Raw genomic sequence first — 244725 nt, 5'->3', positions numbered from 1 at the left:
GTTCCACAGGGTGTTCGACCAGGAAGCTGAGCCGGCCACCTGCCCACGGCTCCTCCCCCTGGCCAGCCCTGACCCAGATAGGCCGCCACCACCCCGATCAGGGCGGCTGGCTGGACCCCACTCATGCACAAATTCATGCACCAGGCCTCTAGTATATATAGATGTAGGCAAACTACACTGTGCCCCTGATGTTGTCATGGGTTCAATACTACATTATGGCAAAGCCTCCGTGATGGAGTGAGGCATAAAGTACTCCCAGATCATGGTTGGGGGTGTCTTTTTTTCCTTTCAGATCTTGACATAGCTCACTCCCTCACTTCTCACTTTATGTTTTTGCTCAAATGTGACTTTTCTGGCCTCATTCAGTGCAGCCCCCTCCTACACTCTGCTGTCACCTCACGTTTGTGCTTTCATTTTCTGTTACCTGATGTAATATACACTGAGTGCTTACCCCTCCCTTACTCTCCTCTAGGTAAAAGGCCCATGAGCCTTGGCTGGTGTGACTCAGGGGTTGGAGCGTCCTCCCCTGTGAAAGGTCGCTGGTTCAATTCCTGGTTAGAGGACATGCCCAGGTTTTGGGTTCTCTTCCCAGTCAGGACACTTGCAGGAAGCCACCTATCAATGTTTCACTTTCACAGTGATGTCTCTCTCTCTCTCTCTCCCTCTCTCTCTCTAAAGATCAATAAAGTTGTTTTTTAAAAAGCTCCGACAAGTGTTGTTTTATGGGATGTCTTTTAAATGCTCTGAACCTGGCACCTTGAGCAGTGCCTGAAACAAAGTAGAGGCTGAGTAATACTTGATGAATGAATGAAGGCATTTGTCACACTGACAGGATCCCTTGAAGCCCTTGGCTACATCCGGGAACCCTAGCAGAGACTCCTATCCCTGGGTACCTCTGTGACTGGACAATTAAAGATGTTTGTTTGTCAAGCTCCTCTCCTCCCCTTCATTCACAGTCCCTGGTGGGGAAGGGAGGGAAGAGCTGACCTCTTAACTCTGGGCTGCTTTATGTTGCTTACTCTCCCATTCACCTTTCCTTGCCCCCCCTCCCCCGCCCCCCCCAGCCTTCTCCCTTTGTCTTCTCCCCTCCCCTGACAGCCTCCCTGTTGGAAGTCCCAGGGTCTTGGTGGCAACAGCCCTGGAGGTGCTTTCCTCCTCCTCTCCCTGCACAGGGGTGTCCTGCAGAAAGGCAACCCCTCTTTGTGGGGCTGAGGCTGCCCTTATCCTGAGATTCCTCTTGGGACCTCACCTCCTGTAGGTGAGCCTGAGTGTGTGTCACTTTCTGTTTCCACTCCAGCTGCTCACTTGGCTCAAAGCCCCGCCCTGCCCGGGCTTCCCCAGCCTCGGGCCTCCCCTAGTGGCAGGTGTGTTTTCATTTTTCCTACATCAGCTGGGATTGCCCGCCTGTGCAGGCTAAAAGCTGCACCATGGAGCTCGGTGAGGTATTGCATCGCTGCCTAGCTGGAAGTTCGGGGACACAGACCGAGCAGCAGGCTGAGACCCAGAAAACAAGACTGAGGCCGGAGACACCAAACAAGACTGAGGCCAGAGACACCAAAGAAGGCTGAGTGAGACCCACGTGACAACCTCTGAGAGGACACTCGCATCCTCACTTGGAATAGAGACCAGAAACCAGAGCCCAGAGACCAGAGACCAGGATGAAGCTGGGTGAGCCTCCACATCATTGTCCATGACCCTCACTCGCCACAGGCCCCACCCACAGCCTCTGACACTCTGTCCCCTCATCTGCCCATCCTTCCCTAACACAGGCTTGGCTGTGTGTTGTGCGCTGGTGCTGATGCTGATGACCACGGTGCTGACCAGCACAGGAGCAGTTCCCGTCACCACGCCCCTAGCGACCCTCCTGGGTGCAAGGGGCTGCGACATGGCCCAGTTCAAGTCTCTGTCCCCACAAGAGATGAAGGCCTTCAGGAGGGCCAAGGCCGCCTTGGTGAGTCTTCCTCCCTCTCCCCTGCCTCCCCTCCCCACCCCCATGCTGTGGGCTACCCTCCACCCTTCCCTCTGTGGGTCACAGGCCCATTTGGCTCAAGGTGGACCTGTACCCTTCCTTCCCTGGGCTAACCTCCACCCTTCACACATGGTCTACCTCCTGCTCTTGGTTTGGGGGCTGACTCTTGTTCTTCTGCACTGGAGATGCCTCTCCCATCCTTTAGGACGTTAGCCCCCTGCTCCTGTTGCTAGCCATCCTCCAACCCCACTGCAGGGGTCAACCTCCAGCTCTCCAGGTGTGGGCTGACCTCTGCCCTTGCTCTCCAGGAAGAGTCCCTCCTGCTGAGGAACTGGAGCTGCAGCTCCCGCCCACTCCCCAGGACCTGGGACCTGAGGCAGCTGCAGGTGAGTTGGGAGACTCAGGCCCAGCCCTGCCCTCACCTGGCCCCGCTCCTCTGGCTTCTTAGGTGGCTCCTTCACCTTTTCCTTCTCACTTTTCTCTGTGTCTTTGCCCTCCCCAGCAGTCCCCCTGACCTCTTCTCCTCCCCTGCTCACATTGACCTTCCCTCTCTCCTGTCTCCTGCCCTCACCTGTTCGTTCCTCAGCCCTCCTCACCTGTTCTCTCTCACCTGTGTGTCTCCCCTGCTCAGGTGTGGGAGCGCCCTGTGGCCTTGGAGGCTGAGCTGGCCCTGACACTGAAGGTCCTGGGGCCCGTGGCTAACTCGACCCTGGGGGACATCCTGGACCAGCCCCTTCACACGCTGCGCCACATCCACTCCAAGCTTCAGGCCTGTGTGAGTGCTCTGGGCTCCCAGGCCACGTCTGTGGGCTCTGACCACCTGTATGTCCCCGTGTGTCTGACACCCTGTTCACTCACCACCCTCCTTTGCCCACAGGTCCCAGCTCAGTCCACAGCAGGCCCCAGGCCCCGGGGCCGCCTCCGCCAATGGCTGCTCCGCCTCCAGGAGGCTGAGAAGAAGGTGAGTGACTGGGACAGGACCAGTTTCTGGGGACAACTTGGGGCCCAGATGATGAACAGCCACTGACCTGTCCTTTCCTCTCTCCAGGAATCCCGTGACTGCCTTGAAGCCTCTGTCGCATCCAACCTCTTCCACCTCCTCGTCCGTGACCTGAGATGTGTCGCTGATGGAGACCTGTGTGTGTGACCCTCAGACCCGCCTGCTCCTGTCCCTGCATCCCTCACGTTTCTTAATTTATTGCCACCCAACCACTATTTATGTATTTATGTGTGTGAATTGTCAAACTCAGACCTGTAAAATATTTATTTTTCTACTTTTTGTAAGAATTGTTCAAATAAATGATAAGAAAACGATGTTTCCTGTGCTGTGAGACTGTGTGTATGACTGTGCGGATTAGTTTTCTCTCGCCGCCATAACAAGGTTTCCCAAACTTAGCATCTTCAGACCACACAAGTTTAGTATCTCACAGCTCCATAGATGAGAGCTCTGGGTGGCCAGCCTCTTTCTCCGCCAGGGGTCTCACAGGCTGAAGTCCAAGTGTGGCTGCTGGGATTCTGCTAGGGAGGCCTTGGGAGGAAGGTCCACCTCCAAGCTCAGTCAAGCTGTTGGCAGAATTCTCTTCCCTGCAGTGGTAGCACTGAGGTTCCCGTTCCCGCGGGCAGAAAGCGTCTGTCTGTCTACATCTCCTGCCAGCCTGTCGCTGGTGCTCGCACAGGGACCTACATCTCAGAGCCTGCAGCCACGGGTCACATCCTTCTCGCGCCTGGAATCCCTCTGACTGCTCCTTCCGCCACATTTCTCTTCTGCCTCCAGCTGGAGCAAGTTCTCTCCTTTTAAGGACTCGGTGTTTAGACGGGGCTCATGGGGATAATCCAGGACAACCTCTCTCTTTTCACATCTATAAAGCTCAGTTACCTCTGCGAGGGCCTTTTGCCAGGTCACATAAGAGATTCACGGTTCCAGGGTTCGGGCTGGGCGCTGGGGCCACTATTCTCCCACCACAGAACGTGAGGGATTGTGTGCGTGTGTGGTTTCCTTGTGGGTATGTGAGTGGATCACTCAGATGCATTCTGTTACATGTAAATCACATGAAATAAAAGTGCCTTATAACAACACTTATCATTGCACGTGATGAGAAGTGTAGACAGCAGGGTCCATTTAGAGCCAAGTTGTTTAACCTGCTCCACAGGCCACATGGAGCTCAGCACTGAAATGTCGCTAGTGCAGGTTGAGCTGTGCTCTACGTATAAAATAGACCCTGGAATTGGAATAGATTTTATTTTTAAAAAAATGTTTAGATGGTGCCTGCCAATTTCTCCACTGTAAAACTACTATTTTTCTCTTTATAATAAACTAGAGGCCCAATGCACAAAAATTTGTGCACTGGCGGGGGGCGGGGTGTCCCTCAGCCCCACTTGTGCCCTCTCACAGTCTGGGACCCCTCTGGAGATAACGACCTGCTGGCTTAGGCCCACTCCCGGGTGGCAGAAGGCAGGCCCAATCACTAGCTGCCTGCCCCGCAGCTCCTGTCGGGCTCAGAGCAGGGCCAATTGGGGAGTTGGGGCGCCGCCCCGTCATGCACAGAGCAGGGCGGATCAGGAGGTTTCGATGCCACCCTCAGTCACACTCAGGGTAGGGCCGATTGGGGGGTTAGGCACTGCCCCCTGTCACACTCAAGGCAGGGTCGATGGGGAGGTTGCGGCGTCACCGCCTGTCACACACAGAGCAGGGTGGATCTGGGGGTTGTGGTGCCATTCCTGTCACATACAGAGCCGGCCGATCAGGGGGTTGGGGCACTGCCTCCTGTCACCCACAGAGCAGGGCCCATCAGGTGGGTTGGGGCTCTGTACCCTGTCAGGGCCGATCAGGGGGTTGGGGAGCTCCCCCTGTCAGGCACAGAGCAGGGCCAATCAGGGGGTTGCGATGCCACCCTTAGTCATGCTCAGGGTAGGGCCAATTGGGGGGTTGGGGCGCAGCCCCCTGTCACACTCAAGGCAGGGTCGATATGGAGGTTGGGGCGCCGCCCCCTGTCACCCACAGAGCAGGGCCGATCAGGGGGTTGGGACACTCCCCCCTGTCACACTCAGGGCAGGGCCGATGGGGAGGTTGCGGCTCCACCCTGTCACACACAGAGCAGGGCCGATCAGGGGGTTGGGAAGCTCCCCCCTATCAGGCACAGAGCAGGGCCGATCAGGGGGTTGGGGCGCCTTCCCCTTTCATGAACAGAGCAGGGAGGATAGAGACGTTGTGGCACCGCCCCCTGTCGCACACAGAGCCGCAGGGCGATCGGGGGTTTGGGCGCTGCCACCTGTCACGCTGCTCCAGGGGCCAGGAGGCCTCGTGGCTCCGCTGATCCCAGTGCTAGGAGGCCTTGTGGCTCCGCTGATCCCGGTGCTGGGAGGCATATTACCCATTTACTATATAGGATAGAGGCCTGGTGCACGGGTGGGGGCCCGCTGGTTTGCCCTGAAGGGTGTCCTGGATCAGGGTGGGGGTCCCGCTTGGGTGCTTGGCCAGCCTGGATGAGGGGATGATGGCTGTTTGCAGCTGGTTACACCCCCTTCAGGGTGGGGGTCCCCACTGGGGTGCCTGGCCAGTCTCGGTGAGGGGCTGAGGGCCGTTTTCAGGCTGGAGGGTGACTGAAGCTCCCAACCGCTCCTTTTTTCCTTTTTTTTTTATTCTGGGATTTATTTACCTTCTATGGCTGTCACTGGAGCTGAGAGACGGCTTTAGCTGTGAGATCTCAGCTGCTGAAAGCAGGTTTCTGGGCTTTGGTTACCTTCTGTATTTGAAACTTTGTTGCGATTCCAGCTCTGAGATCCCGGCTGACTGAAAGCAGGTTTCTGGGGGTTTTGTTTAGCTTCTATATTTGTAACAATGTTTCTTAGAGAGCAGCTCACAGCCCAGCAGCGGCAGGCGGGGAACCTTGGCTTCCTCCGTCATTGGAGCAAGCAAGCCTCCTGTTCACGTCAGTTGCCTGGCTGCCGGCCGCCATCTTGGCTGGCAGTTAATTTGCCAACGGGAAGGGTAGCGAAGTTATGGTTAATTACCATGTTTCTCTTTTATTAGATAGGATATGTGGAGGACTTTGAGACTATGCAAATACCTGTTACTTCTCAAACTGCAACCCATTCATTTTAGCGTCCATTGATGGTGTCAAAGGGTCTCGGACAGAGGAGGACATACAGGTGCTCAGAGCCCACAGCCTGAATGTTAATATTATGTCAGTTATCAAATAACTTCATCCTTCTTCTTGCATTATTCATTGGCATTCTACTCTTAGGAAGGGCTTTGCTCCCCTCCGTCATGCATGTATTTGCTAATTGATTTATAACAGCATGGACTACTGAATTCTTATTTCATTCAGTGCATTGTAATTCTTTGCTATAACTTCAGCTGATGCTGGAACTGTCCTCAATTAGGCCAATGGGAACCCTTTCAAGATGGCTCCTAAGCCCTTTCCATGTGTCCCCTCATCCTCTGAGCACCTCCTTGCTTTCTGCAATAAGATGTTCCAGACTCACCTGGTACTATCCCTGCCTCAGCTCTGTAACCAGCCTTTTCTTCAAGGAGCTCTGGTTCCTCTTCGTGGAGACAGTATTAAAAAATCGTGATCTGGGTGCTAGGAGTGCTGATTGCTACAGGAATATTGTTGCTTCTACCCCCTCTCAATGGACAAAGCTAGGAAATAGATGGATGTACAGAATTTTTATCCACTGTAAAAAAGTAAAATCTCACTAATAATATGTTTCATGTTGATTACATGTTGAAACAATAATATTTTGAATATATTGGGTCAAATAAAATATATGTAAAAGTAATTTCACACATTTCTCTTTACTTATGAAATGTGGCTGGTAGAAATTGTTAAATGACACATGTGGCTCACATAATATTTAGATTTGAACAGTGGTGCCTTAGAGATCAGGCTATCATAGTGAGTCCAGGCTCTTTTTTAAAATATATATATATGTATATTTTATTGATTTTTTACACAGAGGAAGGGAGAGGGATAGAGAGTTAGAAACATCGATCAGCTGCCTCCTGCACACTCTCTACTGGGAATGTGTCCGCAACCAAGGTACATGCCCTTGACCGGAATCAAACCTGGGACCCTTGAGTCCACAGGCTGACACTCTATCCACTGAACCAAACCGGTTAGGGAAGTCCAGGCTCTTTAACTCTGGCTGTTGCTCCATCCTCAGTGTATTCTCCCCTCATGACCGAAATATGGACTCCACAGCTCCAGCCACCACACAATCATATGACCGCCCACAAAGCTGGAGTGGCAGAGACTCCAGCCAGCTGTCTCTATGCTTATTCTCCTCTTCTTCCTTTACTTGGAGAACCCCTGACTTGAAGTGGATTCCAGAGTGTTTCACTAAAACAACATTCTTCAACCATCCCTGCACCTGTGGCACTAAGCTGTGGCCCATACACACGAGTGAAAGTGATCTGAGCCCATTTTAAAATTGTTCCTTTAAAGGACATGCCATGCCCTCCTCGTCACCTCTCTCCTTTCTTGCTGAATGACAGAAGTGCTAGCAGCCAGCTCACTTTGCCTTCAGTATCTGGGACATGTGCAGTGGCTACAGAGTCCTGTGTTAAGAGCTTTCTTTTTTTCTTTTTTTTCTTTTTTATTAAATCTTTATTGTTCAGATTACATTTGTTCCTCTTTCCCCCCCCCCCCATAACTCCCCTCCTCTCAGTTCCCACCCCACCCTTCGCCCTCACTCCCCACCCACTGTCCTCATCCATAGGTGCACGATTTTTGTCCAGTCTCTTCCCACATCTCCCACTCCCCTTTCCCCCCCAAGAATAGTCAGTCCATTCCCTTTCTATGTCCCTGATTCATTATAATCACCAGTTCATTCTGTTCCTCAGATTATTTATTCACTTGATTCTTAGATTCACTTGTTGATAGGTGCATGTTTGTTGTTCACAATTTGTATCTTTACCTTTTTCTTCTTCCTCTTCTTAAAGGATACCTTTCAGCATTTCTTATAATACTGAACTCCTTTAGCTTTTCCTTATCTGTGAAGCTCTTTATCTGACCTTCAGTTCTGAATGATAGCTTTGCTGGATAAAGTAATCTTGGTTGTAGGTTCTTGGCATTCATCACTTTGAATATTTCTTGCCACTCCCTTCTGGCCTGCATAGTTTCTGTTGAGAAATCAGCTGACAATCGTATGGGTACTCCCTTGTAGGTAACTGATTTTCTTTCTCTTGCTGCTTTTAGGATTCTCTCTTTGTCTTTTGCTCTTGGCATTTTAATTATGATGTGTCTTGGTGTGGTCCTCTTTGGATTCCTTTTGTTTGGGGTTCTCTGTGCTTCTTGGACCTGTAAGTCCATTTCTTTCACCAAGTGGGGGAAGTTTTCTGCCATTATTTCTTCAAATAGGTTTCAATATCTTGCTCTCTCTCATCTTCTGGCACCCCTATAATTCTGATGTTTGTACACTTGAAGCTGTCCCAGAGGCTCCTTACACTATCTTCGTATTTTCGGATTCTTTTTTCATTTTGCTTTTCCGGTTGGGTGTTTTTTGCTTCTTCACATTTCAAATCTTTGTGACTTGATTCTTGCGCTCCTCTGGCCTGCTCTTGGGTGTCTGTATAATATTCTTTATTTCAGTCAGTGTATGCTTAATTTCTAGTTGGTTCTTTATCGCAGCATCGAGGGTCTCATTAGATTTCTTGTAGATCTCAATAAGTTTATCGGCAACTTCTAGACAGTTCTTGAGAGACCTTAAAAGTATGGTTCTGAACTCAGTATCCTCCCTTGATAGTTTTGTCCTGTTTCTTTGTCTCTGCATTTTTTACGCTTTCTTGGTGCACCCCCTAGTGGTCTTTGTGCGCAGTCTTGTTGTAATTAAGCCTTGATTGTTGTAGTTCATACTAGAGGGATTTGACCTCCAGGCCAACTGGCTGTGAGAATCAGCTGTGTCTGCAGTGGGAAAACTTCTGTCCTCTGGAGCGGTGCTAATCTAGCCTTTGCCTGAGGCTATCCGGCAAATGGCTCTGTGCAGGGCTTGGGCGGGGCGGATCGCAGGGGATCAGCAGGGCGGGCGGAGGGAGCAGTTATGGCTGCTCTCAGTCCCGTTCCCAGAGGCTCTGCTTCTCAGAACCCCAGCAACCGCTGCAAACCTCGGAGAGAAAGCTGCCCTCACGTTCCAACTGATGCCAGACAATCCCGCTTCTCCCGTTTGAGTCTGAGTCCCTAGAGACTCACCCGGATCTGGAGCTCAGAGTCTGAGACTCCCTCCTGATTGAAAACGACAACCGCGCCCTCAGCCACCAGCCTGCTTTGCGCGTGCACCTCGGTCCCTTTGTATTTTCCACACTGCGCCTCCTCTGAGCCTCGGTTTGCTGTTCTCTTTCCTTCTAGTTGAAGAGTCTCTCCTCAGCCAGCCTTCCTGTGGTTCTGGGTGATGTCCGTTCTGTCTTTTAGTTGTATTTTTGAAGTGGTTGTTTGCAGCAGCAATCTCTGGTGTTTACCTATGCCGCCATCTTGGTCTCTCCCGAGAGCTTTCTTTTTTCTTTCAGGAGATTGAATTTGATCTTCTTTCTCTGGGGCTCCCTCCATGATGGGCTCTCTCCTCTCAATTTCCGACTGCTCTCACAGCCCCAACTCTGGTGTCTGATAACCTGAGTCAATGACTGGTTTTCTGCTTGAGTTCATGCTGCCCCTTGCCACATGGACAGAGGCCTGTGCCCAGAGGTGTGCCAGGCCAGCACAGCGAAGGGTACAGTGAGCCTGAGGAGGGACAGTGAAGGATTTAGAAAAGACAAAGAGAATAAGCTGGCTCTAGGTGCATCTCCTGTGCCTGGCTGAGGCCACACAGAGAGAGACCCAGATGGCAAGCTGAGCCTTTATTTTATAGCCAGAGGTAAACAAGGTAGTGGTCACCATAGTTACAATGTTCTTGTGAGTTTCACTTGTTTTGGCAGCACTCTCTGCACCTGCCACAGCCCATTAGCTATTTAGGAAGGATCTAGGGAGTGTCATAAGGTCAAGCCTAATTATGCCAAGAGGGCTGTGCCCTCTAAGTTGGAACTTGTTTGTGGCTTTGCCAACAGGTCAGTCCAAGGCTTAACCTTGTAGCCGCTCCCTACACAGAGGAAAAGCCATATAAACTTAGTCTCACACCTTGGTCTGTTCTTTGAAAGATTCTGCCTGCTTCTGGTTGCTCTCCAGTGCCTTCAAATAGTTGTGTTTTCAAAACCTATTGCCCAGAGTTTGTCATTGTTATCCATGGGAGGTGAGCCAGCGCCCTCGCACCGTCCCTGCCTCACCTTCCTCTGTGTCCTGCTCACCCTCAGGTGAGTGATTGTCACTAGGGGTCTCTCCCCGGGTCACAGTTCAATGTCAGTGGGGCTGGGTGTCAGTGGTGGCTCACTCACATAGCTGCCTGTCTCCTGGGAGTATAGCCGGGCTGTTGCCTCTCCATGTGACTCAGACTTTTCACAGCACCACAGTCCTTGAGTAGATGAACTTCTTACATGGGGCTGGCTGCCCTCAGAGCAGTGTTTAAGGGTCCAGAAGTGAAATCTGAAGGCTGGTTAATGGCTATGCCCGGAACTGACACTGTGTTCTATTGGTCCAAGCCGTCTTGGCCATGCCCAGATTCAAGGGGATGGTGAAAATAAGACTTCCTCTTGATGGTGGAGTGGCAGTCACATTGCAGCAGAGCATGTGGGAGGGAGGTATTGCTGTGACCATCACTGAGAAATACAATTTGGGCCCAAAAGACACTCCGGATCCCTCCTTAATACTCAGTACTCTAAGTGTGGCTGATATTGCGAGAGGGAATGCGTCTGCCGAGGTCCATGGTTGCCTGGTTCCCAGAGAAATTCCAGATCCTGACACTTGAGGAGCTTTGCTGAATGTCAGTGATGGAGGCCATGCCTTCAATGGGTGTCATTCGCCAATGCCCTGAATCCTCTGCCACAGGATGATTCCTCTCCACCCAAGACATGCAGGAGCAAGGTCCTGCTCACCAACATGTTCGCCTAAGCGCCCCACAGCCACCCACCCACACCCGGAACTGCTCTTCCTGAAGTGGCTGTTCCACAGCAACCTGCTGCGCTCGCCCAACCCCGAAGGTGCGGGTGCCGCCAGCCTAGCTTCCTCCCCAACGCTGCCTACCCAGGCCGTCTGCTCTTCTTCCATCAGTTCCCTTGTCTCGCTATCCCTGTTTCTGTGCCTTTGTCTGTTATTTGTACCTCTGTCTGTCTGCTTGAGGCTCTGTCCTGCCTTGTATCCCTGCCTCTGTCTCCTTCTGTGCCATGTGTCTCTAGCTCTCCCTGTGTCTCTTGTCACCCCGGCTCACTCCCTTCCTCCTGCTCCCCGTCCCCCCCCGACCCCCACCCCCGCTCCTCCCGCTCCTCCCTCTACCTATATCCTAAGTGCCTTTTTCTTGGTGCCTCCCTGTCCCTCTGTCTCTGCCTCACCAGAATGCACCTGGTCCCTCTCCCCCAGGACATTCTCAGGGCTGTCCCTGGGCCCTGGCTCACTCACCCCTGCCAGACTGGTCTGGCCTGGTGGGTGGCACAGCTTCCTGCCCTTCCAGAGGGGCCCTGGGGGTAGGGTGCGGGGAGAGGGTGGACAGGGGCAGCTCCAGCAGGCCTGAGGCTCTGTGTATCACCTGCCCATTTCAGGCATCAACATTTATGAGCCAGCGCCCCCTACTGGCCCCACTCGGCAGCCCCTGGAGACGCTGGGTGAGTGCTTGGGGGCTGGTCCCCAGGGGAGGGCGCCAGACACTCTGTGCTTTCTCACCCTTTGCTCCTCCACCTGGCAGGCAACTTCCGTGGGTGGTACATTAGGACTGAGCAGCTCCAGCACAACTGCAGGTGAGTGGGCAGGCCCTGGGCCTGCGATGGATTCCCTCCTCCAGCCTTCCTTGCTGGGGGACCTGGAGAAAATGACTTTGCCTCTCTGGGCCTCAGTTTCTTGCTCTGTAAACAGAGTTAGTCACCTGCCCAGAAAATGCTCCTAACACACAGCACAGGCTATGGCCAGGTCTGGCTTACACATGGTAGGTGTTCACAAGTAGCAGCTATTATTGTTCCTCTGCTGAGCCTCTTCCCCTGGGAGGAGGCGAGTCCCCAGTTCCCGTCACCCTCTGGTAGTGGGTGAGATGGTGTAACTCAGAGGCTCAGAGTCACGCTGGCCCGGAGCTTCTTTGCTGCTTGACATTGGGCAACTCACTTCCCTTCTTGAGCCTCGGTTTCCCCACTGCAGCACAGGGTTCAGAATGCATCGCCTGCCGAGAGGGTGATGGGAACTGAGACTATAAGGTGCCCAGTGAGGGCCCAGCGCCCATACCGGGGTCCCCTGGATATGAGGGTGCTGTGATCAGGTTTCCTGCTCCCTGGGGTCAGGCTGGCCTGGGAGATGCCCAAGAATGCCAGCAGGTCCCAGAGCCCGCTTCCCCTGTGCCTTCTCCCACAGCTGGACGGTGAAGCATCAGTGTGTGGATCTGCTGGCCGAGGGCCTGTGGGAGGAGCTTCTTGATGACGAGCAGCCAGACATTACTGTCATGGACTGGTACGTGCCTCCCTCCACCCAGGGTGCACATAGGGGATCCCCAAGGCACAACCCCACCCTGCCCTCCCCTTTGGTCTGAGCTTCCCACCAGGACTCTCCTGTCCCTGCAGGACCCAGCCTTTCCCACCGCCAGGTTTGAGGACAGCCGGCTGGATGTGTGTGTCTATGAGTTGCATGTCTGGCTGCTGGCAGCTGACCGACACAGCATCATTGCTCAGCACCATGTGGCCCCCCGGACCTCTGGGAGGGGCCCTCCTGGCCGCTGGGTCCAGGTGAGACTCTCTGTCCCAGCTGCCAACCCAGACCCGTCCCAAGACCTCACAGAGGGAGGAGGGGGGAGAGCAGGGCTCATGGGTCCCTAATAAGGACTTCTTTCTGACCCACTGCTGCCACAGGTGTCCCACGTATTCCGCCAGTATGGCCCTGGTGTGCGATTTGTCCACTTCCTGCACAAGACAAAGAACCGCATGGAGGCTGGTGGGCTGCGGCGAACAAGGGTGACTGACTCCTCTGTGTCTGTGCAGTTCAGGGAGTGACTGGCTGTTTTGGCTCCTTGTCTCAACCTGAGTGTCTGACTTCATCGCCCTCCCCACCCCCAACATATAAATCTTTGCATTTCCCCTGCATTCTCGGGGCTCCAGGAGGGCAGGGACCATGTCTTCCCGAGGCAGTGCTCAAAGACAGTAGGTGCTCAATAAATCTTGTGGACTCAACCAGTAAACACCTGTGCCCAAGGATTCTGAGTATTTTGCCATCTTTGCTCCTTAGAACTTCGCTGAGTTCCCAGCCCACTCGCACACCCTCTGCTCTGTGATCCTCCAGCACCTCACACCTGCTCCACCTCCCACACCTCCCTTAACCTCTGATCTCTTCACATACCCCCACCTTATGGTCTCTTACTATCTCCACTTACCTCCTTCCCCCACATTTCTTAGCTCTCAGAATCCCCCCGAATTCTCCTCCTCCATCCAACCCCAAGCTGTCCTCCCCCCTGAGCTGTCCCCATACCTTTCCTTCCCAGGACCCACAATTCTCTTCTTTAGCTTCTCCTAAGAGCCTCCAGACCCAGGTATCCATCAAGGGCCCCATCCCTGGGGGTGGGGGTGAGAATAGGTTGCAAAGTCACATTTGCAGCAATATGCAAATTTGCACTAAAGTGCCTTCCATGTGTAGGGGAGGGGAGGGTTGAAGGATTGAACAACCCATAAGTCCTAAGCTCTGGCCAGATCTCACAACAGACCCTGGCCTGGCCTGGGCTGGTCCTTGACGGCCTCCTGCTGTCTCATGCATGAATCCTGAGTCTGGAGGTCCCTGGCAGGCCAGAGCAGCGGGGGTCACTCAGGGAAGGGCTGTGCACCGAAAGGTCTGGGAAGCATGTCAATGTCTAATTATCAGCAGCGGTGCCATTGCATGCCACACATGCTTCCTGTGTGCGTGTGTCTGTGCACACCTAAATTCACGTCAGAGTCTATGGGTGCGCACCCAGTCACAGCACTGCCCCAGGTAGGGCTGATCCTGGCATGACCACCCTGCTGTCTCCCCATCCCACCCCCATCCTGTGTGGACTTGGGTCCCAAGCACAAGCAGATGGCAGACAGGGGCAACTTCATAAGGACTGTATTGCGGGGAAGGCAGGGTGGGAGGGGGCAGGCAGAAAGCTCTCTTGTTTGGGACGTGGGGCCCTCAGCAGGCCCCAGGGACAAGGCTGGGTGAGGGGCTCCCCATTCTGTGGGGGCTGGAGATGAGGGGCCTCTGAGGCATCAGTAGCACCTGCAACAAAATAAAAACTGATCACCACGAAGTGCCAGGGGCTCAGAGATTCTTGGCTTGGGGAGCTCTAGAGCCTGAGATAAGGTGTGGGCTGGGCTCCCACTGCAGGAGCGGGGGCTCCTGGAGCTCTTAGGGGGTGTCGGGGGTGGTGGTTTGGAGGCTACTGTGGCTAGACTTAGGGTCCCAAGTCCGTGAGTTTGCATATGTGAGTGCAGGGTGAGCTCAGGGCTCCAAATGCTCCAGAACCTTCCCAAGGACCCTGGGACTGGGTCCTGGTGTTGAGGCTGTCCTAGAGGGTGTGGGTGGTTAGGGAGCATAAGGCCCAGGCAGGGTGTCCCCAGATATGAGTCTGGGGTCTTGAGGTCTGGGTCAGATGTAGAGTCTGGGAGGCCCAAGGCAGCTCTGAGATCTGACGATCTGGGGAGAGGGAAGAACTGGCTTTGGTTCTGGGGCTCCAGGGTGAGGGGGTGGATGGCTCCACATCCCAAGCTCAGCTGGGCAGCTCAGGGGTTAGTGGCCCTCCCTGGACAGTGTAGCTGTGGGTAGGCAGGTGGGGATCAGGAAGGTTGGGGGGTGCTCCTTAAATGGAGGGGGTTGCGTCACTTCTGAGTGGGAGAATCCCAGAACTGATCTGAGAGATCCAAGGGGCATGGGCTTGGGGGAGGGATGCGGGTGAGAAGGGGCCTCCAGGATGGGTCTGGGGATTCCCCATTTGGGTCAGGGACTCAGGGGTCTGGGCAAACTGAAGCTGGGGGTGGTGGTGGGGCTGGGTTCTGTGCTGTGGAAGTGATATGCGCACTGGCACGGGGATAGGAGGGCACCTGCAGTAGATGGAGGAGATGGCGTTGGACCAGTGGCCAAAGATGCCCCTGCGGTACTCTTCAAGGCGCGGGTAGACACCAGCGGTGAACTTGTGAGACTTGCCGTCCTTGCCTCTGCGGGACCACACGGTGAGCTCACAGCGCGGGGCCACCACCAGTGAGGAGATGACGTTCCTCCAGTCATAGGGCAGGAAGGGCAGGTCGGTGCCCGGCTCTATGGACAGCTCCGCGCCTCCGCAGCAGTTCTCATAGTATGGGTCGCTCTTGTCATAGGCCTTGGCACACGTCCGTGTCCCATCGGGCTTCTTGAGTTCAGCGGCTGCCGGGCAGGCGCCTCGGACACCGGGGATGGTCACCAGGGCCAGGGCCAGCAGCAGTGGGCACAGCGGGGCCATGGCAAAACTGCAGGGCTGCGCCCCTGCGGGCTTTTATGCTTCTGACCCGTGGGAAGGGACAAGCTGCGAGATTAGGACTCTGGGAGGGAGGGGGAGGGGGAGCCCTTCCTAGTCCAGGTCGCAAACCCACAAGGACAAATACAGGATGGACATATTTGTATGAAACAGCAGCTTACGTCAATACACAGGACGTGAGGGTCGGTCACTGCAGCACAGAGGGGGACAGGGTTAATAGGTTGGGCAGGAAGAGTTCTTACAAACTGACCAGGAATGAACCACCCCACCTCACCCACCTCCTTCAACAGGAGAGGCTGAGGGAGGGGGAAGAGGAGGGGGGCTGGGCCTCCAGGCGGGGCAGGTCTCAAGACCTTGGGAAAGTAGAAGCTGGAGATGGGGGGGGGCGGGGGGTTGCAGGAGGAGGGACAGGGAAGAGCTCCTTCACTCAGGAGTGGGAGATCTTCCTGACCAAGTTCAGAAGCCAGAATCTGTGAAATATGAGATCGGCCTATTGTGTAGCATTTAAAGCCATTACAGCCCGGCCAGTGTGGCTCAGTGGTTGAGCGTGGGCCTGTGAACCAGGAGGTCACAGTGAAACGGAATTTTTGGACTGGAACTTGAGTGTTCCCCTGGGCAGGATGGTGTCTGTTAGGTTTGATCGAGCAATTGAATTGATACCCTTCCTCCAGGAACTGGCTTTTCAGGTCATTTCACTATGGCCATTCCCTTTGACCACATTCCATTATCTCCCCTCTGGGTATGCATAAAGAAGTCTCTGCCCAGAATAAAGCCTGCCAAAAGTCCTTTCAAAGCCGCTGACTCCCGTCACTGGGTGCTGGAGCCATCCAGATTCAGCCACCTGGTGTGTGGATTGGGGAATAAATTCGTAATCCCTCACCTTTCTGGCCTGTGTGTTCCTCCTTGGGCTGAGGAGGAAACTGGTCTTGCAAGGCGTGTCAGACCATAAAAACTGTGAACAATGCACTGCCCTGGGGGTGGGTCGTTATCACTGGCCCCAGGACAGATCATCGGATATGGCCTGGGGACCCCCAACAGCTGGGGGCCTTTCTGTAAGCCCATGAAAGGGGGCGGAACCATATCTGCAAGACAAAGACCCCAGAAGGTTATAAAAAGTGAAGCCTTCTGCGTGTTTCTTCACTTTGATTTGGAAATTATTCCCAGAGTCCACTAGTGTTAATAAACGGAGTCCCTCCCTTTCTCTAGGAAGGGTGCTAGTATTCCTTTGGTCTTCTGTAACATATGTTCCCTAAACCAGGAAGCTAACAGCATTTGGCTCTTGCCTCCGGTGAGTGGACAGGGTTTGGGGCCCCAGGGCACGGGACAGGCCTCTGGAAGGCGTGCATTGCTGATTTTAGCAGAATTGAACTGGGGGGAATTCCAGGCGCTCCCGGACCTCAGACCAGGACCAGGCCGGCATCTGGAGAAAGTGGGTGGACACCTCTGGACCTGTAGACAGAATCTGTAAGGTAGGGGCCCCACTCAGTCAGGCCCACTCCAAGTGAGTGGAAGGGGGAGCTTGATCACCTCCCTGGAAGTCATAGGACTTCGTCAGGTAAATCAGGAATCAGGACTCCGGAGGTGAGTGAATTCAGATTCAATTAAGGAATTATGGGTTCGCTCTTCTGTTTGTTAGTGTGTGGGACTAGCCAATTTGCTACAGAGAAGAGGGGCTGGATGCAGCCTTAACTCCTACAGTAGGTACTCACCAAGACGTCGGTTGAGAATTCTGGTCTGGGGCGTGGGTGCTGGGAGTGCCCTCATGCTCATCTGGGGAGTTGGGCATTATCTGCTCAGCTCCAGTCTGGGCTAGTCTGAGAGAGTGTGAGTACGAATGTTTGTCTGTCTTCACATAATTATCTGCTGATTAACTGGCCTGTGTGAAAGTGAAAGCTACTCTGATTTTCTGTTCGTTCATCTGGTTAAAACATTTGATTTGCTGAAGGCTGAACCCGTGATGGTCTGCAAAAGTCTCAAGCAGCGCTGTTGAGTTAGTTTTCTCAGAGACGTTTGCTCTTTATCACGGGAGGAATCAGTCCACTTAGTAAAAATTTCTGTCTATGTTTGTGTACTAGGGGCTTTGGTTTGCTCTGTGATTTTGCTGTGTTAGGTTGAAATTTTGGAATTCTGGGGTAGATTTAAAGGTATTTGTGGCTTTTCTTGTCTGACTGGGACTTTCAGGGGCGGGACTCACAGCTCCGCAGGGCAGAGAGATTTCATGGGCCCTGCCCCCTGCCTGTGCTGAATTAAGGATCTTTTCTTTCAGGAGACCCTCCAGGCTTTTAGTAAAATTTCCCTGCACCCTTGTCATCCTCTGCTTTCTTTTCCAGGCCGACTAAGAGTCATTTTCCTCCACAGGTTGGACCCCCTGAGGGCACTCCCAGCACCCACACCTCAGACCAGAATTCTCAACTGACGTCTTGGTGAGTACTACAGTGATGGCCTGTAGTTTTCTCTGAAGCTCCCGCTGTTTCTATTTCTCCCCTCTGTAGGAATTGTCTTCCTCTAACTCACAATAGGAAATAATACAGGCCAGTGTCATTTGGCTTGCTGGTTAAAAGAAGACAGTGGGCCCTGGAATCTGTAAAAGTGGCCGGGAATGAAGCTGGTCAAATGTACTGAAAGGGTTCGGTACCTGTTGCTGCTGGCAGAGGAGGGGCTGATATCCCCTTCCAGTGCACTCCCTTGGGAGAGGCCTGATTACTGCTCTGCCACAGGGGACGGGTACGAAGGCAGGGGCCTGGTACCCAACCCACTGCCACAGGAGTGCTTTGCAATATGCAGGGCTGTTTCTAACTGCAACTCTGGCTGTTTTGGACTAGCAGCTTATGGCAGGACCCTGTAACTAGTAAACAGGGTTAACAAAAGGACAAAGGAAAGGCGCTCTCCCTGGACCCGGGAGGGAGCCTTCAGGACTTTGAGATTCTCCAAGAGAGAAGTCTGACTGAGGGACTGGCCAAGACCCCATTCGGTTGGGAGGACCAGAGGCTGAACTTGTAGACTGCAGTTTGCTAGGCAGAGGTCCAAGCCCAGTTGTATAGGGGTTAAGCTACCTGTGTACAGCGAAGCAACTTTCTCCCGTGCCAGAATACATTTTGGGGAATTGGACAGACTGTGGTTGTGGCTGGAAAGAGGAACCAGCCGCCACGCACAGCCCTGACAGTGGCCCGCAGAAAACTGTATAACAGGCTTAGGAGATGCCTGCGTCTTCATGGACATGGCTCCAGAGAGACAAGGATGTTGTGACCCTTACTATTCTAATTGCTACAGTTTGTCTCTGCCAGGTCACAAGCCCACCTCCACAGAGGCAAGAGTGAACCGGACACAGACGAAGCGGCCTGGAAGGCTGCCCTGGAAACCAATGGGGCCTTTACAGATTCTGGTGGGTAAAGGCTGAAATCCATAACTAATTTTTACTCAAGTTCTTACAGGCTTTACAGTCTATCCAGAAAGCAATCCAGAAGCATGTTTGAGACGTTCTGCCTTCCAACCTGGTGACTCTGTTTGGGTAAAGACCACCCAAGGTCTGACTCCTACCTGGAGGGGACTACATACCGTCATCCTGACCACCCCCACCACTTTCAAGGTAGCAGAACTGAACACCTGGTACCAGAAACACCCCCTGCGGATTCGTTGCTCGACGAGGCTAAAAGAAGCTTGTGGAACAAGGAGGATGGGGGGGGAATAAGGAGGAAACTGGTCTTGCAAGGTGTGTCAGGCCATAAAAACTGTGAACAATGCACTGCCCTGGGATGGGGCGGCAGGGAGGGGGTGGGGAGGTGGGGGGGGTGGCTGGGTGTCGTTATCACTGGCCCCAGGACAGATCATCGGATATGGCCTGGGGACCCCCAACAGCTGGGGGCCTTCCTGTAAGCCCATGAAAGGGGGCGGAACCATATCTGCAAGACAAAGACCCCAGAAGGTTATAAAAAGTGATGATCCCATCATACTTCTGGAACCATCCCATGGCCTCCTCTTTGTTGACTCGTACTTAGCCCCAGCGTAGCCTGTCCTTGTTTCTTGCCTGCGATGCTGAAACCTGGCCTACCCAGCACCTTATAAGCCAAAGGAAAAAGTAGGGAGCAAGACAGGAAGGGCAGGGAGCCTGGGATCTCAGGATGGGACAGGGCCCCGGGCCCTGGGAGCCTGGCCCAGGCCCTTCAGAGGCTCTTTGACTTTCCTGGTCTCCTGCCAGAGAAGAACAGGGTCAAGGGTGGGTGAGCCACAGACAATAGTTCAAGTCTGTGGTTCTGTGGGTGAGTGCAAGGCTGGGCCTCAGTTTCCTCATCTGTAAAATGGTAATAATTCTTCCTACCCTATAGGGCTGTTGTGAGGACTTTAAGGGATAATGGGAAGTTCGAGAGTAAAAGGAACCGCCTGGCACCAAATCCCAGCTCCTCCACGAGTTCTGCACATGCTTCCACCTCGGGCCTCATGGAGACAATGGTGGTACCCACCTCAGAGCGCTGGTGCAAGGAGTAAGTGGACCAATCCACACAACAGCACTTACAGTGGGGCCCACTAAGTGCCATTGGAACATGTGGCATCATCATTCTCATGAAAGCCTGGCGCACAATAAGGTCTCAATAAATGTAAACCAGCACAACACAACACCTATAGCGATTTGCTATTATCCAGTCACTCAGCTAAGACTCCCTCCCTACTGGTCCCCTCAGATGCTGTCTGCCACCTCGGCCAGGGTAATACAGTGATTAAAAGCCAAAAGCTGGACCACAGAAGTGGGTTCAAGTTTGACTCTGTCACCTTGCTGAGTGGCATTGCTTGCTGTGTGACCTTGGGCAAGTGAACTCACCTCTCTGAGCTTCCGTTTCCTCCTACCTTCCATGGGGTAATAGAATATGATAATAGAAATAGAATATGATCCTGTAAAATCACTTTCTGTTATAAAGTAATTTATAGCTAATATAATAAAATATTCATAAACATGAATAATCCACATAATTGTTATTTATAAATGTAACATAAAAAGTACTTAATATGTAATATTGAATAAGATAACAGCATAAATCCTTTATAATAAAAGCCTAATATGCTAAGTGTTATATGAATAGCATATTGGCCATTCAACCAATCAAAGCATAATATGCTAATGATATGCTAAGGCTGCTCAACCACTTGCTATGATGTGCACTAACCACCAGGGGTCAAATAGTCAACTGGTCAACAGTCACTATGATGTATCCTAACCACCTAGATGCTCCACCAGTAGGTTAGCTTGCTGCTGGGTTCTGGCCAATTGGGACTGAGCGACAGGGGTGGGACACACCCTGGAGCTCTCCCATGGTCCTTCCCCTGCTGGTCAACTTCCCACATCCCTCCATGGCCCCAATCATGCACTGATGGGATCCCTTGGTCTGTCCTGCGCCCTCTTGCAATCCAAGCTGAGGGACCCTACCCTAGTGCATGAATTTTGTGCACCGGGCCTCTAGTATAAATATATAAAGCATGAAATATACTGCCCAGCACATGGTAGTTGCTTAATAAATAGGAGCTATTGCCCTAGCGAGTTTTGCTCAGTGGATAGAGCATCAGCCTGTGAACTGAAGAGTCACAGGTTTGATTCCGTTCAGGGCATATGCCTGAGTTTCAGGCTTGATCCCTAGTAGCGGGTGTGCAGGAGGCAGCTGATCAATGATTCTCTCTCATCATTGATGTTTCTATCTCTCTCTCCCTCTCTCTTCTTCTCTGAAATCAATACAAATATTTTTAAAAAATAAATAAATAAGAGCTATTATGAGTATTCTTATTATGATTTTGAGACCCTGGACCTTGGCCTGGCCCTGCCCCAGACCAGATCTGGATCCTTCTCCCTCTTTTCCTTCCAGGACCTTGTGAAATCTAATCTCCAGCTGCTAACTTCCCAGGTCCTTGACCTCAAGACACAGAAGCCCCACCCTCGCAGCTCTGCAGGGGCCCAGACTCAGGGATGGAGACATGGTAAGTGCAGCTCGCTTAGACCTTGGATGCAGTTACCTGGAGTCCACCTGCCCAGGAGGGCCATGGGCTTCAGACAGATGGTGACGTGGGTCAGCAAGGAGACCTGGAGAGGGAGGCAAACCAGGGACAGGAACACAGGACCCACTGGGCCACAGCAGATCGCAGCATCCCCAATCCAGGCACACACACAAGCATCCCCAATCCAGGCACACACACACATGGGCAGGGGGAGGGACACTCCTTCACACAGTCAGCGACTGATGGCCACCAAATCTCATTGGTGACTATGCATTGAGTGTAGGCACATGCTCGATACACAGTCCCAGAGAAACATAGTCCCAGACCATGTCCCCCCACAGAAGCACACAGCCACCATCACCCACAAGCCCCAGCTCCCAACCACTCCCACCCTACACCCCATGAAATCTCAAACTCGAGAACACACTGACATGTCCATGTGAGGACACACACAGCGTGTTCACCCCAAAGCAATTTCCTCGCTGTTCATTAACACAAATGGGACAAATTGTAGAAAAATAAATAACTCCAGTTTACACATTTTTTTCTTCAAATGGAAGAATGCCTGCCCTTGACAAACCCATGAGCCCTGGAGAAAGTCAGACGGTAAATCAATACATTTGAACACAATATAAACAGAGTTATAACAGAGGTATTGCAAAGGACTCTGGGAATGCAGTGGGAAGAATACCCTGGTTTGGGTTTTGATTTTATCCCCTGATATATTTTGATTCATATAATAAGAAAAAAAATCCTTGATTTGACCAGACCATAAAAAAGGAGATGGGTGTATATGTGAAATTGCCACTAGATGAAAAAAGAAAGAACTCATCTCAATCAGGGTAGTACCTGAGCATAAACATGATAGGTGGCATTAATCTAAATGAAAATGCTGTCTGTTGCATAAATATAGGAAAATATTCAGTCAGTGCTTAAGTTCATGCTGGCTCATCAGAACTCAGTACTCACACTTCTGCAAGGATGTCACTGCATGGGGTTATTTCAATGGGATTAACATGATCCTCCAAGGCAGCCATAACTGTGTGGCTTGGAAACAGTGGTCCTCCAAGTGTGGTCCCTGAACCAGCAGAATCAGCATCCCCTGGGAACTCCTTAGAAATGCAGGTGCTGGGCCCCACCCAGTCCTACTGAGTCAGAAGTTCTAGGGATGAAAGTCCAACAACCTGAGTTTTCACCTGCCCTCCTAGTGACTCTGCTACACGCTTGAGTCTGAGAACTTCTGGGTTCACGCTTTGGTCTTCTAAAGTTTCATATGTCACTGGTTATTACATCTAGAATTTTCTGCGTTGATACCTCATTTTGCTCAGCTCCTATAAAGGTTATTTCATATAAATTTCCTGATTAAAAAATTTTATAAGCAAAAGAGAAAAAGGACATTTCTAAGGTCCCAGGTCGGGAATTCTTATTAGACAGTGCCTGGAATCCAAATCCCCAAATCAGCTCCAACTTCTCCAACATAGAGGATAGGTCAGTCATGATCTCACTTCAGGACAGGACCGAGACAGCTTTCTCAGATACACCTACCTGCCCCAGATGAGGAGCCTTGTTTCCAAGTTTTCCTGGGTCCCACCGCGCCCCCTTCTGGTCCACGCCACAGCGACTCAACCTTCACTGCCGCAGATCACTTGGTGGTCGGGGGTGCCGACCTGTTAATGCACGGTCCCGATTCAGCGTGCCTGGGGTATTCAGGTTCAGCATTTCCTGCAAGCTCAGAGATACCAGGCTGCTGGGAGCCCTTGAGTAAGCGGCTTTCCACACACTGGCACCCCAGCCCAAACAGCACAGCTCCAAATCGGGAACCTGCCTAAGGAGGGCATGGAGGGAATTCACAGGTGAGCAAGGGAGTGGTTGAGACTGAAAAAGAAACGCATCTGAAACTTCAGCAGGAAGCCTTTGGAGGAAGCGTAGTCTGAAACTCTTAGGGGCTGGAGCAGGTTTGGCTCAAGTGTCCCTGCGGGTGGGAAGTGGAAACCCTAAGCCCGGCGAGGGGACGGGGTTTCACGGGTAGCAGGACAGGCTAGAGGAGGCTGGGAGTGTTCGCGAGGTGGTGCTGTAGCACAGCTATTCGGCGAGCTGACTGGGAGTCCTAGATCCCAGGTTCAAATCCCGGCTCTGGTGCTTGTGTTACTCAATTTCTATGAGCTTCAGCTCACTCCTGAATGGAGATAAACACAAGACCTAGTTACATCCCCAGTTTCTGAGGCTCATAAGGGACGCTTGCTTCCCATTTTATTGCTTGTATTGGTCATTGATACGTTCTCTTTTCAGCTTTAAGATATAATTGCAACATTTTATTAGTCTTTTCCAATTACCAGTAATGTATTTAGCTTTGTAGGTCCTCTCTACTATATATTTGGTTTTTAATTTTGTCTTGTTTCAATAATAATCATAAATAGCTTCAGTGCCTATTGTGCATTTGGTTTTTATTCGTTCTTCCACTCGACTTTTGTTGAGTTTATTGTGCTCTTGTCCTAACATTTGAGATGGTGTTTAGCTTGCTAATTTCCAGCCGTTTTTCTTTTCCCACATTTGTCTTCAAGGCTTTCTGCTTCCTTTGTAGGAGTGTTGTGTGGCCTCCATAAGAAAATAAGTGTAGCATGCTGACACTGTGTCAGGCACATGGAAAGTGCTCAGTATGCTGACTGTTAATGCTGGTGTTGGTTTTGATTATTATTATTAATCAGAGTCCTTAAAAACAGAAAGATTTGAGGGAAGAAACTTGGATCAATTATGCATTGGTTTCCTATTGCTGCTATAACAAACAATTACAAACTTGGATTTATTATCTGACAGGTCTGGAGGTCAGATATCCTAAATGGGTCTCATTGGGCCAGACCTAAGGTGTCAGCAAGGCCGAATTCCTTCTGAAGGCTGCAAGGAAAAATCCACTTCCTGACATTTCCTAGTTTCTAAAGGCTTTTTTTTTTTTTTTTTGCATTCCATGGCTGGTTGGCCCTTCCTTCTTCAAAGCCAGCAATGTAGCATCTTCAAATCTCTCTCTGCCTCTGACCTTCCCTTCGCCCCATCTTCCACTTTAAAGGGTCTTTGTGATTATATTGAAATCATCCAGCTAGCCCAGGATAGTTTCCTTTGTTAAGGTTAGATAATTAGCAAGTTTTAAAATTCCATCTGCAACCTTCACTCCCCTGGCCTTGTAAAATAACATATTCATGGGGACTGGGGGTTAGGACACAGACACTCTGCCTACCACAAATTAGTATTGAAGTTTACCATATAAATGAGAAATATTTGTCTCTCTTATATGAAGCTTCCCAAGCTGTCTGTGATGGGGGAGGTCTCAGCATAGGAACAATTACCTCTGCTGGCACTTTTGTCTGGGAGAAACCACCCCCAAGTTTTTGCCCTGGTGCCAGACAATCCAGTTCCTCCTGGTATGTCCAGGCATATCAGGCAGAGAAAGGCAAATACTGTATGATTTCACTCATATGTGGAATTTAAAAAACAGAGACAGGAGAGAACCAGATAGCAGAGTAGGTAAATGCCGGTACTCGCTGCCTCTTGAGCTGCTGGCCCAAGGCTGGAGCTCAGAGGGAGCAAGTCTGAGTAAGTCCATGTGCCAGCCCTTTAAGAGGAACTGCCTGGGACTCCTGCAGCCCCTGTGTCACCTAGCCACAATCCTGGCTGGTTTTTACAGCCCAAAGTCATGAGGACTTCTCTTCCTAGCACTGGAACCCTGTGCTGAGGGGTCTGGTGTGGGGCTGGGACCCCTTACTCCTCATGGGCAGCCTCCATAGAGATGATCTCCCTCCCAATTAAAAAAAATCCACATGTGGGTGTCAGACTAGCCCATTCTGCATCTCTATGTCATCCCCCACCATCACCACCACCAGTCTCAATGTGCTTTCTTCCTTATTTCTCAGGTTGTAAGACTTCCATTTAGCCCAATTTTAAGTGGTTTTGAATGATGGTTGTTCTGTATTTTAATTGTAATTTTGATGTGGTTGTGAGAGGCAGCAAGTACTGGCATTTACCTATGCTGCCATCTTGGTTCTCTCCTGTCTTTGTTTTTTTAAAATTCCACATATAAGTGAAATCATACAGTATTTGCCTTTCTCTTCCTGACTTATGTCATTTAGCATAAGTCCCCCAACTTTCACTTGTATTGTCATAAATAGCAAGATTTTATCCTTTTTTTATGGATGAATGGTACTCCATTGAATATATGTACCACATCTTCTTTATCCATTCATCCACTGATAAACAATGTGGATTGTTTCCATATCTTGGCTATCTATTTATATAAAAACCCTGGGTGGTGTTCATCACAACCAGAACCGCGACCAAGCAGAAGGAAGTCAGTCCTGCAGGGATTGTCTTGGCAACGGCTGTGCCCTCCCCCAAGCTGTTTCCTGGAGCTGTATCCTGTAAGGGCAGAGTTGGAGGCAGGAACCCGCCCTGGGAGCGTGGAGGCATATCTTTCTAAAGTATGCCGCGCCAGCACAGCCAAGGGTGAACCTGAGTGGGGGTGGCTGAAAGGCTTAGAAAAGACAGACAAGAGAATGAAAGCCAGGTCTTGGTGGGATGCTGCTTCTCTGAGAGACAGCGACCATGCCCACAGCCATGCCTTTATTTTATAGCAGATGCTACGAGGCAAAGTAAGGGCATGACCAAGATGTTTACAACATTCTCCCGGGTTTCAATCCTACTCAACTACATGCACCTGAACTCTATCAAGTCCACATCACTCAGGCACATGGGGCCACGTGTTCCGACCATAGGTTCAAGCTTACAACTGCAGCTGTTGGCTATAATTGTGCTGGGAGGGCAGGGACTTGCACGTGGAAATGGGAGGACTGTGCCCTCTCATCAGTCCAAGGCTTGAACCTGTCCAAAACACTGTAGCGGCTCCCCACAATAAAGTTTTAAGTCTGTTTCGTTGTTACTAATGTTGTGGCCCCACCCCATAACAAATAAACAATTTCCAGAGGATGAGGCCAAGGAATCAGGATTTTAAAAAGATTCCCAAGTGATTCTAATGTGCAGCCAAGGTTGAGAACAACTGCTATAGATAATATTAAAAATACATCTAAATGTGCAATTCTTTGTCCAAAAAATGAGCGTGTTCAAAAATTAAATGAAGAAAATTTGGATATATTCGATGGAGATTTTCACACATATTTGAGTGATGATTCCATTGATTCCACAGATGATGCTGAAAAGGAAAATTTTCCCATCGAATTTCTTAATAGTATTACTCCTTTGGGAATGCCGTGTCATAAATTAAAATTGAAAGTGGGTGCAATCATCACACTATTGAGAAATCTCAATAGTAAATGGGGTCTTTGTAATGGTACCAGATTTATTATCAAAAGATTACGACCTAACGTTATCAAAGCTGAAGTATTAACAGGATCTGCAGAGGGAGAGGCTGTTCTGATTCCAAGAATTAATTTGTCCCCATCTGACACTGGCCTCCCATTTAAATGGATTCAATGACAGTTTCCCGTGATGCCAGCATTTGTGATGACTATTAATAAATCACAAGGACAAACTCTAGACAAAGTAGGCATATTCCTACCTTAACCCGTTTTTGCACATGGTCAGTTATATGTTGCTTTTTCTCGAGTTTGAAGAGCATGTGATGTTACAGTTAAAGTTCTAAGTACTTCATCACAAGGGAAATTAGTCAAGCACTCTGAAAGTGTTTTTACTCTTAATGTAGTGAACAGGGAGATATTAGAATAAGTTTAATCACTTTATCAGTCATTGTTTGCATCACTGTTGTTTTTATATCATGTTTTTGTCATTTTTATATCATGCCTTTGTTGTTATATCCTTTTGTTACTGTTTATTTGTTAATAAATTTATATATGATTTTCATATACATTTTACTAATTTCCTTTCATCTCCCACACTTCTATTATAGAGAAAGGGCAAATAGCAATATTAAAATATCTCTGCTAATTAATTCCCTTTTTTAAAAAATATATTTTATTGATTTTTTACAGAGAGGACAGGAAAGGGATAGAGAGTTAGAAACATCGATGAGAGAGAAACATCGATCAGCTGCCTCCTACACAGTCCCCACTGGGTATGTGCCCACCACCAAGGTACATGCCCTTGACCAGAATCGAACCTGGGACCCTTGAGTCCACAGGCCGATGCTCTATCCACTGAGCCAAACCAGTTAGGGCAATTAATTCCCTTTTAATGTGCACGAATTTCGTGCACCAGGCTGCTAGTGGTAAATAATGCTGCAATAAACATGCAGGTACAGATATCTTTTTGAGTTACTGTTTTCCTTTTCTTTGGGTAAATACCCAGAAGTGAAATTGCTGAATTCATATCACCTTGGTTCCTTGGAAGACTTCAGCCAACACCCAATTTCTCAGGGAAATCTCCCACCCCAGTTCCATCTGCTAGGGAACATGAGAGGTTTTAGAGCAAAGTCACTATATTCATTTCCTGTGACTGCTGGAACAAATTACCACACAGTGGCTTACAATAACACAAATGTATTCTTATTGTCTGGAGGTCAGAAACCCAAAAGAGTCATCAAGGACTACAATCCAGGTGTCAGCAGGACTGATTCCTTATGGAGGAATTGGGAATATTCGGTGTCCTTGCCTTTTTCAGCTTCTGGTGGCCTCCTGTATTCCTGGGCTTGTGGCCCCTTCCTCTGTCTTCAAAGAGCATCCCTCCAGCCTCTGCTTCCGTCATCACATCTCCATCTCCTCTGAATTCAAATGTCCTTCTGCCTCCCTCTTATGTAGGGTTCACTCAGATAATACAGGATAGTGTCCCCATCTTAAAATCCTTAACTCAATCACATCTGCAACGTCCCTTTTGACATGTAAGGTAACATTCACAGGTTCCAGGACTAAGACCTGGATGTCTTTGAAGGCCATTATCAGCTTACCACTGCCAAATTTCTCTCTACTGCATCCAGGTGTGGAAAGGCTGGATTTCCTTTTCCCCTGGATAGCTGGGGCCTATCTGGTTCTCTGTCAGTCCTCAACCTGTCATTCCTCTCACCCAAGATTTGTGAAAATACTTCAGGACCTGTTTTTCCTTGAGTAATAAGAAACTTGATTTTTTTTTGCCAGGCATGTGGCTACTTTGTGGCATTATGTGCCCACCTGTAGCTAAGTTCTGACAGCACAATAGAAACAGCAGTATCATGTGGCACTTCTGGGAAGGGCTCTTAAAGGGTAAGGTGTTCCATTTTTACACCCCTCCCTCCCATTCTTCACCTGTTGTCTGAGATGCAGATGTGAGGGCTCAAGCAAGCATCCTGGACTGTGAAGAAGGCACAGATTGATGAAGGATCAACAATACAGAAGGAGCTTGGGCCTCGGACTGGCAGGAGCCATATCCGAGTTTCCATCAGCTTGGCTTACACTGTTCACTCCACCTTGGTGATACCCTGGGATCTCACCCCACCCAATTTTCAGTTTCACCCAAGCTGTTTGCAGCAGCTTTTCCATATGAATGGCCTTTCCTGGCTCAGGCTTCAGACTTTCCTAAAATCTCTCAAACAAGCAGCATCTGGCATCAGTATTCCCCATTCCTCTCAATAAGAGGCTCCAGACCTGGCACTAGCAGCAGCCTGCTTTGTTTCACAGCTTTACCTCTCCTGAGCACTCCCAAGCCCAACACAAGTAGCAGCCATTTTCAGATCACTCTGTAGCTCCTGATGGGTGGCCTCAGGCAGGGTATAGGCAGTGGCTGACTTTGTACCTCCAGAGTGGCCAATGCACCCATTGGACAGCTTTAGACCATGCAAGATTACAACTCTACACATCCATGAGTCACACACTCAAAGGGCAGACTCAGTGAACACCAAAGCCCCACTGAAGTAAGTCCTGCTCCATAGGGGTGTCTCCTGCACAGCAGCTCTTTCACTGTAGTCGCAGGTGGTTCTCACAGCCAATTGACCTGGGGGTCAATTCCTCCCAGTGACACTAACAGCAATAAAGGCTCAATTACAACAGGATAGGACAGTACACACAGCCCACACCCACACATGCGGCACACCTAGAGTGCCCAGCTCAGGTGACTGGGAAGGCTGAGCTATTGGGCCGTATAGGACACCTACTGAATAAGGCCACTCTACTAATTCCAGGAGACATAGCAGCGCTACTTAATACATAGAATCAAACACAGGGAAGCAGCCAAAATGCAGAAACAAAGAAAGACATGTCACAAATGAAAGAACAGAAGAAATCTCCAGAAAAATAACTAAATGAAATAGAGCAAGAAAACTACTAGATAAAGAGTTCAAAGCAGTGGTTATAAGGATGCTTAAGGATCTTGATGAGAGCTTCAAGAGACTTAATGAGAATTTCAAGAATCTTAGTGAGAATTTCAAGGAAATTAGTGAGAACATCAAAGACATGAAAAAGGACCAGTCAGAAATGAAGGATACACTAACTAAAATGAGAAATAATTTATAGGAATTCAACAATACAGAATGCTGAGAATCAAATCAGTGATTTGGAATATGAGGAAGCAAAAAAACACCCAACCAGGAGAGCAAAAAGAAAAAAAGATCCAAAAATATAAAGATAGTGTAAGGAGCCTCTGGAACAACTTCAAGTGTACCAATATTCACATTATGGGGGTGCCAGAAGGAAAAGAGAGAGACAAGCTATTGAAAACTTATTTGAAGAAATAATGACAAAAAGCTTCCCCTACCTGGTGAAAGAAATAGACTTACAAGTCCAGGAAGCACAGAAAACCCCAAACAAGAGGAACACAAAGAGATCCACACCAAGACACATCATAATTAAAATGCCAATGGCTAAAGACAAAGAGAGAATCTGAAAAGTAGCAAGAGAAAAGCAGTTAGTTACCTACAAGGGAGTACCCATATGACTGTCAGCTGATTTCTCAACAGAAACTATGCAGGCCAGAAAGGAGTGGCAAGAAATATTCAAAGTGATGAATAGCAAGGACCTACAACCAAGATTACTCTACCCAGCAAAGCTATCATTTAGAATTGAAGGTCAGATAAAGAGCTTCATAGACAAGAAAAAGCTAAAGGAGTTCATCCCCACTAAACCAGTATTACATGAAATGTTGAAGGGTATAGAAGAAGAAGAAGAAGAAGAAGAAGAAGAAGAAGAAGAAGAAGGAGGAGGAGGAGGAGGAGGAGGAGGAGGAGGAGGGGGAGGAGGAGGAGGAGGAGGGATAAAAAATATGAACAATAAATTGGCAATAAATACATAGCCATTAACAATTGAATCTAAAAATCAAAATAAATGAACAAGGAAACTAATGAACAAAACAAACTGGTCAATAACATAGAAACAGAGGCATGGAAATATGGAACAGACTGATAAATCTCAGAGGGAAGGAGTGTGTGTGTGTGTGTGTGTGTGTGTGTGTGTGTGTGTGGTGAGAAGAGATTAACCAAAGAGCATATGCATATATGTATTACCTATGGACACAAACAATAGAGTGGTGAAGGCCTGGGGCAGGGTGAGAACTGAGTGGAGTGGGTTAATTGGGGGAGGAGAAGGGGGACATCTGTAATACTCTCAACAATAAATATTTTTTTAAAAATAAGGAAGAGGATGATAAAAAGAAAAACAAAGACAAAGGAACAACAACAAAAATCAAGCTCATAGATACAGAGAACAGATTGGTGGCTACCAGAGGCAGGGGCATAGGGGGTAGGTAAAATGAGTAAAGGGGGTCAAAAGGTACAAACTTCCAGTTATAAAATAAATAAGTCATGGGAATGTAATGTACAGCATGGTGACTATAGTTAATAATACTGTATTGCATATTTGAAAATTGATGAGAGTAGATTCTAAAAGTCTTCATCACAAGAAAAAAATTGTAACTGTGTATGGTGATGGATATGAACTACACTTACTTGGTAATCATTTTGTAATATATCCAAATATTAAATCATTATTTTATACTCCTGAACTAATATAATGTTACTAGAGGACCAGTGCACAAAATTTGTGCACGGGTAGGGTCCCTAGGCCTGGCCAGCAATCAGGGTCCATCTGTGGGGTGACTGGTGGGATTACTGGGTGACCCTGCTGGCACCCGACTTGGCCGGCCTGGTGCCGCCTGCTTGCCAGCCCCACCCCCTGCTGCCATTGCTGGTTGCCTCCCTCTGTGGGGCGACCGGCAAGGCAATGGGGGAGGGGGGCCCTGCTAGCACCCGCCTTGGCTGACCTGGAGCCTGAGGGCTGGGGGCAGCTCCTGCATTGAGCATCTGCCCCCTGGTGGTCAGCGTGTGTCACAGCGACTGGTTGTTCCACCATTTGGTTGATTTGCATATTAGGGTTTTATTATATAGGATATGTTGATTATATATTAACAAATGGGGAACTGGGGGAGGGAACTTCCAGGAGGCAAGGGATGGATTAGATTGACTGGTATCAATTCACTCAAATGTAGTAGTAGTAAGAGTAACCATAGACTGTTTTGTAGGGGCCATATTCACAGGTTCCAGGGATTAGGAGCATCTTTGGGGAGCCATTGTTTGGTTTACCACATGTCTGCTACAAATGTAGGCAACAAACCTCAATTGTGTTAGCAGAACTTAGGACTTTGTCATGGGAAGAAATCACAGACATTTTCATATTGGGTTATTTTCTAGCAGGCGTCATAAAACATCATTTATACTCATCTCCACTTGTAAGCTACCGTAGCCGTTAAAGCTGCCATGAGTTACTTTTTATTTAACACATTAATGTAGAAGCACATAACTTACTACACCACATTTGAAAATACTTTGATGACTGCCTTGCAGTGAACATTGGATCCCTTTGCCCTGTGTATTTTCTTTTCTTCTGAGAAGCTTTGCCAAGCTGGCATGAGGTCCAGAGCATGAAAATGCTTAAGAACACCTGCCCCAGGGGATTGTGGAGCAAAACACTGGGTCCCTGGCTGACTGAGTAGGGTCATCCTGCCAACTGAGCCACTCCCCTTAGGGCTATGAGGAGGTAGAGAATTACACGTGTGGTTTTAACTCGCTGATCGTGAGGGTCTCTTTGTTACAGCAGCGCAGCCTTGGTGGGAACTCTACTCAGCACAGATTGATTAGTTTGAGTGGTTTTCCCTTTCAGGGGCAGATCCAGGATTAGTGGGGTTTGAAGCTTGCACAATTTAGGGACTAATTTTAAGCAATGGAATTAAAAGATATTTTGTTTCCAAAAATATATGACAATGTGAAAACACTGAGAAGGCCTCCTCTCAGACCTCACAAAGGCAAGACCCTGAAGCTTGAGCTGTTTAGTAGACACGTGATGCACCACCCTGACCCCCTGTGCATGCCCCAGCTGCTAGGAATGCGGCTGCTGATGGCTCTGGGCTCCACCCCTCATGGAGGAAGTGCTGTCAGCCCCAGGGAACATTAGTTCTGCTCCCACCATTGACCAAGGGAAATGCCTCAAAATTAGTCCTGCTCCCAGGGCACTTCCCTTGGCCAGTGGTTAGCTAACATACAGATACCAAAGCACAGGCCCCTCTGAAGGGCCATCCCAGCTGCGGAACTCACCAGAGATGGGCTAACATCTCTGTTGCAACCACATTGCCCCCACAATCCTGCCTTCCTCATGTTCTTTTTTAAAAATCTTTATTGTTCAGATTATTACAGATGTTCCTCTTCCCCGCCCCCCCCCCCCCGCCACAGCTCCTCTCTACCTGGTTCCCACCCCACCCCAGGCCCTTGCCCCTCCCCCCCGCACTGTCCTCGTCCATAGGTGTAAGATCTTTGTCCAGTCTCTTCCCGCACCCCCCACACTCCCTTCCCCCACCCTGAGAATTGTCAGTCCACTCCCTTTCCCTGCCCCTGATTCTATTACATTCACCAGTTTATTCTGTTCATCAGATTTTTTTATTTGTTTGATTTTTAGATGCACTTGTTGATAGATATGTATTTGTTATCACTTTGTTGTTCATAATTTTTTATCTTTACCTTTTTCTTCTTCTTCCTCTTCTTAAAGAATACCCTTCAGCATTTCATATAATACTGTTTGGTGGTAATGAACTCCTTTAGCTTTTTCTTGTCTGAAGCTCTTTATCTGACCTTCAATTCTAAATGATAGCTTTGCTGGGTAGAGTAATCTTGGTTGTAGGTTCTTGCTATTCATCACTTTGAATATTTCTTGCCACTTCCTTTTGGCCTGCATAGTTTCTGTTGAGAAATCAGCTGACAATCATATGAGTACTCCCTGGTAGATTACTAACTGTTTTTCTCTTGCTGCTTTTAAAATTCTCTCTTTGTCTCTTGCCCTTGGCATTTTAATTATGATGTGTCTTGGTGTGGTCCTCTTTGGATTCCTCTTGTTTGGGGTTTTCTGCGCTTCCTGGATTTGTAAGTCTATTTCTTTCACCAGGTAAGGGAAGTTTTCTGTCATTATTTCTTCAAATAGGTTTTCAATATCTTGTTCTCTCTTTTCTTCTGGCTCCCCATAATTTGGATGTTGGTACACTTGAAGTTGCCCAGAGGCTCCTTACACTATCTTCATATTTTTGGATTCTTTTTTCTTTTTCCTCTTCTGGTTGGGTGATTTTTGCTTCCTCATATTTCAAATCTTTGACTTGATTCTTGGGATCCTCTAGTCTTCTCTTGAATCTCTGTATATTATTCTTTATTTCAGTCAATGTATGCTTAATTTCTGACTGGTCCTTTTCCTTTTTTTTTTTTTTTGGCATTCTCACTAAGATCCTTGAAGGTTTCACTAAATTCCTCAGAGGTTTCTAGAAGATTCTTTTTTCTTAATATATTTTATTGATTTTTTACAGAGAGGAAGGGAGAGGGATAGAGAGTTAGAAACATCAATGAGAGAGAACCATCGATCAGCTGCCTCCTGCACACCCCCTACTGGGGATGTGCCTGCAACCAAGGTACATGCCCTTGACCGGAATCAAACTTGGGACCTTTGAGTCCGCAGGCTGACGCTCTATCCACTGAGCCAAACCGGTTAGGGCTCTAGAAGATTCTTGAGTAACCTTATAACTGTGGTTTTGAACTCTATATCCAGTATTTTGCTTTCTTCCATTTCTTTCATTTGTGACATGTTTCTTTGTCTCTGCATTTTGGCTGCTTCCCTGTGTTTGTTTCTATGTATTGGGTAGCTGCTAAGTCTCCTTGAGTTGATATAGTGGCCTTGTGTGGTAGGTGTCCTAATGGGCCCAGTGGCTCAGCCTCCCCATTTACCTGAGGTGGACACCCCTTTGTGGGCTGTGTGCACAGTCTTGTTGTAGTTAAGTCTTGATTGCTGTTGGTATCACTGGGAGGAATTGGCCTCCAGGCCAATTGAATGTGAGGACCAGCTGTGACTACAATGGAAGAGCTGCTGTGAAGGAGATACCATTATGGGACAGGACTTGCTTCAGTGGGGCTTGGTGCTCACTGAATCTGCCCCTTGAGTGTGTCATTTATTGGTGTGAAGAGTTGTAATCTGGTCTGGTCTCACACTGACCACTGGGTGCACTGGCTCTTGGATCTCCAAGGAGGTGCAAAGTCAGCCACAGCCTGGGGCCACCCAGCAGGAGCTACAGAGACATCTGCAGATTCCTTCTCTTTGTATCAGGTTTGGAAGTGCCCAGCTGTGAAGCAAGGCAGGATGCTGCTGCCAGCTTTGGGCCTTCTTTTGATAGCTTTGGGGCTCCCTGACTCAGTTGCTGCCTGTTTGACAGGTTTTAGGCTGAGAAAGGATAGGCCATTCCTATGCAAAAGCTGCTGCACACAGCTTGGGTGGGGTTGTAAATTGGGTGGGGTGGGGTCTCAGGAACTCTCCAGGGCGGAGCAAACAACAGTGTCTACCAGTCAGCCCTGCACCAGAGAGGTCCCAGCACAAGAACTATGACCGTTGTGAGCCCCTCCGTCTGCAAGAAAGCTGCCCTCACATTCCTGCCCTGATGCCAGACAGTCCAGTTTCTCCCCATATGTGTCTGGGTCCCCTAGAGTCTCACTCGGAACTGGAGTTCAGAGCAAGCAGAAGCTTGTATCTCCCTCCCAATTAAAAAAGCAGTGCACCTGGGTGCCAGCCTGTTCCATGCCTCTGCACCTCCTACCAGTCTCAATGCTCTTTCTTCTTTACCTCTCTGGTTGTAGTACTTCCACTCAGCCAGCTTTCCTGCGGTTCTGGATGATAGTTGTTCCGTCTTTTAGTTGTAATTTTGATGTCGTTGTGAGAGGCAGCAAGTACAGGTGTTTACCTATGCCACCATTTTGGTTCTCCCCCTCATGTTCTTACAGATGCATCTCCTGAGACCCCTCCCCAGTAAGCTTTCTGCTTTCTATTCTGTTTCAGAGTGTTTCTGGCAAATCTACTCTAAGTAGTCCCAGAGAGCTGACTCAGCAATGAGCTTTGGGAATGAGATCTTTTCCTGGTTGGCTGGCAATGGGGGCCCCATTCCTGGTGGCAGGTGAAGCACTGCCATACTTACTGGTACAATAGCTAAAATCTGTGCCTGCAGTGAATGTGATGAGATACTGGCAAAATGGGAGGCCTGGACCAGTGCAATACCCATGGCACTGAAGCAACACAAAGGAAATAAAAACAAGGACTATGGAATTACATGGCTGTTGCTGAGACCACCGGTTCATTGAAGAGAGATAACAGGCTCAGGTGATTAATCACCAATTCAAAACAGAACGTGAGGGTCAGAGTCCACCTTGGTGGCAGATAAAGCAGAAGAACAGACTTAGGAGCTCTTCTTTAGAGTGTGGGGTTTGCCCTAGCTGGTTTAGCTCAGTGGATAGAGTGTTGGCCTATGGACTGAAGGGTCACAGGTTCAATTTTGGTTAAGGGAAAATGTCTGGGTTTCGGGCTCAACCCCCAGTAGGGGCCGTGCAAGAGGCAGCCAATCAATGATTCTCTCTCATCATTGATGTTTCTATCTCTTTCTTCCTCTTCCTTTCTTTCTGAAATAAATAAAAATATTTTTTAAAATAAAAATAAATAAATAAATAAAATTGCTTTAAAAAAAAGAGTGTGGGGTTTTAGGGAAAGTTGAATACCCAGTCCCGCAAATCCCCTGTTCCAATGTGGGACCAGAGACTTACAATGGGGATATCTGAGCAGATGCAGAGAAGCTTGAAGATCATGCAAAGACATCAAATGAGACAAGTGTTTAAAAGGCATCTGGGTTAGTTTCTTGTGGCTGCTTTAGCAAATTACTACTAACTTCATGGCTTAAACAACAGAAATCAGCACGGCCACACTTTTTCTGGAGGATTTGTTTCTTGTCTCTTCCAGCCTGTGATGGATGCCAGCATCCATGGCTTGTGGCCGCATCACTGTATCTCCAAATTTCTCCCTGCTCGTCTTCACATCACATTGTCCTCTATGTGAATAATCCAGAGGGGCAGATGCCCTAATGAGCAATCACGGACCTTTGCCTGTTTCCATACCTGAGTAGGTATTTAGATCCCAAACTTCAGGGGGAGGTCAGCTGCCTATAAAGAATGACCCTGAAATGCTATAGCAAGTGTGTTCAGTAGTGGTTTCCCCAGTTCCTCCCCAGAGGGACCTATGACCCATGACATGCTATAACTGGCTTTTACCAATACATGAGAGATGATTAAATTGTCAGGAATTTTGCAAATTGATTGTTAAACAAAGCCATTAAAAATTAAATTAAAATATGATTTCACTCATATGTGGACTCTAATGAACAAAATAAACTGATGAACAAAATAGATCTAGAGACATAGAATTCATCTCTGTCTGATGAATTTCAGGGGGAAGGCAGGTGTGGGGGGTGGGATGGGAAGAGAGAGATTAACTGGGGAACTTATATGCACATATGGATAGCCCATGGACACAGACAATAGTGTGGTGAAGGCTTGGGAGGGACGGGTGCAGGGTAGAGGAAGTAAATGGGAAAACAACAACACCAACCAAAAACAAAGGGGACATATGTAATTGCCCTGGCCAGTGTGCTCAGTGGCTAGAGTGCTGGCACCCCACACTGAAGGGTCATGGGTTCCATTCTGGGTCAATGGCATGTACTGGAGTTGCAGGTTCAATGCCATGCCTACAACCCATTGGTGTGTCTTTCTCATAATTGATGTTTTTCTCCTCTCCCCCTTCCTCTCTTCCTCCCTCTCTCATTCCTTCCCTCCCTCCTTCCTGTCCACTCTCTCTAAAAATCAATGGAAGAAAAAATCCTTCAGTGAGAATTAATAACAACAACAAAAAGAGTATTGATTATTATGTGGTGGAAAATGGCTGAGTTTATTGTGGTTATATTGTATTTACCAGTGATGATCACAGCAATACCTCCCTCCCTGCAAGGTGACACTGCCACTCCACCATCTAGAGCAGTGGTTCTCAACCTTCCTAATGCCACGACCCTTTAATACAGTTCCTCATATTGTGGTGACCCCCAACCATAAAATTATTTTCGTTGCTACTTCATAACTGTAATTTTGCTACTGTTATGAATCGTAATGTAAATATCTGATATGCAGGATGTATTTTCATTGTTACAAATTGAACATAACTAAAGCATAGTGATTAATCACAAAAATGGTATGTAATTATATAAGTGTTTTCCGATGGTCTTAGGCGACCCCTGTGAAAGGGTCGTTCAACCCCAAAGGGGTAGCGACCCACAGGTTGGTGACCCCCAGGTTGAGAACCGCTGATCTAGAGGAAGTCTTATTTTCACCATCCCCTTGAATCTGGGCATGGCCAAGACGGCTTGGACCAATAGAACACAGTGTCAGTTCCGGGCATAGCCATTAACCAGCCTTCAGATTTCACTTCTGGACCCTTAAACACTGCTCTGAGGGCAGCCAGCCCATGTAAGAAGTTCATCTACTCAAGGACTGTGGTGCTGTGAAAAGTCTAAGTCACATGGAGAAGCAACAGCCCGGCTATGCTCCCAGGAGACAGGCAGCTATGTGAGTGAGCCACCACTGACACCCAGCCCCACTGACATTGAACTGTGACCCGGGGAGAGACCCCTAGTGACAATCACTCACCTGAGGGTGAGCAGGACACAGGAAGGTGAGGCAGGGACGGTGCGAGGGTGCTGGCTAGCCTCCCCATGGATAACAATGACAAACTCTGGGCAAACGGGTTTGGAAACACAACTATTTGAAGGCACTGGAGAGCGACCAGAAGCAGGCAGAAACAAGAGGGAATTTCATCTTTCAAAGAACAAACCATGGTGTGAGACTAAGTTTATGGCTTTTCCTCTGGGCACAGGCCTCTGTCCATGTGGCAAGGGGCAAGGTGAACTCAAGCAGAAAACCAGTCATTGACTCAGGTTATCAGACACCAGAGTTGGGGCTGTGAGAGCAGTCGGGAACTGAGAGGAGAGAGCCCATCATGGAGGGCGCCCCAGAGAAAGAGGATCAAATTCAATCTCCTGAAAGAAAAAAGAAAGTTCTCAACACAGGACTCTGTAGCCACTGCACATGTCCCAGATACTGAAGGCAAAGTGAGCTGGCTGCTAGCACTTCTGTCATTCAGCAAGAAAGGAGAGAGGTGACGAGGAGGGCATGGCATGTTCTTTAAAGGAACAACTTTAAAATGGGCTCAGATCACTTTCACTCGTGTGTATGGGCCACAGCTTAGTGCCATAGGTGCAGGGATGGTTGAAGAATGTTGTTTTAGTGGAACACTCTGGAATCCACTTCAAGTCAGGGGTTCTCCAAGTAAAGGAAGAAGAGGAGAAGAAGCATAGAGAGAGCTGGCTGGAGTCTCTGCCACTCCAGCTTTGTGGGCGGTCATATGATTGTGTGGTGACTGGAGCTGTGGCGTCCACATTTCGGTCATGAGGGGAGACAGTACTAATACACTGAGGATGGAGCACCAGCCAGCGTTAAAGAGCCTGGACCCACTATGACAGCCTGTCCTCTAAGGCAGCACTGTTCACATCTAAATATTATGTGAGCCACGTGTGTCATTTAACATTTTCTAGCAGCCACATTTCATAAGTAAAGAGAAATGTGTGAAATTACTTTTACATATATTTTATTTGACCCAATATATTCAAAATATTATTGTTTCAACATGTAATCAACATGAAACATATTATTAGTGAGATTTTACTTTTTTACAGTGGATAAAAATTCTGTACATCCATCTATTTCCTAGCTTTGTCCATTGAGAGGGGGTAGAAGCAACAATATTCCTGTAGCAATCAGCCCACCTAGCACCCAGATCACGATTTTTTAATACTGTCTCCACGAAGAGGAACCAGAGCTCCTTGAAGAAAAGGCTGGTTACAGAGCTGAGGCAGGGATAGTACAAGGTGAGCCTGGAACATCTTATTCCAGAAAGCAAGGAGGTGCTCAAAGGATGAGGGGACACATGGAAAGGGCTTAGGAGCCATCTTGAAAGGGTTCCCATTGGCCTAATTGAGGACAGTTCAGGCATCAACTGAAGTTATAGCAAAGAATTATAATGCACTGAATGAAATAAGAATTCAGTAGTCGAGAGAAACCAAGATGGCGGCATAGGTTAACGCCGGAGTTTGCTGCCTCAAACAACCACTTCAAAAATACAACTACCAGAAACACCAATCAGAAAGGATATATGCACCCAGATGTTCATAGCAGCACAATTCACCATAGCTAAGATCTGGAAACAGCCTAAGTGCCCATCAGTAGATGAATGGATTAGAAAACTGTGGTACATCTACACGATGGAATACTATGCTGCTGTTAAAAAGAAGGAACTCCTACCATTTGCAACATCATGGATGGAACTGGAGAGCATTATGCTAAGTGAAACAAGCCAGTCAATGAAGGAAAAATACCACATGATCTCACTCATTCATGGATAATAAAGACCATTACAAACTTTTGAACAATAATAGATACAGAGGCAGAGCTGCCTCAAACTGATTGTCAAACTGCAGTGGGAAGGCCAGAGAGAGTTGGGGGGCAGGAGGGAGGGGAGTAAGAGATCAACCAAAGGACTTGTATGCATGCATATAAGCATAACTAATGGACATAAGACACTGGGGGGTAAGGGAGGGTAGGGGTTTGTCAAGGGGGGGGGGGAAGGATACTCATGTAATACCCTTTGTAATACTTTAAGCGAAAAATAAAAAAAAAAAAAAAAAATACAACTAAAAGACGGAATGGACATCATCCAGAACCACAGGAAGGCTGGCTGAGTGGAAGTTCTACAACTAGAAGGAAAGAGAAAAGCATACCGAGACTCAGAGGAGGCGCAGTGCTGAAGTAAAATTCTGAGGTGAGGAGTGCATGCAGAGCAGGCTGGCGGTTGAGGGCGTGGTTGTCTATTTCAATCGGGAGGGAGCCTCAGACTCTGAGCTCCAGATCCCGGCGAGTCTCTAGGGACCCAGACTCAAATGGGAGAAGCAGGACTGTCTGGCTTCGGTCAGAATTCAAAGGCAGCTTTCTCTCCAAGGTTTGCAGCGGTTGCTGGGACTCTGAGAGGCAGAGCCCCTGGGGACGGGACTGAGAGCAGCCATAACTGCTTGCTCCGCCCGCCCTGTAGATCCCCTGGGACCCGCCCCACCCAAGCCCTGCACAGAGGCATTTGCCAGATAGCCTCAGGCAAAGGCTAGATTAGCACCTCCCTAGAGGACAGTAGTTCTCCCACTGCAGACACAGCTAATTCACACAACCAGTTGGCCTGGAGGTAAAATCTCCCCTAGTATTACCTACAACAATCAAGGCTTAACTACAACAAGACTGTGCACAAAGACCACTAGGGGGTGCACCAAGAAAGCATAAAAAATGCGGAGACAGCCGAAACCGGTTTGGCTCAGTGGATAGAGCGTCGGCCTGCGGACTGAAAGGTCCCAGGTTCGATTCCGGTCAAGGGCATGTACCTGGGTTGCGGGCACATCTCCAGTGGGAGATGTGCAGGAGGCAGCTGGTCGATGTTTCTCTCTCATCGATGTTTCTAACTCTCTATCTCTCTCCCTTCCTCTCTGTAAAAAATCAATAAAATATATTTAAAAAAAAAATGCGGAGACAAAGAAACAGGAGGCAGATGTCAGAATTGGAGGATATGGAGCTCAAAACCACACTTTTAAGGTCTTTCAATAATTTTCTAGAAACTGCCGATAAACTTAATGAGATCTACAAGAAATCTAATGAGACCCTTGATGTTGTGATAAAGAACCAGCTAGAAATTAAGCATACACTGACTGAAATAAAGAATATTATACAGACACCCAACAGCAAACCAGAGGAGCGCAAGAATCAAGTCAAAAATTTGAAATTCGAAGAAGCAAAAAACACCCAACCGGAAAAGCAAAATGAAAAAAGAATCCAGAAACATAAAGATAGTGTAAGGAGCCTCTGGGACAGCTTCAAGCGTACAAACATCAGAATTATAGGGGTGCCAGAAGATGAGAGACAGCAAGATATTGAAAACCTATTTGAAGAAATAATGACAGAAAACTTCCCCTACATGGTGAAAGAAATAGACTTACAGGTCCAGGAAGCGCAGAGAACCCCAAACAAAAGGAATCCAAAGAGGACCACACCAAGACACATCATCATTAAAATGCCAAGAGCAAAAGACAAAGAGAGAATCTTAAAAGCAGCAAGAGAAAGAAACTCAGTTACCTATAAGGGAGTACCCATACGACTGTCAGCTGATTTCTCAACTGAAACTTTGCAGGCCAGAAGGGAGTGGCAAGAAATATTCAAAGTGATGAATGCCAAGAACCTACAACCAAGATTACTTTATCCAGCAAAGCTATCATTCAGAATTGAAGGTCAGATAAAGAGCTTCACAGATAAGGAAAAGCTAAAGGAGTTCATCACCACCAAACCAGTATTATACGAAATGCTGAAAGGTATCCTTTAAGAAGAGGAAGAAGAAGAAAAAGGTAAAGATACAAATTATGAACAACAAATATGCATCTATCAACAAGTGAATCTAAGAATCAAGTGAATAAATAATCTGATGAACAGAATGAACTGTTGTTTATAATAGCACTTGGAGTGCGGGAAACGAGTTAAGTCGGCTCGCGTGAATTGCGCGTACTCCGCGGGAGCCGTCTTTAACTCGGTTCATATAGATTTGCGGTGGAGTGCGGGAAACGTGTAAACTCGGGCCGATTGTAACTGCGTATTACCAAATATTTGTTTGTAATCCACCCTTTTGGTGGATGGAACAAAACCAAAAGACAGAGCCATCTTATATTTTGGCGGGAAATTCACCCGCACTCCAAGTGATAGAATCAGGGTCATAGAAAGGGAATGGACTGACTATTCTTGGGAGGGAAAGGGGTGTGGGAGATGCGGGAAGAGACTGGACAAAAATCGTGCACCTATGGATGAGGACAGTGGGTGGGGAGTGAGGGCTGAGGGTGGGGTGGGAACTGGGAGGAGGGGAGTTATGGGGGGGAAAAAGAGGAACAAATGTAATAATCTGAACAATAAAGATTTAATTTTTAAAAAAAGGGGTTTAAAAAAAAAGAATTCAGTAGTTCATGCTGTTATAAATCAATTAACAAATACATGCATGACGGAGGGGAGCAAAGCTCTTCCTAAGAGTAGAATGTCAATGAATAATGCAAAAGGAAGGATGAAGTTATTTGATAGCTGACATAATATTAACATTCAGGCTGTGGGCTCTGAGCACCCGTATGTCCTCCTCTGTCCGAGACCCTTTGACACCATCAATGGACGCTAAAATGAATGGGTTGCAGTTTGAGAAGTAACAGGTATTAGCATCGTCTCAAAGTCCTCCACATATTTATTATAAAGAGAAAAATAGTAGTTTTACAGTGGAGAAACTTGGCAGGCACTATCTAAACATTTTTTTAAAATAAAATCTATTCCAATTCCAGGGTCTATTTTATACGTAGAGCACAGCTCAACCTGCACTAGCGACATTTCAGTGCTGAGCTCCATGTGGCCTGTGGAGCAGGTTAAACAACTTGGCTCTAAATGGACCCTGCTGTCTACACTTCTCATCACGTGCAATGATAAGTGTTGTTATAAGGCACTTTTATTTCATGTGATTTACATGTAACAGAATGCATCTGAGTGATCCACTCACATACCCACAAGGAAACCACACACGCACACAATCCCTCACGTTCTGTGGTGGGAGAATAGTGGCCCCAGCGCCCAGCCCGAACCCTGGAACCGTGAATCTCTTATGTGACCTGGCAAAAGGCCCTCGCAGAGGTAACTGAGCTTTATAGATGTGAAAAGAGAGAGGTTGTCCTGGATTATCCCCGTGAGCCCCGTCTAAACACCGAGTCCTTAAAAGGAGAGAACTTTCTCCAGCTGGAGGCAGAAGAGAAATGTGGCGGAAGGAGCAGTCAGAGGGATTCCAGGCACGAGAAGGATGTGACCCGTGGCTGCAGGCTCTGAGATGTAGGTCCCTGTGCGAGCACCAGCGACAGGCTGGCAGGAGATGTGGACAGACAGACGCTTTCTGCCCGCGGGAACGGGAACCTCAGTGCTACCACTGCAGGGAAGAGAATTCTGCCAACAGCTTGACTGAGCTTGGAGGTGGACCTTCCTCCCAAGGCCTCCCTAGCAGAATCCCAGCAGCCACACTTGGACTTCAGCCTGTGAGACCCCTGGCAGAGAAAGAGGCTGGCCACCCAGAGCTCTCATCTATGGAGCTGTGAGATACTAAACTTGTGTGGTCTGAAGATGCTAAGTTTGGGAAACCTTGTTATGGCGGCGAGAGAAAACTAATCCGCACAGTCTCACAGCACAGGAAGCATCGTTTTCTTATCATTTATGAACAATTATTACAAAAAGTAGAAAAATAAATATTTTACAGATCTGAGTTTGACAATTCACACACATAAATACATAAATAGTGGTTGGGTGGCAATAAATTAAGAAACGTGAGGGATGCAGGGACAGGAGCAGGCGGGTCTGAGGGTCACACACACAGGTCTCCATCAGCGACACATCTCAGGTCACGGACAAGGAGGTGGAAAAGATTAGATGTGACAGAGGCTTCAAGGCAGCCACGGGATTCCTGGGGAGAGGAAAGGACAGGTCAGTGGCTGTTCATCATCGGGGCCCCAAGTTGTCCCCGGAAACTGGTCCTGCCCCAGTCACTCACCTTCTTCTCAGCCTCCTGGAGGCGGTGCAGCCATTGGCGGAGGCGGCCCCGGGGCCTGGGGCCTGCTGTGGACTGAGCTGGGACCTGTGGGCAAAGGAGGGTGGTGAGTGAACAGGGTGTCAGACACAGGGGGACATACAGGTGGTCAGAGCCCACAGACGTGGCCTGGGAGCCCAGAGCACTCACACAGGCCTGAAGCTTGGAGTGGATGTGGCGCAGCGTGTGAAGGGGCTGGTCCAGGATGTCCCCCAGGGTCGAGTTAGCCACGGGCCCCAGGACCTTCAGTGTCAGGGCCAGCTCAGCCTCCAAGGCCACAGGGCGTTCCCACACCTGAGCAGGGGAGACACACAGGTGAGAGAGAACAGGTGAGGAGGGCTGAGGAAGGAACAGGTGAGGACAGGAGACAGGAGAGAGGGAAGGTCAATGTGAGCAGGGGAGGAGAAGAGGTCAGGGGGACTGCTGGGGAGGGCAAAGGCACAGAGAAAAGTGAGAAGGAGAAGGTGAAGGGGCCACCTAAGAAGCCAGAGGAGCGGGGCCAGGTGAGGGCAGGGCTGGGCCTGAGTCTCCCAACTCACCTGCAGCTGCCTCAGGTCCCAGGTCCTGGGGAGTGGGCGGGAGCTGCAGCTCCGGTTCCTCAGCAGAAGGGACTCTTCCTGGAGAGCAAGGGCAGAGGTCAGCCCACAGCTGGAGAGCTGGAGGTTGACCCCTGCAGTGGGGTTGGAGGATGGCTAGCAACAGGAGCAGGGGGCTAACGTCCTAAAGGATGGGAGAGGCATCTCCAGTGCAGAAGAACAAGAGTCAGCCCCCAAACCAAGAGCAGGAGGTAGGCCATGTGTGAAGGGTGGAGGTTAGCCCAGGGAAGGAAGGGTACAGGTCCACCTTGAGCCAAATGGGCCTGTGACCCACAGAGGGAAGGGTGGAGGGTAGCCCACAGCATGGGGGTGGGGAGGGGAGGCAGGGGAGAGGGAGGAAGACTCACCAAGGCGGCCTTGGCCCTCCTGAAGGCCTTCATCTCTTGTGGGGACAGAGACTTGAACTGGGCCATGTCGCAGCCCCTTGCACTCAGGAGGGTCGCGAGGGGCGTGGTGACGGGAACTGCTCCTGTGCTGGTCAGCACCGTGGTCATCAGCATCAGCACCAGCGCACAACACACAGCCAAGCCTGTGTTAGGGAAGGATGGGCAGATGAGGGGACAGAGTGTCAGGGGCTGTGGGTGGGGGCTGTGGCGAGTGAGGGTCATGGACAATGATGTGGAGGCTCACCCAGCTTCATCCTGGTCTCTGGTCTCTGTTCTCTATTCCAGGTGGGGATGCAAGTGTCCTCTCAGAGGCTGTCACGTGGGTCTCACTCAGCCTTGTTTGGTGTCTCTGGCCTCAGTCTTGTTTTCTGGGTCTCAGCCTGCTGCTCGGTCTGTGTCCCCGAACTTCCAGCTAGGCAGCGATGCAATACCTCACCGAGCTCCATGGTGCAGCTTTTAGCCTGCACAGGCGGGCAATCCCAGCTGATGTAGGAAAAATGAAAACACACCTGCCACTAGGGGAGGCCCGAGGCTGGGGAAGCCCGTGCAGGGCGGGGCCTTGAGCCAGGTGAGCAGCTGGAGCCGAAACAGAAAGTGACACACACTCAGGCTCACCTACAGGAGGTGAGGTCCCAAGAGGAATCTCAGGATAAGGGCAGCCTCAGCCCCACAAAGAGGGGTTGCCTTTCTGCAGGACACCCCCGTGCAGGGAGAGGAGGAGGAAAGCACCTCCAGGGCTGTTGCCACCAAGACCCTGGGACTTCCAACAGGGAGGCTGTCAGGGGAGGGGAGAAGACAAAGGGAGAAGGCTGGGGGGGGGCGGGGAGGAGGGGGGGGGTGGCGGTGGGGGGGGGGGGGGTCGAGGAAGCGTGTATGAGAGAGTCAGCAACATAAAGCAGCCCAGATTTAAGAGAAGAGATCAGCTCTTCCCTCCCTTCCCCACCAGGGACTGTGAAAGAAGGGGAGGAAAGGAGCTTGACAAACAAACATCTTTAATTGTCCAGACACAGAGGGACCCAGGGATCGGAGTCTCTGCTAGGGAATCCGGGTGTAGCCAAGGGCTTCAAGGGATCCTGTCAGTGTGACAAATGCCTTCATTCATTCATCAAGTATTACCCAGCCCCTACTTTGTTTCAGGCACTGCTCAAGGTGCAGGAACAGAGCATTGAAACGAACTCCCATAAAACAAAACCTGTTGGAGCTTTTTAAAAAAAACAACAACTTTACTGTATTGATCTTTAGAGAGGGAGAGGGGGAGAGAGAGAGAGAGACCAATGTGTGAGTGAAACATGTATATGAGAGTGAACCATTGATCGGTGGCTATGTGCATGTTTGTATTGATACCTTTTCTCATGTTATCCTTGCTTCTGCACGTATCCCCACTGGGAACAGAACCCAAAACCTGGGCATATGCTCTGACCAGGAATTGAACCAGCGACCTTTCACAGGGGAGGACACTCCAGCCCTGAGTCACACCAGCCAGGCCTCATGGGCCTTTTTACTAGAGGAGAGTAGGGGAGGGGTAAGCACTCAGTGTATATTACATCAGGTAACAGAAAATGAAAGCACAAACGTGAGGTGACAGCAGAGTGTAGGAGGGGGCTGCACTGAACGAGGCCAGAAAAAATCACATTTGAGCAAAAACATAAAGTGAGACGTGAGGGAGTGAGCTATGTGAAGATCTGAAAGGAAAAAAAGACACCCCCTACTCCTGATCTGGGAGTACTTTATTCTTCACCCCATCACCAAGTCTTCGCCACAATGTAGTATTGAACCCATGATAACATCTGGGGCACAGTGCAGTTTGCCTACATCTATATATACTTGAGGCCTGGTGCATGAATTTGTGCATGAGTGGGGTCCAGCCATCTGGCCCCAATCTGGGTGGTGGGGGCTAAATTGGGTCAGGGCTGGCCAGGGGGAGGGGCTGAAGGCAGTTGGCCAGCCCTGCCCCCTGGTCGAACTCCCAGTGGAACTCTCAGTCTAGGGGAGGATTTGCATATTAGGCTTTCATTATCTATCTATATATATAAAGAGCCAGGGGCCATAGCAACAGAACAGATGACCAAACAGGCTGAGTGGGGCGACCAGGCCAGCAGTGGGGTTAGTGAGGGATGACCAAACGACTGAGCAGCAGGCTGTGTGGGGCAACCAGGCAAGCGGGGGGGGGGGGGGGGGGGGGGCGCGAACATGCCGGCAGGTGGGGGATGGTGGGGGCAACCAGGCCAGCAGGGAGGGCAGTAAGGGGCAACCATGCTGGCAAAAGGGAGGCTGTTGAGGTGACCAGGCTGGCGGGAGGGGCAGTTGGGGGTGACTAAGTTGGTGTGGGGGGACAGTTGAGGGTGACCAGGCCGACAGGCAGAGGTAGTTAAGGGTGATCAGGCTGGCAGGGGGGGCAGTTAGGGGCGATCAGGCTGGCAGGCAGGTGAGCAGTTAGGAGCCAGCAGTCCCAGATTGTGAGAGGAATATCCAACTGCTGGCCGTTGGACATCCTCCAAGGGGTCCTGGATTGGGGAAGGTTCAGGCTAGGCTGAGGGGACCCACCACTATGCACGAATTTCATGCACCAGGCCTCTAGTCTAGGATAAAAGCCTAAACAAACTTGATGACCAAAGGACCAGAATGATCAAAACGACCAGTCGACCAGTTGCTATGATGCATACTAACCACCAGGGGACAGATGCTCAATGCAGGAACTGTCCCCTGGTGGTCAGTACACTCCCACAGCCAACCTCCCAGGACTGACCAACCTCACCTGGTCCCTCCCCGCAGCTGGCCAACCTCCCGTGGTCCCTCCCCCTGTTCCTCCCCCTGGCCAGCAGGCCCCTATCTCAGGACTGAGCGAGACGTCCCTGATCAGCTGTGATTGATGGCCAGGCCTAGGGATCCCACTGTGCATGAATTCATGCACCCGGCCTCTAGTTTTAAACATAAGAAACATTGATAGAGTGAATGAGAAGCTTAGCGTTGTGACATATTTTAAAAATAGTCTCCGGCCCGGCCTGTGTAGCTCAGTGGTTGATGTCCACCTATTAACCAGGAGGTCAGGGTTGGATCCCTGGTCAGGGCACATACCCAGATTATGTGCTCAGTCCCCAGTAGGGGGTGTGCAGGAGGCAGCTGGTCAATGATTCTTTCTCACCACAGATGCTTCTATCTCTCTCCCTTCCTCTCTTTCAAATCAATTAAAAAATATTTTATTTTTATATACTAGTATATGTGTATTGATTTCAGAGAGAGAAATAGAGCTAGAAACATCAATGAGAGAGAATCATTGATTGGCTTCCTCCTGCACTCTCCCCTACTGGGGATCAAGCCCCCAATCCAGACATGCGCCCTTTACCAGAATTGAACCCAGGACCCCCCAGTCTGCAGGCCAATGCTCAATCCAGTGAGCCAAGCAGGCTAGGGATTATATATATATTTTAAAGAGCATGGACCATGGAGCTGAAGGGTCTGGGATTCAAACCTGGCTCTACCCTCACCTGCTGTGTGACCTTGACGAGGAGCCCTGCAGTTGGCAGCAAAGCTCTCCAGCCCACAGCCTTGGACAAATAAAGAAGTGCAATCACTTGTGTATTGAGGTGTGTGTGGTTATTTAATAGAGACCATCGTATGGCCTCCACTGGAAGCTGAATAAATGCTACTTAAATGTACACGACTCGTCCGCAAAGGAAGGATGATAATGCCACGGTGTAGATGAGGAAACTGAGGCCACAGAGAAGTAATTTGCCCAGTCACACCATGATTAAGAGGCAGGGTCACAGTTGCACTCAAGTCACCTGATTGCCCTGGCTAAGCATTTTTAACTGAAAAGTGCCGCTCAGAGTGATCACAGGGGAACGACCAGTGTAAATGTAAGAATATTTAATAATGAAAGACAGAGTAGCCCATTACTCAGGGATTCCACAAATACAAAAGACACACGGGTGACAGAATCCAAAATTCTGCAGTAACCTAAGGACTTCGGGCTCTGTCACTGCCTCATCCCTAAGGGACCAGGCCTCTCCAGTGGAGAGATGCAGGAGTCACAGATTCATAGAATCTCGTAGGAGACACTGAAGGCTCCAACCAGGGCGTGGGAACTGTCATGGAGGCTCGGTTCTGGGCTGCTGGTACCCAGAGAAGTAGATCCTCGCCCATGGGACGTGGGGTCAGCGTCCCCCGTGGACCCAGGACTCAAGTCTCTTCCTGCCACACAAGTCCCCTGGCGGGTCTTCGGGCGATGCATTCCACAGACATGTCCCTGCTCCCAGGGGCCGCGTTGTCCTCTCAGGAAATGTACCCGCACTTCACTGTGCGCTCAGCGCAGGCCATCGAGGTGAGGCCAGCGGCGGCGGCGGCGGCAGAGTCTCCTGAGCCCGGGCGCCCACTGGCTGGAGACCTGCCTGGACCAGAGGGCAGCACAGAGCCCCGACCTAAGCCGCCCGCCTGCGGAGCCGCGGGTCCCGCCTCGCAGTCGGGTCAGAGACAAGGCCCTGAGAGCGCCGCCAGCTTCAGGTCCCACGTGAGCAGGCGCAGGAGGTTGAAGATGATGGTGGCTTCATGGCACCGAGGCGAGTCCTGGAACCCGGGAAGGAAGCGAAGCGGGGCTGAGGCAGCGATTTCCTCATCGAGGGACCCTCGGCTCCTGGCCGCTCCACCACACGCGACCCCCACCCCCACCCCCTGCACCCCTACCCTCCATCCAGCCCTGCCGGCTACCCGCCCCGCGCCCGCGCCACTCACAGCTCTCCGCCTCTGGGGACGCCTCCTGGGTGCCCGCGGGGACTTCCTTGAGGAACCTGGCCGCACCAGCTCGAGCTGGAGGGGGCACAGGAGGTAAAGCAAGGAGGCGACGGGACCCAGTCTCCCACCAACTCAGCCCACGAGCCTCCCAGCGCAGCCCTGCGGACACCAGCGGGACGCGAATTGTGTCTGGACGGGCTAGGGCTCCCCGAGACAGATGGGACCCGGGCGACCTAGCAGAGGGGCCGGAGAGCGCAGAGCAGGCCGGTGCGGGGTGCAGGGGCCGGGCGCGGGGGCACTCACGCAGGCCACCACGTCCCTCCTCGCGGACGCCAGCAGCTCCAGGGTGGGGGCGACGCCGGGAAACAGCTCCGGGCTGGGCAGGCTGCTCAGCACGGCCTGGGCGTCCGAGAGGCCCCGGGCCACCAGGCGGAGCCGTGCGCACGACTGCGGAGAACTGGCGGAGTTAGAGACACCGCGACCGCCGCCCTGTTCCCGCCCCCCGCAAACCCCCACCCCACGCCGACCCGCAGGCCTCACCCCGGGCAGCGGGGAAACCCTCCGTGGGCGGAAGGAGCAGTTCCGGGGCCTCCAGCTCAGCATCTCTTCCTCCTGGGCGGGACAATGGTGGGGCTGAGGCTGCGCCCCTCGCCTGTGCCCTGAAGTGCGGGGAAGTCGGGGATTCCTGCCCGTGACCCGACTGTACGGTGCAGGATGGTCGTGCGTACTGTGCACGGAGCCTCAGAGCTCCCCGAGGACGAGGACGGGAAAGGGGAATGAAATGCACCCCTTGCGGAGCGCTGCACCCCGACGTGAGCCGGGTCCGCCTGGGGGCGCCGTTTTGTCAGTGGCAGGAAGGTGCTTTCTGTGCTTAGGATGCAGCTAGTCAGAATTCAGACCTGAGATCTGAGATGCGCCTGCGTGACGCTAGGATGCCAGGGCCCTCGGGATAGGGACCAGGATCCCGACCCTGGCGGGACCAGCGTCCCCTGGGACTGGGGGTCCGGGCATCACTCACGTAGTGGTCCCTCAGCGCCTTGACCGCCTCCAGCGCCCTGGGGTCCAACCAGCGGTAGTGAGAGAGGGAGCAGCGCCTGGGTTCGGTCACACCGGGGTCCGCCACCACGTTCACTGTCACCAAGACCCACAGCCCCACGGACACCGTGGCTGCACCACTGGGCCTCATCTCTGCTCCTGCACAAAGCCAGGGACGTCGGGCAGTCCGAGAGAAGGCCCCGGGTCCAGCCCCTGCCTCCTGTTAGACTGGCAGGGGGCTGGCTGTGACCCCTCCTGCCCGCAGCCTCTCTCCCCTCACTGCTCACCTGCAATGTGCCCTCCGTGCTGGAGCTGGGCTTGCCTTCCTCTGTCCCCTGCCAGCTGTCCAGAGTGTTGTCTGCACCTCCATGGCCGCTTTTATGCTCCTGACTGAGGAATGGTGAGCCGCTGGGCTTCCCCGTTCAGGTTAAGTTTTCGGAACATCAGCGCTGGACGCTGGCCCACTGGGATGCTGGCTTAGGCCTGAGGACTTTGCCTGCCTGTCCCTGGGTGCCAGCAATGGCTCTGCCCTCCCCAGACTTATGCAACTCTTGTTTCTTTTTTCCTGGACATTTGTTTGTCTTCTCAGCCTGTATTGGTTTTTCTTTTGCACTCTAGGAATTAACCAAAAATACACGGTTTCCTTATCTTCCAAGGCACCTGGCAGAGGTGCCGGTAGAAGGATCTGCCTGGAGTTGGTACTGGGGGTTTCCAGCTTCTCTCTTTCATTACGTCTCTGCCTGTCTCTTTCTGTTTTCTTTCTTTATCAGCATGCTTATCCCCCTTGTGTTCTTGCTGGTATTTCCTCATCTAGGTTTTTGACAAACTCTCTCTGGTTTCCATAGTCTGTTATTAAATTACTAGAGGCCTGCTGCATGAAAATTCATGCACTGGAGGAGGGTCCCTCAGCCCGACCTGCCCCCTCTCACAGTGCGGGAGCCCTCAAGGGTGGGAGGCGACCTGGCAATCAGGGGAAGGTGATGCCCCATCACACCTCTGCTGCTGCCACTTTCAGCAGTGCAAGCCTCAGCTGGCCCTGGTTACCTGAGCCTCGGGCGGCCCTGGGCAGCTGGAAAGCTGCCATCTGAGACTTGCCTGCACCTCAGGCCGGCCCTGGGTGGATGAGGGGCTGAGGGGACTTGGGGTCTCCGGAGGCAGACACATGAAGTGATTGGGCCTGCCAGGTGGACTTTGGAGGCACCCGGCACCTGCCGCCCCGGCGGGGCTGAGGGGACTGGGCACCGCCATCTTGTGGCTGTAGGCACTGCCATCTTTGAGGGCGGGACAGTCCATTAGCATATTCCCTTCTTGTTGGCTGTGGGTGCTGCCATCTTTTGCAACAGTGTGAGGGTCAATTAGCATATTCCCTCTTTATTAGATAGGCTATTTCTTACTTTACCAGTTAATTTCTTACCATAGGGACACATCATTAGGTGATTCCATCATGTGCGAGCATCGTAGAGTGTCCCTACACACACTTAGATGGTGCAGCCTAGGCTGTATGGTAGCCTATTGCTCCTTGGCTACAAACCTGTATAGCATATTACTGTATCAAATATTGTAGCAATTAAAACACAATGGTTTTTTATGTTTTCTAAACCTAGGAAAGGTACAGTAAGAATATGGTATAAAAAGATAAAAATTGGTTCACCTGTATAGGGGACTTACCATGAATGGAACTTGAAGGTCTTGATGTGTTGGCAAAATGGAGAAGTATGTTTGGAGAATAACAGACCTTTCAAGACTTTGCTTACTATTTGATTGTGCTCCCAGACATCCTCCTTTTATTGGTGATTCAGCCCAATATCAAGTAGTGTTTCTCCCTCCAAATGTCACCTCTTTGGTCCAGGCAACAGATCAAGGACTTATAGCAGCTCTTAAGGCCTATTACCTGAGGAGCTTTGCCCAGGCTATTGCTGCAACTGAGGCAGACACTGATACACCTGTGACTGTATCAAGAATTTTGCTTGGACTTGGGGTGATATCACCAAGGAGTGTATGACTGGCATCTGGAAGAAGACACTCAAGAGGTTGCCCTGGGTGAGTCAGTGAGTGAATGGTGAGCGAATGTAAGGCCTAGGACAGTGGTCGGCAAACTGTGGCTCGCAAGCCACATGCGGCTCTTTGGCCCCTTGAGTGTGACTCTTCCACAAAATACCGACTTCTGTGCATGGGCCACGAAGTTTCAATCGCACTGTACATGCGCGCCCGCACGTGGTATTTTGTGGAAGAGCCACACTCAAGGGGCCAAAGAGCCGCATGTGGCTCGCGAGCCGCAGTTTGCCGACCACTGGCCTAGGACATTGCTGTCCACTACTGTAGACTTCACAAACACTGCACACTCAGGCTACACTAAATTCATTTTTCTTCAATAATAAATTAACCTTAGTTTACTGTAACTTTTAGTTTATAAACTTTTAAAAAGAACTTTAACTGTTCTAGTCTTTTTAACAACACTTAGCTTAAAACACACATTGTACAGCTGTACAAAAATATGTTCTTTTTCATATCCTTATTCTGTAAGTTTTTTCTGTTTATTTGTTTTCTTTACTTTTTAAATGTTCTTGTTAAAAACTAAGACAGAAATGCACACATTACCCTAAGTCTACATTAGGGGTGGGGAACCTTTTTCCTGCCAACAGCCATTTGTATATTTATAACATCATTCTCGGGCCATTCAAAATTATCAACTTAAAAGTTACCTGCTATATTTGGTCTAATATTTAATGAACTAATTCCTAATGCCTTGGCAGGGCCAGACCAAGTGATTTCGTGGGCCTTCTACCGCCTTCGAACGTGATGCTCTCCACCCCTCGTCTACAGTCAGGCTCATCAATGTCACTTTCTACCACCTCCACACCTCATCCCACTGAAGGTCTTCTGGGTCAATAATACACATGGGGCTGATAGCAATGACTTCTTCTGGAATAACCTCCTGAAGGACCTTCCTGAGGCTCTTCTTGAGGAGGTGTCAGTCATTTCAAAAATATGTCCATGATGCCTTGCTTGGTTTGTTTCTTTTTTTCATCATAGATTTGCTTGTAAGTAGATAATATATCATGAACATTCCTCTCTATGAAAACATTTCAGAGTTCAGGTCCATGTTTTTAAACCTGCTAAGGGGCTTGTGAGCTCTGCAAAAGCTTGTTAAAACCTTCACTGTGAATTTTGGGGGTTCATCTTCATTTTCTTCTCCTGCAGTTCCCTTTTCTCTTCTTCAGCCATGAGTTCCTGTTTCAGTTCCAACAACTCCTCATTAATCAGTTCCTAGGAACCACCTCAATATCACTCTCAATGTCAACCTCCCCCAACCCAGGTTAAGGTTGTTTGCCATCTTAATTGCAACCTGTGTATTTTTGCAACCTCATCATCCTTGGCAAATCCTTTGAAGTCATGGACTAACCTCTTGAGTGTCTTCTTCCAGATGCCAGTCATACACTCCTTGGTGATATCACCCCAAGTCCAAGCAAAGTTCTTGATATAGTTACAGGTGTTGTATCAGTGTCTGCCTCAGTTGCAGCAATAGCCTGGGCAAAGCTCCTCAGGTAGTAGGCCTTAAGAGCTGCTATAAGTCCTTGATCTGTTGCCTGGACCAAAGAGGTGACATTTGGAGGGAGAAACACTACTTGATATTGGGCTGAAATCACCAATAAAAGGAGGATGTCTGGGAGCACAATCAAATAGTAAGCAAAGTCTTGAAAGGTCTGTTATTCTCCAAACATACTTCTCCATTTTTCCAGCACTGCAATTCAGGAGGGCATCTTGAAAGAGGAGCTGGGTCATTCATGACTTTTGTACTGCTGTGGTCTGTGTGTTTGCCCCATTGATAGGTTGATGTCTTAACAGGCAAAGATGATGGTATTGGTAGGAGGGATTATTAGGAGGTGATAACTCTGGAGGTGGAACCCTCAAGAATGGGATTAGTTCTCTTTTAAAAGGGAAACCATGGAGCTCCCTAGCACCTTCTACCATGTGAGGAGAACTTGGCCTCCTCTAAGAGTGCCCTCCCCTGACCATGCTGGAGCCCTGATCTTAGACTTCCTGGCCTACAGAACTGAGAAATAAGCTTCTGCTGTTTACAAGCCACCCAGCCTGTGATGTTTTGTTATAGCAGCCCAACTGGTAAAAGACAAATACTGTCCTTATAGAAAGATTTCCTGTGACCTGCTGTTAGAGACGCCTATTCTATTACAAAAACTGCTTCAACAAACAGACTATGGAATCTCAGAGGGATGGTGGGGATGGGTGGGCAGAGGTGGGAAGAGATCAACCAAAGAACTTGTATGCATATATGAATAACCCATGGACACAGACGTTAGGGTAGTGAAGTTTGGGGGCAAGGGAGGAGGGCAGGCTAGAAGGTGTCAAAGGAGCTGGGGGCAGGGGCAGGATATGTAATACTTTCAACAATAAAGATATTTTTTAAAGAATTTAACAACAACAAAAGCTCTGGAGAACTTTCTTATTATGAGTACAACTCAAACACGCTCTAGGAACTGGATCACTCCTGTGTTACTGGTAGGAATGTGAAAAGGGTACAGCCAATTTGAAAACCAGCTTGGCCGTTTCTTATAAAACTAAACAGGCAACTGCTAGTCAACCCAACAGTTGCAGTCCTGAACATTTATTGCAGAGAAATAAAAATTTATGATTGCATAATAATCTAAATGCAGTGTTTATAGTGGCATTACTAGTAATTGTCCAAAATCTAGAAATGTCCTTCAGAAAGGGAATGGTTAAACAAATCTGGTGCTTCTATACCATGAAACAGGAATGAACAATTGATATACACAACAACCTAAATGAATATCCAGGGATATTCACTCAATAGTGTATGAATGATCCAGTTTCTCTGCATCCTCACCAACATTGGAAGATGTCACTATTCTTTATTTTAGCCATATTGCTAGGTGTGTAATGATAACTCACTGTGGATTTAATTTGCATTCCTCTAATGGCTAATGGTATTGAGCACCTTTTCACATGCTATTTCCCATCTGTGCAACCTCTTTGGTAAAATGTGTCTTCATGTCTTTTGTCCATCTTCTAATTGGATTGTTTAATTTTTTTTTTTTTGCACTTGAAACCTATATACCTTTATTAACCAATGCCACCCCAATAAGTTCTTTTTTTGTTTGTTTGTTTGTTTGTTTTGTTTTTTTCCCCATTATTTTATTTTATTTTATTATTTTTTTAATTAAATCTTTATTGTTCAGATTACATTTGTTCCTCTTTCCCCCGCCCCCATAACTCCCCTCCTCCCAGTTCCCACCCCACCCTCCGCCCTCACTCCCCACCCACTGTCCTCATCCATAGGTGCACAATTTTTGTCCAGTCTCTTCCCGCATCTCCCATTCCCCTTTCCCCCTCAAGAATAGTCAGTCCATTCCCTTTCTATGTCCCTGATTCATTATAATCACCAGTTCATTCTGTACATCAGATTACTTATTCACTTGATTCTTAGATTCACTTGTTGATAGATGCATGTTTGTTGTTCACAATTTGTATCTTTACCTTTTTCTTCTTCCTCTTCTTAAAGGATACCTTTCAGCATTTCGTATAATACTGGTTTAGTGGTGATGAACTCCTTTAGCTTTTCCTTATCTGTGAAGCTCTTTATCTGACCTTCAATTCTGAATGATAGCTTTGCTGGATAAAGTACTCTAGGTTGTAGGTTCTTGGTATTCAGCACTTTGAATATTTCTTGCCACTCCCTTCTGGCCTGCAAAGTTTCTGTTGAGAAATCAGCTGACAGTCGTATGGGTACTCCCTTGTAGGTAATTGAGTCTCTTTCTCTTGCTGCTTAAGATTCTCTCTTTGTCTTTTGCTCTTGGCATTTTAATGATGATGTGTCTTGGTGTGGTCCTCTTTGGATTCTTTTTGTTTGGGGTTCTCTGCGCTTCTTGGACCTGTAAGTCCATTTCTTTCACCAGGTGGGGGAAGTTTTCTGCCATTATTTCTTCAAATAGGTTTTCAATATCTTGCTGTCTCTCATCTTCTGGCACCCCAATAATTCTGATATTAGTGCGCTTGAAGCTGTCCCAGAGGCTCCTTACACTATCTTCGTATTTTCGGATTCTTTTTTCATTTTGCTTTTCCGGTTGGGTGTTTTTAGTTTCTTCGCATTTCAAATCTTTGGCTTGATTCTTGCGCTCCTCTGGTCTGCTATTGGGTATAATATTCTTTATTTCAGTCAGTGTATGCTTGATTTCTAGTTGTTTCTTTACCGTAGCATCGAGGGTCTCATTAGTTTTCGTGAGGCTCTCATCAAGTTTATTGGCAGCTTGTAACACATTATTGCAAGCCCTCAAAATTGCGTTTTTTAGCTCTATATCCTCCATTTCTGTCATGTTTCTTTGTCTCCGCATCTTTTATGCTTTCTTGGTGCACCCCCTTGTGGTCTTTGTGCACAGTCTTGTTCTAGTTAAGCCTTGATTGTTGTAGTTAATACTAGAGGGATTTGACCACCAGGCCGACTGGCTGTGAGAATCAGCTGTGGGAAAACTTCTGTCCTCTGGGGAGGTGCTAATCTAGCCTTTGCCTGAGTCAATCCGGTAAATGGCTCTGCGCAGGGCTTGGGCGGGGCGGGATCAACAGGGCCGGTGGAGGGAGCAGTTATGGCTGCTCTCAGTCCTGTTCCCAGAGGCTCTGCTTCTCAGAACCCTGGCAACTGCTGCAAACCTCGGAGAGAAAGCTGCCCTCACGTTCCAACTGATGCCGGACAATCCTGCTTCTCCCGTCTGAGTCTGAGTCCCTAGAGACTCTCCCGGATCTGGAGCCCAGAGTCTGAGACTCACTCCCGACCGAAAACAACAACGGTGTCCTCAGCCACCAGCCCACCCCGTGCGCGCGCACCTCCGCACCTTTAAATTTTCCACACTGCGCCTCTTCTGAGCCTCAGCACGCTGCTGTCTTTCTTCTAGTTGAAGAGTCTCTCCTCAGCCAGCCTTCTTGTGGTTCTGGGTGATGTCCCTTCCATCTTTTAGTTGTATTTTTGAAGTGGTTGTTTGCGGCAGCAGTCTCCGGTGTTTACCTATGCCGCCATCTTGCTGCCTCTCCCCGATTGTTTAATTTTTTACTGCTGAGTTTTTAATTTATTCTAGATACCAGTTGTTTGTCAGGTAGGTGGTTTGCAAATATTTTCTCACAGTCTGTAGCCCATCTTTCCATCCTTTTACACAGAGCCAAAGTTTTGGTTCGAGTTCAGTTTAATGGATTGAACCCTTGGCATCAAGTCTGAAAACCCTTTTCCTAACACTAGATCCTAAAAATGTTCTCACGATTTTAATAAAAGTATTATAGCTTTATATTTTACATTTAAGTTCATGATTCATTTGGAGGTCATTTTTAGTTTAGGTTTGGGGTTTGAGTCCAGGTTCATTTTTTGGACTATGGCTGGCCAACTGCTCTAGCACCATTTGTTGTAAAGGCTACTCTTCTCCATTGAGTTGCTTTTGCATGTGTGAGTCTTTCTAAACGCATGTAGTGTCACACCAAGTGTATTGTTCAGCAACTTACCTTTTTCACTCTGTAAAATGCCTTAAAGGTTTTCCCATGGTCATCCTATATAACTGTTATAGGTCTAGTTTAACTTGGGGTTCATGAACCACCTCTGCAATTGATTTCAGGGAAGAGTGGACTTGCATGAGGAAAAGATGATTTTTATCTTCACTAACCTCTACCTGAAACTTCACCTTTTTTTCCTTTATGAATGTAACCAGTAATAGCAATATACCACAATCTATATATATATAAGGCTAATATGCTAAGTGTCCGACTGTCCAACCGGTCACTATGATGCACACTGACCACCTAATAATCTAAATGCAGTGTTTATAGTGGCATAAACTTATAGTGGCATAAACAGTGTTTATAGTGGCAGACACTTAACGCAGGAGCTTCCATGATGCACACTGGCCATTGATAGAGAAACGGCACCATGAGCTTGGCACCTACAAAGCAACACTTGGCTTCTCCCAAGTGGGACACAGGCCCCACCACCACCCCGGAGAGACACCCCACCAAATCACAGCCAACAGTGCCAAGACCCCATGGTGCAAAATGCAGCCCACAGCCCAGCCCAGCCCGGAACGGTGGCTGTGTGTGCCAGGTAATGACAGGTAATGACATCACTGTAGCAATGCCTGGCTTCCTCTCCCTAACAACTAGCCTCCTTGGAGTTTCTTCAGCCCAGGAACACTACTCGCTCTATAGCCAGGTGGAAACATTTTACACTTTAACCAAATGTCTATGAAGCATTTTCCTGTGCCTCATCTCATTTGATCTTCACAGAAGTCCTGGAGTAGGTAGATAGGAGGCTCGATAGAATCCTACTTTCTTTTCATTAGCCAGAAAATGGAGATTTAGAAAGTATAGAAACTTGAACTGACTGAAAAGAAATAAGAAATGGTGGACCTTGAAAATGACTTCAAGTTTTCTCACTGTGCAGAATATAGTCAAACACTGCTGCAGTTAAATATTTCACCTTTTGTTTCCTCTGCATGATTTACAATAATAATCTGCTTCGTATTGATTATTTACTGCTGTGTTGCTAACAATTATCCAAAAGAGAAGTTGAGGTGCTTCACTGGGTTGGAAAAAGGTTAGCTAAATCAAAAAGCAGGTCTAGCCGAAACCGGTTTGGCTCAGTGGATGGAGCGTCGGCCTGCGGACTGGGGGGTCCCAGGTTCGATTCCGGTCAGGGGCATGTGCCTTGGTTGCGGGCACATCCCCAGTAGGGGGTGTGCAGGAGGCAGCTGGTCGATGTTTCTCTCTCATTGATGTTTCTAACTCTCTGTCCCTCTCCCTTCCTCTCTGTGAAAAGTCAATAAAGTATATTAAAAAAAAAAAAGCAGGTCTAATTAAGCAATTATCTCTTTCATAGTCCTGTGTATTTAATATTATGCATTTAAGAAGATGTCTGAACCAATAAGTGATTATAGCAAAGTTGCAGGATACAATGTTAATGTACAAAAGTCAATTGCTTGCTTGTATAACAGCAATGAACAAATTGAATTTGAAATAACAAGCACCATTTACATTTGCCCTTTCAAGGTGAAATACCTAGATACAAATCTTACAAAATATGAACAAACTCTAGATGTGAACAACTACAAAACTCTGTGAAAGTAATCAAAGATCTAAAAATAGAGATATTCCATCCAGGTACATGGATAGGAAGACTCAATATTGTCAAGATGTCATTTCTTCCCAATTTAATCTATAGATTCAATGCAATCCAATCAAAAGCCTAGCAAGTTATTTTGTGGATATTGACAAACTGAAAGTTTACACAGAAATTCAAATAACTAACACAACATTAAAGGATAAGACCAAAGATGGAGGGCTGATATTACCTGACGTCAAAACTTACTGTAAAGCTATAGTAATCAAGACAGTATTAGAGAAAGGAGAGACAAAGCAATGGAACAGAATGGAAAATCCGGGAGTAGACCCACACAAATATAATCGACTGATCTTTGAGAAAAGCAAAAGCAGTTCAAGGGAGAAAGGATAGTTTTCTCAACAAATGGTATTGAAACAACAGGACATTCACCTGCACAGAACATGAATCTGGATACAGACCTTATACATTTCATGAAAATTAACTCAAAATGTATCATGGGCCTAAATGTAAAGTGCAAAACTATAAAACTAGAATATAGCAGAGGGAAAAATGAGGGCACCTTGGGCTTGCTTGGTGATGACTTTAGATACATCAAATGCATAATCCATGAAAGAAAGAAAATTATGAATAGGACTTCATTCAAATGTAAATCTTCAATTCTATGAAGGACACTGTTAAAAGAATAAAAATATTGCTCCCTCCCCTCTCCCCTTCCTTCAGGCCTAGGGGTGACAGACCTCCTTCCAGAAGGCCCCAAGGCCTTCCCCTTCAACTATCCAGTCCCTTTGTAAATACTCCTCGTATTAAACCCACCTCAAATTATCCTAAATGGATTGGGCCATGGTTTTTCTGCTGGGGATCCTAACTGATACAGCATAATAAAGATCTGGTGAATGCAAATGAGACATGAAAAGCAGGCAACCACACACCACAGCCTGGTTCCATTTTGGCAGAAATTGCTCATAAAAGGGGGGAAAGAGGAGTAATAGCTACTAATTGTTCAAAAGAATGACCTCCAAGGAGGTTTACTGAGGACTTCCTTTAATTCTCCAAGTTGTATCTTTTTGTATGAACGGAATCTTTGCAATGAATGAGTTGCTTTGGCACAAATAAATACATGTAAAACTTCTACACATTGGAAAAATTATTCCAGATGTGGGATGAAGGGAGAGAATTGCATGAAGTTATAGGTGGGTTTTTTCTCCTTTATGCACTTCTGTATTTTTCAGGCTTTAGTCATAAGCCTGCATTGTTAATTTTGTCAGAAAAAAGAAATAGTAGATTTGATTTTTAAACTAAAACAGGAGATTGATACAGACAGACAAACGGAGAGAGACAGAGAGACCCTGGCCTGGTTATTTGTTGAAAGAGGAATGAGAGATGGAGCAGGCAGAGACAGACACAGAGTGGGAAGAAGACACAAGACAAAACAGGAGTCACATGCTGAGGGAAGACGGAGAGATGGAATGAGATGAAGACACATATAGAGGAAGTTTGAATCAGGTATTTAGGAGAAAATACGGCAAAGAGAACAAGGTTTGAAGCTGGGCTGTATGTGGGTGCAAATTCTCCCTCTGACACCCACAGTGACTGGCAAAGTTCCTTCACATCACGGTGTCTCAGTTCTCTCATCCATAAAACAGAAGTGCTCATACGACATCATTTGGAGGGTCCCTTTTTGATAATTAAATGAGATATCTGTATCAATTACTTAGAACAGCACCCACTACACAGTAAGCACTAATAAGGACTCATTATTATATTAAACAGAGAAAAGGACAAGGAGGTTGATGAAAAGAGAGTCTACAGAGAGGGTGAGAGGAGAACTGGTCACAGAGAGTGGGGCCAGAGCCATTGCTGGCACCCAGGGACAGGCAGGCAAAGTCCTCAGGCCTAAGCCAGCATCCCAGTGGGCCAGCGTCCAGCGCTGATGTTCCGAAAACTTAACCTGAACGGGGAAGCCCAGCGGCTCACCATTCCTCAGTCAGGAGCATAAAAGCGGCCATGGAGGTGCAGACAACACTCTGGACAGCTGGCAGGGGACAGAGGAAGGCAAGCCCAGCTCCAGCACAGAGGGCACATTGCAGGTGAGCAGTGAGGGGAGAGAGCCTGGGGGCAGGAGGGGTCACAGCCAGCCCCGTGACATCCATCCCCCTGCCAGTCTAACAGGAGGCAGGGGCTGGACCCGGGGCCTTCTCTCGGACTGCCCGACGTCCCTGGCTTTGTGCAGGAGCAGAGATGAGGCCCAGTGGTGCAGCCACGGTGTCCGTGGGGCTGTGGGTCTTGGTGACAGTGAACGTGGTGGCGGACCCCGGTGTGACCGAACCCAGGCGCTGCTCCCTCTCTCACTACCGCTGGTTGGACCCCAGGGCGCTGGAGGCGGTCAAGGCGCTGAGGGACCACTACGTGAGTGATGCCCGGACCCCCAGTCCCAGGGGACGCTGGTCCCGCCAGGGTCGGGATCCTGGTCCCTATCCCGAGGGCCCTGGCATCCTAGCGTCACGCAGGCGCATCTCAGATCTCAGGTCTGAATTCTGACCAGCTGCATCCTAAGCACAGAAAGCACCTTCCTGCCACTGACAAAACGGCGCCCCCAGGCGGACCCGGCTCACGTCGGGGTGCAGCGCTCCGCAAGGGGTGCATTTCATTCCCCTTTCCCGTCCTCGTCCTCGGGGAGCTCTGAGGCTCCGTGCACAGTACGCACGACCATCCTGCACCGTACAGTCGGGTCACGGGCAGGAATCCCCGACTTCCCCGCACTTCAGGGCACAGGCGAGGGGCGCAGCCTCAGCCCCACCATTGTCCCGCCCAGGAGGAAGAGATGCTGAGCTGGAGGCCGCGGAACTGCTCCTTCCGCCCACGGAGGGTTTCCCCGCTGCCCGGGGTGAGGCCCGCGGGTCCGGCGTGGGGTGGGGTTTGCGGGGGGCGGGAACAGGGCGGCGGTCGCGGTGTCTCTAACTCCGCCAGTTCTCCGCAGTCGTGCGCACGGCTCCGCCTGGTGGCCCGGGGCCTCTCGGACGCCCAGGCCGTGCTGAGCAGCCTGCCCAGCCCGGAGCTGTTTCCCGGCGTCGCCCCCACCCTGGAGCTGCTGGCGTCCGCGAGGAGGGACGTGGTGGCCTGCGTGAGTGCCCCCGCGCCCGGCCCCTGCACCCCGCACCGGCCTGCTCTGCGCTCTCCGGCCCCTCTGCTAGGTCGCCCGGGTCCCATCTGTCTCGCGGAGCCCTAGCCCGTCCAGGCACAATTCGCGTCCCGCTGGTTTCCGCAGGGCTGCGCTGGGAGGCTCGTGGGCTGAGTTGGTGGGAGACTGGGTCCCTTCGCCTCCTTGCTTTACCTCCTGTGCCCCCTCCAGCTCGAGCTGGTGCGGCCAGGTTCCTCAAGGAAGTCCCCGCGGGCACCCAGGAGGCGTCCCCAGAGGCGGAGAGCTGTGAGTGGCGCGGGCGCGGGGCGGGTAGCCGGCAGGGCTGGATGGAGGGTAGGGGTGCAGGGGGTGGGGGTGGGGGGGTCGCGTGTGGTGGAGCGGCCAGGAGCCGAGGGTCCCTCGATGAGGAAATCGCTGCCTCAGCCCCGCTTCGCTTCCTTCCCGGGTGGCAGGACTCGCCTCGGTGCCATGAAGCCACCATCATCTTCAACCTCCTGCGCCTGCTCACGTGGGACCTGAAGCTGGCGGCGCTCTCAGGGCCTTGTCTCTGACCCGACTGCGAGGCGGGACCCGCGGCTCCGCAGGCGGGCGGCTTATCCGGGCTCTGTGCTGCCCTCTGGTCCAGGCAGGTCTCCAGCCAGTGGGCGCCCGGGCTCAGGAGACTCTGCCGCCGCCGCCGCCGCCGCCGCTGGCCTCACCTCGATGACCTGCGCTGAGCGCACCGTGAAGCGCGGGTACATTTCCTGAGAGGACAACGCGTCCCCTGGGAGCAGGGACATGCCTGTGGAATGCATCGCCCGAAGCCCCGCCAGGGGACTTGTGTGGCAGGAAGAGACTTGAGTCCTGGGTCCACGGGGGGCGCTGACCCCACGTACCCCGGGGAGGCTCTACTTCTCTGGGTACCAGCAGCCCAGAACCGAGCCTCCATGACAGTTCCCACGCCCTGGTTGGAGCCTTCAGTGTCTCCTACGAGATTCTATGAATCTGTGACTCCTGCATCTCTCCACTGGAGAGGCCTGGTCCCTTAGGGATGAGGCAGTGACAGAGCCCGAAGTCCTTAGGTTACTGCAGAATTTTGGATTCTGTCACCCGTGTGTCTTTTGTATTTGTGGAATCCCTGAGTAATGGGCTACTCTGTCTTTCATTATTAAATATTCTTACATTTACACTGGTCGTTCCCCTGTGATCACTCTGAGCGGCACTTTTCAGTTAAAAATGCTTAGCCAGGGCAATCAGGTGACTTGAGTGCAACTGTGACCCTGCCTCTTAATCATGGTGTGACTGGGCAAATTACTTCTCTGTGGCCTCAGTTTCCTCATCTACACCGTGGCATTATCATCCTTCCTTTGCGGATGAGTCGTGTACATTTAAGTAGCATTTACTCAGCTTCCAGTGGAGGCCATACGATGGTCTCTATTAAATAACCACACACACCTCAATACACAAGTGATTGCACTTCTTTATTTGTCCAAGGCTGTGGGCTGGAGAGCTTTGCTGCCAACTGCAGGGCTCCTCGTCAAGGTCACACAGCAGGTGAGGGTAGAGCCAGGTTTGAATCTCAGACCCTTCAGCTCCATGGTCCATGCTCTTTAAAATATATATATAATCCCTAGCCTGCTTGGCTCACTGGATTGAGCATTGGCCTGCAGACTGGGGGTCCTGGGTTCAATTCTGGTAAAGGGCACATGCCCGGATTGGGGGCTTGATCCCCAGTAGGGGAGAGTGCAGGAGGCAGCCAATCAATGATTCTCTCTCATTGATATTTCTATCTCTATCTCCCTCTCTGAAATCAATACAAATAAAAATAAAATATTTTTAATTTATTTGAGAGAGAGGAAGGGAGAGGGAGAGAGATAGAAGCATCAGTGGTGAGAGAGAATCATTGACCAGCTGCCTCCTGCACACCCCCTACTGGGGACTGAGCACACAATCTGGGTATGTGCCCTGATCAGGGATCCAACCCTGACCTCTTGGTTAATAGGTGGACATCAACCATTGAGCTACACAGGCCGGGCCGGAGACTATTTTGAAAATATGTCACAACATTAAGCTTCTCACTCACTCTATCAGTGCTACTTATATTTAAAAATAGAGGCCTGTTGCATGAATTTGTGCATGTTGAGATTCCTAGGCCTGGCCAGTGATCAGGGCTGAATAGGGCCATCTCACCCAGTCCCAATAGGGGCCTGCCAGCCAGAGGGAGGAACAGGGGGAGGGAACAAGGGAGGTTGGTCAGCCGTGGGAGGGTGGCTGTGGGAGTGTACTAACCACTAGGGGGCAGACACTCAACACAGGAGCTGCGCCCTGGTGGTTAGTGCTCATCATAGTGACTGGTTGACCGGTCCTTCAGATCATTCAGGTTGTTCGGTTGTAATGGTTGCTTAGGGTTTTATCCTATACTAGAGGCCTGGTGCATGAAATTCGTGTACGGTGGGGTCCCATCAGCTCAGCCTGCACCCTCTCTAATCTGGGACCCCTGGAGGAATGTCCAACTGCCGGTTTAGGCCCAATGATGGATCAGGCCTAAACCGGCAGTCGGACATCCCTCTCACAATCCAGGACCACTGGCTCCTAACTGCTCACCTGCCTGCCTGCCTGAATGTCTCCCACTGCCCCCCTCTGCCAGCCTGGTCACCCCTCATTGTCCCCCCTGTTGGCCTGGTTGCCCCACGCAACTTGCTTGTTCAGTCATTTGGTCATCCCTCACCACCCCCCTGCCGGCCTGATCACCCCACGTAGCCTGCTGCTCAGTCGTTTGGTCATCCCTCACTAATACCTCTGCCGGCCTTGTCGCCCCACTCAGCCTGTTCCATCATCCATTTGCTTTTTTCGGATGTGACGGCCTCTGACTCTTTATATATATAGATAATAAAAGCTTAATATGCAAATCCTCCTCTCCACCCAGAGTTCCACAAGGAGTTCGACTGGGGCAGGGCTGGCCACCTGCCCACGGCTCCTCCCCCTGGCCAGCCCTGACCCCATTTGGCCCCCACCACCCCGATCAGGGCGGCTGGCTGGACCCCACTCATGCACAAATTTGTGCACCAGGCCTCTAGTATATATAGATGTAGGCAAACTACACTGTGCCCCTGATGTTGTCATGGGTTCAATACTACATTGTGGCAAAGCCTCCGTGATGGAGTGAGGCATAAAGTACTCCCAGATCATGGTTGGGGGTGTCTTTTTTTCCTTTCAGATCTTCACATCATTCACTCCCTCACTTCTCACTTGATGTTTTTGCTCAAATGTGACTTTTCTGGCCTCGTTCAGTGCAGCCCCCTCCTACACTCTGCTGTCACCTCACGTTTGTGCTTTCATTTTCTGTTACCTGATGTAATATACACTGAGTGCTTACCCCTCCCCTACTCTCCTCTAGGTAAAAGGCCCATGAGCCTTGGCTGGTGTGACTCAGGGGTTGGAGCGTCCTCCCCTGTGAAAGGTCGCTGGTTCAATTCCTGGTTAGAGGATATGCCCAGGTTTTGGGTTCTGTTCCCAGTGGGGATACGTGCAAAGGCTACCGATCAATGGTTCACTCTCATATACATGTTTCACTCTCACATTGGTCTCTCTCTCTCTCTCTCCCCCTCTCCCTCTCTAAAGATCAATACAGTAAAGTTGTTGTTTTTTTTAAAAAGCTCCAACAGGTTTTGTTTTATGGGAGTTCGTTTCAAGGCTCTGTTCCTGGCACCTTGAGCAGTGCCTGAAACAAAGTAGGGGCTGGGTAATACTTGATGAATGAATGAAGGCATTTGTCACACTGAGCAGGATCCCTTGAAGCCCTTGGCTACACCCGGGATTTCCTAGCAGAGACTCCGATCCCTGGGCCCCTCTGTGTCTGGACAATTAAAGATGTTTGTTTGTCAAGCTGCTCTCCTCCCCTTCATTCACAGTCCCTGGTGGGGAAGGGAGGGAAGAGCTGACCTCTTAACTCTGGGCTGCTTTATGTTGCTGACTCTCCCATACACCCTCCCCCGTCCCATCCACCCCCCCCCCCCCGCAACCCCCCCCTCCCCGGCCCCAGCCTTCTCCCTTTGTCTTCTCCCCTCCCTTGACAGCCTCCTTCTCAGAAGTGGCAACAGCCCTGGAGGTGCTTTCCTCCTCCTCTCCCTGCACGGGGGTGTCCTGCAGAAAGGCAACCCCTCTTTGTGGGGCTGAGGCTGCCCTTATCCTGAGATTCCTCTTGGGACCTCACCTCCTGTAGGTGAGCCTGAGTGTGTGTCACTTTCTGTTTCGGCTCCAGCTGCTCACCTGGCTCAAGGCCCCGCCCTGCACGGGCTTCCCCAGCCTCGGGCCTCCCCTAGTGGCAGGTGTGTTTTCATTTTTCCTACATCAGCTGGGATTGCCCGCCTGTGCAGGCTAAAAGCTGCACCATGGAGCCCGGTGAGGTATTGCATCGCTGCCTAGTTGGAAGTTCGGGGACACAGACCTAGCAGCAGGCTGAGACCCAGAAAACAAGACTGAGGCCAGAGACACCAAACAAGGCTGAGGCCAGAGACACCAAACAAGGCTGAGTGAGACCCACGTGACAGCCTCTGAGAGGATACTTGCACCCCCACTTGGAATAGAGACCAGAGGCCAGAGACCAGAGACCAGGATGAAGCTGGGTGAGCCTCCACATCATTGTCCATGACCCTCACTCCCCACACTCCCCACCCACAGCCCCTGACACTCTGTCCCCTCATGTGCCCATCCTTCCCTAACACAGGCTTGGCTGTGCGTTGTGCGCTGGTGCTGATGCTTATGACCACGGTGCTGACCAGCACAGGAGCAGTTCCCGTCACCACGCCCCTCGCGACCCTCCTGAGTGCAAGGGGCTGCGACATGGCCCAGTTCAAGTCTCTGTCCCCACAAGAGATGAAGGCCTTCAGGAGGGCCAAGGCCGCCTTGGTGAGTCTTCCTCCCTCTCCCCTGCCTCCCCTCCCCACCCCTATGCTGTGGGCTACCCTCCATCCTTCCCTCTGTGGGTCACAGGCCCATTTGGCTCAAGGTGGACCTGTACCCTTCCTTCCCTGGGCTAACCTCCATCCTTTGCACATGGCCTACCTCCTGCTCTTGGTTTGGGGGCTGACTCTTGTTCTTCTGCACTGGAGATGCCTCTCCCATCCTTTAGGACGTTAGCCCCCTGCTCCTGTTGCTAGCCATCCTCCAACCCCACTGCAGGGGTCAACCTCCAGCTCTCCAGGTGTGGGCTGACCTCTGCCCTTGCTCTCCAGGAAGAGTCCCTTCTGCTGAGGAACCGGAGCTGCAGCTCCCGCCCACTCCCCAGGACCTGGGACCTGAGGCAGCTGCAGGTGAGTTGGGAGACTCAGGCCCAGCCCTGCCCTCACCTGGCCCCGCTCCTCTGGCTTCTTAGGTGACCCCTTCACCTTCTCCTTCTCACTTTTCTCTGTGTCTTTGCCCTCCCCAGCAGTCCCCCTGACCTCTTCTCCTCCCCTGCTCACATTGACCTTCCCTCTCTCCTGTCTCCTGTCCTCACCTGTTCCTTCCTCAGCCCTCCTCACCTGTTCTCTCTCACCTGTGTGTCTCCCCTGCTCAGGTGTGGGAACGCCCTGTGGCCTTGGAGGCTGAGCTGGCCCTGACACTGAAGGTCCTGGGGACTGTGGCTAACTCGACCCTGGGGGACATCCTGGACCAGCCCCTTCACACGCTGCGCCACATCCACTCCAAGCTTCAGGCCTGTGTGAGTGCTCTGGGCTCCCAGGCCACGTCTATGGGCTCTGACCACCTGTATGTCCCCGTGTGTCTGACACCCTGTTCACTCACCACCCTCCTTTGCCCACAGGTCCCAGCTCAGTCCACAGCAGGCCCCAGGCCCCGGGGCCGCCTCCGCCAATGGCTGCTCCGCCTCCAGGAGGCTGAGAAGAAGGTGAGTGACTGGGACAGGACCAGTTTCTGGGGACAACTTGGGGCCCAGATGATGAACAGCCACTGACCTGTCCTTTCCTCTCCCCAGGAATCCCGTGGCTGCCTTGAAACCTCCGTCACACTCAACCTCTTTCACCTCCTCGTCCGTGACCTGAGATGTGTCGCTGATGGAGACCTGTGTGTGTGACCCTCAGGCCCACCTGCCTCCTGTCCCAGCATCTCGGGTTTTATTTATGCATCCCTCACGTTTCTTAATTTATTGCCACCCAACCACTATTTATGTATTTATGTGTGTGAATTGTCAAACTCAGACCTGTAAAATATTTATTTTTCTACTTTTTGTAAGAATTGTTCATAAATGATAAGAAAATGATGTTTCCTGTGCTGTGGGGCTGTGTGTATGATTGTGTGGATTAGTTTTTTCTCGCCGCCATAACAAGGTTTCCCAAACTTAGCATCTTCAGACCACACAAGTTAAGTATCTCACAGCTCCATAGATGAGAGCTCCTGGTGGCCAGCCTCTTTCTCCGCCAGGGGTCTCACAGGCTGAAGTCCAAGTGTGGCTGCTGGGATTCTGCTAGGGAGGCCTTGGGAGGAAGGTCCACCGCCAAGCTCAGTCAAGCTGTTGGCAGAATTCTCTTCCCTGCAGTGGTAGCACTGAGGTTCCCGTTCCCGCGGGCAGAAAGCGTCTGTCTGTCCACATCTCCTGCCAGCCTCTCACTGGTCCTCGCACAGGGACCTACATCTCAGAGCCTGCAGCCACGGGTCACATCCTTCTCGTGCCTGGAATCCCTCTGACTGCTCCTTCCGCCACATTTCTCTTCTGCCTCCAGCTGGAGAAAGTTCTCTCCTTTTAAGGACTCGGTGTTTAGACGGGGCTCACGGGGATAATCCAGGACAACCTCTCTCTTTTCACATCTATAAAGCTCAGTTACCTCTGCGAGGGCCTTTTGCCAGGTCACATAAGAGATTCACGGTTCCAGGGTTCGGGCTGGGCGCTGGGGCCACTATTCTCCCACCACAGAATGTGAGGGATTGTGTGGTTTCCTTGTGGGTATGTGAGTGGATCACTCAGATGCATTCTGTTACATGTAAATCACATGAAATAAAAGTGCCTTATAACAGCACTTATCATTGCACGTGATGAGAAGTGTAGACAGCAGGGTCCATTTAGAGCCAAGTTGTTTAACCTGCTCCACAGGCCACATGGAGCTCAGCACTGAAATGTCGCTAGTGCAGGTTGAGCTGTGCTCTACGTATAAAATAGACCCTAGAATTGGAATAGATTTTATTTTTTAAAAAATGTTTAGATAGTGCCTGCCAAGTTTCTCCACTGTAAAACTACTATTTTTCTCTTTATAATAAATATGTGGAGGACTTTGAGACGATGCTAATACCTGTTACTTCTCAAACTGCAACCCATTCATTTTAGCGTCCATTGATGGTGTCAAAGGGTCTCGGACAGAGGAGGACATACGGGTGCTCAGAGCCCACAGCCTGAATGTTAATATTATGTCAGTTATCAAATAACTTCATCCTCTTCTTGCAGTATTCATTGGCATTCTACTCTTAGGGAGAGCTTTGCTCCCCTCCGTCATGCATGTATTTGCTAATTGATTTATAACAGCATGAACTACTGAATTCTTTTTTTTAACCGCCTTTTTTGAAAATTAAATATTTATTGTTCAGATTATTACATTTGTTCCTCTTTTTCCCCCCCATAACTCCCCTCCTCCCAGTTCCCACCCCCCCTCAGCCCTCACTCCCCACCCACTGTCCTCATCCATAGGTGCACGATTTTTGTCCAGTCTCTTCCCGCATTTCCCACACCCCTTCCCCCGCCCCCCCCCAGGCATAGTCACCCCCCAGGCATAGTCAGTCCATTCCCTTTCTATGTCCCTGATTCTATTATAATCACCAGTTCATTCTGTACATCAGATTATTTATTCACTTGATTCTTAGATTCACTTGTTGATAGATGCATATTTGTTGTTCATAATTTGTATCTTTACCTTTTTCTTCTTCTTCCTCTTCTTAAAGGATACCGTTCAGCATTTCATATAATACTGGTTTGGTGGTGATGAACTCGTTTAGCTTTTCCTTATCTGTGAAGCTCTTTATCTGACCTTTAATTCTGAATGATCGCTTTGCTGGATAAAATAATCTTGGTTGTAGGTTCTTGGCATTCATCACTTTGAATATTTCTTGCCACTCCCTTCTGGCCTGCAAAGTTTCTGTTGAGAAATCAGTGCATTGTAATTCTTTGCTATAACTTCAGCTGATGCTGGAACTGTCCTCAATTAGGCCAATGGGAACCCTTTCAAGATGGCGCCTAAGCCCTTTCCATGTGTCCCCTCATCCTCTGAGCACCTCCTTGCTTTCTGCAATAAGATGTTCCAGGCTCACCTGGTACTATCCCTGCCTCAGCTCTGTAACCAGCCTTTTCTTCAAGGAGCTCTGGTTCCTCTTCGTGGAGACAGTATTAAAAAATCGTGATCTGGGTGCTAGGAGGGCTGATTGCTACAGGAATATTGTTGCTTCTACCCCCTCTCAATGGACAAAGCTAGGAAATAGATGGATGTACAGAATTTTTATCCACTGTAAAAAAGTAAAATCTCACTAATAATATGTTTCATGTTGATTACATGTTGAAACAATAATATTTTGAATATATTGGGGCAAATAAAATATATGTAAAAGTAATTTCACACATTTCTCTTTACTTATGAAATGTGGCTGCTAGAAAATGTTAAATGACACACATGGCTCACATAATATTTAGATGTGAACAGTGCTGCCTTAGAGGACAGGCTGTCATAGTGGGTCCAGGCTCTTTAACGCTGGCTGGTGCTCCAGCCTCAGTGTATTAGTACTGTCTCCCCTCATGATCGAAATGTGGACACCACAGCTCCAGCCATCACACAATCATATGACCGCCCACAAAGCTGGAGTGGCAGAGACTCCAGCCAGCTCTCTCTCTCCTTATTCTCCTCTTCTTCCTTTACTTGGAGAACCCCTGACTTGAAGTGGATTCCAGAGTGTTCCACTAAAACAACATTCTTCAACCATCCCTGCACCTGTGGCACTAAGCCGTGGCCCATACACACGAGTGAAAGTGATCTGGGCCCCTTTTGAGTTGTTCCTTTAAAGGACATGCCATGCCCTCCTCGTCACCTCTCTCCTTTCTTGCTGAATGACAGAAGTGCTAGCAGCCAGCTCACTTTGCCTTCAGTATCTGGGACTACAGAGTCCTGTGTTGAGAGCTTTTTTTTTTCTTTCAGGACATTGAATTTGATCCTCTTTCTCTGGGGCTCCCTCCATGATGGACTCTCTCCTCTCAATTTCCAACTGCTCTTGCAGCCCCCAAACTCTGATATCCAGGGTCAACTGTGGAGTTAGGAGTTCTAAGAAAGGTTTTGTGTTTATTCGTGTGGCAGGCTGAAAATACTCTCCAAAAGATAGCCATGCCCTCATCCATGGAACATGTAAATGTGACCTTATTTGCAAAAAAGGTCTTTTTAATGTGATTACATTAAGGATTTTGGTATGAGTTTATCCTGGATTATCAGGGTGGGGTCCTAAATACTATTTCCAGTGTCCTCATTATAACAGAGAGATAGAGGGACATCATATAGAAAGAAGAGGAGGAGCAAAGCCTGGAGTGATGTGCCATAAGCCAAGGAGTTCCAACAGCCACCAGAATATGGAGGCGACAAGGAACAGGTTCCCCCCAAAGCCTCCAGAGGGAGCATGGCCCTGCTGACACCTTGATTTTAACCCACTGATGCTGATCGCAGACTCTGGTCTCCAGACTGAGAAAATAAATTTCTGTTGTTTTATGCCACAGTTTGTGGTAATTTGTTACATTAACCATGACAAATTTACACAGTTCATTACAGAGACCAGGACCTATTGTAGCTCATTTTTGCAGAAAGGGATTTATTATACAGTGTTGTGTGACTTATAGAAGTGTCAGAAAGGTTGAACAAATAGACTCTGTGTTGACCATTTAGGTACCACTTCAGAGCCAGACCATAAACCTGGGATTTTCAATGGCCCACCTCTTTTTTAGTGATAAGGACTAAGTGGAACTTTAAGAAAATATACTCAGGCCCAGCCGGTGTAGCTCAGTGGTTGAGGGTCAACCTATGAACCAGGAGGTCAAGATTTGCTTTCCAGTCAGGGCACATGCCTGAGTTGACAGCTACATCCCCAGTAGGGGGCATGCAGGAGGCAGCTGATCAATGATTCTTTCCCATCATTGATGTTTCTATCTCTCTCTCCCCTTCTCCCTTCCTCTGTGAAATCAATAAAAATCAATTTAAAGAAAATATACTCAGTCAAGAGGGTCCGTGGGAGGAGCTAGGGCTTATGGAAGTTCTCACTCTATGCAATTACAAGAACCCTACATGGGAGAACCCTACATGAAGAACTCTGTGTTTATAATAAAGCTCTGTGGTTCTGACTTCCACCCCACTTAATTTCCTCTTCCCTTCAATAAATAACCCTCCATCTTAGCCAGTGTGTGCACTGGCTTCATTTGTCTGTGTGCACTGAGTTGCGTCCCTTTTTCTCTTCCTGAATAAATCCTTTTTGGTGACAAAACACTTAGTCAATATTATTTTTCAGTCGATTCTATGATCAGGATCTTGACTGCTTACTTAGGAATTGGCTTCCACTGCCATGATCAGGAAGGCAGCACAACCAGGAATTTGTCACAATGATGGGATGACAGCCATTAGGAAACTGCTCTAATCAGAAAGATCACAAGGGGAAAGTAGACACTTCCACAGTGGTGGAGCCAGAAGCATGGCCTCCACCCCATGTCACCAGTCAAATGTGTGAGTGCATCGGATTGGAAGAACCAAAATGTAAGGCAGATCCTAACTGCCGGGGAGTCTGAGAAATATAGTTTTCAGCTTTTCGGCCCCTGCGTGCAGGAAGGCAGACAAGAGGGAAGTTGAAATGGATGTTCAGCACCAACCCACCACAGGAGACACCGTCACTCACCCACTTAAATGGCTAAAATTGGTAAGATAGAAGGAGCATTTGAGATCTTGCTCCCCGGCATATGTGGCCAGTTTGGCTCAAATAAACTCATTAAAATCCTCTATAGGTTCGGATGTTTCTTACATGAACATTTATCTGGTGCAGTCAGCAGGGTTTTGAAGAAGCCCACCCTGTGGACCCGGACCTGGAGTTAGAGATAAGCAAGGGCCCATGGTGCCCCACTGGCTCCCTGCTTCGCGTTGGGTGAACTTGGGGGAGTCTCTCTCGGAACTGTGGGCCTCCTGGCTGTAAGTAGAAGACCATGGCTTTACTTGAGCTGTTCTTAGAAAATCCTCGAGGTGGATAAGGGTTGCGATGAAAAAAGAAATAAAAGATTGAAAATAACAAGTGCTCGAGTTTAAAAGCAACTGGACTGGTAATTCTGTGAGGGCAGGACCTGGGCTCTCTTGGTTACACGGGGTCCCACTGCCGTGCAGTTCAGGGCCTGGCATAGAGTAGGTACTCAGTAGATGTTTATAAATAAATAAATGAAATACTTTCAGAGGACGTTTCTTGATGACTATTGTGTCTTCATATGATGTCTGGAGCTTTAGCAGCCATCTTGGGACCACAAGGGTCTGAGAATAAGCAGATCTGAGAGGTGGAAGGGATTGAAGCTCTCCTTACTTCCTCCATCTTCTAAAATGCACTATCCTCCCTCCAGAGCACCTAAATTTAAGACTCCTTAATTGTGACAAATCCTTTTTTGTATCCTCACCCAAAGATATTTTTCCATTGATTTTTAGAGAGATGGAAGAGAGAGGGAAAGACAGAGTGAAATATCAATATGAGAGAAACACATCGATTGGTTGCCTCCTATACGCGCCGGAACAGGACCCAGGCTGGGGAGGAGCCTGCAACCGAGGAACATTCCCTTGACCCGAATTGAACTCGGGACTCTTCAGTCCACAGGCCGACACTTTATCCACTGAGTCAAACCGAGTAGGGCCAAAATGTATTTTTTTAATGCTTGAGCCAGATGAGACAGAATTTTCAGTTACCTGCAGATGAAGACATGCTTTGCCTTTGTCTGGTGACTTGACACAGACATGCTTTCTGTGTGAAAATAGAAGGGCCTCATATCAAAATAGCGTACTTCTTTTATGTAAATATTTATCAGTTTGTGTCTGTCTCTGTGCACATCACTGGAGATACAGTGATGGTAAGACAGATCTCTCCTGTCCTCACAAAGCTTCCCATATTTCTCTCCATTCTTTTAGAACTAATGTTATCACCTACTCCTCTGAGAGACCTTCAATGGCCCCACCAGTAAGTCATGTCCACCTTTCCTCCTATCACTTTGTGCCTAACATCTTACAGAGTGTATGGACTCTGAGCTCTCAGAGAACTGAAACAGTGGGTCACATTGGATTCCATTATAAAAGACCCAGGCCTGAGCTCTGTAGAATGTCAGGAATATACAATTAATAGATGAAGGAATTAATCAGCAACTATTGTGAGGCCATCACCCCTGAAGTGGGACATTATCTCAGGGGATCCCTTAGGAGAGGGGATCCAAGTGCCCTGGGACCCCAGTTATCAAGAAATGAGTTCTGAGTCCTGGCTGGGGTGGCTCAGTAGTCAAGCATTGGCCCATGCATTAAAAGGTTCCTTTGGCCCTAACCGGTTTGGCTCAGTGGATAGAGCGTCAGCCTGCGAACTCAAGGGTCCCGGGTTCGATTCTGGTCAAGGGCATGTACCTTGGTTGCGGGCACATCCCCAGTAGGGAGTGTGCAGGAGGCAGCTGATCGATGTTTCTAACTCTCTATCCCTCTTCCTTCCTCTCTGTAAAAAATCAATAAAACATATTTTTTTTAAAAAGAGGTTCATTTGATTCCAGGTCAGGTCACATGCCTGGGTTTTGGACTGCATCCCCAGTAGGGGGAGTGCAGGAGGCAGTTGATAGATGTTTCATGGATGTTTCTATCTCTCTCTCCCTCTCCCATCCTCTCTCTCTAAAAAAAATCAGTAAAAACATATTTTTTTAAAAAAAGAAAGACATGTCCTCTGTGCCCTGGCTGGGTAGTTCAATTGGTTAGAACATCATCCCCATATCCCAAGGCTGAGGGCTCAATAACTGGTCAGATGGTTCGATACCTGGTCAATATGAAAATCAACTAATGAATGCATAAATAAGTGGAACAACAAATTGTTGTTTCCCTCTTTCTCCCCCTCCCTTCCTCTCTCTCTAGAATCAATAAATATATTTTAAATGATTTTTAAAGGCCTCTGAAAGTATTTGGTCTGTTTATTCAATAAACATTTACTGGGTACCTTCTCTGTGCCAGGCCCTGAACGGGGTGGCAGTGGGGCACAGTATAAGCAAGAGAGCCCAGCTCTTGCCTTCACAGAGTTCCCAGTCCAGTTATCCTCAAACTCCAGTACTTGCCATTTTCAATCTTTCTAATTCTAGACATTCAGGTGGGTGAATAATGGTTTCTCATAATTTTAATTTGCATTTCCCTAATGATTAATGATGATGAGCATGGTTTCATATTGCTATTTGCAATCTATATATCTTCCTTGGTGAAGTTTCTGTTCAAAAGTTTTGCTCATTGTTATTGGTGTGGTTTTTTTTTTTAATTAAATCTTTATTGTTCTGATTACATTTGTTCCTCTTTTTTTCCCATAACTCCCCTTCTCCCAGTTCCCGCCCCACCCTCCGCCCTCACTCCCCACCCACTGTCCTCATCCATAGGTGCACAATTTTTGTCCATTCTCTTCCCACATTTCCCATTCCCCTTGCTCCCCCCCCAAGAATAGTCAGTCCATTCCCCTTCTATGTCCCTGATTCATTGTAATCACCAGTTCATTCTGTATATCAGATTATTTATTCACTTGATTCTTAGATTCACTTGTTGATAGATGCATGTTTGTTGTTCACAATTTGTATCTTTACCTTTTTCTTCTTCCTCTTCTTAAAGGAAACCTTTCAGCATTTCGTATAATACTGGTTTAGTGGTGATGAAGTCCTTTAGCTTTTCCTTATCTGTGAAGCTCTTTATCTGACCTTCAATTCTGAATGATAGCTTTGCTGGATAAAGTAATCTTGGTTGTAGGTTCTTGGTATTCAGTACTTTGAATATTTCTTGCCACTCCCTTCTGGCCTGCAAAGTTTCTGTTGAGAAATCAGCTGACAGTCGTATGGGTATTCCCTTGTAGGTAATTGAGTCTCTTTCTCTTGCTGCTTTTAAGATTCTCTCTTTGTCTTTTGCTCTTGGCATTTTAATTATGATGTGTCTTGGTGTGGTCCTCTTTGGATTCCTTTTGTTTGGGGTTCTCTTCGCTTCTTGGACCTGTAAGTCCATTTCTTTCACCAGGTGGGGGAAGTTTTCTGCCATTATTTCTTCAAATAGGTTTTCAATATCTTGCTGTCTCTCATCTTCTGGCACCCCTATTATTCTGATATTAGTGCGCTTGAAGCTGTCCCAGAGGCTCCTTACACTATCTTCACACTTTCGGATTCTTTTTTCATTTTGCTTTTCCAGTTGGGTGTTTTTTGTCGAATCTTTGGTTTGATTCTTGTGCTCCTCTGGTCTGCTATTTGGTATAATATTCTTTATTTCAGTCCGTGTATGCTTACTTTCTAATTTCTTTATCGTAGCATCGAGGGTCTCATTAGTTTTAGTGAGGCTCTGCTCAAGTTTATAGCAAGCCCTCAAAATTGCGATTCTTAGCTCCATATCCTCCATTTCTGTCATGTTTTTTTGTCTCCGCATCTTTTATGCTTTCTTGGTGCACCCCCTTGTGGTCTTTGTGCGCAGTCTTGTTCTAGCCAAGCCTTAATTGCTGCAGTTAACACTAGAGGGATTTGACCACCAGGCCGACTGGCTGTAGGAATCAGCTGTGTGGAAAACGTCTGTCTTCTGGGGAGGCGCTAATCCAGCCTTTGCCTGAGGCGATCGGCAAATGGCTGTGCGCAGGGTTTGGGCGGGGCGGGCTCAACAGGGCGGGCGGAGGGAGCAGTTATGGCCGCTCTCAGTCCCGTTCCCAGAGGCTCTGCTTCTCAGAACCCCGGCAGCCGCTGCAAACCTTGGAGAGAAAGCTGCCCTCAGGTTCCAACTGATGCCGGATAATCCCGCTTCTCCCATTTGAGTCTGGGTCCCTAGAGACTCGCCCGGATCTGGAGCCCAGAGTCTGAGACTCACTCCCGACCAAAAACGACAACCGCGCCCTCAGCCACCAGCCCGCTTTCGCGCGCACCTCGGTACCTTTGTATTTTCCACACTGCGCCTCCTCTGAGCCTCGGTTTGCTGTTCTCTTTCCTTCTAGTTGTAGAGTCTCTCTTCAGCCAGCCTTCCTGTGATTCTGGGTGATGTCCATTCCGTCTTTTAGTTGTATTTTTGAAATGGTTGTTTGCGGCAGCGGTCTCCGGTGTTTACCTACGCCGCCATCTTGGTCTCTTTTCTAGTAACATCTGGTGTGGTTTTTTGTCTTATTATTGAGTTGCAAGTTTTAAAATATACCTTTTTATTCTGGGTAAAAAGGCTTTATCTGATCATTGTTTTGCAAATATTTTCTTCCCATCTATGGCTTGGCTTTTCGTGTCTTAACCTTGTCTATTTCTATACATAGTTGATTTGACATATAATTGACATATAATAAACTGCACATATTTAAGTTTACAGTTTGATCATTTTTGACACATGAATATATCTGTGAAAATATCACCACAAGCAGAATAATAAATATATTTAACAGCCACTAAAGCTCCCCAGGCTACTTTGCAACTTTTCTCTCCTTCCCTTCCTTACTTAGTAACTTACTCCTAAAATAGGCCAGAAAGGGGCTATATCATGCACAACTGCATTTATAGGGACACAAGTGAGATCAGACTGTCAGGACCTATGCCAGGCGGCCCACACTGGCCCCAGAAGTTGCTCAGTCTGGGCCAATCCTTCCTCAACCAGTTGACAGAAAGATAAATGGAGATCACCAGGCAAGGTAAATGCCCACCGTTGGGGAGTTTCCCCTCTTATTTTATTAGTTTTCTGTTGCTGCCTTAATAAGTCACCACAAATTAAGTAATTTAAAACAACACAAATGTATTCGCTTAGTTTCTGTACAGGAGCAATTTGAATGGGGTCAAGTAGGTCCTCTGCTTAGGATCTCATAAGGCCCAAATCAGAGGCTGTCAGGGGCTGCCTTCCCTACTGTAAGCTCTGGGAAAGAATCCATTTCTAAACTCATCCAGGTTGTTGGCCGAATTCTCCTTCCTCAATGGGTGTCAGACAGGGATGGTGTCGGTGTGTTTTGTTTTTCCATTTTAAAATTATAGTTGACATACAATATTATATTAGTTTCAGGTGTACAGCATAGTGATCAGACATTTATATACCTTACAAAATGATCACCAACCTAATGTTTATTTTTTACCTATCAGACACTATTCATAATTATTGCAATAACTAACTATATTGCCTATGCCATACTTTATATCCACATGACTATCTTTATTTTTAACCATTTTTTAAAATTTATTTTATTGTTGAGAGTATTACACATGTCCCCCATTTCCCTCCTTTGCCTCCCTCCACCAATCTCCCACCCCATCCCAGGTCTTCCCCTGTCTATTGTCTGTGTCCATGGGCTATAACTAATTTCTACTCCTAAATTCCTTCACCTTTTTCACCTATCCCCAAAACCCCTTCCATCTGACAATAGTAAAAATGCTCTCTCTATCTATGGGTCTGTTTTTGTTCTGCTTGTTTATTTTGATTTTTTTTTCAGGATTACTTCAAATAAGCTTTCTTTTTTCTTTTTGTATTTTCTTTTTTTTAATATCTTTGTTGATAGTATTACAGATGCTCCCCATTTGCCCTCCTCCACCCAGATCCTGCCCCACACCAGGCCTTTACCACCTATTGTCTGCATGCATGGGTAATGCATATATGCATATAAATTCTTTGGTTAATCTCTTCCCACTCCCCTTTCCTTTTCCCTCTGAGGTTCATCAATCTGTTCCATGTTTTCATGCCTCAGGTTCTATTTTACTGATCAGTTTATTTTATTAATTAGATTCCTTGTTCATTTATTTTTATTTTCAGACTCAATTATTGATAGATGTGTATTTATTGACTTTTTATTGTTCATATTTGTTATCTTTTCTTCTTCTTGAAGAAGACCTTCAACATTTCATGTAATTCTGGTTTGGTGGTGATGAACTCCATTAGCTTTTTCTTATCTGGGAAGCTCTTTATCTGACCTTCAATTCTAAATGATAGCTTTTCTTAGTAGAGTAATCTTGGTTATAGGTCCTTGCTTTTCATTACTTGGAATATTTCTTGCCACTCCCTTCTGGCCTACAAAGTTTCTGTTGAGAAATGAGCTGACAGTCCTATGGGTGCTCCCTTATAGATAGCTACCTGTTTTTCTCTTGCTGCTTTTAAGATTCTTTCTTTGTCTTTAACCTTTGGCATTTTAATTATGATGTGTCTTACTGTGGGCCTCTTTGGATTCACCATGTTTGGGACTCTCTGTGCTTCCTAGACTTATATGTCTATTTCTTTCATCAGGTAAGGGAAGTTTTCTGTCATTATTTCTTCAAATAGTTTTTTTTTTTAATTTCTTGCTCCCTCTCTTCTTCTGGAACCCCCCATGATGCAAATGTTAGTATGCTTAAAGTCCCAGAGGCTCCTTACACTATCTCCATATTTTTTATTATTTTTTATTTTTACTCTTCTGATTGGGTATATTTTGCTTCCTTATATTCCAAACTCTTGATTTGATTCTCAGCATCCTCTGCTCTACTGTTGATTCCCTGTAAATTTTTTATTTCAGTAAGTCTATCCTTCATTTCTGACTGGTCCTTCTTTATGTTGTTGATATTATCATACATTCCTTGAAGTTCTCCATAAGTCCCTTGAGCATCCTTATAACCATTAATTTGAAATCTGTATCTGGTAGTTTTCTTGTTTCCATTTCATTTAGTTCTTTTTCTGGAGATTTCTTCTGTTCTTTCATTTATGATATATTTCTTTGTCTCCACATTTTGGCTGTTTCCCTGTGTTTGTTTCTATGTATTAGATAGAGCTTCTATGACTCATGGACTTGATTGAGTGGCCTTGTGTAGTAGGTTTTCCATAGGGCCCAGTGGCTCATCCTCCCCAGTCACCTGATCTGGGCACTCCAGGTGTGCCCCTATGTGAGCTGTGTGCACTGTCCTATTGTGGCTGAGCCCTGATTGCTGTTGGCATCACTGGAAGGGATTGACTTGAAGGTCAATTGGATTAGCTATGACTACAATGGAAGAGCTGCTTTGCAGGAGCCAACCTTATGGAGCAAGACGTGCTTCAGTGGGGCTTTGGTGCTCACTATGTCCGCCCCTTAAATGTGTCAATTGTGGAGGTGGTAGGGTTGTAATCTGGTGTGGTTGAAACTGACCACTGGGAACACTGGCTCTGGAGCCTCCTGGGAGGTGCAAAGTCAGCCACTGCCTATACCTTCCCAGGGCCACCCAGCATTAGCTACAAAGCAATCTGCACACGGCTGCTACTTGTGTTGGACTTAGAGGTGCCCAGGAGACACCAACCTATGAACCAAAGTTAGCTGTGGCTAGTGCTGGGTCTGGGGCCACTTATTGAGAAGCATGGGACATGCTGATGCCAACAATGCTTGTTTGAGAGATTTTAGGAAAATCCAAAGCATGAAGCAAGAGAGGCCAGTTGTATGGAAAAGCCACTGGGGATGACTTGGATGAGCCTGCAAGTAGGAAGGGGTGGGGTCTCAGGGAATGAGCAGAACAGGGTGAAAACTGTGAACCAGGTTAATGAAGATTCAAATATTGTGCCCACCTCCTGGCTCTGTGGTGGGGAAGGCTCAACAAAGAAACACTGGCCTCTGCCAGCACTTCTGTCTGGGAGAAAGCTACCCCTCCAGCTCTTGCCCTGATTCCAGATAAGTTAGTTCCTCCATGAATGTCCCAGGTTCCTTTCAAGCTGCTGCTCCAGTGCTGGAGCTCAGAGGGAGTGAGTTCGAATCAGTTTGTGCACCACCAGGCCTTCAAGAGAAACTGTCTGGGACTCCAGCAGCCCCTGTGTCTCTCAGCTGCAATTCCTGCTGGTTTTTACAGCTAGAAGTTGTGGGGACTTCTTTTCCTGATCCTGGAACCCTGGGTTGGGATGGTATGGGGCTGGGGCTGGGGCCTCTCCCTCCTCAGGGACACCTCTATAGCCAAGATATCCCTCCCCATTTTAAAACGTCAAATGTGGGTATGGGTCCAGCCGGTTCCATGAAGCCATCCTGCATTTCTGTCCCTCCTACTGGCCTCAATGTGCTTCTTCTTTAATTCCCTAGTTATAGGACTTGCGTTCAGCTAATTTTCAGATGTTTCTGAATAATGGTTGTTTTGTATTTTAGTTGTAATTTTTTTCAAATATATTTTTTATTGATTTCAGAGAAGAAGGAAGAGAGAGAGAGAGATAGAAACATCAATAATAACAGAGAATCATTGATCTGCTGCCTCCTGCATGTCACCTATTGGGAATCAAACCTGCTACCCAGGCATGTGCCCTGATCAGGAATCAGACTGTGACCTCCTGATTCATAGGTTGATGCTCAACCACTGAGCCACACTGACTGGGCTTGTCTTATTTTCTTGTAATTTTGATGTGGTTGTGGGAGGCAGCAAATCCTGAGTTTACCTATGCTGCCATCTTGACAGGAACTACCACCCACCCCTCGTGACTATTTTTATAATTGGCAGTTTGTACTTCTTAATCCCCTTCCCCTAGCCACCACTCCCTCCCATCTGGCAACCATCAGTTTGTTCTCTGTATCTGAGTTTGCTTTCTGTTTTGTTTTGTTTGTTCATTTATTTTGGTTTTTAGATTCCACATATAAGTAAAATCATAATGTATTTTTCTTTCACTTTCTGACTTATTTCACTTAACATAATACCCTCTGGGTCTATTCATGTTGTCACAAATGGCCAGATTTCACTCTTTTTTATAACTGAGTAATATTCCATTGTATATAGGTACCACATCTTTTTTATACATTCAACTGTTGATGGACTACCATATGACCCAGCAATCCCACTTCTGGGAATCTATCTGAAGAAAATGAAAACACTAATTTGAAAAGATATATGCACTATGTTCATTGCAGCATTATTTACAACTAGAGGCCTGGTGCATGGATTTGTGTACCAATGGGGTCCCTCAGCCTGGCCTGCACCTTCCTGCAATCCGGGACACCTCAGGGCATGTCGGACTTCCAGTTTTGGCCTGTGGCCTGCAGTGATTGAGCAGAAACCGGCAGTCCGACATGCCCCAAGGGATATAGTAGTATTTGAAGAGGCAGGTGGCCAGGAAGGAGTCCGCGCCACTCCACTCATCTCAGCCCCGCTGCACCTGCCACTGCTACCGCCACTTGGTGTGGCTCAGTAGTTGAGCATCTTCCCCCTGGTGGTCAGTGTGCATCATAGGGACCAGTCAACCGGTCGTTCAGTCATTCAGTTGTTTGGTTGTTTGGTCATTTAGGCTTTTATATATGTAAATAGCCAAGATATGCATGAAATGGGTCTTTACTCCAAGAGGCTGCCCGCATTCCTTCCCATGATTTCCATGTGGCTCCTCCCAGCAGCCCTGGGTGAAATCCCTCTCATACTTTGGTGTTTTTTTTAATGTTTTTATTGATTTCAGAGAGGGAGAGAGAGAGAGAGAGAGAGAGAGAGAGAGAGAGAGAGAGAGAAACACCAATGACGAGAGAGAATCGTCCATCAACTGCCTCTTGCACCACCACCCCCACAACCCAGGCATGTGCCCTGACCAGGAATCAAACCATGACTTCCTGGTTCATAGGTTAATACTCAACCACTGAGCCACGCCAGCCAGGCTCTCTAACACTTTGAATCTCTCTAAACTCTCCCTCTGTCAGAGCTTTCTGACTGCAACCATAGAAAGATCTCTGCTTGTAAGGGCTGGTGTGATTAGATTATGCCACTTAACTCAGGACAATCTCCCATTTTATTGTCTGAAACCTTAATTAATCTATAAAGTATTTTTTGCATGTGACATACTTCTGTCACTTACTTCTGTCTTCTCATCCACCCAACAAGTATCTCAGACCTTGCTTCATCTTCCAGCCAACCTGGTTTTGCTCAAACTTACCTCAGCCTCTCCAGGAATTAGGATACCAAAATTTGGGCAGGCACATTCTGCCTACCACACTTACTGATGAGTTAAGAGTTTTTAATATATTCTAGATTCAAGCCCCTTATCAGATATGTGTTTTGCAAATATTTTTCCTAGTCTGTGGTTTGTCTTATTTTGTTTTTACATATATACATACATTTTTATTTATTTCAGAGAGGAAGGGAGAGGGAGAGAAAGAAACATCAATGATGACAGAGAATCATTGATTGGCTGCCTCCTGCATGTCCCTTACTGGGGATCAAGCCCACAACCCAGACATGTGCCCTGACCAGGAATCAAATTGTGACCTCCTGGTTCATAGGTTGATGCTCAACCACTAAGCAACACTGGCCAGGCTTCTCTTATTTTCTTAACAGAGACTGTCAAGAGAAGTTTTTAATTTTGATGAAGTTCACTTTATCAATATTTTTTTCTATAGTTTGTATTTTCTGTGTTCTGTCAAAGCATTTCTGTCCTGTCCAGTGTGGCTCAGTAGTTGAGTGTTGACCTATGCACCAAGAGGTTGCTGGTTCCATTCCTAGTTGGGGCACATGCTCAGATTTCAGGCTTGATCCCCAGTAGGTGGCATGCAAGAGGCAGCCAATCAATGTTTCAATCTCTCTTTCCCTTCTCCCTCTCCCTTCCTCTCTTTCTAAAAATCAATAAAAACATATTTTTTAAAAAGCATTTCTGCTTAATCCTAGATCACAAGGGTTTTCTCCTAGAGCCTACTTTTAAAATTTACATTTAAGCCTATGCTTCAATTTGGGTTAATTTTTGTGTATGGTGTGAAGTATGATATGAGAGGTTTTGTTTGTTTGTTTGTTTGTTTGTTTGTACATGGATGCTCAATTATTTCCACTCCTTTTGTTTTCCATTGAATTACCTTGACACCTTTTGCTAAAATCAGTTGGCCATATATGAGTGAATCTGTTTCTGGACTCTAGTCTATTCCATTGATCTATATATTTATCTATGACCAATGCTACATCATTGTCTTGATATCTTTAGCTTTATCATAAATCTAGAAATCAGATGGTGTAGATCTTCTAATTTTTTCTTTTTCAAAATTATTTTCTGCAGTAGCCGGTTTGGCTCAGTAGATAGAACGTCGGCCTGTGGACTGGGGGGTCCCAGGTTCGATTCCGGTCAAGGGCATGTGCCTTGGTTTCGGGCACGTCTCCAGTAGGGGGTGTGCAGGAGGCACCTGATCGATGTTTCTCTCTCATCGATGTTTCTGACTCTCTGTCCCTCTCCCTTCCTCTCTGTGAAAAATCAATAAAATATATATTTTTAAAAAATTATTTTCTTTGTTTTCCATATAAGTTTATGTATTTGTCGGTTTCTTCTTTTTAAAGAGCATCCTATGCTTTTGATTGGGACTTTATTGAATCTACAGATTAATTTAGTAGGAATTGATATCATAACAATTTTGAGCTTTCCCAATCCATAAACATATATATTTGTTTTTAGATCTTTTTATTTCTCTTATTAATATTTCTTAGGTTTTAGCATATACATTTTGCACACATTTTGTTAGATTTATTTCCAAGTATTTTATATTTCTGATGGTATTATAAGTAGGACTTGAATATTTTCAGTGTTTAATTGGTAGCATATAGAAATATAGTTGATTTTTTAATAATGAGCTTGTTCCTGTGACATTCTTAAACTTATTAAATATAGTAGCTTTTCTTGATCCTTCAAGATTTTCTATGTAGACATCATGTTGTCTGTGAATAAGACAATTTTTATTTCTCCTTCCAATATGTGTGCCTCTCTTTCTCTTTCCTGCCTCACTGCACTAACTAGACTTTTCACTGCAGTGTTGAGTAGTTCTGGTGAAAACGGACATCTTTCTTTTATCCCCAATCTTATGGGAAAATATTCAGTCTTTCACTATTAAGTACGATACTGACTGATCCATATCCTTTTCCCTTCCTTGAATGTGGAAATGATGCCTGGAGTTATGACCGCCATTTTGTCACTAATAAGAGAAAATCTGTTTTGACATTGATTCACTAAACGAAAGCAGCAGCCATCTCCTCCAGATTTGCTATTATGTGAGGGGGGAAATCCCAATTTTATGATATTCTATTTCTTGCAGCCAAAGGTATTTCTTCTTCTGTTTTGTTTTGTTTTGTTTATCCTCACCTGATGATCTTTTTTCCATTGATTTTGAGAGAGAGTGGAAAGGAAGGAGGAGGGAAGAGAGAGAGAAAGAGAGAAACATTGATCGGTTGCCTCCCATATGCACCCCGACCCACCCCAACCAGATCCAGAGATCTAACCTGCAACCTAGGTACATGCCTCTTGGCCAGGAATCAAACCCAAGACCCTTTGGTGGATGGGACAATGCTCTAACCACTGAGCACACCAGCCAGTGCTCAAAGATATTTCTAAGTGATATAGTCAGTGATTGCCTAGGATAGTTAAAGACCATTAACTCAGTCAGATAATTTGGGATTGATCAGATGTCCAGCATCAAATTATTACTTAAAAATTTCAGTGCTTCTGACACCATTAGGCTGTTAATATAATGTGGTGGAGGGAGGGAATCAAAATTTTAAACAATATATTCTAGCTACATGTGTATTGTTTTCTCTAAGGAAACTCTAGGGTTGACTGACCCCTCTGCCCACTATCCATTCCATGAAGGCAATCATAAATATATAGGTAGACATAGAGATGATAGGTAGATAGATGATAGATAGATAGATAGATAGATAGATAGATAAAAATGCTAAGGCATTGTCTCACCTGATGATTATGAAAGCTTACAAATCCAAAATCTTCAGGATGGACTGGAAAGTTGGATACACTGATTTTTTACAGAGAGGAAGGGAAAGGGATAGAGAGGTAGAAACATTGATGAGAGAGAAACATCGATAAGCTGCCTCCTGCCCACCTGCTACTGGGGATGTGCCAGCAGCCAAGATACATGCCCTTGACCAGAATCAAACCTGGGACCCTTCAGTCCGCAGGCTGACGCTCTATCCACTGAGCCAAACCAATTAGGGCTATAAAATCCCTTTTTGTTGAGAATAACTAGAGTGGTTTATTTCTCTTACAAATGAACACTGATAAATATCTGGGTTCAGGTCCCAGATCTGCCAATTACTAGATATGTGACTGATAAGCTCTCTGTACCTCACTTTCCTTGGAAATAAGGATAAAAATAGCACATGCTGCCCAGCTGGTATGTCTCAGCGGTTGACAACCGGGAGTTTGCGGTTTGATTCCCAATCAGGGCACATGCCTGGGTTGTGGGCTCAATTCCCAGTGGGGGGTGTGCAGAAGGCAGCCGATCAATGATTCTCTCTCATCATTTATGTTTCTGTCTCTCTCTTCCTCTCTCTTCCTCTTTGAAATCAATAAAAATATATTTTAAAAATTGCATATTCCTCACAAGGTTATTAAAATATGCAGTTATTTAACATATAAATTACTTAGAATAATTCTTGGCACATCATCAGCGCTCAATGTTAATTCCCATCATTAGCATCACCTATCTGTGGTCCTGGAGCTTCATCCCCCCACTTGAGCTTAATGATTTCTCCAAACACTAGAATATAAGGGCTGTTGGCCAGTCTTTCCATGGAATTCTGAACCAGGAGAGGTAAAAGACAATAGGAATAAGGAAGGGAACAGAGAAAGACAAAATCTAGCTACAAAAAGATTTCAAGAAAAAGAGCAGAGAAACGTATTTTTACATTGTTGTAAAAGAACCGGAGTACTGAAAATTTGTCTGTCTTGATGGGAAATCTAGGCTGTTTATACTAGGCCCATAATTGATATTCAAATCTTCCAGACCCTAGCTGGTTTGGCTCAGTGGACAGTGTCGGCCTGGAGGCTGAAGGATCCTGGGTTCGATTCCAGTTACGGGCATGTACCTCGGTTGTAGGCTCCTCCCTGGCCCGGGCCCTGGTCGGGACTCTTGCAGGAGGCAACCAATGGATGTGTTTCACTCACATGGATATTTCTCTCTGTCTTTCCCTCTCTCTTCCACTCTCTCTAAAAATCAATTGGGGGGTGGGGGGAGGGCGGGCGCCGCTGCTGTCTCGGGCCTCACGGCTGCCGGCGACCTCCTTAGGGGCGAGGAGGGTCGGTGCCTGGGGCCCGCGCAGGGTCTGGAGCGCCCGGGAGGGTGAGGACCGCCAGCGCGGGAAATGGCGCCGCCGCCAGGCCTCTGGGCTCATTGGGTGGGCGGGTTTATGTGTCCGAGCAGATGATGAGATGTTCTCCGATATCTACAAGATCCGGGAGATCGCGGACGGGCTGTGCCTGGAGATAGAGGGGAAGATGGTCGGTAGGACAGAGGATAACATTGATGACTCGCTTATTAGTGGAACTGCCTCCGCTGAAGGCCCTGAGGGCAAAGGTACCGAAAGCACAGTAATCACTGGTGTTGACCTTGTCATGAACCACCACTTGCAGGAAACCAGCTTCACAAAAGAAGCCTACAAGAAGTACATCAAAGATTACATGAAATCAGTCAAAGGGAAGCATGAAGAACAGAGACCAGAAAGAGTAAAGCCTTTTATGACAGGGGCTGCAGAACAAATCAAGCACATCCTTGCCAATTTCAAAAACTACCAGTTCTTTATTGGTGAAAACACGAATCCAGATGGCATGGTGCTCTGCAGGACTGCCGTGAGGATGGTGTGGCCCCATATATGATTTTCTTTAAGGATGGTTTAGAAATGGAAAAATGTCAACAAATTGGGCAGTTTGGCTCCATCACCTGTCATCATAACTGGCTGCTGCTTTTCATCCACACACCAAGACTAGGACAAATGGGACTGATGGTATCTTGAGCTCTTCATTTATTTTGACCTTGATTCATTTGGAGCAGAGGCATTGTTTTTAAGAAAAAAACATGTCATGTAGGTTGTCTAAAAATAAAATGCATTTAAATTCATTTGAGAGAATGCTTCTTAGTTTAATACATTTTAAAATCTATCCTGTGTAGCGTTCCTGGAGAAGCTAGATCCTGGTTGTAGACCACTACTGTAAAGCATATAGAGTGTCTTCAGATAACTTCTACAATGGAAACTACTACTGAGACTGGAGGGGAAAAAACAAGAATCAAAAGTCTTAGTTCTGAGTTGAAGTAAAGGGAAAGACCATGCTCACAGCAGAATCAACATTTGAAGTGGATTCCTTAGACATTTCATCATCTACAAACAGAAGTATTTAACTGGAAGAGATTACCAAAAGAATAAAGAAACTAATACAACCGGAAGCAAAGGATTGTCTGAGCTTATTTATCATGTCAAGTTAGAACCAAGCTCAATAGAAATCTAGGTCTCCTGGAATTGTGTTGCAAGCTTTTGTTAGATTTCATGAAATGGGATGGGCAAATTTTGTGTGACTAAGGTGGCTATGTTTGTAAATGGGAAAAGTCAGTAGTTTATAGGATATGAGGTCTACTTTGGTGCTCAGCTTTATCAGGACATTGCCATGATCACTTGTTTATAGATTGGCTCTGGGCACTGCAAGAGCAAAGATGAGTGACAGACATATGTGGCCCAAAACAAATGTGAGCACCAAAATGTGTGCAAAAATAAATAAATAAATAAAAAATTTTTAAAAATCAATGGGAAACTATCCTCGGGTGAGGATTTAAAAAAAAATATTACAGGTATTTTGTAATCACCAATGAAATCATTGATTCAGATAAGGATCATCACTGGATGCTAAAACTTTTAGCTGAAAACTTGTTGAGAAACAGGATAGTCACATAGTCTCCAGTATCATCCCACAGGTGACTGAGAGGGAATGAAGGAAACCTTTACAACGGAGAAATCTGGCAGACTCCACCTTAGCCCAGTCCAAAAAGGACACAAACTCACATCATGCTCTCATGAACATGGTGCACTGAGGACACAATATCATCTAAATATTCTTGTAAAAAATGTTTAACTGAATTTAAATCATGAAAAAAGAACCAGATTAATCCAAGCATATTCTACAAAATATATTCTACAGAACAACTAGTTGGACTCTTTTAAAATGTCAATGTCATAAAAGAATAAAACAAAACAAAAACTGTGGAACTGCTCCAGATCAAAGGACAGAAGGAGATAAGACATTGACATCTAAATGCACTGCACAGTCCTTGATTGCATTGGATCCTGGTTTGGAAAAAATATATATTTTTAAAGAACAAAGTTATCTATAATAATAAAAGTGTAATATGCTAATTAGACTGGATGTCCTTCCCGACGAAGCCTGGGCTTCGAAGAACGAAGCGGCCTTCGGGGCAGGAGGGGGCCAAGGCAGAGGCAGCCACCACGGAGGCAGCGGGACCAAGCCCCTTGCATGAATTTCATGCATCAGGCCTCTAGTTATTGATATAATTAGAAAAATTTGAATGTGGAGTACATGTTAGGTAATATAATGTTGATAACATTACTATAATGTTAAAATTTTGGAGTATTGTGATTCTCTCTAGGAGATTCATAGGAATTATTTAGGTCTGAGGTAGTGTGGTGCCTGCAACTTACTTTCAAGTGGGAGAGAGAGATAAAAGAAGGCAAAATGTTAACACTGGTGAATCTAGGTGAAGGGGATATGAGGGCTCGTATTAACTTTTCTGTAAGAGTGAACATTTTTGAAATAAAAATAATTGGGAGTAAATCAATAAGTATTTCTTTTCAAACCTTCTACCATGTTCCAAAACTTACATTATTTTCTGTTCCTTGGAGTATTAACCAGGAGTACATTTAATAACTCGTTCAACACTGGTTGAGTGTCTATTGTGTGCTAAGCACTGGGTAAGTAAACAGTGGTGAACAAAACACAAAAAACTTTGTTCTCAGAGGTTCCAGTCAAGATGGTGGCATAGGTGAATGAGGGACACGCCACCTCCTACAACCACACCAAAATTATAACTAAAATACAGAACAACCATCATTCAGAGCCATCTGAAATCTAGCTGAATAGAAATCCTACAACTAGGGAATTAAAGAAGCACATCGAGACTGTGGGGCAGATAGGAGGGGCAGAGACACGGGGCAGAATCCAGGAACTAAGTGGTCCCACACCCAAATGTGGCAGTTTAAAATAGAGAGGGATATCATGGTTGTGGAGGTTTCCCTAAGGAGGGAGGGGTCCCAACCTCACATTAGGATTCCAGTACTGAAAAGAGAAATCCCTGCAACTTCTGGCTGTAAAAATCAGCAAGGATTGTGGCTGAGAGACACAGAGGCTGCTGGAGTCCCAGGCAGTTCCTCTTAAAGGGCCAGGGGTGCACAGACTGATTCATACTCACTCCCTCTGAGCTCCAGCACTGGGGCAGCAGCTTGAAAGGAACCTGGGACATTCATGGAGGAACTAACTTATCTGGAATCAGGGCAAGAGCTGGAGTGGTAGCTTTCTCCCAGACAGAAGTGCTGGCAGAGGCTAATGTTTCTTTGCTGAGCCCTCCCCACTACAGAGCCAGCAGGCAGGCACAATATCTCCATTAACCTGGCTCACAGTTTTCACCCCACTCTGCTGATTCCCTGAGAACCCACCCCTCCCTACTTGCTGGTTCATCCAAGTCATTCCCAGTGGCTTTTCCATACAACTGGCCTCTCTTGCCTCATGCTTTGGATTTTCCTAAAATATCTCAAACAAGCATCGTTGGCATCAGCATGTCCCATACCTCTCAATAAGTGGCCCCAGACACAGCACTAGCCACAGCTAACTTTGGTTCATAGCTTGGTGTTTCCTGGGCACCTCTAAGCCCAACATGAGTAGCAGCCATGTGCAGATTTCTTTGTAGCTAATGCTGGGTGGCCCTGGGAAGGTATAGGCAGTGGCTGACTTTGCACCTCCCAGAAGGCTCCAGAGCCAGTGTTCCCAATGGTCAGTTTCAACCACACCAGATTACAACCCTACCACCTCCACAACTGACACATTCAAGGGGCGGACATAGTGAGCACCAAAGCCCCACTGAAGCAAGTCTTGCTCCATAGGGTTGGCTCCTGCACAGCATCTCTCACTGTAGTCACAGCTGGTCCTCACAGCCAATTGGCCTTGGGCAGGGGTCAATCCCTTCCAGTGATGCCAAGAACAATGAAGGGTCAACTACAACAAGACAGTGCACACAGCTCACACAGGGGTGCACCTGGAGCACCCAGCTCAGGTGACTGGAGAGGCTGAGCCACTGGGCCTATATTACACCTACTACACAAGGCCACTCTATTAAGTTTGGGACACATAGCAGATCTACTTAATACATAGAAACAAGCACAGGAAAACAGCCAAAATGCAGAGACAAAGAAGCATGTCACAGTCCAGTCAGCATGGCTCAGTGGTTGAGCATTGACCTGTGAACCAGAGGTTGTGGTCAAATCCAGGTTGAGACTCTGTCCCCAGTGTGGAGCATGCAGAAGACAGCCAATAGATGATTCTCTCTCATCATTGATGTTCTTGTCTCTCTCTCTCCCTCTCCATTCCTCTCTGAAATCAATAAAAATATTTTTAAAAAGAAACATCTCACAAATGAAAGAACAGGAGGAATCTCCAGAAACTAAACTAAATGAAATGGAAGCAAGCAAATTACCAGATACAGAATTCAAAACACTGGTTATAAGGATGCTCAAAAAACTTAAGAGAACTTCAAGGAACATAGTAAGAACATCAACAACATGAAAAGGGACCAGTCAGAAATGAAGGATAGACTAACTGAAATAAAGAATAATTTACAGAGAATAAACAATACCTCAATCAGAAGAGCAAAAAGAAAAAAGAATCCAAAATTATGGAGATAGTGTAAGGAGCCTCTGGGACAACTTCAAGCATACCAACATTTGCATCATGGGGGTTTCAGAAAGAGAAGAGAGGAAGCAAGAAATTAAAAACCTATTTGAAGAAATAATGACAGAAAACTTCCCTTACCTGGTGAAAGAAATAGAATTACAAGTCCAGGAAGCACAAAGAGTCCTAAGGAAGATGAATCCAAAGAGGTCTACACCAAGACACATCATAATTAAAATGCCAAAGGTTAAAGACAAAGAAAGAATCTTAAAAGCAGCAAGAGAAAAACAGGTAGCTACCTACATGGGAGCACCCATAGGACTGTCAGCTCATTTCTCAACAGAAACTTTGCAGACCAGACGGTAGTTACAAGAAATATTCAAAGTGATGAAAAGCAAAGACCTATAACCAAGATTACTCTACCCAGCAAAGCTCTCATTTAGAATTGAAAATCACATGAAGAGCTTCCCAGTTAAGAAAAAGCTAAAGGAGTTCATCACCACCAAACCAGATTTACATGAAATGTTGAAGGGTCTTCTTCAAGAAGAAGAAAAAGAAAAAAAAAGATCAAGAAATAGAAATAATGGCTATAAATACATATCTATCAATAACTGAATCTAAAAATCAAAATAAGCAAACAAGCAGAACAGAAACAGACTCAAATACAGAGAACATTTTGGCAGTTGCCAGATGGGAGAGGGTTTGGGGGATGGGTGAAAAAAGTGAAGGGATTTAGAAGCATAAATTAGTCATAGCCCATAGACATCAACAATAGACAGGTGAAGGCCTGGGATGGAGTGGGAGATGGGTGGAGGGAGGTTATGGGGCAGGTGGTGGTGGGGGGGAATACTCTTCTGGGAGAGAAATAAACCTATTTCTAGTAGCTGGTCTCTGTTCTAACAGTTAACTATCATTCACAACTGACAGGAGAGCAGTCAGGAACACCAACAAATTAGCCAGAGGTGATGGGGGAAAGTGATAATGATGGCCATTGTTTATTGAATGTAATCTACAAGCCTAGCATTAATTTAATCATTTTTGCATGCATTAACTCATTTGATCCTCACAACAACACTATGAACTAGATTAATATCAACACATTTTATTTTTTAAACATATTATTATTGGGGGTTTTTTGTGTTTTTTTAGAGAGAGGAAGGGAAAGGGAGAGAGAGATAGAAACATCAATGAGAGAGAACATCCATTGACTGCTTCCTGCACACCCCTCACTGGGGATCAAACCTGTAACCCAAGCATGTGCTGGAACCAGGAATCAAACCAGTGACCTTAGTGCATGGTTGATGCTCAGTCACTGAGCCATACAGACTGGGCTCAACCCATTGGACAGGTGAAGACACTGAGATACATAGCAGTTGAATCATTTGGCCAAAGTCACACAGCTAACAAATGGTGAAGCCAGGCTATGACCTGGGCCATCTGGCACCTGAGCCCATTCTCATACAGCTAACTACACTGCCTCAAAAACAAGGGGGAGACCCAGGGCAGTGTGATGGGCTTACCTGGGTGGCCCTGATGATCTGCTCCTCCAGTAGTCCCATTGGATTCTCTTCCCACATTGACTAGTACTTGGTCATGTGACTGGCTTTGGTCAATGGGGTATTAATGCAGAAACTTAATTAATGCTTGTGTAGTGGGGCCTGGGCTCTTGAAAATGCTCTCACCACCATAAAAGGAAGCCCAGTCAGACTACTGAATGATGAAAGACCACCAGGAAAGACATTCACCTATATAAGCATTCCAGCTTCCCCAAGCACCCAGCCAATCCACCAGCTGACTACAGATCCTGAGTGAACATAAGAGAGACCAGGAGAAGAACCACTCAGTCAACATTCAGAACCTTGAGAAATAAATCACCATTGTTTTTTATCAATCAACATTTTGGGGTCATTTGTCATGAATCAGTAAATAACTGAAACAGGAAGACAGATACAGGAAGTGACCAGAGGAAACATAAAGAGAAGAGACAGCCTGGCCAGGATAGCTCAGCAGTTGAGTGCTGACCTATAAACTAGGAGGTCACAATTTGATTCCTGGTCATGGCACATGCTCGGGTTGCAGGCTCGATCTGCAATGTGGGGCCTGCAGGGGGCAGCCGATCAATGATTCTCTCTCATCATTGATGTTTCTATCTCTCTCTCCCTCTCCCTTCCTCTCTGAAATCAATAAAAATATATATTTTTTAAAATAGAAGAGATATGCCTAAACCGGTTTTGCTCAGTGGATAGAGCGTCGGCCTGCGGACTGAAGGGTCCCAGGTTTGATTCCGGTCAAGGGCATGTACATGGGTTGCGGGCACATCCCCAGTGGGAGATGTGCAGGAGGCAGCTGATCGATGTTTCTCTCTCATCGATGTTTCTAACTCTCTATCTCTCTCCCTTCCTCTCTGTAAAAAATCAATAAATTATATTTTTAAAAAATAGAAGAGATAGATATCAAGCTATATTACAAAGCCACAGTTCTCAGAACTGCCTGGTACTGGCACACAAACATACATATAGACCAATGGAACAGAACAGAGAACCCGGAAATAGAGCCAAGCCGTTATGCTCAATTAATATTTGACAAAAGAGGCAAGAGTAAACAATAGAGTCAAGACAGTCTCTTCAATAAATGGTGCTGGGAAAATTGGTCAGATACATGCAAAAAAAATGAAACTAGATCACCAAAACATACACAAAAATAAACTCAAAATGGATAAAGGACTTAAATGTAAGACAAGAAACCATAAAAATCTTAGAAGACTCCATATGCAGCAAAATATCAAACATTTGTCATAGCAATATCTTTTTTTTAAGTAATTTTATTTTATTTTTTTAAATTGTTTTATTGCTTAAAGTATTACAAAGAGTATTACATATCTCTCCTTTTTTTCCCGCCCTTAACAATCCCCCGGCCTCCCCTGCCCCTCAGTGTCTTATGTCCATTGGTTATGCTTATATGCATGCATACAAGTCCTTTGGTTGATCTCTTTCCCAGCTCCCCTCCCGCCCCTCAACCCTCCCCGGCTTTCCCACTGTAGTTTGACAGTCTGTTCGAAGCAGCTCTGCCTCTGTATCTATTTTTGTTCATAAGTTTATAATGGTCTTTATTATCCATGAGTGAGTGAGATCATGTGGTGTTTTTCCTTCATTGACTGGCTTATTTCACTTAGCGTAATGCTCTCCAGTTCCATCCATGCCGTTGCAAATGGTAAGAGTTCCTTCTTTTTTACAGCAGCTTAGTATTCCATCGTGTTAGATGTACCACAGTTTTCTAATCCATTCATCTACTGATGGGCACTTAGGCTGTTTCCAGATCTTAGCTATGGTGAATTGTGCTGCTATGAACATAGGGGTGCATATATCCTTTCTAATTGGTGTTTCTGGTTTCTTGGGATATATTCCTAGAAGTGAGATCACAGGGTCAAATGGGGTTCCATTTTTAGTTTTTTGAGGAAACTCCATACTGTCTTCCATAGTGGCTGCACCAGTCTGCATTCCCACCAGCAGTGCACAAGTGTTCCTTTTTCTTCACATCCTCTCCAGCACTTGTTGTTTGTGGATTTGTTGATGATAGCCATTCTGACAGGTGTGAGATGGTACCTCATTGTTGTTTTGATTTGCATCTCTCGGATGATTAGTGACTTTGAGCAAGTTTTCATATGTCTCTTGGCTTTCTGAATGTCCTCTTTTGAAAGGTGTCTATTTAGGTCCTTTGCCCATTTTTTGATTGGATTATTTATCTTCCTTTTGTTAAGTTGTATGAGTTCCCTATAAATTTTGGAGATTAGGCCCTTATCAGATATAACATTGGCAAATATGTTTTCCCACGCAGTGGGCTTTCTTGTTGTTTTGTTGATGGTTTCTTTTGCTGTGCAGAAGCTTTTTATTTTGATGTAGTCCCATTTGTTTATTTTCTCTTTAGTTTCCAATGCCCTAGGAGCTGTATCGGTGAAGAAATTGCTTCGGCATATGTCTGAGATTTTGTTGCCTTTGGATTCTTCTAGTATTTTTATGGTTTCCCATCATACATTTAAGTCCTTTATCCATTTTTAGTTTATTTTTGTGTATTGTGTAAGTTGGTGGTCTAGTTTCATTTTCTTGCATGTATCCGTCCAATTTTCCCAACACCATTTATTGAAGAGACTATCTTGACTCCATTGTATGTTCTTGCCTCCTTTGTCAAATATTTTTTTTTATTTTTTTTTTTAAATATATTTTATTGATTTTTTACAGAGAGGAAGGGAGAGAGAGATAGAGAGTTAGAAACATCGATGAGAGAGAAACATCGATCAGCTGCCTCCTGCACATCTCCCACTGGGGATGTGCCCGCAACCCAGGTACATGCCCTTGACCGGAATCGAACCTGGGACCTTTCAGTCCGCAGGCCGACGCTCTATCCACTGAGCCAAACCGGTTTCGGCGCCTTTGTCAAATATTAATTGAGCATATTGGTTCGGGCCAATTTCTGGGCTCTCTATTCTATTCCATTGATCTATATGTCTGTTCTTGTGCCAATACCAGGCAGTTTTGAGAACAGTGGCTTTGTAATACAGCTTGATATCTGGTATTGAGATCCCACCTACTTTGTTTTCTCAGGATCGCTGCAGCTATTTGGGGTCTTTTTTTATTCCAGATGAATTTTTGGAGAGTTCCTTCTAGGCCTGTGAAATATGCCGTTGGTATTTTAATGGGAAGTGCGTTGAATTTATAGATTGCTTTGGGTAGTATGGACATTTTAATGATGTTGATTCTACAAATCCAAGAACATGGTATGTTCTTCCATCTGTTTATGTCTTCCTCTATCTCTTTTTTCAAAGTCCTGTAGTTTTCTGAGTAGAGGTCTTTTACCTCCTTAATTAAGTTTATTCTTAGGTAGCTTAATTTTTTTGGTGCGATGGTAAATGGGATTGTTTTTTTAGTCTCTCTTTCTGTAAGTTCACTATTGGTGTATAGAAATGCCATAGATTTCTTGGCGTTAATTTTGTATCCTGCTACATTGCCAAATTCATTTATTAAGTCTAATAGTTTTTTGATGGAGTCTTTAGGGTTTTTTATGTATAATATCATGTCATCTGCAAATAAGGACAGTTTTACTTCTTCTTTTTCAATTTGGATGCCTTTTATTTCTTCTTCTTGTCTAATTGCAATGGCTAATACTTCCAGTACTATATCGAACAGGAGTGGTGAGAGTGGGCATCCCTGTCTTGTTCCTGTTCTTAGGGGAAATGGTGTTAGTTTTTGTCCATTGAGTATGATGTTGGCTGTGGGCTTGTCATATATGGCTTTTATTATGTTGAGGTATGATCCTTCTATTCCCACCTTGCTGAGAGTTTTTATCAAAAATGGGTGCATAGCAATATCTTTACCGATACAGCTCCTAGAGCAATGGAGACTAAGGAGAAAATAAACAAATGGGACTACATCAAAATAAAAAGCTTCTGCTGTAACCGGTTTGGCTCAGTGGATAGAGCGTCAGCCTGTGGACTGAAAGGTCCCCGGTTCGATTCCAGTCAAGGGCATGTACCTTGTTTTCGGGCACATCTCTAGTAGGGAGTGTGCAGGAGGCAGCTGATCGATGTTTCTAACTCTCTATCTCTCTCCCTTCCTCTCTGTAAAAAATCAATAAAATATATTTTTTAAAAAAAAGCTTCTGCACAGCAAAAGAAACCATCAACAAAACAACAAGAAAGCCCACTGCATGAGAGAACATATTTACCAATGCTATCTCAGATAAGGGTTTAATCTCCAAAGTTTACAGAGAATTCATACAACTTAATAAAAGGAAGATAAACAATCCAATCAAAAAAATGAGCAAAGGACCTAAATAGACACTTCTCAAAAGAGGCCATACAGAAGGCCAAGAGACATATGAAAACATGCTCAAAGTCACTAATCATCTGAGAGAGCCAAATCAAAACAATAGTGAGGTACCATCTCACACCTGTCAGAATGGCTATCATCAACAAATCAACAAACGGCAAGTGCTGGCGAAGATGTAGAGAAAAAGGAACCCTAGTGCACTGATAGTGGGAATGCAGACTGGTGCAGCCACTGTGGAAAACAGTATGGAGTCAAGACAGTCTCTTCAATAAATGGTGCTGGGAAAATTGGTCAGATACATGCAAAAAATGGATATATGGAGTTTCCTCAAAAAGTTAAAAATTGAACTCCCATTTGACCCATTAATCCCACTTGTAGGACTATATCCCAAGAAACCCAAAACACCAATCAGAAAGGATATATGCACCCCTATGTTCATAGCAGCACAATTTACAATAGCTAAGATTTGGAAACAGCCTAAGTGCCCATCAGCAGATGAGTAGATTAAAAAAACTGTGGTACATCTACACAATGGAATACTACGCTGCTATAAAAAGAGAAGTAATTCTTACCATTTGCAACAGCATGGATGGAACTAGAGAGCATTATGCTAAGTGAAATAAGCCAGTCAGAGAAAGATAAATAGCACCTGATCTCATATGTGGGTATATAATAATCAACATAAATTGATGAACAAAAATCAATCCAGAGAAACCAAGATGGCGGCATAGGTAAACACTTGAAATTGCTGCCTTGCACAACCACTTGAAAACTACAACTAAAAGACAAAACGGACATCATCCAGAACCTCAGGAAGGCTGACTGAGTGGAAATTCTACAACTAGAAGGAAAGAGAAAAGCACACTGAGACTCAGAGGAGGCGCGGAAGTAAAGTGCAGAGGTATGGAGGCAGAGGCGTGTGTGCAGAAAGGGCTGGCTATGGAGGACGCCGGTGTCTTTTTCAATTGGGAGGGAGTCACATGCTCCAGACTGCTCTGAACTCCAGTTCTGGGCAAGTCTCTGGGGACCCAGACTCATACGGGGAGAAACTGGACTGTCTGGCATCAGTTGGAACTCGAGGGCAGCTTTCTCAGAGGTGCTTGCAGGGATTACCAAGGGACACTGAGACCCGGGGGCCTCTTAGGGCAGGACTGAGGACCAGCCATAGCTGTTTGCTCTGCCCTGTTGATTCCCTGAGACCCTGCCCCACCCAAGCTGCGAGCAGAGGCTTTTGCATATGAATGAGCTGGCCCTTTGAGATCTAAAATTACCTAACTAACTGCAGCTGGGTCAGAGACCCAGAACATCCAAAAGAAGGCCCAAGGCCTCACAGCAGCTTGCATTGCTTCACAGCTGGGCCTCATCTGGGCACCTCCAAATCCCAAACAAAGAAGAAGAATCTGCAGATCTCTCTGTAGCTCCTGCTGGGTAGCCTCAGGCAGAGGCTAAATTGCACCTCCTTAGAGATCCAAGTGCCAGTGTACCCAGTGGTCAGAGTGGGACCATCCAGATTACAACTCCTCAGATCCATAAGGGACACACTCAGAGGACAGACTCAGTGAGCACCAAAGCCCCACTGAAGCAAGTCTTGCCCCGGAGGGGTGTCTCCAGCACAGAAGTTCTCCCACTGCAGACACAGCTGATTCTCACAGCCAATTGGCCTGGAGGTCAATTCTTCCCAGTGATACCTACAACAATCAAGGCTTAACTACAACAAGACTGTGCACAAAGCCCACAAGGGGGTGCACCAAGAGTATCCACCTCAGGTAATAATAGCCAATGAATGGAAACAACTTCAAAGTCCACCAACTAATGAATGGACAAGCAGAATCTGTTATAGCCATACAATAGAATATTATCAGCCATAAAAGGGAATGAAGTACTGGCACATGCTACAACATGGATGAACCTTAAAACATTAAACTAAGTGAAAGAAGCCAGACATAAAAGACCACATACATATAATTCAGTTTGCATTAAATGTCTAGAATAGCAAATCCATGGAGATAGAAAGTAAAGTAATGGTTGCCTTGGGCTGGGTTCAGGGAAGGGGTGTGGAGAAATGAGGGGTGATTGCTAAAGTATATAGTATTTCTTTTGCGGGTAATGAAATATTCTAAAGTTGATTGTGGTGGTAGATTCACAACTCTATGACTATATTAAAATCCATTGAATTATACATTTTAAATGAGTTATATGGTATGTGAATTATATCTCAATAAAGCTATTACCAAAAAATATATAATACAATGTCAGGTAGGAATAAGATGTATCAAATACATGAGGCAGACTTGAGTATGTGGCCTGGCTTTCCCACTTACAAATTGTTTGACCTTGAGTAGGTTATTTCACTTTGCTGATCCTCAGCTTTCTCATCTATAAAATTGGGATAAAAATAATACCTACTTCATGGAGTGATTGTGAGAATTAAATGAAGCAAATAACAGTAGCTCAGAGATAATAGTGCTCAATAAATGTTGGTTTTTGTTGTTTAAAAAAAAAATGTGAGCCACAAGAGGAAATGGCCACAAAAATGGAGAGCAGTCAGCTGGTGGCCTCTGCAATAGAAGCCTCTGATTCTTTGAGGGAGATTGTGAAGGAGCTTCCTGGAATCTGGTCCTGACCATCAGAGGTTCTAAGCAGCCAATATAGCGCCCCCCCACCCCAAGAGGCCCTTTTGGTATGTTTGGGTATTATTCCAGGTTATTAGCTTTATAATCTAACTCTCTAATAATCTATGAGCTTCCCAATGTCTCTAACTGGATGTCTTTAGTGCTCAAACTAGTCATTGTGGATTCTGTTCCTGACAATTAAGAGTCCTGATGGATACAGGCAGGAAGGGGTTTGTTCAAGAGACAGCAATGAGGCCATGTGGTAGCAAAGGAGGAATGAAGAGGGGAAATGAAGTTAGAAGGCCTGGAGGAGCCAGACCTTAAAGGGCTGTGTAAGCCATGGCAGGGAGTTTGAATTTTATTGAGTGAACCGGGAGCCATGAGAGGAATTTAAATAGAAGGGGGTACATAATCTTTCACTGTACTAGTATGTGGAAAACATGCTAAACAGGGGGCGACCAGGGTGGAGGCTGCTATGATCATCCAGGTAGGAGGTGACCATAGACAGGACAAGGATGAGAGTGTGGAGAGAATGAGAAGTGGGTGAATTTGGAAACACTTTGAAAGTATAACCAGCAGGTTTTGCTGATGAATTGTCTGTGTGTGTTGTGTGTGGGGTGTGTGTGTGTGTGAGAGAGAGAGAGAGAGAGAGAGAGAGAGAGAGAGATCGAGGAAAGAGAATGATGTTGGTCAAGGATGACTTGATGGTTACAATGAAGCCTCAAATGCATCATCAGGAAAAGGAGAACACTACTAACTGAATGGGGTCATCATAAGGCATCTATATAATCATGGGTACAAAGCACTGACTGGTACACATTTATGTACCACTGACATTATTTCTTATAGGGTGTTTGAGACAACTCATTCAAACCCATCCTTTTTGTTCTGGCACCTCCAAAACTCTACATGTCTCTGTGTCTCCTAAGATTCCAAGAAAGGCCTCTACTATGCCCCAATTTCTTTAAAATCATCTGCCCTTCACAAGATAAACAGAGGTGACTAAGAGGAACTTCCTCCCCTCCCACCACTCTATGGGTTCTAAGGATTTACCAGTACACAGGTCTCTTTCCAGAAATCCAGGCTCCCTGCTCTAGCCGCCTTTCTGTTTCTCTTTCAAATTCAGTCTCCCATCTGTCATCTCCTAGCCACCACCCACCTGGATTTCCCAAGTCCTGCCAAACCCTGTGGCAAATTCCAAACTCACGTGGTGTATTTGCTTTACTTACATAAACTGAAATTGTCCCTCTGGCCAACTCAGTGGTTCATGGCCTTCCTTGTTCTAATCACCAGGGGAACTCTAAAGATAACAAAGTCTGGGCTGCTATCCCAGAGACGTGATTGGTCTCATTGCATTCTATCAGTGGTTCTCAAACTTTAAGGTGTATCTGAATCAGCTTGAGCTCTTGCTAAAACATAAGTTGCTGGACCCCACACCCAGAATTTCTGACTCGATAACTCAGAGAATTTATATTTCTAACAAGTTCCCAGGTGAAGCTGATGCTGCTAGTCCAGGGCCCACACTTTGAGAACTGCTGCTCTGTGCCAAGAGACAGTAACATGTAATGAATCAAACTCTTGCTCCTCAGTATGATCCACAGACCCTTGGCATCACCTTGGGAAAGTGTTAGAAATGTAGAACCTGAGATCCTACCTCCAACCTACTGAATCAGAAATCTGCATTTTAACCAATCCCAGGCCATTTGTACACTTGTTAAAGTTTAAGGAGCATGGGGTTCAATCCCAGTTCTGCTGATTATTAACTGTGAGGTTTGGAAGCAGGTTCGTGAGATCTCAGTTTCCTCATCTGTAGAGTGAGGGTAATATATAAGGTGGTAGTAAGGATTAAATGAGAGGAGAATCGAAGATGGCGGCATAGGTAAACACCGGAGACTGCTGCCGCAAACAAACACTTCAAAAATACAACTAAAAGACGGAACGGACATCAACCAGAACCACAGGAAGGCTGGCTGAGGAGAGACTCTTCAACTAGAAGCAAAGACAACAGCATTAGGAGGCTCAGAGGAGGCGCAGTGTGGAAAATTTAAAGGTACGGGGGTGCGCGCGCAAAGCGGGCTGGTGGCTGAGGGCGCAGTTGTAGTTTTCAATCAGGAGGGAGTTGGAGACTCTGAGCTCCAGATCCAGGTGAGTCTCTAGGGACCCAGACTCAAACGGGAGAAGCGGGACTGTCTGGCTACGGTCCCTCCAAGGTTTGCAGCGGTTGCTGGGACAGAGAGGCAGAGCCCCTGGGGATGGACTGAGAGCAGCCATAACTGCTCCACCCCTCCCCGCCCCCCCCCCCCCCCCCGCCACCCGCCCTGTTGAGCCCGCCCTGCCCAAGCCCTGTGCAGAGCCATTTGCCGGATTGCCTCAGGCAAAGGCTAGATTAGCACCTCCCCAGAGGACAGAAGTTTTCCACACAGCTGATTCTCACAGCCAGTCGGCCTGGTGGTCAAATCCCTCTAGCATTAACTACAACAATTAAGGCTTAACTAGAACAAGACTGCGCACAAAGACCACAAGGGGGTGCACCAAGAAAGCATAAAAGATGCGGAGACAAAAAAACATGACAGACATGGAAGATATGGAGCTAAAAAACGCAATTTTGAGGGCTTGCAATAAACTTGAGCCAGAGCCTCACGAAAACTAATGAGACCCTCGATGCTACGATAAAGAAACTAGAAATTAAGCATACACGGACTGAAATAAAGAATGTTATACCCAATAGCAGACCAGAGGAGTGCAAGAATCAAGCCAAAGAATTGAAATGCGAAGAAGCAAAAAACACCCAACCGGAAAAGCAAAATGAAAAAAGAATCCGAAAATACGAAGATAGTGTAAGGAGCCTCTGGGACAGCTTCAAGTGCACTAATATCAGAATTATAGGAGTGCCAGAAGATGAGAGACAGCAAGATATTGAAAACCTATTTGAAGAAATAATGGCAGAAAACTTCCCCCACCTGGTGAAAGAAATGGACTTACAGGTCCAAGCAGCGCAGAGAACCCCAAACAAAAGGAATCCAAAGAGGACCACACCAAGACACATCATAATTAAAATGCCAAGAGCAAAAGACAAAGAGAGAATCTTAAAAGCAGCAAGAGAAAAACAGTTAGTAATCTACAAGGGAGTACTCATATGATTGTCAGCTGATTTCTCAACAGAAACTTTGCAGGCCAGAAGGGAGTGGCAAGAAATATTCAAAGTACTGAATACCAAGAACCTACAACCAAGATTACTTTATCCAGCAAAGCTATCATTCAGAATTGAAGGTCAGATAAAGAGCTTCACAGATAAGGAAAAGCTAAAGGAGTTCATCACCACTAAACCAGTATTATATGAAATGCTCAAAGGTGTCCTTTAAGAAGAGGAAGAAGAAAAAGGTAAAGATACAAATTGTGAACAACAAACATGCATCTATCAACAAGTGAACCTAAGAATCAAGTGAATAAATAATCTGATGTACAGAATGAACTGGTGATTATAATGAATCAGGGACATAGAAAGGGAATAGACTGACTATTCTTGCGGGGGGAAAGGGGAATGGGAGATGCGGGAAGAGAATGGACAAAAATCGTGCACCTATGGATGAGGACAGTGGGTGGGGAGTGAGGGCGGAGGGTGGGGCGGGAACTGGAAGGAGGGGAGTTATGGGGGGGGGGGAAGAGGAACAAATGTAATAATCTGAACAATAAAGATTTAATTTTAAAAAAGGATTAAATGAGTTCACATAAATATAGCTATGCCTGGTATAGGATAAGCACTGTTGACATAAGAAAATCCAAACCTGTAGAGAATTTTTATGAGTTTATTTGGGCTAAACTGAGGACATATGCCAGGGAGCAAGATCTCAAATGCTCCAGAGAACAACAGTTTTTCTGTTTCTTTTATGTATTTGAAATTAAGGAAGGGATGTGAGGAAGATTACATGAGGGTGGGAAAAAGCAAGTTGAGGATTGGATTACAAGTTAGTTAACAAGATTATGTGCTCTCTTAAGGGTGGTTATACTTCCCAGAGGCCTAAAAAAGAGGCATTTCCATGCATATGAGCATAACCAATGGACACAGACAGTAGGGGTGTGGGGGCATGTGCTGGGGGGTGGAGCAGCCAGGGAGAGGTCAATGGGGGAGGGGGGAGGAGATTTATGTAATACTTTAAACAATAAAGAATTTAAATTAAATAATAATAATAATAAACTGCTACCACATATTAAAAAAATAAAATTTAAATTTAAAAAAAGAGACATTTCAAAGGTGGGTTAACCTAGATGCATAGAAACAATGGACAGGGCTTGCACTTGGTTGTCCCAGGAACACAATAGAGACTCATTAATATTTGATGAGAGAATTCTTAGAAACTCGGTGTGTCATGGCTCCGCCCCTCCACAGGCTCTAAAACCTGGGGTCTGCTACAGCAAGTGAGGAGTTGGGAGCTTAAAAAGTGGATACATGTGAGGGGCTACGGTGAGCAGATGGTGGGGATCAGCTAAAAGGAAACGAGTGATTAGTGAGAAGGAGACCAACAAGGTGAGGTTGAAGAGAGACATGTAAGCAGACATACTTGTGTGGCCCAGGTGGCACACACAGAAAGGGTGAGAGGATGAGAATCCAATAGGACTCTTAATTCCCCAGCCTCACCTGGCCCTTTCATCTGGTTCTCCTCCTCAGTCTCTCTAACCCGTCTCTCATCACCTCTCTCCCTCCCCTAACTTCCCCTGGACTCCCTCACTCACCTGTCCCAACACAAACCCCTCACTTAACTTTCTGAACTGTTCTTATCCAGTAGTCCTCCCCTTACCTGCCTTTCCCACCTATCTCCTCCCAAGTCACTCCTCACAGATCTTCCCCTTCACCTTTAACCCTCCTCCTCTGTCTTTCTCATTTGTCCCCCTTCACTTATTCTTCTCTTAACCCCTCTTGCATATCTTTTTTGCCAGCACGGCTTTCTATTCCTGCCCAGAACCCGTCAATGGCCCTTAGGGTTTCTGGGCACCCTGAGGTGAGAGTTGTGACTGTGGACATCAGGCTAAAAAGGGACATGGGTATCAGGACATCTCAGACGTGCAGAGGAGGGACAGGCCAGAGGTGGAGAGTAGTGTGCAGAGAATGCTTGGAGGAGATGGGTGGAGGTCCTGGGGTTGGGATCTGGGTATGGGATGCGAGGTTCTGCAGGGCAAGTTGGTGGAGCTGATCCACCTCCTCTACCTCCAGCTGAATCTCAGTGCCCCATTCTGCCCATCTCCCACCCGCTTCCCTTTAGAATTCACCCTTGTGTTAGCCCTAGTGCCCCCCACCCTACAGAGAGACTGGCCAGAGATTTCAGGGTATGGTGGTGCCATTGGGCAATAGAAGGTCCAAGATACCAGTCAAGGTCTGCTGACACAGCCCCCACACTCTCATATAGAAACCTATGCCCTGTATTTCTTCCCCATCACCAGCAGAATCACCCAGGACAAATTCAGCCTTTTCTAGGAGCACTGCAAAACAAGAAAAGCGAATTGCATAAAAATGGATTCTGTATGACTGATGTCACTCTCATACAACTGAAACAGGTCAAATAAAATGTGCCCCAAAATTGCTCCATCAAGTCAAGCCCTGCCAGAACTATAGGTACTTATAAAACAATGATCCAGAGAGATTAAAAATGGTGGTGGAGTAGGTGGATGCTACACAGACACATTCCCAGGAACAAACTGGAATTACAACTAAAATACAAAGAAACCATCCTGAATAATCAACTGAAGACTAGCTGGAGAGAACCCTGATAATCTAGGATGGAAAGTGGAGACCACATAGAGACTGGTAGGAAGGGCAGAGGCATGAAAGGGCTGGTCGGGCTCCCACAGACAGCAGCTGAAGTTCAAGAGAGATATCTCAGCAGTAGGAGGGGTTGCCACTGCGAACTCTGGAGTATAAACCAAAAGATGGGCCACCCAGCAGAGAGCACCAGAACTGAGAAAGGTGCCCACATAACATCTGGCTGTGAAAAGCAGCAGGGTTGGTATCTGCCAGGGAGAGACAGCTGGAAATGCAGGCATCCTCTTAAAGGACCAATGCACAAAATTTTGGGTGCGGCCACTCACCTTGGGCTCTGGCAAAGGAAGAGCAAAGTGGACTGGAGCTTTGTGAGGAGAGTCCAGGATTGGGGGCTCTGGGGTTAGAAATCGGAGGGAAGATACCCCGGTTTCCTGTACTGAATCATGCTGTGGAGGACATCTTTCTCAGGCGGATCTTTGCTATCCAGGCAGTTTTTACCCCGGGGGGAGGGGGGGCAGGGAAAACAGTTACTCCACCCTATAGGAAAATCCCTTACCCCATCCTCTGGAGTTTCTGAGGCCCATTAAGAGACTGAGAATTGTAAAGAGTGCCTGAGAAGACACATGGGCATTTCTTTAATTATTGTCAGCTGAATCCAGTGGTGTTGGCAAAGCCACATCCTGGAAACACGCTTTGCCAAAAGGCAGGAGTGTTGTCAGCTTGACCTTTAGCCCAGGTGACAGGGGGTGGGTTTTGTTATTTAAATCCAGCCAAGCACCAGGAATGAATATGACTCAGGCCCACCCAAGAATGCACATAATCCTTTGTTTTAACTTTTAGTAAAACTTCCTGTTTTTTGCTGTATAAAATAAACACACTGTATTGGCTCTGGATCCCTGTCCCTGTCTCTCTATCAAAGGACAGTGGTCCCACCCGGCCCCAGCTTTTTCCTTCCATCTCTGTATCTGTCTCTTTCTTTCATTTTCTCAATCCCCAGCAGCCCCTACTCAGGAACTGGACCATGCTCCAGCCCCACTGGATGCGGAGAAGAGAGAAATATTCACAGAGAATAACAATTAGTCTCCAAGCAGAAGTGATTGCCCCACCCTGTTGAAAAACCTCTCCCCCACCTGTGGATGATTGTCTTAGGCTACTCAAGACTGAATCCAATCAGTCGGCAGACAGAAGTGGGTCTCTGGAGGCTATGAGTCTCTGCCTTATCTAATTAGTCAGAAACAGCGTTAGACACAATCCTGTGCTAGAGATTGGGAGGCATAGCAGATCTACCTAATACATAGTCAAAAACTCAAACAGGCAGCAAAAATGGGGAGACAAAGAAACAACCCCAAAATAAGTACAAGAGAATTCTCCAGAAGAAGAGCTAAATGGAATGGAGATAAGAAATTTATCAGACATAGCCCTAACCGGTTTGGCTCAGTGGATAGAGCGTCGGCCTGCAGACTGAAGGGTCCCAGATTCGATTCTGGTCAAGGGCATGTACCTTGGTTGCAGGCACATCCCCAGTGGGGTGTGTGCAGGAGTCAGCTGATCGATGTTTCTCTCTCATTGATGTTTCTGATTCTCTATCTCTCTCCCTTCCTCTCTGTAAAAAATCAATAAAATATATAAAAAAAGAAATTTATCAGACATGGAGTTCAGAAAAATGATGACAAAGATGCTCAACAGAACAAGAAAAGATATAGTAACTATGAAGAATGTCACAGCACTCATAAAGAACACCATGGAAGGAATACACAGCAGATTAGAGGAAGCCGAAGATCAGATCAGTGAATTAGAAGACACAATAGAAAAAATCACACAGAGAACCAAAAAGAAAAAAAAATTTAAAACAGGAGAACAATTTAGGGAGCTGTGGGACAACATGAAATGTAACAATATTCACATAATAGGTGCTCCAAAACGTGAAGGATGTGAGCAAGGGGAAGAGAACATGTTTGAAGAAATAATGGCAGAAAACTTACCTAACCTGGGAAGGAAAAAGTCACACAAGTCCAGGAGGCACAGAGAGTCCCAAGCAAGAAGAACCCAAACAGGCCCACGCCAGATACATCATAATTAAAATGCCAAAATTTAAAGACAAAGAGAGAATCTTAAAAGCAGCAAGAAAAAAGCAATTTGTTACCTACAAAGGAGCTCCCATAAGGCTGTCAGCTGATTTCTCATCAGAAACTCTACAGGCCAGAAGGGAATGGCATGAAGTACTCAAGATAATGAAAAGCAAGGATCTGAAACCAAGATTACTAGAATCAGCAAGGCTATTATTCAAAATAAATGGTGAAATGAAGAGCTTCTCAGAAAAAAAGGACTAATGGAATTCATCACCACCAAACCAGCACTATAAAAAATACTAAAAGGACTGCTGTAATGAGAAGAAATATATAGAGAAAAACATAGGCATACAGAATTAAAATGGCAATAAATAACCCAGTTGGCATGGCTCATTGGTTGAGCATTGACCTATGAACCAGGAAGTCATGGTTCAATTCCAGGTCAGGGCACATGCTCAGGTGATGGGCTCAGTCCCCAATAGGGGCTGTGCAGGAGGCAGCCAGTCAATGATTCTCTCTCATCATTGATGTTTCACTTTCTCTCTCCCTCTTCCTTCCACTCTGAAATAAATTATATAGATATAGATATAGATATAGATATAGATATAGATATAAATATAGCTATAGATATAGATATATAAATTTAAAAAACAAGACCCAATTATGTGCTGTCCACAAGAGCCTTTCCTCAGAACAAAAGACTCACACAGGATGAGAGTGAAGAGATGGAAAAAAATTTTCCATGAAAATGGAAACAAACAAAAAAACTGGGGTAGCAATACTCATATCTGGCAAAATAGACTTCAAAATGAAGGCCATCAGAAGAGACAACAAAGGTCACTACATAATACTAAAGGGATCGATCCAACAAGAGGATATAATCCTGGTAAACATATATGCACCCAATATAGGAGCATGTAAATATATTTTCAAAAAATCCTAGAGGATTTTAAGGAAGAGATCAACAACAATACAATCAATACAGTAGGGGACTTTTTTTTTTTTAATATATTTTATTGATTTTTCACAGAGAGGAAGGGAGAGAGATAGACAGTCAAAAACATCGATGGGAGAGAAACATCGATCAGCTGCCTCCTGCACACCCCCCACTGGGGATGTGCCCGCAAGCCAGGTACATGCCCTTGACCGGAATCGAACCTGGGACCCTTCAGTCCGCAGGCCGACGCTCTATCCATTGAGCCAAACCGGTTTCGGCTACAGTAGGGGACTTTAACACCCCACTAACTTCATGGATAGATCTTCCAGACAAAAAATTAACAAGGAAACAATCCTATATAATAAAAGCGAAGTATGCAAATTGTCCCCTTGACCAGAGTTCTTCTGGGAATTTGACCAGGGGGCAGGCAGGCTGGGGAAAGGAAGGGAGGCCCTGGCGCTGGAAGGTGGCCAGGGAAGGGAGGGAGGCCCTGGCCAGTGGCGGCAGCCAGCAGCTGCTAGGGACCTTACCAGTGCACAAATTTTGTGCACTGGGCCTCTAGTGACTCTATATGACACATTATATCAGATGTATTTAATTGATATTCCAGATTCATCAAGAAACATAGAGAGAGGACTCAAATAAATAAAATCAGAAATGAAAGCAGAGAAGTAACAACTGACACCACAGAAATACAAAAGATTGTAAGAAAATATTATGAACAACTATATGCCAACAAGATGGACAATGTGTATGAAATGGACAAATTCCTAGAAAAATACAATCTCCCAAAACTTAATCAGGAAGAATCAGAAAACCTGAATAGGCCAATAACAACTGAGGAAATCAAAGCATTAATAAAAAATACTTTCACCCTAGTTTGTTTGTCTCAGTGGATAGAGCATCGGCCATCGGCCTCCAGACTGAAGGGTCCCAGGTTCAATTCTGGTCAAGGGCACTTGCCGAGGTTGTGGGCTTGATCCCCAGTAGGGGGCATGCAGGAGGCAACCAATCAATGATTCTCACTCAACATTGGTATTTCTCTCTCTCTCTCTCTCTCCCTCTCTCTCTCTCTCTCTCTCCTTCTCCCTTCCTCTCTGAAATAAATAAAAATGTCGTTTTCTTAAAAAAAAAAAAAAAACAGCCTGGTACTGGCACAAGAACAGGCATGTAGATCAATGGACCAGAACAGAGAACCCAGAAATTGACCCAAGCCATTACACTCAATTTACATTTGACAAAGGAGGCAAGAACATACAATGGAGTCAAGACAGTCTCTTCAATAAATAGTATTGGGAAAATTGGACAGATACATGCAAAACAATGAAACTAGACCACCAACTTATGCCATACACAAGAATAAACTAAAAATGGATAAAAGATTTAATGTAAGTCGTGAAACCATATAAATTCTAGAAGAAATCACAAGCAGCAAAATCTCAGACATCTCTCATAGCAATATGTTTACGGATACATCTCCTAGGGCCAAGGAAACAAAATACAAAATAAACAAATGGGACTACATCAAAATGAAAAGCTTCTGCACAGCAAAAGAAACCATCAACAAAATAGGGAGCTCACTGTATGGAAGAACATATTTGGCAACGGAACATCTGATAACGGGTTAATATCCAAAAATATATAAGGAACTCATACAACTTAACAAAAGGAAGACAAGCAGTCCAATTTCAAACTGGGCAAAGGACCTAAATACTAGTAGACACTTCTCCAAAGTGGACATACAGATGGCCAAGAGACATGAAAACATGCTCAAAATCACTGATCATCAGAGAGATGAAAATTGAAATGACAATGAGGTATCACCTCACACCTGTCAGAATGGCTACCATCAACAAATCAACAAATGACAAGTGCTGGCAAGACATGGAGAAAAGAGAACCCTAGTACACTGCTGGTGGGAACGCAGACTGGTGTAGCCACTATGGAAAACAGTATGGAGTTTCCTCAAAAAATTAAATATGGAACTGCCATTTGACCCGGTGATCCCACTTCTAGGAATATATCCTGAGAAACCTGAAGCACCAATCAGAGAGAATGTATGCACCCCTATGTTCATAGCAGCACAATTTACAATAGCTAAGGTCTGGAAACAGCCCAAATGCTCATCAGTAGATGAGTGGATAAAAAAGCTGTGGTACATTTATACCAAGGAAAACTATGCAGCGTAAAAAAAAAGAAGGATCTCTTACCCTTTAAGACAGCATGAAAGGAACTGGAGAGTGTTATGCTAAGTGAAATAAGCCAGTCAGAGAAAGAAAAGTATCACATAATGTCACTCATATGTGGAATCTAATGAACAAAACAAACTGATGAATGAAATGGATCCAGAAACATAGAAGCATAGAACAGACTGCAGAACTTCAGAGGGAAGTGGGGAAGGGTGGGTGGGTGGGAAGTGATCAACCAAAGAACTTGTTTGAATATATGCATAGCCCATGGACACAGATAATAGGGTGGTGAAGGCCTGGGGGCAGGGGGGCAGGAGTAGGCTAGAAAGGGTCAATGAGGGAAAAAGGGGCCATATGTAATACTTTCAACAATAAAGATTTTTAAATAAAAAACAATGGTCCAGAATCTACTCTGATTTCTTTTAAGTTTGTTTTTCAGATCTAAAGCCAAGCCATCAATCACAGGGACCAACTCAATACCTAGTTGAGAAATTTTCTTCCTGAATCCTGTAATAAGTGCTGCACAATCCCAGAATGCATCACTTCACTGACATACCCATACATCAGTGTTCAAAAAAAAGGAAAAGCCTACTAACCTACTCTTTGATTAATTAATCCCAGCAACTTCCGTGTTCCACTAAGCCCCACATTTGGGGCTCAGAACCTGGGAACCTATCTCAGTCTTCTCACCGTCAACAGAGCAATAAATCTGCCTTTGCTTTTATCAGTGTCCCTGCTCTAAATTCTTTTATATCAGAAGATAAGAACCCAAACTCACTGGTAACCCAACCGACAATAATACATGCACAAGCTGGCCAGTGTAGCTCATTGGTTGAGCTTCGACCCAGGAACCAAGAGGTTGCTGGTTCAATTCCCCATCAGGACACATGCCTGAGTTGCTGGCTCGATCCCCAGTATGGAGCATGTAGGAGACAGCCAATCAATGATTCTCTCTCATTATTAATGTTTCTATCTCTCTCTCCCTCTCCCTTCCTCTCTAAAATCAATAAAAATATATTTTTTTAAAAAGAATATGTGCATGAATCTGTGTTTGATATAAATGTATAGAGAAAGCTGTGGATTAATCATGGTTATCTAAGGGGGTTGGAGTGGGGAAAGGGGTGGTGGTGAAGAAGGTAAGAAAGAAAGGGGAAAATACTATAGACCTATAAGAAGTTGCAGAAGTATTTCAGAGAGGCACCCTGTATCCATCCTTACACTTATTACTACTGATGCAGGAAGAGACTTTCCCATAACTATAGCACATTCTCAAAAGAAGGAAATTGACATTGGCATAATGCAATGAACGAGACTGTAGACTTTTTACTGGGACTTCACCAGCTTTCCAATGCACTAATTTTTTCATTTTTTTAAGGCTAACTTAGCCATTTTTTATATGTTGTTATTGATTTCAGAGAGAGGAAGGGAGAGGGAGAGAGAGATAGAAACATCAAAGATGAGAGAGAAATATTGACCAGCTGCCTCCTGCATGCCCCCTACTGGGGATCGAGCCTGAAACCTGAGTATGTGCCCTGACCTGGAATGGAATTCCTGACCTCTTGGTTCATAGGTCAATGCTCAATGACTTAGCCACCCCAGCTAGGCTCATTTCTTTATATATGTCTTTGTGTATAATTCGGTGACATTTTATTACATCTAGAAATACCACAATCAAGATACAGAATTGGATTCCTATAGCCAGTCGGCCTGGTGGTCAAACCCCTCTAGTGTTAACTACAACAATTAAGGCTTGGCTAGAACAAGACTGTGCACAGAGACCACAAGGGGGTGCACCAAGAAAGCATAAAAGATGCGGAGACAAAAAAACATGACAGAAATGGAGGATATGGAGCTAAGAATCGCAATTTTGAGGGCTTGCCATAAATTTGTGCAGAGCCTCATGAAAACTAATGAGACCCTCGATGCTACGATAAAGAAATTAGAAAGTAAGCATACACGGACTGAAATAAAGAATATTATACCCAATAGCAGACCAGAGGAGCACAAGAATCAAACCAAAGATTCGACAAAAAACACCCAATTGGAAAAGCAAAATGAAAAAAGAATCCGAAAGTGTGAAGATAGTGTAAGGAGCCTCTGGGACAGCTTTAAGTGGTCTAATATCAGAATTATTGGAGTGCCAGAAGATGAGAGACAGCAAGATATTGAAAAACTATTTCAAGAAATAATGGCAGAAAACTTCCCCCATCTGGAGAAAGAAATGGACTTACAGGTCCAAGAAGCGCAGAGAACCCCAAACAAAAGGAATCCAAAGAGGACCACACCAAGACACATCATCATTAAAATGCCAAGAGCAAAAGACAAAGAGAAAATCTTAAAAGCAGCAAGAGAAAGAGGCTCAATTACCTACAAGGGAATACCCATACGACTGTCAGCTGATTTCTCAACAGAAACTTTGCAGGCCAGAAGGGAATGGCAAGAAATATTCAAAGTGCTGAATACCAAGAACCTACAACCAAGATTACTTTATCCAGCAAAGCTATCATTCAGAATTGAAGGTCAGATAAAGAGCTTCACAGATAAGGAAAAGCTAAAGGAGTTCATCACCGCCAAACCAGTATTATATGAAATGCTGAAAGGTATCCTTTAAGAAGAGGAAGAAGAAGAAAAAGGTAAAGATACAAATTATGAACAACAAACATGCATCTATCAACAAATGAATCTAAGAATCAAGTGAATAAATAACCTGATGTACAGAATGAACTGGTGATTATAATAGAATCAGGGACATAGAAAGGGAATAGACTGACTATTCTTGGGGGGAAAAGGGGTGTGGGAGATGCGGGAAGTGACTGGACAAAAATCATGCACCTATGGATGAACACAGTGGGTGGGGAGTGAGGGTGGAGGGTGGGGTGGGAGCTGGAGGGAGGGGAGTTATGGGGGGAAAAAAGAGGAACAAATGTAATAATCTGAACAATAAAGATTTAATTAAAAAAAAAAAAAGATACAGAATTGTTTCCTTACCACAGAGAAACACCCAAGTGCCATTCCTTTTACAATCACACCCTCTCTTCTGTTACCCTGGACGACTACTAATGTGTTTTCTATCTCTATTATTTTGTCATTTCAAGAATGTTATTTTTTTTAATAATTTTTATTTCAAAGAGGAAGGGAGAGGGAGGGAGAGAGAGAAAAAACATCAGTGATGAGAGGAAATCATTAATCAGCAGCTTCCTGCACACCTCCTACTAGGGATTGAGTCAGAAATCTGGGCATGTGCTCATACCAGGAATTGAACCAGTGACCTCCCGGTTCACAGATTCACAATTCAACCACTGAGCCACACCCACCAGGTCAAGAATGTTATTTAAGTGAAATTATACAACATGTTACCGGTTGAAATTAGCTTTTTTCATTCAGCACAATAACCTTAAAATTCATCCAAGTTGTGTGGATCCCTAGCTCCTTCCTTTTTATTGCTGAGTACTATTTAATGGGCTATTAAAGCTGCTATGAATATTTGTATCATATTTTTGTGTGAACACACATTTTTATTTCTCTAGGATAAATGCCCAGGAGTGTGTAAGTCTACATGGTTAGAGAAAGGAGAGGGGAGAGAAAGAGAGAGAGAGAGAGAGAGAGAGAGAGAGAGAGAAGAAACATCAATGTGAGAGACAAACATCCATCAGTTGGTTGCCTTCCATACCTGTCTCAACCAGGGATCAAACTGCAATCCAGGCATGTGCCCTGACCAGGAATCAAACCGGCAACCTTTTGGTGCACAGGACAACACTTGACCAACTGAGCCACTCTAGCTGGGCTCAACTGTTTACTTATTTTATTTTATTTTGAATGTTTTAAATTAAATGTATTGGGGTGACACTGGTTAACATGAACATAATGGCTTCAAGTGTGGGTTTCTATGTTACAAGATCTGTATGTCGCACTGTGTGCCCACCACATTGTTTATTGATAGTATAAATAAATATAATTGATTTTGTGTGTTTACATTATATCTTGTGACCTTGCTAAACTCACTTATAAGTTCTAGGAGTCTTTGTAGTTTCCTGGTGGCTTTATACATAAACATCCATTCCATCTACAAATAAGCTATATTTTTGCCCTTTCAATTTTCATGCCACTTGTTTGTTTATTCTTTTGTGCTGTCTAGGACATCCAGTACTATGTGAAGGAAGAGTTATGAGACTTCACACACATTAGAATGGCTACTATTAAACACACACACACACACACACACACACACACACACAGCCTAAGAGATAGCAAGAATATTAGAGAAATTAGAATCTTTGTGCACTGTTGGTGGGAATGTAAAATGGTGCAGTCACTGTGGAAAACAGCATAGCAGTTCCTCAAAAACTTAAAAATACTATGTGATTCAACAATTCCACTTCTGGGTGCATAACCAAAAGAATTGACAGCAGGTATTTGTATGCCCATGTTCAGAATAGCATTATTTGCAATAGCCAAAAGATGGAAACAACCCAAGTGTACATTAACTAATCAATGGATAAGCAAAATGTGATATATATATATATATATATATATATATATATATATATATATAGTGTCCCCCCAAAAATGTATGCACACACCTTGGATAATTATAAAGGCAGTGCTTATTAAAGTACATTTCATTTTCAAAATTGAGCTGTTGATGTGTGTATACTTTTGGGACACCCTGTACATACAATGGAATATTATTCAGCCTTAGGAAAGAAGGAAATTCTGACACATTCTACATCATGGGTGAAACTTAAGGACATTAGACTAACCTAAATAAGCAAAATGACAAAATTGTATGATTCCACTTATATGAGCTACCCAGAGTAGTCAAATTCATAGAGACAAAACGTAAAGTGGTGATTGCCAGGGGCTGGGGGGAGAGGAGGAATAGGAAGTTATTGTTTATTAAGTACAGAGTTTCAGTTTTGCAAGATGAAAAGAGTTTTGTGGATAATTGGTGGTGATGGTAGCACAACACTGTGAATCTATTTAACGTCACTAAATTGTACACTTAAAAATGATTAATATGGTAAATTTTATGTTATGTGTATTTTACCACAGTAAAAATAACAAGTTTGCCTTAATTGGTGGCTCAGTTGGTTAGAGTATCACCCCATACACCAAAAGGTTGTGGGTTCGATTCCCAGTCAGAGCACATACCTAGGTTGGGGGTTTGATACCCAGTCGGGGCACATACAGAAGGCAACTGATCAATGTTTCTCTCTCACATTGATGTTTCCCTATCTATCTATCTATCTATCTATCTATCTATCTCCTCTTCCCCTTCTCTCTAAAAAAAATCAATAAACATATATCCTCAGGTGAGTATTAAAAAAATAATAACAAGAATGATGAAAGTGGTCATCCGTGCCTTCTTCCTGATTTTAGGGTGAAAAGCATTTAGTATTTCACCATTATGAGGTTAGTTGAAAATTTTTCATAGATTCTCATTATCAAGTTGAGGAAGTTTTCTTCTATTTCTAGTTTGCTGAGAATTTTTAATTAGAGAAATGGATATGAGATTTCACCTGGCCGGTGTGGCTAAGTGGTTGAGCATTGACCTATGAACCACGAGGTCACAGTCTGATTCCCTATCAGGGCACATGACCAGGTAGCAGGCTCGATCCTCAGTAGGGGACGTGCAGGAGGCAGCCGATCAGTGATTCTTATCATTGATGTTTCTATCACTCTCTCCCTCTCGCTTCCTCTCTGAAATCAATAAAAATAAAAACAATTTTAAAAAGAAATGGATGTGAGATTTTGTGAAAGGCCTTTTCTGCATTGATCAATGTGATCACATGCTTTTTCTCCTTTAGCCTATTAATATGGTGAATTCCACTGATGGATTTCCAAATATTGAACCAGCATTTCATTCATGAAGTGTAACTTGGTCATGGATTATGATTTTTTTTAAATATATAAAAAATATATTTCTTTGCTTTGGACTACCATACTTTCAATAAGGTTTTTTTTCCACTTAATTATGGTAAAATATATATAACATAAAGTTTGCCATTTTAACCATTTTTAAGTGTACAATTCAATGGCATTAAGGGCATTCACAATATTGTACAACCATTACCACTATCTGTTTCCAAAACTTTTCAACATCCCAAATAAAAACTATGTACACATTAAGCAATAACTCTCCCTTCTCTCATCCTCCCAGCTCTAGGTAACTGCTATTCTACTTCCCGTCTGTATGAACTTGCCTATTCTATATATTTCTTATAAGTGGAACCATACAATGTTTTTCCTTTTGTGTCTGGCTTATTTCATGCAGAATAATGTTTTCAAGGTTCATCCATGTTGTAGCATGTATTAGAATTTCTTTCCTTTTTATGGTTAAACTAGTGGCCCTGTGCACGGATTTGTGCACATTGAAAGGAAATTAATTAGAAGAAATATTTTAATATCGCTATTTGCTCTTTCTCTGTAATAGAAGTGTCAACCAAATACATGATCAACAATGACAGATTGAAACACACGCATGCGATTGGCACCAGCGAGAGCTTTATATGTATCGCGTGCTAGTCAATTTAGTCTTTCTATTTAATAAAAGCCTAATATGCTAAGTGTCCAGTCGTCCGGTCGGCCATTCAACAAATCAAAGCGTAATATGCTAATGATATGCTAAGGCCGCTCAACCACTTGCTATGCACTGACCACCAGGGGACAGACACTCCAACCAGTAGGTTAGCTTGCTGCTGGGGTCCAGTCAATTGGGACTGAGCAAAACAGGCAAGACATGCCCTGGAGCCCTCCCGTGGTCCCTCCCTGGCTGGCCAACCCCCCACGTCCCTCCCCAGCCCCAATTGTGCATCAGTGGGGTCCCTCGGCCTGGCCTGCACCCTCTCGCAATCCGGGCTGAGGGACTCCCCAAGTATGAATTTTGTGCACTGGGCCTCTAGTTGTTTAGATATACATATTTATATATAGAACTAGAGGCCCAGTGCCTGAATTCATGCACCCGTGGGGTCCCTCAGCCTGGCCTGCACCCTCTTGCAATCCAGGACCCCTCGGGGAATGTCAGAGAGTTGGTTTCACCCTGATCCCCGCAGGGTTCTGAGCACCAGGCCTCTAGTATACATATAAGATCTTTGGTTAATCTCTTCCCACCCTCTTCTCTCCCCTCCCCTCTTCCCTCTGAGATTCATCAGTCTGTTCCATGTTTCCATGCCTGTGGTTTCCACTCCTGCATTGAGCATCTGCCCCCTGGTGGTCAGTGCACATCATAGCTACCAACCGGTCGCTTAGGCTTTTATATATATAAACTTGCTTAATTAGACCTGCTTTTTGATTTAGCTAAACTTTTTCCAGCCAAGTGAAGCACCCCAACTTCTCTTCCAGGTAATTGTCAGCAACACAGCAGTAAATATCAACACGATGCAGATTATTATTGTAGATCATGCAGGGAGAACAAAGAGTAAAATATTTAACTACAGCAGTGTTTGACTATATTCTGTGCAGTGAGAAAACCTGAAGTCATTTTCAAGGCCCACCATTTCTTACTTCTTCTCACTCGAGTCAAGTTTCTAAGCTTTCAGGGCGGGGGGGGGGGGGGGGGGGGGGGGGGGAAGGACACTTATGTAATACCCTTTGTAATACTTTTAGCGAAAAATAAAAATTTAAAAAAAAAAAGTTTCTAAGCTTTCTAAATCTCTGTTTTCCAGCTAATGAAAAGAAAATAGGATTCTATCAAGTCTCCTATCTACCTACTCCAGGACTTCTGTGAGGATCAAATGAGATGAGGCACGGGAAAACGCTTCACAGACATTTGGTTAAAGTGTAAAATATTTCCACCTGGCTATAAAGCAAGTCATGTTCCTGGGCTGAAGAAACTCCAAGGAGGCTAGTCACTAGGGAGAGGAAGCCGAGCATTGCTATGTGACATCATTATCTGTCATTACCCAGTGCCCACAGCCACCATTTCCGGGCTGGGCTGGGCTGTGGGCTGCATTTTGCACCATGGGGTCTTGGCAGCATCAGCTGCAATTTGGTGGGGTATTGCTCCGGGGTGGTGGCGGGGCTTGTGTCCCATTTGGGGGAAGCCGAGTGTTGCTTTGTGGGCGCTAGGTCCTCGGTGCTGTTTCTCTGTAAATGGCCAGTGTGTGTCAAGGCAGCTCCTGCATTGAGCGCCTGCCCCCTGGTGGTCAGTGAGTGTCATAGCAAGTGGTCGGAGGGACACTTAGCATATTAGCCTTTTCTATATATAGATAATGGACACTTGGCTTGTTCCCACCTTTGGCTATTATGAATAATGCTGCTATGAACATAGGCATACAAGTATCTTTTGACTCTCTGTTTTCAATTCTTGTGGGGTGGGTATATACTGACAATTTTATGTATTTGTATTTCTGGACATAATTTGCTAATTCGGGAGGTGGGTTTTTTTTTCCTCTATAGGCATAAGGAATTTTAATCTACAGTTTCCTTTTCTTTTTTCTTTTCTTTATTTTCTTGTCTTTTATCTGACAGGGTGGCCCCAGTTCATGTGTAGTTGCTTTTATAGAGGAGGAAGGGCTGGGTTGGGGACTGTTGGTCACCACCCCTTAAATAAAGCAGCAGATGGGGGAAAAAACACAAATATATATATATATATATATATCAATTTTATTAATATTTTCAAAGAACCAGCTTTTCATTTTAGTAATTTTCTTTATTGTTTTTTGGGGGTTTGTTTTTTCTTTTTCTAGTTTTTTGAGGTAGATGCTTAGATTGTTTATTTAAGACCTTTTTCTTTCTCAATATAAGGATCTAATGCTATAAATTTCTCTTTAAGAACTGCTTTAAAAATTTTTATATAGTCCATTTTGTTCTGTTTTTATCCTCACCTGAGGACATTTTTCCATAGATTTTTAGAGAGAGTGGAAGAAAAAGGGAAAACAGAGAGAAATATCGATGTGTTGATTGGTTGCCTCCTGCATGTGCCCTGACCAGGGCCCGGGTGAGGGAGAAGTATGGGGAGGAGCCTGCAACCAAAGTATGTGCCCTTGATGGAAATCAACCCCCGGGCCCTTCAGGCTGATGCTCTATCCACTGAGCCAAACCAGCTAGGGCTACATGGTCTATTTTTATTTTCTGTCCAGTTCAGTGTATTTTTTGTTTGCCTTGAGATTTCTTCTTTGACCATGGATTGTTTAGGAGTGCACTGTTTAATTTCTAAGTGTTTAGAGATTTTTTCTGTTGTCTCTCCGTATTGGTTCTATAACCCAGGATGATGTGGTCTGTCTTGTTGACTGTCCATGTGTACTTGAAGAGAATATATATTCTACAGGAGTTGGTGGAATATTCTGCATGTTTGGTTCTCACATCGATATGTCTGTATTTCTCCCTTCCTCTCTCTCTCTTAAAAAAATTAATAAAATTATATATATATATAATTTAAGTTTTTAAGTTTATTTTTATTTATTTATCTGATTAATCCCCACTGATTTCTTTAGAGAGAATGGAAGGGAGGGAGGGAGATAGAGAGAGAGAAACATAGATGTAAGAGAGACAATTTGACTGGATGCTTCCCACATACACCCTGACTGGGGCTAGGAGTGGAACCTGCAACACAGGTACACGCCCTTGACCAGGAATTGAACGCACGTCCCTGTCAAGACAATAAAAATATTTTTTTAAAAACTTGAAAGGAGGATTGTTTATTATATTTACCTACAGATTTATTCATCCCATCAGCCTTTCTTTATTTCTAATGTTCTGAGTTTTCTTTGGCTTTTATTTTCTTTCTGTTTGAAGAACTTGAGCAAGTCTTATAATACAGTTCTGCTGGTAACAAATTCTCCTAGTTTTCTTTATTTTAAAATGTGTATTTCTCGCCGAACCGGTTTGGCTCAGTGGATAGAGCGTCGGCCTGCGGACTGAAGGGTCCCGGGTTCGATTCCGGTCGGGGGCATGTGCCTTGGTTGCGGGCACATCCCCACTGGGGGGCGTGCAGGAGGCAGCTGATCGATGTTTCTCTCTCATTGATGTTTCTAGCTCTCTATCCCTCTCCCTTCTTCTCTGTGAAAAATCAATAAAACATATTTAAAAAAAATAATAAAAAAATAAATAAAATAAAATGTGTATTTCTTTCTGTCTTTCTTTTTAACATTTTATTGATTTCAGAGAGAAGAAGGGAGAGGGAGAGATAGAAACATTGATTTCAGAGAGAGAGAAACATCCATCAGCTGCCTCCTGCGCACTCCCTACTGGGGATTGAGCCCACAACCCGGAATGTGCTCTCACCTGGAATTGAACAGGTGACCTCCTGGTGCATGGGTCAAAGCTCAACCACTGAGCCACACTGGCTGGCCTAAAATGTCTATTTCACCTTCTTTCCTGAAGAATATTTTCACTGGATAAGGACGTCTGGGTTGACTGTTCTTTTCCTTCAGCACTTGAAAAATGTGCCACTTTCTCCTGTCAAATTATTGTCCCCCTATAAAATGTAATGTCATTTATGTCTGGTTTCCTTCAAGATTCTTTCTTTGTCTTTAGTTTTCAGAAGTGTGGATAAAAAAGGGGTCACATACTACACCTGACAAGTTCAGAGGAGACCAACATGACAGACCTAACAAACTCGGAGACCAAAAGTAACCACTTATGATGGTCTGAACATAAAAACTCCTAACTAAAAGCAGGTCACAGCAGGTAGTCACATCCTAGGCTTGTAGAGTCCTTGACAAAGGTCAATCTTTACTTTAAATGAGCCTGTTTATTGTCTTTTTGCATCTAAGATATCATACCTTTGAAAGGTCATACCTTGGAAAGTATTCTCCTTTCCAAGACCTCTCAGGGCACACCCACTGCACTCCTCATTGTTATCTTGTTCCTCAAATACCATCTCTTATGTGCTGTAAATGTTGATTTTTTTTTTTAATCCTCACCCGAGGATATTTTTTTATTGATTTATAGAGAGAGTGGAAGAGAGAGGGAAAGAGAGAAATATAACACATTGGACCAGGGTGGAGCCTACAACCCAAGGAATCGAACCCGGGGCCCTTCAGTCTATAGGCCAATGCTCTAGCCACTGAGCCAAACTGGTTAGCACTTTCACAGTTTTTAGAAGCAAAGAAAATCTTCCAGAGAAACTCCCCATTGGATGTACATGCTCGCCTCATTGGCTAAATTTAGTCATATGCCCAGGTCTAACCCAATCACTGGCAAGGAAGATATAATTACAAGGATGGTGTTAAACTCAGCAAAACCCACCTCTGAGGCTAGGGAAAATGTGTTCCAGGGAGAGTGAACACCTAAACAAACTTAGAGCTCTTCCGGAAGGGAAAAGGTGGGAGGCAGAACTAGGGAGCAGCCTAAGATGGCACATGGAGGTTCCAAGGTTGTGAATCTCTTGCAGGACTGATATCCAGTGGCCGCCCAATAGGAGCACTGTTTCAGTTGTTAAAATATTGAAACACTTTCATACCAGTTGGAAAATAGCTATTTCCCCAAGACTCCCCTAAGCAGATCCATCCCACCCATGCCATCCCAGCCTTCCCCCTGCAAATTCAGAAATCAAAGAGTTAGTATCTGATATGGGGGTGGAAGGGGTGTTCCATGATCTGCTCCAAAGTGTGGCTAGTGTGCACTCCGATTCTAACAACAATGTAGTTGTTAAATAGCTTGCTGGCATCTCCAGCTTGTACACAATGTGTTGTGGTTTTTGGAAAGTGACCACCAATTCTTTGACATTTCTCCCTTCAAGAGGTAGAGTCAATGTGCTCCTCTCATTGAACCTGTATTTGTCACTTCTTCATCTGTCCCACCTAGCTCTCTCGGAACACACATCTCAAACTGTTCCTCTTGGAACCCAACTGTCATGCTGCAAGGAACCCAACCACACGGAGAGGCCACACGAACATCCTCTGGTTGACAATCACAGCTGAACTCAGCTTTGCAGTCATCCCAGCTCAGTAACCAGACACGTGAGTAAAGAAGTGTGCAGAGGTTTCCAGCTCCCAACTGGGGCAGAGACGAGCCATTCCTACTCTGCCATGATCAAGTTCCTGACCCACAGAAGCTTGGAGTATAATAAAATAATTTTTGTTTTATGCCACTAAGTTTGTGTGTTTTTTCTAATAAGGCAATACACCACAGTCCCTTATGAGGCATGTCACAAGAAATGTATTACCAAGAGTAACCCACTGAAATTTCTAAATGGTTGAGTTTTGTTTACATTATAGGGGTTTCAGAATCATTCCCATAACTCTATAACTCTCAGACCTTTGCATTCTCATGTTTTCTCAATTAGGAGATAAAGACAGGAGTACAGCCATGCACTAGAAATTACATATAATCCCACAGCCACTCCACTGCATTATATGGTTTGTAAGTGGCAGAACCCAGTTTGGATGGGGGCAGCAAGGTGTCCAACCCAGGGCATAAATTTATTTCCCCTTCCTCAACACCTGCTTCCTCAGACTCCCTTGCAGTTTGGAATGGTCATGGGACTAAAGGGTTCCTCTTTTTTTCCTTTTTTTTTAAATCCTCACCCGAGATTATTTTTTCCATTGATTTTTTTTCTTTTCTTTTCTTTTTTTTTTTAGAGAGAGTGGAAGGGAGGGAAGAAGGGAGGAGAGAGAAAGAGAGAGAGGGAGGAACATTGACATGAGAGAAACACAATGTTTGTTGCCTCCCCCACACGCCCTGACCAGGGCCGGGGATCAAACCTGCAATCCAGGTAAACACTCTTGACCTGGAATCGAACCTGTGACCCTCTGGTCCGTGGGCCAACACTCTAACCACTGAGAAAACAGCCAGGGCAAAGGCTTCTTAAATTAGTTACTTTATATAATGAATTTAAAACAATTTTTGATACATGTGTTTATTACTGTTACTCTTATTATTTTAGAATTTTTTTCTTCCTTGACATACAAAAAAAACTTCCATTTGTTCCCTTCCTTCCTACTTAGTTCATTGGTATGAGGATGTAAGACCTGGATCTCTGATGGCCATTTTCTGACCATGAGACAACAAGCCTAGAATATGAATCTATCCTTCTCAGGAAGATAAAACAGAAGGGTAGGAAATGGGTCCTTGTTGATATCAATAAGCCATTGCACCAAACCCCAAACCCCCTTACTCCAGAATTCTTATTCAGTAAGAAAACCAAATGTCTTTAGTCGTGTACTTGAGTTTTCTGTTGGCAGCCAAGTGAATCCTCACAAATCCATCTCTGCATGGCCAGCACAGACCCCAGAGAAGGTGGTCAATTAATATTTGATAATAAAAAGTTGAATCCTGTAGGACATGTCTGAGTTCAGGCATATGGCCCTCTTCAGTGTGAATGCTGTAATAAAAATAAGGCTACAAATCCACTTGGAGAAGCAAAGGCCTAAAAAGAAACTCTGAACTGGATATATTTAGGTTTTACCTGCTCAGCATCCATTTCTCCTGCTAAAGCTCACTTTCCCAACCCTTCCTTTGCTTGGACACAAGACTCAGGTTTGCTCAATCAGATTACCCCATCTACAGATCACAGTGACAGGCCTTCTCTGATCTTCCCTAATGAAGGCCTTTGTATAAGCTGTTTCCTCTGCTTGAAATATGCACTACTATTCTCCCGCCACCACCATGTCTTTACCTGGCTAATATCCACTCATCCCTATGTCTGTTAATATCACTTCCTCTTCCAAATACCCTTCGGAATGGTCCACTGGGATTTATATTACTTTTATAGGCCCAAACGCTTTCCCATCTGGTAAGAACTTGGGATCGACCATATGAAGTTGCCAAGATTCTGCCATTTCTGACCTACAAAACTGACAATTTCATATGATTCAACCTAAAAAACAATTTCTTTAGCTACTCCCCTCTCCCAGACCACCCAACCTGGACACCTGAATACTGAGGACTAAACCAACCCCTACCTGGCCAATCAAAGCATTCCATTCCCTTGGATGCCACAACCAGTGCAAGGTTGGCATGTGACCCCAATCAGTCCAATCTGAGCCCTTCCCTGGGATGTTGTTTCACTTATACTGGAGATTTTGCCATTTTCCCACTGGGCTATGGTACTGGAAGGATTGGGTTTGTGTCTGCAGATAAATGGCCGCTTTCCCAGCACATGCAGTTGAAAGGAATGAATATGAGCTGAGACAAACAGAGAAATGAGTAGGAAAGTGTCTTAATGGAGTTGAGTCTGGGGTCCAGTCCCTAAAGCCAAGTTCCTTGTGGGTCTACCCTATATTGTTTCCTTCCCAGTTATATGAGCCAATAAACTCTGCTTCTTAGGTCTATTCTGTTAAGCTATGTTCCTGAGACTTGCTACCAAAAGACTTTGATTAATATATGTCCCTGGCCTGCAGGTGGGGTAAGGCAGCTCCTCTGGGCTCCCACAGTTTCCTTTTCTTCTCCCGTCACAGTCCTATTGTCATCTGTCTGGCCAGGAGGGCAGGTATTCTATCGATCTTGGTCACTGCTGGGTCTACAGTGCCCAGCACAGGGCCAGGCACAGAGCAGATGCTCATACCCTCCCCTTGGAAAATCCAATGCCCTCTCTCATTGCTGTACCTGTTCCTTGGTTTTAAAGCTCTCAGTTTTGAAGAGCATATCATTGGCATTAATTCTCTATTAAACAAAGGGCTTAGGGTTACAGGAGAAAGAAGGTGGTTGATGTCCTCCAAAGGGCTAAACCAGGGACCATGTGGACCCCAAATATGTTGATGGATGGATGCCATGTTCTGAGATGATAGTTTCTGATTTTGTTTTGAAGGCAGGCACACCCCACAGCTGGGGTCAGAAATCAGACCATATACCACCCCTGCTCAGAACCTTTTTTTGGCTTCCCACAGCTCTGAGAATAAAATCCTGACTCTTGACCACAGACCACAAGCTTCTGCAGAATCTGCTCCCTGCTTGCCTCTCCCACCTGCTCTCCTCCCACTCCAGTCCAGGCACAATGCCTCCAACACACCAAGCACAATCCTTTCTCAGGGCCTTTGCACATGCTATTTCCATAGCCAGGAATGCTCTTCCCATAATGGATCTCTTCAGAATGGATTTCTTCAGCTCCAATATCACCTTTCTTGATACTCCCCCCGCCATCTAAAGTACACCTCCCAGTCATTCTCTGTCCCAACACCCTGTTTTCATTCATTTCAAGACATTTATTTACCACCAGACACGCATTACATATTTACTTGCTTGTTTACTGCCTCCCTCCAAGGGACAGGGGTTTCTTTATTTTATATATATAGTGTTTTTATTGATTTCAGGGAGAGGGAGAGAGGGATAGAACATCAATGAGAGAGGACCATTGATCAGTTACCCCCTGCATGCCCCCTACTGGAGATCGAGCTCACAACCCGGGCATGTGCCCCAACCAGGAATTGAACCTTAACCTCCTGGTTCCTAGGTCGACACTCAACCACTGAGCCACACTGACTAGACCACAGGGGTTTCTTATTTTGTCTATTTTGTTCACTGCTGTATCTCCTTTGCAGAGCCACGTACATAGTACATGCTCAATAAAGTTTTACCTGGTGACTCAGACAATATAGTCAGATGATTAGGTGTGCAGGATTTGAAGGCAGTAAACTTTCTATTCACAACTCTGCTGTTTACTGGCTGTATGATCTTGGGCAAGCTCCTTAACCTCTAAACTCTTTCTTCTTCTAGAAACATAGATGCACACACTACACATCAGCTGCAGAGTATGTGATCATGCTTACTATGAACGTAACTTCCTTTTGTGAGTGTTATGTGCCTGGTGCTGGGTTGCATGCTCTTCTCTCAATCTTTATTGAGAGGACCCACATATTACAGATGTCCCTTCCCCTCCCTCGCCCCTTGCCCATGCACCAGGGAGGGTTTGTGAGCACAGTGCCTAGTATGTGGGAAGCCCAGTACCCAGGAGTCATGATGACCAATATAGATAAGTGTGGCTGGGTCACTGGGTGAGGGAGCCTCCTGGCCTGTGATTCTCTGGCGCCTTTGTCCTTGATGCCTCCCACCCTGTCTGCCCAGATCTTCCCCCTTCCTCCTGCTGTTTCTATTTCTGTCTTTCTCTCCTCCTCCCCAAGCCTCAGGGGGCCCCTGGCTAGCATGAAGTCTCTTCCTTCTCCAGGATCAGGAAGTATTCACTGCAGCGCCCCCCAACCAACTTTCCTTCCCCAGACACAATCCTCAGCCTTAACTGAAACTCCCCTCCCCATACCATCTTCTGTGCTCCAAGCAGACCCCTTCTCCACTTCCAATCCCTCATATTCCAGGCAGTAACCAATGAGCTCTTTCCCTCCTTCCTCCCTCACCAGGCTGGCTTGGTATGCCTGTGCTCAGCTAAGGTCACTGGGGTCAGTCCCCAGCCTCTAGATGCAACATGGTGTAGTGGTAAGGAACAGATAAGACACTGAGATCAAACTGCCAGTTCCATTATTTTCTCACTGGGGATCTTTGGGCAAGTGACTTCAACTCTCCCTGGTTCAGATTCCTGTCTATAAAATGGAACCAAAGATACCTACCTTGGACAGTTGCCCAACCTCAGAAAGAGGAGCTGTGCTTAGCACAATGCCTGTATGTGGAATGAGCATTCACTAACTGCTCAGCAGAATTCTGTGGTTAAGAGGACAGATTCAGAAGTCAGGCTGCCTGCCTTTTCAAATCCCAATTCTGCCACCTTCTGGTTATGTGATTTTGAGATGTTTCTGGGCATCAATTTCCTCATCTGCAAAATGGGATACCTGTAATATGTTCTAGGGTTGTTGTGAGGATTAAATTACTTAAGTGCTTGGCACACAGTAAGCACTCACTAAATGTTATCATTTTATTATTATTTCCCACCTTTAAATCTCTCAGAGGATAGGAAATTGTCTGCAAGTCTCCCTGGTCCCAGTTAGCCATCTTTCCTTCAGTCTCACTTAACCCTTATGCTGTAATCTAGGACACACACACACACACACACACACACACACACACGACACAGGGACACACACAGAGGTCAGTAGAGCGCCCTCGGACACAGAAAAAAGTTTAATTCTGCTGCGGCGGGGGTCCTGGCTCCGGTGGGGAGGAGGACTTTGTTTTGGACTTTATTCATGTGGGGATTTACTTGAGGAAAGAGGAAGGAATAGGGAGAGTCTGGTCCTTCCAGTGGGACCTGCCCGGGAGAATGTGTAGTGGGGGGAGGTAATCCCGGAGAGACAGAGACTGGACAAAACCTGGGAGGGAAGGAGAAGAGACGAAGGGACAGAGAAAACAGAGACAAATAGAAAAGGGCAGAGACATAAGACAGAGAAGACAGAGAGCAGGATAGACACAAAAGAGGGGGACAGAGAAAAGGGGACCCCAAGCCAGACCCTACGGGATCAGAGAGGTGAATGGGCTCGGGGTGGGGCTTTGGAGGCCGCCGCGGGACAGAATAGGATCTAGTCCAGCCAGATACAAGAAATGGGCCCCTCGTCCCTGCCCCTGGTCCCGGGCAGGGGGAGGGGGCTCGTGTCTCAGTGCTGCAGTGTGGGGGGGCCCTGCCCCTCCCCGCGCTTCGCTGTGTAAGGCACCAGCTCCAGCGAGGTCCGCGAGCGCGCTGAGGGAGGGACAAGAGGGGGCGAGGAGTTCTCACGGGAGGAGCCCAGCGGCCCGCTCCCCATCTCCCCAGGACACGGTGCATAGCCTCGAGCCTTAGCCGCAGGCCGCAGCGCCCCCTCGGGGAGAAGGGCCCACCTCCCCTCCAGTCAGAGGTCTTGGCGCTGTGCTTTTTCCCTCCAGTCCTGCCCCAGGGTCCGGGCAGCTCGGAGTGTGTCCTGTCCGTGGCGCCAGGAGTCCCGGCGCCCGCCGCAGCCGCTCACACGGTACTCTCCAGCATCCACTCGGTGCTGGTGAAGGCCAGGCGCGCCCGGACGGAGCCCAGCCCCAGCTCCCCGTCCTCCCCGGCCACGCCCCCTCCAGCCACGTCCAGGTGCGGGGTGGACCGGTGGCGCTTTGTCCGCCGGGCGCGGCGCGGGTAACTGTGGCTCTGGAAGAGCACCCCATAGTCCCCGTCAAACGAGTAACGCTGCTGTGGCCGAGGCCGTGCGGGTGCCCCCCCAGGAACCAGAGCTAGAGTGGAGGGCGCTGAAGCTGGCGGCCTCAAGGCCCCAGAACGGCTCCTCCGAGGGCCCACAGCGGCTCGAGACTCCTCCCCAGAGGCTTCCTCCGATGGCAGGAGACACAGCGAGGTGGCCGAGCCACCCAGGGAGCGTCCAAAGACTGCCTCTGGGTCTGCGGAAGCTGCCGTCTCTACCACCGTGGTCTTTGCTTCCACTGCCAGGGCTGCCGGGGACGCCTCCTCGCGCAATGCCACGTAGCATTCTTGCGCTGGCGGTGGGGCCTGCGGCGCGCCTGCACCGTTGGTTTGCGAGCACACGTGGCTGACCCGCGGGGGTGACCTAGAGGCGCCCTTGACACGACGGCCATCTCCGTCGCCGTAGACTTTGTAGCGGATCATGAGCAGAACGATGAAGACGAGGACCGAGGCAACGATGACGCCCCCGATGGCAATGATCATGGTGCCGCCCAAGAAGTGGGCCCTCAGCGGGCGGCAGGGCGCCGGATCCCCAGCCGTGGTAAACTGCACGCAGCCCACCACTCGCGTGGCTGGCAGCGCTGTGGCACCATCGTCGTAGACCGCCAGCACGCACAGATCATAGGCGCGGCCCGCCGCCAGATCATTCACCAGGAAAGTCTGGCTGGTGGAGGGGATCATCCTGTGGGAAGGGGCAGGATCAGCACGGAATTAGCTCTGCTCTGAACCAAGCCATTTCACTTGTATGTCCCACCCATGGTGACCAGTGGGAACCAAGCCGTGCGTTCCTACCAGTATCTCACCCTTTACCAGGACAACAGCAGCCATTCAAGCAACAAATTTCTAACTTCTCAGGATCCCTGCTACAGGCCACGCTTTTCATCTGCATGCCCTGCCCTCAGACCAACCCCGTCTGTCTTATTGCCTAGTTAGAACACTATCTGTCAATCATATTCCCTCATCTACATATCTCAGTTCTTGAATGAAAGGAGTGCTATAGCTTTTATGCTCTACCCTAAAGGGAAACGCCCCGTAGCAGTGTCTCACCATATTAGGGTAGCAACAACTGCCATTCAAGGTCTCTTATGTACATATTTTCATCCTTTGAGGGGCCCCATTACTACAAGCCCCACCCCCTACCAGCATGCCCCACCCTCACAAGTGGTCAACTCCCACCCCCTGTCTTTATGACTTCAGAAAGGAAGGGAGAGAGGAGGAGGGGCGGGAGAGAAAGAAAAGCATTGATTTTTGTTGTTTCACTTATTTCTGAATTCCTTCCTTGATTATTGTATGTGCCCTGACTGGGGATTGAACCTGCAACCTTGACTATCCAACCAACTGAGCCTCTAGTTTTTCTTAAAATTATATATATATATATATATATATATATATATATATATATATATATATATATATGATTTCAGAGAGGGAGAGAGATAAAAAACATCAATGATGAGAGAGAATCTTTGATTGGCTACCTCCTGCATATCCCCCACTGGGGATCAAGCCTGCAACCTGGGCATGTGCCCTTGACCAGAATTAAACCTGGAACCTTTCAGTCTGCAGGCCAACACTCTATCCTCTGAGCCAAACCAGCCAGGGCCCTCTAGCTCCTCTTATATCCCTGCCCTTTCAGGGAAATCATGTGTGTACAGGCCACTCCCTTTATCTGCATGTCCCATCTTTGGGCAAATTCATCTCCTAGCTGCATATATCTTCTGAGACAATTTCCAAGCCCCTCGACTACATATTCCTGCACCACACCCAATAGCCACTGGGGATGATTCTCCTACTGTGCCTAGGGCTGTGTCCACTCTTTGCATGTCCTGAAACCTCTCTGTGTGCGCCCTACCCTATACTGCCACAAGTCACCAACTCACACCCCAGAGAAGTAATTGGGTCAAATGTAGCCAAGCAAACATGCCCCCTTCTTGCTCTAGGCCCCTGCCTTCAAACGAGAAGCAGTGCAGAGTAGTGGTTAAACTGACAATTCTGGGAGCCAGACTGCCTGGGTTTGAGTCTCTCTTCTGCCACTTGCTAGCTGTGATCTTATACAAGTTTCTTTCTTTCTTTTTTTTTTAAATCCTCACCCGAGGATATTTTTCCCATTGATTTTTAGAGAGTTAGAAGAGAGAGGGAAAGATAGAGAGAAACATCGATGTGAGAGAAACACATAGATTGGTTGCCTCCTGCTCGCACCCTGACCAGGGCTGGGGCCCAAGTGGAGCCTGCAACTGAGGCACGTGCCCTTGACTGCAATTGAAACCCGGGACCCTTCGGTCCACAGGCTGATGCTCTATCCACTGAGCCAAACTGGCTAGGGCCTTACAAAAGTTTCTTTCTTTCTTTTTTTATTTCAGAGAGGAAGGGAGAGGGAGAGATAGAAACATCAACGATGAGAGAGAATCATTGGTTGGCTACCTCCTGCACGCCCCTTACTGAGGACTGAGCCTGCAACCCAGGCAGGTGCCCTTGACTGGAACTGAACCTGGGACCTTTCAGTCTGCAGGCAAGTGCTCTATCCACTGAGCCAAACCAGCTAGGGCTTCATACAAGTTTCTTAACCACTCTGAGCCTCACTTCTCCCAACTGGGGATATTAAGAATTAGTACATCATAGAGATGATGTGAGTATGAATTAGTTAACATACCCAAAGCCTGGCACTTAATAATTTCATCATTGTTAGCTTCCATTCCACTCTATGTTGGCCAGTACCCTTGCTGTGGCTCACACTCTACTCCCAGTTGCACCCTCCCTCAGCTGTAAGACCATTCCCACTAGGCCTTGCTCCTTCTGTTGGGCACACCCTTTCCACAGTCGGCCAAGTCCAGCTTTGGCTAACCTGGGACTTCCACATCCACATAGATTCACATGCTCACCACTCAACCTCACAAGCTCTCCTCTCCTACAAAGGTCTTAGTGGGTCACCAGAGACAAGGACCACATCTTCATCTGCATGGGACCATGAAACAGGAACTCCACCTCCTCTAAGAGGTCATGCCCCCATCTTACCTCTCAGATGCTTCACCTTCCCTCCAGTCAGGCCACCTTCTGGTTCTGAAGCTTACAGCAGTTGTCCCACTTCCTGAAGGTTCCCCACCACCAAAAGCCACCCTCCAACCAAAAGGCTTCAAGTGAGGGCCCTATTCCCTCTAAAAGACCCACCCACTTCTCCAACTCTCCCCTGCCCGCCATTTCACAGACCACTCCTCCCCCTCCACCTCATACCTCCCAACTTTGAGCCCCAGGCTGTAAGTCTTCCTTTTCTTTCAATCTCCCCTCTCAGAGAGACTAGGATTCCTCTTGCTCCTTTCCCTAAAAAAAAACAGTTGCTAGGGGCTCCCCCCTTTTCAAGGACAGAGGCTGGCTCCTTAAGAAAGCTTGAGCCCACATGTCTCTGATAGGCTGAAAGACCCAAGCAAGCAGCAGAGCAGGCTTCTGATTGGATGTTGCCTCCACCCATGGCAGAAGTGAGGAAATTAACCCCTACAGCACCATAGTGCAGGCATCTGCAGTGGGAGAGGGAGGACTGGAACTGTAGCCCTCAGGGGAAGGGAAGAGCCCCCAGATCTGCTGCCTAGCTAGGGACAGAAGGGAATGAACATCTGAATACATGCTGGGTCTGGGGCCTGAAAACCTCCCTGCACCCCACCAAGTAGTGGCCACAGGTTAGAGAGAGAAAGAAAGAGAGAAGTAGAGAGTCACAAACCAAAAGTTATTTATGGAAATGTATTATCCAGCTCCACTAATCCCTGCTTGGCAAACAGTGGGTACTCAATAAATGTGTGTTCAACATAAAAAGGTTAGGAGTTAGAAGGGTAAGAGCTAGAATCCTGGTTCAGCCGCTTTCTGTATAACCTTGAGCAAGTGACTTCCCTCCACGGGCCTCAGTTTCCCTATCTATAAAATGGGAAGGGTATCATCACTGCTTCACATCAGAGTTGGAAAGATCAAATGAAGCAGCATCTTTGGTAGTACCTTATAAAGGTTTTTGTTCTGTTCATTTGTTTGCCCTCATGTTTGTAAAACTGGGCCAGTGTCTGATCTATCTCGGCGGCCCCAGGGCCCAGCATGAAATGTGACATGCAATAGGCATCTATTCAGTGTTTGATAACCAGATTCTAAAAGAAAAGAAAATGAGGATGACAGAGACAAAATTTTCAAAGGCACTTACTCATTCAGCCAACAATGGGAAAGCACCTACTGTGTACCAAGACTGTGGCCAAGAGAACCCTGGGAAAGGTGAAGATGGAGGCCAAGAGGCAGGCTTTTTGGTGTAGGTCTGAGCACACCAAAAAATGGGGCTCCCAAAAATAGCTTTAAAACCTCTGGCATTACCAAGTGAAGTCAAACACAGGATTAAGCATACAGCAGATGCTCTACAGTGCACATGAAGGAGACAGAGCCAGGAAGGAGAGCCATTCACAAAGCCCACAACCACTTATCAAGTGCCCACTGTGTGCTATGGCTGTGACTCATACTTAAAAAGCTACCAAGATGAAGGACACTGCAAAGCCAAGGCAATAATTCAGCAAATACTAGCTGCCTCCTTCCTCTGGACCATAAGGTCCCTGAGGGTGGGAACTGGTCTTTTGGTCTCCCAGTGTTCCCAGCGCTCTCAGGGCCTAGCACAGAGCAGGGCCTCAGTGCCCAACAAGGGCGGGAGGGAGAGAAGAGACAGATAGAAGCAGATGTGAAATTAAGAAAATAAGAGAGATGACAGGAGAAAGTAACTCTTTAATTTCTGTCCATACCAGGGCAACGGCTTCTAACCCAGTGGATAATGAAAATAACTTATATTTATATATTTTGGTTTTCTGTTCTATAATGTCCCCAATGTGTTGATACAGAACCCCTGGCATATAATTTATAAATATAAATGTAACTGTTGCCCTAACTGGTTTGGCTCAGTGAATAGAGCGTCGGCCTGCGGACTCAAGGGTCCCGGGTTCGATTCCAGTCAAGGGCATGTACCTTGGTTGCGGGCACATCCCCAGTGGGGAGTGTGCAGGAGGCAGCTGATCGATGTTTCTCTCTCATCAATGTTTCTAACTCTCTATCCCTCTCCCTTCCTCTCTGTAAAAAATCAATAAAATATATTTTTAAAAAAATGTAACTGTTAAATGTGTGTGTGTATGTATGTGTGGGTGTTTCATGCTCCAAAATGTTTAACTGACAAGGTACATAATCAAACACCTTTGCTGAGCAGGAATATGGACCATAAGCTCCATGGGAGTGGGGATATGCGGGGTACATTCAGTGTTATAACTCCAGTGCCCAGCCTGACTCATGTGAATGCTCAACAAAGATTTGCAAAATGCATGAAAAACAGAGACAGTGAGACAGAAAGTGAGACAGAAGAAGACAGAGCAACTCTGCATGGCCATCTAGAACTCCAGCTGAGCAAGAAGGCCAAGGGAGTGGACAGAAGGGAGAGGGGCGCCTTGAGGTGGGAGGAGGCTCTGGGACTGAAGTACCCACCTGTAGACCAGGGAGTCATCAGCGGAGCTGTTGTACTGGACTTGGTACATGCGGATGCCAGGCACCGGCCTCTGCGCTGGCCAGCGGATGAGCACAGAGTTGGAGGTGAGCTCCGCCGCCACCAGCCGGCGCTCAGCAGCAGATTCATTGGCACCGGGTCGGCTAGGCGTGGCAATGTCAGAGGAGCCAGGCTCAGTGAGAGGCGGCGGGGCAGCCGGCGGGGGCGCCATCAGAGGGAGCGGCACCACGCACACCTCCACGGGTGCCGTGGCTTCTCCAGCGGCATTGGAGGCGATGCAAGTGAAGGTACCACTGTCCCGCAAGGTGGTGATAGTTACATCCAGCGTCCCATCCCCCCGGACCCGGGTCCGGCTAGAGTTCCCCAGCAACCGCCCATCAGGTGCCACCCAATGCACCACCGGCTCAGGGTCACCCACAGCACGGCACCGCAGGCTGACTGCCTGGCCCTCCACCACGAGGGCCCGGCCCCCCGCCTGCCGTGTGATCAGCGGGGGTTCGCACAGGAACTCCTCCTCAGGGATGGACCAAAAGTAACGGTCAGTGAGGTGCTCAGGGGTGGCACACGTTTCCAAGTCATCCTCCCTGGTCAGCCGCCGCAGCCAGAGCAGCTCGCAGTTGCAATGCAGGGGGTTGCCACCAAAGCTAACCGTGAGTGGCGTGGGCGGCTTGGGCCCCGGGCCTTGGGACCTCAGGAAGAGCCCATCAGGGGGCAGTTTATGGAGGCGGTTGGAGGTCATGTCCAGGCGAACCAGTTTGTGAAGCTGCACGAAGGTACCTTCAGCGATGTGGTCGATGAGATTGTGGTCCAGCGTGAGGGTGTTCAGGTTCACCATCTGGCCTACGGCCTCCCAGGGCAGGGCCTCGAGGTTGTTGTAGGACAGATCCAGGTCCTCCACCGTGGACAAGAAGGCATCGAAGGCCGCCGACTCCACCCGGCGGATCTGGTTGTTGCCGAGGATCAGGTGACGGAGGTTGCCCAAGCCGCGGAGCTGGTCGCCACGCACCTCGGCCAGGCGGTTGCTGTCAAGGTGCAGAGCCCGGAGGGCACGGAGGTCAGCAAAGGCGCCAGCTGCCACTTGGCCGATGGTATTACGGGAGAGGGTGAGGTGCACCAGGCTGGTCATGTTGGCGAAGTCTCGGCGGCGGATGGCCGCAATGAAGTTGTCTGTGAGCCTCAGTTCCACCACACGCCGGTCAATGGCTGGCGGCACAAAGAGCAAGCCAGTCTTGGCGCACAGCATGGTCAGCGTGGGCGCTACATTCTGGCAGATGCAGCGGCCAGGACAGGGCTGGCCACGAGATGCCCCTGCCCAGAGGAGCAGCAGAAAAGACAGGGTTGCAGGTGGTGGCAAGAGCAGCATAGAGAAGGGGCCGGGAGCCATGGTGCAGTGGGAAGCTGGGAGGAGTGGACAATAAGACCTGAAGGAGAAGGAGACACGTTACCCAGGCATAGAGCTTGCTTGCCAGCCTGGCTGCCCTGGGATGTTCTGCTAAGAGTCTGACCCAGATCCTTCCCTTCCTGACAACCAGGTTCTGTAGGACAGTAACAGCACTGATCCTCACTTGGCATGCATTTGTTAATAGATAATATATTAATGCTGCTTGATAAATTACCACTGTCCGACCCCCGAATGCCCTATCCCCACCTCTGCCCCTCCCCTAGGGGTTCCCAGACCTCTCATAATCTCCTAACCAGAGGGGTGACACCTGCCCTGACTGGGCCTTTTAGCACCCACTGAACATTTTGAAAAATCACTGCTAACTAGGGTTTAAATTCATAGATTTCAAAGCCATATTCCCTGGGTTCAAATTCCAGCTGACACTTACTAGCTGTGTGACCTCGGGCAAGTGTCTGAACCTCTCTGAATTTCGGTTTCTTCATCTGTAAAAAGGAGATAAAAAAACAAAACAAAACAAAACAAAAAAACAGGCCTTACCTCTGTGAGGGTTAAATGGATTAATGAGAATGGTGTACTACTTATGAACAATGCCTGGCACATAAAATGTGTTCAATACATGTTAAGTGTTATTATCATCATTGAGTGTCCATTATGTGCCAGGTATAGAAGTATGCACTATTATTAAAAGAAAGTGCTTTGGCCCTAGCCGGTTTAGCTCAGTGGATAGAGCGCCGGCCTGCAGACTGAAGGGTCCCAGGTTCAATTCCGGTCAAGGGCACATGCCCGGGTCAAAGGCTCAATCCCCAGTAGGGGGCATGCAAGAGGCAGCTGATCAATGATTCTCTCTCATCATTGATATTTCTATCTCTCTCTCCCTCTCCCTTTTTTCTGAAATCAATAGCCATATATATATATATATACACACACATATACATATATATGCTTTGAAATCAGACAGATTCAGGTTCAAGTCTTGGTTCTACCCACTTGCTAGCTCTGTGACCCCAAACCAATGATTTCCCCTAACTAGGCCATACTTGCCTGTTTTGTAAAGTGGGATGATAACTGTACCATCTTCAATGGGTTGTTGCAAGGGTTCAGTAAACTCATTCATGGGGGTCCCTGAGCACAGGCCCGGCACACAGTAAGTATTCATTAAGTGTTATGGATAATACCCCGCCCCCCCCAACCATCCTTTATCAAAGGTAAAGGGAGTCTGAAGGTGGAAGAGGCTGAGAAAACTACATCAGTCTCCCTGCTCTGCCTTGGCAAGTCCTTCTCGAACCTTGGTTTCATCCTGGGCTCTTCTGAGCTCCCAAGCAGGGGGCAGACTTCTGTGCTCACATCTGTGGACACATACAAGACCCCATATATGCCTACACAGCCACACAGACATTCACTCACACACTCATGCTATTTCTCTGCTCCAGGCAAAACCTTCCAGCAGGGATTCCCCTGTGGCAGCTGCAGCCCACGACATGTCAGCTCCCATCACAACATGGGGTTGGTGGGGGTGAAGAGGAAAGGATGCAAAGGGGGCATCCCTGAAACTGTTTTCACTCCATCCTGTACCCCAGTCCCTACTGGCCTACCTCCCAGGAATCTGCAGTTTGGGGCTGTGACCTGATGTGGCCCTGATCCTTCAGCCCATGGGGAGAGGGACTATAGATGTGGACAGGAGGGACTAAGAGACTCGGAGAGAGGTGAAGAGACAGTGAGAGACAAGAGGGAGGAAGAGATAGATTGGGGGGGAGGGAGAGAGAGAGATTTGAAAGAAAGGTGAAGAGACAGGGATTGAGAGACAAAAAAACTGAGTAGAGGAAACAAAAAATAGAGACTAAGACAGAAAGAGAAAGGAAGTGAGAGAGGGAGAGAAAAGAAGAGAGAATCGGATTGTATAGAGAGACAAAGAGTGAGACAGAGACTGAAGGAGACAGTAACTGGGCTAAAGAGAGAAAAAGAGGCCCAGTCAGGGAGTCCCACCATTTCCAAGGCCCCCAACTACCTTGTCTTGCACTCCCTCTGGGACACTGTATTGGACAGAAAACCCTGGCCTGGAAAGTGCAACTCCTGAGTTAGGAGGCCCCGCTCTACACCTGTCTGGCTGTGGGTCTCTAGGGCTCAGAACCCCAATCTGAGCCCTAGAGAGAAGTACAGAGCTTCACCTCCCACCGCTGGGGTGAGACTCAAGTTGAAGGAACTACAATAGCAATGAAAATAGCTAACATTTATTGAGAGGCAGTGCAGCACTGCAGGACAGAAACTGGACCCAGCTGCCCAGGTTCATACCCCAGTTCCCTGCTGTGTGACTCTAGTCAAGTGACTTACCTTCTTTGTGCCTTAGTGTGCTCCTCTGTAAAATGGGGATAATAAGAGTACCTACCTCATCAGGTTATTGTAAGGATTATATGAGATAATCCAGTGTAACATGATTAGAATACCTCCTGACAGAGTAAACACTACATAAATGTCTACTGCTATTGTTGTTGTGATTTCCCTCTGGCTCTTTCAGCCACCAGCAGGCTGGACTACCAGGAGATCTTCCCACATACACACACAAAATGGTCAACCACATTCATGTCATTCTCCAAATGCAGGGGTCAGTTCATGTCATGAACTCTCTTGTACCCTTTACTGCTATCATGAGGAAACCCCTCCATCTGCTATCCATGCCCTGGTTCTATGAGCCCTTACCCAAACATGATGCTCCTGACCTTGTCACCACCCCATCCCTAGCCTGGGTGGCACCTGGCCCCTCAGGACACTGCCAGACACTGCACTGAAATCCTTATGAGGCAGGGCTCCAGGCTTCCAGAGGGGCTCAGAACAAGACCAACCACTCCACATCTCCCCAGCAGGAGGGACCCCACTCACCTCTCTTCAGGGAGTCAGGGCCTGGGCCAGTACCTACAAAGAAACAAAATGACCCTGTTAGCATCCTTCTGGTTCCTCACTGGAGACCTGCCTCAGAGACCATCTCAGCCAAGGAAGTCCCGGTGTGATCACACTCTCAGCCCTCCTGCTGCAGGCTCTGCATAAATGCAGATGGACCCAGAGAGTAATCTCTAGAAATCAAGGAGTCTTGGCCTCAGAATTGTTTACTCTCCAAAATTCAGGAGTCCAGGACTTTAGCCTTTGTCTTCTGGGGTCTCAAGAAGCCAGTGACACCAGCTCCCGTCTTCCTAGACCTAGAATCTGGAACCCCACCCTTCTCCTCCCTCAGACTCAGGAGCCCAGGTTTCAGCCCCTTCCATTCTAAAGACCCAAAAATTGGGCCCATTCTCCTTCTCCTTCAAATCCAGGATTCCAGCTTCCTCCTTCCAGAGTTCACATGCCAGTCCCCCAACTTCAAGGATCTAAGTAGTACCAGGAGCTGGGGAGGAATCAGAGGTTCCCATGCTCACCATCAAATCATTGTCACACCAACATGTGCAGACACACCAAACTCACATGGGCCCACAACTCAAGTCTCTACACTTGTATTTCCATAGACACACCAGCATGATCTCTGTGCCCACACCCTCCACTGGCTCTTGGCCTGGGATGTGGACACATTTGTGTCCATGAGCCCCAGGCTGGACCCCAGCATACCACAGATCACGCCACATGAACCCCAATCTCACTGGGTCCAGAAGCAGGGTCAGCCTTTGTGCCAGGGACACAGGCATGTGTGTGCATACAATCCTGCACATAATGTTTGAACACACACAACCTCACTCTTGAGAGACCAACACTGATACATAAATGAACTCACAATATAGACAGACACATACCCTCAAGATTGTCACACCCACATACAACCACACATGTACAACATTGACTCCTTCTTTCACATTCACATACACAAATGCACACACCGATGTGCACACAGATGCGCGCATGCACACACGAATCTATCTTTGCAGACAACCAGGTACATGCACCTATAACAGATATACTCTTGCACCAACACACGGGCATACACATATAACAGATATTCACTTGCACGATCAAGGATACACAGACACACTCTTAAATGCCCAAACATGCTCAGACAACTTCACATATCCCCATGATGCAGTCACAAAGCTGATATATTCCTACACCAAAAGACGCACAAATGTACACACTAACTGATATACACCTCACACACATACACAGAACCACAAGTATGCAGACACTTACAAGGCTGATACACACTCAAACAAGCACAAGGTACAAAAAGATCTACCTTGTGCACAGACACTGAGATGTTAACTCATAACAGAAATGCTCACACACAGCCCTGTAAGGGATTTACACTTACAAATGCACACAAAATATTGAACCACAGTGACATAATCAACAGATAGGCACAGATTCACACTCACACACATACATGGACACACATCTCTCCCAGTCCTGAGGCACTCTTGCCCACCTACTTTGCAGGCCAAAGAAATCCTAACATCCCTCCTTCCCACCATACCTGCCCCCACCACCACAGCAAAAGCCAGGGCCAGAGGTCAGAGTTCAGCAGGTTGAATCTCAGGGGGTTGGGGAGCTGAGTCCTAAAGCACTAGTCCAAGGCAATCCTCCCACCAGCAGCCCAAAGGTCCCCTAGCCTGGCCATCTGGATGCAGGCAACTCTGGCCCCATCTGGGGAGATGTGGCGGGTATGGGGATTGGGGTGGGGTGGGTGGGGAAGGGCCAGGTCTGCATGCCTCCCCTTGGGCCCATCTGTCCATCCCTCGGCCTCTCATCCCTCCATCTGTCCACCTACCAATCGCCCATCCCCCCCCACCACCACCAGCCACCGGGAAGGGGAAGATATGGCCGTCTCCCCCAAGGACCGCTGAGGACCCCCCATTCCCCGCCTCCCACACCAGTTGACCTGGACCGAGGGAGAGGCAAACTCCCCTCCCCCAAACCACACAGAGGCCTGGACCCACAAGGCGCTGAGTCCCAGCCCTGGCCCGGAACCTGACGTGGACGCACAGATACACACCCTCGGAGACATACAACCCGCAGACCACACACATACACACACACACACAATATGAACACCAGAACGGGCACACCCGCCTTCACAGACCCTCGGATGGGCATCCAACCCGGACACAAACACCCAAGGCAGCTAGCTCAGCGCACACACTGGCTGGGGGGACTCACACCTGGACACACAGCCCACGCACACACACCTGCACACAGCCCCTCCGATGGGCGCGCGGCAGCCCCGAAGACAGAGCGGAGGGGCAGCCACTCGGAGACACACACGCACGGCAGGTCCCAGCACCCCGGCTCGACACCCAGCACACGCCCGATGGCCACACAAGCAGGCGCCGCACACGCCGGCGCCGGGCACACACAGGGCCGCGCGAGCGCACGCCGGGCCGCCGCAGCGCCGCGGACACACACTCACACGCTCGCGCTCACACCCGCGTTCACACCCGCACCCCCGCCCGCCACCTCCCGGGCCGCTGCGGGCCGCGCTCACCCAGCCCGGGGGGGGCCCGGGCCCAGCCCCGCCGCCGCCGCCTCGCTCCGCGCCATGGTGGGGGGAGGGCCGGGGGAGGGGGCGCGGTGCTGCGGGGCCGCCTCCCGCCCGCCTCCCGCCCTCCCTCCCTGGACGCGGAAGAGCTCCGCCCTCCGCGCCGCCCGCCACCCAAGCCCCGCCGCCACCAGCGCCGCAAGGGGGGGAGGGGGCGCCGACCGGAGGGGGCGGGCGGGACGGCGGTACACCCGGACCCCCTCCCCAGCCCGGGGCCGCCGCAGACCCCTCTCCACTGCAGAGCCGCTGGCCCGCCCCCAACCTCTTCCCAGCCCCACCTCCAGCCCCGCCGGCTTCCCAAGAGACCCCCAGACCACGCCCCGACTGGCTTGGGATCCCGGATTTCTAAACAGAGACCTGGGATCAGTTCCCAACACCCAGGGGGACCTAGGACCATGCCTTACCTCCTTTGAGGACCCAGAACATGTTCTACAGCCACCCGGGACCACAAACCACGTCCTACTCTCCTTGGTGACCTCGACTCTCCTCACACCCCATCGAAGACCCCAGGCCATATGTTCCAGAATCCCAGGGATCCAAACTACCCCTATTAGGGACACCAAATCATACCCCCACATTCAGGTGGATCCACGCCCCATCCCTCAGAGACTCCAGGCCATATGTCAAAATCCAGGGAAACCCCAGATCATGCCTTACTCTCGTTGGGGACCCAGCCCATGTTCTACAGCCACCCACGACCACAAACCATATCCCATTCCTTGGGGACCCCCAGCCAGGTCCTCCACTCTAGGACCTCAAACCATTCCCTAACCCCCAATAGGGATTCCCAACTATGTCTGAGTTCTAGAGGGCTCAAATATGTCTCTTGTCCCCATGGGAGACCTAAGCTTCCCCATTTCCCCCATTAGACCCAGACCATCCTCCCCCGCAAGGCACTCCTTGGTTTCCAGAACCCCTGTTTGCCCCAGATTCTTTCCCATCCTCTCCACCAGTCCTATCCTCATGAGGACCCTGCCTCCTCCCTGCTCCTATTCTCTCTCTTGGATCCAGCAGAGCCTTCCCCTTCTCTGTGATTTCAGTGTAGTCCAGGATTTCTTGCTCCTTCCTTGTTCAGACCCCTTCGTCTAACTCCTACCCAATGACCATCGGCCCCTCTCCGAAACCCCACTGAGTATCTCAGGCCACTCTTCACCTCTTTCTGAGATATTCACTTGCCCCCAAACCCAGCAAGGCCTCACCTCAAAGTCTGTCTTATTGCCGCCCCCCAGATCCCTGGAGGCCCGAGCACTTTTCATTTGGGATCCCACTGTATCAAGGTCCTACCCCAAACCCCCTTCCCTAAATTCTTCCTTTCCAGGTCATCACAGGAAGCCTGCCCTGCTCCTCAGATCAAGGGGACCTCTGCAGAGCCTATCTCTGGTGGACCTTGAGCCCACTCACAACCAATCCCCACACACACCAAGCTCCAGATCCCACCCCCCGCCCTGGCTCCTGGTGCTACCTGCCAGGGCATGGAGGTCCAGGGCTGGGAAAATAGGAGTGGGAGACTTATCACAACAGCAAAAGTGGGCACATGGCCAGTACTGCTCACGCCAGGAATGGTTCTAATGCTCCATTCACTCTCACAGCGGCCAGATGAGGAGGTTTCATCACTACCTCCATTTTACAGAAGAGGAAAATTGAGCCTTAGAGAGGTTTAGTCATTTGCCTAAGATCTCACACACACAGTAAGTGGCAGAACATGGTGGAAGTGAAGGGGAAAGAGGGTGAGAGCAGACCTGGGATGGAAAAGGAGAGGGTGAGAAGAAAGATAATAAGAGAGACAGATACACAGAGTTGAGAAACAAAGGCAGGGCAACCTCACTCACAGGCATAACTGGCTCTGTGAGCGCTTATCCTCATATCCGACCATTCTTGTCTTCGGCCGCAGTGATGACTTTTCGGTCTTTGGAGGTATTCCCCTTCCATGGCTGATTCTGTCTTTTCATACAAGTCTTAAATCAAATGTAATCTCTTCAGAGAGGCTCTCCTTTCCCACCTGCAATTTACATCCCCACCTCCACCACCACCAATGGTCCTGATATCTGAAAATTACTTTGAAATATATAAAAAAGAAGTTGATGGATGGATAGATGAATGGATATGTGACAAAGCAAGTGCAGTAAAATGTTAATGGTGGAATCCAGGTGGTGGGCATATGGGTATTCACTGTGAAATTATTTTGACTTTGCTGCATGTTTGAAATGTTTCAAAATAATGTTAGGAGGGGGACAAAAGCAGGAGGACTCTTCTAGAGACTGAAGAGGCAACAAAAAATAGCCCCAACAGGTCACACCACTTCTATCACATCACCTCATTAGATTTCCCTCAGAACACTTATTACTCTTGGTAATGATCTTGTCTGTTTGTTTGTTTACCTATTTACTGTTTACTTATTTGTTTATTGCTTACTGTCTAGTCATTGAAATGTAAGACTTCTGAGGGAAGTGGCATGGGTGCCAATTTTTTCCAGTGTTTAAACTACCATTGACCCCAGTGGGTGCTCAGTAAACAGGGGTTCTTGAATGCCTCTTGGGAGAGGATCTGGGAACTGGGCCCACTACAGACTCACCGTAGAGACCACACTCAGGAATAAACGTGTTCTCCCAGCCCAGTGATGGCGAACCTTTTGAGCTTGGCATGTCAGCATTTTGAAAAACTCTAACTTAACTCTGGTGCCGTGTCACATATAGAAATTTTTTGATATTTGCAACCATAGTAAAACAAAGACTTATATTTTTGATATTTATATATTCAAATGCCATTTAACAAAGAAAAATCAACCAAAAAAATGAGTTCACGTGTCACCTCTGACACACGTGTCATAGGTTCGCCATCACTGTCCTAGCCTGAGGTCATTAGAAGGGAAGGGGTATAAGCCAGTGGCTAGGGTGTACCCTTAAGGTCAGGGGGTATGAGTTGGCCTGAAAAAGAGGGTGAGGGGTAGAAGCAGTGTGATTATTTCCCTAGGGCCCTAATTCCTGCTCTAGGCCAATCTACCCCCACTCCCCAAGCCCATCTCTAAGGCTCCACTCCAAAGCAAAAATCCCAGCCTTATCTAAGCAAAGCACCTGAATTCCAGGTCCCACACCCAAAGTCTAAGCCCCAAACCTTAAACACCACCCTAAAGTATATAGTATATATTAAGACTTTTTTCTTTTTTTAATATTTTTTTTATTGATTTCAGAGAAAGGAAGGGAGAGGAAGAGAAACATCAATGATGAAAATCATTGATTAGCTGCCTCCTGTACACCCCCTACTGGGGATGAAGTCCGCAACCCAGGCATGTGCCCTGACTGGGAATTGAACCCTGACCTCCTGGTACTAGTGGGGCCAGACTTCTTTAACTGTGTCCCTGCAACAAGTCTAAGCCCCACTCCACAGCCAAAGCCCTACTCCTCCATCTTAGGCTCCACCCTATAAGCAGCTAGTTGTTAGCCTGGACACTGGTCCCTCAGACCTAATCTAGGTCCTCCATTCTCAGCTCTACCTAAAATCCAGTCTCCACCTCTCCAATCTAAGCCCTGCTTATATTCTATGTTAGCTCGGAGAAGTGCCTAGGAAAGCCTATGGCCAGGATTCAAAAATTAGGGAGCCTGCCTGGCCAGTGTAGCTCAGTGGTTGAGCATCGACCCATGAACCAGCAGGTCACGGTTGGATTCCCAGTCAGGGCACATGCCTGGGCTGCAGGCTTGATCCCCAGTACGGGGGTGCAGGAGGCAGCCAATGGATGATTCTCTCTCATCATTGATGTTTCTCTCTCTCTCTCCCTTTCTCTTCCTGAAAATCAATAAAAACATTTTTTGAAAAATTGAAGGAACACCCTGAAAAGGGATATGCTTTCTCTTTTAAAAGAGACAGAGAGAGAGAGAGACAGAGAGAGAGAGAGAGAGAGAGAGAGAGAGAGAGAGAGAGAACTAAGGAGCCTGAATCTGTGGGAGCCTAGAGGGGAGGTTAGTGGAAAGAGGGGAGGCAGACCCTGATTTGTACCGCCCTGGAAGGAAGGGGCCCCAAACCCAAAGCCACCACCTCTGTGCTGATTTTTTATTAGATAGTGTATTCTGTTCTGGCTTCTCTGGTTGGTCCTTCCATTATTCTTCTGGCCAAACCTACTCTGCATTGGGCTGCTCCTCAGAATCACTCTCTGACTGGTGCCTGTTTTCCAAACTCCCTGCTTCTGATTGGGTAATTTCTTGTACATGCCTCTTTCTGACTAGATGGTTTGCAATAAGCTTGGACACAGACATAAGTTTAACTATTGGGGACGAGGAGGGACAAGTGGGAGGGAAGGGAGGAGGAGAAAGAGGGGGAGATGGCCCACCTAAGAAAGTGAGTGGCCAATTGGCCACAGAATAGCCTTGGGTTAAAGTTCTAACTACAGAATCCTAGGTGTGGAACTTCAGGCAACCATTTTTAGTTTCTGTGCCTGTTTCTTCATCTGTAAATTGGGGATAATGTACCTTCTTCATGGGACATTGTAAGAATTAAATGAGTTAATAATATCTATAATATTATTAAATGAGTTAATAATATCTACAGAAGTACTAGCACACAGGAAGCCCTCAGTCAGAGGATTAGCTATTATTAATTTGAACATGTAAGTGCACAACCTTGAACTACTCCTTTTGCCTCTCTGACCTCTGCAGGCCAGGGAATTGCTTGACCTCTTAATTAAATGACTTCTCCTATCCCCAGCCCTCCTCCTCTTCCATCTCTAGCCATCAGGGACTCAGGCTGTGATTAGAGGGAGGGGTAGAGACGTGCCTGGCAGAAAGATGAGGTAGGGCACCAGGACAAGTGTCAGAGGAAAGGAGCTCATCACACCCTAACCTTCCTCTCACCCCCTTCCCCCACAGAAAATTGAGGGCAGGGGATTTCTTTATGTAGAGTGATTCTATGCTGAATCCCTCAAGCAAGGCCTTGTCCTGCTTGGGAATAAGGGCAAGGGATAGACAAAGTGAGGTGGTGAGGGGATGGTATATTCTGGCTGGGAAGAATGGGGAAGAGTTAGAGCTGGGGAGGGGCAGCCCAGGCCCTAGGTCACAATGCCATTGTTACCATGGCAACAGCCACCTCTATAGGGAACCTGGAAAGGAGTGGAGGAGGGAGCTAGGTCCCTGAATCTGGGGACATAGAGAAGAACTGAGACATGAAGGAGAAGCAATGAGACAGAAAGAGTGATTTATAACTATGAAGATCCGCCTGACTTGGAATTTTCAGAGCCTAGTACACTGTTGGTTCTCAATAAATGTCCCTCAGAGACAGAAACAAAGAGCCTGAGGGAGTCAAATGCCCGGGGACGCCAGAAGAAAGAAGAATCTCCAGACAGGGACGAATAGGATGTCCCTTTCCTGCCCACCTCAACATCATACCCATTAGCGGTCCACTAAAGATCCTGGATCTTCTTTGCCTTCCCCAGCACTGGAACCTCTAGGTCTACCCAACCACAGAAGCAACCCACCCCAACAACTCCCAAGCCCCTGAACAATTATGTTTGATCTTTCAACAACTTTCTGCATTTAAATTCTTCCTGACTGAGGCCTCCCTGGGAAAAGTAGTATTCAGTGTAAGCTAATGCCTGCTAACCCCTAGAGCTGGGAAGGGAAGGGAGGAGGGGAAACGGACAATCTCCTTTACTCTCAGGGACCCAGGTATTCTTAATCCCCTCCGGAGTGGCTCCTTCATGGATTCAAATATTCCCCCAATTCCTCCAGGAGACCGGGCCTCCCCCATACTTGCTAGGAAACCCCACAGGCTTCCTTCAGAGAAGCAGGTATCCTCCTTTCCTCCCGGAATTCAGCGGACATCCACTTGGTCTGCCTGCCCTCTGATGGCCAGAGGCTGGTACTGCAGGGACTGTCAGCTGGCGCCCACAATGAGAAACAGAAACTGAGCCAGAACGGAGGATCTCTGAGTTCTTGCAGTTTAATTTCTTCGGGGTCTCAGATGTTCAGGTCCTAGGAGTCTGAGTCCCCAGTTCCTTTGGGGACTCAGACATCAGGAATTCAGACCCCCAACCCAGAGGTCAACGAAAGAAAGACAACTTCTCTTGGAGCCAGGCCTCGGTGAGGTCATCAGTGGTGCGGATTTCAAACACCTGGGCGGGGAGAGTTCTCAATGTCATGACCCATTCAGGAACTGAGAGAGGGAGGCCCCAGCCCCTTCCTCCCTCAGACCCAGGAGGCTAGACTCCCTGACCCCTCCTCCCTAACACTCTGGGATCCTCAGCCCCAGGCCCAGACCTTTGTGAGCTCTGCAGTCTGCACCAGTCTGTTTTTACTCCCTGCATACATCATCTGTTGTTCGGGCTTGCAGCCTGCATGGAAAAGGGGAGAAGGAAACATAACTGGGGGATCCTGGGGTATTCACTAAGGGGCCAGTAATCTCCTGCAGGCCCTGGAGTTTTCTAAGGGTCCTAGGAGCTGGTCTAAGGAGTCCCAGTTTTCAGTTTTGTCTAGGGGCTTGAAGTTATTCTGAGGGTCCTTGGAGATGGGACCCTCAGAATAACTAACTCCCAAACAGGAGTTTCTAGGTTAAAAAAAAGAAAAAAAAGGAAAAGAAAAAAGGATTACTTACACATCTTGGGACTGAGGAGGATGGGTTGGGCTCATGAGAAATCTAAGCCCCAACTTCCATGCATTGCCCTCCCAGTACTCACCAAGTCACACACACACTCACACACACCTGCACTCTCAAACACTATCTTACACACCCCACACAGAATCTAAGACCCTATTCTCAGGATGGGTAGAGCTGAGTCTCACCCACAGGGCTGGAGAAGATGAAACACAAGGGGTAGGACACTCGGCCATCTTCATGCACATACTTGTAGCTGTAAACCACGAACCTACACCAGTGAAAAGGAATTCAAATTCAGGACTTCAGTGCCAATTACCTAAGTCTACAACCTTGAAATCTTGCATGAGTCTGAGAACCTAGGGTTAACAACTGAGATTGAAGGTACTGGCCTCAAACACAATAAATGATTAAAAATAACAATAATAGTAAGTGCTAAATAGAACTACCATATGATCCAGCAATTCCACTTCTGAGTATTTATGCAAAGAAAATTAAACACAAATTTGAAAAGATATATGCACCCCATGTCCATCACAGCATTATTTACAATAGCAAAATATGGAAACAAACTAAATGTCCATCGATGAATGAATGGATAAAGGAGATGTGGTTTATACATACAATGGAATACTATTCAGCCATTAAAAAGAAAGGAAATCCTGCCATTTGTGACAACATGGATGAAACATTGAGACATTATGCTAAGTAAAATAAGTTAGACAAAGACAGACAAATACTGTTATGATCTCATATTTGGAATTTAAAAAAATAAACAAACAAAAAATCAAGTTCATAGATACAGAGAACAGATTGGTGGTTGCCAGAGGGAGGGGGTTGGTGGTGGGCAAAATGGGTGAGGGGGGTCAAAAGGTACAAACTTCCAGTTATAAAATAATAAAAGTCATGGGGATCTAATGTACAACATGGTGACTATCTATATATATAAACAGCTAATATGCAAAGTGTCCGCTAGGAGTGGAGTTCGATGGCTCGCTATGACGTGCACTGACAACCAGGGGGCAGCGCGGAACAAAGGAAGGCCCTGGCTGGCAGCCGGCAGCCAGGGAAGGAAGGCCCCAATCGGCCCTGATGGCCAGCCAGGCCAAGGGAACCTACCCATGCACAGATTTCGTGTACCGGGCCTCTAGTAATTAATAATACTGTATTGCATATTTGAAAGTTGCTAAGAGAGTAAATCTTAAAAGTCCTCATCACAAGAAAAAAAATGTTTTGTAACTCTGTGTGGTGACAGATGTTAACTAAATTTATTGTGCTGATCATTTCACTATATATACAAATATCAAATCACATTGTACACCTGAAACAGTAATGACATATACAGTAATGTCATATGTCAAATAGACCTCAATGAAAACATTTTAAAAAGAAAAATATAATGGCTTAAAAAAATAGTCAGTGCTGCCCTGGCGGGTGTTGCTAAGTGGTTAGACCACTGGCCCGCACACCAAAGGTTCATGAGTTCAATTCCTGGTCAAGGGCACATACTTGGGTTGCAGCTTCAATCTGGGCCCCAGTTCAGGCACCTGCAGAAGGCAACTAATCAATGTGTCTCTCTCACATTAATGTTTCTCTCTCTCTCTCTCTCTCTCTCTCTCTCTCTCTCAGTCTTTCTCTCTCTCACCTTCCCTCCCTCCCTTCCACTCTCTCTAAAAGTCAATGGAAAAATATCCTTAGGTGAGAATTAACAAAACAAAACAAAAAGTCAGTGCTTATTTAACTCACAACAACCTTATGATAAAGTTGCTATTTTATCCCTATACTACAGATGGGATAATTGAGGCCCAGAGAGGTGAAGTCACTTGCCCAAAGGTCTGTGGGTACACTTGAACCTAGACTATAAATGCTCAACCACTATGTGATACTGTCCAGCTGGGGCTGAGACCAGGACTGCCTACATAATTTGCCACGCTCAGTGCTAACTGAAAATTTGGGGCCCCTTGTTCAAAAGACAAGAGAAAAACTTCTTCCTTTCTTCTGCAAGCTTTGCTATCTTGGACATGGGAACACTTGAAAGGGGAGTGCAGATGCTTACAGGCACGCTCTGGAATTTCATTCAGGAGCAGGAGGTGTCTGACCCTAACCCTCCTGGAATCTGCACTCAGGCCCCCTGCCAGGGCATCACTGGGTGGTGCAGGGAGTGGATAGAGAACCCGTCCAGGGCTGGAGGTGGCACTGCCCCAAGCCCTAGCACATGCTCTATTGTCTCAGAAGACTTCACAAAAAAACACAAATTCAAAGATAAAACTATAAAGGATTTCCAGACAGCAGGCAGCCGCAGAGCATTACCTCCCACATTCGAGGCTGCCTTCCGGATATGGGGCCCTTTGGGACTACACTTGTCAGACACCCAGGAGCTGGTTCTGGCTGGGATGGAGGCTCAAAATCCTCAGGCACCCAAAATTTACCTCAGGGGAGATGGAAATCTAAACAGACCGGTTACCATAGAAGTGTCAAAGTGTTCCTCCACTCACAAAAAGCACCAGACTTACGTGGCTTCACACAAGATTTTCCCCAATTGTTAAATGTCAAATAATTTATTTGTTACCAGAAATATTCTGCAGCATTCAAGAGGAAGGAAATTTTCTTTCTTTTTATTTAATGAAGCAAGAGCAATGTTAAGGCCGAAACCTATCAAAGTTTGTATTTTTTAAAAAGCAAGCTCTAATTTCACATATGATTATCAATGTAAAATTCTGCAACAAAATATCAGTATACTGTACACAAAGTCCTGGGATAAGAACTCTTGGCCTCAAACACAGAGATCCCAAGCTGGTGAATAGGACTGGAGCCCCAGCAGTCCCCTCAGTCTCCACCCCCATCATCACCCTTCTCCCCACGGCCTGACCCTCCTGCTCCTTCCCCCAGGATACCTTGGCTGTCTTTCTGGCAACTCCATTTTTAGTTCCTCTGGAGAAATGTTCTGGGGGAGGAGGGAAAAAACAGGAGAGAAGAAAATATTGCCATTAAACAAGCATTTATTATGTGCCAAGATACTGGTCTAAGTAACACACATGGACTAATTCATTGAGCTCTCCCATAATTCTGTGGGGTAGGTCCTATTATTATCCCTGAGCAAGCTGAGGCCCAGAGGTGTTAAGACACTTGCCCTGAGCAGAGGAGTTCAAATATGAACCTGGGTTTAAATCATAACCACTTTACTACACCTCCTTTCAGAAGACCAGAGGGAGCCCAGCTCCTAGCCAATCCCCCGCCCCTGTCAAACAGCCCAGGCTCAGTCTCCATAGGCACCCGTCTAAATCCGTACCACAACACTACGAAGTAAGCCTTATTATCATTCCCATGTTATAGATAAAGACAGTGAGGCCAAGAGAGAGTAAGGTATATATTATAAAGGATGTCTGCTAGCTTTTTATTAACTTACCTGGAAATTCTTTAATTTAAGTGCCAATAATATATCATCATTTTATTGAGCACTATGTGCCAGGCCTTCTAAACCCATTACAAAGATTAAATCATTGAATCCACAAACAACCCTATGAGGTCGGTACCGTTATCTCCATTTCATAGATGAGGAAGCAGAGACCCATACAGTCTCTTGCCTAAGATCACATCTGAGCGGGGACTTGACCTCCAGGTCTTTCTGGCCCCCAATGCCAGACCCTTGGGCCTCCCAGCCCCACCCACTTCTGGGAGGCCCCATCCACCCAGCCCCTCACCTGAAATTCTTCCTCCAGCACCACCATCTGCCGGTCTTTGTCCACCTTCACTAGGGAGGGATGGCACACAGGGTTTAGTGAGGACACCCCTCCTAACGCAGTGACTCTAGCCCAGCCCTCGTCGTATGTCCCCCACCTCCCTCCCATCCTTCCAGGGAAAAGGACACTCACTTATTATGGCTGCATTATCTGTCTCTTTTCGAAAGCGGAATTTCCTCAGCTTTTCCTTTAGCTCTGGGTCCACCTCGCACACCACCAGGGAGTCCGACTGCAGCAGAGCCCAAAAAGAGCTGAGCAGGCCTCGCCTCAGTCCCTGCCCCCTGCCCAAGCCTCAGTGCCTCTATCTAATAATGAAGAGGAATGCCCTGACAGCCCATATGAGGCCTTCATGACATGAAGAAAGGCACCTTTTCTCCAGGCAGATGCTGCCCCTCACCAGGGCACATACTTGGATTATAGAGCAGAGGCCAAATTCCAGCCCTCCAGCAGGTATCCTTGGGCAAAACTCAAGGAAACCCCGAGATCTGTTTACCTGAGGCTAAACCAGGAACCACCATCTCTCTTTCCCACCCTGGTCCTTTGCCACAGTGGGGGTCCCCTTCCCAGCCTCTTTTCTCCAACACACAGCCTGACCTTCACCCAGGCATCCTCCCAGCCCCAGACCCACCCCGAACGACCCCTGGCCCCCTGACCATGACTTTTCTGTCCACAGGCCTCTTCTTTTCTCAGTTCCGCTGTCTTCTAGGGGTGGGGACGAGGGCTGGGGAGAGAAGGGGGGGCAGGGTGTGGGGTAGGGGAAAGGTTTCATACAACACCACATCCTGTTTATGCCCATTCTGGGACAACTGCTGCAGAGGGCTCCTCCCCCTCCTTCCTTCCCCTAATCTGCCAGGACCTCTGAGCCTTTGAAATCACCTAGACTTGGATTCAAATGCTGCCTTGCTATGTGACCATCGCTAAGTAACTTCACCCTCTGACTCAGGATTATTGTGAGGATAAAATAGCTTTACATATCTCCAGGCATGGTGGACATTCTCCACACACAAAAGATAATAATGAGCTCTTTATCTCCTCCCCTCCTACAGGAAGCCTTCCTGGATTTCCCCCCACTTAGAGTATTTTAACTCGAGCTGAAAAGGGGAGCTGCTAGTCAAACTGTCACCTACTATGTTGATGGGGAAATGGAGAGGACACAGGAGACACCATAGCAGCAGGGTAATGATGAATTTCTTCCTGAAGTTATTCAGCCTCACAGGCTTTATAATGGCCCTACAACAATGGTGTTCAATCTTGTCAGACTAGTACCCCTTTTTTATTAAGTGTTTTGTATTGCTTCCTGTCTCATCCTGAAATGAAATTCCTGGATAATGTACCCTACTTACACACATACATTTTTTAAAAAAATCAATATAATGTTCTGTCATATAAAGGAGAAATGAAAAAGTAATTTATAGGAAAACCCTATGCATTTCAGTAAGGAAATACAAGCAAACAAAAGAGAATTTTTGCAGATCCCAGCCCCATAATGGCTGCTTCCCTCCATAGTAGTGGACAAGCCTTTCTATTCCCCACTACCTCACACTGGATCCCACCCCTTCATCCGCTTAAGGGCATCACTGCAGCTATCCCCGTCTCCCTGCATCATCATAGTCCCATCTCTGCTGGATCTGTCCCTCAGATAGGCAGTTACTTCTTCCATCTTAAAAACTATAAACCCTATCTCCTGCCCAGCTACTGCCCATTCATTTCCTTCCCTTTTCAGCAAAACTTCTTGAAAGCATTGTTTACGCTTGCTATTTGCAATTTCTCTTCCCAATTTTCCCTTCTAGTCTCTCCCAGCAGACTCTCACTCCCGCCCTTCTCCCCTGACAGGGCCACCAATGACCTGTATGGTGCTAGACCTCATGGTCAATTCTCATTCTTCATCTGACACCACCATCGCTCCCTGCGCTCTGGGCTTTCAGGTTACCACCCTCCCCAGGTTTCCCTCCGACTCCCCTGTCTGCTCCTCCTCCTGACAGTGGAGTGCCCCCTTCTCTTTCCCATCTACCTTCCTCTCTTCCTGTTCTCATCATTCTCTTGCCTTTCAAAGAGGTTACCTTAATAATTTCTCTATCTGGGCATGCCCCTCACCTCTACCAGTGGTTCTCAACCTTCCTAATGCCGCGACCTTTAAATACAGTTCCTCATGTTGTGGTGACCCCCAACCATAAGATTATTTTCGTTGCTACTTCATAACTGTAATTTTGCTACTGTTATGAATTGTAATATATGTACTTAGGTGACCCCTGTGAAAGGGGTCGCGACCCACAGGTTGAGAACCACTGCTCTAGACTCGTACATCCAGTGGCCAACCTGACATCTCCACCTGGATATCTTGGAGTCATCCTTGACCCTTCTCCTTCCTTTGACAACATACATTAGAACTTGTCAGCTTAGACCTTCCAACTGTAACCAGAACCTGCCCACCTCTCCCCCTCCACAGCCCATACCCTGGTCCTGTCACCTTCATCTTCTGCCTGAACACTTAGAGCAGAAAGGAGTGAAGCCCCCCTTCTCCCCTCTGCACTGTTTCCCTACTCCCCTTTTCCCACACGCTAATCTTCACAGGATTACCAGCAGGATCCTTATAAAACCCAAGTCAGATGACATACTGCCTCTCTTAAAACCCGCCCATGGCTCTCATACTATTGGGGTAAAAGCAAAAGCCCTTACGTAGCCTTTAGAACTAAATTACCTGCCATCACCTCTCCTCCATTACCTCTTGGACCCTGTCTTCCACTACTCTCCCCTGTGCTCACTGCAGCTACGCTAGCCTTTGTGATTCTGTGAATAATCCCGCCCCTGGGCCTTTGCCCTTGCCATTAACTCTTTCAGGAACCCTCTTTCCCTCATGGCTCACCCCTTAATTCCTTTAGATTCCTATTCAAATCCCATCTGATGAAAGAGGTCTTTCCTCATCTAAAAGAGTACTGACCCCATTTCTCCATCCTGTCAGCTTGCTTTATTTCTCTCCATAATACTTATCACCAAGTTACACTGTGTTTATCTATTGTTTGTGCCCCACCTCCCAATCAGAATGTAGGCTTCCTGAAGACAGATATGTTTGTCTGCCTTATTCATTGTTGAAATTCCAGTACCTTAAGCAATGCATGGCACCTATTAGATACAGAAGGAAGATTATGGAATGAGTAAATGAAGCAGCATGTATGGTGCACAATCACTCTATCTGGTGTGAAAACTCTTGCTTCAGCGAAGGGGTCGTGGATGGGGTTTGTGCCATCAACCACCCTGGCTTGAAATGGCCTTTCCTCACAGCATCGTGATGCCACCTCTGGTTTTCCTCCTCTCTGCTGCTCCTTCTCAATCTTGGTTGATTTCTTTGCTCAAACCTTCCAGGTCCCAGTTTCCTCAGGGCTCTGTTGGGTCCCGGTCTCCATTCATCCTCCGTACCCTCCCCAGGGTAGGTCACTAATTCCCACAGCTTCAATTACCCTCTTTGATGATCCTCGAATCTTGGTTTCCAGCCCCAATTTCTCTCTTAAGCTTCAGACACAGGAGTTGTGCAGTCTCCTGGACCCTGCTGCTGGGTGGCCCACACTGGGCTCAGAATCTTTACCATCTTTTCTGGATCGCCTTCTCGGGGAGGCCCCCACCTCCAGCCAGACGGCTTTATCTTAGATGTCTGCCTCCATCGCCTGCTGCAGCCACCCAGTCCCCCGCCAGCCAGTTCACTCGCCATCCTTCCGCGTACCTCCCCCCCTTCCCACAGCCTCGCCGTCCTGCAAACGCCCCTCTCCCATCCCTGCTGCTTCCCTGCACTCCGTCCCCAGTTGTATCCCCTTCTTTTCAAACCCCCAGCTCACCATGACTCTTCCCAGCGCGGAGTGCCCAAAGGACAAGTCCAAATCCCCTCGTGGCCAAGCGCCTGGCGGCAGCTCCCGCCCCAGCCCCCTGCCTAGAACTCTACACTGCACCCCGACTGCACCCCCCGAGTTCCTCTAACAAGCCACGTCTCAGTCACCTGAGAGCCGTCTGTGCAGTTCACCCCGAGCCAGGGAAGCCTGTAGAATGAACCGACAGATTACAATAGCCGGAGCAACGACTCCCATTTATTGATGGCTGCCTCTGTGCCCAGCACTGTGCATGCATGGCCTCTTCCGGTTCTGTTCTGCCTGAGAGAGAAGCAACAGGCTCAGAGAGGGGTGTGCTGAGAGACTCCGGAGACTCCGGAAGCCCAGCGCCCACCTGGACGGTCGGGGGCACCGCCAGGCCCAGACGTCCGGGGGGCGCGTCGCCGGGCGGGAGCGGCTTGGACGCCAGAATCAGGAATTGTGACTTAGCGCGAGGCCGCTGAGGTAGGCGGCACGGGACTGCCCCCTGCCGGCCGGGAGGCCCAGTGCGGGCTCCGCCGGGCCCGTCGCCCGTGGCAACGCCGCGCGCGCCCCGCCCCTTCCCCTCCCGTGGGCCGCCTGACCGTCAGCCTCCCGACCGACCAATCCCACGGAGCAAGAGGCGGGCCTCCCGGGCCTCGTCCAGCCTCCGGAGCTCCCCTCGCCGCCAGGACCCGGCCTTCCTCCGCGCTCACCGCCCGTTGGCGGGTGCGCGGTTCGTCACCGCGGCCTCTGCTAATGCCGGCGCGCGGCGGTTCCGCCGGGGCGGGACCAGGGGCTGTGACGCACGGCGCGGTGACGCAGCGCGACGGCGGCGGCGGCGGCGGCGGTGGTCGGTGCGGGAGGAGGGAGGGGAGCTCGCGGGCTGGAGAGCGGGCGACGGCGGTGGCGGTGGCCTGAGGAGGCCCGAGCGGCGGCGGCGGCGGCCGAGGCGGTGAGTCGCGGGCAGGGTCGGGCGGCCGGGGGCCGCGGTGGGTCGGGGCGCGCGGGTCTCACCTCAGGGCGTCCCAGGCCGCGCGGGCGGCCCCGCCCCCTCAGGGACCCCGAGCCGCGGGTGGCGGCGGGCGCGGAGCGCGGGCCTGAAGGGTCGCGACCCCTGCGCAGAGCCCCCGCCCCGGCCTCCGAATGGCTCCCACAGGCCGCTCGGAGCTTCCCCCCAGATCCCCTCACATCCTCGGGATCGACCCCCACGTCCGCCTCAGACGCCTCCTTGGAGGGCGGTCCCCGGCGACCGCAGAGACCCCGACACTCCCCTCGCACCCCGTCCGCCGTCCCGGCTCTTCCCGGGGTCCCACCCCTCCATTCCCACAGGTTTCTCCTGGGTCTTGGAAATCGGCCTCAGAGAACCCCGCCGTGGCCCCGAGGCCGCTGCCGGGTACCCAGCATGTGTACCCGAGGTCTCCTCCCTGCGAAAACCCGAAAATCTCCCCTCAGCGTGTCCCTCAAATCCCCTCCAGACCCGGGCATTCCCGAAATCTCCCCCAAAGGCCGACTTCACGCAGCCTCCCCGGACTTCCCTCTCCCCCCTCCCCCCCCCCCAGGAATTTACCCTCTCGCCTCCCCATCCCAGAAATCACTCAGAACCCCAGATCTCACAACTGACACCCCGACTCCCTCAGAGTGCCCCAGATGTGCCCTGAAGATCTTCCTCAGAGTCTCTCATCGATGGAGAACTCTCCTTCCACGTTCCAAAACCCTCTTCCAAACCCCTTTGTGTATCCCAAATCTTTCCCAGTAATCCACACCAAATGTTCCAAAAATTTCCTTTAGAAGTTTCTCTTCAGCCCACCCCACCCCCCATTACTTCAGGTGAACTTTCCCGCACCCTCACAAGCCCTGTAAACTAAGGCCTCTCGGGGCCCTCTGAGGTGCGGCTTCCGACATCTCACGTCTGCCCGGGGTCCCCTGCCTCACCTGGGTCCCCTGCCTCCCCCCGGGGTCCCCTGCCTCCCCCCGGGGTCCCCTGCCTCCCCCCGGGGTCCCCTGCCTCCCCCCGGGGTCCCCTGCCTCACCCGGGTCCCCTGCCTCCCCCCGGGGTCCCCTGCCTCCCCCCGGGGTCCCCTGCCTCCCCCCGGGGTCCCCTGCCTCACCCGGGGTCCCTGCCTCCCCCCGGGGTCCCTGCCTCCCCCCGGGGTCCCTGCCTCACCCCGGGGTCCCCTGCCTCCCCCCGGGGTCTCCTGCCTCCCCCCGGGGTCCCCTGCCTCACCCCGGTCCCCTGCCTCCCCCCGGGGTCCCCTGCCTCACCCGGGTCCCCTGCCTCCCCCCGGGGTCCCCTGCCTCCCCCCGAGGTCCCCTGCCTCCCCCCGAGGTCCCCTGCCTCACCCGGGTCCCCTGCCTCCCCCCGGGGTCCCCTGCCTCACCCGGGTTCCCTGCCTCCCCCCGAGGTCCCCTGCCTCACCCGGGTCCCCTGCCTCCCCCCGGGGTCCCCTGCCTCACCCCGGTCCCCTGCCTCCCCCCGGGGTCCCCTGCCTCCCCCCGGGGTCCCCTGCCTCCCCCCGAGGTCCCCTGCCTCACCCGGGTCCCCTGCCTCCCCCCGGGGTCCCCTGCCTCACCCCGGTCCCCTGCCTCCCCCCGGGGTCCCCTGCCTCACCCGGGTCCCCTGCCTCACCCCGGGGTCCCCTGCCTCACCCCGGGGTCCCCTGCCTCCCCCCGGGGTCCCCTGCCTCACCCCGGGGTCCCCTGCCTCCCCCCGAGGTCCCCTGCCTCACCCGGGTCCCCTGCCTCCCCCCGGGGTCCCCTGCCTCACCCGGGTCCCCTGCCTCCCCCCGGGGTCCCCTGCCTCAACCGGGTCCCCTGCCTCCCCCCGGGGTCTCCTGCCTCCCTGCCGCCGCAGGGGCTTTCCCTCCCGCCGAGGCCTCTCGCTCCCTCAGGTGGCCGTCGGCGCCTGCTCTGAGGAAGCCCTCTGCCCCGTCTACCCTGGTGAGCGGCTTCCCCTGGGAAGACCCCTCCCCGCTGCCCTTTGAGGACTTGGCGGGGTTCTGGGCCGGGGTTCCGAGTGCGCCTGCCCCTCAGACCACGCCTTCCAGGCCCCGAGAACCTCCCCACGACGCCCGCCCGCCCGCCCTAGTCAGCACCTTGAAGGCTCCTCAGAACCTCCTCGGGTCCTCCCGCCACCCAGAAACCTTGTTCAGGACCCTCCTGGGCTCCCCTCCCTTTAGCACCCTCTCGTCTCCATTCTCTTTCCTCTGAAATCAACTGAGAGGGCCTGTCAGATCTGAGTCTCCTCACCCATCATCCCAACCGAGGCCCCAGCATCCTCCAGACAGCCGTCCCCAGAGGCTCCATGTTCCCTTTCAATAAGGCTTTTAAGAGACATGCCCCACCCCTTGAAGTCCCAGCCCTCAAAGACCTTTCAGGCCGTTTTTCTTAGGTTCCATCCTCAGAGACCCCTCCTCCCTTCAGAGATGGCGGGACCCTTATCACCCTCCTTAGGGACGACTTGGGGACTGCCCCTGTTTTCCTTCCAGAAGCTCCCACCTTCCTGCTCCCCTCGGAGGGCCTCCTCACGAAGGAAGCTCTTCCCCTATAGTAATGGGCCTCAAAGTGTGCTCCCTGGACCAGCAGTGTCTGCATCACCTGGGAATTGCTAGAAATGCATGTTCTTGGGCCTTACTCCCATCCTACTGAGCCACAAACCTGGGAGTCGGCCCGCAGCCTGATTTCAGGAGCCCTCCTGGTGATTCTGACGCGTGCTCCAGTTTGAGAACCACTGCCTCACGGAGAATTTCCCGCTCCCCACAGAAAGCCCGAAAGATGCCCACTGTGCCCTCCTGCCCACTCCCGTTTTCCTGGGAGCACCCTTTGTGCAGTACCCACCCTCCAGAAAGACCCCTTCACAACGCTTCTAGCTTCTCCACAAAGTTGCCCCTGAGCAATTACTTCAGATTCTACTTTTAAATGGTTTCGTTTCAGATCTCCCTAGGACTTTCTCCTCTGGCTTCCCCTCCACAACAGTCTTTGGTGCTTCTGCTTCAAATTGCTATCTCCTCAAACACATGTCCATCTCTTCTATCTACTCATCTGTCCTTCTCCACAGAGGCACCCTCCCCTTAGGGCACCTGCAAATCCTCGTGCTCTGTGTCTTACTGCCCAGAGCCCTTTATTATACTTCCTAGAGCACCACTCATCTTCTTTACAGTTTTTCACCCACCCTCACTGGACTCGGAGTTTGGGAAATAGTAGGGATGTGTCTTGTTAGTCTCTGAATCCCACAAGGTGGGATCTGCCCTCTGTACATTATTGGGAATCATTGGAGCACAGGCAGCTCTTATGTTTGGCTAGAAATCTCTAAATTTCTCAGATCTCACACCTCATTCAGGTTCAGCACACCTTCCTACACCTTCCTCCTCTCTTCTCTCTACCTAGCCCAGGGGTCCTCAAACTGCGGCCACATGCGGCCCGCCGAAAACATTTATCCGTCCCACCGGGTGTTTTTGCTGCCGCTGTGTGCATAGGAATTTGTTCATAGTTTTTTTTTTTAAACTATAGTCCGGCCCTCCAACGGTCTGAGGGACAGTGAACTGGCCCCCTGTTTAAAAAGTTTGAGGACCCCTGACCTAGCCCAAGTAGAGGCTCTCTGCCCCAACTCTCTATCCGTGGGACTTTTCTTTGTCTTTCCTCCTAATTCCAAGCTACCCCAAGTCCTATTCGTGGTGACCTGCCTCACCCCATCATACTTGACTTCTCAGCCCTCCTTTGGGCCTCAACTTTCTCTAAGGGATTCTGTTTCTCTCTAGGGTCAAGAAGAGGAAACAGAGATCACAGGGTAAACACTGGGGCCTGCCTTCAGGGAGCTCCCAATACAGTAAAGAGGTTGGGCAGGTACACAGGGCAGAACATGAGGTACAAATTATATGTTGTAGAAATTCAGCAGTGAGAGATTGCTTTTCTCACTAAGATTAAGTGAAACTCAGCACTTTATCTGGAAATACTTCATAGAAAAGGTGGTATTTGGGCTGGGTGATATTCCATAGAAATTGGGACAATGACAGCTAGCCTTCCAAAGAAAGGAAACAGCTTATGCAATGGGTGGAAGACAAGAAAGTGTCTTCATCTCTCATCCATGGCATCTCTTCTCTTCCCCTAAAGGACAGCGATGAAAGAAAAGAGATTTCTCCCATCTGCATTGTATTTTCCAGCTGCACTTTAGTGACCCAAAGAGTAGTAATACTAATGACTACTGTTCATTGAGTTGTTATTATCCACCAGTCACCATTTAAGTGCTTTACGTGTATTGTCTCACAGGACCTATGAGGTAGGTAAACTACAATTATCCTCATTTTATCAAGGATGAAATTGAGTGCAGGTGGGACAAATAGAAGCTCTCTGGTCCCTGTCTGTCCCAAGATGATAGTGTCTGGAGTCAGGGAGTTGAATTTTATGTTCTGATAGGGTTGGGAGTAATAGAGCATTGTAGTGTAGTGGCTAAGTATGCAGACTTTGGAGCCAAAAAGGATTTAGATCCCATATTATCACTTACCAGTTTTGTGACCTAGGACAAGTTACTTAACTTTTCTGGTCCTCAGTCTTAACAGTTAAAAAATGAAGGAATTGCCCTGACGGTTTGGCTCAGTGGATGGAGCATCGGCCTGTGGACTCAGGGGTCCGGGGTTCAATTCCAGTCAAGGGCATGTACCTTGGTTGCGGGCAAATACCCAGTGGGGAGTGTTCAGGAGGCAGCTGATCGATGTTTCTCTCTCATCGATGTTTCTAGCTCTCTATCCCTCTTCTTCTCCCTTCCTCTCTGTAAAGAATCAATAAAATATATTTTTTTAAAAATGAAGATAATAATGATATCCTACTTCATAGAATTATTATAAGAATTAAGTAAGTTAATACATATAAAGTACTTAGGACAATGCCCTGCACATAAGTTCTCAGTGTTAACAAAAAAGGAAAAACAAAACAAACAAACCTCATATCAGCCAGGACTCTAAAGACTTAAGTGACGGAACCTTAGTTCAAACTAGTTTAATCAAAAAGGAGAATTAATTGATTCATGTTGCCAAAAAGTCCAGAGGTAGGATGCTTTAGAACTAGTTACATCCAGGAGTTGAAACAATTCAATAATCTCTCTCCATTTCTTCACAGACTTAGCTTCATCCTCAACAGATTTCTGCTTTGTGGTGAAAAAGGCTCTCAGCAACCCTAGGCTTAAATCCTACATCCTTAGCAGCCTCAGTGGAAAGAGAATTCTTTCCTGAGAGCCTTTAGTTTGAAAAGGTCCTTCCCTGAATAAATGTGAGATGATGACAGAAGATCCTTAGGGACGTTTAACCTGGCTCTTTAACCTGGAACTGCTTACTTGTGGAGCCAGATAAAACTGTGATTCCATCCCATTACCTTTCTGAGCATCAATGATAGTCCCCTTCCTCACTGTTTCCCTAGCCCCAATCTATGCTTGTTTGGATCCAGAGAGTGTTTATGGCTAGTCTGACCCAACCAGACTTTCCTTTGGGATCTCACTGGGAAAAATAGAAATGAGATGAAATGACTGGCATGGTTTGGTGGTAGCCTCAAGGCAGAGGAATCCAGGAGTACTGGTGTTCAGTTCCCTACATCAACTTTGGGTTTTTAGGGCCTGCAACTTTGGAAGAGAGTTAAGTAGTGAGTTGATTTTGTTTTGTTTGGGTGCAAATTTGTTAAATAGAGTCTAGTTGAGAACAAGTCACAGAACAGCAGAACATGCAAGTCTCAAATATCTCTAGCAATTAAACAGTTTATGGAGATACTTTTCTAGGTACTAGAGACGCAGCCATGAATGAAAAAGTCAAGGTCTTGGATCTCATGGATCTTATATTCTGATGGGTGAGAGAATATATAAACAAGTAAATCAAGATAATGATATGTGCTGTGAAGAAATTAAAACAGTAATGTGAATGAGGGTGAGGATGGCCACTGTATACAAAGTGGTCAGAATTGGCCTCTTTGAGGAGGTGACAGTTGAGCCTAATAGCCTAAAAGATGAGAAGGCACCAGTTGTGGATGATCTGGTTAGTGGGGCATCCTAATCCAAGCATTGTTACATGTGGAGAAAGAACTGCTGCAAGGTGGGGAAATTTTTCACAATTTCATAGGACTTGGTGATGGCATTAGAAAAAGAAGAATCCAGCATGATGACCACAACACTATGAGAGTATTTATGCCTGACAACTCTAAGAGAATAGCTATTATTAACTACATTTTACGTATGAGAAAACAGGTATAGCAAGATGAATTCATTTGCCCAAATTAAGGAAGGCAGTAGGTGATAGGGTTATATTTCCAACCCAGGCCATCTGGTCCCAGAGCCACTTGAGTTTTGGGGAGAAAAAAGGCAGGAGGGCATGTTTCACTGACATTAAGAAAAAAGAATTATCGCCCTGTCTGGGTAACTCAGTTGATTCAAGCTTTGTCCCAATACACCAAGGTTGTGGGTTCAATCCCTGGTCAGGGCACCTACAAGACTCAATCAATGAGTGTGTAATAAGTGGGAGAACAAATCAGTGTTTCTCTCTCCTCTAAAGTGTCTCTGTTTAAAAAAGAAAAAAGTTATCAAGACTCAATGACTAGATCTTATGGAAGAAGTGAAGGAAAGTCTAAGAGTTTTAGAGGGAAGAGGTGGCATATTTAGGAATGGAAGAAGTAAAGGAGACAGCAGTATGTTGAAGGGAGGTAGGGGTTGATATAGGACACCAGCTTCTCTACTTCAGGGTTTCCCAGAGCTCTCTAGGCCGTTATTTCCAGGAGGCTGTGCCTGGCCTCACCTCTCCTTCCCTTCCCCAGGACCATTTACAAAAGCCTCATACTTGGCTGAAGCAATAGTGTACATATTTTGTGTACATACTTCAGGAGTTTCTGAAAATACTGATTGGTGATGGTGGTGTTAATCGCACCTGAGGATTCTTTTCCATTGCTTTTCAGAGAGAGAGAAACATTGATGTGAGGGAGACACATTTATTGTTACCTCCTACACGCTCCCCAGCTGGGGACAGGGAGCAAACCCGCAACCCAGGTACATGCCCTCGGGAATTAAACCCGAGACCCTTCTGTGCGCAGTCTGATGCTCTAATGAGCATGCCCTCCAAGGCAGGTTGGTTTTTATAAGAGGGACACTGGGCTCCCTCGGCTTCTGACATTCTCCTGTTCTTCTCAGGTCAGAATAGTGAGTTAACCTTAGGTAACTAGCATATTACCTTATTCATGAAGTGTGAGTTACTCAAAGGCCTAGGTCAGTGGTTGGCAAACCGCAGCTCGTGAGCCACATTCGGCTCTTTGGCCCCTTGAGTGTGGCTCTTCCACAAAATACCACGTGCGGTATTTTAAATATGAGGGAAGCTTTTCTCAACAGGTTTCAGGAATTCAGAAACAGCAAAGCAACGTTAGCCTTTGTTAAAAAAACCTCTCAATGCTACTGTAACAGAATTAAATTCTTCTCCCTTTAATATTGACATTGGCAACTTTGAAATGCAATTGCTGGATTTAAAAAACAACTGTGGAGCTCGAAATTTGAACGTCTTTGTGCTGATATGGAAATATTGGAGAAAAACAAATGTGAACTTAGTTCACAGCACAAGTGGTCTGCTTTGAAAGACCTGGAGAAGGAAGATATGTTGATTTTTAACACCTGGAATAGTATTCCTGACTCATAATCAACTGAAAAAAAATAGCGTTTGCTGTTCTTTCCTTATTCGGGTCTACATATTTATGCGAACAATCATTTTCAAGCATGAACCTTATCAAGAGTAAATTGAGAAGTCGTCTTATTGATGAGAACCTGGAATCGTGCCTAAAATTAAAAACAACAACATACAAACCTGACTTACCCAAACTTTCCAAGGAGATGCAAGGCCATTGTTCACATTAGTGTTTGTCAGTCATTGTCATTTAATTTTATGGATATTGTAAGGTAAATTGTAAGGAATTTAATTTTATCAATAAATAATATTGTTTTAAGTATGATATCAAGTTTTATTCAACGTACCTATAGTTTAAGACTTAAAACTTTAAGTAAAGTTTATTAAGTTAATTTTAGGGAACGTTGTGGAGTGAAAGAAGATGTAGTGTCGAGGATTGAGAAAGGTATGTTGAGATGGTTTGGACATATAGAGAGGATGAACGAAAGGAGATAGACGAAACAAGTATACAAGACGAGTGTGGATGGGAGAGTTGGAAGGGGTCGACTTCAGCGAATGTACCTCAATCAGATTGAGGACGTTTTTAGCAAAGGCCAGCTTAGGAGTACCCTAATTAAGTTAATAACAATGTACCCACCTATATAGTTTAAGTTTAAAAATTTGGCTCTCAAAAGAAATTTCAATCGTTGTAATGTTGATATTTGGCTCTGTTGACTAATGAGTTTGCTGACCACTGGCCTAGGTAGGTGCTGAAGAAGGGCTAGGAATGTGTAGGGAGGCTAAGGATGCCTCTTATTTATCCAGAGATATTGGCATTAAATGGCGTACCCTTCAGCCCAACTTTCTAGGCATTGGAATAGAAATTACAGGAGACTAGCATTATTCTCAGGAACAGCCAAGAGTTACAAAGTCAGACTGCCTGGCCTTGAAAATCTCAGCTTAGTTGTGTGCAGTCTTGGATAAATGCCTTAACCTATGTGTCAGTTTTTCCATCTGTAAAATGTGGATATTATATACATATATAAGACAGATATAGAATATATATAGTTTTAGATCAAATGAGCTCTTCCATGGAAAGCTGTTATCACAGGGTCTGGGACCTGACAATATATGAAGATACGCCAAGCATCATGCTAGGTATTTTTATATACATTGTTTCATTTCATTCTTACAACAAGCTTTACTGAGGAGGAAACTGAGTTACTTGCCACAGGTTACACAGCAAGTATGTATCAGCATGAGAGCCCAGATTTCAGCAGGTTTGACACACTCCACAGTGTTGCTCTGAATGTGTAGAGTTGACTTCGAGTGGTGCCTGCTCGAGATGTGGGCTGCTTCTCACTCTTTGGGGCCAAGGAAGGAGCTTAGAGGGCACTTTTTCCTGGAACCTTTAGCCAATTTTTGGCTCCATTTCCTACCCTCCAGGGTTGGTAGATGCTTCCCAAGAAGGTTACTTGGTCCCATGGAGACCAATTATGGCAGCAATATTGTTGGGCTTTTTGAGAAACTGCTGTAGTCATTCCACTCTCATGTCTTTCTTCAAAGGCAGGGAGTCATTTTTGGTCACATGAAGACAAAAGAGACCAGAGCAGTAGTGAATTGTTCTGTATGGGAGCATCAAGGCTTTTTCAACTTTAAATGTTAGAAACCCAATTCAAACTAGCCTCAGTCAAAAAGAAATTTTTTGGTCCATGTAATTAAAAAAATGTGAGGTTGGGGGCCTTTAGACTTGCTGTGTGCAGGTTTTCAAATGTGAACAGGTCTCCATTTTCCTCCCCTAATTTCTTGATTCGGCCTTCATCTTTGTTGGCTTCATTCTATGGCAGGCTCTCACTGTGAGGTAGCAGAAGTGGCAACCAGTAGCATCAGGAGAGGTGTAATCTGGGCAACCCTAACAGAGAACATGTTTTCCCCAGTAGCTCCAGCAAAAGTTCAAGGAGGACTTTTCCTTGTCTAGGCTTTACTCCATGTCTACTTCTGGATCCGAGAAGGGCAGTTAATTTCCAAAGGGATCTTATGGGGCTGGTACTAGAAGATGGGAATGCATATTTGGCAGGCAGATCCACCAAAATCCATCACAGTAAGATGCCTTGGAATAGTCAATGCTGGTGCCTCTCCCTTGACTCATCTCACCAAGCTAGGTCTTACTTTCTCACTGCTGCCAGGCACCCAGGATATTGAGGTAATTGGCCCTTTGATAGAAAAAGGCCATCCAGTCATCATCCAGAGCAAACATCTTACAGTCTAGAGCATAGGAATTCCTCCTTTAAGACTGATTTTTTTTTAACACTATATTCTTAAAACTGACTATTAGCCTAAAGCCCCAGGGTTTATTGAGAACTGTCCAACCTATTCTTGGGTACTCGATCCTCTCCATCAGTCATGTTTCTTGAGTAGCAGGGTGGCTTGAAGGTGTGAATCAGAGAGGCCTGAGAGAGGGATAGTTATCAGCAGACTTCTGGTCTTTTCTCTGTATGTGTCCATCTAGTCAAAGGACCATAAGCCACAGGCTTTGTTCTGTATACTTGCTATTTTAATGTGAATTAATTTCCAACATTTAAAAGTAGAGGAATTTTATTTAAAATTCCAGATTTCTGGTTTCTCTTTAAAAAAATAAATAAAAGACCTAACAGTACTAGACCCACATTCCCCCGTGGCACCAGTTAATTAGAGCTAAACTGTGACTTCTCCCTTTAGACAGGGTATGTGCTTTCCAGCTCACCATAGTCTTCACCAGCCTGCTGTTTAAAACCTGGCCGTGTAAAGCATCATGTTTGAGACCCCACTCTGTTCCAAGACTTTGCTTCTAGCATTTGACTTGTAGAAAGAAGCTGGGTTGATGTGCAGTTAACAGTTTATTTGGGACACACAGTGCTGTTGCTTAGGAAAAGTAACAACTCAATAAAAGAGTTTATGGAAAAGAATGTGCACAACTTTGGTCTGTTTGTGGGTTTGGTCATCTTTTGCAGTAAATGCTGTTGGCATATCAAACCTCCCATCACAAATGTTCCCTCTGAAATAGTAACATGTCTTCTATCTTATAAGTTGCTGTCCAGTGAAGGAATCCCTCCCACTCCCGAGGGATGTTCATTCAGCCTCCGCTTGACCACTTCCAGCAGCCAGAGAGCTTATTGCCTCCTCACGTGGCAGCCAGTTCCATTCTTGGACAGATAACATTATTTTAAAGTTTTTCCTTACGTTAAGGCTGTCTCCAGGCACGTGAGCTACCACTCACCCATCCTGCATCCAGGGCAAGCACTGATAATCAGTACTCTTTCTCACTGCGCCAGAAAGTAACATGTACCCTTAAAACTTTAAAAATTAAATTAAATTCCTCTAAAATTTATAGAAGTAATATGTGTTTACTTGTAACTAGTGAAATAGTAAAAAGTTATGTTGAGAGTGTTAATAATGCCTCCTCCTTTCCAAGGTAACCAGTGTGAACAGCCTTAGGGTCTATCCCTTTATACATTTCTCTATATTCATATATAGATATGTGTACATATATTCAGATATGATATATAATGGTTTTTGTATATGGCTTTTTTTTTCTTTTTACAAAAAAATGCCATCACATTGTACATATTACTATGCAGCTTATGGACATCACTCCAGGTCAGTAAAGATTAAACACTATATAAAGATTTTTTTTTTTGTATTGTGCTATCAAAACCAAACATTTTTTTAAAATATATTTTTATTGATTTCAGAGAGGAAGGAAGAGGGGAGAGAGATAGAAACACCCCCAACTGGGGATCGAGCCCACAACCCGGGCATGTGCTCTGTCCAGGAATCGAACCGTGATGATCTGGTTCATAGGTCGATGCTCAACCACTGAGCCACCGTGGCCGGGCAAGCATATTTTTAATAGCTACATAATATCCCATTCCTTGAGGTGTGCCCAAATTATTAATCATTCCCCCATTGTTTCATTGCTCCAGGATCCTTCTCACCACAGTGCTCCAGGCAGCTACTACCAGTGAATTTGAGTTAGCCTGAGAAGTAAAACCCATTTTGTCATGTGTGATACATCTAGCTTATCTCACATATTCTAGAGAATAGAGCAGACAAGCTCAAAGATCCAAGGGAATCTGTTCTGAGGCAAGACTAGAACTGAATTTTCTTGACTTTCAACATTTCCCATATCCTGTGTTGCCTCTCACTTAGAAATGTCTACCCAGGTTCTCCTCTGGAGTAAGTAAATAAATCTAATTCCTCTTCTGTGTGCTACCTCTTCAGATATTTGAAGTCAATTATGAAATTGCTCCTGAGTCTTCCCTTCACCAGGAGAAATTTCCTCAATGCCTTCAAATTTTTCTCTCATGATTTTCAAATCCCTTTACCATCCTGTGGGCCATTCTTTCTGTCTTCTCCTCCAGGGCTGTAGAAATCCCAAGTGTGACTTCCATGCTCACCTTTTTTATCCATTCATTTGTGAACACCTTCTATGTGTCAGTCATTGTCTGGACTCTGAGTGATGATGGTATAGCTTGTATTTTTGGGGGAAGAGAAAAATAACAAATATAAATAAGATGGTATTTGAGGGTGCTGAATTATATAGAAATGAAATACTTTTAACATAATAGAGTGACTGAGAGTGAGATTGGTCAGGGAAGATCTTTCTAAGGAAGTGACATAGAGCTGAGACCTAAGTGATAAGTAGGAGCCAGCTATAGATAGGTCTGGGGGAAGAGGATTCCAGGAAACAAGAAAGAACTTGGTACAAGATGAAGTTGGAGAGGCCATAGGAACCTTTCAGGGTCCTGTAGGACAAGATAAGACGTTCAGGTTTAGTGTAAGCTTTATTTAAGTGCAATGGGAAGTCATTGAGGATTTTAAGCCAGGGAGGCAACATTTGATTTCCCTTTTAAAAAGATTTTGGAGGTTCTATTTTCTTCCACACTTGTTTCTTATATCCAAAGGATTGATAGCCAGGCCAGTTTGCTCTATTCAGTTGTCCCACAGAGGATTGGTGAGGTTAGTCACAGCCATTGTCAAGTGTACCTCGCAGCCTTCCTCAGCAGAAGCATGAAAGTTCAAGGAGATGGCAGTAGCTCCCTAAGACCTGAGCACAGCAGCTTCAATAGATCTTTGTATGGAGTTCTCAGTCCTCTTGGCAGGAAGAGGGGGATGGAGCTAAATGTGGTTTGAGGGTAGAGGCAAGGGTAATGATAGCAAGAAAGATGGGAAATGTGAATAGGGACCTGGAGCTGGAAATAGTTAGAAAAAGGTTTCAGTGTAGTGTCCACAAACCAGTCAACTGAAGAACAGGCCTGTTGTCTTGTCTGTCCAGTTGACACAGCTCCTTTGTAGTTCCTGCCTAAGAGGAATTTGGACACTTTCTTACTTGGGAGTTTTTGACTTTTGAACTGTCCCACTTGTCCTCAGATTGACATCCCCTTGGCTTTTAGGTGACATCCTCAGATCTCTGGGAGCCAAAGGGACTTCACCACCCAGAGCACTTTGGTCAGGGTTAGTCTTCAGGGGAATGAAGAAGGGAGCTGGAAGAGATTCACCTCAGAGTAGAGATAGATGGGATCTTAAAATCAGAGTTGCACCTTTTCTAGAGTAAGAGCTAGAGTGGAGGAGGTGCCCCCCTAGCCTGTTTGAGATCTCTGAAAAGGCCTCTCTATCCATACCTTACCCTTAGGTACTCAGACAATTACTAATCAGGTATTCACATACCTGAGATCTCCACTGGTGTCACCACCTCACCACCCACCCACATCCTAGCTTTGTAAGTCTTAGCTTGAAATAATATAAATACTTCATAAGGTCCTTTCAGCAGGTGAGTAGTCACTTTGTTCAGCAGGTGAGTAGTCACTTTGCTCAGAGAAGGTGGCCAGAGACCAACAAGGGCAGGGCATGTGCTTGGGGTCATATGTCTGCGTAGTCAAGTCACCTGGGGCCAGGTCTCCATTAATTCAGATTTTTTTCCTATAATATGCAGCCTCTCCTTTTCCCACTTCTGGAAAACCTTACCAACCTACTCTCTGCTTTAAATTCACATCCTTTGTCTCTAGTCAGTTTGGCTCAATAGAGTGTCAGCCTGCAGACTGAAGGGTCCCAGGTTCGATTCTGGTCAAGGGCACATGCCTCGGTTGCGGGCTCGATCTTCAGTAGGGGGCATGCAGGAGACAGCCAATCAATGATTCTCTCTCATCATTGATGTTTCGATCTCTCTCTCCCTCTCCCATCCTCTCTGAAACCAATTAAAATATATTAATAAATACACATCTTTTGGCCCTATGACAGCCAAGCCTGAGGAGTAGCATCTTAGGGTAGGTCTCTTGAGTCCTGATCAAGCCTTTTCTTTGGATCTGAAGATTGGAGGGATAGTTGGTTTAGTATCTGGTATTGGCTTCACCTTTCTCCTGGGAGCTCCACAGAGTGGATAGCCTGAAAGAGGAAGGCATGAAGACTCCTTCCCCCCTCAGCACCAGGTCATTTCCAGCTCCTTCATTCTATCTGACCCCTTGCTTCCTTTTGCAGGAGTCTGGAGAGGCGTGGCTGGACCAAGACCTTCCCCGATGTGAGCAGGTTTCCTCCCCCCACCACCTATTGCCACCACGCCAGGGAACGTCCTCAAGCCCTGGCCTTCAGGGAAGAGGTAACAGGAACCCGGAGCCGAGACCATGTGACGGCGCTGGCCCTGGCCACCGCCGTACCCCCCACCCTGGCCCCAGGCCCGGCACCATGATGTTCCGAGACCAGGTGGGCATCCTCGCTGGCTGGTTCAAGGGCTGGAATGAGTGTGAGCAGACAGTGGCCCTGCTGTCACTTCTGAAGCGGGTCACTCGCACCCAGGCTCGCTTCCTGCAGCTCTGTCTAGAGCACTCCTTGGCGGACTGCAATGACATCCACCTGCTGGAGTCAGAGGCCAACAGTGCTGGTAAGTCTCCACCCCCAGAGATGGGAGGAGGAGGGAGACCTAGAACAGGAACAGATGTCAGATGGTTGAGGAGGCCTACCCAACAATGGTGCTAATGGGTTCTAGATTTGGTGGGTGGGGAGTCCCTGACCTCCCAAATTATCATCATGGCTTTCCTGGGGCTTTGTTGCTAATTATCCTCAGTCATGGAATGGGGGACTTCTGAGGGTGGGCAGTGCAAACTGGAAACTCCCCACAGCAAAGGAAGAATCACGTAGGGTGGCTTGTCTATGAAGTTGAGACAAACAGACTAAAGTCATTACCTATGAAAGGGGGATTGAAGGGGAGCATTAATTCATTTTTCAGGCTCCAGGACATCAGAGCTAGGAGGATATTTTAGAACTCTTCCAAATTTACAAGTCATCTTATACTATCCTTAATCCCTGAAAAATAAGTTGGACTTAAATCATAAACAGCTTCAAGAGAATATTGAATTTAAGATTAGTCCATTTCAGTTCCCTTACCACTCAGTAGAGCAGCGGTTGCCAACCTTTTGGACCTCATGGACCACCCGTGGTCCACGGACCACTGGTTGGTGACCACTGCAGTAGAGAGTGCTCTGTCCCGTGAGGTTGGCACTGGTATGGGTAAGCCAGATTTTTCTAGAACCTCTCCCTAGGGCCCTGGGCATAAACAGGAGTCAGGTAAGAGAACCATCTCAAGAGACTCTGTTGAAGCCATTTTGGCCTTCTGGATCCCCACAGGCCTGATGGAGACCTGTTGTCCTTGGTAACAGGTGAGAGAGATGGAGGCGAGAGAAGAGGTCGAGTCATGCACACCTGAAAGCTAGCTGGAGAGAGGGACCCCATGTAAAGTGTGTCTAGACCCTTCCCACCTTCTTCGCCATAATAATAGTTCACACTGAGCCCTTATAGCAAGCCAAGTACTGGCTTTACTTTTTTTTTTTTTTTCCCAGAGAGGAAGGGAGAGGAAGAGAGAGATAGAAACATCAATGATGAGAGAATCATTGATCGGCTGCCTCCTGCATACCCCTTACTGGGGATCGAGCCCACGAACTGTGACCTCCTGGTTCATAGGTTGACACTCAACCACTGAGCCACACAGCCAGGCCTGGCTTTACTTTTATAGTAACTTCGAAAGCAGTGTTCTTTGGTGTCTCTAAAGTCAAACGTCCCAGTTCTGTTATTGCCATGCTTAATCTTTCTGAGCCTTGATTTCCTTGTCTTTAAACTCAAGTTGATACCTGACTTTACCTTCTAGGTGATTGTGAACTCTGAGACTAGTGCCTGTCATGGAGTAAACACTCAATAAATGTAAATTGTTGTGTTTATTGTCAATAACTCATGTAGTCCTCCCAATAAACCCATGAGATAGATACTGTCATTATCCTCATTGTATAGGTCAGTGGTCGGCAAACTCATTAGTCAACAGAGCCAAATATCAACAGTACAACGGTTGAAATTTCTTTTGAGAGCCAAATTTTTTAAACTTAAACTATATAGGTAGGTACATTGTTACTAACTTAATTAGAGTACTCCTAAGGCTTAGGAAGAGCCACACTCAAAGGGCCAAAGAGCCGCATGTGGCTCACGAGCCACAGTTTGCCGACCACGGGTATAGGTGAAGAAGTCAGCATGGGCTGCTAGGATTAGGATTTGGGGAACCACAGTTGCCATGCTTCCCTCATCTCCCCAGGACCACCTGCCTTAGAAACAGTCACCTGTATTTTACCCAGTCTTTAGGTACAAATCGCAGAAGCACCGTGGTTGTAGGAGAAGATGGTTCTTCAGGCCAGGAGTCATACCAACTTAAGTCCCAGTCTGGCAGACAGTGAGCAGCAGTAACCCAGCTTAGCTGCAGCAGGTCCAGAGCTCAGCCATTTGATATCCTTCTCACCCTCCCAAGCAGGGAGGACTCCCCTCTGCTCTAGCACCAGGGGCAGGAGTTTCGTGGTTGTAATATGGCTCTGCACCCAGAATGGGGGTTGCTTTGGGGCAGGCCAGTGTCTTATACATATCCTCACAATCCCATCTTGAGCAGGCAGTTGGATGAGCACTGAGTGCCAGTCTTGACTACATATCAGATTCACCATTGTGCTTATTGCTGTTTATTTATTAGAGCATTTTTTGTTCTTTAGTTGTTTTTAAAACTTGTGATAAAATCAAACCATTTGAAAGGCGAAAAGTAAAGTCTCCCTTCCAGACTTCCATGTTCCCAATTTGTGTGTATTTTGTGAGATATTCTGTATGAACATAGTCATATTTTTCCTCCAGCTTTTTCATTGTTTTGATTGTTTTATTGCATAGAACACTGAGCATATTAACCAGTTGCTTTTTTTCACTTGAACAATAATAACTTGAAGATCATTACATATTCAGCACATACATGTATATATCATTGTTATTAATGGTGGCTTAGTAGTAAGAATAGGTAACATAGAATCCTACCTGTGTATCAAGCAGTACATTACCTTTATTACTCATTTAACCCTCCCAATAGCTCTGTGAGGTAGGTCTCACTATTTCCTCACTTGACAGATGAGGAGACTGGGGTCTGGGAAGGTTTAGTGACTTCCCAGAGTCATCTGGTCAGAAGTAGAGCTAGAATTTGACTTTATAGAGGTCTTGCTGTTGACCAGTAGACTCTACCACAGGCTATGTTCAGCTTTACTCTTATAAACAGTACTGTAATGAGTACCCTTTAATCATCTGTAGGATAAATTCCTAGAATTCTGTGGGATTGCTAAATTTGAAGTTATATGCATTTCAGTATTTATTATTACCACATTGCCCTTGAAGAACCCTTTGTACAAGGAACCTGAGGCCCATCCAAGATGGTTTGCATTGGTATGTTGCAGTTAATGCCTAACTAGTGTTGAGAATTGCTGTGGAATGAATTGACTAATGAATGAATATATGAATCAAGGTTTTTATCCTGAGTCCCATGTCAGAGAATATAACAAGCTAATACTTAGATGAATAGAGAAGTAGGGAAAACTTAGAATGAGAAAAGAGGGAGAGCCATGGTATGTTCCAGAGTCAGCAGGAAGCCTGCCAGGATTAGAGCAAAGCACGACAGAGAAATTTGGTAGAGTCTTGGATTCCTCTTTCCTAAAAGGTAAATTTTGTTGGGCCTTTAATGCCTCTCTCCTGATAGTCATGGGGCTCCAAGACTAAGGAAGTCTGTGTCTTCTGACTTGCTCCCACAGTCAAGTAGAACAGCCACCTTGGTGAAGGAAGGAACTACTTCCTGGGCTTGGGTGCCTGCCTCGTGAAAGGAGCTGTATGCACCCTCTGTTATTCCTCCTCTGTTCATATGGCCTTCCCATTACCTGGTGTTTCCCAAACTTAAATCATTGGCAGAATCACCTGGTGGGAGAGGAGGTGACTTAGAACTCAGATTCCTGGGCCCTTTACCCAGACCCACTTACTTAGAATCCTGAGGGGATAGGTTTGGGAACAAGTACCCAGGTTCTTCTGCTGAACCGGCAGTCTGAACAATGAAGCCCTGCTGGATGATTCATTTGTCATAGGACAAGTGAGACTAGGAATCAGGACATCCAGGAGTTCCAGATCCAGCTCTGCCACTAAGACCTCTTGAGACCTGGGCCAGCCCCACCCCTCTTGGGCCTAAGAATCCACATCTGGAGAGTGAAGACGTTGTTATAGATACTCTCCCAGTACCTTTTGGGTTCTGAAAGAATGCACAAAGAAGGCAGACTTATGACCATGCATATTACTTTGTTTGGGGGCCCAGCACATTCTTCTAAAGCATAGTTCTTAATATTTTATGAGATGGATCCATCAGTGAATCTGTCCCTCATCCCCACCAAGATGCACGCCTACTCCACAAACCAAATCTTGGATCAGCCAGTCCACTAATTCCCTGTCTATTACAGGATCTGAAGTTCTTCAACTTTTTCATATCCCTTCAGGCCAAGAGGGCTAAAACAGTAAGGCCATCTTCTGGGTTTGTATTTCATATCTCACCCACCCAACGCTGGTACTTCCTCCAGTTCTCCCAGGGAGACTCTGGGTTCAGGTTTGGGTTTGGATCAGAGCTGCCCACCTGTCCATCTCCTCAGAAAGTGTAGGGAATGCAGAGGACTTGATTAAGGAAAGTGGGTCCTAACTCTGGCTTCATGTCAGAATCATCCAGGCTCTTTATTAAATGAACCTGTGGCCTGGGTCCTATTTCCAGAGATTCTGATGTTTTTTAAGCTCTCCAGTTGACTCTTGTGTGCATCCAGTGGAGAACCATTTGTCTTGATGTTGACACTGTTTCTGGGTGGGCCCAGAAAGGTGTTTAGGGTACTGTTTTGTGACATGTTGAGAGTGGGGGCTGTAGAAGAGGGCTCTGGTCTGGGCTGTCTCTTCCTCTCAAGCAACTGGGAAGTCCCCCAACCTAGGCAGCTAGCGTTGGTTTCATGGAAGCAGAATCTGAACAGGCAAGGAGAGTCCCCAGGTTTCCTTTTTGTCATCCCTGTTCCTTCTCCCAATGCTGTCTTCCCTGCCTGTTTGGAGTTATAACAGTAATTTTGTCTCTCTTTTCCCCTGATGCTGACTTGGACCAGAAGGGTGGGGCCAGAGAAGCTGAAATCCCCTTCCCTCCCTGGTCCTATAGCTTCCTGAGTCACATTTCCTGCATTTCTTTCCTCCTCTTGTCCTCTGAGTCAGAGTCCCAATATCCAGCAGGTTTAAGCCCCTCCCTCCCTGGCTCAATGAAACTGGGTGGGGAAACTGAGGTCAGGAGGGGGCCATGGCTGAGTGAATCACTAGAGCTTAACTCTGATGCTTATACCCTCCCCTTTCAAACTCTGCTGACATAGTTCATCAAACAAAAATGTAAGCCCCCAGAATCCCCCATGTTTATGTGAGCTGGAGTGAGGCAGAGGCGGCCATGTTTGGAGCCAAACCCCAGCCCCTCTAACTAGTGCCTGAGGCTGCCACGATTGTTGCAACAGCCAGCACATAAAAATGGGTTTGCTGTTATGGCAGTCTCCAAGATATATTTGGCTCCTGTGATTTGCCAGGACCCAGGTTCATGACCTACTTAGCTCTGATCACCTGGCCAAAAAGGGCACTCTTATGCAGTCTACCTCATCTTCTCTATGCGTGTGGAGTCCAGGTTGGCAGCTTGGTGAGAATCAGCAGTTGGCATCATGGCATACCTTAGCCCCTCTCCCCATCCACCCACCTCCAGAATTTCATCATGGCTTGTTGTGCTTCTGGCTCAGAAGAATCAGAGATGTTTATGTTTTGGTAAATAACTGTATGAAACTCCCCGATCCTGTTGGGAATCTTAAGAGGGAGGCTCAGATGTGCCCTCCTATATAAATTGCTCCTCCCCCAGCCCCCAAAACAGCATGGGCTCTAAATCTTTAGCCAGGAACAGCAATGACAGTTAAAATGTATGGAACACTTTATACATGTTAGGTGCTATGCACAGTTGTCTCATTGACTTTTACTAGAGTCCTATGATGAAGGGGTTTTTACTACCCCATATTGTACAGAAAAGGAGACCAAGACTCAGAGAGGTTAAAGGACTGGCCTGTGATTATGTTAACCTAGGTCATGGTGACAGAGCTGGGTTTTTCTAATCCAGGCAACTTTGCCTGTTAAACTTGTGCTCTTACTTAGTATACTCTGCTGGGACACAAGAGAGGGTAACCTAAGGTCAGGGGATCCTAGAAAGAACACATTATACACACATAGACACCACTATCTTCAGGGGGACCATCTGGGTTCAATTGTGCAGGTATTCATTGGGTCCCTGCTATGCCTCAACTCTGAGCCAGACTTTTCTGATCTGGGCAGGAAACTAGAAGTTCCATCCCCACCCCTCATCTGTAACCCCAGCTGGGCTCACCCCAAGGGGCCTGAGGCTGCACAAATTCTTTGGACCAGTTCCACTGCTTACTGATGCTTCCCAGTCATGGGAGGCCCACCCTCCCAACACACCACCACACGGACACATAAACACACATTTCCCTAGGGTCCACAGTAGAACAAGGTCCTTCATTGAGCCCAATCCTTGGGGCTGTTCTGTCACATCCCATGGCAGTACCAGAGGAGAATCTGTGTCCCTTAGCCTTGGGGTCCCGGCAGTACCCTGGGGTGGGGGAGGGACTAGACAAGGCTTCTCTCTGTCCCAGATGCTTCTGGCAACCCTGAAGGCCTAAACAACAGTGATTGAGAACATCAGGATAGGGCTGAAAGGGCAGGCTGACTGCTGGAGAATGGAGAAAAACACCAGTCTTTGAGTCACATACTGAGTGCTTACTATGGGCAGACTGTCAGGTGCTTTCCATTTCATTGTTTCCCTAAATCCTCTTGGCAGACCTATAATCCCTCTTTTACAGAGGAAGCATATTACCCATGCAACTGGGTGACACAGCTGGGATACAAGTCTTTGACTTTGTCCCTAATTTTAATCACTCTATTTTTTCTTCCTCTCATCAAGAACTGAAAACCCAGGGACTAAGTCAGAGAAATAAAGTGTCAGGGAGTTCCTTCCCATGTGATTCAGTGCCAGATGGAGCTGGGAGGACTGGAAAGGTGAAGGCTCTCTGAAGTCAGGAAGGCCTATCTGACCTTGGGAAGAGCCTTAGATCTGGAGATTATCTAAGAGACAGCTTTGTGGTCATGGGAACTAGTTCAAGAAAAGAGACAGATTGCCTGGCCGGTGTGTCTCAGTGGTTGAGCTTCCAGCCATGAACCAGGAGGTCATGGTTCAATTCCCAGTCAGGACACATGCCCAGGTTTCAGGCTCCATCCCCAGTAGGGGGTGTGCAGGAGGCAGGAAAGCAATGTTTGTCTCTCATCAATGTTACTATCTATCCCTCTCCCTTTCTCTCTCTCTAAAATCAATAAAAACATTAAAAAAGAAAGATTTTTTTTTTAAAGAGAGAAGAGACAGATGGAGAGGATGAAATTTTCTAGCCTTGAGTAGCAGGTCCTAAAGGGAATCTGCAAAGCCAGGGACAGGGGGAAAAAAAGATACCTGGCATTGGAGAGATAGTAGAGGGGTATGGGTGAAGTTCCTCCCAATTCTGGAGGCAGGCAGCCCTGGATTTGGATCTTGGCTCTTACCTTTGGGGAAGTGACTTCACCTTTCCAAATCCATTTCCTCATCTTCAAGATAGGGATGCTAAAACAGGGTTGGGTTGAGAATGAAAAGCAAGTATGTTCTTAGCATAGAGTCTGGCTCATAGTAAATGCTCAGTTATTACTATTACTAGAGGCCCGGTGCACGAAATTAGTGCACGGCGGCGGGGGGGGGGGGGGGGGGTGTGTCCCTCAGCCCGGCCTTATGCCCTCTCGCAATCCGGGTAGGGTCCCTAGGCCTGGCAGGCGATCAGGACCTATCGGGACTTTCCTTCCCCTGGCTGCCGGCAGCTGGCCCTGCCCCTGCTGCTGCCACTGCTTGCCATCTGTGCAGCACTGCCCCCCCATCCCACCCCCCGCCACCGGTCAGTAGGGTGCAATAGCTGGTCAGCCCCACACACCTGCCACAGCATCACTGGCCGGTGGCCTGGGCCTCCCTTTGTGGGGTGATGCGGGGTGATGGCAGGGCACCCCCACTAATCGCATTGCACCGCCTTGGCTGGCCTGGCACCAGTGCGTGTCATAGCATGGTCATCTGGAAGGTTGTCCGGATGGTCGTTCTGCTGTTTGGTCGTTCAGTCAATTTGCATATTATGCTTTTATTATTATAGATTGTATACTACAGTAGTCCCCCCTTTTATCTGTGGTTTTGCATTCCATGGTTTCAGTTACCCACAGTCAAACATGGTCCAAAAATATTCAATGCAAAATTCCAGAAATAAACAATTCATAAGTTTTAAGTTGTGTACCATTCTCAGTATCACGAAGAAATCTCACACCGTCCCACTCCATCCCACCTGGAATGTGAATTGTCCCTTTGTCCAGTGTATTGTGTTGTATACACTGACTACCTCATTCGTCACTTAGTAGCCATCTTGGTTATCAGATATTTTGGGGGAGAGAGACCACATTCAGATAATATTTATTGCAGTATTCTATCTAATAAAGAGGGAATATGCTAATTGACCCTCACATTGTTGTAAAGATGGCGGTGCCCACAGCCACAAGATGGTGGCGCCCAGTCCCCTCAGCCCCACCAGGGTGGCAGGCACGCAGCAAGGCCAGGCCCGCCCCCAGGCAGGTGCAGCTGCTCCGCACACCTACCTCTGGAGTCCCCCAGTTCCCTCAGCCCCCCAGCCACTCAGGGCCACCCCGAGGCGCAGGCAAGCCTCGGATGGCGACTGCCCAGCCGCCCAGGGCTGGCCCGAGGCTTGTGCTGCCGGAGCGGCAGCAGCAGAGGTGTGATGGGGTGTCGCCTTCCCCTGATCACCGGGTTGCCTCCCACCCCTGAGGCTCCCGGACTGTGAGAGGGGGCAGGCCGGGCTGAGGGGACCCCCTTCTAGTGCATGAAATTTTATGCACCGGGCCTCTAGTACTGTTAAAATTCTTCTGTTATTATTGTTGCTAATCTTTTACCGTGTCTAATTTATAAATTGAACTTTAATCATACTATATATGTATGGGGGGAAATAGTATATAAAGGTTCCATACTATCTGTGGTTTCAGGTATCAACTGGTGGTCTTGGAAACTCCATGGATAAGGTGGGGGATTACTGTATTAATGTTCTATTTTGGTCAGTAATATGGGCATAGCATGAATTGATAATTTGAATAAATGGATGAATCCATGGGCACTTCAACAGGTGTTCTCTAGGAAGCTTAGAGCAGAAAGTCCCAGGCCAAGAAAATGTGCAGTTATATATGGCCAGGAGTTGGGAGTTGTGTGTGTGAGTCATTTTCCCAGAGCTACAAACTTAGGCAGAATTAGAAGTTTATGTGAATTCCTAAGCCATAGATTTCCAAACAGGTCATTAAAAGAAAGAGAGGTGCAAAGGGTTTTGATGCAAAGTTCCCAGTGGCCAGGTGTAGGAGACCCGAGGTCCTTGGAACCTTAAGCCGTAGGAAGTTGTGTTGAGACACTTCAGATGCAGGGCTCACTTGAAATCCAGGTGCCTAGAATTCTGGGGCTCTCCTTATATACATGCTTATTCCCAGCCTGTCTGTTTCCTGTGCTGGGAGTTGGCTGTGCCCACTGGGTATTTGAAGGGAAGGAACCATGATAAGATATAATAACTGATCCTAGAAATAACAGCTAATGTTTACTAAGGACTCACTGTGTGCTATGGTCTCACTTAATTCATAGCAGCCATGCCAGGTAGGAATGATTCTGAGCCCCACTCTACAGATAGAGAAAGTAGAGCTCAGTGAAGTGATTACATTTGCCCAGAGTCCCATGGTCATTAAGTGGGAGAGAAGGGACCTAAGCTATGTCTCTACCTTTTCTTTTTTTATCCTCACCCAAGGATATTTTTTCCATTGATTTATTTTTAAAGAGGGAGTGGAGGGGAGGGAGATAGGGGAGAGAAAGGGAGATATTGATGTGAGAGAGACACATCGATTGGCTGCCTCCTGCTTGCACTGCAATTGGGGCCAGGGATCAAGCCTGCAACCGAGGTACATGCCCTTGACCGGGAATTGAACCTCTGACCTTTTGGTCTGCAGCCAACACTCTAACCACTGAGCAACCGGCCAGGGCTGCCTTTTCTTTTTCATGACCCACCTAACTAGAGTGCTAGCTCTGTTGGTTAGAGCCACCTCCTTTGCCCCTTTCCAGGACCTTACCAGTAGCCCAATAGCTCATCTCAGAACAACCTTGTTAGATATTTGCAAATTGTTGCCTTGGCTGCAGGTATTAGCTCAATTGCTCAATTAGCAGAGTTGGCCCCAGCCCTTGATCATTATCTCTTTACTCAGGTATTGGTATTCTTGGACCTTTTTTTTTTTTGCCCTGTCAGCATTACACGCCATCCTCTACTCTATTGAGCTAGTCATGGAAAGGGTAACAGGGTTTTTTTGTTTGTTTGTGGGGTTTTTTCAGAGAGGAAAGGAGAGGGAGAGAGAGAGAGAGAGAGAGAGAGAGAAACATCAATGATGAGAGAAGCATTGATGGGGCTGCCTCTTGCACACTTCCCACTAGGGACTAAACCTGCAACCTGAGCATGTGCCCTGACCAGGAATCGAACTGAGACCATAGATCAACGCTCAACCATTGAGCTACACTTGCTGGGCTGGGTATCAGGGTTTTCAAGGAAGATAGACCTGTAACAGTTCTCCCAAAGCCTCCTTTTATAACCAGCCTGGGGCCTTATCCTTAGGGAGCTCTCTTCTGGGTCAAGAGGGGAAACCTGGCTCATCTCCACAGGACAGACTCAGGTCTTCAGATTGTGGGGTTGGGAGGAAACATCATCATGGCATGGAGTAGCCAGGAGAGACTTCTCAGAGGACGATAGGTTTTGGCAGTCATAAAAGACATAGAATTTGGATAGGAGGAAAGAGACTGTTGTAGGATAAATCCATGAATCTTAGCTTGAGTGGAAGCTTAGATGAATGTGGCCTGGAGAAAGGCCCAGCGAAGATGGGGATATCCTGAGTTAAGTCTTTATCTGGAGTGATAAGAGGTAAGGAGTGTCCTGGAAATGATGGTGATGTAGGGTTAGGAGTTCTTGAACTTTAGTCTATTGGTGCTGGTTACCATTGTAACCTCCTGGTCAGGAACATGACATCTTGGTGTGCTTTAGGAAGATAAATTCATCTGGGTTTATGGGACAGGTTGAAGGGGGGGAATGTAGAGGCAGAGACTAAACAACAGTGAGCATTTATTAAATAAAAGGTCTCCCAAAAGTCACGCAAGAAGTAATTTTGATAGAAAACACAGGTTTATAATTAAAAATTGTAAATTTTTTATTGATTCATAAAGTATACAGTATAGGGTTATGTATGGAATAGTATATCGGGTAAATCGCCTCCACGGCTTTGCTGGCACACACGCACTCTTTTGTTGAAATTTTCCATGACCGAAATGCTGCTGCTCAGGCAATAACAGTTAATGGTGCTCGCTATCGCAACATGATAATCCAGTTTTTTGTGCCGTGGAGGCCGTTTACCTGATATGCTACTCCATACATAACCCTATACTGTATACTTTATGAATCAATAAAAAATTTACAATTTTTAATTATAAACCTGTGTTTTCTATCAAAATTACTTCTTGCGTGAATTTTGGGACACCCTTTACTAGAGGCCTGGTGCATGGATTCATGCACCAGTGGAGTCCCTCAGCCTGGCCTGCAGAGATTGGGCCGAAAACAACTCTCCAATATCCCCCAAGGGGTCCTGCATTGTGAGAGGGTGCAGGCCAGGCCGAGGGACCCCACCAGTGCACGAATCTGTGCACTAGGCCTCTAGTATGCATATAAGATCTTTGGTTAATCTCTTCCCACCTTCCCCACTTCCCCCTTCCCTCTGAGATTCATCAGTTGTTCCATGTTTCCATGCCTGTGGTTTCCGCTCCTGCATTGAGCGTCTGACCCCTGGTGGTCAGTGCACATCATAGCAACCAGTCAGATGGTTGCTTAGGCTTTTATATATATTGATGTTCTGTATCCCAGGCCACTTTCCATTCTTTATTAACTCATTGAGTCTCAAAGCAACACTGTGAATTGGGTGCTGTAATTGTCTCCAAAATTTTTTAGGTGAAGAAATCAGTGTTAGTGAGGTTTAAGGTGACATGCCCAAGGTCTAGCTAGTAAGTTGGGGGGGGTTATACTATATGATTCTAGACTCCAAGCGTTTAATCACTGTCTTCTCTCTTTTTTTAATGTTTTTTATTTTTATTTTTTTAAATATATTTTATTGATTTTTTACAGAGAGGAAGGGAGAGGGATAGGAGTTAGAAACATTGATGAGAGAGAAACATCGATCAGCTGCCTCCTGCACACCCCCTACTGGGGACGTGCCTGCAACCAAGGTACATGCCCTTGACCAGAATCGAACCTGGGACCCTTCAGTCCGCAGGCCGACGTCTATCCACTGAGCCAAACAGGTTAGGGCAATGTTTTTTTATTGATTTTAGAGAGAGAAATAGAAACATCAGTGATGAGAGAGAATCATCAATCAGCTGCCTCAAACACGCTGCCCACTGGATATAAAGCCTGAAACCCAGGCATATGTGCCCTGACCAGGAACCATGACGTCTTGCTTCATGGGTCGAAGCTCAAACATTGAACCACATCGGCCAGGCGATCACTGTCCTCCTAATCAGGAAGGAGGCTTTTTTGATATGGAAAGTGGGTAGGGGCCCTAAGATAAAGAATAAGAAGAGTAGCCTTAGCCAATTTGACTCAGTAGATAGAGCGTCCACCCACGGACTAAAGGTCCTGGATTCCATTCTGGTCAAGGGCATGTTCCTGGATTGCAGGTTCGATCTCCAACCCCAGTCAGGGCATATCTGAGAGGCAACCAACTGATGTGTTCCTCTCACATCGATGTTTCTCTCTTTGTGTTTCTCCCCCCTTCCTTCCATGCTCTCTAAAAACAGTAGAAAAATATCCTCAGATGAAGATTAACAACAACAAAAAAGTAAGAGTAGGCCTTGGAGATAGGGAGCTCATTTCAAATTCTGAGCAAATTTGGGAGCTACAGCAGGTTTTTTGAGAGTAGGAGTGATGGAACCAGGAAAAATTACTCTGGAAGCAGGGTGCATATGTTTGATCTCACCTATATAAGGATCAAGGTTGGGTTCATGAAAGAAGGGAGAAGAGACTGGAGCTGAGGGAGCAGGCTATAGGTCCCTCTCCTTGGGTTTATAGGAGTTCGCCACTTTGGCTCCCCTAACATTCTCTCGTCTCCTTTGCAGCCATCGTCAGCCAGTGGCAGCAGGAGTCCAAAGAGAAGGTAGTGTCTCTCCTGCTGTCCCATCTGCCCCTGCTTCAGCCACGCAACACGGAGGCCAAGTCGGAGTACATGAGGCTGCTACAGAAAGTGCTGGCCTACTCGATCGAGAGCAATGCCTTCATCGAGGAGAGCCGCCAGCTGCTCTCTTATGCCCTCATCCACCCGGCCACCACACTGGAGGACCGCAACTCACTGGCCCTCTGGCTGAGCCACCTGGAAGAGCGGCTGGCTAGTGGCTTCCGCACCCGGCCCGAGCCCACTTACCACTCTCGCCAGGGCTCAGATGAGTGGGGGGGGCCTGCAGAGCTGGGCCCTAGGGAGGCAGGGTCAGGCTGGCAGGACAAGCCACCCCGGGAAAATGGACACGTTCCCTTCCACTCACCCAGCTCTGTGCCGCCAGTCATCAACAGTATTGGGAGCAACGCAAATGCAGGTGATGGGGTAGTGAGTCCCAGGAGGTCATGCCTACTTGAAAAGGGACAGACTGGGCTATCTCTTTACTTGCTCTGTGGCCCTGGGAAAGTCACATAACCTCTCTGGGCCTCACCTTATGAGGGAGTGCAGAGGTGGTGAACTGGCATTTCCAGAGCTATGTCTGACCTACAGATATGTTTTGTTGAGCCCAGACTCAACTTTGATTTTATTTGTTGTGTTTTTAAATAAATTTGGTAATATAAATAATCGAATTTTTCCCTAAAAATCCACATTTTAGCTTCTCTTGAAAAGTCAAAAGATCTGGCAGCTCAAGGCCTGTATTTCTGGTGGCAACAGTAAGATGGAATTTAACATTGGTCATCCCTTTTACACCCTACACATGTGCCCCAGTCAGCCTCTGCCTCCACCACTATCCTTCTTTGGTGATATCTGATACCTGCCTGGCCTCTGAAGGCATTAAATTAATGACATAATCTGAGGTCCCTTCTAGCTCAGACGTTCTGGATTTTTGTATCTGGCCTCAGATTAATGCGTTGTGTCTATGAAATGTTTCCAAGCCTGTTCATTTAAGCTGTAACTCATGCTGCTGTGCATTAGTAATAGTAAGTAACATTGTTGAGCATTGACTATACTTAATACTTTTCACACATGATCTCATTTCACCCTCATTACAACCATATTATTATCACCATTCTACAGATGAGAACACTGAGACCCAGGAGGTAAAATCATGTTTTCAAGTTCACACATAGAACAAGTAGTGGACCTGGCCAAGGTTCAGACCCAGGGATTCTTCCACCTGAGCCTGCCTCTGATCATTGCACTGGCCTCCAACTAAGTGGTTTTGAAAGGACTCTCTTATTAAGCACCCTGAAGGCTGGGGTGAGCAGGAGGAGCTGGTATTACAATGAGTTTTTGAAATGTTAGTTGAAATGAACAGAATAAGAGAGTGATATTTTTAAGGATTAGTAAAGTAACATGACCTGACTCAAAGCAAGAGGTTTCTAAGATCCTCATTGTGGCGGGCATTGGTTAAAGCAGGCCAGGAAAGAGTGGCAGTGACATGTCATTCGTGCCAGTGGATGGGGTGAACCCTGGGTCTCTGGTACCCAGCTGTATGGTACCTAGCACACAACAGTTACCCCCTGAGCCTCTTTCTTCTCCAGTTAAATATGTATGTCCTGGTAGCCTCCCTCCTCCCTCCCAGGTGCTAGTGAGAATCAGGGAAGATAGAGGGATAGGGGGCATTTCTAGGAAATATAGCAAACCAAGGTGTTTTCCAATCTCAGAGCATGACAATTTCTGGGTCCAGGTTGGGAGGATATATTAATGATAATTCTAGTTAAAATATATTAAGTGTTTAGTCTTTGCCAAGAGCTGTTCTGAGAACTTTATACCTATGCATTCATTACTTGTCACAGAAAAGTCATTTGTCCAAGGTGGTGTAGCGAGAATTTATTATTATTTTGTTGTTGTTGTTGTTGTTAATCCTTACCTAAGGATATTCCCCATTGATTTTCAGAGAGTGGAAAGGAGAGGGAGAGACAGAAAGAGAAACATCCATGTGAGAGAGACATATCAATTGGTCCTCTCTGCACAGGCCCGGACCAGGGCCCAAATGGAGCCTGCAACCAAGATACATGCCCTTGACCAGAATCGAACCTCTGACCCTTCAGTCCACAGGCTGATGCTCCATCCACTGAGCCAAACCAGCCATGGTGTAGCCAAAATTTAAGTCTAAGCAGACTGGCTCCATAGCTCATACTTTTTTTTTTTTTTTTTTTTTAATGGAAGGGAGAGAGAGATAGAAACATCAATGATGAGAGAGAATCATTGATCGGCTACCTTCTGCACGCCTCCCACTGGGGATCGAGCCCACAACCTGGGCATGTGCCCTTGACCAGAATCGAACCCGGGACCCTTCGATCCACAGGCCAGTGCTCTATCCACTAAGCCAAACCAGCTAGGACCATAGCTCATACTCTTTTTTTTTTTAATTGATTTTTTACAGAGAGGAAGGAAGAGGGATAGAGAGTTAGAAACATTGATGAGAGAGAAACATCGATCAGCTGCCTCCTGCACACCCCCTACTGGGGATGTGCCCGCAACCAAGGTACATGCCCTTGACCGGAATTGAACCTGGGACCCTTGAGTCCGCAGGCTGACACTCTATCCACTGAGCCAAACTGAGTAATTAAGTCATACTCTTAACTACTGTGCTACAATGGCTCCACCTAAAAGTGATCTCCCGAAGATACTCATACCTCATTAAGAGGAGGGTGCCCATACATTTCTTCTCTCCATGATGGGGACTGCAGGTACTGCAGGACCAAGCTGGAACAATATTGGATGGGGGTTTGAACCAGAAGAGAGAAAGGAATTGGGCATTCCAAATAAAGAGCACAGCATGATTTGAAGGTATGGGGGTGGCAGATTGGAGGAGACAGTATGAAGACAGGTCTGGCAGGACTTGAGAGGTGTAAGGATTTAAATGAGTAATGGCAGCAAACATTCATGTTTACCATGTGCCTGCCCCTGTGCCAAGGACTTCATAGAGAAATGGAGGTGGGGGGCAAATGAAGTGACTTACCTGGGATCATGCAGTTAATAGGTGGCCAAGCCAGGATTAAACTCAGGTCTGTCTTGACTCCCAAATCTCAGCATGTTAGGGCCACATGGCGCGGGGGGGAAGGGGGGGGGGGGAAGGATAGGCTGAAACTTTTCAATTTCAAGCAGTTGCAGGAAACCATTTAAATCTTTTTGAGTGGGGAGCAAGGATTGGCCTGTAAGGGAAGGCACAATAGGTTTGGGGTGCTGCCAAGGACAAACCAGGTTTCTTGGAGAGAGAGAGGCCCTGGAACTCTGGCCAGCATTCCTGTTTTTATAGTTTCCAGTTTTCATGCTGTGGTCAGCCTCCACTCTATTGTAGGGCCATGCAGGGCTGCTCAGAAACTGCACAATCGCCCTAGCCAGTTTGGCTCAGTGGATAGAGCGTCGGCCTGTGGACTTAAGGGTCCTGGGTTCAATTCTGGTCAAGGGCACATGCCTGGGTTGCAGGCTCCATCCTCAGTGAGGGGCTTGCAGGAGGCAGCTGACCAATGATTCTCATCATTGATGTTTCTACCTCTCTCTCCCTCTCCCTTCCTCTCTCTGAAATCAATAAAAGTATATATATTTTAAAAAAGAAAAAGAAACTGCACAATCATTCCAATCAGGATAGTTTCCTACCCTCTCAGTCTTCCCTGCCTCCTTGGCTAAGAAGGGAGGAAGGAAGAGGCCAAAGGGATCAAAACAGGTGTAAAATCGCCTGAATTGAGGGTTCCCCAGTCCCTCAGGGCCCAACATGTGCCGTTTTCTTCTGGGAGTTCAGAAGGAGCCCTGAGCAGAGGATCTTAGAGGTTATGGGCAGGGGTAGAGCTGGCTTAGGGAGTCGGTAAGTACACTGCCCTCTGCCTCAGGTGACTTCCTGGCTAGGAGCATAGATACTGTCACAGAGGGGGAAGGTGCTTTGGGGTCTATACCAGGCTGATCCTCCTTTCTGGACTGGTGTCAGTGGAGCGCTGGCAGGAATCCCAGCCTTTCCATCTTAGGCCTTTGCCTCCCAACTCTGGAAACTGGGGCAAAGGGCTTCAGTTCCCTGGGCTTTATTCTCACTTACCCAGGGTGAGACATTTGGCTTTGTTTCCTTTCCTTTTCGTTGTATTTGGGATACTCCAGATTCCCTGTCTAGCTCAGAGGCCATGTTCGCACCCTTAGGATCATGGGTGCCCCCTTTTGGCCTTTAGGAAACTTTCAAGACTCCTGTATATTGTGCCCTTACTCCTGATCCTGGGGGTGCAGAAAAGGTTGCCATCCTATACGAGCCCAGAGTCCAGTGTGAGAGAGGCAGGCTAGTGAAGTGGGCAGTAAGTGCAGGGCTTGAGGCAGCAGCAGCTCAGGGGCCCAGAGAATACAGAGGGCCCGGCCAATGGGTCTCAGTGGTTGAGCCTCAACCTATGAACCAGGAGGTCACGGTTCGATTCCCAGTCGGGGCACATGCCCAGATTGCGGGCTTGATCCCTAGTGGGTAGCATGCAGGAGGCAGCCAGGTCACTGATTCTCTCTCCTTGATGTTTCTATCTCTTTCTCCTCTCTGAAATCAATAAAATATATATATATATATATATATATATATATATATATATATATATATATATATATATATTTGGGGGTTGGGGGAGGAATGCAGAGGAAGGACTCCCAGAAAAAGGAATTCAGAGGGAGGAGCGAAGGCCGAAGTGGCTGGCAAATAAGGGTGGATGAGTGGTGAGCTAGACAAAGGGGATAGCATGTGTAAAGGTCTGGAAGCTGTGGGAATCTACCCTATCCTGAGAATGGTAAAAAGTCAAGTTGGATTCTTCTTCCTACTTGAAAAATGGAATGGATGAATGGAGGGTTTGCAACATCTGTGGAAGATGGCCTGGATTCACCCTGATTTGGGCGTAGTCTAAGAAAAATCTGTGGGAGCTGGGGAAGCCCAAGGATATGGCTGTTGAGCGCATAGTTTATGTACTTCATTCATTTACTTTACAAGTACTTGTGAAGAAACTCCTCTGCTTTAGGCCCCACTGTAATTACTGAGTATGCAGTGCTATCTAGGACAGGATAGATCCCTGCTATCACAGGTTATTGCATCAGGGGCATATAGTTAATAAGCAAGTAAACATATAACTAGATAAGATCATTTCAGGTTGTGATAGGTAGTGTAAGAAAGATAAGACAGAGTAATATGATATGGTAACCAGAATTGGTAGGGACAACTACTTCATATTGAGGGTTCAGAGAAGGCCTTAGAAGAGATGACACTTGCCAAACCGGTTTGGCTCCGTGGATAGAGCATCGGCCTGAGGACTGAAAGTTCCCAGGTTCGATTCCGGTCAAGGGCATGTACCCTGGTTGCGGGCACATCCCCAGTAGGAGGTGTGCAGGAGGCAGCTGGTCGATGTTTCTCTCTCATCTATGTTTCTAACTCTCTATCCCTCTCCCTTCCTCTCTGTAAAAAAATCAATAAAAATATATTAATAAAAAAATTAAAAAAAAGAGATGACACTTGCCAAGATGAGACCTGAGGGAGACAGGAAGAAGAGCAAGTGCCAAAAGTATTGAGGCTGGAATAAGCTTGAATGTTTTAGGAACAAGTGGGGGTAGGGGGGCAAGAGCTTTTAGACTTGATCCAAAGGGTGAGTGGGAGATAAGAGGTCAGAGATGAGAAAGGCCTTGTAGTGGTGTGTGTGGAAGAGTTTAAATTCTGTTTTCAGCATGAAGGGAAGCCATTGGTGGGATTTAAGCAGGGACTAACTTTGTCAGATTGCATTTTTAGAAGGACCATTGTGCTGCTGTGAGATGAATAGGAGACAAGAAACCAGTGAGGATGCTCTAGCCGGTTTGGCTCAGTGGCTAGAGCATTGGCCTGCAGACTGAAGGGTCCTGGGTTTGATTCTGGCCAAAGGCACATGCCCGGGTTGTGGGCTTGATCCTCAGTAGGGGTCATGCAGGAGGCAGCCGATCAATGATTCTCTCTCATCATTGATGTTTTATCTCCCTCTCCCATCCCCTCTGAAATCAGTAAAGAAATATATTTTTTTTTTAAAAAAAAAAAAAAGGAAAGAAACCAGTGAGGAGGCTGTGGCAGTAATTCCAGTTATGGATGCCATTGACTCAGACCAGGTGCCAACAGAGGAAGTGGAGTTCAAAGAAGTAGCTCATAGCTTGCTGATGGGTTAAGTATGAAGGGTGAGGGAATGAGCAGTATCTGGTAGGTGGTTCCCCGTAGATGCCAGGGCCCCTTCTCCTTGTTGGAGTCTGGGACTGAGCCGCCATCCATGGCACTGACCAGGGTGGCATGGTCAACTGTGGTCAGATCCCCAAGCCTGACCTTTTGCCTCTCTTCCTTTCTGGCCAGGTCTCCCCTGCCAAATCCACCCCAGCCCACTGAAGCGCTCCATGTCGCTCATTCCCACGAGCCCCCAGGCCCCTGGTGAGTGGCCGAGTCCAGAGGAGCTCGGGGCCCGAGCTGCTTTCACCACGCCCGACCACGCACCCCTCTCACCCCAGAGCAGCGTGGCCTCCTCTGGCAGTGAGCAGACGGAGGAGCAGGGCTCCAGCCGGAACACTTTCCAGGAGGATGGCAGTGGCATGAAAGGTATAACGGGAGGGCAGTGCTAGGACCCTCCAAAGGTTTCTGCAGATCTTAATGGACAGAAAGGAGCTTGTAGCTGCCACCCTGCCTATCCTATCCCCCCAACCTTCAACCTCCCCTCCCTTCCAGGGAAGGGAGAAGTCCGAGGGGAGTAGAAGTCCCTGTCCTTTGGGTTCAGACTGATCTGAGAGACCACCACAAACCCTGGTCTGATGCCCCTGCCCTCAGACACCACAGTCTGATAAGAAAGCCAGGACACAGAGGTAACTGATAGAACAGACTCCTGACCTTATGCCCTCCCTCCTTTTCCAACAGATGTGCCCTCATGGCTCAAGAGCCTCCGCTTGCACAAATACGCAGCCCTTTTCTCACAGATGAGCTACGAGGAGATGATGACACTGACTGAACAGCATCTGGAGTCTCAGGTAAAGCTCAGGGGACCATCAGGATAGAGTTAGGGTACTATTTTTTTTTTTAATATATTTTTATTGATTTTTTACAGAGAAGAAGGGAGAGGGATAGAGAGCTAGAAACATCAATGAGAGAGGAACATCGATCAGCTGCCTCCTGCACACCCCCCAGTGGGGATGCACCCGCAACCAAGGTACATGCCCTTGACCGGAATCGAACCCGGGACCCTTGAGTCCACAGGCCGATGCTCTATCCACTGAGCCAAGCCGGTTAGGCAAGGGTACTATTTTGACACTATCCTTGTGACCTGAGCCTCCTCCAGCTCTTTGAGCTTTGTTGGGGCACCCTAAGTACCTTGACCTGCTATTTCCAGCCTCCTGTCCCCTTCTGCCCTACCACAGAATGTCACCAAAGGTGCCCGCCACAAGATAGCCCTGAGCATCCAGAAGCTGCGTGAGAGGCAGAGCGTCCTCAAGTCCCTGGAGAAGGTGAGGACCTGGTATTCCCCATTTCCACGGTTAGTTGGCTGCCCAGGGCTACCAATAGACTGAAGGTTCTGGGGCATCCTTGCTACCCATGTGGCCTCTCCTCAGGACCTCCCCAGCCCTCGGGTCTGATCTGCAGTGGCCTCAGCCTTAGGGAGCCAGACTCTGGGGACCAAGTATAAGTTGGAGGACAGGGCTCACTTGATACCTCTGTCCTGGGCTCCCTCCCTGTCTGTCCTGGTGTGTGTCCCCAGACTGTCTGTTGACAACCTCTTCTCTCCTCTTTCACTCCCATTTCTGACTGGTCTTTCTGGTAGAGCAGAGCATCTCCCTGGATGCATGATCTCTCCATTTGGTTTGTTTCCCATCTACTCACTCCTTCCGTATCTGTCCAATTGCATTCCTTTTACCCCTTCCTTGCCACTTGCCTTCTGGTTTTACCCCCTCAGTTCATAGTCCAGATTTCTACATCCGAATCTGGTTCCACCTTTGGTGGGACCCGAAGGCTCCAGGATTAGACCACCTTCTCCTGAGCTCCCTGGGACTCCACCTTGAAGAGGGAATGTGTATACAAATGTGTACATATATATATGGACTTGTGGTACCTTTACCTTCCTTCTCTATGTGCTGGAACCCAGGTTCCTGCCAAGCACTCTCCAAGCCCTGTCTGACCGCATTTGTGTAGTCCTTCTACATAAATGTGGGGTAGGCATGTGACCCCAGCCATGCCCTCCCATGCAGGACGTGCTGGAAGGAGGAAACCTGCGAAACGCTCTGCAGGAGCTGCAGCAGGTCATCGTCACCCCGATCAAGGCCTACAGTGTTCTCCAGGCCACTGTGGCCCCCACCCCCACCACCTCCACCTCGACTGCCAGGGATGCAGGCCAGGGGGAGCCACTGCTGCCAGGTGCTGAGTCTCCCCTGGCTCATCCCAGCACAGACAAGGGCACTGAGGCCAAGGATCCTCCAGCTGCAGAGAGCTACCCCCCTCCACCAGCTCCAGTTCCCACTGATGGCAGCGAGCCAGCCCCAGCTCCCGTTGCTGACGGAGACATTCCCAGCCAGTTTACACGGGTGATGGGCAAAGGTGAGACCACCCAGGACCCAGCAAAAAGTTCTGGGACAAAGAGCCAAGTGAACCTAGGCATTAGGAGTCAAATTCAAGTTAAATAGTAGAAGCAGAACTTTTTAAAGAACCCTGGGGACTAGAACACCATAGAGAGTGACTTGAGACTGAGGTGGCAAGGCCCCTGCCCTCTAGTGTGTCCTGGCTGGTGGGAGACAATGCTCACACTCAAAGCATCTCCAGCCTGAGAAGAAGAGAACAGTATGTCAGTGGAAACCACATACAGTACAGAGTGAACGGATAAGGAGAATTGTTGGTTCTCTCAGAGGTGACTGAAATCCACAGATGAATATGATAAAGCTCTCAAAGGGCAGCATGACGGCATACTTTACACTTGGGTCTAGATCCCTTTATCTGTGTGACCTGGGACACACTCAGCCTCTCTGAGCCTCAAGGTTCCTTATGCTAAAAATGCCGATTGATGAGATTCTTATAAGAGTTAAAAGGAAAAACGGTATCATTGACCTCATATCTGCCTTATGCCAGGCACTATGCTGGGTGCTTTATGTATCTTCATAAGCCAGGTATCATGCTTGGCACATAACTAGTACTCATCCAGCCTGAGTTTCTTGTCTCTCTTTCTGTGGCAGAAGGCATGCTGGGGGTTAACCTCCTACCCTTTCCTATGTCCCCAGTGTGCACCCAGCTGCTGGTGTCTCGACCAGATGAGGAGAACATCACCAGTTACCTCCAGCTCATCGAAAAGTGCCTGACTCATGAGGTGAGTCCTTCCCTTGATCTCCCAAGAAGAGCAAGGTGACCCCATCACTCTCAGAGCCAACATTCCTTATGTGGCCAATGGGCGCTACCTGGCTGGCTCCTGCCAACTTCTCCACCCCTCATCTCACCACCTACTGGCCCCTCAGCTCCCAGTTCAAACGTTTGTACCTCAGGGACACCTTCACTGTCCCCTCATACTAGATAAGTTTCTTGTGCCTTCTGTGTTTCTCCCTCACAGCACTCATCACTCATCTCCCCAGCTACACTGTAAGCTTCATGTGCACGGGTAACCTCTGCGTCCCAGCATTGCCTGGCACAGAGCAGGCAGTAGATAAATATTTGAGCAAATGGACAGAAGGCAGATCTGAAAGAAACACACCCTCCCTGCTTAACTTCCCTAATTGTATCTAGGCTTTCACGGAGACGCAGAAGAAACGGTTGCTGTCCTGGAAACAGCAAGTGCTGAAGCTCCTCCGAACCTTCCCGCGCAAAGCCGCACTAGAGATGCAGAACTACCGGCAGCAGAAAGGGTAGGCAGGCAGCCGGGTATGCAGGCCGTCCCTCCCTAGGCCCTTGCTGATTGACAGCTAGTGCTTAGAGGGGTGATTGCATTCTGGGCTGGGAATCCAATGGGACTCATTCAATCACTGGGTGACTTACACACATCACCCAGTGACGACTTTTCCAGAAAAAAATCAGGATGTTCTTATTGTTAAAATAGGGTACTAGGCAGGCAAAACCAGATCATGTCCTGATAGCAGACCCCTTGCCTGTCCCTGTTCTCTTCACCTTGTGTGCAGAGGGCTCTGAAGTCCCTTCTCACTCCCAAACAAATAACAGGAATATCACACATGCATATTGAAGTTAGGAGAACTGCTTTGCTTGGAGATGAGGAACATTTCCTGTCTCTATCTTGGGGGAACCCCGTGGGCAGGAGGAGACAGAATGTGTGGTGCAGGAACTTGGACAGGGAATCTTTGCTCAGAGCAGGTCTGTGCTGTGTCCTACCCATTGGTATTGTACAGGGATGCGAGGAGGGGTGGAGAGATGGGCCCCATCCACCTAAACTGACACCCTGCCTTCTGCTCTCTCACAGCTGGGCGTTTGGCTCCAACTCACTCCCCATAGCTGGCTCTGTGGGGATGGGGGTGGCCCGGCGGACCCAGCGGCAGTTCCCAATGCCTCCCCGGGCCCTTCCACCCGGCAGAATGGGCCTTCTAAGCCCCTCGGGCATTGGGGGCATTTCCCCCAGACATGCCCTCACCAGCCCCAACCTTGGGGGCCAAGGCCGACAGGTGAGCGGCTAGATATAGAGGGCCTGGTGCTTCTGGGGTTGAGGTGGGTGTTGGTGCCTGGGATGTGTGTGTCCGTATCTTTGATCTGGGCTTGGATTAGAGGGGAGGGGCTCCTTTGCCAGTTCTATTACTCCTGGGCCTGGGTCTCCACCACTCACCCACTTTTTCTCTTCCCATGCCCTTTTCAGAACTTATGGTTTGCCAACCCTGGAGGCAGCAACAGCATGCCCAGCCAGAGCCGTAGCTCTGTGCAGCGCACGCACTCGCTCCCAGTCCACTCCTCGCCGCAGGCCATTCTCATGTTCCCTCCAGGTAAAGTGCCCTAGCCCTTGGGATTCTGCCTCCACAACACCCTTAGCTGGCCTTTATCTTCTCTCCTATTTCTTTTACACTCGAGCACCTCTCCCCATCCTTCCAACCTCCTCTCATCGTGGGTTTTCTTGTACTCTTCCCCACCCCCATTTCAATTTTCTCTCTCAGATCTTTTCTTCCTTTCTCTCTTGGTTTTAAATATGCATTTCATCTTGTGCAGGGGCCATACTAATCTTCTCTGTATCATTCCAATTTTATTACATGTGCTGCCAAAGCGAGCACTGCCTGCCTTTCTCTTTCGTCTCTCACCCCTTACTTCTACTCCCGCATGTCCACATCTCTCCCTGTCATAATTTTGGTATCCATGTCGGTCTCTGTCACCGTCTTTTTAGAGGATCATTAAGTACTCAGTTTGAAAGGGGATGAGGGGACGAGAGTCAAAGCAATGAGGGTTTTTTGGAGGTGTCTATCAATCTGGCATTCTTTCAGAAGCCAGGTGACCAGGCTGGAACCATTTAGCTCTTGGAACAGATTTTTCTTGGATCAGACACCTAAAGGGTGTTTGAGTTGGAGGGACTGTTTTTCCTGTGCTCACAGACCAGCCCAGAGATAGATAAGAATGAGGGTGAAGAGGACAGAAGGGGAGAGAAGTGTTAGCCCTACCTTGCTCAACCAGTGAGGATGACTCCTGTGCCGAGCCCGTTGCTGGGCACCAAGGCTGCTTAGGCAGATAAGGCTACTCTGGAATGGCTGCTGGAGAAACCTTAGATATGCAGGTGACCCTAAACTCTTCTTGTCATAAACTGCCAAATCTGTAGGTATTCTTAATTTATAAGATAATGTGGACTGCCATCTGTTGAAGGTAAGAGGCCCTGTTAGTTGTGTTCATCCTTGCACAGGGCCTAGCACCTGTAAATGATGTTATAAGATGATGAACTGCAGGAACAACAACAACAAAAAAGAACAATTCTTTTTACTGGTATGCTATGTGCCAGGCTTTTGTCAGACAGTTTTACTGCACTGTTTAATCAAACCCAACTGCAAGTGAAGGCACTGATTTCATTCCTATCTGATCAGTCACAAATCTGAGACACAAATAGGTAACTTGCCCAAGGTCAAAAGAGAAGACAATTAGGTGGTCTGACATGGCCTGAGTTCAGGGTTCAGAGGGGACATGATGAAAGGTGAAGCTGGAGGTGGGAGCAGGGTCTTTTAAACCCAGGTAAAAAGCTCAGATGTAAGGAGCCAGGAAGGGTTTTAAGCAGTGTGGGGTGGGTCTCAGACTCCAGAAGAGGAAGCCCTTTTGAAAGGTGGTTTGAGGATAAGCCCCGTGGCTGCTGCCCTGGTTTGCCCCATCTGCGTGGCCTGCCCAGATCAAATCCATCCCAGAGGAGAAAGTCCAAGAAAGAATGGGAAGAGTTCTAATTAAGCTTCTAAATGAAGTATAGAGCAGGTCATCAGTCAGGGAACACAGTGGCTGCCCAGCACCCACAGCAGATACCCAGACTATGCCCAAGAAGACAACGTATAGTATGTGTCCAAAATAGTCACAGGCTGTGTAGACCTCAGCTTCACATTACTCTGTCTACAGGTCAAGCTTTCTATTTGTTGGCCAAGCCTCTGCCCTTGCCATCTCTACCTTTTTTTTTTTTTTTTTTTAATTGATTTTTTACAGAGAGGAAGGGAGATGGATAGAGAGTTAGAAACATTGATGAGAGAGAAACATTGATCAGCTGCCTCCTGCACACCCCCTACTGGGGATATGCCCGCAACCAAGGTACATGCCCTTGACCAGAATCGAACCTGGAACCCTTGAGTCCACAGGCTGACGCTCTATCCACTGAGCCAAACCGGTTAGGGCTCTACCTGCTTTGTGATACACCCAGGCCTGTCTCTGTCCTTCACCTCTGCCTAGTTACACCTTCCATCCAAGTGTGTGCCTGTCTCATGTGCTGTTTCTCTGTCTCTCTCTCTCCCTCCTTTTCCCCCTTGTCTCTCCCAGCCTCTCCCCAATGCCAGCCTATCCTGTCCTTTGTCTTCCCAGCTTTACTCTCCACCTAAGTCCAGTCCTTACCACCTTCATTCTCCTCTGTCCCATACAGACTGTCCGGTCCCTGGGCCTGACCTGGAGATCAACCCCACTCTGGAGTCTCTGTGTCTGAGCATGACAGAACACGCCTTGGGTGGTGAGCATTTCCTCTTTCCCTGACCCAGCTCCCACCTACCCAGCAGCGTCTCCACCTCTGAACTGAGCAACTCATAGTCATCCTTGAGGGGGCCCTCGGGGAGGCTGTACTTCAGGGAGGACCTGACTGGGATGGCAGGCTACCTGAGCATCTTTTCTCAAGCCTCCCACCAGCTCCTGATCTTCCTCCCTTCCTCCCTTTCTTACCACAGATGGGACAGACAAAACCTCCACCATCTGACGGGACCCACAGCCCAGCGCACCCATAGGCTCCCTGGGCGGCGGGCGGGGGCCAACCCCCAACGGGCTTCTCTGCGACAGCGAGAGGGTGGGCTGGCTCAGCTATACATTCTAATATTTTTCTACTCTCTCATCCTTTTAACTTTTGTTTAACATTGGCACCTGCCTTGCTCACTCTCGGGCCCATTGAGGGATCTCTGCCGAGGCCCAGGGAGGTAGGGGGCAGCCAGAATAAAGGGGGCAGGAACTTGGCCAGCCTGCCTGCCCCCCTTTCCTTCCTTATAGCTCATCTGGCCCGATCCCACCCCTGCTTCCTCCAGAATGTTCACCTGCCCCTCCTGAGGGAGCAGCTCCCTAATCCCCTGAGACTCACTGACCCACTATCTTATGGGGTCTGCTCAGAACCATCAGACATTTGGGGAGAGACAAGCTGGGTAGATAACCTGCTCTCCTGAATATTATTTTGAGAGGCGCTAAGGAGAAGGTAGGTGAGGAGAGGAAGCTTTCTCCTCGCCACCTTCTTCTCCTTCCCAATTTCCATCATTCCCCGAGGACAGGAGCCATCCTCTTCTCACTCACCTCCTTTTGCCCTGTTTATCAGAGGTTCTCTACAATTAATTTCTTAGGCCTATTTAAGATACATATTTATATAGTTCTTAACGGTTTTTCTCTGATCATTCCCTCTCATTTTTAGAATCCCCAGGCCTCTTTCTGAGCCAAGAAAGTGGCAGGGGGAACCTGAATTTTATGAGGGGAGAGGGGCAGAGCCCCCTCCTCCAGACCCCCTAGCTCTTCCCCACTTCCCCCCAGCCTTGGCTCCCCAGATGCATAAGTTGAAGGTGGGGAGCCAGGACAGCCAATGAGGTCAGGAAGTCTGTTGCCTTAACATCCCCTTCCCCCATCAACATACTCTTCACTCCCAGGTCTGGTTGCTGAAAGACTTGGGGGTAAGGAATAAGGAAAAGGGGATTGTTTGGTTTTGGTTTCTTTCCCCACCCCCTTTCTCTCATCCTTCCTCCACTCCCCATTATGTCATGACCTCATTAAGTGGAACACTATATCATAACCCAGAGATTCCCCCAGCCCGGGAGTCATATAGAGCCTCTGGTCCCTGTTCCTACTGCTGGGTTGTGCTGGGGCCCAGGTGGAGGGAGGGGATTTGAGGGTTCAGGTTGTGGGGAAGCCAGGGTCCCCTATTCCAACTCCCTCCCCCCTCAACCCTCCCATACACACTGGGACATTCTCAAGCTTTTCACACCGAAAGGGAAAAAATGTTATTTTTAGATACATTTTATGAATAACTTTTGTTATGAATATGGCTGGTAACCATTGTGTATGTTATTAAAGATGTTGGGAAAAAACAAAAAACCAAAAAAATTTTAAAACCACCGCCCTCCCAGCACTCTCACCCCATTCCCCTACTTTTGCCCCTGCCCTCCAGGTCTCGACCTCCCTCAACTCTGAGCCCAGGGAGAGGGAAAAAGCCTGGGGGAGAGGGGGTGTAGCCCTGGGGACCTGCTCCAGGTCCCTACCTCCTCTCCCAGTGCCGGGCTGGGTGGGGTGTCAGGTTTATTTATGTACCTCTTGCACACTCATCAACCTATGCAAGTCCTCCACCCCGGCCCCTCCATGTTTCTGTGCCTTTGCTCATTCCCCTCAAACTCCCAGGGCTTCCCCAATTCCCCTCCCACTAGCCCAGGGAAGTGGGATGGACAGGGGCCACCTCATTTGGAATCTGCAGGGTGTCCCTCTTACAGGACCCTCACCTCCTCCCAGCCAGTCCCATCTTGTTCATTATTCATCAGGGTGAGCTGGCTCTGCCTGGCACTGGGAGGTAGTGAGGGACACCCTCCCCCCCCCAACACATACACACAATGGGAGGCAATGCTGCCTCCCTCCCCCAACCTGACCAGAGTGTGCAGGACGCTGGCGGCCTCACTCTGATGGGCAGGACCCTGACCCTCTCCAGCTCCAGCCCCCAGACACCCCCCCCAGCCGCTCCCCCCCCCCTTCCCCCCCCCCCCCCGCCTCTGCCATGATTTCACCCTCCCTTCTATCCCCAGCCCCACTGGCAGAATCAGCTTTGAGTAACTGTACAGTTTTTCTCGCTGTTGGAGATTTATTTGTTGGCGTTTCACTTGTTTAATGGTCTGGGCTTATTTTGGAAAAAAAAAAAAAAAAAAGAAACAACATAACAAAAAAAGGATTCTGATCTTTGTTATGCTACATTTCCTTGAAAACCTGTGGCCTTTGCTTCTATGCCGTTAAGCTGAGGCCACTGAGTACCGGGGGTAGGGATGGAGAAGGGGGGCGATGTAGACAGAAGGAGACCATGAGGACTGGGAAGGGGAGAAACTGGTTTTATTAACAGCAAAGGGTTGGAGGAGGGAAGGGAAACAGTGAAAGGCTCACAAATACACCACAGAAAAGTGCCTTCCTGCACATAATAATCATGTCTGCGCCAGCCCTGAAAGGACTCAGTCACTGTCACTGTCTGCTTCGCTGGAATCAGAAGCTGGGGCTTCACTGCCGTCCTCCTGGGCTGAGTGCTCACTGCCACTGGGGAAGGGACTGGCGCTGCCACTGGGGCTGCGGCTGGGACTGGGGCTCCGGTGGTCACCTCCATCACTGCCACTCTCCGAATCATTGTCACTGCCATGGGCCCGTCCTCTGTCTTCGTCATCAGAGTCGGCGTCTGAATCTGCATCACTGCCGAAGATCTCCTCTTTGTCCCGGGCAGCTCGGGCCTCATCCTCACTGCTCTCCTCGCCGCTGGCACTCTTGTCACTTGCTTCATCCCTGTCACCCTCTTCCCGCTCACTCTCACTGCCTGAGCGCTCATCCTCACTGCCTTCTTTCTCACTGCTGCTGTCCTTCTCTTGCTCCTCATCTGTGAGGGAACACAAAGAAGTGAGACCCAGTTTCCCACCCTCCCAAGGTTTCCAGGGATTAGCTTATGCAGCTTTACCTGAGCCCCCAGCTTCTTTCTCTTCTGTCTCCATTTCCTCTTCCTCCTCTTCCTCGGGTTCATGGTTCTCCAGCTGGGCCTTCCGTGCCTCCTGGGAAGCAGCAGGGGGGGAGGGAAAGTATTCTATCAGGCTTTTGTTTCCCTCTTTACCCACCACCACCCTCCCCATGGGTGCCCTGAACCAGTGGTAATTGTTACCTGGGCTTCCAATTCCTTCTCATTCATGTCCCGGTGTTTGACCACAAGCAGGGCGTTGGTACCCGACTGAACCCCAGCCTTGGCCCTGCGCTTACTCAGGCGGACCCTGCAGTGGGCAAGTTGGGAAAGGGGTGAGGAAGATGCAGTTAAACACCCCAGTGAGGGGTGTGGTTCAACTTGGTTCTTCAATTCCTCACCAATGCTTAGCCCAGAACAGATAAGAACAAATACAGATTTAATAAGGGAGACTAAACTCTGGTTTGGGGTAGAGGAGGGGAAGGGTTATTGCTCCCAAAATACCAATTTGATTGCCCTGCACTTTATAAAGTGTGTGTATAGACTTTAATGTGAGTTAGTTACCAACACTTAAAAACATAGAACCTAGATCTCTGGTTTAGGGAAAATATGAATCTATGGCCCCGTTACACAGACCTCTTAGCCTTCCACAACAGACCAGCAATGGGTTGGAATCTTTTGCTGAGCTGGGTTGTGGTGCCCCTTGGAGAGTGCCAAGAGCTCTAGGTCACCCAGACCCCACCAGCCCATTGTGCCTTCTTTCACATTTCCTCGTTGGCTTACAGGATCAGAATCTGTAATCTCTACTTAAAATTCAAGGTCACACTTTTTCCCAACCCTTATACCAAAGGCCCCAGCCAAAAATAAACTTTTAGCCATCAGGGAAAAGTTTTGGGGTCACATTTTTTAACTTGGGTATCCAGGATTTCATTTTAAATATGCTAATTTTATGTATAATCCCATACTTTAGCTATGTTTACTTTCACATGAAGTCTCTTAATATCAGGAAATTTGGCTGTCTACCCTGCATAAAAGGTCTAAATATCTCTAGTGGGTTACTGTGTTAGAAACAAATCTAGGCCACATGCATGAGCAGGCTTCTGCTAGTCGCTTACAAATGCATGTGACAAATCCTTAGGTACAAATGACCTCTAAGGTGGCATATCCTAGGGTCTTGACCCTGAAGCACGGGCCCAGGCTACTCTGAGGTAGAAATCTGAGGTATATGCGCTGAGTACCTGGTCTCCAACTCATTGTAGTAAACTCCATCACCCTCCCGGAAGATGAAGAAGTAGTTTTCCTCATAACCCTTGCTAGCTTTGTTCTTCACATTCCAGTTGTATTCCCGAGCAATCTTGTAGTCATATCTGGGGATGAGGGGGACAGGGTTAGCCCCATTTCTTCCCTTTGAGGGAGAAAGACACACTTCTCAATCCCCAACCCACGCACACATCATCCGGTGCATAGTCCATTTCCTCTTCCTGGTCCCGCTTTCGTTTCTTCAATGTCTCTTCCACAGGCAGGAAGTAGGCCACAAACTGGTTTCCTTCCTCATCCATCATGCCCCTGGTTGGGGGAAGAGGAAGAGCTGTGATAAATGAGGACAAAGGGCAATGAGAAATAGGCCAAGGTTGGCAACAGGGACACTTACCTGATCATGGCTTGAGACATCATCTCCAATGCAGCTGCACCACTCGTGTCCTTGGGGGCTGGGTCTGAGTCAAAGATTACCTGAGCACATGGGTTAATCCACATCTGTTGGACAGAGGACACTGGAGTTAGAAGTGAGACGTGCAGAGATGACAGGCTATCTCGCTCTGCCTCCTGTACCAAATCTGACCTTAAAGTCTGGGAAGACGGGCATGACCTCCACCGGTGTCACTCGGTGCTTGCTGTAATGCTGGGAGATCTGGTAGGGACAAAAACAGGGTGAGGAGGAGGATGAAGAGCTTTGAAGCCACCTCTTTTTCTGCCTCCCCATCTTAGTCCCTCAGTTACCGACTTCTGGGCATCCTCAAAAGTCTTCTCAATGGCTGTTATCTGGCTATCCCTATCTTTGTAAATTTCTTCCTCAGTGAACTGCTGTTTTACAGAAACCCCAATCCTAAGGGTGAAGAGAAAGAAAGGCCTTTAGGGACCACTGGACACACCTGAAATTTCTACCTTCCCTCCCTACCTACCACAACTTACTTCACCTCAGGCTTCTCATTGGAGATGCCATAACGGTTGAACTCAGTGGAGATATACTCTGTCTTCCGCATCCATGGCACCACCTTTGCATGCTGCTGAGACCTAAGGTGGAGGATCAGACACTTCAGGACCTCACCACCCTCCTTCCATTGGAGCCAGTCCCCAGTCCCCACTCAGCATCCTACCCGCTCACCTCTTGGAGCTAGTGGGGGCCTGAATCTCTTCTTCCAGAAGCTTCTCATCAGCTGGATCTAAGAGTACTGGAGGAGAGAAAGGGGGTAAGAAACCATGATGGAGGTCCAGGCCTGGCCTTTGCTAGTCTAAAGCAGGTCCTCCCTGCCTCCCTACATACCATTGGGGTCAATGCGGTAGGTGTCAGGGTTGATGAGGTCAATGGTGACCCCCAGGTCTGGCTCAGTCAGGAGGTCATGTTTGTGCTGTTTTTCCAAGGAAGTTGCTTTGTACTGAACAAACCTGGGTAGGGAAACATGCCCGTTATGGTTTCCTGACTCAGCTTTACCCCTCAAATCCCTGCTTCACAGAGGCTAAACTTCTACAGGGAGGAACTCAAGAGCAGAGTGTTCCCCCATGTCCAAGTCTGAACACTTGCTCTCCAATGGAAAGAGACTTGGACACTGCTTGCTCATTACCAAGTATTTATCAGGCACCTACTACTGTAGTATGTGCAGGGTACTGTTTTAGGCCCAGAAGAGAGAACAATCAACAAGAGAAGCAGTCCTTGCTTGCAAGGAGCTCATACTCTGAGTTGTTTCCCATTCCCAATCTTAAGTCTCACCTGTTCTGGTCGAAAGGGTAGGTAATAAACTTGGGGTCGAAGGGGATGTCAGGGAGGCTATTGCAGTACTTGACTCGGCAGACCACTCCAGATCTAGGAATAGAACAGCTCCTTTAAAAAGCTACTATGAAGGTCAAAGGAAAAAGTATCAAACTCAAACTACAGTAAGTAGAGAGGAGACAACACAAAAAAGACCTAAAACAACATCAATAACATAAAATGTGGAGGGGGTGTAAAAACGTAATCCTTATAGAATATATTTGAATTTAAATGCCTATTAGCTTAAAATAAACTGCTAGTGATAGCCATAAACCTCAAAAGCTATACAAAACCTACAAAAGTTATACAACGAAGAGAAGGAACCCAAACAAAATACTAAAGAAAGCCAGCAAACCACAAGAAGGAACAAAGGAGAGCTATAAAAATGACCAAAAAAAAAAAAATGAACAAAATGGCAGTAAGTGCATACTTGCCAATAATTACTTCAAATGTAAATGGATTAAGTACTCCAATAAAAAGAGATAGGACGGCTTAATGGATTAAAAAAACGACCCTAATTTGATGAACAAGAATAGATCCAGCCATAACCGGTTTGGCTCAGTGGATAGAATGTCAGCCTGCAGACTGAAAGGTCCCGGGTTCGATTCCGGTCAAGGGCATGTACCTTGGTTGTGGGCAAGTCCCCAGTAGGTGTGCAGGAGGCAGCTGATTGATGTTTCTCTCTCATCTGTGTTTCTAACTCTCTAGCCCTCTCCCTTCCTCTGTAAAAAATCAATAAAATATATTTAAAAAAAAAAAAAAGAAAGAAAGAATAGATCCAGAGACAATGGGGGGGGGGCGTGTTAGAGAGCAACCGAAGGACTTGTATGCATGCATATTAGCATAACCAATGGACACAGACATTGCGGGGGTGGGGGCTTGCACGGGGTGGGAATGGCTGGGGGAGTGGGGGTGTCAATCAGGGAAAAAGGAGACATGTAAAACTTTAGACAATAAGTTAAAAAAAAAATGACCCAACAAGGGTAGTGGTGGCAGTAGCAGCAAAAAAGAAACAAAAACATGACACAGCTACATGTTGCTTACAAGAGACTCACTTCAAATTGAAAGACATAAACAGACTGATGCCTGGCCAGTGTGGCTCAGTGGTTGAGCGTTGACCCATGCACGAAGAGGACACGGGTTCAATTCCAGTCGGGGCACATGCCTGGGTTGCAGACCCAATCCCCCCGTAGGGGGCATGCAGGGGGCAGGCAATCGATGTTCTCTCTCATTGATGTTTCTATCTCTCCCTCTCCCTAAAATCAATAAAAAAACATTTTTTAAAAAATACATATACCGGCCCAGCCAGTGTGGTTCAATGGTTGCGTGTTGACCTCTGAACCAGGAGGTCATGGTTAGATTCCCATTCAGGGCACATGCCTGGGTTTCAGGCTCGATCCCCAGTAGATCAATGATTCTTTTTCATCATTGATATTTGTAACTCTCTCCCTCTCCCTCTTTGAAATAAAAAGACATATATTAAAGAAAAAAAGGCATATACCAGCTGAAAGTGAAAGGATGGAAAAAAGATACCCCATATAAATAGAAACAAAAGGAAAGCTGGATCCCTGGCCAGGTAGTTCAATTGGTTAGAGCACTGTTCTGATATGCCAAGGTTGCAGATTCAATCCCCAGTCAGGACACATCAACCAATGAATACATAAATAAGTGGAACAACAAATCAATGTTTCTCTCTAAAAATCAGTAAATATAAAATAAATGTTTTTTTAAATATGTTTTTATTTATTTGTAGATAGAGAGGAAGGGAGAGGAAGAGATAGAAACATCTATGAGAGAGAACATCGATCAGTTGCCTCCTGCACATCCCCTACTGGGGATTGGGCCTGCAACCGAGTCATGTGCCCTGACTGGGAATTGGATGACGCTTAATCCACTGAGCCACATCAGCCAGGCTATAAATTTTTAATAAAAATAAACTGCTGTAGCCATGGCAGCAGCTGAGACTGGTGGGCCAGGTACCGCTGCCGCGGACCAGAGAGAAACTACCTGACAACTTCAACCTGGGCTGTTTGCCACTGCTGCAGGGTCAGAAGCTATGGCCAAGGACATCCTGGGTGAAGCAGGGCTACACTTTGATGAACTAAACAAGCTGCAGGTGTTGGAACCAGAGGTTACCCAGACCACAGAGCTCAAGGAAGGGCTTTGTGGACAAAATTGGCCAATTTCAGAAAATACTAGTAGTTGGTGGTTCACTTGAAATTGTTGACCAACTTGCAAAAGAAGCAGAAAAGGAGAAGATGAAGGCCTTTGGTGCTCAGAATTTGCTCAAATCTATAGCAAAGCAGAGAGAAGCCCAACAGAAGCAATTCCAAGGACTAATAGCAGAAAAGAAAATGCAGCTTGAAAGGTATCGGGTTGAATATGAAGCCTTGTGTAAAGTAGAAGCAGAATAAAATGAATTTATTGGCCAATTTATTTTTCAGAAATGAACTGAAAATTTCATTATATAGCAGGAAGGCAGATAAAGCAATAAATTATTGTTTTCAAATGGCAAAAAAAATAAAATTTAAAAACTGGAGTAGCAATAACCATATCAGACAAAACAGACTTTAAAACAAAAAATGTAAAGACAAACAAGGACACTACATAATTACAGAGGATAAATCCAAGAAGAGAATAAAGCAATTGTAAATATCTACATACCCAACATAGGAGCACCTAAATATATAAAGCAAATATTAATGGACATAAAGGGAGAAATCCACAGTAATAAAATATAGTAACTTTAATACCCCATTCACATCAATGGATAAGTTCATTGAGACACAAAATTAATAGGGAAATAATGGCCTTAACTGTCACATTAGACCAGATGGACTTAATGGACATTTATAGAACATTTCACCCCAAAAGCTGCAGAATGCACATTTTTTAAATGCACATGGCACACCCTTCAGACTAGGACCACAAAACAAGCCTCAAATTCAAAAAGATTGAAATCATTATCAAGCATCTTTTCTAACCTCAATATCATCAAACTAGTAATCAACTATGGGAAGAAAACTAGGAAAAAAAATACATGGAGACTAAACAACATAATATGTTGAAAGAAAACAACTTTTCAAGATTTATTGGATGCAGTAAGAGCAGCTGTAAGAAGGAAGCTCATAGTTATACAAGCCTACCTCAAGAAATGAGAAAAATCCCAATAGCCCTGGCCAATATGGCTCACTTGGTTGGATGTCATCCTGGGCACCAAAGGGTTGCTGGTTCAATTCCCAGTCAGGGCACATGTCCCAGCAGCAGGCATACAGGAAGCAGCCAATCGATGTTTCGCTCTCACATCTATGTTTCTCTCTCTCTCTAAAAATAAATTCTTGCCCTAGCCATTTTGGCTCCGTGTATAGAGCATTGGCCTGCAGACTGAAGGGTCCTGGGTTCTATTCTGGTCAAGGGCACATGCCTGGGTTGCAGGCTGGATCCCTAATAGGGGTGTGTGCAGAAGGCAGCCAATCAATGATTCTCTCTCATCATTGATATTTCTATCTCTATCTCCCTCTTCTTGCTCTCTGAAATCAATAAAAAAATATATTTTTTTAAAAGTCAATTCTTAAAAATCTTTTAAAAAGGAAAATCCAAATAAACAATCTAACTCTATACCTAAAGAAACTAGAAAAGAACAAATAAAACCCAAAGTAAACCGAAGGAAGGAAATAGTTAAGATCAGAATGGAAATAAATAGAAATTTTAAAAACAGTAAAAAACATCAATTAGACTAAAAGCTGATTCCTTGAAAAGATAAACAAAATTAACAAACCTTTAGTAAAGAAGGCCCAAATAAAATCATAAATGAAAGAGAAGGTACAGCCAACACCACAGATAAACAGAGTCACTCAAAAAATACAATTATAGGCTAACAAATTTGACAATCTAGAAGTGGATAAATTTCTAGAAATAACCTCCTTAGACTGAACCAGATTGAAATAGAAAATCTAAACAGAGCAATTACTGGCAATGAAATTGAAGTAGTAATAAAAACTCTCAACAAATAAAAGTCCAGGACCAAATGGCTTCATAGGTGAATTCCACCAAACATTCAAAGAGTTAACATCAATCCTTAAACTATCTCCAAAAATTGAAAAGGAAGGAACACTTCCAAATTCATTCTACAAAGACAGCATTACCTTAATACTGAAACCAAAGACATTACAAAAAAGGGAGCATTTGAGATCTTGCTCTCCTGCATGTTAGCTTGGCTCAAATAAACTCTTATAAAAAGTAAAAGCCGAAACTGGTTTGGCTCAGTGGATAGAGCGTCGGCCTGCGGACTGAAAGGTCCCAGGTTCGATTCCGGTCAAGGGCATGTACCTGGGTTGCGGGCACATCCCCCGTGGGAGATGTGCAGGAGGCAGCTGATCAATGGTTCTCTCTCATCGATGTTTCTAACTCTCTGTCTCTCTCCCTTCCTCTCTGTAAAAAATCAATAAAATATATTTTTTTTTAAAAAAAAAAAAGAGCCCTAGCCGGTTTGGCTCAGTGGATAGAGCGTCGGCCTGCGGACCAAAGGGTCCCAGGTTCAATTCCAATCAAGGGCACATATCTCAGTTGTGGGCTTGTGCAGGAGACAATCAATAGATGTGTTTCTCTCACATCCATGTTTCTCTCTTTCCCTCTCTCTTCCACTCTCCCTAAAAATCAGTGGAAAAATATCCTTGGGTGAGGATTAACAACAAAAAAAGAAAATTACTAGCTAATATTCTTGATGAACAGAGATGCAAAAATTCTCAACAAAATATTAGCAAACTGGACTCAACAATACATTAAAAGGGTTATACACCATGACCAAGTGGGATTTATCCCAGTGATGCAAAGATGGTTCAATATCAGTAAATCAATTTGACACATCAAGTTAAAAAAAAAAAGATAAATGCAGAGAAAGTGTTTGATAAAATTAAGCATCATTTTGCCTGGCCGGTGTGGATCAGTGGTTGAGCATCGATCCATGAACCAAGAGGTCACCAGTTCAATTCCCGGTGAAGGCATGTGCCCAGGTTGTGGGCTAATCTACACCAAAGGAGACAAGGATATATAATAAATCCTAGCCACAGCAATCAGACAGGGGTGTGCAGGAGGCAGCCAATAAATGTTTCTCTCTCATTGATGTTTCCATCCTCCTCCCTTCCTCTCTCTCTAAAATCAGTAAAAACATTATTTTTAAAAATTAATGCCCTAACCGGTTTGGCTCAGTGGATAGAGCGTCGGCCTGCGGACTGGAGGGTCCCAGGTTCGATTCCGGTCAAGGGCATGTACCTTGGTTGCGGGCACATACCCAGTGGGGAGTGTGCAGGAGGCAGCTGATTGTTTCTCTCTCATCCATGCTTCTAACTCTCTATCCCTCTCCCTTCCTCTCTGTAAAAAATCAATAAAATATATAAATAAATAAAAAAAATTAAGCATCATTTTACGATAAAAACTCTCTACAAAGTGCTTATGGAAGGGACATAACATAATAAAGGCTTATATATGCCAAACCCACAGCTAATATACTCAATGGTGAAAAGCTGAAAGCTTTTCCTCTAAGATCAGAAAAAAGACAAGGACGCTCATTATCACCACATTCAACGTAGTATTGGAAATCCTAGCCACAGCAATCAGACAAGAAAAAGAAAAAAAAAGGCATCCAAATCAGAAAGGAAGAAGTAAAACTCTCATTATTTGCAGATGACATACAACATATAAAAAACCCTAAATAATCCCACCAAAAAGAAATTAGAATAAATGAATTCAGTAAAGTTGTAGGATACAGACTCAATATACAGAAATCTGTGGCATTTCTACATACCAATAACGAATGATAAGGAGAAATTAAGAAAAACCCATTTACAATTGCATCAAAAAGCATAAAACACCTAGGAATAAATTTAACCAAAGGCATAAAAGACCTGTACTCAGAAAACTGTAAGACACTGAAGAAATAAGTTGAAAATGTGAATAAATGGAAGACATATCTTGCTCATGGATTGGAAGGATCAATACTGTTAAAATGTCCTTACTACCTAAAGCAAATTACAGAGTCCATGTTATCCCTATTAAAACACCAATGGCATTCGTCTCAGAACTATAACGAATCCTAAAATTTCTATGGAACCACAAAAGACTCCAAATAGCCAAAGAAATTTTGAAAAAGAACAAAGTGGAAGATGGTTCCATACTCCCTGATAAGCTATGGTATAAAGCTACAATAATCAAAACAGTATGGTACTAGAATAAAACAACATAGATCGCCCAGCCAGTGTTCTCAGTGGTTGGGTGCCGACCTATTAACCAGGAGGTCGAGGTTCCATTCCCTGTCAGGGCGCATGCCTGGGTTGTAAGCTTAGTCCCCAAATGGGAGGTGTGCAGGGGGCTGCCGATCAATGATTATCATCATCTGACGGTTTTCTCTCTCTCTTTCCCTTCCTTCTGAAATCAATAAAAATATATTTTAAAAAGCCAAAACATAGTTCTAGCCGGTTTGGCTCAGTGGATAGAGCCTGCAGACTGAAGGGTTCCAGGTTCAATTCCGGTCAAGGGCACATGCCCAGGTTGCAGGCTCAATCCCCAATAGGGGGTGTGCAGGAGGCAGGCAATCAATGATTCCCTCTCATTGATGTTTCTACCTCCCTCTCCCTTCCTCTCTAAAATCAATAAAATATATTGAAAAATAATAATAAATTTAAAATATAAATAAATACAAATAAACAAATGGGACTACATCAAACTAAAAAGGTTTTGCACAGCAAAAGAAACCATCTACAAAATGAAAATACAACCTACTGAGAGACGACTTTCACAAATGATATATCCAATAATGGGTTAATATCCAAAATATATCAGGAACTCATACAACTTATCAAAACAAAACAAAAACAAAACCCACAAACACACACACAAAAACAATCCTAATATATAAAAACCCTGGGTCTGGCAGCACTGGGTTGCCATGCCGACCCAGCACTGACTGCTGTGGCTGCAGGCATGGTGACCCAGCACCGACTGCTGAGGGGGCTGTGAATCAGGCCCGGTGAGAGTCCTGAAGAGAAAAGCAGGGTCTGATCCATAGCCGTTGTGGCAGCTGTTGATCAGCACTTGCCTCTCTCTTTCCCTGCGGTTGCCAGCAGCCTCGCCTCCATTTCTCTCCAGGCCTCCACCCAGGCTGCTGATCAGCCCCGCCTCTCTGATCAGGCCCTGCTGATAGGCCCAGAGACGCTGACTGGCATAGAAACCGATCAATCAGAACCAAATGTGGGTGAACTGTGAGGAGCCAATGGCTGCCTAGGAGGCGGAGCTTTTGACACTGACTGGCATAGAAACCGACCAATTAGAACCAAATAGGCCAGCAGAGGAGGGCAGTTGGGGGCGAGATCAGGCCTACAGGAGAGGGCAGTTGGGGGTGATCAGGCTGGCAAGGGAAGGCAGTTGAGAGGCGAGATCAGGCCAGCAGGGGAGGGCCATTGGGGGCGAGATCAAGCTGGCAGGAGAGGGCAGTTGGGGGCAGGCAAGATCAGGTTGGCAGGGGAAGGCCATTGGGGGCGAGATCAGGTTGGCAGGGAAGGGCAGTTGGGGGCGATGAGACAGGCAGGCAGAGAGGTTAGGGGCAATCAGGCAGGCAGGCAGAGGCAGTTAGGGGCAATCAGGCAGTCAGGCAAGTGAGCGGTTAGGAGCCAGCGGTCCCAGATTGCGAGAGGGATGTCCAACTGCCGGTTTAGGCCCAATCCCACAGGAATTGGGCAGTCGGCCATCCTCCAAGGGGTCCCCAATCGGAGAGGGTGCAGGCTGGGCTGAGGGAACCCTCTCCTCTGTGCACGAATTTCATGCACCGGGCCACTAGTCCATTTATAAATAGGGAGAGGACCTGAATAGACATTCTCCAAAGAGGACGAACAGATGGCCAACAGACATATGAAAAGATGCTCAACATCATCAGGGAAATGCAAATTAAAACCACAATGATTGTCACCACCTGTAAGAATGAACAAATAAATGCTGGTGAGGATGTGGAGAAAAGGGAATTCTCATACACTGTTGGTGGGATTGTAAATTAGCACGGCCACTATGGAAAACAATACGAAGATTCCTCAAAACATTAAACCCTACGTTCACTGCAGCATTACTAGTAATAGCTGAGATACAGAAGCAACCTAGATGTCCATCAATAGATGACTGGATAAAGAAGATTCAATATATATATTGAAATATTATTCAACAAAAAAGAATAAAAATTTGCCATTTGGGACAACAGGGGTGTATCCAGACGGTATTATGCTAAATGAAATCGAGAAACAAATGCCACATGATTCCACTAAAAAACCCCACACAAAACAAATGAATAAACGAAACAAAATAGAAACAGACCCATAGATAAAGAGAAGCAGCTAATGGTTGCCAAAGGGGAGGAGGATGGGGGTTTGGGAATAAAAAAATAAAAGCCGCTGATACATTGGGTGTGGAAACTGGCCCTTGCTGCCCACCTGTTTCCCACCCCCCATTGGCCCACCCCTCTTAGGAAAACAGAATGGGGCTCACCTCTCAGGCAGAGTCCGATGGGAATTGGGCCTGGTGGGTAAGAGAGAGAGAGACATTGGTAGAAAGAAGGAGAGGACGAAATTGACAGGAGTGAAGGGGGCATCTCCAAGTTTTTAAAAGAGGATTGCCTTTCTGAATAAAATCTCCAAGAGTTTAATTCTCGAACTCCACTGGGGGGGGAAAGGGACAACACCCCATCCCTAAAGAAACCCCTCTCTTCTGAGTGCTCCGTGACGTCACGGACAGACCTGGGGGGCTAGCGACGCTAGAAGTAGACTCTGAGCCCGACCCCCCGCCTCGCCGAAACCTGGACAGACAATAAAACTAAAAGGTGAAGCGTTTACCTGTGGCCATCTTCCCGCTGTGCCTGGGTCTGGATGGTGGGCGCCATGGCGACGAGGCGACAGCAGTCCGGACCTGGCCGAGCCGCGGGGAGACAAGCTGGGGCGTGCCGACTTCGACCGACACCTAATCCGAGGCAGCGCTCGGGCCGGCGCCCGGGTCCGTGAGGCCAGCGTCGGGATGAGGTGGGCCAGTGCGAGGAGTTCCAGGGGAGACAAGTAAACGCGCAGCCGCCGACTCTCAGCTGGGGACCCACCAACCGCCGCCAGGAGAATGGGCACGGACAGAGCCGCCAAGTCTTCTGGGAAATAGAGTCCGGGTTAAACCCACACCCGGATTGGTCAGCAGCTGGGAAAGGGGCGGAGCGAGAGAAGAGGCTTTTGTGATTGGTGAATAGGTATCTTTAGTAAGGGACGTAGGATTTGGGAATCAAGTCTTGGAAGCGCCTTCTTTCCTCCCATTGGCTGAATTGTTTGAGTGGCGCTAACTAGCAAACCGGGCCTGGAGCGGAAGTCGCTAAAAAGAAACCTGAAGACGCACTTGTGACTTACTTATGACGCACTTCCGGCGCGCTAAGTGGGGAAAATGGCTGCGTCTCAGCCGCAGGTTCCAGCGGCTTCTTCCGCTGCTGGTGTGTCGGGTCCAGGTTCAGCTGGTGGCCTGGGTACCCAGCAACAACCGCAACCACCTACACAACTGGTGGGGTCCGCCCAGAGCGGGCTTTTGCAGCAACAGCAACAAGACTTCGACCCTGTGCAGCGGTATAAGATGCTCATCCCACAGCTGAAGGAGAGTCTGCAGGTGATCCGCCGAGAGCTGCTAGACGCTAGCGGGGTTTGGTTCTCTGACTCAAAGGAGGCAGACGGGGGTGCTGCTTAGGGAAGCAGCGAGCAGAAGGAGCGTTAGGCAAGGGAAAAGGGGTGAGACTTGGTCTTCGTGGGAGCAATGCGAGTGTTGAGCCTGGGATTGGCCAGAACTCGAGTGGGAGGGAGTTTAAAGGAGACGCCGGGCTCTGGTCGTTAAGGCCTGAGGAATTGACGGCTTGCATAGAGAGATTCAGATTGTGATTGGTGGATGAGGGGGGACCCTAAGGTATGTCGGGAGGTCATTGACGAGAACCCCAGATGACAACGGGCCGCTGGGAAAATACAGGTGTTTATTTAAAGCTATAGAAATGGAAACGGGAGTTACTCTGGAGTTACAAGGAGGAGAAGTGGCAAGTGAAGAGGAGGCCTGAGATTGGGTCTGAGGAGTGTAGAGTACCACAGGTGTCCCCTTCTCTTTCTCCATCTCCCGCATCTTTTTTTTTAAAACTAGACTTTGATGAAAGTTGCAGCCCAGAACTTGATTCAGAACACTAACATAGACAACGGACAGTAAGTGTATTCCCGTTTCCCAGGATCTCCATCCATGTCCACCCCATTCTTAGAAACTCATTCCCCAAGCCCCACCCACTCACTCTCCTTTCCTCCTATTTTCAAGCCCGGTTCCCTAGCTCCTGGCCTTGCTCTTTCTGCCTCTGCTACTACTGCCAATCCCCTAGTGCCTGCCTCTGGGAACCTGTGCCTTTACCTGATTTCCTGATGGATACTTGATTGCATAGACACTCATGTCCCAGAGACTGAAAATCATCCCTCAGTCTCCTTCTTTTCCCGGGCTATAGAAAAAGCAGTGACGGACCCATACAGCGCTTTGACAAGTGTCTGGAGGAATTCTACGCACTCTGTGACCAGCTGGAACTCTGCCTGGTAAGCGGCTTCCTAGACATGGGGTGACCACAACCCTAACTCAATCCCTGGGTCTTCAGGAATTCTCAGTCAGTCAACACAACATACAGTGAGCACCTGCTATGAGCCAAACCTGTGCTTCAGTTGATGTTGGGCACCCGGTGTTGCCCTGATCTTAGCCCTCACAGAGCTTCCAGTTCAGTGCGGTGACATACGTCTCCAAATAATGATGGCTCAGAGCACTAAGAGTTGTGATGGGAGAAGCCTAGGTTTCAGAGTTCAGGGCTCAGATGGGGTTGGGGACACGGTTAAAGAGATCAGAATTAAAATCAGGGAAGCTCAGGAGGCTGTGGAAGCCCAGAAAAGGCATCTAACCCTGCCTGGGTTGGTGCCAGGGAGAGAGTGGCTCAGGGAAGGCTGTTGGTAGAGATCAGATTAGAGGCGAGGCAGTAACAAAAATTGAAGAGGGGCAGGAATTGAGAAGAGGGCAAGTAGCAAAGAGCACAGCATCTGCAATCAGATGGACCTCCAACCTCTACTTCTGACCCATGGGTTCCTCTCTAGGAAAATGGATTTTCAGGAGAAACTCAGCAAGTTCATGCATGTACTAGACACATGACAAATGTTTCCTGTAGTATCATGTTGTCGTCATTGTTTTTGTAGTATCATTGTCATCATTATTTTGAATTAGATTTTAAAGTCAGAGTTTGAGAAGACTGGTAGTGGTAGAAAGGTATTCCAACCAAAAGGAACAGCTTCTGCTTTAGGAATGTCATGAAATACAGTCTGACTGAGGTGTATTTGGCATTGGGGTTTGTTGATTTTTTTTTTTTTAAGTGCTAGTGGTAAGATTTATTAGGATAAAAGAGGCAAGATCATAGCAATGGGAATAAACCTAGACTGGGATGCCTAGACTCAGAAAGGAAAGTTAAGAGGCAAAAGGAGAGGCTTTAAAGCCCACTGCACCCCCAGTAGCAAGGCTCATGGGGACCCTTAGAGTTTAGGAGAAAAGGAAGCAAAATATGGCCCGGGGGGTAGGAGGCGGCCGGGGAATGGGGGCAGGTTGGAAGAGGTTAATGGGGGGAAAAGGAGGACCTATGTAATACTTTCAATAATAAAGATTTTAAAAATATATATATATATATGGCCTGAGGGAAGGAAGGGGAGGTTGCTCCAATGTTGTTGAATTTTGAAAACAGCCCTAAGGGTGCTGGGAAGCCATCCAGGGTTTCAAGCTTGGAAGAACATGGACCCATTGCTTTTTGTTGTTTTCTTTAATCCTCTCCCAAGGATTTTTTTTCATTGATTTTTAGAGAGAGTAGATGGGAGGGGGAGAGACAGAGAGAAATCTATGTGAGAGGACACATCGATTGTTTGCCTCCCGCACACACCCGACCAGGGATTGAGCCTGCAACAGAGGCACGTGCCCTTGATCGGGAATCAAACCTGGGACCCTTCAGTTCTCAGGTGAACACTGTCCACTGAGCCAAACTGGCTAGGGCATTTTATTTTATATTTTTGGGTTTATTTATTTATTTCTTTTTAATTTATTTATTTCAGAGAGGGGGAGAGAGGGAGAGACAGAAACATCAATGATGAGAGAGAATCATTGATTGGCTGCCTCCTGCACGCCCCCTACTGGGGATCGTGCCTGCAACCTGTGCATGTGCCCTTTGTCGGAATCGAACCTGGGACCCTTTAGTCCCCATGCCGATGATCTATCCATGAGCCAAACCAGCGAGGGCTTATTTTATGTTTTTATTTCTCTTTAGAGAAAGAGGAAGGGGGAGAGAGAGAAACATTGATCAGCTGCCTTCTGCATGCACCTTCCTGGGGATCGAGCCCGCAACCTGGGCATGTGTCCTGACCGGGAATCAAATCTGCAACCTCTCAGAACATGATCCATTGCATTTTAAAGAATATTCCTCTGGCTCCCAAATGAGGGATGGGTTAAAAGGGCCAAGGGTGGAGGCTGGGATTTCAAGGAGACAGCCATGGCAGGATTTAATGGGCAAGGCTCTGGCGAAGGGCAAATGAGTGACTCAGGTTTCTGTACAGCCATGGAACTGATGGGTTGTGAGAGGAGGAGCCTCCAGGATGCAGCCCAGGGCTCTAGTTGGAGTGGTTGGGTCATTAGTTAGACAGGGACCCAGGAAGAGGAGCAGTTTGGGGTTGCGGAGAGAGCATCAGAGCTCTGGAATTTCAGGAGAGGCTGGGGACATACATGTACTATCATCAGTGCAGAGGTGGGTTCTGAGTAGTGTGTGGGGATGAGGTAGCCCCAAGAGGGCATAAGAATGAGAGGAGGAGGTGGGCCATGCAAAATGCTGCATTTAAGGCTTGGATAGAGCAAGTACATAGGAGTTCAGAAGCCTGCATGCTACCCTAGGCTGGTTCTTGGGGCAGGGTTGGGAGTACCCAGAATGAGGCTGATGCTGCACCTTGCCTGCCTGTCCACAGCGCCTGGCACATGAGTGCCTATCACAGAGTTGCGACAGTGCCAAGCACTCTCCCACGCTGGTGCCCACAGCAACCAAGCCAGATGCAGTACAGCCCGACAGCCTACCCTATCCTCAGTACCTGGCAGTCATCAAAGCCCAGATTGCCTGTGCCAAGGACATTCACACCGCTCTGCTAGACTGTGCCAACAAGGTTACTGGGAAGACTTCTGCACCACCTACTGGCTCTGGGGGTGCCTTGTGAGCTGGCAGGGCTGCGAGTGAGCAACTTGTGGGGGAGAGGGACAGGGAAGGAATGAAGAGTGACCTCAAAGCAGCTTTGTCTCTGACTTTTCTTCCCACCTGAGTTCTTGGGTGGCAGCCAGCAGGGGGCAGCAGAGGCCACAGGGAAGAGGGGGTGGGGAGCCACTCTGTGGGTGGCCTGCTCTCCCTAGGGAGTGTGGACTTTGGACTGTGCCTGTGGAAAACCTCTTCCTGGGATGCTTCCACTATCTGCCCTGAGTTTGAAACCCTAACTGTGCCCCTGTCCCTCTGTCCTTACTTGACTCTGTCCCAGTATGGGTGTGGTCTCTGTGCTCCTTTTTCTAGCTGTTCCCTTGTGTGTCTCTGCTGCATGTATCTATTATCTCTCTCATTCAGCCTTTTTGTCCATATGTCTGTCTCTCTGCCTCTGTGGTTCCGTGTCTCCCTATCGCTGACCATCTTTCAGGCCCCCTTTGCTGGCCTCTGCCCCCAGCTCCTCACTGGAACTCTGTGTCTCTGAAGGAGACCAGATTCTGGGAGCCAGAACCTCTGGGATACCAAAGGCGAGGGGAGGGAGCCTCATTTCCAGGAGCTAGCTAACAGCCAAGCCGAGGGATCCCAGGCACCTCCCATGTCAGCCCAGCCACCAGTATCCTTGGCCCAGGAAAGGGGAAGTAATGGGGTCCAAGCCCTGACCTCAGCATGCCTGGTTGGGAAGCAACTCAGGCCCCCACCCGTACCCAGGGCCTGCGTCAGCATCACTTAAACTGGGGGCATTGTGCAATCTGTGGTGAAGCCTTGGCCCAGCTGGATGCCTGGGTCACCATATTTTTAGGCCCAAAGGAGAAGTGAAAGGGCCTCAGAAGGGGTGAATCATCTGTCCTGGGGAAGAACCCAGGTGCCTTGCCTGGGCCCCAGCTCTGGGAAGCAGGCCTTGGGGAGGGGGCTTCAAGGAGAGAGTGCCCTACCAGGCTCCCCACTTCTCTGAGAGCAAGCTTTGGAGAGCTCAGCCATGGCCTTCAGGCCTAGGCAAGTGTAGGGTGTAGCTGCCAGCCCAGGCCTAGTTGGAGGGGTGTGAAAGGCTCCAGTGACTCAGCCTGGTTGGGGAACTGCCCCACCCAACATCTTCTGTGCCCTGATTCCCATGTTCCTGCCCAGAGGCCTCTTGTTCTGGACCCCGCATCTGCAAGGAAAGCCCAGGAACATGGAGACCCATGATTTACCCAAAGCCCAAGTCCCCACACTGGAGTCCTTGGAAATGGCCAGCCGTGTGGATGTGGGTGTGGGGCAAGTAGGACAGGCCCACGGGAAGGGCAGCAGACCTCTGGGTCACTAGCTGAAGCTGCTGTCCACAGGTAGAATTTCTTCCTCAGGGAAGCCACATTTCTGCCCATTTATTTGACTGAATCAACTCCCCAGGTCATCTAGGGTATTTCCTTTACTTAAAGTGAACTGATTATAAACTTTAATCACATGTACAAAATTCACAGCATCATCTAGATTACGGTTTGATTGAATAACAGGGGACTGTAGCCTAGCCAAGTTGACATGTAAAACTGACCATCATAATCTAGTCCTTGTCGATTTGGCACCCATACACATCTAATTAACCATAGTTAATCTCTAATTAAATACAAGAACAAAGTCATCTTCCCACCTAACATGATGCAATTATCTGTACAGCCAGAAATGCACTCTTTACCCCAAAGAGCCCCCTGGCTCCCAGCCTGGGGTACATGATGTATATTAGTGGGAGATGTAGGTCACAGCACACACATTCAGGAGACATGCACAACTGTCCTGTGAGGGGGAGTCAGCACAAGAAACTTACTAAGAAAATCATAAGGAATGAAAAATACAGTATTTATTTTTAAAAATCCACATGTGAGTGGACCTGCCCAGTTCATGGGTCAGTATGTCAAATAGAAGTTCCAAGAAGAAAAATAAAGCAGAAAACTGGGATCAAAAGTAGAGAGAGACTTTTGATTGGGGGAAGTGGGGTGGGGAGTAGGAATAAATAACACATGCAAGACTTGCATGTGAAGAATTGTTACTTTATTAAGAAAGTTTGAGAGCTTAGGTTGGGTAGTGGTTCATAGGTATTCATTATTATGGTCTGTAAATAGATGTCCCATGTATTTATTAGTTGTTAAGTAGATAGCAATTTTTTTTTTTTAATCTTTGACAGAGGATATGAAGGCCTCACTGCCAAGATTGACTTGAAGGAGAGAGAATAAGTTATGAAAATAAGGGCATTGAGGGAAACAGCATTCCAGGAAGAGGGCATGGAATGGCAAGTGCAAGGCCCCGAGGCAGGAATGTGACAGTGTTTATGGAATAATGTGGAGGCCTGGACCATAGTGAAGGAGCTGGAATAGAAGCCAAGACAGGATATGGAGGACCTTGGTTTAGATCTTCACTGGATTATTCAACCCAGAAGGAGATTGTACAGTCAGGGGACATAGGGACTTATCTCACCCCACCCAGCAGGGAACAGCATAACCTGCCATCCTACAATCATGGTGTACTCATGGTCTTAACACAAGCCCACAGACTAAAGGAACAATTCAACCATGTAAAATATATAAACAACCCTCTAACCACCACTTAATCTGCTATCTCTCACCCCATCACAGACTTTGCCCATGACAGGCTGACGCAGCCCTGCCCACAGTCAACACTATCAAAAGCAGCCTTGGCTGGGGAGAGATAGTTTCCCAGGTGGCAATGTGTGTGTGCCTGTGTGTCTGGTTGGTCCACAGAGGCCACCAGGATCAGCGAAATGGAGTGGGGTGTGCGCCAGCTGTCCGCCCCGTCATCATGTTGGTTCTAGACGTCAGGAACCAAAGTTCACCAGTTTCACTGCCTTGTGACTGGCCACAGAGGAACCGGATCCAGACAGTGGCCTCATGTCCTCAGCAACACCCCCCAAATAAGGACACAGACACACAACATTCACTACACACCCTGAGCTGCAGGAACCTTGCACACAGCTACAACTGCCTATAATCTCACAGATAGTTGAAAATAAACAGATTTTAATCTCACAGATACACACTCAACTTGGAAGTGTGTGCACAGATCTTTATCGTACAAGAGGGCAGTCATACCCCCACTGGGCTCCCTCAAGGAGTTACACTTAGTCACTCCAGATCCCACAGTGGGTCAGAGCTATACATAGGTGTGTGATGGGTAAGTCACACTGTCATGGATGCCGCCTCAAAGGCAGTTAGGGTTGAGTACATACTCAAGATGGTTAAAGTAACATGGTGGAATCACACAGGTCCAGGCGGTTTCACACATTCACAGGCATGTCAAGTGGGATTGGAAGACACAGGCCTCACACAGTAAAATGGACCGAACTCTGTCCAGTCAAACCAGGTGCACATCTTCACACCTGCAGCGCCCACACTTCACACAGCGACCGATACACGCGCCCCGGTGGCCCCACGCATGTGCACACAGCCCACCGCTCCGGCTCACGCCCAGTCCAGCCGGGCGCACACCCGGCCGGGACCCGCACGTGCCTCCGGCGCAGGGCCCCGCTCGCCCGCGCACTCTCGCAGGCTCTCACACCCCCGCGTTTCCCGTCCCCGCTTGTTTTTCTGGAAACTGCTCTCCACTCCCCTCCCCCTAGGCCGGAAGTACTCGCTGTATTTTTAGCCTCTCTGGTTTCCGCCCCTTTCCCCCATCTGCCTGCCTAAGACCTGCCCCCGGTGCCCGCGGGGTACCCGGCCATCCCCCTCCCCACCGTCATTCCAGAGGGGATTCCCGGCCGCTGGCGGGGCCCCGGATTTTCCCGCTGGCTACGTGGGGAGTGGGGAGGAGTCCTGCCCTGAACTTCCTCCTCAGGCCGGGGCCAAGTTGGAGGGGGGATAGGAGCCGGGCTGCCAAGTCCGAGGAAAGGGGCTGGGGGCTCGGACTCGGGTCTGACGAAGGACTGGGCTAGGGGCCGGCTGTCCCGGGTCTGAGAGTGGAGGGGGCTGGGACACCGGACCCCTAGATCTGGGCAAGGAGTGGCCGGAGCCCGGGCTTCTGGGCCCGCCCGCCGGTTGCGGTAGGTGGCCCGTCCTTGCCGGTGCCAAGGCCCCCGCCCCCTCCAGCCTCTAGGAGAGCTGCCCTGTCCCAGCGTCCAGGTTGTGGTTGACTCAGCACAGGGACGAGGGGAGGGGATCAGCCTGACTCAGGCTAGGAAAGGTCCCAGGCTCCTGGGAATCGACACTGGAATCCCTCCCCCAGGATCGCTCCGAAGACCCCAGGGTGTCCCCCACCCCGGCTTCCCGCGCCTTCGTCCTATTAGCGGCCGAGGGGTCTGGAGCCTGGCCCGGGGGCGGGTGCCAGACACCTCCCCTTTCAACCTTTTCCCGTTGTCCTCGAGCCTCTGTTTACAGGCGAACTGAAGCCCTGGTTACAGAGAGGAACCGGGCGTCACGGCTTCCAGGAAGCCCCCTCCCCCCGCCCCTTGCGAGTGAGTCACGGGAGGCTGCAACCGTGCGGAGCCGCCCGAAGCGGCCCAGCTCACGGGACCGGCCGGGAAGGCCCGTCTGTCGCCCCAGAAGGCGCCGCACCAGGGATTCCCCTGAACTCTGTCCGACGAGGCAGGTCGGCGTGCTTGACCGAATCTCCCACCTCCACACAAGCCAGCAGTCAGCCTGCACTAGTGAACTTTGCACCATTGTAACCACTCCGTGGCAATGATTTCTGCCCCCGATTTTCACGCAGGGCAGCCAGCTCACCAAGACTCCCTTAAGAAACGAGTTTTCTTCCCAGATCACGAAGTTCTCGCGCAGGGCAACCCTTTGACAATAAACCACTTGAGAATGTGGGAAAGGTTCCCGGCAAGTTTAGAATTCCCTCAAGGCACGCCTCTCTCTAAGTCCCAGGACCATCAGTTGTGGATGACCCATTTCTTCCATCTCAAAACAGCTTTTAATCAGGGTAACCCTCCACCATAATAAAAGATTGAGATTTCCAATCTTGGGTTTTCCCAGAAAGCAAAATCTTAACATGACTTAATGCCCTGGTATTAGGCTGCTGCCATTTACTAAGTAGAAGGAGAGTAACTTGACCTCTATTCCTGGGTTTCCTCGTGTGTAAAATGAACACAATAACCCCTCCTTGAGTTAACGAACTTAAAAGCACTTTCATATGACGGCATCTAGCCCAGAGAAGGCCATCAGAAGTGCCCCTCTCTGCGGGAGGACGCGAGGCTACAGCGGCTCTGGAATTGGGAAGGGAGGCCCTTTCCAGTCTTGCCAGATACCAGGGTCCCCACCCCTCGCGAGTGAGGGTGCGGAGGGCCGAGGTCTGCGGATCTGGGCTGTTTGAGGGCGAAACCAAGGCAGGCGGGTCGGTCTCCCAAGAGAATTCTCTGCTAGGCCTTTGGTCTCTTCTGTTTTGCTCCTGCATATTTTTGTCTTGTGGGTTATTTGTCTTATTTCCTCCCTCTTTTTATTTATTTGACTTCCCCTCTAGCTTTTCGCTCTGAATTTGTCCCTGGGACTGTCTCTTCACGTCTTTTCTGCCTGTGTCCCCACCTCTCCTTACCCTGTTTTTTCCTTCTCTTCGTATACCTCCCTGTGTGTGTCCCTCCCTCTCTCTGCTGTGTATCTGTGTGTTTCTCTTTGCGTCTCTCCATTTCTGGGTCTCTGGCTCTCTCCGCGCTTCTCCACGCCGCCGGCGTCAGTCTTTCTCCCACGCGCACGCCCACTGCCTCGGCCTCTCCCCTCGTCGATTTCCCCTGGAGCCCTGCCCCCACCTCCGTCCCAGTTCCCTTCCCGGAGCCTCAGTCTCCAGCCTTGAAAAGGGGCCGACACCCCCATCCCACGCACTCCTCGCAGGGTCACGGCCGCTGGTGGGCCCAGGTCCCGCGCGTCCCGGCCGGGGGCGGGGCGGGGCGGAAGGGAACCAGTCCCGGCCGGGCGGGCTGCGCTGGGGGGTGCGCGTCCGGGAAGCGCCCCTCCTGGCCCCGCCCGCCAGTGTCGGCCCCGCCCCTGTTTCTATAAAATCGCCCATTCCTCCACCCAGCGGCAGCTTGGCCCCGGCGCTCGCACGTTCTCCCGCGTTTCCCGCAGATCTCCCTCTGCGTCGCCATGGATCTCAGCGCCCTCTACGAGGTGAGTCCCCGCCGACCGGCACCTTGGGGTCCCCGTGCCCAACGGACTCCCTTCTCAAACTAGGGCTCTGTGGCATCGCCAACTCCGGCCGGGACCCGTGGCTCTCTACTCAAACTGGAGCTCCTTAGCGCCGCCCGCTCGGGCCCGGGGTCCTGCCAACCTTCCCAGTGTGGTTCCCTGGAGGTGAAAAATGGAGCCTGCGACTTTCGGGTCTCGGCCCAAACCTGGATAGGGTGTCCCTAGGAGATGGAAAGCTGGAGGAGTTTTCTCAAACTAGGTCTGTCTGGAGGCGGAAATGGCCCCACACCTGGCTTCCCCCCAGTAGTTGCTGAGGGTGCGGTTTTACGCGGAGACGTTTCAGGGGCTGGAATCTTGGGGTGAAAAGGGCGATTTATGAACCAAGAGAACTCTGGGATTCCAAAACCGAAGAGATCGCACTCCTGGGTTAACTTTGCCGCCCCGCCGGTTGTGAAACTGGAGAACCCGAAGCGCTGGGGTCAAATCCCGAGAGACCCAGAGGCTCAAAATTGGTGGACAGTGGTGTGCCCTGAGTCAGGGAGCCGGGATTCCTGGGCCCCTCGAGATGGGCTTCTGTCCCGAAAAAACTCAGAACTTCCAATTTGGGATCCCCACAATCTCTAACCCATAGGTTTCTGCGGGCGGGTGGGGCTCAGGCCAGCAACCCACAAACTGGACTGGCAAGCTCTGAGGTGCCCTGCAGCTGGGGAGGGGCGCCACTTGCATTTTCGGTGTTATAACAGATCCCTGTTCCCACAGAGCCTCCTGTCGCTGAGCCCTGATCTGCCATCCAACCAAGGAGATACTGAGCCCAGCCCAGGCTGGGCCTCTGGACTCTGGAGCCTCAGCTCATCAGACTCCAGTCCCGCTGGGGTTGCTGCCCGCCTGCCTGGCCGTTCTACCAGCCTGGTAGAGGGTCGAAGCTGTGGCTGGGTGCCCCCACCCCCAGGCTTCGCACCCCTGGCTCCCCGCCCAGGCACTGAGCTGTCTCCCTCACCTACTTCCACCCTCACCACCTCATCCAGATACAAGACTGAGCTATGTCGAACCTTCTCAGAGAGCGGGCGCTGCCGCTATGGGGCTAAGTGCCAGTTTGCCCATGGCCTGGGCGAGTTGCGCCAAGCCAGTCGCCACCCCAAGTACAAGACAGAACTCTGCCACAAGTTCTACCTCCAGGGCCGCTGCCCCTACGGCTCACGCTGCCACTTCATCCACAACCCCAGTGAAGACCTGGCCTCCCCTGGCCAACCCCATATGCTGCGACAGAGCATCAGCTTCTCAGGCCTGCCCTCTGGCAGAAGATCCTCTCCGCCACCAGCAGGCCTGGCAGGCCCTTCCTTGTCCTCATGCTCCTTCTCGCCCTCCAGCTCCCCACCACCACCACCTGGGGACCTTCCACTTTCACCCTCTGCCTTCTCTGCTGCCCCTGGGACTCCTGTGGCCCTAAGGGATCCCACACCAGCCTGTTGTCCCTCCTGCCGAAGGGCCACCCCTAGCAGCGTTTGGGGACCTGTAGGTGGCCTGGCTCGGAGCCCCTCTGCACATTCCCTGGGATCTGATCCCGATGATTATGCCAGCAGCGGCAGCAGCCTGGGAGGGTCTGACTCACCCGTCTTCGAGGCTGGAGTTTTTGGACCACCCCAGCCTGTAGCCCCTCGGCGACTCCCCATCTTCAATCGAATCTCAGTGTCTGAGTGACAAGTGCCTGCCCAGTACAGATCAGCTGTATCTCAAGGGGGGCCATTTCTCTTGTGCTATGGGCTCCACAGAAGCCCTGGGGCTGTGGGGATATGGGGAACTCAATCAAGTAGCCTCACTGCCTTCCAAATGCATTAACCTACTCCCCTGACCCTGTTCTGGGGCAGGTCCCCAGTGGGCAAGCTCAGTGTTCCTGGTGTCGGAGGAAGGAGTGTATTCTGGAGTCTTTTTTTTTAAATATGTAGCAAATTTGAGGGTAGCAGTGAACCCTCTCCACACCACCGCTCCCCTTCCCAAATGCTGTGAATAATAGGCCCCTACTGCCCCTCCCGATTTTTCCTAGACCCCTGAGGTTCTGGTGTGACTGGCGGTGACTGGAGCCTTCCCCTTGAGGGTCAATCCTGGTGCTCAAATTTCCCTCCGAAAGCAAGTAGCCAAAGTCATTGCCAATCCCCTCTCCCCAGCCATTGGGCCCTTTATTTATGACGACTTTATTTATTCTAATAGATTTTATAGTATTTATATATATTGGGTCGTCTGCTACCCTTATATTTTTCTTCCTCTTTTGTAATGTTGGAAATGATGGAATAATTATTATTATAAGTATGCTATAATATATTAAGTAATATATATTGTTAAAGTTTATTTTTGTGTTTTTTGGAATTTTTAAATAAAAGTCATCTGTGTGTAAAATCCAGTCCTGGCTTTTCTCCGGTCTAGAGGCAGTGAGGAGTGGGGAGGATGGTGTGGCCCTGTTTTGAATCCGGGAGAATCCATCCATAGTTGCTCCAAACCTTTCCTGAGCAGAACTGCCCTCCCCTCATACCTGGCAGGAAGTGATGTCACCTGGACCAGCAGTTCACCTGAGAGGGCGGGGCCAGGTGAGGTCACCAGATAGAAACCGGGAGAGCCAGTTCCCAGGGCGTGGGGGACGCTGGCGCTCCCGTCTGGTCCAGCTCTTCGACCGGCCTCTCAGCCCGGGGCGGGTGGAGATGGGGTGTTTCCGTCCGGGCTGGAGGAGTAGGGAGGGCGGGGCGGGGCTGCGCTGGGAGAACGGAATGTGCCGGAGAGCCGGCGGGGGCGGGCGGGGCGGGGGGCACTGACGTCTGGGGGTCCGTCACCCAGCTTTCCAGGACCTAAGGGGCTGGGGGACTCGGAATCTCGCCATCTCGTGGGAGGCAGCGTTAAATCTCAGGGCCCTGGAATCACAGCTGTGGATGACAAGGGGCCACAGCTCAGGGGAGGCCTGCATGCAAACCTTACAAACTCAGAGACCCAACGAAACCACATAGGATGGTCTGAAATCTGGAGAGGCCTGCGCTCTGTCCACTGAGCCACACTGGCTAGGGCCTCCTTTTTTTTTTTTTTTAAGTTCCTTATTGTTTAAAGTATGACATCTGTCTCCTTTTCCCCCAATGACCTCTCCCGGCCGCTCCCACCCACCTACCCCTCCTTTGATTGTAATGTCTAAGATGCAAATCTGCTGTTTTCTGGAGCATTTTCTCAGTGAGATTTTCCTTCCCAGCAATTGTCGTCAGTTTGACTCAAATAAACTCATAAGAATTCTTACAAGTTAAGTGAAATAAGCCAAACTGAGGAAGCCAAATATCACATGATCCCACTTATTTGTGGAATCTAAAGAACAAAGTGAATTGAGTCAATTCAATTGATCAACAAAATAAGACCCGGAGCCTGGGGGCACGGACCAGCCTGACAGACCGGGCGGGGTTGGGGGAGGAGAAGAGATAAACCGGAGATTTATATACTTCCAAGCACAGCCCTGGACCGGGCCGTAGGGTGAAGCCCTGGGGACGGGGCAGGGAGGGCCTGGGAGGGGCGACAGGAGGGTGGAAGGGAGATACCTGTAACACTATCAGTAATAAAAAATATTTTTTTAAAATTCTTCCAGGTTTGGACGTTTCTTACGCGGACACATTTTGGAACCTCACAGCTAGAAGTCTAGGCCTGGCGCCCCGGCGCTTACACAAACGGCGGAGCTGTAGCTTCCGGCTTGCCGGGACCCTCGAGCTCCGGGGCGCCGCCCGGCTGCCCGGGGCTGAGAAGTTGGGGCTCCGGCTGCGAAGCGCCCGCCTGGCGCGGGGTCACGTGCGCGGCCCGCGGCACCTCGGACCATACAAGGCAAGAGGCGGCGGGACCCACCCCGCGGCCGGAGCCCGGAAGACGCTCCGCGTCAGGGGCCACGCCCCCCCTTCCGCCGGGGCCCCTCCCTCTGGACCCCTTCCTCCCCCCTTTTTCCTCTCCCCTCCCCGCCCCCCACTTCCCTCTGCTCTCCTCTCCCCACCCTCACCCCTTCTCTCCTCCCTCTCAGTCCCTCCCCTCCTTACCGACCAGTTCCGCTTCCCTCACCCTCTCAGCTCTCCTCTCTCCCCTCCTTTCCCCTTTTAAAGTATCTTTTCCTTCCCGCTCCAAGCCCTTGTCCCTTGCCCCCTCCTTTGTTTCCTTCAAGTTCCTCTCTCCTTTCCCCCTACCCTCTCCACTCTGTCCCTCCCCACTCCCTCCCCAACCCTTCCCCTTCCCTCCTTCCTCCTCATCCCTCCTCCCCCCGCCCGGTAGTGTTCTCCTCTCCTCCAGCCCCTCCCCTCCCCTCCCCTCCCCTCCTTGGCCCCTCCCCTCCCCTCCCCCCCTTGGCCCCCTCCCCTTCCCCATAGACAGGCTCTGACCTTTGATCTCTTCCCGGACACTGTTGTGGGAAAGGGCTCTGGCCCCCATACGTTAAAAAAAGGGTTCTCTCCCTCTCTCTCCCTCTCCCTTCCTCTTTGAAATCAATTTTTTTAAAAAAAATTTTTTAAGTGTTGCCCTAGCCGGTGTGGTTCAGTTGGTTGAGCATCCCCGGTCGGGTTACACATAGGAGGCAACTGGTCGATGTTTCTCTCACATAAGTATTTTTCTCTCTCTCCCCACTCTCTCTAAAAAAAAAAAATCAATTAAAAAAAAATGTTTTAGCCGAAACCGGTTTGGCTCAGTGGATAGAGCGTTGGCCTGCGGACTGAAAGGTCCCAGGTTTGATTCTGGTCAAGGGCATGTACCTGGGTTGCGGGCACATCCCCAGTAGGAGGTGTGCAGGAGGCAGCTGATCGATGTTTCTCTCTCATCGATGTTCCTAACTCTCTATCCCTCTCCCTTCCTCTCTGTAAAAAATCAATAAAATATATTTTTTTAAAAAAAGGGGGGGGGGAGATAGAAACCCAGGAACCTAAAGACATAGGGGAGGCAGACAGGAAGAGCAGGGTTTGCAAAGACATTTACAGACACTGAAAGAATAAGAAACATATCTCTGTTCTGCCCCTTCTCAAAAAAGAAATTTTAAAAAATGGCACCTATCCCTGGCTGGTATGCTCAGTGGTTAGAGTGTCGGCCTGCGCACTGGACGATCCAGCATAGGTTCAGTCAAGGGCAAGTACCTGGGTTGCAGGTCTGATCCCAGACCCCGTTGGGGGTGCATGTGGGAGCTGGCCAATTGGTGTGTCAAATCAATGTTTCTCTCCTTTCTCCCCTCCTCCCCCCACTTGCTCTAAAAATCAATGGAAAAAATATCCTCACTACTCAGGTGAGGATTAAAAAAAAAAGGTACCTACCACCAACTACCAGTGCCAAACACCTGTCATCCCCTTGACTCCCTTCTGAAACGTACATCCTAGTCCAACAGCAATCCTCTTTGATTCACCTAAATCTATAATCCATCCTCCTGGCTCTTACTCTGTTCCTCACCCTGGTTCTATCCAGCATCATCTCCCACCTGAACTGTCACTTCAGCCACTTCCTAGTTTCCTGCCTCAGACCTCTGCCCTTAGCCTCTCCTTCTGCCCCACTGCCCCTACTAGACAACCTGAGTCAGATCACATAAAAGGCAAAGTTCTAAGTTTTTTTTTAAATATATTTTATTGATTTTTTACAGAGAGGAAGGGAGAGGGACAGAGAGTCAGAAACATCAATCAGCTGCCTCCTGCACACCTCCCACTGGGGATGTCCCCGCAACCAAGGTACATGCCCTTGACTGGAATTGAACCTGGGACCCTTCAGTCCACAGGCCGACACTCTATCCACTGAGCCAACCCGGTCAGGGCAAAGTTCAAAGTTCTTAATCAACTTCCATGGACTGATTCTATCTTTGGTCAGTCTTGCTACAGCCACACTGGCTTCTTAACTGCTCCACCAATAAGTAGCATATCTGAATGCTTCAGCCACAGGGCCTTTGTGCTGTCTGTATCCTCCGCCTGGAATACTCCTCCAGGTATCCCTATGCTCACTCCCAACTTTCAGGTCTCTGCTCAAATGCCTCCTCCGTGAGAGGTCCCTGACTACTCTTACTGTAACCCACACCCCACCTCCCATTCCACCATCCTCCTTATCTTGCTCAACTTTTTCTGTGACATTTATCACCACCTAACATAAGAAACGTATTTAGTTCCTATGTTTATAGGAATCTGCCTTCCCCACTAGAATGTCAAGTCCTCAGGGACAGGGACTTTGCCTTGTTCCATGCAGTATCACTCATGTCTAAACCCATAATAGGAGTTGGCCACATAGTGGATGTTCGGTATTTGTTGAAAAAAAAATCGATTCAGAAATGGGGAGAGGAAAAGAGTTAAAACTTCAAGACACACAAGAAAAAAAAATGATGTTAACTAAACTTATAATAATCATTTCACATTTTACACATAATTATGTTGTAGACCTTGGACTAATACAGTACAATGTTATATGGTAATTATATCTAAGTGAAACTGGAAAAAAATCCAAGACAGAAACTCGGGGCAAGAGGCAGTTGCGCCATATACCAGTAGAGGACCCACAGCCTGATACTTAACACAAGCCTTAACTGAGATCTGCAGATCCTATGAAATGTGCAGGCATCTAAAAGGCGATACCACCCTCTAGTGGCCAATAAAAACGGCACCTCCCCATGCTGCAGAACACTCTTTAACCGATGATCACCAGAATCCCTGGAGTCTTTCCAGCCCGAAAATCGAAATGTTCATTCCTCTAAGTGATACAGATTTATACAATGTTTAAGATTTATAAAAGCTGAGGAGGAAAAAAAAAAATCAAAACTGCTCCAGGTGAGGATCGAACTCACAACCTCGGCATCGCTCCGCTTTGCACTGTCTTATAAGTACCGCGCGCTAACCGATTGCGCCACTGGAGCCCCGGCCGCACCCTTTCGCCGTGGGGTCCTTCAGTTATTCTCGGCCACATGACCTCCCTGGACAGTTATGTTTCGCATTGTATATGCAAATATAATATTTTTGGTTGGTCAATAGGAGAAAGGGTGTGACCAGCTCCTGATTCTCACGCCAGGAAGGCCCTTGCTGAAAAAAGGAAAAGTCCGCGAGGCGTTTGGAATGTGGAAGGAATGTAGCCTTCTTATGAATATTCAGAACCTAAAGAGAAGGTGTTTTAACCCCCGGCTGGCCGGCCGGAAGCCGGCCCCTTCCCCCCACACCCCCACCCCCGCGGGCGGGAACAGGATGTGAGCCCAGGCGGCTAGGGGGAGGGGAAGCCCAAGGCGACCGTCCCCAGGCCCACAGCTGGGACGGGGTCTCCCACTGCAGAAGTGGCGCTGCCACCGCTGCTGCTTGAGACCCGTGCCGCCCATCCTGGACCTCTTAGGCTCCAGAGCCGCGAGCTCGGGCGACCCTAGTCACTGCACCGGGTCTAGAGAGACTCCGCAGCACAGGCTCCGCGTGCAGGTTAGAGGACTCGAGATACCCAGGTGCCCAGCGCCTCCTCCCTGAAGGAGCCGAGAGCCCGGGACATCAGCCCCCGCGACCCTGGAGGGCGAGCTCCCGGGGTTCCCAGAAACCTGAGCCCAAGACTCCCGGGGTTGGAAGAACTTGGGTTATGGACTGCTAGCGCCCCAACCACTTGTGCCCACTACTTCAAGGGCACCCAGGAGTTTGGGACTCGCCGCACTCCAGCCTGGATGAGGTGTAATTCCTGCTACTAGAGTTGGGGGAACGCAGGAATCCGTGCCATCCACCGCCCTATCTAGAAGTCTCAGGAATTTGGGTCCCTAGCATCCCCATCTGAGACTCAAGAGTCAGGCTCCCAGCATCCTCCATTTAGAGGACCAAGAAATTCGGACTCGGCAGCCCATTTTCCAAGAGACCTCGGATTCTGGCTCCCGGAGCCTGAGAGCCCGAAGTTTACACCCCTGACTTGCAGAGAGATCCAGGGACCCAGGAGTCGGCTCCGCGCCTCCCCAGGGACCATGCTAGGGGTCAGATAGGAGCTGGGCTGCCTCGGTTCGGGGCCGGAGACTGCCCGGGAGGTGAGAGGGAAGGCAAGAGGCCCCGACGGGCTGGGGGAGGGGGCGGCGCCTCCGCAGCTAAACAATGAGGGGGCGTGCCGGCGGGGCGCGAGCGGAGGCGCCGGCGGGAGTTGGGGGCTGGTGGGGTGTGGGAAGGCGGAGGGTTCAGAGAGCAGATCGCGGAGTGACTGGCCGGAGGGGCGGGGGGGATCCAGGCCTCAGGGCCTGCGCCCCAGCTCGCCGCTCTCGGTGGGGGAGGGAGCCGTCTGCTGGACCCTGGCATCCGGTCCCTCGGCCCTCTCCGCCCTCCCCTGGGATCCCGCGGCCTCCCGCCCACGGCTTTTCCCAGCCCTGCCCCTCGCCCTCGGCTGCAGCCAGAGCCCAGCCGTTCCCAGGATCCCTGAGCCTCAGGCCCCAGACAGACCAGACTCCTAGCTTCAGCGACTCTTTTGCTATCTTCACTCTTCTTTGTCTTTGCCTTCCCATCTTTTTCTCTATGTTATCTCTCCTTGCCCCCCTCTTTCTATCCTTTTGCCTCTGTCTGCCCCATGAGTTACTACTCCCTGGGGCCCCTCCTTGGATTTAGACCACACTCCTAATTCTCAGCCCCCAAACTGTGAGTGTGGGCAATTGGAGGCCTATGACGTCTTGGTATCAAAGAAGGGGGTCTTTCTGCAGAAGCCGCTGAGCCACGCAGCCATGCCAGAGGGAGCCCGTGGACTGAGCCTGTCCAAACCCAGCCCTCGCCTTAGCCCCCGCCACAGAGGTGAAGTGTGTGACTGTGCAACTGTGTGTGAGACTCAGACAGGTGAGCATGCAAGGGAGGGGCAGAGCCTGCTGGGCATTCATTCCTTTATTCCAGACACGGTGCAGCCCTCTGGCTGGCCCAATGTTGGGCAATGCTGGCAACACAGGGTGACCAAAATAGCCCCAGTCCTGCCCGCACAGAGCTCCAAGTCTGGTGGGGAAGATGGACTTGTCCCTAGACAGTGACAGTCCGGAGTGGGTATCTCAGGACAGAGTGATCACAGCCAGCATGGGGGGGGGTGGGAGCCACAGGGCTGTGGGAACCTAGTCTTTGGGAAGTCAGAGGAGGCAACATCTAAACAGAATAGGAAGATTGGGAGGAACGAGCTGGGAAAGGCAAGGCAGAGTATTTATTCCATGCGGAGGGAGCAGTGTGTACAAAGGCCCAGAGGTAAGGGGAAGCTGCGTGCGACGAATCTGGAGTGTGAGAAGTGGCGTGGCTGTGGCGAGAGAGCAGACTGGAATGGTCTCATGGCCACCGTGCATAGGGTCCTTTGGACCTGAGGAGTTTGGACTTTATCCTGAGGGCAAGAAGGGGTTGTACTCATGAGAGTGACTGGGTCAGACAGCAAATTGATAGACATCCCAGGCTGATACATGGAGGTGGATTAGAGAAGTGGAGGCCAGCAGCCCAGAGAGGACCCTGATGCGAGAGGACAGGAATGGATGAAGGCAGCACAGCAGAAAGAGGAGAAGGGAGCCTTGGGAAAGACACTGACTAAATGTGTGTGAGTATGAGGGCTGAGAGCACTCACTCAGTTGGGGAGACACCCTAACCTCCTGTTCCACACCCCCAGCAGCCTCCGCAACCCCCGCCATGGCCTCCCTTCGAGGTTCTGGGAGCTCCACATCCTTGAGCACAGTGGGCTCTGAGGGGGACCTGGCCCCAGGGCCCACCCCTGCCTGCTTAGCCTCCAGACCGGAGCCCCTTCCAGGGCCCCCCATCCGCCTGCATCTGTCGCCTGTGGGGACCCCTGGTTTGGTGAAACCCTCAAGGCTGGAGCGTGTGGCCCGTGAGATCGTGGAGACGGAGCGGGCCTATGTCCGGGACCTCCGCAGCATCGTGGAGGTGAGGCAGGAGGGCGCCTGAGGCCAGTGGGTCCCAGCCCAGCCCTTTGCCCCAGTAACCCCAGTCCTCCCCACAGGACTACCTGGGCCCCCTGCTGGATGGCGGGGTCCTGGGGCTGAGCACGGAGCAGGTGGGCACGCTGTTTGCAAACATCGAGGACATCTACGAGTTCAGCAGGTCAGGGGCTGATGGGCCAGGAGAGTGGGGCTAGATGTCGAAACATTGGGCAGGGATCTTGATGGGGCGGGAGGACCCAGATCGTGGAGGAGGGGATGGAGCCTGAGGATCCGGATGAGGTCCAAGTCCAAATAAGGGGACGGGTCCAGGCATCTGGATGGATTTTAGCAATGTGTCAGACTTGGGAGAACAATATATCTAAGGCCCAGATGGAGCCTGGAGATCATGACAGTGCGAGCATTTGTGTCCTGGGAACCCCTCAGTCCCGGACAAACCAGGATGATTGGTCCCCAGTGAAGAGAGATCATGCAGTTATTATTTTTTAAATTGAGAGAGAGAGAGAGAGAGAGAGAGAAATACCTATTTGTTGTTCCACTTATTTATGCATTCATTGGTTGCTTCTTGTATGTGCCCCGACCGGGAATCAAACCAAATGCTCTAACCAACTGAAATATTCGGCCAGGGCTGAGATCATAACATTATTGCAGGGGGTCTGAGAGTCATGACAAGATCTCAGAATCACAATGGAATCTTAAGATTATCACAGCTCTGAATGTTATGACACTGTTGTCCCTGGGTCATGACATGAGACACCCAGGCTCCAGCCAGCTGTGACAAGATTTCAGGCTGAGGAATGTGATTCAGTCCAAGGAAGTCTGAGCAGGTTGTGATGTTCCATGTAGGAATCAGAGGGCTCTTCCTCTGGACATGACAGCCCCTAGAGCAGTGGTTCTCAACCTTCTGGCCCTTTAAATACACTTCCTCATGTTGTGACCCACAACCATAAAATTATTTTCGTTGCTACTTCATAACTATAATGTTGCTACTGTTATGAATCGTAATGTAAATATCTGATATGCAGGATGGTCTTAGGTACCCCTGTGAAAGGGTCGTTCAACCGCCAAAGGGGTCGCAACCCACAGGTTGAGAACCACTGCCCTAGAGAGATACTGGCAGCACCAAGCCCCCACCAAGCCTCTTGGAGTTCTCCCTTGGGAGGGCCTGGGGGCAGGGTGGTCTCTCACCCTTCCCTCTCCCCACAGCCAGCTCCTGGAGGACCTGGAGGGCAGCAGCAGTGCAGTGGGCATTGCAGAGTGCTTCGTGCAGAGGGTGAGTCGGGGTGCCAGGGCTCAATCTGGACTGGTGCCTGGGTAAGTGAGGAGCAAGCCTGTGCTAGGGGGGTCATGGGCAGTCTGAGGTGCTAATTCCCCTGTCACCCGCAGAGTGAAGATTTTGACATCTACACGTTGTACTGCATGAACTACCCAAGGTGAGGGGTCCCAGGTTGTGCCCAGGAGCTGTTGTGCCAGCCAACCTCCCTCCACTCAACCCATCTACCCCTGCCAAACTGTGACAGTAACTGAACTCTCCCTAGCCTGCCCTTGACCCCTGCCTGCCCCCAACCCTCCCACCCCTGCCCACCAGAGATGCCCTCCCTTGACCTGTTCTGTGCCCCCAGCTCCCTAGCCCTGCTCCGGGAGCTGTCGCTGTCTCCACCAGCAGCCCTGTGGCTGCAGGAGCGCCAGGCCCAGCTCCACCACTCACTGCCCCTGCAGAGCTTCCTCCTGAAACCTGTTCAGCGCATCCTCAAGTACCACCTGTTGCTGCAGGTTTGCTGTGGTCCTTGAGGGTCTGCTTGGGGGGGTCAGGTCCTGCCAATGGACCACCCAGTGGTGCATCTAGAGCAGGGGTCCTCAAACTTTTTAAACAGGGGGCCAGTTCACTGTCCCTCAGACCGTTGGAGGGCCGGACTATAGTTTAAAAAAAAAAAACTATGAACAAATTCCTATGCACACTGCACATATCTTATTTTGAAGTAAAAAAACAAAATGGAAACAAATACAATATTTGTATTTGTATGTGGCCCGCGGGCCGTAGTTTGAGGACCTCTGATCTAGAGAGACGAACTGGGGAAGGTCTGGAGAGGCATTTGGTCCCTACAGACTGTGCCAGTGCTTGGGGTAGGGTGTTGGCAGTGGGGACTGGCATCAGCTGATTGGACTTTCTGTCTCTTCCTGTTTATCTCTCTTTGCCTCTGGATCTCCATCTCTGCCCCTACCTTTATATGTCTCTCTGTCTCTATTATTATCATTCTTTCTCTTTCTCTGTTACTGTTCCCCTCCCCGGGTGTCCGGTGACTGCCTGGCAGGAGCTGGGCAAGCACTGGGTTGAGGGCCCGGGCACCGGGGGCCGCGAGATGGTAGAGGAGGCCATCGTGTCCATGACAGCAGTTGCCTGGTACATTAACGACATGAAGCGCAAGCAGGAGCACGCTGCGCGCCTCCAGGTGACTCCAGGGTGGGCTGGATGGGCGGAGTGGCCATGAGGGCCTTCGTGGGGATGGTCAGTGCGTCACAAGCGGCCTCAGAAGGTGGGCTCAGACAGCCCGGCCCCTTGTTAGCCCCCGTGCTGGGATGTGTGTGCCTCCCGTGATGTTTCTGTGTCCCGTGTACCTGGTGGGGTCCTGGCAGGAAGTGCAGCGGCAGCTGGGCGGCTGGACCGGCCCGGAGCTCAGTGCTTTCGGGGAGCTGGTGCTGGAAGGCTCATTCCGAGGTGGCGGAGGGGGTGGCCCCCGACTTCGAGGGGGTGAGCGGCTGCTCTTTCTATTCTCACGGATGCTGCTCGTGGCCAAACGCCGGGGGCCGGAATACATCTACAAGGGCCACATCTTTGTGAGTTACCTGCACACTGTATTCTATGTACTGATACCTGTATCTCTAAAGGGGTGGCCAGGGGCAGGGTCTGGAAGGAGGGACAACCAGGGCCCCGTTTTCTTGAGTCTGAGGGTGTAATAAGGATGGTGAGGCCGGCGGAACGCAGAGGGGGAGGACCTGGATGTGCTCATCAGAAAAGTGTCCACGGGGGAAGCACGTCTTGATTCAGATGAGGGTAGGGAGGGCTGGTGAGGGAGAGCAGAGCCCAGCCTGGAAGAGAGGATCAACGGGAAGGGGGACCCCATACAACCATACAGGGCACATATTTCTAGGGGGTAGGAACCCAAATGCAAGGGCCACATTGTTGAATCCAAGGGCTCTGAGCCTGCCACCCTCTCTGCTCGCCTATTCAGTGCTGCAACCTGAGTGTGAGCGAGAGTCCTCGTGACCCTCTAGGGTTCAAGGTGGCCGATTTGACCATTCCCAAGCACAGGCACCTGCTTCAGGTGAGGAGAATGGGGCTGGGTGGGCAGGGTTCCCTCCAGCTCATAGACCTCGCACCTGACTTCCCACTCCACCCCCACCTACCGCCAGGCCAAGAACCAAGAAGAGAAGAGACTGTGGATTCACTGTCTCCAGCGTCTCTTCTTTGAGAACCACCCTGCCTCTATCCCAGCCAAGGTACAGCTCCTGCCACAGATGGGGGCTGTCAGAGTGCCAGAGACTCTGGCCCCCCAGTAGTTCTGGAGGACACTGAGTGCAGGGGACTCTCTTAAAACGTGGCGGTTAAATTGCAGATAGGCTGCCTGGGTTTGAATTTCAGCTCCACTGTCCCGGCTTGGTGACTTTGATCAACCTCTCTGACCTCAGTTTCCTCACCAGGAAGAATAATAGCACCAACCTCATAGGGTTGTGGTGAGGAATAATTGTCATCAGTCATGTAATGTGCCTGTCATGTAGCAGTACTCACTAATGGGACTATGACTCAGGTGCTCAAGAGACCGGCTCCTCAACCCTCATCCTTGTGTCTTTCAGGCAAAACAAGTTCTTCTTGAAAACAGCCTGCACTGTGAGTTGGGGCCTTGGGTTGGTAGGTATGGAAGTAGAGGGATTACTTCCAAGAAAGAGTAGATTCTTAGCCCCAAATCTCTCCCCACAGGTGCTCCTAAAAGTAAGCCTAGCCCAGAGCCTGTGATCCCCCTACTTGGGTCTCCCCGACCTCGAGATGCTAGAAGTTTCACCCCTGGACGAAGGAACACAGGTAAAGAAGAGTTCCGCTCCCTTCTCCCCCAGGACTCAGGAATGTACGTACCCCTAGCCCTTCCTCTCCTAGAAGCCTGGGGTTGGGCTCATAACGAGGTTCTAATCTGCCTCTCCCACAGCTCCGTCTCCAGGCCCCTCCACTGCCCGCCATGGCCGTAGACAGTCTGGTGAGTTGATTCCACTGAAAGGTTAACTAGGGATCGGGGTGGGAGCTGGGCCCTTGACATCAGTGTGTCCTCTCCCCAGAGCCAGTGAAGGACCCTTATGTCATGTTTCCACAGAATGGTAAGTCCCTGCCTAGCCCAGCCAGGTCCAGCCCTGTCTGTCTGTCTGTCTCTTCCCGTGGGATGCCCAGTGTTTACGGGGGAGGGGTGATAGTGCAACTCATCAATTATAAGGAGTAAACTTATTCCTACATCTCACTTTTTTTCTCATTTCTTCTTTCCCAGCTAAGCCTAGACTCAAGGTAAGAAATCTCTTGGGATGGAGTCTGGGGACCAAGAACAAGAATCTGATGGAGGAGGGAGCTTGAGTTATCAACTCCTGGGTTTGAATAAGAAGGGGACTGGGAAGAAGGGTGCTGACAGCTCTGGGTGCTTGCCCTCCATTCTTTCCTTCCTCATAGCATGCTGGCAGTGAGGGGGAGCTCTACCCCCCTTTAGAGCCTCAGCCATCGGGTCCAGCTTCTGGACCTGCTGAGGACTTGGAAGACACTGGACCCCCCACGCTGGACCCCTCTGGGACCTCAATCACTGAAGAAATCCTGGAACTGCTGAACCAAAGAGGCCTCCGAGATGCAGGGGTGAGCTGGGCATCCCATCACCGTGTCCTTGGGGCTCTCGCTTGGGCAGGCACAGACCGGGCACCGGAGCAGCCAAAGCACCTTGATACTGTTGGTCTCTTCCCCAGTGCCCACTACAGCCACCTCCCCACGACATTCCCAAGTTCCCTGGAGACTCCCAAGTGCCCCGTGATGGTGAAAGTCTCACATTCCCAGCCCTGCCCAGCCGGGACTCTTCAGAAGAGGAGGACGAAGAGCTGGATATGGACGAACGGGGCCCTTCCCCACTCCATGTCTTAGAGGGACTCGAAGGCTCCGGTGCAGCTGAAGTTCCCGACATTCCTGGCCTTACCAAAAATCCTGCCGTGTCCACCCTCCCTGAAATGTCTAGCCTTTCTGAAATTCCTCCAATGCCCTGCCTTCCCAGTCTCTCTGACATTTCCAGTGTTTTTGAAATGCCCTGCCTTCCTGTCATACCTAGTGTCCCCGACATTCCTGGTCTTTCCAGCCCTCCCACCCTTCCCTGTGACTCTTGGCTGCATGGCCCTCTGCAGGAGCCAGATGAGGCTCTAGCCACCAGGAGAGAACTGTTCTCTGGAGACCGTGCCGGGAAACTGGGAGAGCCCTCCTCAGACGGCAGGGCAGGGCAGGCAAGGGAGGAGGAGGATGGGGTATCATTTCCAGATTTCCAGCCCCAGGATGGTACCCAAGATCAGGATGAGCTGGGATTCCGCTCTTGCTCAGAAATCCGGAGTGCCTGGCAGGCTCTGGAGCAGGGGCATTTGGCCCGGCCAGGTTTCCCAGAACCGCTGCTGATTCTGGAAGATTCAGATCTGCCAGGAGGGAGTGGGAGTGGAAAGGCTGGAGCCCCCAATACAGAGCGGGCCGCATCCCGAGTGCGAGAGTTGGCCCGGCTTTACAGTGAGCGGATCCAGCAGATGCAGCGGGCTGAGACTCGGGCATCGGCCAATGCTCCCCGCCGCAGGCCATGGGCTCTGGCCCAACTCCAACTGTCCCCCTGCCTGCCCCATGAGCAGGCCGAGCCAGGTGAGGTCCGGGTATGTGGTTGGCAGAGGTAGCCCATGCTGGAATGCCAATACCTGACTCAGTCTTCCTTTCTTTGGATACAGGGCCCCTGCCTGCATTTGGACACGTGTTGGTATGTGAACTGGCCTTCCCGCTGACTTTGGCCCAGGAATCTGTCCCCCTGGGCCCTGCTGCCCAGGTTCAAGCTGCTGCACCCCTGTCTAAGCAGGGAGGCAGCCTGGGTGGCCAGGGTCTAGATGTTTCCAGTTTGCCTGAGCAAGACCATAGGGGCATCCGGATTCCAGATGCTACCACTTTGCCTGAGCAAGGCCTCTGGAACGTCCAGATTCCAGCCACCACACCTTTTCCCAAGCAGGAAGGCCCAGATGTCCAGGTCCCAGCTATTACATCTCTACCTGATCAAGAAGGCCACCCGGAAATGCAAATTTCAACGACCACTCCTTTGCCTGCGCATAGAGGCCACAGGGATATACAGCTTCCGGCTACCACCTTTTTCCCTCAGCAAGAATGTCAGATGGACATCCAAGTTCCAACCACCCCAGCTTTGCTGAAGCAGGGAAGTTGTTCTCGTGTCACAGGTTTAGCCACCTCTCCTATGCCCAAGCAAGAAGACCGCCGAGACTGCCCAAGTCCAGCCAGCACCCCATTAACTAAGCAGGGAGGTTTCAGGGCTGTTCGGTCCCCAGCCACTGCCTGCAGCCAAGCCGTTGACCCTTTGCTTCTGCATGGAAGCAGCCTGGACCATCAGATCCCCGCCAACACCCCACTGCCCTTGGAACCTGACCTCCCAGACATTCAGGTTCTGGATACCTCACCTTTGCCTGTATATGGAAGCCACCTAGACCATCAGATCCCAGCCAATGCTCCATTGTCTTTGCCCCAGGATCTCCCAGACATTCAGGCTCCAGCTGCCATAGCCGTGCCCCAGCCACAAGGCCTCATGGACATACGGGTCCAAGCATTCGCACCTTTGCCCAAGCAGGGAGACCTGCCCGATATCCAGGCTGCCACTGCTGTACCTTTGCTCCAGGAGCAAAGCCTCACAGACCTTCAGGGCCCAAAACCTACACCTTTGTTGGAGCAGAAGAGCCTCACAGACATCCATTTTACAGCTGCCACTCCTCTGCCTGAGCAAGGAAGCTCATGGGACATTCAGGGCCTGTCATCCACCCCAGTTCAGACCACTGTGGCTTTGTCAAAACCAGAAGGCCACCCTGTCTCTCCCGTTGCCAGGTCAGAGTCTTCAGACTTGACTCCACCCCACAGTCCCTCACCCGCAACCCGTCAGCTCCTGGGTCCCAACGCAGCTGCTCTCTCAAGATACCTGGCAGCCTCATACATCAGCCAGAGCCTAGCTCGGAGGCAGGGGCCTGGGGGAGAGGCCCCCCAGGCTTTCCGGGGTTCCTGGTCCTCTTCTGCCCCCACATCACGGGCACCTTCACCGCCGCCCCAGCCCCAGCCCCCACCACCTCCAGCCAGGAGGCTCAGCTATGCCACCACAGTCAACATCCATGTCGGGGGTGGCGGGCGGCTACGGCCAGCCAAGGCCCAGGTCAGGTTGAACCACCCTGCTCTATTAGCTTCCACCCAGGAATCTGCGGGCTTTCGCAGAGCCCAGGGGGCTCCTGATGCCCCTTTCCACATGTGAGCCAGGATATCAGGCTTCTTAAAAAGCAAGGACTTCAACCAAATGCCACAGACTCTCAGAACTTCACCCAGAAGTCCAGACACTGAAGACAAGTCTAAAATTGCTGCGGCTTTCCAACTTCTAGGTCTGCTTTGGCAAGTGGTCCTTATTACTTACCTTGATTAACTCAGCAGGGATGGGGATGGGGGTTTCATTAATATTTTGTTAATTAATATTGTGACAGTATGTCTCATTTCCAGTTCTGGAGATAGTGGGGGATAACAGAAGACGATGAGTGGGAAAGTCTGTCACAGTACAATTCAGTGGTTCTGAAAATTTGGGAAATCTCAAACTCTTTTAAGAATTACTGGAACCTGGACCCATTTAAATTTGGTGTGTGATTTCACAGGGTTTCTGAACTGCTTTATGCCCATCCAGAAAAGCTAAGAAGCTTTGTTCCAAGTACAAATTCATTCCCTTAGCAGTTTATCCAGTCCGTGTGTCCCATCATCCACTTATCTCATCTGCTCGGCCACCTTTACACCTCTCCATGCAGCTGTCTGTCCATCTATTTCACCCATCTTTCAATCCATCATCCCACCCATATGCCTTGACTTATTCAACCATCTCTATTCATCCATCATCCTACCCACCCATCTAGCGTTCATTCTTCCATTAATCCATTGATCCATCTGTCATCGCACCTGTTCCTCTTTTCCACGCAACCCTCTCCATTCATCCATGTAACTCTCCGTATTTTCATCTCTATCTGTTCAGCCATACATCTTATTCACATAACCATCTCCTCAACCATCTTGACCACTATCCATCCTTCATTGGATTCTGCTGTCTTGGTACTACAGAACTTCAAAGACAGTTCCATGCTAACACCAAATTGGATCAGGTTTGAGATTCTGAGAAAATTTGTCCCCCATCTGTCCAATCCTGGCAAACACTCCCACCTTCATGACTATTCTGGTTCTTGTGCTCACCCACACATAATCAGACCCCTTTTCCCCCTTCTCTAGTTTGAGACCTCTACAGAGCCTTAGTGTGCCCCCTCACCCCAAAAAAATTCAGGTTATAGAGACAAAGGCATTTTCCAAAAAGATTTTTTTTTAATTATTGATTTTAGAGAGGAAGGGGAAGAGAGAGTGAGACATCAATTTATTGTTCCACTTATTTATGCATTAATTGGTTGATTCTTGTATGTGCCCTGCTGGGGATCGAACCTGCAACCGTGGCCTATGGAGACAATGTTCTAACCAACTGAGCTACCTGTCCAGGGCCAAAGGATCCTTTATGCCCTCCTAGCTGCAGCATGCCCTGTGAGAAGCATAACCTAATCAATTTCTTTGGTAACATTAGCTTTTTTAATTAAACATTTACCCTCTTGTGCTTTTGCACAGCTTATTTAACCTTTGTTGGAATTTTCTGAGGCACTAGAGTCAATGTAATCTCTCTCTGAGCGTGGGTTTTCTCATGTATAATGGGGACAACAGTACCCCATCTTGGAGGGGTCTTGTAGGGTCACTGTAAAGATTCAGTGAAGGAGCCCTGGCCATTGTGATCCACTGGTAAGAGTATCAGCCTGTCCACTGAAGGATCACAGGTTCGATTCCTGGTCAAGGGCACATAACTGGATTGCAGTTTCGATCCCTGGATCTCTGGCCCCAGTTGGGGTGCATAAGGGAGACAACCAATTCATTGATGTTTCTCTTCTCCCCTCCTCCTTTCCCTCCCTTCCACTCTTTGTAAAAATGGAAAAAATAACCTCAGGTGAGGATTAACAACAACAAAAAAGATTCAGTGAAGTTATCTTCAATTCCCAAGTGTGTTTGAGCCTCTGACTCACAGCACATTGTTCAAATCACAGATGTCCCAGGATCTAGTCCCAGACTATAGAATCACAACCTCCAGGACGGGAGCCTAGGAATCTGAAGTTTCAGCAATCAACTAACAACAGCAAAAAAGGCTGAGATTTATCGAATCCTAATGGCATACCATGGGCATTAGTCACTTCATATGAACTCAATCACTGTGAGTCCTCACAACAGCCCTAAAAGGCAAGTGAGGACTTTAATCCCCACTTTAGAGATGAGGATAATAAGAAAGATTGGATAAGGAACTTGCCCAGTCACACAGGAAAGGGGGCAGAGCTGGGACTCCATTTCCTGCAGCCCAACAGAGCCCATACTCGAGTACCTGTCCTGTGCCAGATACTGTTTTTGCCACTGGGGGCACAATAAGGAGCACTTTCCCCACCCCCACCCCCAACTTGAGACAGCCCAGTACTCCAAGGGTCCTAGGTGATAAGGAAGCCAGGACAAGGCCTGGCTTAATAAATGTGAGCTGCTGGCTTCTATTCAGTTGGGCAGTAACCATGCCCTACACCAGGGCCTGGGCCTGCTCCGCTGCAGCCTCCCCAAGGTCAGGACAGAGGCTGGCCCTCCTCTCAGCCCCAGTTGCACATTCCCAGCCACCCCCAGCTGCACATTCCCAGCTGAAGGAAAGTTCACAGCCTGACTTGGGCTCCCAGCAGCGCCGGAATTCCCGGTATTTGAGGAGGCGTCAGGGAGGGAGAAAAGGCTGTCTACTCTAAGGCCTGGCGCAGGGAAAGAGGCAAGTGCCTTCAGCTCCTCCAGATGCATCCCAGCTGTGCCTCTGGGAGACAGCCAGGAGCCTCAACGAGGTGGAGTGAGGGGGGTATCTCTGGATCCTGTGGGAAAACTATGGGCACCAGGCTTGCCTTAGTCCCTCCTGCTCCCTGCCCCTAAATTCCATTCCTCCTGCCTGCCCAATTATATTTGCTTCATAGGCCAGCTCTGAAGCCTCAGGAATATAGTTTGCCTGTTGTAAGCCGCTTTTAGATCTTCTGCAAAATCAGGCTCAAACTGGGAAGAGCAGAGGTTTGGCTGGTGTGTGGTTGAGCA

The 244725-nt window shown here is 48.1% G+C and overlaps 14 protein-coding genes, 2 non-coding genes and 2 pseudogenes across 28 annotated transcripts; 10 read left to right on the top strand and 8 right to left on the bottom strand.

Annotated features, from left to right (window-relative positions):
* Positions 1-1658: 1658 nt before the first annotated feature.
* On the top strand, positions 1659-3116 carry LOC138996917 (interferon lambda-3-like). Its single transcript, XM_070398192.1, has 6 exons — positions 1659-1668; positions 1770-1951; positions 2278-2355; positions 2601-2744; positions 2847-2930; positions 3018-3116. The coding sequence occupies exons 1-6, from the start codon at positions 1659-1661 to the stop codon at positions 3114-3116; spliced, it is 597 nt and encodes a 198-aa protein (XP_070254293.1).
* Positions 3117-10182: 7066 nt separating this feature from the next.
* Positions 10183-13016, top strand: LOC138997307 (F-box only protein 50-like). The gene is made up of 7 exons (XM_070398907.1): positions 10183-10250; positions 10882-11033; positions 11589-11651; positions 11732-11783; positions 12385-12480; positions 12614-12752; positions 12876-13016. Exons 1-7 carry the CDS (start codon positions 10183-10185, stop codon positions 13014-13016), a joined length of 711 nt encoding a protein of 236 aa, XP_070255008.1.
* Positions 13017-14081: 1065 nt separating this feature from the next.
* On the bottom strand, positions 14082-15466 carry SYCN (syncollin). The gene is made up of 2 exons (XM_070398259.1): positions 15072-15466; positions 14082-14250 (listed from the first exon to the last, which is right to left on the bottom strand). Exons 1-2 carry the CDS (start codon positions 15464-15466, stop codon positions 14241-14243), a joined length of 405 nt encoding a protein of 134 aa, XP_070254360.1. The 3' UTR covers positions 14082-14240.
* Positions 15467-44274: 28808 nt separating this feature from the next.
* Positions 44275-46968, bottom strand: LOC138996910 (interferon lambda-3-like). Of its 2 annotated transcripts, none has more exons than XM_070398183.1 (6): positions 46953-46968; positions 45440-45621; positions 45036-45113; positions 44647-44790; positions 44461-44544; positions 44275-44373 (listed from the first exon to the last, which is right to left on the bottom strand). In XM_070398183.1, the coding sequence occupies exons 1-6, from the start codon at positions 46966-46968 to the stop codon at positions 44275-44277; spliced, it is 603 nt and encodes a 200-aa protein (XP_070254284.1). The 2 variants fall into 2 exon arrangements, with proteins under 2 accessions (XP_070254284.1, XP_070254285.1); XM_070398184.1 differs by lacking the exon at positions 46953-46968 and adding an exon at positions 45723-45732.
* Positions 46969-49942: 2974 nt separating this feature from the next.
* On the bottom strand, positions 49943-51392 carry LOC138997427 (interferon lambda-4-like). The gene is made up of 5 exons (XM_070399077.1): positions 51225-51392; positions 50747-50818; positions 50510-50653; positions 50207-50281; positions 49943-50041 (listed from the first exon to the last, which is right to left on the bottom strand). Exons 1-5 carry the CDS (start codon positions 51390-51392, stop codon positions 49943-49945), a joined length of 558 nt encoding a protein of 185 aa, XP_070255178.1.
* Positions 51393-62606: 11214 nt separating this feature from the next.
* LOC138997456 (interferon lambda-4-like) lies at positions 62607-64058 on the top strand. The gene is made up of 5 exons (XM_070399127.1): positions 62607-62774; positions 63181-63252; positions 63346-63489; positions 63718-63792; positions 63960-64058. The coding sequence occupies exons 1-5, from the start codon at positions 62607-62609 to the stop codon at positions 64056-64058; spliced, it is 558 nt and encodes a 185-aa protein (XP_070255228.1).
* A 3819-nt stretch (positions 64059-67877) lies between these two features.
* On the top strand, positions 67878-69559 carry LOC138996911 (interferon lambda-3-like). Of its 2 annotated transcripts, none has more exons than XM_070398185.1 (6): positions 67878-67887; positions 68213-68394; positions 68721-68798; positions 69044-69187; positions 69290-69373; positions 69461-69559. In XM_070398185.1, exons 1-6 carry the CDS (start codon positions 67878-67880, stop codon positions 69557-69559), a joined length of 597 nt encoding a protein of 198 aa, XP_070254286.1. The 2 variants fall into 2 exon arrangements, with proteins under 2 accessions (XP_070254286.1, XP_070254288.1); XM_070398187.1 differs by lacking the exon at positions 67878-67887 and adding an exon at positions 68102-68111.
* Positions 69560-88791: 19232 nt separating this feature from the next.
* Positions 88792-89559, top strand: LOC138996769 (translationally-controlled tumor protein-like; annotated as a pseudogene).
* Positions 89560-129603: 40044 nt separating this feature from the next.
* On the bottom strand, positions 129604-143144 carry LRFN1 (leucine rich repeat and fibronectin type III domain containing 1). Of its 6 annotated transcripts, none has more exons than XM_070397990.1 (6): positions 143024-143144; positions 140443-140475; positions 138610-138690; positions 137996-138050; positions 136148-137587; positions 129604-131348 (listed from the first exon to the last, which is right to left on the bottom strand). In XM_070397990.1, the coding sequence occupies exons 5-6, from the start codon at positions 137548-137550 to the stop codon at positions 130448-130450; spliced, it is 2304 nt and encodes a 767-aa protein (XP_070254091.1). In that variant the 5' UTR covers positions 137551-137587; positions 137996-138050; positions 138610-138690; positions 140443-140475; positions 143024-143144; the 3' UTR covers positions 129604-130447. The 6 variants fall into 6 exon arrangements, with proteins under 6 accessions (XP_070254091.1, XP_070254088.1, XP_070254090.1 ...); XM_070397992.1 differs by lacking the exon at positions 138610-138690 and adding an exon at positions 133895-133981 and having other exon boundaries at positions 131261-131348; XM_070397987.1 differs by lacking the exon at positions 138610-138690.
* A 5842-nt stretch (positions 143145-148986) lies between these two features.
* Positions 148987-157614, bottom strand: GMFG (glia maturation factor gamma). Its single transcript, XM_070398115.1, has 8 exons — positions 157379-157614; positions 154047-154114; positions 153526-153622; positions 153355-153404; positions 152548-152597; positions 149842-149924; positions 149320-149393; positions 148987-149174 (listed from the first exon to the last, which is right to left on the bottom strand). Exons 2-8 carry the CDS (start codon positions 154047-154049, stop codon positions 149103-149105), a joined length of 429 nt encoding a protein of 142 aa, XP_070254216.1. The 5' UTR covers positions 154050-154114; positions 157379-157614; the 3' UTR covers positions 148987-149102.
* A 480-nt stretch (positions 157615-158094) lies between these two features.
* On the top strand, positions 158095-201167 carry SAMD4B (sterile alpha motif domain containing 4B). 2 transcript variants are annotated; one of them, XM_070399054.1, is made up of 13 exons: positions 158095-158181; positions 172355-172754; positions 185556-186026; positions 191970-192209; positions 192522-192631; positions 193019-193105; positions 193844-194189; positions 194864-194949; positions 195360-195478; positions 196045-196243; positions 196432-196555; positions 198658-198741; positions 198953-201167. In XM_070399054.1, the coding sequence occupies exons 2-13, from the start codon at positions 172559-172561 to the stop codon at positions 198979-198981; spliced, it is 2091 nt and encodes a 696-aa protein (XP_070255155.1). In that variant the 5' UTR covers positions 158095-158181; positions 172355-172558; the 3' UTR covers positions 198982-201167. The 2 variants fall into 2 exon arrangements, with proteins under 2 accessions (XP_070255155.1, XP_070255154.1); XM_070399053.1 differs by lacking the exons at positions 158095-158181; positions 196045-196243 and having other exon boundaries at positions 172477-172754.
* Positions 196732-196837, bottom strand: LOC138997500 (U6 spliceosomal RNA). The gene has a single exon (XR_011468963.1). It is a non-coding gene; the product is annotated as a U6 spliceosomal RNA (small nuclear RNA).
* A 157-nt stretch (positions 201168-201324) lies between the features above and the next one.
* Positions 201325-214105, bottom strand: PAF1 (PAF1 homolog, Paf1/RNA polymerase II complex component). Its single transcript, XM_070399056.1, has 14 exons — positions 213838-214105; positions 213494-213523; positions 204929-205021; positions 204485-204606; positions 204326-204392; positions 204133-204234; positions 203941-204046; positions 203783-203851; positions 203594-203697; positions 203392-203508; positions 203181-203309; positions 202147-202252; positions 201949-202039; positions 201325-201870 (listed from the first exon to the last, which is right to left on the bottom strand). Exons 1-14 carry the CDS (start codon positions 213882-213884, stop codon positions 201458-201460), a joined length of 1596 nt encoding a protein of 531 aa, XP_070255157.1. The 5' UTR covers positions 213885-214105; the 3' UTR covers positions 201325-201457.
* LOC138997416 (intraflagellar transport protein 20 homolog pseudogene) lies at positions 205862-212457 on the top strand (annotated as a pseudogene).
* Positions 214106-214390: 285 nt separating the features above from the next.
* MED29 (mediator complex subunit 29) lies at positions 214391-218337 on the top strand. The gene is made up of 4 exons (XM_070399058.1): positions 214391-214636; positions 215153-215211; positions 215499-215583; positions 218023-218337. The coding sequence occupies exons 1-4, from the start codon at positions 214421-214423 to the stop codon at positions 218263-218265; spliced, it is 603 nt and encodes a 200-aa protein (XP_070255159.1). The 5' UTR covers positions 214391-214420; the 3' UTR covers positions 218266-218337.
* A 5965-nt stretch (positions 218338-224302) lies between these two features.
* Positions 224303-226789, top strand: ZFP36 (ZFP36 ring finger protein). Its single transcript, XM_070399057.1, has 2 exons — positions 224303-224380; positions 225158-226789. Exons 1-2 carry the CDS (start codon positions 224357-224359, stop codon positions 226094-226096), a joined length of 963 nt encoding a protein of 320 aa, XP_070255158.1. The 5' UTR covers positions 224303-224356; the 3' UTR covers positions 226097-226789.
* Positions 226790-231169: 4380 nt separating this feature from the next.
* On the bottom strand, positions 231170-231263 carry TRNAI-UAU (transfer RNA isoleucine (anticodon UAU)). Its single transcript has 2 exons — positions 231226-231263; positions 231170-231205 (listed from the first exon to the last, which is right to left on the bottom strand). It is a non-coding gene; the product is annotated as a tRNA-Ile (tRNA).
* Positions 231264-231780: 517 nt separating this feature from the next.
* PLEKHG2 (pleckstrin homology and RhoGEF domain containing G2) lies at positions 231781-242156 on the top strand. 5 transcript variants are annotated; one of them, XM_070398804.1, is made up of 19 exons: positions 231781-231807; positions 233046-233175; positions 233972-234243; positions 234320-234420; positions 235464-235530; positions 235644-235690; positions 235880-236030; positions 236570-236707; positions 236892-237092; positions 237488-237580; positions 237669-237755; positions 238110-238143; positions 238234-238335; positions 238457-238504; positions 238584-238622; positions 238787-238803; positions 238963-239139; positions 239247-240165; positions 240249-242156. In XM_070398804.1, exons 2-19 carry the CDS (start codon positions 233067-233069, stop codon positions 241811-241813), a joined length of 4167 nt encoding a protein of 1388 aa, XP_070254905.1. In that variant the 5' UTR covers positions 231781-231807; positions 233046-233066; the 3' UTR covers positions 241814-242156. The 5 variants fall into 5 exon arrangements, with proteins under 5 accessions (XP_070254905.1, XP_070254906.1, XP_070254907.1 ...); XM_070398805.1 differs by lacking the exon at positions 231781-231807 and adding an exon at positions 231822-232388; XM_070398806.1 differs by lacking the exon at positions 231781-231807 and having other exon boundaries at positions 232720-233175; positions 233975-234243.
* Positions 242157-244725: the final 2569 nt, after the last annotated feature.

Source organism: Myotis yumanensis, unplaced genomic scaffold, assembly GCF_028538775.1.
Source record: "Myotis yumanensis isolate MYYU_CA2020_CCGP unplaced genomic scaffold, mMyoYum1.0.hap1 SCAF_18, whole genome shotgun sequence".
Classification (NCBI taxonomy): Eukaryota; Metazoa; Chordata; class Mammalia; order Chiroptera; family Vespertilionidae; genus Myotis; species Myotis yumanensis.
Note: the sequence above shows the minus strand (reverse complement) of the source record. Positions and strands in the feature narration are given on the sequence as shown.

Bases quoted from the DNA above. Each gene is read 5' to 3' on its own strand.
- LOC138997307 (XM_070398907.1), top strand. From the start codon at position 10,183: ATGGGAGGTGAGCCAGCGCCCTCGCACCGTCCCTGCCTCACCTTCCTC. The intron at 11,784-12,384 runs GTGAGTGGGCAG...CTTCTCCCACAG, and splicing joins CAGCTCCAGCACAACTGCAG to CTGGACGGTGAAGCATCAGT. The intron at 12,481-12,613 runs GTACGTGCCTCC...TCCCACCGCCAG, and splicing joins GACATTACTGTCATGGACTG to GTTTGAGGACAGCCGGCTGG.
- ZFP36 (XM_070399057.1), top strand. From the start codon at position 224,357: ATGGATCTCAGCGCCCTCTACGAG. The intron at 224,381-225,157 runs GTGAGTCCCCGC...CTGTTCCCACAG, and splicing joins ATCTCAGCGCCCTCTACGAG to AGCCTCCTGTCGCTGAGCCC.
- LOC138996917 (XM_070398192.1), top strand. The intron at 1,952-2,277 runs GTGAGTCTTCCT...CTTGCTCTCCAG, and splicing joins GGAGGGCCAAGGCCGCCTTG to GAAGAGTCCCTCCTGCTGAG. The intron at 2,931-3,017 runs GTGAGTGACTGG...TCCTCTCTCCAG, and splicing joins TCCAGGAGGCTGAGAAGAAG to GAATCCCGTGACTGCCTTGA.
- LOC138997427 (XM_070399077.1), bottom strand. From the start codon at position 51,392: ATGAGGCCCAGTGGTGCAGCCACGGTGTCCGTGGGGCTGTGGGTCTTG. The intron at 50,654-50,746 runs GTGAGGCCTGCG...AGTTCTCCGCAG, and splicing joins GGGTTTCCCCGCTGCCCGGG to TCGTGCGCACGGCTCCGCCT. The intron at 50,282-50,509 runs GTGAGTGCCCCC...TGCCCCCTCCAG, and splicing joins GGAGGGACGTGGTGGCCTGC to CTCGAGCTGGTGCGGCCAGG.
- SYCN (XM_070398259.1), bottom strand. From the start codon at position 15,466: ATGGCCCCGCTGTGCCCACTGCTGCTGGCCCTGGCCCTGGTGACCATC.
- PAF1 (XM_070399056.1), bottom strand. From the start codon at position 213,884: ATGGCGCCCACCATCCAGACCCAGGCACAGCGGGAAGATGGCCACAG. The intron at 205,022-213,493 runs GTGAGCCCCATT...TTCTATTCCTAG, and splicing joins CATCGGACTCTGCCTGAGAG to ATCTGGAGTGGTCTGCCGAG. The intron at 203,698-203,782 runs GTCAGATTTGGT...TCTGTCCAACAG, and splicing joins CCGTCTTCCCAGACTTTAAG to ATGTGGATTAACCCATGTGC.
- LOC138996911 (XM_070398185.1), top strand. The intron at 68,395-68,720 runs GTGAGTCTTCCT...CTTGCTCTCCAG, and splicing joins GGAGGGCCAAGGCCGCCTTG to GAAGAGTCCCTTCTGCTGAG. The intron at 69,188-69,289 runs GTGAGTGCTCTG...CTTTGCCCACAG, and splicing joins ACTCCAAGCTTCAGGCCTGT to GTCCCAGCTCAGTCCACAGC.
- LOC138996910 (XM_070398183.1), bottom strand. The intron at 45,114-45,439 runs GTGAGTCTTCCT...CTTGCTCTCCAG, and splicing joins GGAGGGCCAAGGCCGCCTTG to GAAGAGTCCCTTCTGCTGAG. The intron at 44,545-44,646 runs GTGAGTGCTCTG...CTTTGCCCACAG, and splicing joins ACTCCAAGCTTCAGGCCTGT to GTCCCAGCTCAGTCCACAGC.
- LRFN1 (XM_070397990.1), bottom strand. From the start codon at position 137,550: ATGGCTCCCGGCCCCTTCTCTATGCTGCTCTTGCCACCACCTGCAACC. The intron at 131,349-136,147 runs GTGGGTACTTCA...CCCTTCCCACAG, and splicing joins GATGACTCCCTGGTCTACAG to GATGATCCCCTCCACCAGCC.
- GMFG (XM_070398115.1), bottom strand. The intron at 153,405-153,525 runs GTGAGTGTCCTT...ATCCCTCCCTAG, and splicing joins AGATAATGCAGCCATAATAA to TGAAGGTGGACAAAGACCGG. The intron at 149,175-149,319 runs GTCTGGGCCTGG...CTCCCCGCCCAG, and splicing joins AGACTGCAGAGCTCACAAAG to GTGTTTGAAATCCGCACCAC.
- MED29 (XM_070399058.1), top strand. From the start codon at position 214,421: ATGGCTGCGTCTCAGCCGCAGGTTCCAGCGGCTTCTTCCGCTGCTGGT. The intron at 214,637-215,152 runs GTGATCCGCCGA...TTTTAAAACTAG, and splicing joins AGCTGAAGGAGAGTCTGCAG to ACTTTGATGAAAGTTGCAGC. The intron at 215,584-218,022 runs GTAAGCGGCTTC...GCCTGTCCACAG, and splicing joins ACCAGCTGGAACTCTGCCTG to CGCCTGGCACATGAGTGCCT.
- PLEKHG2 (XM_070398804.1), top strand. From the start codon at position 233,067: ATGCCAGAGGGAGCCCGTGGACTGAGCCTGTCCAAACCCAGCCCTCGC. The intron at 234,421-235,463 runs GTCAGGGGCTGA...CTCTCCCCACAG, and splicing joins GACATCTACGAGTTCAGCAG to CCAGCTCCTGGAGGACCTGG. The intron at 238,505-238,583 runs GTGAGTTGATTC...TCCTCTCCCCAG, and splicing joins CCATGGCCGTAGACAGTCTG to AGCCAGTGAAGGACCCTTAT.
- LOC138997456 (XM_070399127.1), top strand. From the start codon at position 62,607: ATGAGGCCCAGTGGTGCAGCCACGGTGTCCGTGGGGCTGTGGGTCTTG. The intron at 62,775-63,180 runs GTGAGTGATGCC...TGTCCCGCCCAG, and splicing joins AGGCGCTGAGGGACCACTAC to GAGGAAGAGATGCTGAGCTG. The intron at 63,253-63,345 runs GTGAGGCCCGCG...AGTTCTCCGCAG, and splicing joins GGGTTTCCCCGCTGCCCGGG to TCGTGCGCACGGCTCCGCCT.
- SAMD4B (XM_070399054.1), top strand. From the start codon at position 172,559: ATGATGTTCCGAGACCAGGTGGGCATCCTCGCTGGCTGGTTCAAGGGC. The intron at 194,190-194,863 runs GTGAGACCACCC...CTATGTCCCCAG, and splicing joins TACACGGGTGATGGGCAAAG to TGTGCACCCAGCTGCTGGTG. The intron at 194,950-195,359 runs GTGAGTCCTTCC...AATTGTATCTAG, and splicing joins AAAAGTGCCTGACTCATGAG to GCTTTCACGGAGACGCAGAA.